We start from the raw sequence: 288,358 nt of genomic DNA, 5'->3' as shown, positions 1-288,358 counted from the left end.
GTTTGTATGCCTTACCAAAATAGCATAAATCACACATACGATGTTCTGATAATTAGTGGGTTTATTGATCCTGCTAGGACAAAGGCCACTAACACCACTGCTTCCAGGAAACTAAGGGATAGTGCAATACTCATCCGAGCAAGCTTTTCCTTAAGCCTGTCTGCTTGAGTTTACAAGACTAAATAACAGACGTGTGGGGCTGCGTGCCTCTGGCCTGGCTAGGTGCGTGGGTTCAGGCAAAGGAAGAGAACTCAGGCAGGGAGAGGGAACAGCCTTCTACCGCCCACACTGCTGGTCCTTCTCCTTTATGCCACTGCCGCTTCAGTTGCTCAGGTCGGACTGAGCCAGCAGAAGACTGACTAGCCGGTAAGGGGCACAGGGGAGCTTCTGGCGGTGATTTCAGGAAAGCAGAACTCTTCCCCAAGCTGTGGTGTTACGGGTCTTATGACAGAAACTCTCGGACAATGGAATAATTCCTGCACACCTTTAATTCTGAACACGACTCTTAAATACAGTTTTTGGGTCAGTGTCTTACAGCAGGTACTTCCTACTCGTTTGGCCTAAGAGCTTGGGAAGACATCATGTACATATTTGGAGGCGTGGTCCTGCTTCTACGGCTGATTTGTTTTGAGCCTACCTGTGGTCACCTCCTCACCTGTGGAGGAGTTTGGAGCATTGCCCCATATGACTGATCTGTCTTGAGCCTATGTAACCTGTGGTTACATCCTCACCTGTGGTGGAGGGGCATGTGTTGCCCTACGTGACTGGTCTGTCTCAAACCTCTTTACAGAGGTCTGTGGGGGGGGCTGCAGCAACGAGAGGCCCTGATCTCTTGGCAGATTGGAAATGTACCTGCCGTCTCTTAGGGATTCAACCTATCTCGACCAGGAATCAGGGTACCTTTCACAGCCCTCAGATTCAGTGTATATACATGACCAAATCTGCACGCATCTCCGTATTCCATTTTGTGGAATTCCATAGCAGTCTTTTGGCATTTAGCATCTCCCAAATCTGCATCAAATAGAGCTGCTGAAGCGATGAGTTAGGAGAGGAAGGCAGAGAAAATGCCCTTGACTGTTAATATCAAGTAAATGTCGGTAAGGGTGGACTTGGGTCTCAGCAGTAAACATCCTCTGGTTTTGCTTCTTGCCCTGTGCCTAATGGGAACTATAAATCCAATAAACAAGATGTAGGCAGACAATGTCTAACTCAGGCTAATTGAAGTGAGGTGAAAGGAGACAGCACATGGCATGGACTGGACTTTGTGAATAAAAGCCAGCCTGTAGATCAAGTTAATGTCAAGGCTAGTTAATGGCAATGTGTCTGTGGGCTATTGTGGTAAAATTCAGTCTAATTAGTAGTGCCTGCCATGAATTTAAGGCAAGAAAGACAAAATGTTCCAGAAGCGGTGAGGAGGAAAAATGATTGTAGCCTATGGTGACAATTCAATACTTATGTAGACAGGCAAGACACAATTGGCCAAATTTCTTACATCCATTTAAACAGAGGGACAAGTGACATGATTTGTAGTGGAATAAAATGACTATACTCCATTTGGTGATTAGCAAAGAAGAACCATTTCATAGTTTCTGAATGGGATACTGCCTATGAATGGCGTGTTTCTGTGGATCCATGTAAGAGCTGTTCTATGTCATGAAAGAACCACATCATGGAGCCTCCTGCAAATTAAAGACACCCTGTCTCCGATGTCCAGAGATTCTGAAAGCTTCAGGGGGATTATCCTGGGAGAAGGGTAGCAGTCCCATCAAATCACCAAATGTAGGGCAAACATCAAAGTTAGAGGGGAAAAAAATGGCGGGGTCATTCCAGCCCATCTAATGAAACTGAAGCCATGAAAATTCAACAATTCTCTACGTGAGACCATGTCATATATTTTTACATAAAAATACTATCTATTTTATGATCCTGTATTGAAAAAAAGAAAGGGGAGGAGGGGGAGGAGGAGGAGGGGGAAGAGGAGGAGGAGGAGGGGGAGGAGGAGGAAGAGGAGGAGGAGGGGAGGAGGAGGGAGGAGGAGGGATAGGAGGAGAAGGAAGAGGAGGAGGAGGAGGAGGAGGGGGAGGAGGAGGAAGAGGAGGAGAAGGAGGAGGAGGAGGAGAAGGAGAAGGAGAAGAAGAAGAAAAGAAGAAGAAGAAGAAGAGAAGAAGAAGAAGAAGAAGAAGAAGAAGAAGAAGAAGAAGAAGAAGAAGAAGACGACGACGACGACGACGACGACGACGACGACGACGACAACAACATAGATTCACATATCTTTAAAATGGAGACTATTGAGAATTCAACTGAAGCACCGACCAATGATCCACTTTAAATTTCATTCTTAAGGCCACACATCAAAAGGACAATGGTGCTGTTGATCCTTTTTGGTCTCCATGCAGAGAATAGTGCATTCCCTCTTCCCATGACCAGCTTATCTTGACACCAGTCCATAACCAGAATTGCCTGGTCGATGGGGAAGACGGATGGATGGCTGTCAGAGTCAACCCGTTCCAGCTGTGGGATTAGTTTAACTCATGACTGCAGGCAAACTGCTTCAAACGCTAATGTAAATTAGTTTTATCACAACTCAGCTCTCAGGCATATTACGGAATTAAGCCGGAGGCACCAGAGAATGTTCTCTGGTGACAGGTGTGTACTGAAGCATCCTATAACTGTTACCTGCTTAGCCACAGAAGCCGAGAAGTGGGATGAGAGGAGAAGAAGCCCTTTCTTTGAAGGGAGCTGTGTTAACCCTTGGACATCAGTGCCTTTTCTACATCTAAGTCACACTGAACGCCTCTGTTAGCTTTGCCAGGGGAAACGTGAAGCAAAAAATTTTCAGCCATTCAAGAGGCTGAAAATATGAGTGTGAATGGCTGCCCACACCAAGCACAAATGCAGGAACAACAAAGAGAATTTTAAAGATGCGATTTTATGGCCTCATGACTTAAAAGGCAGAAACTTACAGTTCAAACCCCAGCTTTACAAAACCCTAGCATCTCTCATAACCTTCAGAAACAAGGGGAATCTGAAAGCGAGTTGAATGCTTTTATCGTTTGCAACATATCATGCTACAATTCTCAAAATAAATGTGATAGTGCAGCAGTTGAAAGACGATTGGGCGATTCTCTCCCATGGGATTCACGATGCTCCTCAGTCAGTTTTGAAATCTACAGAAAAAGAAAGGTAATGGCCTGTCTTTTCTTGTTTTCCTTACAAAACAGTAAGCTTTTGGAATTTTTCTCATTAGAAATTATGGATACCCACTTGATAACTTTTAATAAGTTCAATGCAAGCACATCCATGAATGTTTGTACTTATGTGGCTGTGTTCACCGTGGTAGTCTTCAGAGTCACCACAGTACGAGAGAGATGCTGCATAGCTTTCATTAGTGATTCCAGCACCGAAGCTACATGCTAGGCAACTTCCACTCCGAGCACTAGCAAAGGTTGCTTTCGTATTGCTTACGTCAGAGATGCTGAGAATATATCTACAGGATTGTGAAGCCATGACTAATGAATATCTATAGAAGCACATAAAACTTGAATGCACATGAAATTAAGATATATATTCCCATAAACAATAAATAAATGCTACGTATGCTCAATTATAATGACACTTTAAGAAAGGCAATTCTTGGAGTTAAGAGGTGTCTAAGCCATTGAAGGCTAGAGTCACAGCCAAAACATCAAGACAAGTAATTGGAAAGAAAGGACAAAAAAACAAGAGACTAAGTTATTGTATTCTTCTGATCATGTCGTTACACTTTCCCTTGATATGCTTTGTGAAGTGTTCCATATAAAACATTTTTATATCTTAAATATTATAATGCGATATATTATGCGATATTAAAATTTTATACCCTATATATTTGGCCATGTTAATAGGTTTTGTATCTTTAGCATGTATGGTTGTCACCTGAGAGGCTCTGCTAGAGCCCTACTGATACACATGAGGATGCTTGCAGCCAGTCATTAGACTGAACACGGGGACCCCATTAGAGGAGTTAGAGAAAGGACTGAAGGAGCTAAAGGGTTTGCAACCTCATAGGAAGAACAACAATATCAACCAACCAGACCGCCCAAAGCTCCCAGAGCCTAAACCACCAACCAAAGAGTACACATGGAGGGATCCATGGCTCCAGCTGCATATGTAGCAGAGGATGGCATTGTCAGGCATCAATGGGAGGAGAGGCCCTTGGTCCTGTGAAGGCTCATTTCCCAAGTGTAGGGGACTGCCAGGGCGTTGAAGTGGAAGTAGGTGGGTGGGAGTGGGAGCATCTTCATAGGAGCAGGAGGAGGAGGGAAGGGCTATGGGAGAGGGGGAAAAGGGGATAACATTTGAAATGTAAATTCATAAAACATCCAACAAACACACACATACATAAAGTATTCTTATAAAATAAGTGAAACCAAAGTCTGTACACCAGGTCGGGGGTGGAGAGCTACTTAACAACGAGAAAGAAACAAATAGGGACTTGAATTGCTGTTTTGTATGACATGCCATAGAAGTTAACTGGCCTGGAGTTCCTTAAAAACAAAGATATGAGCTATCCTGATTCAAGTGACTGACTAAAGAAATCTGTGGGCAACTGAAGCACACAGAGAAAGCAAGAAATATAGAAACCTGTGATTTCAAGAAGAGTCTAGGATCAGTCTGGTTCCATACAGCTCCTGGGGGCACAAAGACTTTATCCCACATTGAGGTAGAGGGTTGTGCTTCCTCTCTCTGGGCTGAATAAGCGCAATAATTCCCCAGTTATTTACCAACTGACAGTTCCTTGAAATTAAAGAGACCTCTGGGGAAAGGTTTGCAGAGAAGCAAGTAGTGGTCAAATCCCACCGAGCAGGCCTGGCTCTGTACTAAGGATGGAATAAAACAGATGTCAGTGTCACCTGTGCAGAATTGGATGGCCTCGGAGCAGACACTATTTTAAATTTGATAGTCACCATTTCACAGGAAAGACAGAGGACGCAGGACCCTATGCATCTCTTTAGATAAGGTAGATGACAAAACATAATGATTACGTAAGCAAGTGAGATAGCCAGATGCTGCAAACATTCAGAAGAGCCAATGAACAGAGAGAGAGAGAGAGAGAGAGAGAGAGAGAGAGAGAGAGAGAGAGAGAGAGAGAGAGACTTAAGTGCCAGTGGGTGTTCAGGGGCGAAAATGTGTTAAACTGGGCAAACAAAATTTTAAATGATATCTGAACTAACTATTGAAAGTAACCCTAGTGCCTTTGACTAATGTAGGAAACATTAAAGAAAAGCTTCCTTTTGGAGATGAATCCATTTAATGTCTAAAGTTAAAAGACCCAGGCATGAAGAGCAGCAGCCCTTAAAACTTGGTTTGAGCAGGGGCCGGAGGGATGGTTCCATAGATAAGAGGACTGGCTGCTCTTCCACAAAACCCAGGTCTGATTCCCAGCACCCACCCTGTAGTAAACAGCCATCTGTAATTCCAGCTCTGGGATGCAGTGTCCTCCTATGCACTTTCAGGCATCAAGTATTGTGTGTGTTGCACATACATATGTTCCAGCAAAACATTCTGTATGCAAAACAAATAAATAAATAAATATCCAAAAGAAAAATATTTTTGAAAAAGTAAAATCAAATTCATCTAATTTCTCAGGAAGGAAGGACAAAATTTACTATCAGGAAGTCCCCAGAGAGGGCAGAATAGTACAGGATAGACTGCAACTATAGGTCAGGCTTCAGAAAGAAAAGTCCTGGGGACTGGGCCTTGAACTTGGGGTAACCCCTACATCTAGGAGTTGATAAGGAGGTCTGAGTGGTCTGAGTAGATGCTGCCAATCTTGAGAAAGTCAGGGGATTAAGGACCATCATTCTCAGAAGCTGATATTTATCTTTTTCAATGTGCATGTGTGTGTTGTGTATGTGTGCACATGTGTACCAGTGTGTGTACATGCGTACACTGGAGGATGGAGGTTGATATCAGGCACCAGCCTAGTCATTTTTATGGAGGCAAGGTCTCTCATCAGACCAAAGCTTGCACATAAGGCTGATCATGGTTGCCAGCTGACTCTAGAGATCCTATCTCTGCCTTCAGAGGCTATGGTTACTGACCCACCAAGCACTTACAATGCATTTGAGGATTAAAATTCCAGTCCCTGTGCTTGCAAGGTACTAACCAGGATATCAGCTCACTTGCTCATAAGCTGGAATTGAAAGAGAAATGGCTCAAAGCCACACTGGGGAGACAAGGAGGAGGTTTCCTCTTGTATTTGAATGACATTCATAAACAAAGGAAGAAACCAATGAACAGGGAGAGATTAAAGATCTAAGTCTCCTAAAACAACATTATAAATCCTGTAGGTGTCCAGAGGAAGCTGGGATGTCGTAAGCACCAGTCAGGACCTCCATTTGGAGGACGCACAGGAAAGTGTAGAACAGGGCTTCTCAACCTTCCTAAAACTGTGACCCTATAATACAGTTCCTCATGTTGTGCTGACCTCCGACCATAAGATTATTTTTGTTGCTACCTCATTACCATAAGTTTGCTACTGTTACAAATCATAATGTAAATATATGATATGCAGGTTTTCTAACCTGTGACCCCAGGGAAAGGGCTGTTTGACCCCTATAAGGGTCACAGCCAAGAGGTTGAGAACCATTGGTATTGAGGGATGTGAGCTTTAATTTTGGAAGCAAGAGGAGACCAAAGCAAATTCTGTCTTCCTGTTATGTATGTATGTTTGTCTCATATAGAAAAAGAAATCAGAGGAGATAGGACCTACGAAAGCATCTGCTATTTACGAAGCATTTTATCACGATGGTTACAATAACTACTGCCTATTTCATTCATAAAATAGCCCAAGCCAGTGAAGAATAGGCAGAGAAATATATAGATGTTGAAAAGGCCAAGATAAGAGACCAGAGGAAGGCTGATCACTGAGGGAGAAAAAGACTGTGACATCAATCCAGAGTATTGTTAGATTCTCCAAGCTTCCAGTGAAGTCCAGGCACTCCACCTTAACCCTCCCATGTATGCTTTCCTACGTAATTACCAGCGATATCTACTGTACGAATCCCTTTTATCAGCTATCTTTAAATAAAACAGTAGTTTTGTTTGACAAATCTGGTTTGCTAGGAGACAATTCCAATCTTTTAGAAATTTTTATTGGTAAAATATAAATTAGGTAAGGGTAAAACAGTCAGAATTAGATTATTCTTATATTTATTGCTTCTGGAAATTTTCACATCTTATATCCCTGAGCACATTCTTTAAACTCTCATGTCCCTGAATTCCATGAAATTTCTGAAGCATACAGATGGTCTCAACCATGTTAGGAAAACTCAGGAGACCAGTTTATAAGGCAACGAGTATTTCTGATGTGTTAGAACAATGCATTTTTGAAGTCATGGCTGCAAATTTGTGTGTGCCATGGTACTTATTTACTGTAAGCTAAAGTTCTTTTTCATGAGAGCTGATTGGATGAATATTGTGTATTTCTTTACAGTTGTTGCCATAGAACTAGTTTTTTTCAGAGTAAATTAGGGATGAAATAAAATTTCCTAATCTAATGTAAGATCTAAAAGGTGTATTGTTTGTTTTAATTCTTGTTTTGTCAAAATTGTGTGACTTGGGTGTGCCTAATTTACTTTTGTTAAACAATTTCTTGTACAATGAAAAGAGAAGCAATCTATGTCATTTGTAGAGAGGAACTTCTATTTTTAATCTTTTATTCTTAAGACGACATTCCTAATGATTCCCCCTACACCGCCACACTCTTTTATATTTTGCTCCTCAATTCCAAATATAATTTTAATGAGTTTTCTTTAAAACTATTTTTCTGCCACATCATTCCCAAAAGTTAAGTAGATTTTCTGGCATGGGCACAATTTGAAAAAAAAAAAAAGATGAATAAATGTATGAAACTTCCTCAGATCTTCTAATTTACGATTGGATTTCGAGAGTGTGGTAGACTTCCTGTAAGAACTCAAACCATGACATGAAGAAAATATATGACTTGGAGCCATTTGGTTCAGTATCTTCAGTGTGATTCTGTTAGGAGACATCCTATACCATCACCTTCTACAGATACTGAACGAGCTACATCAGCACTAAGACAAACAATGAATTAAACAGGAAAGAAATGCCCAATGGTAAAATGATGGCCATGGAGGTCGTGCCTACAAAATGGAGCCAATGGGATCATGCATCAGTCAGCTTTCTCGTTTCTGTATCAGAACACCTGACACAAACAATTTAAATGGGGTAAGGACTTATTTGACTTATGGATTCAAAGGGTTTGATTAAGAGCCTATGGCTTCTGGGTCCATGAGGAGGGACGCATGACACTATTCCTGGGGCGGCATGGTTCATGGGAAGACACTGTTCGTGAGCATGCATAAACGTGTGCTCACCCCAGGGTAGGAAAATGAGGACAGACAGAAATACAGATAACACCAATGACTTTTATCAGGGTCACAGGCAGATGGGTCAGTTGTTCTCCAACATGGATGGTTTTAATCTTGGGAAACGGCTACACGACAAGGTGCAGAATATCCTAGCAGTAGGAACATGTGCAAAGGTCACGTGTCCCATCACAGACAGAAAGAAGAGAAAAGAGGAGAGAAGTTGTACAGGTATGACCTTCATGGGTATGGACTCTGGGTCTTGTGTCCTTGAGCTTCCTAAAATAGCACCACCAGATAACAAGCAATGTATTCCTCCTTGGAGGACACTTAGATGCAACTGTGACAGACAACGTAAGAGGAAGGAGGACAAGGACAGCCCTTTGTTGTCTGCATTTCCTTAAAGTTAGCCCTACGTTTGCTTCCTTCAAAGCCTGGGTTGTTTGCCTCATCCAAAGGAACTAGGAGAATTAAGAGGAGGCTCCTGCCTTTCTCACACAACAGGGGCTGGGAAACCATCCTCCTAGAGTAAGCAAAGCTGTGGAAGTGTGGTGCTTAGGAACCCACAAGCAAGCTGTGATGCGTCCAGAAGTTGAATATGCTTGTTTGGAACCTTTAATTACAATTGACTATAGCTGTGTAGTTTCAGCCAGTGATCACTGGACTCTCTCAGTAACAACCCATCAAGGATTGAATTCATGGGGAGTTAAAGCTTGTGTTTGCTTCCTCTGCGTCATGAACAGCAGGCCCACAAACTTGCGGCTTTTATTAAAGTGAGGGATTAAGGTTGCATGCCCTGAGGAAAATGTGATCATTTGTTTTCTATAGTGTATATCTTATGTACTTTATTTACATATTTAAATTATCAGTCTACATTTCATTATATATTTTGCACTCATGTTAAAGATGGAAAGTATATTCTAATGGTAACTTGCCATAAGACAATTTTCAATAATTTCTTTACATCTCATTAGTAGAAATAAGCTAAACAAGAACCTTGCAACAAAAAGACTAGAGAAATATAGACCAAAATAGTCAAGTCCGGCTTTGCTAGGCAGTGTGATTAAACATACACCGAGTCTGTTAATTGATGGAGAAGCATTAAGTCACAGCATGCTGTCTGCAGTTGTGTACTGGGTAATGAGGCAGGAGATCCATAAAACTATTAGCGACATGTATGCATAAAGCTTAAATACAAGTGCAAAGCCAAAAAAGATTTCTGGGAAAACAAATACTGACTTTAAAAAGCCAATTAAAGCAAATGGACACTCTTTCAAATGCAAACATTAGTATTTTCTTCAGAATGTTTTCATATCGCTGCAACCACGAAAGAAACATACAGTTTGCTGGGGCCATCGTGAGCAAAGGCATCAAAGATGCTTGCTTGGAACTGTGGCGTGAACATGTAGAACTCCGTTGTTTGATGCAGACAACTAGTGAGTACCAACGTAGGAAACAAAGAAAACTCCTGAATCGTGTTCACTGCATCTTGACCACTATACAAGTAGCATCCATGTGGCACTTGAGAATGATTGCAGGGGATGTGGAGGTAAAGAGCTTTCTTGGTCAGTGCAATGTAGGCAACTATGATAGACTACACTGTCAGAAAACACATCTGAGCTTTATTCTTGCACAGGACTTTGTTCTGATGATCTAGCTATAAGGATGTGCAAACTTCTGGAGTTGTCCCCAAGTTCAGTTCCCAGCAACCATATTGGGTGGTTATGATATGTAACCATCTTTAGGTAACATGCTCCCTAGCCTATACACATACGTATGTACACACACACACACACACACACACACACAATAAAACATTTTTAAAACCTTTAAAGTTTTAAAGTTTGTTCTTACATTTTCAAAAATTAAATGCAAACATCTAGAAATACAAGCTCTCGTTTCCTATTTTACATCTTAATATCAATATTTCCATGTAAAGAAATACTGTAATGTGACTCTCGGTGGCAGAAAACCAATTATCAAATAGTGTGTTACTCATGGCTTATCAGTGAAACATTATTACTTAAAATGTGATCAATTACCTTGAATTTTACATTTCTCGCCAAGAGAAGTTTTGTATGTAATCGTTCCAGATAGTCAAACTCTTTACGTGTGGGGATAGAATTTAATGGAGTACACTATGGCAATAGGGACGAGCCCTAGAACTGGTACTAATGAAAACCTGAAGATGAATTTTGAAATGGAACATCATTTTTACAGAAGTGTAACCATTTATGAAGACGACCCTAAGCTTGTGAAAATTAGTTTGAAATTTCTTTTTCCATTCCCTCCAACCAATGCTACTCCGATCACGTACTCGTGCATACAATCACGTATTCATGATGCTAAAGAAGAGTAACAAAGCTCTTGGAAAAACAGTTCCCCCCCATTAGTTCACCTTGGTCTGGATAGAAATCACAGAGCAAACTCATTTTTTAATATGAACCATTTTGTTTACAGTTATAACAGTTTGTGTTTGCTCAGGGTGTATACATAGACACTTTATATTGGAAATAAGTGTTTCACTCATAATTTAAAATCAACTTACTGCCATCTATTCATTGCACACATTGGTTGAGCTTTATGTAGATGTTTCCATTCAAGACATTCATTCAATATATTTTCATTCAAGACATTTTTCATTCATGCTCTTTGACAATACTCCCCTTCTAATATCACCCCTTCCCCATCTCTCTATTGCTATTCCATTCATTACCCCCAGAGGCCCCTTCTTTTGTGATGTGTGTGTATGCCCATTTCCATGTGTGTAATTTTATGAATTTATATAAAATCAAACATCCTCAAATTTAAAATTATTTACCTTTCTGATTCCTTTTTATTGGATATTTTATTTATTTACATTTCAAATGTTATCCCCTTCCCCAGTTTCTCCTCCAAAAACCCCCATCCCATCCTCCCTCCCTCTGCTTCTATGGGAGCTCCACCACCCACACACCCATCTACTCCCACACTCAGGGGCCTCAGCCCTGCTCCAATTCTTCTTCCCTTCATCTCTTCATTGCCTTTGGCTTCTTGTTTCTTATTGGATATTTCATTTATCTACACTTCAAATGTTATCCCTTTTCCCAGTTTCCCCTCTGGAAAGTCCCTATCCCATCTTCCCTCCCCCTGCACCCTCACGTGTTCACCCAGTCCCTCCCTTCTCCCTGCCCTGGCATTTCCCTACCCTGAGGCATCGAGCCTTCACAGGGCCAAGAGCTTCTCCTCCCATGGATGGCCAACAATGCCATCCTCTGCTACATGTGTGGCTGGAGCCATGGGTCACTCCACAGGTACTCTTTGGTTGGTAGTTTAGTCCGTGGGAGCTCTGGGGATCTGGTCGGTTGGTGGTGTTGTTCTTACTAGGAGCATCTGCCTCTGTGTTTGTTAGGATCTGGCAAAGCCTCTCAGGAGACAGCTATATCAGGCTTCTGTCAACAAGCACTTCTTGGCATCCACAATTGCCTTTCTGATTCTTATGAGTCTGTTAATATGACAATCTCTGCTTTTGTCCATATATCTACAGATTATTTAACTTTATTCTGCTTTATAGCCACATAAAACTTTACTGTGTAGATGTACAACCTTGCCTGTATCCACTCATCTGTTTAAAGACATCTAGGATGATTCTACAATTGCTATTGTAAATAGTGCTGCAATAAACTTGGGTCAATTGTGGAGGTTATGTTCCCAGAAATGAGTCATATGATAGGTGCACTTTTTAGCTTTAGATAGGGACTTTCCAAACCGATTCCCATAGTAGCAAGACCAATGCATGTTCTTACCAGCCATGTACAGGGTTCCCTTTCTGTAGACCCAGCATTCGCTGCGATTTGTTTTCTTCATGATAACCACTCTGAATGAGAGGAGATGATATCTCAATGTAGATGTAATTTGCATTTCCTAATAGTGAAGAATGTTGATCATTTTTTTCCTGTTCCTTGCCTATGAATACATCATCTTTGACAACTGGTCATTTCATTAGCTTGTCTATTAATTGAGTTGCTTGGATGTTTTCATAATTAGTTTTCTAGTTCTTAATATGCTCTAGATATTAGTTCTCTGTCAGACATGAAGTAAACAAGGATTTCCTCCCATGCAGGGAACAGTTTTTTCATTTAATTATCTCCTCCACTGGGCAGCACTTAATTTTGTTTTGTCTTTTTTAATGCCATTCAATTCCATTTGTCAACTCTTAGTTTTATTTCCTAAGCTATCCGAGTTCATTCCAGAAAAGTCTTGATTTTGCTTACATCCTCAAGGGTTTTCCATATTTTGTCATCTAACAGTTTCAGAGTTTGTTTTCATGCAGGAAGAATTCTGAGTTTCAGACAGGTGAGAAATGGGGTCTAAGACTGATTTTTCTGCATGTGTCTGTGTTGAATTTCCAGCACCATGTGTTGAGGATTCTGTTTTTCCTCCAACATATGTCTTTCATGTCTTTACCAAAAATTAGGTGGGTACGTACATTTAGACTTTTGGTATGCACACTACAATCTATACAATTCAGTTTTATAATAAAGAATAGAAACATGTCCATGGCCAGGTCACCTCTCAGAATTAACCAGTAGAATGTGCAGTGGACTCTTAGCTGTGTCCTATGTTAATAAGATTTAGGATCCCAACAGCCATATCTTCAAAGTGAGGCCAACCTGTTTCATTATCCATTTCTGTTTATTCTGGGTGACTCAGAATAGATCCTTTAAGAGTATCTATGCAAGGCAAAGCAACCAGTGGGTCTGAGAGTGGTGTTTAAATGGAATCTCCCCGAAGATGTTTTCAGAGGAAATAACCATTAGCTTCTTCAGTCTTTAGGGCTGTTTTCCCCTGAAAGGTAGAACATGAATGATCCAGAACAGGTGAAGTGTGAATAGTCTGACGTCTTTTATAAGATATGAAGACAATGTGTTACACAAAATTTCAAGCGATGACTTACTGTATTACTTTCTAGAACTGAAACACCTTAAAGCTCAGTAGAAAGTCTGGATGTGTTAGGTGTAATGCAAACAGTCAGTAACTGACAGTCCCCAAGGCCTCCTGGGAAGGATTTGTGGGGGTAATTAACTCGAAGGCAGAGTTTAGATTTATGCTGATGGGTTATTTTTAACATAGGATGGGCATATCTGAGTTTGGAATAGGTAAATCTGACTAAATCATAAAACTGAAAATTTTCAGACCACTTGATCAATGCTGATAACACATGCAACATCAGAGCAATAAAAACATTCACGACATGAAATTCTGCATTTCCCTGTATTATCCCCCATGTGGAGTGTTATACCTTAGCCAAAACTCCTCCGTGATAAAGGTTATTATTCCAATTTTTCACACAAGAATGCTAATTATTTTATTTTATTTTTCTTGGATATTTTATGTATTTACATTTCAATTGTTATCCCCTTTCCCCCCTCTCCTATACCCCCTCCCCCATTCCCCTGTTTCTGTGAGGGTGCTCCCACTCCCACCCATCCACTCCAACCTCACGCCCTAGCATTACCCTACATTGAGGAAATGAACCTTCACAGGACCAAGGGCTTTTTCTCCTATTGATGCTGAACAATGCCATCCTCTGCTACATTTCTGACTGGAGCCATGGGTCACTCCATGTGTACTCTTTGGTTGGTGGTTTAGTCCCTGGGAGCTCTGGTGTGGTCTGGTTGGTTGACATTATTTTTCTTCCTATGTGGTTGCAAATCCTTCAGCTCCTTCAGTCTTTAACTCCTCCATTGGAGTCCTCTTGTTCAGTCCAGTGGTTAGCTGCAATCATCCTCATCTGTATCAGTAGGGCTCTGGCAGAGCCTCTCCAGAGACATCCATACCAGGCTCCTGGCAGCAGGCACTTCTTGACATCAGCAATAGTGACTGGATTTGGTAGCTGCATATGGGATGGATCCCAAGGTAGGGCAGTCTCTGGATGACTTTTTCTTCAGTCCTTGCTCCACTCTTTGTCTCTGTATTTCCTCCCGTGAGTATTGTTCTCCCTTCTAAGGAGGAATGAAGCATCCACATTTTGGTCTTCCTTCTTCTTGGGCTTCTTATAATCTGTGAATTTTTTCTTAGGTATTCCAAACTTTGGGGCTAATACCCACTTATCAGTGAGTGCATACCATGTGTAAGAATGCTAAAATTTAAAGAAGTTACAGTACTGTGTTTGGGGTCACAGAGCAAGACAGGACTCCATAAACAACTCTGTTCTCACAACTGTTGGGATGGAAATTGCAGCTCACATCTGGACAAACCACAACACGGCCTCACTTGGAGGAAGTTTATTGGGACAACGGAGATGGGGTGGGGGAGAGAGAGGAAGAGAAGAGGAAGGGGCAGGGAAGGTCTGCCTTTTATTTGAAATGTGATGTAACTGCTCCCAGGTGAAGGGTGGGAGCTGAACCAAAGGTATGCTGGGAAGGGATGACTGTTGCCATGGCAACAGACGCTCAGGTGACCAGTTGACATCACTGCTAGAGGTGAAAGCAGTTCCTGACACCAACATACCTCCCTTTTTCTTATTATAAAAAGAAGAGGGAAAAGGGCAGGGGGAAGCTGATGGTGAAAGGGAAATAGGTGCATCTTGTCTCTTAGGCTGCTTCCTGCCATCTTGGGATGTCATCAGTTTCGGAGGATAGCTGACTTTCACCATCAGGGTCCACTTGGTAAACATTCATATCAGGCTCCTCCGTGGACAGTGACTGGTAATCCTGTAACTGGAACTGATTAATAGTTAGAAGTTTTCTGTATCTGTCTTTGAAGGAATGCAGAGACAAGATTAATGAGGCAGGGAGCGAATAGTAATGCCAGTAATGCGTCATGAAAGGGAGTACCCACTTCCATATAGGGTTTTCGAAAATCCAGGATCAGAGGCCTCACGTTCTCTGCAATTCTTCATGTCTTATTATAGCTTCTGAATTTTATTTCTCACTATCCCAGATTAGTTGACGTAGAAACAGCATTCTTCTTGGAGGAACAGGCAAAGACCACCTTCTTTAGCTGTCAGGACATCCAGGCCCATAGGTTCTGAAGCACCACGGCTGCCAAAGAATTTGTTTCTGGGATTCCATGGGTCTTGTATGTAGAAAAAAGAGTGTCTTGTGTTGTTGATAGAAGACGTGATTGGTCCATGATCCTAGCATATGTATCTGACAAGACCAATATGGGCAGCCCCCATATTTGTCTGGCTATTTTTTACAATCATCTTTTGTCTGGTCAAAGAGAAAGCAAATAAAGAGATCATAGTATTTAGATGGGATAACTGATACAGGGATGACAGTGATCGGATCTGTTCCTGGCATCCGGCCATGGAGCAGCTTCTGGACCCTATTTGTAAAGACTATTTAGCAACAGAGGGGTCTGGACCTCCCAGACTCGAGATCTACCTGAGCAGATGATAAAGAAAACAACATGTTAGTGTCGGTGGGTTGACTGGTTAGAAGAAGGAGCAGAGGGGCGCTGGTGAGTTTGAGTTTAGGCAAATGGGTGGAGCAAAGGAAATAGAGGCTCCCAATCTTGCTAGAAGATCAACAACAGCTAGGTTTTCCAAGGTGTTTTAATACATGAATGAATCACAAATCAATCTGTGGTATATTAAGACACCATTAAAGATATAGAGCACAGCAGGGTATTTTAAAACTGCAACAACACAAAGAAAAGTGAATTATTAAAAAGTCCCAAGTGGTATTAGTAGACTATCCTCTACTTACTTGTCTCTGCCTAGCCCACTTTGGAGAGCGCCCTGACTCATTCTCCTTTAGAACCTCCTTCCTGTTTTCCCCTCCCCCTTCCTCCAGCCATCCACCCTCCCTTTCCTTCTTTCTTAATTTTGGTATTGTAGAACAAACATAGGGTTTCATGCATACTAAATATATGTACATTGTACCACTGACACAGGCATGTGCTCATGCACACACACACAAATCTTAGACACTCTTTCTCTTCCCTTTCCTACAACTTAGGTGCTGTACAGTGGTTGGTGGGAGAAGAAATTTTCCCTACTGTATGCAAAGTGGCTCTGTTGGAGCCCCTCCCTAGCCTCAAACCTGCCAATAGGAACCATTCACTTCATTGCTTACTGCTGTCTATGGCAATTTGGCTCCTTGAATTGTTTAATTATAAAACATTAACTTACATACAATCGCCCCAATGTCCATCCCAAAGGGCATGGATTCTCAAGGCATACATACCTGGGGTAAGTGCAACGTCCAGGCACAGGTAGCATCTCCTATCCTCCTACCCTGTCAAGGTCTCAGTCTTACAATTATTACAAAACCGAAAACATACTAATAATAAGTTATATATATATTATATATATAATATGTACAATATATGTATAAGATATCTATCTAATATACTATATAGGCTTTCATAATATATATATAGCTATCTATAATATGCATAAGCTATCTAACATATATGATATAATAAAGATATATAATATAATAGATATATAGATATGTAATATACAGATATAACATATAATATATGTTAGTTAATGTTGGTAAATGTTGGAATTTCTGCATTTTACCACTAATTAGGGCACAGTGAAATCCTGTAACATGAATTCCAGGGTAGCTTAGTGGCTCATCTGGACTCTCAGAGACATTTCTGGATCTGTTGTCTAACACACTTGCCCAGGTTATTCTATGAGGGAGTGTCACTAACCTCCAGATAGACAAGATGTTTGAATCAGCCAACAGTGGTCTTCAGGTTGGGGCTATGGCTAAAAGAAGAAGGAACTTGTCTCCCCTAAGCCCAGTAACTCTATCTCTGGTCCCTCGTGCCCCTGTCTCCTGATTCATTAAAGTCAGTTCGCACTACCCTATGAAAACTTACAGGTGCTGTTGGATGGATTTTTCCACTTATTTGAATGCTAAATAAACATTTACCGTCATCAGTTCCTCCAGAAAACTAGTTTACTTTTAGAGCTGTTACAGAATACTTTTGACTCTTCTCATTGTCGTCAGAAAGACACTTGTAAGAAGAGCAGCTTGCCAGGACTAGGCTATTTATAACACAGGATGACATGGAATTTTCAGGAATGTTTTATGGACCACAAATGCTTCATCCAGACTCTTCATTCTTCTTCCCATGCCTTGATGTTATAAAATATGTCAGGAGGAATTCTTAAGGTCACCATATCTCAAGCCTCTTAGAACTATATACTCTGTTTCAAACCTCCAAGACACAGACTTTGTGTCAGTTCATCTAGGTTTAATTTCAGTTTGCTCCATTTGTACTTAGATAGACTTTTAAAATGTTTGCCATTATTTTTGCTGTTAAGGGAGAAGTGTCACATGATACTTGGTTTTGTGTTTTAGAAAGCAGCTGGATAAATTAAAATATTGGAAATAGGGAATTCTGTTGGAACACAACATAAAATTGACATTACAGGATAAGGTTTTTCTTGCAGAGGAAAATAAATTTTTACTAAATTCTCCTATCTCTTAGCTTCTTAGTTCTCTTATTGGATAAAAGGCTTGGCCTTCTTAGTGTATCCCAACATGGATGACTTCAAAAGCTACTTTATACTTTTAGTTATAATACAAGGACATAATAACTTCTGTATTCCTTTACTTAAGGATAATTCTTTTTTGAAATTTTGCCTACTGTCAATGGAGTTGAGCATTGACAGTACTTTAAAATATTGAAACACACGGATAAATATTAAACATAGAACATACTATGAATTATTACATATGACATATTTATATAATCTAGGAGAGTACCAAGGACCAGAAGAATAACATAAAACATGTAAGACTAGTTACCCATAGGCAGAGGTTATTTAAACTCTTGGTTTGGAAAGGATTTCCAAACAGGCTTGGTGGATATATTGCAATCTCAGCTGGGACAATAAAGATCTGATATTCAGGATATCTGATACTGAGTTTGAGGTCATCACAGGCTTCAGAGTGATACTTGGTTGCAAAACAACAAACAACAACAACAACAAAAGAACTTCCCTTCAAACTGGGAGGGGGTGGTTATTTTTGAAGAGATTTAAGAAACTATTCCGAAATCATCACTGTTTATTAATTTTATGCCTGTGAAAATTTGATCATTTGTTATGTTGCTCATTTCGAATAAGCTATGTTTTTAAATTTATCTTGGCAAGGTAATTTCAAAAAAAATTTACAAAGGTTTGCATTTACTACAGCATTAAGAAAAATAGCAATGTAAACATTGCCATCTCCTAAAGACGTTTCAATATATAATTAAGCTCACAGCTTTGATGTTGACGCTTGTCTTAAGTAGAATAATGAACACAATCACAGCTTTCCTCATTAGTAGAAGCTGATCACTCAGAAGGCTATATTCACTTCTATTTTCCTTATTAGCTCAGTCCAAAAGCAAAAACAAATATTTAATGGGCACCAATTATGTTCCCAGACATTGCAGCTAGAGCAACAAACACAAGGGTCCTTAGCTCTTTGCCACTGACATTGGTAAATAAAGTTTTATTGGAACACATCAATGTCCTCTTTGTTCATGTAGCCTCTTTGGTTGCTCAACGGTAGAGATGAAGAGTTATGGGACTGTGTATGACTCTCAAAAACAGTGTTTCTCAATCATCCTAATGCTGTTGACCTTTAATATAGTTCCTCATGTTGTTGTGACCCCCCCAACCATAAAATTATTCCATTGCTACTTTATAACTGTAATTTGGCTACTGTTGTGAATGTCAATACCCGGTACTCAGGATATCTGATATGTGACCCCCAAAGGGGTTTGACTGACAGGTTGTGAACCCACTGTTCTAAAGCTAAAACCCTCATTCTCTTTCATCCACAACAAATGGTCCCAACCTCTGCCTTGGTCCTTCTTGGTATCCATTCTAACACAGATAGTCACAAAATAAGTTCTGTGTGTATAAAGATAAGAAACAAAGTGTAATAAAACAGCCAGAGAAGACAGTGAGTATTGGGAAGGAGCCATCTTTGCCCCTGCAAATATGACTGTTGGGCAAATATCTTGCAGAAGCAAGGGAAAAAACTCCAAGGAGATTCAGGAAAATCTCTTCATCCGAAGGAACAAAGGTGAGGTTTTGAGGCATGAATTCCTAGGAGCCACAGAAGGCCAGTGTAGCCAGAATTTGGGATGAGAAGAAAACAGGCATCAGAGAGTCCATGGTGCCATGATGAATTCAGCCCTGCAGGTCATTGAAGAGTCCAACTGCTGCTAACTAAAAGCCACTATGTGTCACTTAAGATATCTAGCATGTCCGTTTCATTGAAAGACTGAGGGTAAAACTATGCCTGTTAGACATTATTCACTCCTCATCTGACAGCCATCCTTCTGAGCCATACTATTACTGAGAGGAAACCAGAACCAAGTAGCCTTTGACCACAAGCCTTCTCTATTTAAAAACATTTCTGTTATTTGTCTTTCCCATAAGGTGTTCATGTCTATGTGAGTGTTAGACAGTGTATTCTACAAGTTTCAAAGGCTCCAGGGCTAATGGCTTGGCCTTGTAACATTATGCTTTAAGGGTTAGAGATATAACTCAATAGGAGAGCAGGTATTTAAAATATTTAGATGCTGATCAATCCCCAGAGCCAAAAACATACAATAATAGCAAAATGCTAAGTCACAAATGGAGGACTTAGGGTTCGTTTGTCTTAGGTGTGTTCTAGGCAAGTGCCTGACTCACCATCTCTACCAGTAAAGGTAATGGCTAACTTCTATGGTCTCAAGCAGATAAAATCCTCTGGAAATTGGTAGACATTTTTGAAGAGAGTACTGACTGACTGACACTATCCCTCTCAGAGAGAGAGAGAGAGAAGGGGAGGGAGGGATGGAGGGAGGGAGATGTTTACAGTCTAGTAACAAGGAAAAAGACTGTGGAAATATGTTCACAGAGTTATATATTTCTCTTAAAGAAAGTATCTCGAGTGTCTTCATGTATGCCAGCCCACTGTCTCTATGTGGGTATTTTAATTCCCATAGCAGACATAGTAGACTGGCAGACTATGTGGCTTGGTCCGATTTACTTAGTTAATGAGTAGGAGGGAGTGTAGTTGGCCAGAGCTCTGACTTCCCAATATGACATGGATTGTCTTCCATTAGGTTTCTGTTGAAGTGATGATACTCTTTATTAAAATATAAAATATAACCATAACCCAATAAGTACACAACATCAAAAGCATGCCAGTGTAGGGTCATTTGTGTCACTGTAAATAATGATGGACAACTGGTCATTTTTGTGGATTTCCTTAACTTAATTATACAGGGAAAAAGCATACAGCACTAAGAAAAATACACCCGAGATTATAAGTATGTCAAGGACTGGATCTATGCATAAATTTATATTTAGTCTGTAGTATAATATATTTAATCAAACTGACATATATTCTTCATTTAGCAAATGCACAAATATTGATAATTTATGCAATATTTTCTTTCTCCTTCCCCTACTGCTTTGTGTTCCTCATTACCAGACTGTCTCTCACTGAAGTGGTGAGCAAGTGTGTAATTTTGATGGTTTCTCACACTAGCTTTGACGGTTTTCATTACTAATGATCTCAAAGAATTGGATTTCTACTTCAAAAGCCAAATTTTTCTACATGAACATGAGAATATAACAACGTGATTCTGGAGACGTTCACAGACAACACACTGAATTGTCCTTTTGGTGTTTGAGACTTTGTCACCAAATAGATTTCGCTCATCTGTGGTTTGGTTGCATTTAGGTCAGATTTATTTTTTCTCAATATTAATAACCAATTGTTTTTACTTATGAATGGTAATTCATGTTCTAGATGAAACCACAATTTGTTTAACCATACACCCACTGCAGAACATCTGTGTTATTTCCAGTTTTGGGCTGCTATGCACAAATCTGCTTTGAATATTTTTTATTTTTTTTCAATGTTGAAATTATTTATCTACTAGTTGAGAAATTCATGTGTGTTGATCAAGTAGACACCACCCCCAACTTATCTACTGGCTGCCCAAACAGGAAGTACACAAGATACATCAGCCAATATTCAGCATAAATAGGGGAGGTTACACAGGGCTGCACGCTAGCTCAGAACTATTGGCCGTGGGTGGGTGGCTGCTGGAGAGGGGTAAGTCAGCTTTCTTTGGGAATGTGGCCTCTTGTAGGTTTCCCATGTTTCAGTGGATGTCCCTATACTTACGGGCAGCTCTCACTGGGCTCAGTAGATCATAAAGATTATGAAATGGGAAGATGATAAATCAGGTTCCATTAAAGTGACTCTACAGAATAGTGGTACAATATTGTGTAAGGACAAGAGAGTGGCATAGCTTTCTTTAAACCCTCTTTTTTCCATTGATTGGTTTCCCCTGACATGATCCAATATGGAGGGATATTTCTATGACTAACTTCTCAGAATCCTCATTTGCAACGTCATTGAGATCTCTAGCCAGCACAGAGCATCTATCTCCTGAACTTGCTCTTGCTTCCCTCAAGTCCCTAAATTATGGGCGAGTCATAATGCAAATGAGATGGTAAACTACGCTTTCACATTCTCTATGTCTCAGTATAAGTGTCCTTTTCCCTCCATAAGGTCTTCCAATTTAGTTAGGCCAGCCAACTGACATATTGCTCATTAATCATACATACTAACTGGAGTAGTTAACGGTTGGAAATTCAACTTCCCACTCTGTCCACAGGGACTGGATCTTGTTTTCTCAATGTGATGACACATGCTTCAGACCCTGCTAATTAGGACTTTCCCTTGGAAATTCAGCCTGACATGTTTTAAGAACATTCTTCCCCCTGGAGTTCAAGTTCATTAAATTATTAATATCCATGTATAAGTCTTGTAGGATTGCTAACCTAATAAAACTTTCAATTTTAAAAACCATAGTTCATTGGGAAGAGAGAAATTGATCTCTCTTCCTCATACATCTTCTGAGTAGCAAATAATAGAGCCCATAATTAAATTAGTAACATAGAACGCTGGATATATGGTAAAATTGTTTTTAATATAATTAAGTCCTAAGCGGCTACACAAACAAAAGGAGGTGTCATTCTAAACAATCCAATACACATAACCTAAATTAAGTTCTAGTGAACTCTTCTGTTATGCGGTGAGAGTGTAGCAGGCGTATTATGTAAGCTGTTGTCTACCTACGCAGGCGTCTGTATCACCTTCACTATGTGGCCCTTTCAAGGCAAAACTCTTTGGCTCCCAAGGACAATCAGCAAGTGCAGCTCAGATGCCTAACTAGGAGCCCTTGAGGTAATTTGCAAAGCCCAGCATAATCCGGCCACTCTGCCACTCACTCTTCACCAGCCAGCTGTTTCTCACTCACTCTTCACCAGCCAGCTGTTTCTCGCTATTCCTTGAGCAAGCCCCACTCTGCATCTCTCCCCTCCGCTGACGGCTCATCGGACCCTTAATGGCTTCTGGACCTGCTTCTTTCCAATCTCTTCTATAAGCTCTGTCCCCATCCAATATTTATATATTAACCTTTGATTATTAGATATGCAATTAAATACAGCATCGCGGCAAATATCAGTGATGGTCCAGATAGGTTGCTTGGGGTCAAGTCCTAAATCTGCTGCTCGTTGGTCAACCTTGGATACACTGCTTTGTCGAACACTCATCTCACTTATCAAATGGGATCGAGTTGAAGGGAATTATTAAATGAATACATATACATTGCTTTTAATGGCGTCTTGCACTATCTCTCACCTCCGTTGCCCACAGTGGAATATAAGTTTCATGAGAATGGAATATGTTTCATGAGAGTGGGATTTGAGGTATTTCCAAAGCGTACATGTTTCTTGGATGGGTAATAAGTGACTGGTGATAAAGGAGCTCACAGCAAGGAAAACATCTACACAATAGTGATGAGGTGGCAGGCAAGCTAAGGAGATGTTTAAGGACAGGATAGACATTCTGTGTAACTGAGAGAGCTGATTTTTGTTACATTTGATTTTAGGGTATGTATGACTACATGTAGCATTACTAGATGCTTGGAATAAGAGACTTCCCTAGAGGGGAAGAGAACACGAGTCAGCAGAGAGCACAAGAGGAACCTGGGAAGTGGTCCAGGGGATTTACAGCAGCACCTTCCTTACTAGGAAGTCTCACTTTTATTCTGCAAACTAGAACTGATAAGAGTATGGAGGAGGCAGATTGATAAGGACAGAGTCTAAATTACTTTTACTCACTCGTACTCTCAACTGACACTCTATGTTAAGTTTAAGGGAGTGAAAAATAACATTCAAATAAAAACAAGTGTACCCACCGTATCCACGCAATGGCGTGACCCAAGTGCTTGTGGTCTGAATACCATCAATACATTTTTATGATATTTAATCGACTATGCAAGAAAAAAAGGGGGTGGGACTGAGGAACGCCTACAGAACACACTTGATCCAAAGCATCATGGTAGGGGGCAGAAATGAGAACTACGGGGGGCACGCACAGCCCAGGCGTTCTGGTCAAAGCCATTCCCATGAGACATTTCCCATCCCATCTTTTCCCTAAGGGGATATAATCAGCTTGTCGCCAGGTACCCTATGCCCTGTGCCCTTTCACTGGCCCTAAAATCCCCATTCCTAAGGATGTGTTTTCTAAAGCATCTAACTCCGAAACTCTACAACTGTGTCCTCTAAGCACCCTGATGGAAATCGCAACATAAGAGTTATTAGCAGTTTCTTCGTGCTGATGCTGGCCAGTGTGTTTAGGGCTCATTCTTGTTCCTCTGACTTAGACTCTGACCTCAGGCTCTGTGAACTTGCTAAACGTCACCGGATTGTTTTAACTTTAGCAATCCTAGTAAGAAAGACACTGTCAGTTACCCGCATCATTTATCCCTCTTCCTGCAGATTTAATCTGCTCTAAACCTGAGCTCAATTGACACTTTACCCTGCTAAAGAGTGAAACATAAAATTGCACATCCCTGAGCAATTATGAAGGCGGTTGTTTGGGGTGATGAGGAAAGCTGGTCATGACATTATCACGTAGACCAAGTCAGCATGTAAAGCAGAATCTCCCTTCTCCAGTCTGGGAACATTCTAAACATGGGGGACAGGCACATTTTCACCATGTCATGAGCTGGCAGTTCCCAACCCACACCCCCATGAGGCACAAGGATGTCAACAGACATCACAGCATATGCAAGCTCCCAGTCACCCTCTACTGCTGCTCCCCTCTAGTGACAACCAGGAAGACCCAAGTGCACAACAAAGAACCAGAAAGTGGGGGTAAGAGAGGAGGAGTTGGGGAAGGTATCTAGATGCCCTGACAAAGCTAGGCAGAAGTTTGGGTGGATCTGCATAGTGGGTGGAGGGAGTGAGATAAAGGCAAAGGAGAGACAAGAAAGGACCAAGGGGAAAGCAAGCAGTAAGTCAGTGTGCCTGGAAATACCAAAAGGCTGTCTGTTCTTGCTCATTTCAGGAGCTGTGGTCACTGGAGGACTAGAAGAGACAGATGGCAGACCAGGGAGAGGGAAATGGTGTCAATCATAAAGCACTAGACCAGAGAGATTCATTCCAATGTTCTGGGGAACAGAAAGTACACATGTGCACACACACACATGCGTGCATGCTATAGTCTACAACTTATCTTCTATTTCTAAATATAAAGAGAAAAATCTGCAGGTTCCCCACACACACATAGAAGGTGCTTGAGAAAAAAATGATTATTATAGATTGTATGTGTGTGTCAAGTGATCACACTATAGCCTACCAATATATACAAGTATTATATGTCAAATAAAATGAGTAACAGTAAAAAGAACTACAGAAGCAGAATAGCTGAATTGTGAATGCTTAGAATCTCCACACTGAGGGAATATTAATTCTGTTTTTATAAAGTATTATTATTTATTCAGATCTTCATTTATTCAGGGTTGGGGAGGGGCAGTTACACAATAATGTCAGGACAGCTTGTGGTTTGCTTTGGAAAGCATCATTAGTTTCTACTGAAGCCCATTTAAAAAGAAAGGGAAGCCAACAGGTTGATTCATCAGGTAAAGGCTCTGAAGACCCAAGTTCAAAGCCTGGGACCAACTTAATGGAAGAGGAGCGCTGACTGGTCTGGACGTCATCCTCTGATTTCCATACATGTACCTTAGCATGTGTATATACACACACATGCACACGGACATATATGTGTATATACACACATATACATATACATACACACATACACACATGCACACAGACACATGCGCACATACACACTCATGCATGCATGTACACACACATACATACACACATACACACACACACATGAGGACTGGTAAAAAAGAGAGAAAGAGTGTGAGAGAAAGAAAGGAATGGTTTGAAAAATGTAAGATCCTGCTGCAGGAGGAGGCAGTGGTGCGGATTCCTCTTTCTACAGTTCTAAGCTTATTTCAGATCTCTTACTCAGACTGAATCACACCCCAAGTCCTTACAAGAGTCACTTGTCTGGTCTGAAGTAACAAGACCTCTATGACTGGTGTCGTTGCCGTCACAGATGTATTTTTAAATATCTGCTCAGATACGAAACACACTTGGGACACTACACATCCCTTCCATGAGAACTCCTTCATTTCTCATTTTTCGCATATATCGCTAATTTTGAAGCTTGGTAACTCTTTACAACACTGGTCGTAAATCTTATTTCCGTTCGCAAAGGTAGAAGAAGAAATTCAAGCATCCAGACAGACAGTAATGTTTTCCTGTGTAATGAACACCTCACTCACAGTTGCGCGTGCCAGTCAAGACCGTGTCTAATCCTCCTTAACGTTTCTCTGATACCTGCCCAGCCTGAGCCAATGCCTCAGACTGCGTGGAAAACAGTCGAGAGCACAGGGAATCATTAAAAGGAGCCACCTTTTCAGTGGGCAGTTCTACAGCAGGCACAGTTGGACAGATATTTCGGCTTGTGGGGTTGGTGTCTCTTTATCACCCTTGATTTGAATCTAATTACTGCCGTAACTCCTTCTTTGTCCTCATCACTCTTGGCAACAACCAAAACCACCTGTCACAGAGGGACCAGTAGTCCATTATTTGCGTTCTTCTCTTCACAATGCTGATGGAAGGCGAAGTGTTTATAAATCAAGTGTCTAATTTAAGACGCACGTGCACTCTTCCTGCAAGTCACCCAGGAAGGAGCTGGTTCTGTTCTGCCCTTGCAAGTTTGCAGATGCCATTCATTTAAATAGCCCCGCCTACTTGCTTGCTCACTGGCTGACAATAGTAACCCTCTGCCAGCATTTTCATTTTCTGCAAATACTGATGAACTGACAATATATCCTAAATGTTTATGGCATCATGAGAATATCTTGGTTTCATTTTTAAGGTTTATTAAAATGTATGTTAAAATATGTGTCGCTTGTGTGTGACTTTGGTACTTTTTTTTTCTCCAAATGAACACATTCATGTAAGCAGCACCCTGTTCAGGAGGTGGAACATAAGGACATTCCCTTCGTGCCTTCTTCCATAAATACCCTCATTCACACTGGGCAACTCTATAACACCTAACTGGCGCATACGAATTCTCCCTGCTTGATCTTCTGTATAAACTGACCAACGCTAAGCTTTAAAAGTTTTAGATTTGTTTTACTTTTAACTGTGGGGGCAGGCAAGGATGACCAATATGTGCACATGAGTTCAGGTGCCCATGGAGACATGTAGGGACAGCAGATTCCCTGGTGTTATAGATGTTGTGCTAACCAGTAGCCATCTTTCCAGCCCCAACATTACGCTACTAAGGAAGATATATATTGCTCTATATAGTTCAAATTCATTCACTTCTAAATGTTATATACTATGGCATAACTCATTTTAGTTAGACTCTTATGGGCATTTGACTGTTAACATTAGTTTTTTTTATTTATTTTTTATTAATTTTTATTAAGTACATTGTCAAGGGCATCAGACCCCATGACAGATGGTTGTGAGCCACCATGTGGTTACTGGGAATTGAACTCAGGACCCCTGAAAGATCAGTCAGTGCTCTTAACCACTGAGTCATCTCTCCAGTCAAACATTAGTTTTTAATCAATCTTTTGCATAGCTCAGAGTGGCTCACACATTTTTAAAATTATATTGCTTATTTTTGTTGTATGTATGTATGGTGCAACGGGGGTGGACATTGCTGGCATGTACACGCTGCAACATACGTGTGACGATCAGAGGACAATGTGTGAAGTCTGTTCTTCCCTTCCACCTCTTTGGGGATTATTATCATCAAACTCAGGTCGTCAGGCTTGTGCCTTACCACTGAGCCGTCTAGCCAGCTCTGATCGCACTTTTGTAAAGGATTTCTCTTGTATTCTTTTGAAACTTTCCTTGCGACATACAAATATTTTCATATGGCAAACTGGATATTGGGATAGAGTAGTAAAAAGGTAGAGGATGAAAGGCTCTTTTCGTTGTTGTTGTTGTTGTTACTACCGCATCCTGAAGATTATAGCTCACAGCATAAAATCTATCACCCTTCCCATTTTGAAGTATGTGATATATTTGCGTTCTTGTGGGACAGATTTTCACCTCTTCTTTTCCTCCTAAAACTGAAATTCCCCCTTTCTTCTTGCCTTCCCAGCTCTGGGGAGCAACCATGCTGCTCTCAGTCAATTTGAGTACTGCACTATCCATAGAAAAGAAGTCACAACATTTTTGCCATGATTTGACTAGTTTATTTCACCGAGTCACGTGACCAAGTCCCACCGCCCCTATGCTGTACCACCTGACAAAATGCCCTTCCTGTGAGACTGAGGACCAGCCTGCTGTATGGTCCTCACGCTCTGTTCAGCCATCTCTCCACGGAAGTACACCTACAGTGCTTCTATCTCATGGTGATTAGAACACTGTCACAATGCACTTTGTATTACCAGAGTCCTAGGATAGAGGCCTGACTGTAGAGGCCCAAGAGACTAAGGCCAGTTACCCAGTTCTAATCAAAGAAATGACTGGAAGGTAGAAACAGGGAAATCACTTTTCAGGGTATTCACATTAGGAAGATAGTAGGTCTAGTGACTTCCTCACGCCATTCATGGTACTGACAATGAAAGCAGAAATCGCTGGGGACTAGGAGGTACGCACAATTAAGCATCCTTGCACAGACTATGGGTGGACTGATTGTCATCTCAACTCCAGCTCTGCTGGGTTTCCTGGCATCAGGGAGATGATTGCCTGCCTACACAGCTCATTGTTCCTGGAACTTGAGGAGAAATGGCTAAGAAAAAATCCACGCCGGAGTAAAATCAAGTCTGCCAAGGCCATGACTACTGGGTCTTCCTTCAGGTTTCGGGCACTTCCTGTAGAGTTTTGGTGTTTCAGTGGTCTAGAGCAGGATATAGTTAAATAGCACCGTTATGCTCCCTTACCTGGGATGTTCCTCTAAGTCAAGAGAAGTCTGACTCTTATCTTAGTGTCTTTAGCCTCAGAATGGGAGAAAATTAATTAGGTTCATTTGGAAGCCTTGTATTAGGAGTTGTAGACAGACCTCCTTAAATGATTAACATGTCTGTGAAAACCATTGAACAAAAAGACAAAGACAAATTAGCAAAGGAGACAGGTCAAGTATGAGGCAAAAATCATAAGCTTTCCCCGTTAGGACTTACCTTGGGCTCAAGTGCAGGGTTGGCACTAGGAGCATGTGTTGGGGTGTATCCCCAGGAGACCACATGGCGGTTCTCCTTTAATTTATTGAAGAGCTCCATATACAATGAGGGTACTACTTGACGATCCTACAAGCAGTGTATAAAGGCTCCTTTTCCCACATTCTTGTCAACACTTGTTATTTCCTGTGGTTTGGTTTGGTTTTGTTTTTGATAAGAAGCCTTTCTACTCATTGGGCAAGGGAATTTTACAAGTGATCTCTTTTGTAATCGCCAATAAACCAGTGGTTGAATATAGACACAATTTTATAGCAACAAAACTTGGACACACAAACACACACACACACACACACACACACACACACAGAGAGACAGAGAGAGAGAGAGAGAGAGAGATTGATTTTTCTATAAGAAAAGAGAGAGCTCCCCCAGTCTACCTGCTTCTGAACTTGACTATGATCATCATCAGTTTCAAAATACCAGCGAACCAACCAAAGTACTTGGTTTGGGTTGCATTTATGAGATCCCTGGGCTCTATAGGACTTGTTAGAGATGCTGGTTCATAATTCTGAGAACCTCTGCTTTGGAAACGCTGGTGTAGGGCAGGTACCATGCATGTTAATGGATTTCTGGGTTTGAGCATACACTGGGCTTTGATCATTAGGCAGAAATCTAAATTGTAGTTCAAAATCTCTTTACTGTTGCCAAACAGAAAGCCTCTCTCAGGTTTCCAGGGAAACCGCCTGGAAACCATCTATGATTTTGTGCTTTCTACCTTGGTTTTCAGGAATGTATTAGATTAGCTTAATTATAATAAGGCGGAAATGGCAGATCTCTCTGTACTGTGAAGTTTGGGAAATGAGATTTATCAAAGCTGCTTCTGAATGACTAGCCCCCCGAGAGCAGCTGCCCTACGTGGGGCGGCCTTTCCTAGATTGGCAGTTGTCTGAGGTAACTGCAGGATATCTCTCGTGAATATCCAAGCTCCCTCTTTCTGCCTTGCTTTACAGTGGGCCTGTAACGAGTCTTGAGTGAACAGTCAGAAACAGGAGTCAGGCATGGAGACACACATGTAAGAAGCGTTCCTCCACCAACATCCCAGACTTCTCCGCAACCCTCCCACCTACAGCTCCCCTCCCCCAGACCCCGTGTCCCCAGCCGGTGCTGCAGAGCTTGGTGAACAAAAACACAACTTAAAGAGGACACTTTGTTCTAAATCTGTGGTTCTCAACCTTCCTAACCCTATGTATGCCCCTTTAATCCAATCCCTCATGTTGCAGTGACCCCCCCAACCACAAAGTTAGTTTCATTGCTACTTCCTAACTGCAATTTTGCCACTGTTATGAATCGTTATGTAAATATCTTTGTTTTCTGATGGTCACAGAAGCAGCCTCTGTGACAGAGCCATCCCACCCCCATAGGGTCATGCATGACCCACAGATTAAGAACTACTACTCTAAAGAAAAGAGAGAAATCTGATTTTCGTCTTCATACAAAGAAGAGAGGTTTGTGCCTGTTCGCTAAATTATTAGCAATAAAGTACTCCTTGTAGTGTCCCCCAGACAATACAATTTACAGTACAAATTTATTTTTTCTTAGCTCTGAGGTAGACTCTTCTTTCCTTAATGGTTTTAAATGCAAAGAGAGACCTCTGGGAATGGCAGGAATTGGTGTAGCTGGTGTGGGGGCAACCATAGCCTTACAGGAAAAAATAAGAGAGAATCCCTGGTGCCTCTGAGGAGAAGAAAGACAATGTCCGGAAATTAATGGGAACTACTCATGTCCACTGAAATTATGGCTCCAATCTCTCTCTCATACTCTAAAGCTTCCCTCGTGGTTCTGTCTGCCTTGTGCCAGAGTGCCCTCTGCAGGGCTCTGCGACCTAAAATCCCAAGGTATTTCTGTGCTGTAAGTACTACAGCTACAGAGGGGATAAAATGTGTTGCTTGGTAAAGCACATACTTAAAATTGTTCAAATGTGCTTCTGGGAGTTACCAGACACTCAGGCCTTAAGCTGAAAATATGCATTGGCTGAAGTCACCCTCACAAATATGTCCCTTCACGTTTATAACCCTCGCAAATATCTTACTTGCTTGTCCACACGCTTAGGAAGGATGTATGAGCAATTCAGCCCTCTCTGACTCTAACGGCACGCACAGCGGGGCTCTGACAAGGCTAATGCAACAGATCATGTAAATCGGAGGAGAAGCAAGGGGGTCTGGAGGCTCGCCCTCCACACAGAGCGTGGATGCTTTGTGCTCCCCGTCAGAGTTATGTTATGACATCTGACACTTGCCTTGTCTTAACATAAACTCTGTGATAAAAAGTGATCAATAGCCTCGCTTCCCTGCTTCCAGCCCAAGCAGACGCTCATTTCTCTTTTGAAGAAAGGAGAATGCAAACAAAGCTGGGGCTGTAGGCTTAACTCAGCCTAATGCATGATTACAGAAGGGATGGATCCTGGATCATCTGCTTGGGCGATGCCTTTGGCTTCGTTTCTAGGACTATTGAGATTTAGGAAACCACAGTGCTTCCATGTCTAAGAAAAATCCATAGTCCTGCTTCGTCCTCAAAGGCAACAGACTCGAATTTACTAGAAATCAAATATATTGATTTTTAGAAAATATGTACTTTAAGACTAGAAGATGTATGTATGAATAGTCTGTATTAAAGATTACATGGAGAAACCTTGTCTGGAAAAACAAACAAGCAAAAGAAGAACAAAACACAAATAATTAGGGCCACACAGAGAGGACCCAGCGGGTACCTCCAGGAAGCCCAGTGTGAAGTTGAAATGGGAGACCTGACTCTGGAAGTTATATTTTGACCCCTACTCAGGCCCCATGGCATACGTACCCCACCGTGCACACATATACAATAATAGTAAATAAAATTAAAAAATGATAGTAGCTAAACTCTTTTATGGATTATTAGGCATGTAGTTTCTTAAGCCATGTTAGCAAAAGCCTGCATTTCTGGCCCCTGCGATTGTGATCCAGGTGGTTATAAATTTGGGAGTGTGAACACTGAGCTACAATAACGATTAATATGTAAGAATTATACACTTAGTTCACTTAGCTAGACAGAGGGAAAAAGCTAGTTCATATTCTGTAGGTAGAATTTTATCAATGCAATGCTTTTCAAATTTTAGTAGTAAATATAAGAATTATTGAAAGTAATTCTGAGGTACAAAATCATGGCTCTGAGCCCCTGGGCTTCTTTTTTTTTTTTTTGGTTCTTTTTTTCGAAGCTGGGGACTGAACCCAGGGCCTTGCGCTTCCTCGGCAAGCGCTCTACCACTGAGCTAAATCCCCAACCCCCGCCCTTGGGCTTCTTAACCAGTTTCTTAACTAGTTTCTTAACTGACCAATCCAGTCCTCCAGTTCTTGGGTACCACCTATAAAATTAGAATTCAGACCTACTTCTTCCTTCCTTCCTTCCTTCCTTCCTTCCTTCCTTCCTTCCTTCCTTCCTTCCCTTTCATTATCTGTTCCTTTCTTTTTATTTATAATGTGTCTGAGTTTTGTTTGCATGGGTGTCTATGCGCCCCGTACCTGCAGTGCCCAAGGAGACCAGCAGAGGGTGACAGAACTACCAGTTTGGGTTATGGGCCTAGCCTTTAATGGCTGAGCCATCTCTACAGCCCGAGCTACCGGAGCTACCAGTTTTAAGAGGTCTTGTATGTGCTGGAAACTGGACCTGGGTTTTCTCAAAGAGCAGCCAGGGATCGTATCGACTGGCCATCTCTCCAGCCCCTGAAGAACATTTATTATTTCACCTAAATTGCTCTTTTTATTGGAGCTGAAACTGCAGAGTCACCATACAAAATGGCGGTCGTAAGTCATCTTTCACATACTGTGCTGAGATTGCTGGGGTGTCAAGATAGTTTGCACGGGTCCAAAGCAATTAGAATCTGTTCATCTCAGAGAGTGAATTTCCCACGGTGATTGTGTAAAACTGGCCTACAGCCTCAGAATTCATTGATGTCCAAGAGCCATGTGCACTTGGAGTTATTATTTCTTAACTTTTTTTTTACTGTCTTCCATATTCCTGCTAAATATTGTGTTAAAATAAAATTAAATAACAATACTTATAATCTACTTTCTTTTGCTTTCAAGGGAAGACGAGGGAAAACAGGACCCCCAGGAAATCCAGGACCTCCCGGACCGCCCGTGAGTAAATAGACCATAGTCTGTGGCAAAAATCAACCTGCTTCTGTTTCCCTTTATCCATGCAAGTGGGTTGGGCTATCAGTGGTGCATTGTTTTGATTAATATCGATTACAAAACAGCAAAACAAAAACAAACAACCCAAGAGGGCGTAAGTTGAATTGGGCAAGTATCAGCTTTGCTGGGTTGGTTTGTTTGTTTGACTGGTTGGGGTTTTTTTGTTTTGTTTTGTTTGCAAACTCTCTTTAAATTTTTCAGTAATTTTTGTGTTTTGAAGAAAAAAAGTGTGGGCACACTTACGGGCAAAGGGAATCCTTTCTGTCATTTCTAAACGTTTACATGGCTTCAAGAGCAGGGTCTCCGAGAAGGAATTTAAATGATGAAGGCATGTATGTGAAGTTGGCCAAAGGCCTGGGACAGATATGCTGGAATCAGGAGTGACTTTCCAACTACTGAGAGATATCTTTTCTGAAGACCCAGGGAGATTAAGAAATAGGTGACCACACGGCTCCATGGGTTTCAGTTCATCGCTAACGTGTTTGAGGGAGGTATGAGCATATTTTAAGCATTAGCATTAGGCTCAGCTGTGGTTCTGATTCTGATTGCTCATTAAATCTTGTATTGGGAATAAAGATGGTTTATGAACTTTTTAATATAATAAAATAGCCAATTTGTTAGTCAAAGGAAAAAAGAGAAAAGTTATGCAGACCATAAAAGGGTGTATACACAGGTCAGCCTTTGCCCAAGGAGACAAGAGTGGGAGTTTCTGCTTGGTAATTGTGATTTGTGGAAACTCTGATTCCCCTAAATGACTAAAATCTTTCCTTTCATATAAACATCACCCATCCTGAGGTACAGTCAGTTGTCAATAGTTTGAGGGTTTCCCCATCATAAGATAAATTGATGGCCTGTACCGAACTCACTCACAGTCTAGCCGAGAACAACATTGAAAACTAAGTCCAGTAATTGGTTCCCTGTGCTTTTCAGTCAACGATCACATTCTTTTTCCACAATGTAAGGTCCTCCCGAAAGAGAACCGCTATTTCCCAAAGGACTAGAAATAACGAGTTATTCACGTCAAATCTTTTCAAGGCCATCATAACTAACATTTTGAACAAATAGCTCATCAAAAAAAAAAAAAAAAGTCTAATTGGCACCCAATTCACACTGTTCAAGGGTTTCACAAAAACATCTAGTTAAGGTCCTACTAAATGCTTAACTGGAACTGGACCTGAAAAACTGAATAGGACTCTGCTCCTGCTTTTTTTAGGAGATTTGAGTCTGTGTCAGAGAAATGTGGGGTGAGGAAGAGAATTCAAAGAAGAGAACATTGTTGGATTCCTAGAGGAATTCACAGCAACGAATAAAGGTTGAAGCTTTAAAGATAGAAAAATAAACCAAACAGGGGAAGGAGCAAGCTGGGTACGGCTCCCCCAACACACATATACTTCCCCACCCCCACAGAACACACACACACACACACACACACACACACACACACACACACACACACACATACACACACACCACCCCACACACCACCATGCACACACACCACACACACACCACCATACACACACCATACCCCATCTCCACCCCACCCTACACCCCTACACACCCCCTACCCATCCCCACCCCCACCACAATTCACCACCCCCATTCCACTCATATCCCAGCCCCCACCCCCAGCCCCCTACACACACAGCACACTATCCCCCCATACGCCACCCCACCCCATGCCCCACACAAACACATCCACGAACACCACCCCTCCACACTCCATCTCCACCCTACCCTGTGTCACTCCACCCCCACCCCACTCGTCTCCCCCAGAAAAAAAAAAGACCGTGTGAACAAACACCCAGAATGTAAAACCTCTGGTGGGTAGAGGTGGGCGTCCCACCGCAGGCAGCTGACGCACAGCCAGGGGCCAACGGGGATGCGGTCAAACCTTTCCAGGGTCCTGGCAAACCCAGTAGAAAGCTATGAAAGTAAACAGAGGGCCTAAACCGGAGAGGGCCAAGGGCAGATTTCACTGATGGTCACTCTAGCAACATAGTGAAAGCAGATGCCTGAGAGCGAGCGAGACCAACTCTAGCTATTTATTGCGTCTGAAGTCCCTGCGGGGTATTTGATCGCTGCTCGGCTGTCCTACGGAGCTATTTGTGTTTGATTTCCATGTAGAGCGCAAGGTAGACAGGAGCAGTCTAGTCTATTTTAAATTCATTTTTTTCTGTCTTTTCCAGCATGAAACTGTGCTTTACACGAGCCCGACTTTATGACAGGGAATAAGGCAGCTAAGAGAAAGGGTGGTGGGCACTCAGATGCTTCTGTTTGAGATCTGAGATGGTATGTGACTCAGCCCAGTGGCCCACTAGTGCTGTCCCTAAAGCAAGCATGTGAAGGGCTTATGACAACTTCGAATACTGAAAAAAATAAAAACAAAGAACAATTAATGTTACCTCTTATGAAATAGTGGTTGAACAATATATTCCTCAAGTGAATGAATACCGAAAACATTTATAACAGTATATTTAGACTGTTATTTTAAAAATACACTAGTCAACTTGATTATCAGAGAACACCGGAATGGAAGTCTTCGGGAGGCACTAGACAAACTGACTGAACCTCCTTAGTCCATCCTTGAACTGAGGATCATTGTTCCGAGGCCAAACTTGTTGGTTTCTCACTTCCTTAAGAAATGTTTATACTGGGGTTGGGGATTTAGCTAGTGGTAGAGCGCTTGCCTAGGAAGGGCAAGGCCCTGGGTTGGGCCCCCAGCTCCGGAAAAAAAAAAAAAAAAAAAAAAGAAATGTTTATACCAAAAGACAAGTCATTTCCGAAGAATAACGTCCTACAACTTTAGACTCAGCTAGTGTGCTGCATGCTCATGTTTGTGTGTGGGTGGGTGTGCACGTTCGTATGTGCAAGAGAATGCACCTGGAAAGGACTCTATCCAAAAGTCCTAATAACTAACATTTAAGAAAATTAAATATCCTAGGGGGGGAAGAAACAAAACTCTAGTAGGAGATATTGACTATCCATATTTGCTTTTCTGTGATTGTGATAAATCACTCTGACTAAAGGCAACGTGGGGAGGAAAGGGTTTATTTGGCTTATACATCCAGGTCACAGACAAAGAAAAGTCAGGGTAGGAACTCAGGCAGAAACAATAGAGGCATGCTACTTACTGACTCAAGCACCTGCTTGCTCAGATAGCTGCCTTGTACAGCCCAGACTCACTGCCTAGGGATGGTGCCACCCACAGTGGGCTTGGACCCTCCCAATTCAATCACCAATCAGGATAATCTCTCCTAGACATGAACGTAGCCTATGGAAGTGAGGCAATTCTTCATTCCCATGTGATTCTAGGTTGTGTCTACTTGACAACAATAACTAACCGGGATGTTTACTAAATCTGTTGAAGTAATGTTACTAAGTTATGAGTCACCGTATCGTGAATGTCGTATCTGTTACTACAGATTAGTTCACCACATTTCAGTTTTATCATCAGGGAAAATTTATCTTTTCAGGGAAGACTTAATCTGCAGTTGGTCACCAGGACTAGCTATGTTCACTTATGTTGACTGTATTTCTTAAAATGATTTTGTGTGGGTTCCTGTCGAACAGCAGACCTATCATCAATACAGAAGTAAATGCTCCCAAATTTCCTAACCAACTTTTGCCAACTTGTCCTTTTAATATTTAGATTGTATCATTTTTCCCCCTTCCCTTTCCTTCCTTCAGACCCTCCTATAGGCTCCTCCCTGCTCTCTTTCAAATTCCTGGCTTTTCTTTGCTGTGGTAATTATTATTTGGGGGTTTGTTGTCTTTAAATATGTTAAGGGGTTTCTTAGTTCCCAAATAAAAGACGTAAAAACCTTTAGATTTATAATAAGCCTTAAAGCGTCAGAGCTGGGAAGATATCAACCCTCTATGCTATTTTGTCTCTTTCGCTGTGGTGAACCCTGAGGTTTCACTTGCCGTGATCTGCGTGGGTTGCTCCCACTTCCACAGGCCAGTCCTCATGGCCATGTGCTCCAATCCACCTACCCTATGGCGACTTCTTCCCTCTTCCCCTTTCCCTCATTGTGGTTCCTGCTTGAGACCCCAAGCCCAGGAACATGCACTCTGCCCCCTCTCTTCTGCCCAGCCCAGACTAGGCATATTTATTATCCAATTGGGAATAACTTGGGGGACAAAGTTTACACAACAAAAGCTGGTATATGTAAGAATCTGCTGGATCAACCGAATCTTGGGGTACAGAATTTTGCATTTGAATATAAGCAGCACCAGATCAACCTACATTTCTTTTCATTAATTATTGTTCCATACACATACATATATGTACATGTATATGATGTGTATATACACACATATACATATATATACATATATATACATATACATATACACATACAGTCCTAAGTATAACCTGCTCAGTCTGTATAATGATATTTCTATGTATATTTTCAGGGCTGATCCTTTAGTATTGGATAACCAATTGGTGTGCTCCTCACCAGAGAAGACATTTTTTTCTTTGTCAACATTCCTTCATAGCATGTTGAGGCCTGTGGTCTTTCCCTGTCCAAGATGGCATGTCTATTGTTGCTGTGTGTGTGTCCATGCTTCAGCAGTTGTGTTGTGTGGTGAGACTTCATGGGCATAGCTTCTGGTATTCTGAAACAGTCTCCCAGCAGACTCTGTGTTCCTCTGACTCGTGCAGTCTTCCTAACCCCCTCCCTCGATGATCCCTGAGACTCAGTGATGGGAGTTGGCCTGTAGAGGTGTCAGTGGGCCTGGGCTCCACACCTCTATGCTTTGATCAGTGGTTGTTTTCTGTAATGGTCTCCATCTGTTGCAAAGAAAAGTTTCCATGTTGAGGTGTTCAAGGGCTACACTTACCAGCCGAGATGGTGGAAAAGGATGTGCAGTGCCCAGCTAGGTGGACAGGATGTAGTTAAGAGTTTGACTTTTTTACCATGTCGTGGGCCTAGAGCCTGCAAAATTCAAGAGCTCAGTCCAGCCATCTGGGAAGAGTGTTCTTGAACCATAACATAATGGAGGCTTCTGGATTCCCTGCTGACTCTTAGAAAAGCCACTGATCTTATTGTGAGGACCTCACACTCACAGTCCCATCTTCTAGTAACTACATCCTCAAAGCACCACCCACCTCCAAACACTGTTAACCATGAATTTAGAGATTACGTTTCTGGAACATAAGATTTGGGGGGCTCATTAAACAATAGCAGAAGGAAAGTGAAAGCAGAAATATCTGAAATGAGTAATACCCTGAGATGCGCTAAAATTATAATCAAGAACAGTTTCTCAGAGAGACAAAGGGTAAGAACACTAAACTCCCTCGTGAAAGAAATAAGTCCAACGGAAAAAAGAAAGAGATACAGTAGAACCAGGAAGGTTTACTACAGCACCCGCTCTGTGTTAGATGACATTTCCAGTGTCTTATGGAGTCCCAGAACTCAAGTCTTGTACCCCAAGAAGCTGAAATTACCCTCCTTTTGCAACAGGATAAGTGATCCTTACAGACACCCAGCAGCTTTCCCAGAAACACAGACGTATGAGGAGGAGCCCGAATTCAGACTCGGGATTCAAGTCCCAAACTTACCTTCACTGCGCTCGAGGACTTCCGGGCTGTGATCTGATTGGCCTTACTTAAAGATCACATGCAAGCATGTTTGACTTTTCTATGGTGACCCATGACACCCACCTCATAGGAAAGTAAGGTAGCTCAGGGTGTGGGGGATGCCATCCTCCCAGGCAGCCCTTCCTGGACACAGCTCTCGCTGTAAATATGAAATCCTAGCGTTTGCCCCACCCACTTCCGGTGGTGGCCAGGAGGACCAGCTGCCATGTTCGTACAGAAACTTTCTGCTGTGTGTAAATAAATCTGTTAGTATTGCTCTGAACACCCACTTGCAATGTTGGTAGAAGAGTTTGCCCTACACTACAGCAGGATCCACGAGGTTTTTCTCTTTTCGAGTTTCCCAGTTCTGCGCAGTCAACCAAAATGTAGCATCTACTCTTGACTTGTTTAACTTGCTCTACGAGTTGACTTCTTATTCTATATACATAAATCCACTCTTGAAGAGACAGAGAAATCATTTCCAAGTCACTGCTGCAGCTGAAGTAAGGGACTCGAGGGTATTTTTCCCTCCCCCGCCAGCTTCACAGCGCCATTCGGCTGATGGAGCCGGTAGGCCTGCAACTGAGACATTGTATTTTATTCCTTGGGATCGCCTCTGAGGCTCTCCCACTGCTCCTGAGACTCCAATAAAGACATCTTTCCAAAACAGCTTTCTGGTGATCTTATCTGCGTATGCAATGGAAAATACTGACCTTCTGTTACTCTAACGAAACTTGGGAAGCCAGGACTCTTGGGGAGTCCTAGTTTGTCTGTAAGCATTTTAGTTCTTAGTTTCCTTCGAAATGATTGGAAAGCTATGGAAATAAACTGCAGTAGGAGGGAGAGCCAGAGAAGTTAATGAGCCATTAAGGGAAGCATGTAACAGCCCACCCCTGTGACGTTAGTTCTGCTTCTCATTTATCATCTCCGTAAGGAGCCTTGATTAAAAGTCCCATTAACTCTAAAATGTATTATTATTCTTTCTAGCGCAGGAATGGGTTTAAACAATCTTTATTTTCTTTTCTGGCATTGTTTTTCTGGGCTCTGTTTTATTATTGTGGTGTGAGAATTCATCAGTGAGCTCAAATATGTCACATTTGAGTGCAGAGCAATTGAAGTTGGAAAAAAAAATGTTTTTCAAAGAAATATGTAATGTGGGCCAGCAGCGCCCTCTACTGCTTCCACTGGAAAATTTCTAGGCAAAGATGCTTCTCGGTGTGCAGATACGGACGTTGTTTCTACATGTTTGGGTTTAATTACGAGTGATTACAATTTTTGAATCATATTTACATGACTCGTGACACTTTAGGCTTCTCTTTTACTTTAAATATAAAGCCCATCCTATCCATGATAGCTTTTAATGTCAGCTTGATACCTGCTTAAGTTGAAAATTCAGCCCTAGCTCTTGGTTCTCTAGAATGCCCATGTATGGTAAAATGCTGATGTTAACTATTAACTTTTTGGAACTCACTCCAAAAAAATGCCTATTTTCCAGGCCAACAGCCAGGTTTTAAATATGTAAGCCCATATTGTTTATGCTTTAATTTAACATCATTGTAAAATGATTTCTTTTACCCTCAAAGCAAGAATCATCATATGGTGATAAAGGGTGTGACCAATGTAACATCAGGTGACGAGATTACATGAGTAAATTTAGGGCGTAAATCTTAAGTCATTTTCAACAGTAGCTCCTTAGCTGTGATTTTATTCTCTGTGGTTTCAGTAACCTGTGTTCAACCATGGCCCAGAAATACTAAACAAACTCCAGAAAAAAAAGTTATTTACAAGTTTTCAGTTATGCCCCGATTTTTAGTGAAACCTCGAACTGTCTCATTCTGTCTTCCTTGCCGTTGAAAATCACCTTCTTACCGCCTGAATCCAGTTTCCACATAGCACCTACCCAGGAGCCATGGCGTTATCAGATTGGCCGCCATAGTCTCACCACAGAGTGGTATTCCAACAACACTCCTTCCACCTAACTACGGCCTCAAAATCTCAATGGTAGTGAAGCTATTGCTAAACTTCCAAAGAGAAGAAATAAAGCACTTCCTTTAAATGAGAAAGGTGAAAGTTGTCAATTTAAGGGGAGATTGTATGCTGAGATTTCTAGATTTATGGTGAGAAACAAATCTTACACTTGTGAAATCACAAAAAGAATAAATGGTACTTACTCTGCTTTGTAGTTCAAACCAACATGGGTGAGCATTTAACTTATGTAAGACATTTGATTCAAATGGGGAAAATGTTATGTTATAGTTTCCCTGACCTTAATGGTTGCTTGGTATGGGCTAAGTTTCTCAGGTTTATTCTCTGCAGGTAAAGAGAGATTACTGCTCCCAGGGACTAAACCACCAACCAATGAGTACACAAGGAGGGACTCATGGCTCCAGATGCATATGTAGCAGAGGATGGGGTTGTCCAGCATCAATAGGAGGAGAAACCCTTGGTCCTATGAAGGCTTGCTTTCCCAATGTAGGGGAATGCCATGGCGTTGAGGATAAAGCGGGTGGGTGGGTGAACATATATATATATATATATATATATATATTTCAAACATAAAGTAGCAAACTGCAGAAAGTCTCTGCTTTAATAATTATACTCTATTGTAGGGAAGGGTGGCTACAGGACACAGACAAATGACAATAACAAAGAGAAAATAAACCTAACCGTCTATTTGAGCCAATGGGATAGCAATGTCATCATCTCTTATTGAAAATATGATGACATCTGGGAATTTAAAAGCACATAGCATGGAGAGAGACAGAGACAGAGACAGAGAGAGAGAGAGAGAGAGAGAGAGAGAGAGAGAGAGAGAGAGAGAGAGCGCTGACCCATTAATTATTTTTACTGCCACTTGTGCATTGTTGGGGTCATGGTTCCAGACAAAACAGCTGTTGTCAACATTGCTAAGATTCCAGTGTCACCTTGTGGCCACAGAATAAGTAGGACGCATGTGAAGCAGCTGGGTGTCCGACTGAGATTTCAAACAGCAGCAGCACTCAGATTTGCTTTCCCACTCCCTCTCCTCTCTGTGAGCAGCAGCAGTAGCAGGACGCTATTAACACTTTTCTCACCACCAAGCCTTCTCTGGTTATAGCTAAACATTGACGAAAGAGGCAGAGTCATCTGCCACTGAATGCGTCTCCATCTTGGCTCACAGTGACTCTCTGGACTGACCTACAATCTTTCTATCAACTGTGAGGAAGCTGTTTGAAATCCCTGGTCTACAGGGATTTAATTTAAAATTCGTTGAGCCAGTGCATGAATTTATCAGGATTCCACAATGTTGGGTAAATGTTAAGGTTTAAGGAAGCAAAGTCCAATCAGATTTGTTTGAACCTCTTATGTTCAGACATGGAACTTGTTTCCAAAATAATTTTAAAGTTCGCATTTGGCTTCAAAAGGGATGCCAAACACCCATTTCACTTCAGATAGATAGATAGATAGATAGATAGATAGATAGATAGATAGATAGATAGATAGATAGACAGACAGATAGATGGACAGACAGACAGACAGCTAGAAAATACCATCTCTACTTTAGCAAGACTTTAGGAAAGACCTCAGCAAACAAGGACTCAGCTCCACCTATGTCATCCATTTTGTCTGCATCACAACTATGCTTTTGTCTAACAGAAAGACCAAGAAGCATTTTGTGAGTGGAGATAGTATTGTCTTGTGGGGTTTGAAGCTGAAAAAGATCTGTAGAAAATAAGATGTGAAGCAGTCTCTGCCATGTCTACTGATTTTGTTGACTGAGCAGAGATCTAGTAAATATGGTAGACATTTAATATTTGATTGCAATATTGGGTGGTGGCTTCCTGAAACACTTTAATATCATATTTTATTACTTCTTTGAGAACTTATGTATTTGTATCATATTCAACTCTGACTTCTGATCTAACTCCTTCCTATCCCCAATTACCCCTCAAATTAGTGTGGCCTTTTTAAAAAAAAAAAAAAACAATTGTCCAAGTACAATTTGAACTATCTGTACGCTCATGGGTGTTGAGTCATCCACTGGCATATGAACCTACAAAAGGCTACACCCCTAATTTCCTCACAACCATCAACTGTCCATTGCTATTAAGTTAGAGATGGGGGCACATCACCCCCCACCTCTAAATTCATAAGGCCTTATCATTTTATTTCTGTACTAACACTCTAAAAGTATTTCAAATTCATTTTTAAAAACAGGAAACCCACTCTACAAACTTGGTAAAGGTCACTGTCATTAAGTAGTTCATGCCTTTATTCTCAAGATCATCAGTGTTCTCTTTTCCAGAAATTCTTTGTGCACTGGCGCTAAATAAATAAGCTAACATCATCGGGTACTTCCCCCGGATCTACCCCGAGTACACTTTTATGTCACGTCGAGGTTCAGTGGAGCCACAGTTGTCATTTGCAGATTTATCATGAGCACAATATGTAAATGAGGGAAAATGGCATCATAGTTGAGTTGAAAGTAGAGACTTAATCTCCCTATATATAAAAGCTGCAATTTTCCATTGTCTACAGCAGTCCACAATGTTCCCAGCTATTCAAATCTAGCACGCGCCCTTCTCCTCTGTATTACTTGGATGGGTAAGAACCAACATCAGGCCAGTTATCTTGAGTTTCAGCCATGTGCCTTCAAATTGCATTTTCTCTGCACAGGAAGACTTGTTATTTTCCCAATGCCTTTAAAGGGAGTGAATGTTATCACTTAATTACAGTAAATGGTAGCACAGAGGGCTGATAGGTGGACGCTGCCTCTGTGGGCTTGGGGAGCCGACTTTATTCCTGCTTTGGTGGCCTATGGAGAGGTTTCAGAGGACCAGACAAGATGGAGCTACAGCTGTCCCCAAGGTGAGGCTTCTGTTGGTGACGATCTTTTGGCGACACCACTGGATACAGACAATTATTTTCACACATTTCCACGCTTACTGACTTTCGCATCCCCTGGTCTTTATCATCTTGCCCTGGATCATTGATGCTGCTTCTAGGGGTGGCAAGGACTTGACAGATTCGTGCTGCTCCTTTTATCTCAGGGAGCTGACAAATTTTTTTCCTTTTTTTTTTTTCTCCCTGGGACCTACTGCAGAGAGATAAGCATGGAACAGTTTGTGGATGGGCAAGCAGAATGGCAGTATTAGGAGAGGAATCATTCATATTTTCTAACTCCTATGCCGTAGTTATCAGTCACCAAGTACTGCTGTATGAATAGTGCCATGAGGCTCAGAGGAATCAGATTGATCTCCGGGGGAAACGTGCTCCTTCCAAAATGCTGCTTTCTTGCCTTGGGCTGTAAAGGGTTAAAAATGTTTGCAATTCATAGCATAATTTAGAAAATCTGTTTTCACGAAATGGATTAATTATACCCATTGAATGCGTTCACTGTCACAGCCCCATCCTCCCACTCCTGCTCCAAAATGACAAGTGAAACCGGGACTGGGTAATTTTGGAAAACAATCAGGTCACATACCGAGCAGTTTGCTTATTCACACAACCATGAACTGCCTATGCTTGAGTTCCCTCAATTACACAGCTCAGTATTCAGGCCAGAAGCAGACAAGCCCAGCGCAAGTGAGCACTTTCCTAGAATACACAGAGGAACGAGTTTGAAAAATGTCCAAAGTGGCAGACGAGGGGAAAAAATTCTCATTCAAGATCTAGAAGCTGCGTCTACAGCAATCCCTCACCTGTTAACCACACAGCTTTGGAATATCGGAACCAGGGGCACGGGCAATATCTCAGACCAAGACTTCCAAGAGCTATAGACCTTTAAAAATAGGGTGCGGGTACATGCCACCACGGGACCCAGTGGCTGAGACAAGAGAATATGAGGGGCCACAGTACTGACCATTGTCAGTCCCATTATGGACATCATGGGCCACAGTATTGAAGATGGTGGGTCACAGTACTGAACATCGTGGGCCACAGTATTGAAGATTGTGGGTTACCGTACTGAAGATGGTGTGTGCTTCCGAATTTGGCTTCTTCCTTCCGGTTATCCAGGCACCACTGCACGCTGGACTGGAAAGGATGGAAGACCCGAAATGGGTGGGTCAGCCGGATCTCTGTCTGGCTGCGAGTGCTGAGAAAGAAGGCCTTCTCTGAGGTTTTCAACGTTACAGATCTTTATTGGGGAAGAAAGTGTCTCCTTTAGACAATACTCAGTGAAACAGCTCTCTTAGACAATATTCCGTGAAACAGTAGCTCTCTCTTCGGGGGATAGAAGTTAACAGGGCTGTAGAAACCTTGGGCAATGTGTATGGGTTTCCAAGGAGAGTATAGTTATTGGCCGGGGCTGAGGTACTGGAAATGCTTCATCTGCATGAAAAGGAATTCCAGGAGCTTAAACTTGTAATTTGGTGAAGAGACTACATGACTTCTTCTAAGATGACAGAGGTGGGGTCATGGGGCTATGGGCCCGGGGTCATGCAGGCTGAGAATAGGGAAGGCGCGATCCCAAGATCAATTTTTTTCAGGGTTTGGATGCTTCTTGTTTTAGGCCCGTTCCCAGGTTGTACTTGCCCCTCAATGGTGGGTGGCAGAACTGAACATCATGGGTCACATGATGAACACTACTAAAGACGGTGAGTCACAGCGCTGAGCATCATAGAGAACAATACTAAAATGGTGGCTCGCAGTACCGAGCGTCATGAGTAACAGTACTGAATGGCATGTGTCCCGGTACTTCTCACAGATTCCAAAGACTCCGCTCGAATGAGCGTGTGGGTGCTGCAAACTTCGTTGACTATTGAAACCAGAGTTCTCTGATACATCTCTCGAAGCCTTCAGTTTCCCTCGTACCAATCTCTCCTCCAGGACAGACCGCAGCAGCTCTGCTGTGTCCTTATTAGAAAGATATTTCTTTTTCCCTGTGTGACAGCTTCACAACTAATCTTCTCTGTGGTTTCCTGCTCACCGGAGTTTGCGATCATCAGAATTCTCCCCAGGTGATATTGCTTGTTTGGTTACAGAGTGTCTCTTCTGCCTCCTTTGCAAACTTGTTTCTCCTCTTCCTACCATAGCTTAAGTGTTAAGAGTTTCTACCCCTCACTTGTATTATTTACCCCCACAAACCCTGTTAGCTTTTGACTGAGGTCATAGTCTTACTACGTTTTCCTTCACAGCTGCCTTTTCTTAGTCCCCGTGTCTTGTCCTTCTCTTCTAAGTCCTGGGTGATCTCTTTGCTTCTGTGTTCTTTCTTCTCTGAAGCTATTCTGGCGATTTTCCCTCAATCTCTTCTCAGTGACATCTTCGAAATGCTACAGCAGATTTTGGAGCTCCCCCTGCATGGCCCTCATTGATCCTATACCACATTGAGAGATCCTGTCATCTTTTTACAACAGAATGACCCCGCCTGGATATTTTTAACTGACTTTAAAACATGGTCGGGATTTTATTCTCCTCTCAGTTTAAGAGAAAGAGTTAAAAGATTAAAGCTATGGGCTCGGGCAGGGCCTGGATTGAAACCTAATTCTTTCCCCTAGCTACATGTGAGAAATTTATTTAATTCTACACTACAAATAAAACAAGGAGAGAACCATTCATTGGGCTATTGAAACAGTTCATGCAATAATAAATACAACTAGATTGTGGTTTTAATGTAGCTTTTTGACAGCCTACCTTTCCAGTATTGAAAGGTGGTGGCTTGGAGAGATGGTAAAACTTTGCTTTCAAATTCTTAGTTTAATCAAAATCTCTTGGCCTTTAACCTTATTAGCAGATAAAGGCAAACTTTCCCAGCATGTGGCCAGCTTACTATCTTGGCCTTCTGCCTTCTCCCAAGTGAGAACACAACAAGAAGGGTCTCATCAGACTAGAGGACCAAACCTTAGTGTTCCACTCCCCAGCCCCAAGAATTATGGGAAAACAAATCTATTGTGTATAAATTACCCTGAGTGTATTAGAATGGAATGCCTTTCATACTGGATTCTGTCATTGTTTAATTGTGTAAGTTTGGAGGGGAAAAATACAGTTGGTTTTCCCATCTGCTAAGTGGGGAATATAAAAATACCCACTTCACAGAGCTGTCAATCATGAGCTCAGATTAGATTACTGCCTTTGCAATCACACTACCTAAAAAACAGAAGGTACAGATACTTATAGAATTACCATGAATTACGAAACATGAATCTTTAGAATCACACAATCCTAGGCTAGTGAGATGGCTCAGCAGTTAAGGGTACTAGCTGTTCTTCCCTAGGTCCTGAGTTCGACTTCCAGCAACCGCATAGTAGTTCATGATCATCTATAAAGGGACTTAATGCCCTATTCAGGCAGGCTCTTCAGAGCTCTCCTACATTAACAAAAAGAAAAAGAAAAGAACCAGAGAGTAGGTAGAATGTATGAATAAAAAGGCACTACTCCCAGCACCCCTCAAATAAGGCTTAATATGAAGTAACTAGCCACATTACTAGGGTGTCACACTAGAATCTCAAACATGAACACTCAGTGAGTCTTCTGGTCCCAGAAATCCTGTCTTCATATTTGAGTTTCTAGGATTCATTTTTTGGCTTTGTTTTGTTATATATGTATGCATACACATGAGTGTGTGTGTGTGTGTGTGTGTGTGTGTGTGTGTGTGCGTACTTGCTTGTACTCACATATACACATACATGCATAAGTGTGGGAAAGCCGCTGTCAGAATCTCCTCCCTCACTATAATCTGCAGCAGATGTGGGCTCAATAAAATGGTCCATTGTAAATGTGGAACCATTTAATTTACAGAATCAGATCTCAAGCGACAGTGGAAAATTCTATTGAGAACAAGTATTAAACAAATGAAAGGATTGGTGTTTCATTTTGTATTCACTTAATGTCGTCTATTTTTGAGTGCCTTCATGTATGTCTGTGTACCATGTGCCTACTTGGTGCCTGCAGAGGTCAGAAGAGGGCACGGGATTGCCCTGGAGCGTTGTGAAAACCACCATGTGGGTACTGGGAATCAAGGCTGGGTCCTCTGGAAGGCAGCAAAGACTCTAAACCATTGAGCCATCGTCCCTTTAGCCCTGAAGGATCTGTGTTTTCTAAAAACAAAACAATGCTTTCTCAAATCATTTCTGCCTAAAGAGCCTTATTGATTTTTTTTCCCCTCAGAGTTATGGTACAATTTCATAGGTTGTAATTCTAGTCAAACTCCCACCCGTGAACTCTCTCCTACTTAACCAGGTTTCCCTATAGCCTTTCTTCCAATTGACTTTCCAAGTTCTTAGATTAATCTAAATATGTGGGACCTGTCTTTTGTAACTACAGAAGCAGCAAACTCTTTGCTCTTTCTGTGACCATGTATAAGCGAAGCCAACATGAGCAAGCCGGAGCTTGGCTTTTCCCGTAAATATTTTCTTTTAACAGCTATGATTTAATAAATTCAGACTGTATCTGGTACTGGGGGGTGAGGTCATGCATTGGGAAGCTTCTCTATGCCATAACTAGCATTACGATCTTGTAAAAATTGAAATTCTGTCCTTAAAGAGATTTCATCCTAGCCAACTCTAGATCGATACATAAGCCGCTTTATTTGATGTATAAATGTGTGGCATTAAATCCTGCAGAATGAATCCTAAACGAACACATATATGAGAGAAAAAAAATCCATTTAACATTAGCTTTTCTGATCCCTGTTGCCACTCCTATGTCTGAAGTCTAAAGCTTCCTAATGAAAAATTTTAAATATCACGGGAAAAATAATTTCTACTCTGCCTTTCTTACTAGCCATGCACACGGTGAAAATGATCAATGAAATATGAACCCAAATAACTGACCAATAAAACGCTATTTATTCTTAAAGTAAAGCTAATTTTACTATATTTCGGAGAGTATTTTTTTAGCACAAAATTCTTTACAGAAGTTTTTGATATTCCAAAGGTCAATACTGTAGATACTTGGAAATCCCCAAGGCCAAAGACAGTCATGTGTTACTCAAAAGACCTATTTGTGTGTCCTAGGGAACCTCCTTATACTACTGGGAGGTTGAGATAAGTGGCATTGAGATAGGATAAGGATGTCCATCAGCAAAGTTATGAGGCAGGAAAGGGCGTTTTTAACATAAATGAGAATGCTTCAGAAGTCAGGAGCAGTGAATGAGTAGAACTTGCCAAACCACAGAGATCTTGATTCAGTGTTTAGAATAGCCTAAATCTAAATCAAACACTAGGACACATGTAGACAAAGTTCATGACAAAAGTAGTGGGTGTAGGGTGGGACACAATAGTCCTCTGAGCTGTGCATACTAGATGAGCTGGTTGAAAAGTGAGAGTATGGCTAAAAAAAAAAAAAAAAAAAAAAGTTTAAATTTTAACAGTGGATTCACCCTACCTTTCTGACACCAAGAATGCATAAGCCAGAACCGAAATCTATCACGAGAATGGTTTTTTTGTTGTTGTTGTTGTTTTTTGTTTTTCTTTCTCATCTTTATTAACTTGGGTATTTCTTATTTACATTTCGATTGTTATTCCCTTTCCTGGTTTCCGGGCCAACATCCCCCTAACCCCTCCCCCTCCCCTTCTCTACGGGTGTCCCCCTCCCCATCCTCCCCCCATTACCGCCCTCCCCCCAACAATCACTTTCACTGGGGGTTCAGTCTTGGCAGGACCCAGGGCTTCCCCTTCCACTGGTGCTCTTACTAGGATATTCATTGCTACCTATGAGGTCAGAGTCCAGGGTCAGTCCATGTATAGTCTTTAGGTAGTGGCTTAGTCCCTGGAAGCTCTGGTTGCTTGGAATTGTTGTTCATATGGGGTCTCGAGCCCCTTCAAGCTCTTCCAGTTCTTTCTCTGATTCCTTCAACGGGGGTCCTATTCTCAGTTCAGTGGTTTGCTGCTGGCATTCGCCTCTGTATTTGCTGTATTCTGGCTGTGTCTCTCAGGAGAGATCTACATCTGGTTCCTGTCGGCCTGCACTTCTTTGCTTCATCCATCTTGTCTAATTGGATGGCTGTATATGTATGGGCCACATGTGGGGCAGGCTCTGAATGGATGTTCCTTCTGCCTCTGTTCTAAACTTTGCCTCCCTATTCCCTGCCAAGGTTATTCTTGTTCCCCTTTAAAAGAAGGAGTGAAGCATTCGCATTTTGGTCATCCTTCTTGAGTTTCATGTGTTCTGTGCATCTAGGGTAATTCAAGCATTTGGGCTAATAGCCACTTATCAATGAGTGCATACCATGTGTGTTTTTCTGTGATTGGGTTACCTCACTCAGGATGATATTTTCCAGTTTCATCCATTTGCCTATGAATTTCATAAAGTCATTGTTTTTGATAGCTGAGTAATATTCCATTGTGTAGATGTACCACATTTTCTGTATCCATTCCTCTGTTGAAGGGCACCTGAGTTCTTTCCAGCTTCTGGCTATTATAAATAAGGCTGCTATGAACATAGTATCACAAGAATGTTAATAGGCTTTCTTCTATTTAATCATTTAACTATTAACACGGTCCTTAACTTCACACTGTGCATCTGATACGACTGGTAATATGCATCGTGGTCTTTCTGCTTTCATTTCCAACAAGAATTTAGCCAAAGACTCCTTAAACTTAAAAGCTACTAAACCTGCTGCTGAGGGTCTGAACTTCCCAAATCAAAGGTGGCTCTGATTCCCTTGATCAAGCAGGTGCGGCTTTGCAACTTCAGCAGCTCTCAGTTTATAACCCGCCCAACTCCGTACACATCATTTCATCCAAACAGTGGAGTTCCACGCAGGTGCATCTCCCTGGAGTTTATTAGCCATTAAAAGCTGCCTTATAATTCTGTACTGCTCACATTAACTCTAATGTCTTGTATCTCCTGGTGCAAGCCAATCCAACAATCCAAGTAAAGAGCTCCACAAAAAAGAAAAGAAATAAGTCACTTAGAGCCATGGTTCAACTACAGTCAAGTCGTTGGTCACTGTTGTAGGCAAGATACTCTAATATTCTTCCTATTGGAGACTATATTCAGTTTACCTAGAACTCTTGCATAGATTAACCAATGGTGGCATGCCCTCTATGACTGCTCTCTCCTCTTCACTGAGGGTGGCTTACTCAAGGTCTTCTCAATCGGTTCTAAAAATGCAAGTCTTTAAGAGAAAAAAGAAAGAAAGAAACCCGACCTCTCAAGGGCCCTGGGGCTCCTGTGTTGCTGTCATATGTTTTTAACTTCTCCATTTTTAGAATTGACTGATGCTTTCTAGGACGTGGCCCTTGCTAAACTTGAAACAAACCAATCCTTGAGTCTTTTCCAGATATGTTTCAAGGCAGAAGAGAAGACAGACACGGAGCACAGACCTTGGTGACATGGCCACAGGAATGCCTTCCAATTCTATGACCTCAGGGCCTACATTGTTTTCTAATCATTCATCAGGATGCTGTTAGTACATACATACTTAGAGTTTACCCATTGTTATCATCCTCTGCTTCATTTGAAGTTGCTTCTTTTTTTTTTTTTGCATCTTTGCTATTTCTCTTTTATTAATTTTATTTTCTTGGTTATTTTATTTATTTACATTTCAAATATTAGCCCCCTTCCCAGTTAAACCCCCTATCCCATCCCCCAGCTTTCTGCTTCTATGAGGGTGCGCCCTCATCTTGCCACCCCCTCCCATCTCAGTGCCCCACCATTCCCCTACACTAGGGCATCAAGCCTTCCCGGGACCAAGGACCTCTCCTCCCATTGATGCCCAACAAAACCATCCTTTGCTACCTATGCAGCTAGAGCCATGGGTCCCTCCATGTGTACTCTCTGTGATGGTTTAGTCCCCTGTGGGGTGGGTCTGGTCGGTTGACACTGTTGTTCTTAATGTTTCAAACTAATCAGGCAAGTCATTTCTACACCAGCTGAAGTCAGTGTCCACGTGTTCTTCCTAACCTGTGCCAGCTTTGGTTTCAGACTTCCTCGGCTGTCTGAGCGAGCTTGTGTAAAGTATTGCTGTACCAGTAGTCTGCCAGCCGTAAATCTCTATCCCTCAATCCTCGAATTTATGGTGCCCAAAGTACTCCGCTGACTAAGAAGTTAGAAGGAAAATGTCACCATAAATGCCCATCACCTGATTAAATGGTAGAGCTTAACACTTCAGATCAAACCCACTTGGAACACTATTTTGTCGACTTGACATTTTACGAGAAGAATATGTGAAAATACGGGAGTCGCTTTTGTAGATGTGTTGATCTTTTGGGTATCTGAATAATTGTCCGCACTTTTCCGTTGGCGTGTGGCCCTGGACAGTGGGCGGAGTACTTGCTACTGCTTTACAAGGAACAGCCACACAGCCATCTGTCCCTTACCACTCTACTCCCAAGAGTAAGCTCAATGAGTTCAGAGATCTGGATCCAGAATGCTCTGTGCCTACGAGCTATAGCCATCTTCAGTGGGCAGAGAACCATCTACAAAGAGGCATACCCAGTTCTCTCCTGACCTTTCATGTGGGCATCCTGTAGATTTTGCTACTCGGTTGGCACCACCGTGCTTGTTCTAATGCTTGTTTTTTGCCTTGCCTTCCAGAGTTGCTTTGAGGCCCCTCCTCTCACAATGTATATAACTTGTATTGATCCACCACTTTCTCCCAGCATGCACCAGGGTGCATTTTGAATGCAATTATATTCTGAAATGTTCAGGTGTACCCTTTCATGAATGCATGAAGATAGATGTGAGATGCAAAAAACAGCTAATTCTCAAAGATATAGTAATAATAGTAATAGTAATAATAATAATAATAATCAAACAAATAGGAGCTCTCCTAAGTAAGCAATAGGGTTATATTTAAAAGCAAAGTAATATGTCCTTCTATCATGCCAGCACAGAGCTGGTTTGTGAGAAGTGCTAACTACAAGTTTTGTTTTATGTATGTATGTATGTATGTATGTATGCTATATGTATGTATGTATGTTGTATGTATGTGTGTATGTTGTATATATGTATGTTTTATGTATGTATGTAAGTTGCATGTAAACCATAGAGACTCATCACCATCTTTCGCCCTCTAGGGCAACATTTAATAAAAGGTCGATGGCAGTTAATACAAGCATGGTTTTAGGCAGAGAGCTGATCTCTGTATTTGCTAGAGATATTGGAGGTTTAGGGCAATAGGACAAGAGAAACAAAGGATATGACTAATAAAGAAAGAGGTCATAAAATCATGTTTGCACACAATGGGAGCTACAGAACAAAAGGCCCTAGAGACTTTGGAAAACTCTTGAAACTGGGTAATCACATTTCATCCAAGTAGGATATGAAGCCAACATACAAAACCAGTCACTCGTCTATTTTCCAAGAACAAGCATGTTGAGAAAGAAATCAGGAAAACAGGCTCAACCACAATAGCCTCGAGGAAACGAAAATACCCAGGAGTAAATGTAATCAAGGAGGTGAAAGACCTCCACAGCTAAGGTCTTGAAATGCTGGAGAGAGACACTGAGGAAGTCAGTGGAAGTTGCAAAGTGTTCCATTTTCCGGGCATCTCAATTCTGGCTTCTCCACTACAACATAAGTTGTGCCTTCAGCAATAGCCTCCTGGCCTCTCTCTCTGGGCACCCTGACCCTGCCAAGTGGTGCCAAGCCTCAGTTTCCCTCCATTATCCCTCTGATCTGTAGCTTTCATACTGTCAAATCCAGTACCATCCGACTCTTTCATAATGCCAAGTTAGGCTGCCCGCTAAGAAATGCAGCTTTAGCCTCCCCCAGACCAAAGCTTGCTTGCTAACCCTGAGGAAACACCTCCCAGGAGACATTGCCTTGCTGATGCTGGTCTCTTGTTCCAGACATCAGCGTCGGCTGTCCCAGTGAAGCAAAGTTTTCATTTCCACAAATCCCACCTCCAGAGGAAATAATAAAATTTCTTTATTTGCAAAATGATACTGACTCTTGGAGATCAGTGAAAATCCACTGGAGTGGGGATTCTTTTTAAACCACTGTCCCCTCTCTTCGCACAGCTGTGAGACAGAAAATCCGCAAGGTTGCGTTTGCAGGGCCGAATTCAGCTCCCAAACTCCTCCGTTTGTCTAGATTTTATTTCTTGTTGGCACTGACACTTATGCAGGCCCTGGTCGTGCCGACCTGGAGGCCCTTGTCTGTGATAGCTGAGCAGAACTGGATCTTCCAGACTGGGTCCGGGAGGGTGTATGGGTCCAGCCCTTCTGCAGTCTCAGAGGCCAGTGATGCTGTGAGCAGATCCTGCTTCTTAGCAAACACAAATACTGGTACACAACTTAGCTTTTCTCCCTCAAGTAATTCCATTAGTTCTTGACCCGTCAATCTTTTTTTCTGTCTGGACTGTCAATTGCAAATAGAAGAATATTGATATTTGCAAGATAACTCCTCCAGTATGGTCTGATTTTCCTTTCTGTCCGCCAATGTCCCAGACGTTGAGTTTAAAACCTTGTCACTGTACACTTTTGAGGCTAAAGCCGTGTGTAGGTGTGATGCGGCTGCTGTCTTCAGATGCAAGGTGCTGTAGCAGAGTAAGTGAAGCCCAGGTGAAGGAGTCTCCTGGGCTGGTTCACTTTTCAATTCCTGCAGAATAGAGAGCAAGTCTATACTCAAGGAGTCCCTCATTGGCCTCCTGCCTCCGCCTCCGCCTCCGCCCCCTGCCTCCGCCCCCGCCTCCGCCCCCCGCCTCCGCCCCGTCTCCGCCCCCGTCTCCGCCCCCGCCTCCGCCCCGGCCTCTGTCCCCGCCTCTGTCCCGGCCTCCTCCTCTGCCTACTTCTCCAGGTCTGTCACTTCCTCCTCTTCTACTTCCACCTCCTCCTTCTCTCCTCTTCTTCCTCCCCGCTCCTCCTCCTACCCACCCCCCATTTCCAGGGGTAACTTCCACAGATTCTTAATTCAAATACCACTTTTTGAGAGCCTCTTAAAGTTCCTTCTAAAAGTTACAAAGCCAGACCTCCACTTCCTTTGCTTCAGCATTGTCTTCCAAGCTCCCTGGACAACAGCTTGTTAAACTCTCCTCACTCACCGACTTTTCTAGCCCAGAGTTTCCAATGTAACCACCATCCAAAAGGCAAAAAGAAAAGAAAGAACAGAAACAAAAACAAAAACAGAAAACCATGGCTAGGTCTATCACACCAATATCTCAGGTTCCTGGTAGAAATTTTTGTTCTAGTTTGCTTTCTCTCTTTTGTTAATTAATTATTTTATTTATTTACATTTCAAAGTTATCCTCCTTCCCGGTCTCCCCTCCACAACTCCTCCATCCCTACCCCCTCCCCTTTGCCTCTAAGAGGGTGCTCCCCTACCTACCAACTCACTCCAAGCTCACCTTTCCAGAACCCTCCTTCCCAGGGGCAACAAGCGTCCACAGGACCAAGGGCCTCCCCTCCCATTGATGCCAGCAGGTTATCCTCTGCTACATATTCAGCTGGAGTCACGGAGACACCCATGTAAACACTTTGGTTGGCGGCTTAGTCCCTGAGAGCTCCGAGGGGTCCAGTTAGTTCAGACTGTGGTTTTTCCTATGGAGTTGCAAACCCCTTCAGCTCCTTCAGTCCTTCCCACAACTCTTCCCCTGGAGTCCCTGGAATCAGTCCGATGGTTGGCTGTGGGTATCTGCATCTGTATTAGTCAGGTGCTGTCAGAGCCTCTCAGAGGACAGCCATACCAGGCTCTTGTCTGCAAGCACCTCTTGGCATCAGCAATGGTGTCAGGGTTTGGTGTCTATGGATGGGATGAATCCCTAGGTGGGGCAGTCTCTGGATGGCCTTTCCTTCAGTCTTTGCTCCAGGTTTTTGTTTGTTTGTTTGGGTATTTTATTTTATTTTATTTTATTTTATTTTTGTCCCTGTGTTTCCTTTAGACAGGAATAATTCTGGGTAAAAATTCGAGATGGGTGGGTGGCCCCATCCCTCCATTGGGGGCCATGTCTATCTACTAGAGGTGGTCTCTTCAGGTTCTGTCTCCCCACTGTTGGGTATTTCAGCTAATCTCATCCTCTTTTGAGTCCCGGGAGCCTCTCACACTTTCTAGTGGTTCTCCCCATTTCCCAGCCCCCACTGCTACCTATTTTTATCCATTCTCCTGGCCCTCTGGACTTATCTCCTGTCTTCTCCCATATCTGATCCTGCTCCCCTTTTTTTTCCTCTCCCCCTCCCTTTTCCCATCCAGGTCCCTCCTCCCTCCTTCTGTCTCCCATGATTAGTTTGTTCTGCTCTTCTAAGGGGAATTGAAGCATCCATACTTTGGCCTTCCTTCTTGTTAAGGAATAACATATTCTTCATATGAACTGTGACTTGTATCTTGGGTATTCCTAGCTTTGGGGCAAATATCCACTTATCAGTGAGTATGTACCATATGTGTCTTTTGTGTCTGTGTTACCTCATTCAGGATGATATTTTCTAGTTCCATGCCTTTGCCTACAAAATTCATGAAGTTGTCATTTTTAATAGCTGACCGGTATTCCATTGTGTAAATGTACAACATTTTCTATATCCATTCTTTCCCTGAGGGACATCTGGGCTATTTCTAGCTTCTGGCTATTATAAATAAGGCTGCTGTGAACATAGTAGAGCATGTGTCCATGTTATATGTTGGGGCATCTTTTGGGTATAAGCCCAGTACTGATATAGCTGGGTATTCTGGTAGAAATATTTCCAAATTTCTGAGAAGCCACCAGATTGATTTCCAAAGCAGTTGTACCAGTCTGCAATTCCACCAACAGTGGAGTGTTCCTCTTTCTCCACATCCTTGCCAGCATCTGCTGTCGCCTGAGTTTTTGATCTCATCCATTCTAATTGGGGTGAGGTGGACTCTCAGTCATTTTGATTTGCATTTTCCTCATGACTAAGGATGTTGAACATTTCTTTAGGTGCTTCTTGGCCATTAGAGATTCCTCAGTTGAGAATTCTTTGTTTAGCCCTGTATCTGAGTTTTAATTGGGTTATTTGGTTCTCTGGAGTCTAACTCCTAGAGTTTTTTTTTTTGTATATTTTGGATATTAGCTCTGTACTAGATGTAGGGTTGGTAAAGAAGATCTTTTCCCAATCTGTTGGGTGCCATTTTGTTCTATTGACAGTGTCCTTTGCCTTACAGGAGCATTTCAGTTACATGTGGTCCCATTTGTCAATTGTTGATCATAGAATCTGAGCCATTGATATTCTGTTCAGGAAATTTTCCCCAGTGCCAATGTGTTCGAGGCTCTTTCCCATTTTCTCTTCTACTAGATTCACTGTGTCTGATTTTATGTGGAGATCTTTGATCCACTTGGACTTGAGCTATGTACAAGAAGACAAAAATGGATCAATTTGCATTCTGCCACATGCTGACTGTCAGTTAGACCCACACCATTTGTTGAAAATTATGTCTTTTTACCAGAGGATGGTTTTGACTTCTTTGTCCAAGGTCAAGTGACCATAGATGTATGGTTCATTTCTGGGTCTTCAAGTCTATTCCATTGATCTACCTGCCTGTCTCTGTGCCAATATCATGCAGCTTTTATTACTATTGCTCTGTAGTACAGCTTGAGACCAGGGATGGTGATTCTCCCCAGAAGTTCTTTTATTGTTAAGAATTGTTTTTGCCTAAGGACGATACTGCTCACAGTGGGTCGATTCTTCCTATATCAATCAACAACTAAGAAAGTGCCCTCGAAGACATGTCCACAGGTCAATCTGATCAAGTCACTTCCTCAGTGGAGGGTCCCTCTTACCAGATGCATTTTTTTTGTCTTATAATGCTTTGTTTGGGACATTTTATTTATCTTACTGGTCTTTTGCTGTGTATTATGGTTTCTGATTGAGAGTTTTTTTATGGAATTTGTGTGTGTGTGTGTGTGTGTGTGTGTGTGTGTGTGTGTGTGTTTCTTCTGCTTTGTTCTATTTTTTTTTAATTTGGTTGAATTTCTTTGTATTTTCTAAAGAGAGTAGGCATGAATATAAAGGGTCTTACCATTAACAACACACAGACACACACACACATACACACACACACACACACACACACACACACACACACTGAATACTTGACACCTAGACCCCCTAGTGCCTCAACTAACTGTTAATCCTGCCACCCACAGTGCTGAATTCCTCCTTGCTTCATATATATCTTCAGAAAGATCAGTGTGTATGGGATAACTTGCCTCCTAGGTTTTGAGAATAAGTTATTAACTTACACATATTGACTTGAAAATCTACAACCACCCTCATTTGAATGGTTGCTTCCCTCGTTGTTTCATCTAATGGACCTAGAATATTTTACTCAAGGCTGGATGTATATAATGTCATGAGAATTCGCCCCTGACATTAGCTCCTTTTTAAATTATTTATTTCAGCAAGGTAAAAGCACTGTTTGTCTTTCTGATCATGGTTGGCTCCATTACTTGCAGGTCCCATTACTTTCTCAAGAATCGTACCAACTTGCTCCAAGGCATTTATCACCCCATCCTCTAATCTTTTATGTTTCTTGGCACAGTGCTAATTCGTCATATTAAAATAATCTCCAATCACGAGCCAGGCATAGGAAATACCTGGTGTAAATGTTAACCAGCATTAAGTAGGCCCACACTCCTAATATGTTACCTACATCGGAGTGTAGCTAGAAATTGTTCCTTAAATGTTTTTCTTCACATTTCAATACTTAAATTCCCTTTTTAAAGATAATCTTTGTGCAATGGAGCTCTTTAATTGGTTAAGTCATCCGATTGTCTTCTTAAAAAAAAAATGGGAACTTTGTCTCTTTAGTATTTTCTCCCCTCCTAGACTTTGAGATCTAGATGATTTATATACAATATATCTGAGATAGATGAATCTACCTTGGCTTAAGCTCCTTCATAAAATAGTGCTAAACTTGGTGTTTATTATGGCTTTATTCCAAAATGTAACCCTTAGAGAGCTTTTATCTCCATCCTTCCTGGAAGTTCTAGAGATGGACAGCTACCTTACTTCTTGTTTACCACCCAGATCAAGCCAGACAATAAAAACAGCCAGTTTTATAGCATTTTAGAAGTGAGTTTTTTACATGTCTCTTCCTGGTCTAAAAATCCATGTGTATTCCCATTTTGAACAACATTTATTAGTGTAAAGCAATAGGAAAATTATACTTCTCCACATTTTATGTTAACAGTGTGTGAGGTAGCAAGCATTTCTACAACACATTGGTTACGTTCTGTTGTACAAAAATCACAGAAAATAAACTGAAGTTACAAAGTCTCGTGGGTGGAATGGAACCCCTTTTAATAAAGATCTTGATGAGAATTGAGCTTGCAAATGTCTCCTGTTGCCGCTCGGGTCTACACTTTGGCTTCATGTAAGACATAACCTAGAAAAACAAAAGCTTTGGGAACTCCGATTATGTGTTGATAGCCATGAAACTCCCTATTGATTAGAACGTCTAACAAAATAGACTCTGAGTGTATCATGTACAGCACGCATTGTTTTGAGAACTGTGTTTGGTTTTGCTTTCTCATTCAGGGACCTCCTGGGTTACAGGGACCACATCAGCCTTTTGCTGGATACTTCAACAAGGTATGGCTTCTTTATTCCCACGGCTTGTGTGCATAGATTTTAACGTCATTACGTTTTTAGCAAGAAAGTGTTATTAGATCCTTAAATCTCAGACCTTGGGACAGGGTCACATGTGCTCAGATCATCTTCCCATACTGAACACTGTGTTTTCAAATTCAAATTTTAAAAAAATCCTAGGCATATTGTAAAGTAAGTGTTTAGCTCCATAGTTTTTTATAAGTGGTAGCTCACAGTTTGATGATGGAGGACCAAAAGAAATAATTTGTTATCTGAAGCTCTAAGTGACTCCACAGCTGGTAGATTCCTCAAAACCAGTAGATGCTATGTCAAGGTTTCAGGCACATGTTCATACCCCACAGATGATGATGATGATGATGATGATGGTGGTGATGGTGATGGTGATGATGATGATGATGATGATGATGATGATGATGATGATGGAACTGTCTCAGTGGCAAGAGTAACTCCTAATTATTCCTAAGAATAATTCTAATCATTATAATAATTCTGGTAACTAGATGCACAGGACTCCAATATAGGGATGACCTCGTTGGTGGGTTCATTGTTCAAGAACAACATATAGGGTCTGATCACATAGGGGAAACCAGTGCCATTTTGTCCTTCATTGCCCAAAATGACAGCAGTTGGGGGCCTTTCAATACCTGCCAGCTGTCATTGATACCTTGTGCCACAGAAAAAGCTAGAGACTTGTATTTTTTTTTTCTTGAGTTCGTTTCCCATAGATTTCTGTAGCCAATATTGTATCTTTGTTCACATAGTCCAAAAGCCTGTATTCAACTAAGGTGTTCTTTTTTTTTTAATTTTAAGGACTTATTTAATTTTCCTTTATGAGTGTGTGTGTGTGTGTGTGTGTGTGTGTGTGTGTGACTTGTGTGTCTGATATTCAAAGAGGCCAAAGAAGGTGTCAGACATTTTGAAACCAGTTACAATATCCAGTGAGTGTAAGCCGCACAGTATAGGCTCTGGGAACTGAAATGGGATCCTCTACAAGCACAAGTGCTGTTAACCACTGAGCCACCTCCCACATCCCAACCCGATAGCTGGTGCTCAAAAGCACATTTTTATTATTTAATCTTAAGACAAAATAATTAATTTAAAATCTTAATTCTTTGTTCGTCCACTTAAACTTCATATAGACAGCATAAAGCCTAGAAGATCCATAATTAGTAAATTTAAAACAAAACATGTAAATATTTTATTGCTTTTGCCAAATTAAGATTATGGTCCTGTTTTGAACCTTTTTGTTTGTTTAGATTTTTTTAGGGGAATGCTGTGTTAGCATGGTTATGATATGTTTCCTGATTCTTTATTAAATAAAGAAATTGCTACTAGCTTTTAAAAAAATCTTAGAAGTTGGCAAGTTTTTAAAAGCAAGCTTGAAGTGTGTCTAAATTGAATCAATATAAGGGCATTAGTTATGACATATACTGTTATGAAATAGGACTTACAATAAAAGCTTCAAAATAATGAGAATAACTTGAATCCGATGTCACGAGTCAGCTAGAAATGTTTAAACACTATACGATATTACTCTTGACATCGGTACAAAATGTACCACGTCCGTACTCAACTACTTAAATATCTGCTAGCCCTTGCAGAACTTTTAAAGCTTGTATCTTTACAGGTCTCCCAACACTACTTCTATATATATTTTTCCTTACCAACGAGTCAGTTTTTCCTTAAATGAAAATATATGGACCCTTCGTATTTGAGAGTCTGAAGTTGGAAGGGTTGCGCTTCAGACTTTAAGGTTACACTTGCTGTAATGGGAACTGAGCTCAGGAGCCAAGTGGGGACTTCTGTGAGTTCCACGCCAGTACCTGTGACTTACCTATTGCCTCTCCTGAGAACACCCCAGTTACTGTCATCTCTAGTACAAAACAGAGCCTCATATTAGTTCGTGTGTGCCCCAAAAATGGCTTTGGAGCCAGAAGACACTAGGGTAAAGAGGGGGAGCCGCGGCTTATTTCCCCCCTCAATAATACAATAGAACCATTTGGCTCAGAAGTGTTCGCATCTACAGAGTCGATGGAAGGTAGCGGAGCCAACAGTTTATTGTTTCCTCCTGAGAGTGGACGAGCCTCCTACACCGAGGTCCCATGAGGATCTATAAGGAAGCCCACATGCAGGACCCACACTGAAAGATACTTCAGTATTGTGGCCATCTCTTCACAAAGCAACATGCCCAATGTGCCCTGATGACCGAGATGCGTTTTTCACTTGGCTTTCTCCCTGCCACCGGCATCTGGCTCAGGATAGTACGGTTGTTGCATTTTGCAGTTTGTTGCATGCCTGATGGCCCGACTGTAACAAATGAGCACAGTGGGGGAGGAGCTGAGAGTAAATAATGGGCCATGTATTGAGACATATAAAGTGACACTCCAAGGTTAAAACAATCTTCCCTTTTAAATTGGCATTGATTTATGTGATGCCTGCTCCGAGCCGTGGACCTCAGCTCATCCTCTGGCAGCAGCTCCGGCGCTGGCACAGCTCAGATTCTGCTGAGGCAGCTACCCGTGGGAGGATGAGTAGCACACTCCCTGCCCCCTCCCTGCTCCGAGCTAAGAGCCTGGATGGTTCATCCCTCATCCCAGCAGTCTGCACTTGCATTTTGGTCCCCGCACAAAATGAATCTATTCTTCCACACATCCACTGTATCACCCAGAAAGGAAACACGGGCATAAGAAAGTTCTCCCTTTACAGCAAAAATCAGAAACGGAAGATTTTTTTTTAAAAAAAACCAACAACAATAGACAAGGAAAGAGAAAAACAAGAGCCCAAGAGCAACTCGCTGGAGAGCAAAGCCAGTCCGATCACGTGTGTCCTCACGTGCTCACTTGAGGATGCAAAGCTTTAAAAGAGAAAACGTTACCTTCTCTATCACAGAAATAATCTTCGAGCAGCTGCTCTCATCCTCTTGGGTTGTTTACAGAGCAGCATCAATGCCGAGCACACTTCTCCCCTGAAGGAAATTCTGTTCCCTGCCCAGCCAAACTGTTCCTCGTTGTCTTCCGCTCTGGGAATTTCAGTAAATATTCAGTACCCTCTATCAGCTTTTAAAGTCTCGAGCTCCCTCCATGGGTGTAAAGGGTTCTCTACGGAAACTGAGTACTAGGAGGAGGCGGGCAGATAGACGGTTGACATGTTTTTGAAGACCTACATTGAAAATGCTCAGTTATTCCGTCTTGCACATCATTAGGCTCGGTCTGAGCCGATGGAGATTGATGTGATGCCTCTCAGCTACCGAATCCGGTGTTTCCCTTCTCCAGACAGCCGATCCAAAACAAAAGATAGCAAAACGATGCATTTTCCTTCCACATGTCAAAGTATAGCTTCACGCTGAACGACTGGATAGAACGAACGGTGAACTCTTGTCTGAAAACAGACATCCAAGGTCTTTTCAAATACAGAATTAAATCCAACGAGGATATATAAAGCAATGTCAACTGGAGGCAAGCCAGAGTCACCAGAGAAGAGTTGAGGAAATGCTTCCACGAGAGCCAGCTGTAAGAAATTTTTTCAATTAATGATCAATGGGTAGAGCGCTTGCCTAGCAAGCACAAGGCCCTGGGTTCGGTCCCCAGCTCCAAAAAAAAAAAAAAAAAAGGAAAGGAAAAAAAAAATGATCAATGGGGGAAGACCCTGCCTATTGTGGGCGGGGCCATCCCAGGACTGGTGGTCCTGAGTCCTATAAAAAGGCAGGCTGAGCAAGACATGGTCATATGAAGGTAGTGATAGCTTCATCATGTAACTAGTTATATTTGCCACCCTGTTGTCAAACTAAGTTAACATTCTAAAATCCTGGGAGTCATGTGACTACATACGAATAAGTGAAGCAGGTTCACAGCTGCAGTCCTCAATGAGTAGCTTCTATTTTTTCCCATGCCTAGGATATTAGAGCATATTTCTAAAGGCAGGAGCTTGAATTGGGGTGATGACTCCATATTCTAGCAGTAAGTTTATGTCCTTGGTTTCTTTCATAGATGGATGGATGGATGGAAGGATGGATGGATGGATGGATACAGAGAGAGAGGGGGAGAGAGAGAGAGAGAGAGAGAGAGAGAGAGAGAGAGAGAGAGGATAGATTTAGCTATATGTGCCTACCACAAAGTATTCTGACTGGAAATTCTCTCTTTGAAACTATGAGAGTAGCCTTGAGTTCTCCTACTGCCTGACAATGGTTCCAACATTCTTCTTGACGTTTCCCATCTGAGAAGAAAGGGATACTGCTCACACCCACAACTCCTCAGCTGGGCAGGCAAATTGGCAAGGCACACACCATGACCGTTAACACTGTCTCTCAGAAACTTTCAATAAACATAAACAAAAATTACGTGACTGTCAAGTTTTTTCAGAAGACTTCCAAGAATACCCATAATGGCGCCAAGGTCCTCCACCACCACCACCACCACCACCACCAGCACCATCCCCAATTACAACCTCACATAAAGCAGAATTGCAGGTCTAGAAGCCAGAAGACTCCTGTCTTGTTATTCCTGTAAAGCTGACTGATTGTTTTGTTGCCAATAGCTGGGTAAAGAAGAGAAGCCAACATCACATGTCAATGAGTAAATGCCACTCAAGTTCAAGTTTGAGACAGGTGCAATAAACTCAAGAATGGAGCTCTACGAACCCCCATGACCAGGGACTAACTGGATTTCCTGGCCTGATTACTGAGTTAAAAACAAACATGTCATCTTCTGATGGCTTTGTTGGTTTTCTGGACTAAAGCCATCAGAAGAATCAAGATTTTTTTTTTTGAAAGACCATTAGACTTGAAGATTCAGAGCAATTGCTGTACCCAACCTACCTCAGCTATGGCGCCCTGGAGGTGGCTGGCATACATTAGGATATACCCTTGCCAGAGACGTGGCATGGTCTTCTGCTTCGTGGTCCAAGCACATGGAGTATCAAAATCTAAAGACCGAGGATAAATACATGGCAGCTTACATAAATGCACATTCCAGCACCCACCCCTAAAACTACCCAAGCAAAAATGTAGCTGGGGGGAGGGGATGCTGATGTTTTAAGCACAGTTACAGGCGCCATGTCAAAATGACTAGTGTCATCAGGAAATCTCTGAAGTTTGTTTCTGGGTATGTGAAGATGGCTAGACTGGATGGCCAAGGGAATATTAAAAAGAAAAAAAAACTGTAAAAGCAGAAGGCTGGCATGGTGGACTATACCTGTAATCCCAACAGAAGAACTGGGAGTTTGAGGCCAGGCAGGGCTAAACAATAACTTTAAGACAACACTAAGACAGAGGAGACCCTGCCTCAAGAAGAAAAAGAAAAGGAAAAGTGACAATAAATGGGAGAATAATACTAGATAGAAAGAAAACGCTTCTCTAGGCAAGAGGGATAAGTGTAGATTTCCTATCCTAATTTTTTTTCAATTGTAAAATAAAACTATTACTCCCAAAAAACCTTTCAGAAATATGTTGTAAAGACAGCCCCTGCCTTTCTCTTCTGGGTTAACCAATGTTAAACTTCTTGTTCCTCCCCTCCCCCGCCCCCACTTCCTCTCAATTGCACGCTGTGTGTGTGTTTTCATCTCATCTTTTAATCTGTTGGCATGAACTGCTTCTAGAATTAGATACACAAGTCTAAAGCTGAGGTAGGAAGAGACCCAGCAAGCATAGAAACTCATTGTTGTTTAAACAACACCTAGACAACAGGGGTTAACAAGAAGACCTGGGAGAGAGCACTGAGGAGAGAGCCTGGACCAAATCTTAAGAAAGACCAACCTTCTCCAGTTAGATGGGGAGAGAGGAGAAGCCCAAGAGACAGAGACAGAGACAGAAGAGTGAACCTAGAGAGAGGCAAGGCCAACCCAGGTGCCATTCATAGAGCACATTAAATCCAGAGCCACAGGTATCCTTCAAAACACAAGAGCCTACGTCTGTACCATGTAACAGAAGAGTCACCAGCAGCCAACACAGTGACATGTATGCAGGGACTCCACTTTGGAGAAGTCCTGCATGTAGTTTTCCGGCGTGAGATCACTTCCACTGGGGACAGTCGGAACTGGTCAGTGTTCAGGCCTGAGCTACAAGCACATGTCATTTCCAATTCTACAATCTCCACCATGTACATGGGGGAACACCGCCTGATCAGTGCTGGTACTAGACAGAGCCTGGGGTTACCGGGCTGCAGTTCTGGGATGTCAGGTTACAGGTTCCACATGGCTTAGGGGAGTGAGGATTTTTCTGGACCAAACTTGTGGAAATTCACTGATGAGAACCTGCCCGTTCTCTTCCCTGTTTACTAATGGTCTCTCTGCACACAGAGGATCCAACAGCCAAATGGCTTCCTAGCAATTTGTATTTGCTTTTTTCTGTGTCACAACAGCCACCGTCAACTGTCCAGGGTGGGCGGAGTCAAATTAAGGCAATAAATATTTGAAAGTAGAAAGAGCAGGAGAATTCACCTGAGGGTGGCAGGTCTGCCTATGGAGAAGGAAGTCTTGGAGCTGTGCTGTTTCTCCAGGAGAGAGCACCAAAAACAAACAAACAAAAAAACCAGACGGGGTCTCCAATGTTGGAGCGATTTAACAGGGTTAAATATTAATTACATGAACAGAAATAAAATGGAAAACAGAAAAGTGTCCACCAAAGAGTCAAACGTTGTTAAAGTACTAACATTTGACTAGCAACTTTTCAAAATGGAATGTATTAAAAACAATTGAATTTTTTTTAAACCCAGGGAACTGGTGAGCATGGAGCTAGTGGCCCCAAAGGAGAAAAGGTAAAGTGCCACGTTGTTGTTGTTGTTGTTGTTGTTGTTGTTGTTGTTGTTGTTGATGTTGCTGCTACTGCTGTTGTTGTCGTCGTCGTTATTGCTGTTGTTGAAAATGATTAAGTACTTTTACCTATAGAGGCAGCAGTCATCGTGAGCAGGAGCCTTACCTGCCTGCTAACCAGCAGCTGGATGCTGCCCCTTGGGGGCGCTACTGAGCAGGGGCGAGCTACAAGGGAAGGAATGTGTCAAGAGAAACACAGTTAATAATGGTCAGAAAAGGCGAAAGACCTATGCGGTTTGAAGAAAATCCATAATACAAAGGAAGGATTGTAGGAGCCCGAAGGGTCAGGGATCCCACAAGTAAACCCACAGAATGAACTAACCTGGGCTCACAGAGGCTCACAGAGAGCCAATCAGAGAGCTCGTCTGGGCCTAACCTAGGCCCATTGCACATATGTTACAGTTGTGTAGCTTGGTTTTCTTGTGGAACTCCTAACAACGGGAGCATAGGCTGTCTCTGACTCTGATCCCTGCCTTTGGGACCCTTTCTGCGTGCTGGGTTGTCTTGTCCAATTTAATAGGAGCGGAAGTGCCTAGACTTACTGCAGTTTGATATGGCATGGTTGGTTGGTATCCACGGGAGATCACGGATATGGAGGGAGAGTGGATGGGAGTGGGGGACGAAGGACTACAGTCAGGCTGTTAAAAATTTTAATGAGAGGAGAGAGAGAGAGAGAGAGAGAGAGAGAGAGAGAGAGAGAGAGAGAGAGAGAGAGAGATCCTTGCAGATAGCCAAAACCATATCAAGGAAGATCCACACAGCAAAATGCTTGTGGATCAAGCTCACTGGTTTTTTGTTCTTAAAACAAAGGCTGTCATGGGAGTATTTCGTTTTGTTGGAGTGAGGTTTTATCATGCCCTGTAGTAGTCTAGCCAAGCAGTTATTTCAAAACCAGTTTTCAAGCTAAAATACCAACGCGATTCCATTACATTTTCCTCGTCCTCAGTTGAAAGTCCGGTTTTATTAGTTATAAAGGTGGCAGATTAACTTCTTTACGGAAAATATCACTTTATTCTAGTTCGATTGTAAAACCGTGATGACCTTGGAGTGAGGATGTGTCCCGGTCAGAGGAAAAAAATTTAAAAATAAAAAAATGCACATTAAATCTACAGGCAGAGGATATGAAGGCTTGAAAATCCTCTGGGGGCAGATGGCCTCTGAGAGCTACCTTCCCTCATTTCCCCAGTAAAAGTTCTCTTGATTGAGGGCACAATACTTTTCGACACAAGTCCAGGAAATATGACTTCTGTGCTTTATAAATCAGCACAGCCAATCTATTCAAAAGATTGTGTATCTCTCACCAGGAAAAATCGCTAAAAGATCATATCAGCAGGAACAGAGAGTTCCTTATAGACTAGCCATTCAAGAGGAAAACTCTTCGGGATGCATAAATAAAACCCCGACATTCTGAAAAATGATTTAAAAAAAAAAATGACTCTGAAGCAATCCAAGTCACTCTTGAGTCTTGGAGTTTGAACAATGCTATTTCCTGTGAGGCAACACCTTATGGAATCATATCCCAACCTCACAAATGGATTGCATTTTAAGTAATTGCTATTGGACATATGCAGGCTGGGGGCACAGGGACACTAAGCTTGTGGCACAGGACAGCTGAGTGGAGAAGTAGGGAGTGTGATACTCTTAAAGCATTTAAATGATGATTCGTTTCTTGGAACAAAACAGCTGGCTTCTATGTTGCCCTCTTCATTAGCAAACATATGTCACTTAGAAATTCTTAAGACCGTGCTGATGAGAAATTTGATTCTGTAAAACAGGTGTACCTCAAACTCCAGGGACCGTTCCTACTGCCCGGGATCTTTTTAATTGCTTCGGAATGTTAAGTGGAGTTAGAAAAAGCCGGGAGCATATCTGTTCCATCTCCCTACCCGAATAAATGATTTGTCTAGAAGGGTCTACAGGGAACTTGATGCTGTGCGTGATATCAATGCACCTATGAAAGTATTTTTTTTAAACTTACCATTAACGAAGGGACAGCCCTGCCAATAAACAGGCATCAAGTCCACGCAGAAAGCCTAAGTGTAGCAGCTGCTGGGAAAATGAAGTCAGCTCCACACATGCATATACTTCCGGTCTGTTCTGGATCAATCTCTTGGCTTTTTAGACCTGTGTCTTCCACAGTGAAGATGTAAACTCTCCTGTGGATCTCTGCTTATGCTTGTGATACGACCAGGGGTTCCAAGCCCTGCCTGCACAGAAGCACCAGGGGAGGGTAATGGAATGCCTGTCCCAGAGCCCCATGCACAGGGACTCTGAGGAGAGGGAAACCAGTAGCTCGTTCTTTAAATACATGAGGTGATTCTGACATTCAGTTGGGGCCGGGAACCACTGAGGGGGTTGAATGAGCGTTACCTTTGGGATCAAGAGTTGGCTGTGGTATAAACTGTTAAGTGTCCTTGGGGAGCCACCTCCTTACCCTAAGCACCAGGTTCCCAGTATGCAAAGCAGACATAATCATCTACAGGAAGAATTGATGGAAGGATTACAGGCTAATGAGATGAACTTTCCTGGAAGCACAATTCTCGATGCAAATTAGGCTGTCAATAAACACCCATTTTGTCTTGCTTTGTTTTGTTTTCTTGTTTGCTTTACACCTTCTGCTCAGGAGCTCTGATTTAGCTCATATCTGAATGAGCCATTTTCCATCCTCACTGCCTCGTCTCATTCTTCTTTGCATCCCTCCCCAGAATTCTGAAGGGAGGAGACTCGAGTTGGAAGGCAGAACAAAAGATTTAACTAGCAGTATTCTTTAAATCTTTTATTTTGAACAGATGTGTATTTATAAGTAATTTCTAGCCCCATTCACTTGTTTTCTATTTCTGCTAAATTAGATGAGTCTTCTTGTCAGGAGTGTTAATCCTTGGTGCCTATATAGAGGGGACAATACCACAAAGCTGTTGGATGACATGAAGGTCACTTTAGAGTTTTATAAGCCTACTATACATTGGTGCCTAACGTGGTCACTGCCTTCTCTACCTTCCTACATTATACAGAATTTACCATCTTTAGAAAACATACACACACGCACACACACACACACACACACACACACACACACACACACACACACACCCACCACCCCCGATGTAGTAAAGTACAGCTGGGGATATCCAAAGATGTATTTTGCTAGGATCAAAACATATGTCAGGGCTGTTGGAAAGAAGGCTCAGAAGTTAAACACATTTATTGCCCTTACCAAGGATTCAGGGTTAGTTTCCAGCACTCACAAAGGGCAGCTCATAACTGCCTGTAACTCCAAAAAACACCCCACCCTCTTCTGGGCTTCTGGGGTACACACACGTGTGGCACACATATAGGCAAGCAGGTATGTGTGCACATGCAACTGTACACACACAAAGTAAATAAATATTTAAAGAAATATAGCTAGCACAGTTTAAATTTCACAACTATATTCTCTCACAAAACTTACATTAATTCTTAAGCTTAAAATTCAAAGGAACCCAGAGAAAAGGCTAGGAATGTATAAGTCATTTAGGGACAATACAAAAATGATGCAGTCGGTCTACAGAGAAGCAAACTGTAGAACATACTGGTATAAAATATACAAACTCGCTGGGCTTGGTGGCGCATGCTTTTAATCCCAGTCTGGTCTACAAAGTTCCAGGACATCCAGGACCCAGAGCTATACATATATATCCGCTAGTCTGTGAATTGACTGTCTAGAATCCCACTGGGCTATCCCTTGTGCAAATTGTGTAGGTGTGAACTGGCTTTTAAAATTCATGTGGTTTTCTCACACAGGAATTCCACATGACTGCCTAAAGCTCTGAAGCTTGAAAAATTAGTACGGAGGCTTAACCTTTTTAAATCAAATGAATATTAGGACTTACAAATCAAGAAAGATAGTTAATAGGAAAACGATCATGTCTATCCATTATACAAAATGCCAAGATATGAATTTGGGTAGGGATATATAAAGATGCCAAAGACTACAGTAATTTCATGGATAGTTGTTTGAAGAGTTCCTTACAGATTCATTGTTACATTAAAAACATTCAGTGAAGCCTTGTTTGTAACAGACAAAAGCTAGAGACCACTGCAGTGCAGGTCAGCAGGGCTGAGGTAACCTTGCCTCCATAGATTAATTCTATGCTCTCTTCTATGCCTGGGCTCTCTGTCCTATCCTTTGTATTCTGAGAAGAAAGTTGAATGCAAGATAACTCCCCATAGAATCCACCCTACATCATCAAAATAATATATTATTTGTGGTTATATAGAGAGTAAAATTAGAAAACACGGACTGAAAGGTAATTACAGAACTCAAGACAGTCATTCTGTCTGGGATAAAAATACAGAGGGAAATGTGGAGAATTTCTCCCCCATGATTTTCTTAAATTTCTTCTGAGTATTTAATATTGAAAGGTTTGACATATACTATTTGGTTTTGTCTATCTTTGAAAGTTAAAAAATTTAAGAAAGATATATACCTGTAGATACAACAGTAAACATTGTTTTACAAAACTCACCTCGGGCTGGAGGGAAAAATGTTCAGAACTACCTGTGGTTTAGGGCTATGTTTAACTTAAGAATCAAGTGGTTGTTTGGGGACGCTGATAAATACTTTTTAAAAACTCCAGTTCTAAAGCTCTGATGTGTGGTCATGATGTCACTCCTGCCTACAAGGAAGCTCTCTCCAACTACATAGTCTGAAAATACTCTTTCTATGTCTGTCTTAGTCAGGGTTTCTATTCCTGCACAAACATCAAGACCAAGAAGCAAGTTGGGGAGGAAAGGGTTATTCAGCTTACACTTCCACATTGCTGTTCATCACCAAAGGAAGTCAGGATTGGATCTCAAGCAGGTCAGGAAGCAGGAGCTGATGCAGAGGTCGTGGAGGGATGTTACTTACTGGCTTGCTTCCCCTGGCTTGCTCAGCTTGCTCTCTTATAGAACCCAAGACCACCAGCCCAGGGACGGCACCACCCACAATGGGCTGGGCCCTCCTACCTTGATCACTAGTTGAGAAAATGCCTTACAGCTGGGTCTCATGAAGGCGTTTCCACAACTGAGGCTCCTTTTCTGTGATATCTCTAGCTTGTGTCAAGTTGACACAAAAAACCAGCCAGTACAATGTCAAATACAAATCCATCTTCAATGTTTTTGACCAGGACATCTTAGAGATTTCTAAGCTGCTGTCACCAAGTCAGCAAGAATGTATTCTTTGTCCACAGCCTTCAAGAGAAACGCTGAGGACAGCCGTCAGACTCCTTTTTCTTTCTATGGTCACTGACCACCCCACCCCACCCCCACCTAAAATAAGAAATAAGTCCTCAGAAGAAAACAGGAGCAGACGGTTGGGTCATTTAAATGCAAAAATAAATAAATAATGGTTTTGGCACACTGGAACAAAACTATAATTCTTTTCTCCTCTGCGTGCCCTGCCCTTGAAAAGTGATTAACATTGTTCCACATTAATTTTAAATGTCTTAATGAAATGTTATGGATTTCTGGAGGGCCTAAGGCGTGGAGGAGAGCAAAGACACCTCATTAGGAAGACAGCCTGACTAGGGTCAGATCTTCACCGAGGCCCTGAACCCAGTGGGATTCCATGGGACAAGGGGCGTTTCTCTGCACTCAAGCACTTCTGCTTTTTCTTGGCAGGGTGACACTGGGCTGCCTGGATTTCCAGGGTCCGTTGGCCCTAAAGGACACAAAGGAGAACCTGTAAGTATTTCAGATTTCAGGGCAGAGGAGGAAAGAAAAAAAAATAGATGAAAAATAAAAAAAAAAAAAAATTCCCAAACTAGCCCCCAATTTCATAGTTTTTAAAGTCTAATACTCTGAACAGCATTGTATAAGCAAGTACACACCAGGCCAGGCACCAGGCCACCTTTATATTACGTCACTTAACTCATATAAAAAGTCCCCTGTGAGGTAGCCCATTCTGTACACAGGTTAGGCTGATGCCAGATTCCGGGCTCTAAAGTAATTAAGTTGCCCGGATATGACTAAATACTACATCTAAAAATGGAAAACACAACCAATATATCAAGACTGGCACAAAATTCTCTTTAAAATTGAAAATGCTTCTCTCTCTCTCTCTCTCTCTCTCTCTCTCTCTCTCTCTCTCTCTCTCTCTCTCTCTCTCTCTCTCTGCTCAAACAATTGCTCTCAGTGCACCTCTGAAATTATTTTCCTTTCTGTTTTCTGTGAGATCAAAGTGGCTTCGCAAGCTACCTTCCAATATTGCTGTGGCTGGTTTCTTTGAAAACTTTTTCTTTGGGTGGAAAAGAAAGAAAGAAAGAAAGGAAAAGGAAGGGAAGGAAGGAAGGAAGGAAGGAAGGAAGGAAGGAAGGAAGAGAAGAGAAGAGAGAGAGAGAGAGAGAGTGTGTGAGAGAGAGAGGAGAAAGCACGTGTGGGGTGTGTGTGTGTGTGTGTGTGTATGTGTGTGTGCGTGCGTGTGTGTGTGTGTGTGTGTGTGTGTGTGTGCATGTGTGTGTGTGTGTGTGCATGTTCTTGAACCTGGAGTGCAACAATTTGTCAAGCCTAGCAAGTCAGCAACCTCTAGGAATCCTGCTGTCTCTACCTCCCCAGTCCTGGAGTGGCAAGCAAACACTGGTGTTGCACTACTTTGGTATAAGTTCTGTGAATGAAACTTATTCTCGCACGCACATGCACACACACACACACGAATCAGAATTAGCATATATCTAGTTCTTATTGTTAAATGTGGCACACCTTTCCAAACCCCTTTCACCTATGTTCCAGAATGAGTTAAGGATATGGGTTTACTGGGGATGAGGGATGGAGAGGTCAGTAAAATGCTTGTGTGACAAACAGAAGCAGCAGGGAAAGCATTCAGTGCTACCAAGCTAAGCTCCACCTCGGCCCCTGCTTCACTGAGACACCTTCAACAGCACTGTCTCTGACAGCTTTAAAGTCACTAGCACGCCTATGGACACTGGTTATTGGCCTTCTGGTCTCATCCGTGGTGTCCTGTCCAGACCTTCCTACCAGCTTTTAACAGTGTCTTCCGCTGAAGATTTTAAAGGGAAGTATTATGGGATTCTTCCCACTGATGACTTACTCCCATGAGCCACTCACACCATGTCCTAACCCTTCCTTGGGCTCTCCACTGTCTTCTTGCCCAACGATACACATCTGGATTCTAACTGAGCACACCAGGGGAAGTGTGCTCAAATAAGACAGAGCAGAAACGGACTTCCTGTCAACACCTCTGTCCTCTTGAAACAAGAGTGCAGGCCTCAAAGCCTGAGAGTTCTAACTCAAGAGTTCCCGGTGATGCCTGGAAGCCTGTCTTTCCCACATGTGACATTAGTGCTGCTCCAGCATCATTGATGTTTGAAGTAGTCCACCCTCCCTAGACCTGAGAGGCCTTTCTCTTCTTAATGGACTCCCCTCTGACTTTCGGTGTTCATGGGGAGCCTGGCTGCCCATTTGGGCCAATCTTAGCCTTGGCCTTTTTATTCAGCAGAAATAACTTTTTGGGCTGGAGAGATGGGTCAGGGGTTCAAAGCACTGGCCACTCTTTCAAAGGAGCCAAGATCAAGTCCCAGCACCCAGACAGTGGTTTACGGTCATCTATAACTCCAGTTCCAAGGGATCTGATGTCATATTATGATGTGTATGTGGGCACTACATACACATATGGTGCACAGACACACATACAGGCAAAACAATACACAAAATTTAGTAGACAAGGAGAGGGGAGCTCTGAAACTTAAAAGGGCTACCCCAGTTAGTATTCAGGGGAGATGAAACTAATAGTATCCTTAACCAGCATCCTACAACTCAATGCAGATTTTGGGCCAATCCTGGAGGAATAGACCTGCTATCCCAGCTAATCTGGGGGATCAGGCTGGAGGGTCACAAGTTCAAAATGCTTGGGATACAGAGTGAGTCCAAGTTAAAACCTGGCAACTTAATTAAATCTTATCTCAAAAGTAAAGAGCAGGGGTTGGGGATTTAGCTCAGTGGTAGAGCGCTTGCCTAGGAAGCACAAGGTCCTGGGTTCGGTCCCCAGCTCAAAAAAAAAAAATAAAAAATAAAAAATAAAGTAAAGAGCAAAATGGGAGGCCTGAGGATACAGCTCCATGTTAACATGTCAGCCTGTATTAATTCCCTTGGAAAAGGGGATTGAACATAGATTTTGAACATGCCATGATTCTCTGAAGAGTACTCTGGCATAAGAGCAAGCAGAGGTAGGAGCACCGTGTGTGCCTCAAACCTTAATAGTTAGTCACATGCATAATTTTAGAACAAAAATCTGGAAAGTAAGAATATAGACAAGACCCTGATTTAATGTATAAAACTTAGCTCATAATAAAAAATGACATCCCATTAAGTAGATAAGAGTTTGTATGGTCAAACCAAGTAACAGATATGTTGCTTAGCCCAGGAAATGTTAACCCTTGCTCACAGTATAGGGGCAGCTCAGTTCACTAGGAAGATGTGGGTGTTCGAATCCCCTACACACTCCGTCATCAAGCCGATTGGAATCCTATAGCTTTATCCTTGGGTACACACAACCTCAGACATCACCAAAGAGGAAGTGAGACTGGAGAATCATGAGGGGGCCTCTCCCTGTCTCTCACTGCTGGAGTTCCTGTCATCTCTGATTTCAGATCACTGCTAGTTAGATACTCATTCCAATAAAACTACAAAAGAGCTAGAGAATGTTGGGGAAGGTGACCCAGGATCCATCGTGCCTAGCACATAGAACATGGGCATCTCAAAGACCTGCTTTCAATAACCTTTTGTCCCTCCCCCCGCCCCAGAGTGAGGTATCCAAGAGAACAACAGTCCCATAATGATGGTCCTTACATTGCTCTCGATTTTCATGTGTGAAAGAACTCTTTAAAGTTGATAGTTCCCATCTTACTGGCCATTAACTCAATTCAAATGATAAATAAATCTGATTTTAAAAATCAAAACAGGCAGATGGAAACAAAGACTGACCTTAAAATCAGACTGCACATATATATGTATATATACACACATACACATATATTATATATTATATGTATATATACAAATTATTATATTTTTCTGTGTTTTTGTTTCCTCAACTGTACATGGCTATACTAAGAGCAATGTCCCATTGACAGCTGAGGTTAATTATAGTATGTATGTCTGTCTGTGCGTGCATGTGTGTGTGTGTGTGTGTGTCTGTCTGTGCATGTGTGTGTGTGTGTGTGTGCATGTGTGCGCATGTGAGACCTGAACATTGATAACATAGTGACACCAGTGAGAGTACAAGTTAGCAGAGGTTATCCCTCAGGTTCCGGGGAGCCTTCATCCCTAACCCAAGAGCAGCCAACATCAATTCCACCATTTGTACTGTTGTCTATCCAGTAATTAACCTCTTTGTGTCATTTTGATTGGAATACAATGCACACTTCAATGAGCATCCTTAAAATAATGTCTTTGAGTGTTTAAATGCACAGTTAACCCAGGTAGGACACTCGAGTGCATGACTGCCACTTGACGTTACCCACACCCATCTCCCTCCACTTTCAGATGAATGTATTCCTCTCCATTTCCCAGTCGGAAGCATTAGCCTTGGGCAGCGCTTCTCTTCCACTGCTGTTGGGAACCTCGGCGGAGCATTAAAATGATTAGCTTCACGCTCACATGGGACCATGAAGGAATCTGCAAATTAATTCTCAGTTGCCCCTGTCTGAGTTGATGTCTAAGTGTTTATAATTGATTCTGTTTTCTGCCCGTTTTCCTAGGGGGAGCCTTTAACAAAAGGTGAAAAGGGAGATAGAGTAAGTAGGTGTTTATCGCTCTCTTGGGTTTTCTATTTCATTGATTTTTTTTTTATCCTCTCCATTTTGTTGTCTGGCGCCTAATACATTTGATAAAGTAAGTTTCCTGAAAGCTGTACTTTCTTCTGCGTTTTTTTTTTAACTCTTGTTTTTAATCCTTGATAAGTGCTACCGTGTGACAGCATTTTAACAACTGATTTGGGTTTTGCTGGCTTTCTTTTGTATTTGAATTTGTATTTTACATTTATGGGGGGTGTGGCAGTGTGCATGCACCACATTGAGTACCTGCCTTGGTGTGTCTATGATGGTCAGAGGACAACTTGTGGGAGCCTGTTCTCTCCTTCTATCTCCTTTTATCCTGAGGAGTAAATTCAGGTCTTCAGGTTCAGCAGCAACGGCTCTTACTCTCTTGAGTCATCTGACCAGACCTATGGAGGTTTTCCTTAGCCTGTTATTCCTGAGATTGCATGGGGATGGGGTGGGGAATTCCACTATTTTGGTTCAAATTTGAAGCAAGCTTCATTAAATACTAACCAAGAGATAGACTTTGATAAAGACCACTCTATGAAATTTCCCAGCTGAGTGGCCCCAGAGTTTTCATGAACAGAACTCCTAGTCTACCATACTTTCCCATGAGGGTTGTTATTTTCCAAGAACTACAACTCCCAGCATTCCTGGTCCTTGGGCAGGTGGGGCTTACAGACTAATTTTATACCTACTGCTATCAGTGGATAGGCTTCAATGTCATTAACATCATCAAGTAAGAATATGTAAACTACAAGAGAGGCAATGCAGATTTTCAGAAAATCTGGTAAGACACAAATTTGATTTTCAAGTAAGCCATGGAAAATAAGAACTATCTCACTACTTTATATAATCTCTTTTTTGTTTGTTTTTATTAAGCACCTAGGAGTAGAATCACCTGCACACATCTTTTTTTCTTCTTTATTCTATTATATTATAATAAGCATATTATAATATACTATATAACATATACATGTTATAGAAAATATTGTATTATATGTATATTACACACATGTATATTATGTATTATATAACATATATACTACACAATGAATATATTATAGAATGTACATATACACGTACATTTTTTCTATCAGTCTATTCTACCCTGACTTATATCACTTGGTGGTAAATGAGTCATTACTGACGTGTCATGATATCACATGAAGAAATGAAATGCGGTGTTCTGTTACTTACTAGCAATAAAGATTTTGAATATTTCAGGAATAGCATTGTTTGATTGCATGACCTCCATAATGTTACCCTTTGTTATGTGTTAACTGGGTAGAGAGTCAATTAAAGTATCAAGATGGCCGATCCCATCTGGATTCAGGAATGAACCATATGGTGGTTGTTTTATTTACAGGGAGAACCAGGTCTACCAGGACCACAGGGAATAAAGGTAATCTGACATTTTTTTCTCAGTCACACTTGCAACCTTAACGAGATGGTAAAAGTAATAGTAACATTTGACTTTCCTTCCCACTCATGCATTTAGGGGGAACCTGGAGATCCCGGTCCCCCTGGTTTAATAGGAAGCCCAGGGCTAAAGGTATGTGCTTCATAAATAAACGTGTGTCAGAAGTCACTATTTGGAAATAATGTGAGATTTACAGCCGTCCTGCCTTCAGAAAGGCTTTGGTGTGCTGCTCATTTCCATCAAGATGTTCTCAGAGAGTTTATCTTGTTACCATGGTGACCTCCACCCCACTGGCTACAATTGTTGCAAATGTAGAAGCCAGGCCTTTTGGTGTACAATGGGATTTAAAATTCTTTTTCAGAGCAAATTCACACTAGCATCCATAAAAGCTTTAAGAGTAAACAATGTCAGTTAAATCTATGACCCTGTGTCACCCTCCTAACAGGAAGAGGATTTGAGATCTATTTCTTTGCTAAAATTATGCATCCTTGAGATGCTTGGATTTCCCAGGGGGAAGTCTACAGGAGTGTCTCAAGATAAAGCAGTTGGGGGAAGTGTGGGAGAGACTTGAATGGAACAATCTCAGTCAGTGCCTTGGGATGGTTACTCCATTATCCCCTGCTGATAAAACAGCCCCATTAATGAACCATCTCAGAACTGTATTACTAAGCTCTGAGCACATGTCAGTATAATACGCAGAAGGCAGGATACTAAAACTCCATCCCTTCCCAATAAAAGTCTTGTCATTTTTCACCAATATTCAGATACGATCTAGTTTTATGAAAACTTCAAGTATATACCATTCTCTGTTTCAGGGTCAGCAAGGACCTGCAGGTCCCATGGGGCCCAGAGGACCACCAGGAGATGTTGTATGTATTGTGTCATCACGATTTTGAAATAAAATTGATGTCAGTTAATGAGATGATTATACTACATTCCCCAAATGTAGCATAGCTCAACCCCCCTACCCAAATTGATCACTTCTAATGCCAAGGGCTCCTGGGGAGTCCATTGAAGTGGAACTGGATAAACCAATATTTGAAATCCAACATAACTCAATTGTCAGTAGTCAACACTATTGCAGAATGGAGGAAAATAGAAATATCCAAAGAAATAAGAGAAAACCAAAAGCAACAGCAAGTGTTTCCAAATTACATACCTAGACTTGAGTTCAAATATCCATACTGTATGATAAGTTCGCTGTAGTGCTCTCTCTCTCTCTCTCTCTCTCTCTCTCTCTCTCTCTCTCTCTCTCTCTCTGTCTGTGTGTGTGTGTGTGTGTGTGTACTTTAATGCTCTTTGAAAGCATTTTTCTTCTATTTTCCCATATTTCTACCCCTCAGATAATCTCCTAGTCTCCCCATGGGAACGGAGAGCGAACCATCAAATAGTAAATCAAAATGGAGAAAATTCCTAGCTACAACTCTCGTTGACTCTCTGCCCATGACTAGGACTCTGGGTCTTCGGACTTAAGATCTGCCCTCTTTCCACCTTCTCTGGAATGGCCCTATGACTCCCTTCCTTGCTCTCAAGCTTACTGCCTGAGCCTCCTGAAGGCTACTGGTTGACCCTCAAAGCAGGCTTGCTAATCTGAGCATCTGACCCATGGGAATTATCTTTTTATCCCTCCTTGTCTTAGTTAGGACTTTACTGCTGTGAATAGACACCATGACCAAGGCAACTCCTATATTTTGACAACACTTTATTGGGGCTGGCTTACAGGTTCAGAGGTTCAGTCCATCATCATCATGACAGGAAGCATGGCAGCATCTGGAAAGACACGGTGCTAGAGCAAAAGCTGAGAGTTCTGTATCTCGATCCAACTGCACACAGGAGAGGATTGTCTGCCTTCTAGGCAGCTAGGAAGAGGGTCTCAAAGCCCTTGCCCAAAATGACACACTTCCTCCAACAAGGCCACACCTCCAAATAGTACCACTCCTTGGGCCAAGCATATTCAAACCTCCACACTTCTACAAGCCATTATTGGACTATTTCAAAGGAATACCTGGTGGAAACCATAAAAAAGAAAAAAATGTTCATAACACAGGATGACACAGGAAGCAATTTAGTTAGACTGAACTGTCGGTACCAAGGAATAAAAAGAGAATAAAATCAAAAGGAAAAAAGCCACCATGCAAAGGCATAATAAAAATATTTTGATGTCTTCAGTTGGGCTATAGTGCGCTCAGACCCCACCATTCCACCCCCTTCTTAGTAAGTGGATGGGCAGAACATTTCAATTTCCTCTTTCTGTTTTCTGTCATAGCTGTTGACTTCACATGAGACAACACGTATCTCTGAATAACGCTTCCCCTAAGGCGAAATAAAATCAACATCGCCTTGTGTATAGATGTTAAGATTTAGTTCTCTTACAAAGGTAGAAGGCTATTGCAGTAAGGGATGTTCTAACTGCTCGTTTTCTTTCATTTTGTATTTTCTAGGGGTTGCCAGGAGAACATGGTATCCCTGGGAAACAAGGCGTTAAGGGAGAAAAGGTAGAGTGTAGATTTTATTTTTGTGTGTATTAAGTAAGTAGATAGAAACAAAACACAAAGGTCCTAATGTCGTAGAAGAAGCAAAAGATTACAAGGCTCGAGCCTCCCAGAATGTGTCAGTACAGGGGACAGACATTCAGACAAACTGTGTCATGGTGTCCCTGATGTCATGGCAGGGGTGGAGAGCAGAAACACCAGATGAGAAAATGAGCTAACCTAGTAGTGGAGCTATTGGGGCTGAGGTCAAGCTCAGAAGTCTCGTAGTCTTTTACTGCCTGTTTCTTGACATGTCATATGCATATTAATATTTATACTGCGTCACTCTCAGGAAATAATAAGGCGTCGATCATCTAAAAGAGCTTCATGAATCGGCAGGCTCTTTGCTCCTGTGTTTGCGCGTTAGTCGGTGCTCCCTAGTACTGCTAAACTGTGTGTAGCAGACCTCGCATCAGAACCTGAATGTGTCTAAGATAATAGGTAGAGCACTCAGAGTCAGCTAGGCACTTGGGAAATGCATCAGAGGGGCTGAATTTAGGACAGAATATAGGATTGGCTATGACAACATAAAGCAACGGAAACTACTGTCTTCCCAACTCCCAAAATGAACTTCAGCAGAAAATGAAAGAATCACATCTTGTTTTCCACAGGGAGATCCAGGAGGAAGGCTAGGCCCTCCTGGACTTCCAGGTCCGAAAGGTGATGCTGGGCCTCCAGGGAAAAGTCTGCCAGGGAAACCAGTAAGTTCTGCCCTTTCATTGAGTGCTTATTCGTTGCTAATTCTGAACCCCCAGTTTTAAGACACATGTGTGATTTTTTAAGGCTACCCCGCCCCCCACCAAATTGATCTTCTACCCTAGCACATAAAGATAAAACATTTTGAATGTTTTGCTGCAAGCCAAGAGGTCGCTGGGGCAGAAGATAAGCAAGCACACGTTTTACATATCGTGTGAGATGTTTCAAAGTTGTCAGGACTTCGTGTGACAGATCATCACTCATAGAAAGTGTGGGTGATCCATGCTCTGCAATGTCAGGACATTGGAAATTGTATCAACTGAAAACCTGAAAGCCAATATACTCATTCGATTTGCCCATTTTCCCAACCCTCTTTCTCCCACTATATCAGCAACTAATGGAGATGATTCTGAGGATTAGATGTTTAATTTCACAGATAAAACCTCTTATATTTTAAGCTAATTATTCAAAAATCTATAACCTTGTAAAATAGTCCCTCTATATTTACTAAGAGGTGTATTCATCAAGTAAAATGAAGGCTAATGAACAAGCCGTGGTTTTGAATTATGACTTCTAATTTTTAATTATTTAGAAAAAGAAATGTAGTCATCTTACTTTTTTTTTTCCTTTTAGGGGTTGGATGGAAATCCAGGAGCACCTGGTCCACGTGGGCCAAAGGTATATGAATTCCATAGCTAGTTTTTTAAAGGATTAATAGTTAAGAAAAACATAACGGAAAATGCATCTGTCTTGTGCTTCGAATTAATTGGAGCATTTGGTTTCACAGGGTGAAAGAGGTCTGCCAGGGATCCACGGTTCCCCCGGGGACACAGGCCCACCAGGGGTAGGAATCCCTGGTAGAACAGTGAGTAACATTCAGACATTTATTGAAGCCTATTGGTTGTATTACGTGTCCGCTCTTATTCAGTGCAGTGCTTAAAACCTTACAGAAAGCTGCTGCTGAGGAAAAGAAATAAAAAAGTTACAAGCAGGAAAGAAGGGATTCAAACATGCCTGTTTAGATACAACTCAATCCTTATGCTTAAAAGACCCTTAAAGACATTGCTAGAAAACTTTTAGAGCTGAAAAACATTTCCAGCAACAAAGCAGAATGCAAAATAAGCATTAAATGTAACGGTTCCTCTAGGTAGTATTAAGAAATGTGACAAGAAAAATCAGGGCGGGGAAATCTCACTCAATTAGCATTGGGTTGGGGACTTCCTAAAATTAAGCCTGAGGAAAGAGGTCAGACACATGTCCAATGAAAACATCAAGGTTCAGGAGACATCAAGGGCTTGGACATCTCTGATGCTCATATATTGGCAGAATTAATGCAATGAGAATATCAGTGTTCCCAAAAGCCATCCCATGGAGTCACTGTAATCTCCACCAAAATTCCAGTGATGCTCTTTACAGAGCCAGGAAAAGCAATGATAAAATGCATATAGAGACACAAAAGACCCTAAAAAGCAAAAGCAATCCTAAGCAGAAGGAGCAGTTCTAGAAATATCATTATACCCGATCTCAACTTACCCTACAGAGCACTGTCAAAGCAGGATGATTTTGGCACATGGGCAGACACGCAGACCAAGGGAATAGAAGACTGAGAAAATCATCCTGCCACAGACACCTAGTTTTTGATTTAAAAAAGTATCAAAAATATTCATTGGACTGAAAGACAGCCTCTTCTATAAATGGCGCTGGGGAAAACAGATCCCAACATCTGAAAGAAAGAAATAGGCTTCTATCACTGACCCTGAAGAAAATCATTCAGAATGATTTGATATAAAGTGAGAGACTACTACAGGAAGCATTAGAGAAACTCCTCGAGATACAGCTATAGGCAGAAACTTTCTGAAAAGAAATTCAGTAGCATAGAAGATAAAAAATTGGCGATGGGAAAATATGAAACTAAGAAAGAAACAACTAGGGGTTGGGGATTTAGCTCAGTGGTACAGCGCTTGCCTAGGAAGCGCAAAGGCCCTGGGTTCGGTCCCCAGCTCCAAAAAAGAAGAACAAAAAAAAAAAAAAAAGAAAGAAAGAAACAACTGTAGCCTAGAGAATGGCAAAGATTGCATCAGTGTTCATCTATTAAAAACCAAAACACTTCAAAAGTTGAAGGTCTAAATAAATAAGCAAATAAATAAAATTCTCTAAATTGTTCAATCAATAATGGGCTAATGAACTAAATAGTTCTTAAAAGAAGAAACACAATAACCTATAGATAAAATATATAACACCCTTGTCCATCAAGAAAATACAAATTAACGCTGCTTTCAGGAGGACTGGAGAGATGAATCCTTAGTCAAGAGCTTGTACTGTGTGAGCTTCCAGAGGAAGTGAGTTCAGTTCCCAGCACCCACATGAGGCAATTTACAGATCCTGTAACTCCAGCTCCAGGGGCATCCAACACCAAGACCCCCCATGCATGTGCACATGCATCACATGTATGTACACACAGACACACAGGTACACACATGCCCATGAATATACACACACAACTACAGATAACATAAATGGCTTTTACAAACTGCTTTCTGACTCCATTTCCCCCTTGTCAAAAAGCTATCATCATGACAAATGGCAAATATTGATAATGATATGAGGAAAAGGTAACTCTTATCTACAACTGGTGCAGATGCAAACTGCCACAATGCCTATGGAAAGCTGGAAATAGAACTACCACGTGACCCAGCGGTATTACTCTTGTGTACGTATCAAAAGGATTCTAGCTCAGCATTCCACAAAAAGACGTGTACATCCATGTTTATTGCTTCACTGTTCACAACAGCTAGGAAGTGGAACCAGCCGGGATGCTTCTCGATACATAAAGAAAATGTAGTATGTACCCACAAGGAAATTTTATTCATCCTATAAAGGAAAAGGAAATCATTACATTTGATGGAAAGCACATTCGACTAGAAATCATTCTACTAAGTGAAATAATCCAGACTCAGAAAGAAAATAGTATAGATTTTCTCTCCATGGGTGTGTGTGTGTGTGTGTGTGTGTGTGTGTGTGTATTTGTCTGTATGTGTATTTGTCTGTGTGTGTGTCTGTGTGTGCATCTGTATGTGTCTGTGTATGTGTGTCTGTGTGTGTCTCTGTGGGTGTATGTGTGTCTGTGTGTGTCTGTGTGTGTGTCTTTGTGTGTGTGTGTCTGTGTGTGTGTGTGTCTGTGTGTGTGCGTGTGTATGTGTCTGTGTATGTGTGTCTGTGTGTGTTTCTGTGGGTGTATGTGTGTCTGTGTCTGTGTGTGTGTCTTTGTGTGTGTGTCTCTGTGTGTGTGTGTATCTGTGTGTGTATGTGTGTATGTGTATCTGTGTGTGTGTCTGTGTGTGTGTGTGTGTGTGTGTGTGTGTGTCTGTGTGTGTGTGTCTGTGTGTGTGTGTGTGTGTGTGTGTCTCTGTGTGTGTGTATCTGTGTGTGTCTGTGTATGGGGGGGTGGTTATATAAGTAGATATGAAACCATGGAGGGGAAGAAAAGCTCATAAAGAAGAGGAGAGGAGAAAGTAAAAGAGAGTGTAATGAAACACCTCTCACGGGAAGCAGGAGGGGTTTCTTATGACAAGAACAGAGACTACTAGGAAGAAAACGAGTTGGAAGAGGGCAGTGGGGTAAGGAAGCCTGTAAGAGCAGCATGTCTATGAAAATGCCAGACTGGAAACCATTCCCTTAGACACTGCCTTTAAAAGATGATAAAACATTGTATCAAGAACCCATTAAAGAGGTAACAAGTCTATAGAGGGGAAAGATCAGTTGGAACACCATTGAAAGGCAACCAAAGGCATGGACAACAACAGTGCTGTGAATATTTTTAAAGAAGATAAGAAACCCAGCAAACGCTGATGCCAACTGCTTAAAAGAAAAAAAAAATTAAAAAAAAAAAAAAAAGACCCGGCTCACTATGTAGCCCTGGCTGGCCTAAAACTCACTACAAAAGAGTGAAAATACACCCATTTCCACTATTAGGAAGGAATCCCACAAAAACACCAAGCTAACAGCCACAGCATGAACAGAGGACCTGAGACAGATCCATCCGGCCCTCATCTTCCTCTAGATCCGATCTAGAACGCACAGAGAACGGCCTGCCTCTGCTCCCCAGTGCTAAACTAAAGGCGGCGCCACTGGAAGTGCCTTGGCTGGCTTGACCCTCAACCTCGGGTGCCCTTGTCCAGCCTTGCTATTGTACCTTGTTTTGTCACGGTGGGTTGTTGTCTCCTGGAGGCCTGCTGTTTTCTGAAGAGGAAGTAGAGGAGGTATGGAGGAAGGGGAAACTGTGATCAGAATGTATTGTATGAGAGAAGAGTCTATTTCCAATTAAATACACAAATAGATAAATAGACAAACAAATACGAAAACAAGTCAATGAAAAAAGGAAAGGTCGCCCAGGCCTCTGAGCCGTGGGCAGTTAGATTCCGATATGATAGGATTTGGACACATCGCCTGCACACTCCTGTGTGTGCACACTCCTGTGTGTGCAGTAGCATAGCGGAGAGAAAGAAACGCCCGTGTGTGCGCGCAAAGTCTCACACTTCTAGCCTCAGACATTCAGCAGTTTAGCCACTGCTAGGTGTCACGAGGAACTTTCTAGAAACCGTGTGCAGGGTTTTAGGAGCTTTCAAATTATTCAGGCATCAAACCTTGTTGTTCTCCTAAACAGAGGGGCGTTTGTGGATCATCCTGGTAGAATCTGGATAATTCTCTCTCGTTTTACACAGGGCTCCCAAGGGCCAGCGGGAGAGCCAGGCATTCAGGTACGTGACTACACTGAGGTTTCCAACAAAGCAAGTTTGGTTTTCTTGATGGCTGGAAGTTGCTGCAAAGATGTTCCCAAGCAATTTTTTTTTATTTTTTCCCCTAGGGTCCTCGAGGTCTGCCTGGATTGCCAGGGATGCCAGGGAATGACGTAAGGACCTTTTCCCAACCCCCATCCCACGTCTGTTGTAACTGGCTCTAACTTGCTGAGGTTTGAATGAGTTGCCTCTGTTTCTAGGGAGCTCCAGGGAAAGACGGAAAGCCAGGCCTTCCAGGCCCCCCAGGTGACCCGGTATGTAGACAGGCGTTGCCTGATTTATGTGTCTTTAATGTACCCAGAAGCCAAACAGCCTACCAAGCAAATTTTGCTGTCCAAACTAATTACAATGCTCGGTGTCTGCTGGGTGATTTTGTTTATCCCCATTATTCTGTACAAGGGGAAAAAATCCAAGCTGGGTCAGCATTATCGTGTGTCTGCGTGCGCGCTCGTGTGCGTGTGTGTGATGAATACTTATTTCCTAAGGGTATAATTCAGCCGTACGATTTTGCCCCAGGCTGAGCCTTAGTGTTTAATGTCTTTGTTCCGTGGGAAATTGAGATAAAATAGATAGCCACAATTTCTGTCCTTCCTCGTGCTGGTGAGTAAATGAATTTCATTTTCTAAATGGAAGTTTTCAGGTAAGTTACCTCCAGTGTGGTGCACCTCCGTTGATGGAGTGCCTCTGAACAGATGAGATGATTAAATTATGAAAATTGGATTGAAAAAAAATCACAGAAAACGCATTAAGATACTAACCATGTGTTACACAGTTTTATTTCGGGTTAAACCTTGCTAAGAGTGACAGTAAATCCCTTTAAACAGCCTCAGTTCCAACACTGGTATTTTTGAGAGGCACATATGGCATTATATTAAGAGTCGTGAATAATAAAATACCAGTCTGGCCTCTCGCTAGAGTCACGGATCCCCTTAGCTCCCGTACTGTTGGTGCCTCACAGCCTTCGCTAGCTGCACACCACAGCAGCACGCCACCTTCCTTTAGCTCCGTCACTGAATCCTGTGCACCTCACCACAGATCCTGTACACAGACGTCACTCGGCTTGTACAGTGCGTCTCTCTGAAAGGACATGTTAAGACCTGTAGCACAAACACAGCCCACGTTCCCCGGACGTCTGTCTTGTCCCTCTGACGTCTCTTCTGAACTTCCGTAAGAGCTAACTTTAAGACAGACTCACCCTGCCAGGGACAGACTTCTCAATAGCCTGACAATGGACTTGGTGAAGGAGTGATTTCCTTTTAACCAGCGGTTTTACTTTTATACATCGCTTGAAACCAATGGCACAGGGAAAGCACAGAGGTTACCAGGTCGGGAAGCTACAAAATACAGAGGTCAGAGCAAAGCTATGATACACGTGAGCTTGCAGGTCCTTGGTGCAGGATCAGTGACTACTCTAATAGCCGGGCTTCTTCAGTGTTGGGTGGCGCGCCATGAAGCGTACAGCTGAGCCAGTTAGTCCAACCGAAGAGCCGGCAGGGGCTGGACCTTGGACCCCCACACATTTGTAGCAGATGTGCAGCTTGGTCTTCGTGTGGGTCCCCTAACGATTGGAGCAGGGGCTGTCTCTGACTCTGTTGCCTGCCACTGGATCCCTGTCCCCTACCTGGACTGCCTGTTTGGGCCTCAGTGAGTGAAACTGTGCCTAGTCCTCCTGGGACTAGATGTCCCACAGTAGAGTGGGGTGGGGTTCTCTGAGATTAAGAGGGGGTAATGGGAGGGGGACTTGCAAGGGTGGAACTGGGAGGAGAGGAGAAAGGGAAGGCTGCAATTAGGATTTAATGTGAAAAAATAAATTACGAAACAAAAACACATCAACATCTATGTTCATACTGCACTGTGTTCATGTATATGCAAATACCCATGGGTTTGGGTTTTTCTCTCTCCTTAACTACAGATCGCGCTTCCTCTCTTGGGAGACATTGGCGCCCTGATGAAGGTATTCTTTTGCTATAAAAGAAATTGCATGCTGGTGGGCAGGAAAGGTTAAACGGGAACTTTCTACCAAAGATAGAATTAACCGCTCAGCCCCAAAAATTCAAATTCAAATGTTAGAAAACATGTAAGACAGAAATGCACACGTGTTCTACAATAGACTCTGGCATCCTCTGACTCTGAAATTCAGGGTCTCACGGTGTGGATATGGAGATGCGATGCGGGAAGGCAGTATTGAGATGAAAGGCAGGAAGGGGTGAGGTCATTGAGAGATCCCTTTAAGTAGGTCTCACCTCTGAAGCAACAGCTTTCTCTTCCTAGATGTTTATCCTCCCTGGTTCCCGACTGTGAATCTATCTGCCACCCTGTCAGCTCTGATCACTCTCGAGATGAAAGTCTGAGCATCTAGCTTACAGATTGAGTTTTTAGTGTCATGGAATTTCACAGAATGAGCTATAAAGTTCCAAAGCCAACAATCGCCCTAACAGCTGTTACCCTGTTAAACAAAACTCATCTCTACTGATTATCTATTCTATAAAGTGCCTTGGGCTAAACATGGTGACACATGCCTCTAATTTCAGCCTTTAAGAGGCTTAGGTCAGGGGCTGGAGAGATGGCTCAGTGGTTAAGGGCACTGTCTGTTCTTCCAGAGGTCCTGAGTTCAAATCCTAGCAACCACACAGTGGCTTACAGCCATCTGTAATGAGATCTGATGCCCTCTTCTGGAGTGTCTGAAGATAGTGACAGTGTACTTATTTATAATAAATAAATAAATCTTAAGCCATTTTTTTAAAAAAGGAGGCTTAAGCAGGAATACAACAACTTTTAACTTAGCTTTAACTATTCAGAAACACACACACCACACACACACACACACACACCCCCTCACTCACACACATCTATGGCTACCATCTTTTTCTTAAATATTTGACTGTATTTTATTAGTAAGAATGAGGGATCTGAGGAATCAGGCAGTGGTAAACCTATGCATGTATAAAAGAGTTGGTGAACCCAAATGAAAATGTAGTTGATTTCACTCTTACACTTCCTGTCTATAGATGAACAGAAACTATATGCACATACGCTACACACACTTACAGATATTTCACTTACACAACTTGTGTTTATCCTAATGGTTTACCTGATGACTTACATGCAAACATGAAGAAATAGTTATAGCATTGAATCCGTGACAGGGGACATATCGGCTGCGGAATTAAAGTTTTCAGAAAAGATATATAAATGGAAATATTAATATAAAAACTTTTAGAGCAGTTAGTAGGAACTCCAATAAAGCAATATATTTTTCTAAGGCAGAATATTTGTGAGGGCTTCAGAAAGCTCTCTAATATTTTGAGTTGTAATTATTCGCCAGTCAATGCATTATTACTTATTTCTTCCCATTTAGTCTTTGCTAAAATGCTATAAGCTCAGACTCAAGCACCATTATCATTCATCAAAGAAACTTGAAGTTCCAAGGAGCTAAACAATTTGCCCCGGACACATAGCTAATAGGTGTGAAGTTGACCCAGGAGTCCCTGTCCTCGGGCATTAAGTCCTAGAGTCTTTGTAACAACAATGATGTGAGAAATGACAGGATTGTAGCAATTAGACACTTGAATGCTTGAAGGAGGAGAAATGTGTATACTCAACCAGAAACTTAATGTTCCGATGGAATATGGATGCCTCACAGAACAGGCAACGTACTGAGTGGACTCTGTTAAGAGAGAACCAAGCCCCCAGGGGTCTCAGGGATCTGAGGAACAGGCGGTGGTCTCGCCAGGGCAGCCTCCTCTACACTGCATTACTCATCCCGCCCACTACTCATTCCGTCCCAGAATCATCTCAGTCAGGTCCTGGTGGGATGCAGGCAACACCCTCTCTCCCGGACTCCCTCTGACCCGGGCAGTCCGCCAAGCCTTTCCAGCATGGCACCCTGTCTTCACTCACAGCTCCATCCCATCTCACAATGGCTACTCTCGGAGTCCTGTAGCAATCTCTCTACCCATCTAGTTCCCAGGGCAGGTTCTAATGGCATCAGAGATGTATGTGTGGTGTTTTCATTTTTAAGTACAAGTTCACCAGTATCATAAACCAAGATTAATGATTAGGTTTATCAAAGTTTTTAACCTCAAAAAAGTCATCTTCCGGGTTGGGGATTTAGCTCAGTGGTAGAGTGCTTGCCTAGCAAGCTCAAGGCCCTGGGTTCGGTCCTCAGCTCCAATTCAAAAAAAAAAAAAAAAAAGTCATCTTCCAAACTGGACTCGCAGGACTCTGAAAGCAAGAATGGCCTCACAGTGGGACCCACTGGCCAGGTTCAAATAGATCAGACCTCAGTTTCCTAAACCAGTTGTATAAAACCTCTCAGTAAGTTGTCTTTATACTCGCTAGAACTTCTGTGGTAACTGTCAAGCCAATGTCCCTGGGCTGAAAAGCAATAACGGGGATGGTGGAGGAGCTGGTGAGCCTGGAAAATATGACCCTGCAGCCAGGAAGGTGAGATGTTTTGCATGTTATTACATGTTTGCGGGGGCCCTACAGTGCTCCTACCAAGTACCCCCCTCTCGGCTCTGTTACCCCTCTGTCTTCCAGGGTGATGTAGGGCCACGAGGTCCTCCAGGAGTCCCAGGCAGAGAAGGGCCAAAGGTAAGAGAGTCTTCCATGAGATTTGTCAACTCTGTGAAAAGTAGAACTTACTTTGGCATGGTGGGGCAGGCTGCCTTTGCTACTTTGTACTCTGATCCTGTCCAGATGACATACCCCAGGGGTTCTGATGGGAGGTGTCCTTTTCCCCATTGATCTGAAAGACACTGAAATAGTCCAGTATTGGCTGAAGTTACTGTCTCTTTAGGGAAGCAAAGGAGAGCGGGGCTACCCTGGACTACATGGGGAGAAAGGCGATGAGGTAAGCGATTCTGCTGTTGCTTCTCTCTATTTAATCAGACAGAGGAAAGATGTTGAGGTAATTATTATTCTGGGGGTATGGTCCAACTATTGCCTTCAAATATACCAACCAAAGCCAGAGAGATCCTTAGGTTTATAATAAAACGTAAAGCACCAGAGCTGGACAGATATCAACCCCCTATACTAGTTTGTTTGCTTCTTTGTCAAAAATCCCTAAGATACTCTTGCTATAAGTTTCATTTGAGCTGCTTCTGCCCCATCGTGCCAACCCTCAGGGCCATGTGCTCCCGACCCATGCAACCCCATGGCGACTTTCTTCCTTCTTTTCCTCTCACTCTTCCTTGTGGTCCCTGTCTGAGACTGGAAGCCTAGGAACAAGCTCCACCCACCCAACTGGGGGTGGGGTGTTTACAAAACAAAAGCTGGTGTACAAGAGGATTCATTCACTGGGGGCAACCAGATCTTGGGGGCCAGTTTTTAGCATTTGAATACACAGCAGCAGCCTCAGACCAACCCCAACAAAAAGACACTGGGTCCACCAAAATGTATGTTTAGTCCCAAGACCATTTAAAACCACAAGTAGGTAGTTGTTTTAAAATAACACATCTTAATAATTTTAGATGCTCATTTATCTATGGTGGTCCAGACGTGGAGACACAACATCAAGGCTAATAATAATTACTATGTAAATTATGGGGTTTCTGGTGTCAGGTAATTATCCTAACTCTCACAGAATAGAAAGAAGAGAGTGTAATCACACACACACAAAAAGAAACCTCAGGGTTTCTAAGCGATGGAGAGTATATGAAGAAGTGTAGGGATGAGGACAGCCTCAGAGACCAGCTAAGAGCCGGGGGACACCAATGTACAACAGCCTTGGTTTCTCTGAGTCACTGCTCAGCTTCCAAATGCTTGGGAGAAATAAGCTAAGGATCTGGGCAGACTGGTTTAGGTCATCGACTCAGCCCCAAGACCCAGCATCCAACTCAGATGTGGTTTTGAGATAATGGTGTAATTTTCTGACTGTAAGCCTCAGTGACACCCAGGATATTATTCTCGTCCCGCATAACTCACATTAACTTAGAAAAACCAATTAGAATGATGAATTGCTGTTAGTTTAAACAGTTTTGGTGCTAATAGTTCTTAATGAAAGTAAGAAAGCCATCTGGCATAGATTAACCTTGATGGTGGTATGGGAAATTATGACACCGTAAAATAGATCTATTTTCCTGGTTGGAACTGTATTTCACGTTTCAGGCTATCATCATTTATTATTGTTTTTATTGATATTCATTGTGTTCTAGAAACCTTTAAGATTGGCTCTGGATTGTTTCCCAAGTTAAGAAAAATTAAAGAAGGAGAAATACGGCATTTATTTTCGTTTATAAATAAAACATTAAAGGCATTTGTTTTGAAAACAAGTAGTTTTTGCTTCCAGGCAAGGTTTCAGTAAAGAATAAGCACAACAATGGGATTTAACGGGCAGACAGGTTTTAACTGCCTAGATTCAAGAGGCGGGCTTAAGAGGCAATCAAGAAGGTAATAAAAAAAGGGGGGGGAGTTGAGAAATAATTGGAATTGGAGCTTTTTATGAGTGGCTCTGTTAAATTCATGAGAAGTTAATTTGTATTGATTCTGTGAGGTATTTTGCCATCTTGGTGAGCTGAACACATTGTTACTATTCCTCCATATTTTAGTGTGTCTCTTCCGTAGACACACTCTGTGCACTTGTTGACATGGAACACAGGAAGTTCTGCAGAGGGCTCACTGGAGTGCCGGAGGCTCTCTACATCCCAAGCATAACGGGGATGAACCTGGCCCAACACAACTTTTGTCTCTTGCACAGATCAATAACAGCAAATGATGGCTTCATCTACTTGCACTCAATGAATACTGTAGTCACACATCTGGCTGATTTGTCTGAATGAATCAAATATTAACCAAGAATCTATACCTTTCCAACTGCCCAGCAGACTATACAGTGATAGCAGACATGCATTGCCTCTAACGTTACAAAACCAAAGGCATCGACTCTTCATTGAGTGGAGAAGGCATAGAGGGAAGGAAGGTCATACCTTTTGGAGAACTAATTTTAGAAACATCAATTTGATTCACTAAGTTAGAGGAACCACCCATTTGCCAATGTTTTGAAGAGTGGCTTACTCCAGGTTCCTCATGTTGCTGTATAGCTCAGCATCGAATTGTAAAATGCTAGCAAAGCACAGATCCCATGTTTCCTAGGCAGAGAAAAAAGTTGGCTGTATGTATTCACATGCAATTTTATGATAATGACAAACAAGGCATGAAAATGTCATTATTCATAGAGTATAGCAATGATGGCTGACTACCTATGCAATAGATTTTAATTTGTGTTTGAATTTGGCACTCTGTGCTAAACTTGGCCATCTTGCTCTTGAGTGTCAGCCTACTTTAATAGTCATCGTTGTTTCTTATAAAATCTTCATATGGCCCCTTATGCCTCCATAGCAGCTTTCACTCTTGTGACAGTATTTCAGGCAGCTGAGGGAAAGACTGCTGAGGGAGATGGTTTTTATGTATGTAGTGGGGTTTATTTTCAAGTTTAATGCGGTCATCAGAGGTTAACGACTCCCATGAGTACGAATTAGACAACCTGAAAACTCACTCAGCATCTCAAAGTTGAGACTTAAAGTAGCAAAGAGAGGAAAATATATGCATAAGTATATCTGAAACAGTTAAACGTAGAAAAAATTATAGAAATATGGATGTTTTAAGATAAAGAAATCTATCATACATTATGTGCATAAGGGTCAGTCATTAAAATGTTCCATTCCCAATGGAAAATTTTCCTTTCCACTTACAAAATTATAAATCTGTTTATAAACTTGCATAGGAGATAACAGAGAAATGAAAAGAGGTGGTCCACCATACTGAAGTGAGTCATCCACACATCCACAAGTGTACATATGTGAACAAAGCAAGCCGATGGGGTTGATAAAATCTTGAAGAAAGAATGACTACCTTCTTTAATACAAATATACACCAAGTTTTTTGCCTGATACTTATTGTATGAGGCATTCAGAACACACGAGTAGATCCTTTAAGTATTTCACGTCATACCTGTCTTAGTTACTTTTCTATTGCTACAAAGAGACACCATGACCAAAGCAACTTGTTAAAAAGAAAGAAAGAAAGAAAGGAAGGAAGGAAGGAAGGAAGGAAGGAAGGAAGGAAGGAAGAAAGAAAGAATATAATTGGGAGTAACACTTGCTTACTGTTTCAAAGGGTTAATCTATCACCATCATGGGGGAAGCAGAGCAGCAGGTCATGGCACTAGAAAAGAAGCTGAGAGCTTACATCTGATCCACAAGTATGAGACAGAGAGAGAGAAGTAGTCTGGGCCTGACACAGGCTTTTGATACCGTAAAGGCCACCCCCAGTGACATACGTCCTCCAACAAGGCCAAACCTTCTAATCCTTCCAAAACAGTTCCACTACCTACTAACTAGGGACCAAGCATTCAGATATATGAGCTGATTGAAACTACACATTCAAAATAACACAGTGTCTCATGAGTAAACCTGAAGCAACATGTGGTCTCTTTGGTATTGGATACACTGAAGTTATTCTTAAGCCTATTGGTACAAAGAACCTCTATCCGGCTCAATCCTGTTGACATCTCGTACGTACAGATGCAGTCATCTTACCACAGTCACTTTTCCTGATTATTTATAATGGGCAGAGAAATTCAACATTTAAGAACAGAAATAGGAACTTTAATATAACAATATTAGAGCAGCATAAAAGTACTTTATTCAGTTAAGAGACTGACTCTTGAAAGAATGACTCCATTCAATCCAGAACTTGGGTCTTATTTTGTTAGTGCATTTTTTTTGGCATATTTGTTTGGTTGGTATTTATACTGATAGAGACCAAAACCTGAACTTGACGACCGTTAGGCAAATGTTGTACCACTGAGCTCCAGCCCCGGCCCCGGCCCCGGCCCCAGCCCTTCCATCTAGAACTTGATGTATTTTTTATGAATCTGAAACAACCAAACGAGTGAATTTTTTTTCTCAAATTAAAATATGATCGAAGTCTCTTATAGGAAAAGTGGTAAAAACCAAAAATGTGTGTCCGTTTCCACAATACAGCAAGTAATAATGTGTGTTATGTATGGTGGATGGTCATAGTGGTATTATAGATAATCCACAATCTGAACCCCAGAAAGCCTCTGAAAGTGCTGGAAATCTCACTGGGGTTGGCAGCAAATTCACTTAACACCAAAATCTGACAATTCTGGGTTTTTTCCAGGGTCTTCAAGGAATTCCTGGCCTCTCAGGAGCTCCTGGCCCAACTGGACCCCCTGTAAGTATTCGCTAAGACGAGTTTCCTCATGGGCCATAACTGTAGGAACGACACATGGTGCATTAATATTCCTGGTGCCTCTCTGCTCTGTACCTCTGTGTAGCTCGCCCATTGCCTAGAAGAGCAGCCTCCTCTAGAACTCCAACTTTCTTTCTTTCTTTCTTTCTTTTTTTTTAAAATCTGGCCAAACACACAGGGCTAATGAAATTATGGATTTTGGAGGAAAAAACTACAACCACCACTTTACTAAATCTGTTTGATCTCCAATTACATTTAGACTATGTATTCTTTTTTTTAATTTTTTATTAGATATATTTCTTTACTTACATTTCAAATGTTATTCCCCTTCCCAGTTTCCTGTCCATAAGCCCCCATCCCATCCCCTCCCTCTCCCCCATACATATATTCCCCCCATGTATCCCCCTTACTGCCCCACCCCATATTCCCCTGCACTGGGGTTCCAAACTTGGCGGGACCGAGGGCTTCCCTGGAGAACAAGGCTATTCTCCACTACAAACATAGTTGGAACCCTGGGTCAGTCCATGTATAGTCTTTTGGTAGTGGTTTAGTCCCTGGAGGCTCTGGTTGTTGGCATTGTTGTTTTTATGGGGTTGCAAGCTCCTTCAGCTCTTTCAATCCTTCCTCTGATTCCCCCAAGGGGGTCCTGAAGAACTCCGACTTTCATCTAAGATTATTTGAGTCTGCTCAGTGGCCTGGAGGCTGCTCATCAGAACTTTGGCCGAGCCAAAGAGCTGCTTCTCACTCTGTTGGACGTGGCATACACAAGTACACTCTCTCCTTGGTTATAAAATTTGGCACTAACCATAGAAGAGATATTCGGATGCATCACAAGCTGAGAATTTTCTAAAGGAAAATAACAGGCCAAAGATCATCGGCTTTAATGTGTTGTTGTCCTAGATGTGAATTTTTAGAAATTCTGTTCCTGCTGCCCGCTTGAGCATAGCAATATGGCCTTGGGTTTATCTTGTTTTCCTGAAACAGAATCTCTTTCATTTCCAACCTGCCAAACCCAATCTCTTATTTAGAGTTTAATTCTAAGCGGTCCTAAAGTTCAATTGCCAGATAAAAGATGGGGCACACAATTACACTTGAGTTTCAGAACAACAGATAATCTTTGTATAAGTTTGTCCCAAACAATGCATTTCCCTTGCTAACCCAACTCCACTAAAGTCAATGTCTCAACTTCTCTGTGTGTTCTCTTAAAGTCCCTGTGCCAGTAAATTGTTTTTATCTCTCAAATAAGAAGTGAGCATCCATTACTATATTGAGTCACGGGTTTGCCATAATTAAAAGTTTACCATTTATGCTTGCACATAATAAAACTTAAAATTATGAAAAAGAACCATAAAAGAAACCACAAGAATTACTGCCAATTCTATTCTCAAAGAAGAATTAAGATAAACTTTTGCTTTCCTTCTTACAATGCAGATCACATAACTCAATATGCACATTTTTCATTCTGCCTCGTATCGGAGTATTTAAAATGTTGATGGCTACCAAAATTATACCTCATTTAGAAAGACGTGTTATGTAAATTGCCATTTAAACAGCAAGGCTAAATTCTTAAGTGTATCAAAAGGTTTCAATTAAGGTCATTAAATGTGGTTAGCCAAGGTGAAAAAAGAAACCCACAGATAGAAAATTTAACCTTCCAAGGGCTTATCAGGAGAATACAGGCTGCTGTATCAGCCTGAAGAAATATAAGCTTATAAAACCAATTTAAATTAGGATCAAATGACCTTCTAAATGGGTAAGTCTAAGCGACCACCTTCCACCACCTTTTGCCCATTGACCTGTTGGTTCCGTAACAAACTCAGCTTTTCATTTCTCAGGGCTTAACAGGAAGAACCGGACATCCTGGTCCCGCTGGAGCAAAAGGTGACAAGGTAAAGAGGAAAATGGGACTTGGGTTAGGGGTAAGGTGGGACCATTTACTGAGAGCTCTATGCAATCAAACGCAGCCTACCAGAGCAAACAGTGTATGTTGGGAAGTGGCTATTCATGGAGTGGACTTGCAAAGACGTTGGTCTGAAAGTGGGTCCAAACACAGGTGTTCATAGATGAGAGCACTAGGTTTGGAGATAGAAAATTCAGACTTGGTTCAAAAGCTGAGACTTCTGTCTGTGAGGAAGGGGGACTGGTGCAAACCTCCTAAAGAGATAAAGGTAAGTTGGATTGTAATGTGTCAGAGACTTTCAGCTATGGCTGAGTCTCGCTCTCTTTGGGCTTCTGTAAAAACTAAAATAAAATAGTATAGATTGACTCTAAACAGCTTCGTTCAAAATCTCAGCGGCTAGAAAATCCCCAACCAAAGCACTGGTGGTTTTGGTAGCTGGCGGGACCCATTTTCTTGTTCACAGAGGGCATGTTCTAAATGAGTCTTCATGTGGTTCAACTGTAACTAAGCTCTCTTGGGCTTCTTTATAAGGGCACCGATCTCATTCATGAAAGTTTCAACCCGTGACCTAACTGTCTCCTAAAGGGCCCATCTAATTAATTTATCATCCTCTGAGTTGGATTCACGCTGCAAGTTTAGGACAGGAAAGCCCAAACATTCTGAACAAGTTCCCTAGCTCCAGGTGATGCCTTGCTGGCTATCAGGACAATGATCAATAATCAAGGGCTTGTGATTGTGTGAGACAATCTGGTAATGCTGTCCCTAGAAGGAATTGGTGGAAATTGACAAAAACCATGTTCCCTGGAAAGAAGAATGTATTCGTTACTTTAGCTGCTCTGTCAAAACATCTGAGAAAACAGCCAAAGGTGGGAAGGGTTTATTTGGAATTGAGCGAAGTTCATCGTGGTGGGGCGGTCGGGATAGAAGAAGGATCTTGAGGTCTTGAATGCTCACTGCATCTGTAAGCAAGAAGCAGAGAGAGACAAATGTGGTGTTCTGCTCCCTTATTCAGTTGGGACTCCAGCCTGTGTGATAATGGTGTCCCCCAGCTAAACTTTTCTGGAAACGTCCCCACAGACGCATCGCCCAGAGGTGTGTTGCCACAGTGATTCTAAATTTCATCCAACCATCCCGGTTCACAGCTGGACATATGCACTGTGGTTGGGAGGGAAGACCAGTAGCACAGGAGTGTCAAGCTACTCATGGTGTCAGATCTCACTTCACATCACAGTGACCATCCAGGCATGGCCACCAAGTGCATGACACAGCTAAAGCTATTCAGATCAAGGAAGTCAGTGCAAAGAGCCACATTAGCTACTTAAGTATTTCCAGCAGGCTTGCCAGGATGCCAGCTCCCTGAGCAAAGGGGAGAATGGTGGTGCACTTAAAGGAAACAACGTGCTAGAGAGCCTCGGCACGTTTTCATCCCATTAATATCGTAAGGATCGTTCCCGGTCCCGCTGGTCCCTTTTCTCTATTTTCTATGAAAATTATTCGGCCCTTGACTGGCCTTTGAAGTTAATGGGAATTCCACCCTGAAGTGAGCTTGAGGGCACAAGTGAGAATGCTCCTTCTAATCGTACCAGGAAGCGGGGAGGAGGCGTGTTCTCAATAGGCACCTATTGCTTGTTGACTCATGAGGAGTGTGATGTAATGCTCCGAAGGCCGTCAGCAGCCGTCAGCAGAGCAGAGGAGTCTTAGGGAGACGGCGGCCATCAAAGCAGTTTAGGGAAAGATGCAACATGCTTACTCGGCGTACATGTTCTCAGGCAGTGCATTGCGTGAGGAACTTTGTTTGTACTGATAAATATATGGTTTGCGATGTTTCCCCTTCATCTGGAAGAGGACTGAGGTCCCTTGGAATTCCCGGGCATCGTCATGCTCTCCCAACGTCACTGTCCCTGATAAACGTGGCTTAGAACATTTTATGACCATACCATTCTAAAAGCAGCGCACAGTTATAGGAACAACCGTCGAAAAGCCAACGGGGCTACAACAATTGCTTGCTAGGGACTGGTCAGTATTTCGTGCTTTGTAAAAGTCACTCACCAAGTTTCAGTTCAAAAAAAAAAAAATCACAGAATTGTTATTGGTCCAGTAAGCAATTATTGGGATCCCCTTTGGTTTTTTGATTTATGTCTCCTACAAGCAGAAGTCTGTGGCTATTTAAATTGTACAGACCATTTCCCCTAAATGGTGTCACACCAAAGTCGCTTCCACTCAGTAAAACACACCTCACCTGGTTGTAGAGTTTGATATTAACCGGCAGATAATGACACAGGTTGTGATTTCATTCCTCAGTTACCTCTGCCGTAATGATCTCCCTAGTTCTCAAAAGTTGGAGGTGGTGGAGGGGAAGCCAAGAGTGAAGGCTAATCCAGAGAGCCACAGTCTCGAAGCCCACAGACTATTCAAGTTAACTCCCTATACCCCATGCTCACATAGGAGGAAACGTCCCCCACCTGTTCTCAAAGCCCAGGACAGGTCACCTACCTGGTCTATCCCCAGTGAAATTGTCATTCCCCGTAGTTCGCACAGTGAGAATTCAGATGGACTTGAAAGGACATATTCACTTTCCTGGGGTGGGGAGATGTATTTTACTGGGTCAAGGAATGAGCTAAGCAGAATAAGACCACAAGGCTGAAGGAAAATGGCAGCCATGGTGATTTTGGAAGATTGCTCTTTGAACAACCTGGTTCACAAACTTGAAGTGGAAATGGCCAAGCCATTAATTCAGGCCCTTGTCTCTCTTGCAGGGTAGTGAGGGGCCCCCTGGGAAACCTGGACCGCCTGGACCCCCTGTGAGTTGTTTAAGGTTTTAATTCTGTGTACTTAAGACTCACAAGTTGATTACGGAGATGCTTGGAAGGCTAACTCTTTTGTTGCATGTGTGCATGTGTGTGAATGCGAGCGTGTGTGCGTGCATACACGAGTGCCTGTTTGTATGTGAGTGTGTGTGCGTTCGTGCGTACATGCCTGCGTGTGAGTAAACGACATGCAGAGCAGCATTAGGTAGGCTAGCCCGTCCCTATTTCAACTGGGCTTCAATCTGCAGTGTTTATAGTTGCTTGTAGTCCATGAACTGCCTTTTCATGGAACCCGGATGCCTGAGCCTGAGACGGCCCTGACTGCCCACTTCCATCAAAGGATGGAGAAACATTTGAGTACCATAAAATTTCAGAGATATAAAAAGGCCTTCAAGACGACATCCTTTCCAACCGTGCAATTTATTTTTTCAAAGACGTTGTTTGTGTTCGCCCCATAAGTAGCGACTGAGACGAGAGGAAATTCTGCGTCCGTGGCACGCAGTGAGAAAAACGCACCAGAGCCCTGGATGTCTTCTACCCTAGTCAGCGACACAGACTTGCAGTCTTCCAGGGAGGCTGTGGAGAGCGGAGGGGCCTCTCTCTGTGGCAAGGCTGCCCTCGTGTGGCGCCATGTTCGAACAGCAGCAGAGCTGAGGTCCACCACAGGGGTCAGGAATTTAGCGGAGAAAGGGTGGATTCCCACAGTAGCTGTCTGAACACTAAGAGTATGAGTCTGTGTGTAGTTGTATGTTTTATCCACAAATTCACGGCCGTGGTCTCCTTTCTTACACATGCTCTGCATCTGATTCTTCCTTCCTTCAAGAAGCAAGACGTAAAACTCATGGAGTTCAGATTCTAAAATATGTCCTCTCCTCAGTGGGGGAAGAAAAGCAAAAAATATCACGAGACCGTTAAAGAAACCTGTGCTTTTATAGAAGGCTTAAGAAATCTTCCTCTTGTCTCTGGGTTGTGTTTCGTTTTGTTTTTAAGACTCTCTGGGAAACTTTCTCAGAAGTCTCTTACACCTATTCGAGGCTAAGGATATTAAAATATAGCCCATGTTCAGTTATTGGCAAATAAATGAAGAAACAATAAGAGAGTAAACAGAGCATCATCTTCCGTCACCACTGTTCTGAAGATGTGTGTGAACGGTGCTCTCCAGGCACGGCTACTTCTTCCGCTATCCCCCAAGCCGTAATGAAATAAAGCCTTCCTTATTTCTTGCAGCTGAGGTATTAAAAAATTAACAAAAAACTGAAAACACACTTGGATTTTTTTTCTAAGAACCTGTTATCCTTTCTAAGTATTTCCAAACTGAACGTTTCATGTGCATCTTTTTTTTTTTCCAAAATGCTAACGTGGACGGGAGTTTTCAAACTGCCCAACAAGTACAGTTTCATACTCCGTGTTACGTACCAGGGTTCTGGGTTTTGTATTGTAAATGAAGTATCCTCCAGTTCACCTTAATTTTCTGTTTGGCTTGAAGAGACTATGGGGAAACATCACTTTGTCGTTGCCAAATGTCTCCCTGTTCACATCTGCATCAGTCCTACGGCATGGCTGCCTGCAGGTCAGCAGGCTGGAAACACAATAAATTGGCTACTCAGACACTGAATTTTAATGAGCAGATAACATTTTTCACCCGAATGCATTTGTGCCTCAGCTGACAGACCAGCCCACGATTCAAACCCCAACCGGAAGTATCCAAGTGTTCCAGGCATAGCTCAGGTTGCTTTCCCTGATGATTTGAAATATTGCAACACTGTGGTATTTGATTTATGGTATTAAATTCACCTTAAATATAGAAGAGGAAAACATTAAGTTAAAGCTAATATAGGAAGAATATCATTTGGTAAAATGACTTAAGTTCTAAGTGCTAACTTTCGTGTCTTGTTTCTTTGCTAAGGGTGTCCCGCTCAACGAGGGGAATGGCATGGGCAGTTTATATAAAATCCAGGTACCTCCACGTCTAATTTCCTATAATCATTTCCCAGCCACAGGTTTCTATAAACTCTTCTCATCTGATTTATCTTCTTTTGAAGGGAGGAGTGAATGTTCCCAGTTACCCAGGACCTCCGGGCCCCCCAGTAAGTACAGATGATGTATCTTTAAGTTGCCTTAGCTGGACCTCGATAATGATTGTAGGGGAGGGCGGGAGTCTCCCTGGAGCTCTCTGAAAACTGAATGCCACACGTTTCCAATGAAACCAATTTAAATAAAAGAAACTGTGCAAAGCCTTAAATATGGACAATACTTGGCATAGCAGTGTCTCTTTTCTTACAGTTAATATAAGTTCTAAATCGATGTCCAGACATGTTCATAGAAATAGCACCGTGTGTTTCTTTAGAGTTATTTTATTTTAAGGACATAAGGTGAATGGGGCCGGGGGAGTTGTAGGCACGGGATATGCATGCAATTCCCGCATGAGCCAGAAGGGGGTGCTAGAGTTGCAGGAGGTCGTAAGACACCCATCCTGGGTGTTAGAACCTGAACTCAGGTCTTCTGGAAGAACATTATGGGCTCCTAACCACTGAAACCTCTCTCTAGACTTCAAATTGTGTTTCTAGCCTTTACGCTAAATCCAAGCTTCAGCAAAAGCGAAATATGTACCGTCCTTGTATTTGTTAATGAGCATCTGAAGAAAAGTGCCTCAGAGTCTACAATGGCGGCTTAGGTAATTAAAACTGACGTTCTACACTTTTCTTCCAGGGCCCAAAAGGTGATCCTGGCCCAGTGGTATGTATGTTCCTACTTCTGTGCAGTCTTTGTTAGCACTAGAAAGAGCGCCAGGCGAAGACAGGCTGTCATCTTAGGTGTCTATCAGTGAAGGTGTCAGAGGCAAGCAAGCAAAGGAAGAAATGTCAGCAAACGCATTCTTTATTTTCAGGATGCTTTAGTCCCCATTCTGGGCCTGCCCTTGAGGCTCTGCTCTCCCCATCAGCGGGTTTTAGAAATCGTCCTCTGAGGTAGGAAGGCACACAGAATGCCCTTGATAAATGGAGCACTGTCCTCTGACGGCCTTCTTTGGATGATTGATGTCGTTTAAAGTAGCTTGTGGAAGAGGAATACTTAAGGGAGAGAAATCCCTTGCTCTGTCTGACATCTCACCAACCAGAAAAGGGGGGAGGGCTGCTTATTTACTTTGCACATCTTGGGCAGTTATTCTGCAGGGAGTGTAGACCGTCACAGCCCCGCTTATGGAGAGGAAGACAGCAGGAGGTTGACACCCAGCAAGGAAGGAGATCATGTCCTCCAGCGGCCCAGAGGAGGATAATTGTTCTCGGCATTCTGGAGTATCCCTACAGAAGTCCTGCCAGATCCAATTAGGTCCCCTCCCACCTTCATCTCGTTTCTTTCCCTGCCATGTCCTTTCCAAGCAAACATTCCACCTTGCATTCCGTCCGTATAGCCTTTTAACCTCGGAGGGAAGAAGCGAAACTTAAGTGTACCTAATACGGAGACAAGCTTCCCAGCCACTTGCTGTGGCTATGTGAGAAAAATAACAAGTCATTTTACTGTAATAGTGGAAGTTGATAAAACCGTCCGAAAGGGGAAAAAAAATGTTAAACCGGAACAGAGACGAACCACAGAAAGTGACTTTTCAAAAGAGGGTTATCAAAGGAGTTATAGTTGTTACTGGACAACATATATTAGATGTCTATTTGATTTACCCTAAAATAGTCCTTAGTACTATATTCTGAACCCCAAATATGTTATACAGGAGTTACCATTTCTTTGTCTGCAATTTTTAAAGTACTATTATATCTGTTCATCCAGAAATATGTTGTTCATTTTTTATTTCTATTTTTTCATCATATTGATAAAAGTCCCGCCCCACCCCCAGTCTTACTTTCTTATGGACTTACAAAACAGCACCCCCTCTGAGTCACAGAGATAAATTTAGACTTCTCATTGACTTTTCTGGGACATTCTTTAAGTTCTCATGTTAATAATATTATAATAATAATAATTAGGGTAAGAAAAAAATTAAATATTATACGGAAGAGTAAATTATAATTTATTAGCACTGGAAAGAAGCTAGTCAAAATATAAAGACTGGGTAAAATTTGAAGAAATTGGGTCCCATGTTTCTTAGCTGTAAGACAACAAAGAATAAAAAACCAACAGGAGAGTAGTATATGTTTAGACTGTGAGCTTGTATGAATGAAACACAAAACAGAGACAGAAAGCCGGAGAACTAAATATTGTGTGAACATTCACACTTATCATACAAAAACATGCCCTGAAATTCTTCCCTTGGGCCCAATATGCTTGTAGACAGCCACACACCATTCTCATTGTCACCCACCATTTGCTAGGTCCCATGACACAGGAGTAAGCCAGGAGTAAGAGAACCGTACTGGCCCTAGAATGTATTTAAAAAGGGAACATGAATGAGGTAGGTAGGGGAAAGGTACCTTCTGGGTGTCCTTCAAGTTTCATGACCTGTTAAGTCAGCTTTGTGTCACTGTGACAAAACACTTGAGATAAACAACTCAGAGTGGGGGAAATCATTGTTTAGACTGACAGACAATTTCAAAGGTTTCGGTCCATTGTCCGACCTGTGGTGAGTCAGAATATGTACCAGAGAACACTTGGGGAGGGAACACTTTGATAGTCTCAAAGTGGCACAAAGCAAATGACATCTTTCCTTTATCTCCAAATCCTGTCCCTACAGTCCAGTAAGCTATACGTCTATAATGGGTTAGTTGATTAGGTCAAAGTCCTCATGGTCTGTGTGCAGTCATGTTACAGATCAGCCCTTAAACTCATGCACTTTAGGAGAGATCTTTAAGGTTCAAGATAGAACACATGATGTTTCCTTTATAGAGGAAAACATTACATTCAACTGAATCTGCTAATAATTGGACGGTTTCCTGATGCAGACCACTTTTTTCCTCTAGCCATTCAATGTCTAAGTGATTTCAGTTAAATATTTAATTACTGTGTACTCTCAAACAAATGCCGATTAATTAATTGATTGCTTCTTCTATCCCAACTGCTGAAAGTTTAAACAAAGAGACGTGATACCAGGAAATATTCCGTGCACCCATAAGTAGGGGCCTCCTTCATACCGATGCACACAGAATACAATCTGAACACCTTTTTGGTTTTTATTCTTATGATTGACAAGCTATACACTGGTGAGATTTTTTTCTAATTCTGAAACGTAAAACATACCAAGTTGTATGCCCACTTGTTGAGGAGTACGTCGTAGGGCATAAGCAATAAGCAGTGTACAGCTTTAGAAGTCTTTCTAATCAGATTTGTGCGCGGTGTGCAGAGAATAGGTCTACAGAGAGTACAATCGAGAAGCTTGCTATTCTGTGTTGTATCAATTTGCTTGCCCGTTTGTTTGTTTTGAGACAAGGTCTCACTGTGAAGCCCTGGCTAGCTGGGAACTCTCCTTATAGGTCAGGCTAGTCTGGAACTCACAATGATCTGAGATCCACCTGCCTCTGCTTCTTCTGCTTCCCAGGTGCCAGGATTAAAGGCATGCACCGGCCACACCCAACCAGTGTTGTTACGTTTAAAATATCTAGTGACCTACAAAAGTGTTTTCAGTTAGCAGCAATTAATTCGTTACAAGTCATCAGATAACTCTCCACTTCACCTATTTCTCTATTTTTCTAAAGATTTATTTATTTTTCTGTACTTTGCTTGCATATACCTGTGCACAACATGCATGCAGTACTCACAAGCAGCCAGAAGAGGGCACTGTGTCCCCTGGAACTGGAGTTAGAGGTGATGGTGAGCTCCCTTGTGGGTGCTGGGAACTGAACCAAGGTCTTCTGCAAGAGCAACCAATGCTCTTAACTGCTGGGCTAACTCTTACATCCGTCTTGATCATGATGTTTGTGTGTTCAAATAATCAGTATCTTTCGATGTAGATTTTCCAAATATCTTACTTAAAGTCCTATAGTCTGGGAGTGCAGTAGAATATTTATAACAGGATTTTATCTGTTTAATTTTGTTTATTTTTTCCAATGCTGCCTATCCCCTGTCAGTACACGTCAGCAGGAGCAATGACTTAGAATGACTGAAGCTACCCCTCCCAGGGCTGTCTTCCTTAGCGTTTACAATCACGTTAAGGATACCACACGCTCTATCTTGGGAGCTCCAGCCTCATTCGCTCATAGAGAGTTCGCTCTTATTATATCATAAGCTGGCAGCCCCAGGTGCCTCACAAATTGGCAAACTTCATTAAAAATCTGCTCTTCGATTTTAATTCTGACTAAAATTGGAGTTATTAATATACTAGAGTGGCCGTCCCAATTAGATTCTTCATCAGAATAAAAACAATTAATCAGAAAATGGACCCGTGCCTGGAGAACAGCCTTCATTCCCAAACTGTTTTCATACACCTAATTTGGAAAAAGGGGATACCATTCACTTGCCAAGTTCCGAAGCGATATTGAGGAGCATGGGACATCAAACACCCGACTTTAACCCGTTGCTTATAAACCTTCGTTCCTCTTTCTAGGGAGAGCCTGGTGAAATGGGCTTGCCAGGGCTAGAAGGATTTCCTGGTGTAAAGGTAAGTGCAGTAGCTAAACACGTATGCGCCCACATTCAGAAATGTGCATTTACCTTGTATTGTGCCAATAACTGTCTTATCACACATAAAATGAATGAACAAGGAAATGAAACAAGTAAGTCTTTTATACTTATGGGACTCACTTTCCAGGGAAGGATACAGGACTTAATTGTATACACATGGAAAAAAAAAAAAACCAAAAAAAAAAAAACAGTGATAGCAGGAAATACTGCAGAAAGAAATGAAAGTAGAATGGGTTGGGTTCAGAGAGACTGCTCAGTGCTTAAGAGCACTGACTACCCTTTCAGAGGACCCAGGTTCAATTCCCAGCACCTGCATGGCAGCTCCCAACTGTCTGTAACTCCACCATCTTCACACACACACACACACACACACACACACACACACACACACACACACACCTGATATAAGTTAAATAAATGAGTAATTCTTTTTTAAAAAAGTAGAATGGATTAAAGGGTATTCTGCACGCTTGTCGTGGGAGCACCCACAGTAATCATATATCCAAGAAAACAAGAGCCGTACCGTGGTTTAAAGGAGCTAAGTTAGCACCTCCTCATAAGGTTGAAGACAGAGTAATTCACAGAGCAGGGGCAGCAGATGTTAGGATCCTGACTTCCTCTGGGAGCAATAGGAAGGTGAGTGTGTGGATGCGGAAATCTCGGGTACGAGTTCTGAGAAGCGGGGATATCATAGAAAGGTACCCCCAGCACGTCGAGCAGTGCTGCTCAGCATGACGGCCAGAGGGTCAGCACTGGCTGTATCCAGAGCTACAAGGGACGTGAGAGATCGAGCTCCAGCATTATCGAGTCTTCTAGCTTGCTTTCTGTTGCTGTGGTGAAACTTGGGAGAACAGAAAGGTTTGTTTGACTTACCCTTCCATATCACACGCCGCCATCAAGTCCTGGCGAGGAGCTCCAGCAGGAGCCCAGAGGCAGAAACTGAAGAAGCCGTGGAAGAGTACTGCTTGCTGACTTGCTCTCCTTAACTCACTCAGCTGACGTTTTTAGACAACCCAGGACTACCTGCCCCAATCGGGGCAACCCACAGTGGGCTGGGCCCTCCCACGGCCGTCATTAACTAAGAAAATGCCCAGCAGACACACCCATTGGCCCATTCTGTTGAAAGCAACTCCCCAGCTGAGATTTCCCCTTCCCGGGTGACTTTAGTTTGTCTTAAGTTGTCATAGAAACTAGACTAGAAAGAACATCTAGTGATTTTGATGAACGTTGTCTTGCAAATGTGGGATTGGTAGATTTATCTTGGTTCGTGGTGTATTAGAAAACAAGTAAACTCACACTTCAAAGCAGGAGCTAAATAGGCACGAACAAAGAGACCCACTGGCCACTGTAAAGACTTTGACTCTGAGTAAAACCCAGAGCCATTGATAAGAGCAACAACACAGCCAACCGGTTGGAAGGAAGCAAAACCAGCTAGAAGATGGTGTTTGTCAGCTTTGTAACAGATGCCTATAAGGGGAAATGTTGTTTTAGGTCACGGCTTGGGAGCTTTCCTCCCGATTGGTCTCATTGCTTTGGGGGTCTGGTGGGGAAGTACAATATACAAGAGCATGTGGTAGCCAGAAAGCGAAGATGGAGAGACAAGAGAGGGCTGAGGTCTCAGACCACCTCTCCAATGGCTTGATGTTGTCCTATGAGAGCTCGAAGTCTAAAGATTCCGCCATCCCCCAATGGCATCACAGCTGGCAAGCAAGTCTTCAACACACGGGCTTTTGAGGAACTTGAGCACGGACCATGGCACCATCCAGGTGGAAACTGAAGTTGGTCAGCTCAGAGGAGATATGGTGGTTAGAGTAATAAATGACTAGATTATAGAGAAAGTCTGAGGAAAGAATAAACAGGATTTTCTGACTGATCGGATGAGGGTAAGGAATAGAGTTGTGAAGATTCCAAGTTTCATAACAAAGCAGCTAGCATGATGGGTAGTCAGGAACTGAAGTATGAAGAACTCACAGTCGCTATGCAGAGTCAGACGTCCTCACACTTAATTACGTTTCTGCAGCCAAATGCAGACGTGCAAGTGGAGATACAGCATAGTAGAGGAATGGGTTTAAACGATGCCATGCTTTGATAAGTGCAGATCTATGAAGAGGAGAGTCATGTTAACAACAGGGAGAGATGAACGAAAGTGATGGTGGAGTTTTAACTCGGCATAAAAGACCAGACCATGCAAGGGAGTGAAGGATAATGAAAACTTTGAACCATAAACGAATCAAGGGTCTCTGGGATGCTGGTGGCTTCAAGCTGGAGGTTTTGAGAGCGAGCTGCTGGGAGACATGTAAACAGTGGCTGTATCTCGGGTGTTAGGATGAAAATGAGGCGAGATGATTAGGGGAAAGAGATTCAGGGCAACCAGGATTCTCACAACCCTCTGAGCATTAGTGTTTACCATATGTGTAATAACTTCCACTGGATGAAAAGTTATGGTGTATTCAAGATGAAACCAATGAGAACTCCATGAGTATCTGCCTGATTGTTTTTCTTAAAATGTAGTTGGCACAGAATAATTTAGAGGTGAACTATGAAGTTGCTATAAGTTGCACAGTGTATACAGAGGTCAGATCAGGGTTGCTGTGATAGCAACACTTCCAAGATTGGTTACTTCTTTGGGACAGGAAGGTTGGAAATCCGCTCCTCTAAGTCCTGTGAAGTAAACAGCGTGTTACCACCGTTGCTACTGCGAAACACAACATGGTGGCTCACAACCGTCAGAAATGGGATCTGATGCCCTCTTGTGGTAGGCAGATGTACATGCAGATAGAGCTCTCGTACATAAAATAAATGAATAAATAAGTAAATAAATCGTTATTTAAAACTTGCCACTGCATTATCCCATGACCAGCACATGAAAAGTTGTCAGCTGTATCTAAAACGCCACACTGCCTCTTGAAAAAGCACTCATTCTGTTCCTCAGAGCAATTAAATGGATTGCCTAACGGGTCAGCAGAGGAGAGAACTACAGATCTTCAATTCTCACTCTAACCTTTGCATCCAATGGGAGGAGGTTAGGAAGGGATTTCTAGAAAACATTCCATGCGATCAATCTTTAAGGTCACAGTAATACTGCTTATTAGGGGTAGAATTTAAAATATCCACTAGCTGTCAGTGTAAGAATGTATGGTTTCCTCTTAAAATAAGTCAACGGGATATCATGAATGATGCTCTTCACTGGGGTCGCAGATCGCTTTGCTTTCTAGAGGGAGAAAATGGAACAGGTGGACCTGTGCATTCACTGCTTTCTGTTCGTGTAGCTTTCTGCACACGTTACTATCAGTAGCACTTACCATAGACAAGCACAGCTCTACCAATCCAATTTCTTTGCGTTGTATTCATGAGTATGTATTTGTATTGTTTCTACCCCTTCTTCTCTCCCTCCAACTCTGTACCGCCACCCACCCCCTCTCAAATTCACAGCATCTTCTTCACAGTTACTCACACTTATATAAGCGGCTGGAATGTGCAGACGACCTGTAGAGGCCATTTAGTTTTGCTAAACTGTGTGTGTGAGTGTGTGTGTGTCTGTGTGGTGTGTGTGTGTGTGTGTGTTGTGTGTGAGTGAGTGTGTGGTGTGTGTGTGTGTGTTGTGAGTGTGTGTGTGGTGTGTGTGCATGTGTGTGTGTGTGCATATGGTGTGATATGTGTGTATGTGTGTGTGACATGGCGTGTGTATATGAGGAGTGTGTGTGTGTGCATATGTGTATGTGTTGTGTGGTGTGTGTATGTGTGTACTGGGTGTGGTATGTGTTAGTGTGTGTGTGTGTGTTATGTGTGGTGTTTTGTGTGTGTGTATGGTATGCTGTGTGTGTGTGTGTGGTATATGTGGTGTCATGTATGTATGAGGAGTGTGTGTATATTCTGTGTGTGTGTATGCATGTGTGTGTGCATGTGTGTATGTTATGTGATATGTGTATGTGGTGTGGTATATGTTAGTGTGTGTGTTTGTGTGGAGTTTTGTGTGTGTGTGTGTGTGTGTGTGTGTGTGTGTGTGTGTGTGTTGATGAGAACTAGCTGTAACCCTTGATCTAAGGATAAGGCCTTGTGAGATTTCTTCCCTCCATATGCAACGGCATGTCAAATTACTACCTGAGCAATGATACTAAAAGTAAAGAGTCGACAGACATCATTATGAATAGCCATTTGTATCTTCATCCCAACAGGGAGATCGAGGCCCAGTGGGTCCCCCAGGAGTAGCCGGCATATCGGTGAGTTGGTTTTATCTCAGCTTCTGAAGTATGCACTTCTGTGTCCGTGCCCGGTCTGCAGCCAAGGAGGCTTGGAGTATGTACTGTGACTCTGGGGGCAGCCTCTGCCCCGAGCTTGTCCCTGTCTCCACCCTGGTGTCTCTGTTCTTTATTTCATTCTTTCTCTCCTTTTTGTCTCTTGTTTTTCCTTCCCAAGTTTTGTTGGAAATCCAGTTACCCATGGCTGTGCATTAGTGTGTGTGTGCACAGCTCTGAAAACTCACTTTTTGTATCTCCATCCATGTCATATTTCAACATTTCTCCTTCTTCCAGAGGCCAAGTTCTCATCCCGGGGCCTGCACATCAGGCTGGCGCACGCAGCTGTATCTGCCCGGGTGCTTGCCTCACCCAGGGTTATTAGCAGAGCTTTATTGCCGCTAATGTCCCCTCGTAAACCAGGCCTCTGTCCTCTCCATCATTTTTGTGGCTCTCGGGTGTCAAATGCTTTTATCTCGTCAAGGCCTTCGCAAATGAATAGGAAGTGCTCCCAGAAAGGTTGAAATCATTTCCCTGAGCCCTGGGGATAATTCTGATCTTCATTCATGATGTCCTCATTAAAATTTTGTGGTCACGGTTTATGAATAAGAGGCCCATTTATCGTCTTGCCAGGTGACCCTGCAGGGAAAGTCCAGTTATCACGTTGCAAGAAAGTCAGCAGAGACCACATGCTTGGGTAGTGAAGGCAGGAAAGGATCCCAGTCTCAGCCGCACCTCACTGCAGCTACACCACCACCCTACACTACCTGAAACCTTCTCTGGCCACCATCCCTAAAGAGGCCCACACCCCTCCCCATTATACATTGGACTAGCTCAAATGAACAATAAAATGCTACCCGTGTGTACATGTTTGTACATGTTTTATGGAGAATGATTCTTTTTTTAAATTATTATTAAATTTGTCCAGACTGAGACTAAGTATGTGTATAACTGTAAAGGCAAAAAAAAAAGAAAAAAAAGAAAAGAAAAGAAAAAGAAAATTACCTTCTCTGACAGGCATTCTTAAATTTTTATAAAATAAAGATTCTTTTTGAAAGTGGGCTTCACATCAAATCTCAGGCCCCCAACCCATCCCTCCTCACAGCATTTGGGGGCCCTCTTTCTGGAACTACATACTCAGAACGCCATTTCAACCTGTTCCTTTATACTCCCTAAGAAATTCCTCTTCCCACTGCATTCATCTACACATGACTTCAAGATACTTTCTGCTATGACCATAAATTAAATCTGTCTTCAAAGAATGATCACCAGATACCAGTAAAGTCATCAAGACGTGTATAATAGTTTCAAAAGCTAGTTTAAAGGAGCGATTCCAGAAGTTCTTTTAGAGGCCATAGGTTGGCTGAAAGATCAAGACATTACATTTGGATACCTAACATCTGACAAACGTACTTTAAAATCAGATTTCACAACTCTCAGGGGCACTTGGCAACTCCAGAATTATGAAAGGGTAAAAAGTGGACCTAGTGCATATGTGCAATTGTGTGATTTAAAATTTGTCTTTGTTTTTTTTTTTTTTAAACTAGTCCGTGGAAAACAAAACAGTTAAGAGGGCCTACAAGTAGAGATAGTGGCCATAAAACAGAGGACATGTGAAATTTTATCACAGATACATAGGGATATAGAAATATATTCCAGTTATGTCTAAAACTATCATGATAATAATTGTAGTTTAAGCAAAGATAAAACTCGGTTGGGCATGTCATGCTTATTCAATGGAGGTCCACAGGACTTAATCCTGCCCCTTTCTAGAACAGTCTGCCCAGGGCTTTCTCTAGAATGTCTTTCTTTCTCCCTTCGCTGAGGGGGTCGCCTACCAGAATTCTAAAGCAGGTTGAAAAGGGGCCTAGCCCTGTAAAGTCTTTGATATTCACCTGTATTAGACAGCATATTTCCCAGCCACAATTAGGCCCATGGAGTAGGAGGCTCTCTTCGAACAACCCTGCTAGCTCAGTCTGACACTTGGAGTTCAATTTTCCAGTCTCTGTTGGACCGCTGTGACCGTAGCCTTCTGTGACAAAATACTTGACAGAAGCCACTTAAGGCTCAAAGCCCACAGGCAACAGTCTATCAGAGCGGGGAAGACAGGACAGCTGAAGTGGGCTGGGCAGGGTGAGAAAGAGTTTACAATGTTGCTGGTTCGCCTGTTGGTAGATCAAACTTTAGAGTGCGCCTTTGGGAACCAGAAGTGGATATGACCTTCGGGGCCTACCTCTGAGAAGCCTGATTGTTTCTGCTGGCAAAACCACAGACTAAAGGTTTATAATCTCCCCAAACTCCAAACTGCCACGGGCTGAGGACCAAGTGTTCAAACACATGGGCTATAATAAACATCATGTTCCTATCTCTGCTGTACGGTCTCCTGACTTAGTTCTCTAGACAAGGCACATTGAGAGGTTTAGAAAACGAAACAAAATGAAACAAAACAATATTTTCTTCAACCTTTTACCCAAGCACAGTGTTCAAAAAAAAGAAGAAAAAAATGTGTTTTTCTTTTTTTTTCCAGATTATCTTACTACCAACATAGAAGCTTTCTTGTGAAACTCCAAACTTGATATAAATTTCTCTCACTCTGCCTTTTGTCCTAGTTCGAACTCTATTAATGTTATTTAAAAAAAAAAATTACCAAAAGCAACTTGGGAAGGGAAGAGTTTGTTTAACTTACGTGTCCTGACCACGGTCCATCCCTCAGGGAAATCAGGGCGGGAACCTGGAATAGGAACTTACGCAGACCGCAGAGACTGTGTTTTGCTCAGCCCGCTTTCTCAAACAACCCAGGACCAGCAGGTTTACCCCTACCAGTGCCCAGGGGTAGCACCACCCACAATGGGCTGGGCCCTCTCCCGTCAATCATTAATCTAGGAAATGTTCCACAAACTGGCCCACGGGCCAATCTCTCGGAGAAATTGTCTCAATCAAGGTTTTCTTTTCCTAAATGACTCTAGTTCATGTCAACGTGATAAAAACTCACCAGCACACCCTATCCCCACCCCCTAGAATAAGAAATTGCTACCAGACCCCCCCAAAAAGGGGGGGATTTCTAATAGTGAGGATACATTGTCTTCCTGTGTTCATAAGCATTCTGTCTCCCCTCTGCATTCTCTAGTGTGTATCTTACAGCCCCTGGATCCTCCTGGTCCAAATACTATATATAGCAACCCTTCAAACTCCAGGAAGTCTGTGGCATCAGTAATGTGGCTCTCAACATTTTAATTTGATTTTTTTACAGGGAAAACCTGGTGCCCCAGGCCCTCCCGGAGCTCCAGGGGAGCCGGTAAGACACCGACAGTTTAACAGCAGGTGCACTGCTGTCGTATCCAGGTGCTAAAATTTTAAAGAAATTTTTACTAATATATTTTCCCCCTTTGGTACACATTTATAGGGTGAGAGAGGACCTGTTGGAGATAGAGGGTTTCCTGGGCCAGAGGGACCTTCGGGGAAGCCAGTAAGTACTTTTTCTTACCATCTAGAAACTGTTTTCTAAGAAGTGTTCTAAGAGTTGCCTCTTCACGTTCCTCCTTAGAAGCTAAAGATTTGAGCCAGGGTCTTCAGAAGGAAATACGAACCGGTTCTAAAAATCGAATTAGCGGATACCAGCAGGGGATCCCTTCTGGAATTTTCTAGAACTTTACCTGGTGTTTTTATATCTTAAACGATGGCGAGGAGAGGTGAAATTTTCTAAGCATTCGTAAGGTAGACTTATTATTTGTTAGTTCGAATAACTTCAGTAGAGTTAAAATGAAATGCCCTATCTGATCCTAAAACATGAAAACACCAACAGCTCTCTTCTCCCGCTCCTCCTTCATGTACAATCCTTATCCTGACACTGTCATTGCTAATCACTGCATTGGGTGTGTCAGGCCCATGCCCTAAAAGAGCTTGTGGCCAAAGATAGAGTATTGACTTGACATTGTGGCAGTCATCCCCACCCCGCATTTATACATCTAGGTCCTCCAATGACCAAAGGATGTGCTGGACCAGGAGCCAGGGATTCGAAGTTCCGGGGTATTTTGTTTTGTTTTAAGGATTTCCTTTTTATCTTTTAAGACTTATTTATTTTATTTTATGTGTATGAGTAACTGCATGCGTATATATGCACCGTATGGTTGCCTGGTGCGTGTGGAGGCCAGAAGAGGGCCTCGGATGCGCTGGAACTGGAATTATAAGGGATTGTGAGCCTCCCGGCGGGTGGTAAGAACCACACTTGGTCCTCAGAGGGAGCAAAGCGTGCTCTTACCTTCTGAGCCATCTCTTCAGTCCGCCAAGCCCCTTGAATAGAATACATTGGTCACTTGCTGTGGTGTGTAAGAAAGGCAAGGTTTAAAAATAAGTGGAACGCAGGAATTTTGTTTAATAGCTCTCTGACAGCTCAGAGCAGATGCATGGTCTGGCCATCATCTCCTCAGAGAGGACAACACAAGAGACAAACGGCGTATTCTTGTTTAGAGTCAGACATTCTGGGTCTGATCCAGGACACTGTTTTATGAGTTAGTTGGGAAGCGTGAGGTATGGAAAGGCCTGCAGTGCTGGCTACAGGAAGCTAAGTGAACAACACCATATCCTTCCGTGCTTCCTGTCACCTCCTCTTAACAGACTCCTCCCCCCCTACCCTTGTGAGCCATCTTGTTAAAGGCTTGGGTTTCCAGGATATCACATGATACATAACTCTTTTTTCATAAAACAAACATTTTTGACCAACTGTTCCATGCTAGGCAGTGGTTGGTGCCAAGAGCTCTTGAAGAAGGGAGAGCCATTCACATTTGAGGGCAGGTTGCCACCCTAACCCTGTGAACATTCCCACAGTGCTACTTGGATTTAGTCAGTCATCCAAAGAAGAGACCATAGAGGCGGGAGGAGCTCGTGTTCTGGGAGAGTTGGTGGGGAAAATGGAGCATGGAAATGATCATGGTTCATTGAATATATGTACGAATTTTTTTTTAAAAGTGTACATTTGAAAGGCTCAAAGCATGAATTCCAGCTTTACGTTTGATTTATCTTGTGTTCAGCTGACACGTTGTTTCTCATTCTCTCCTTTAATCGGTTTGATCTTCATGGCTAGTGTTCTCGGGGCTAATAAATTCTTTGAACTATACACTTCAGGTAACATATTCTTAGTCACAGAACTCTCGTAATTCCCAGGGTACTTCAGAGAAGTCCCGAGCCTACGATCGGGTTACCAACAGCCACAGATGTCATTGTGATTTACAGCAGTGAAGACAGGTGGCTGTCTGCAGCTGTGTCCTTGTGGACTGTGGCTGTCTGCACAATAAAAGTCTCTCAGGCTTTCAGAGAGCATGTCCAGGCAACGCCTGCTGCTGGCTAGGAAACCTCATCCCTCACCTTGATCTCTCTCTCCAAATCACATCTCAAAGCCACATCTGCAGCTGGGCTCTGGGTCTTTGGTTTGACCTCAAGCTCTTTTCATCTGCCTGTCTCTGATGGGCAATTCTGTCAGTTTTATAAATCTCCTGCAGGGCTGACTTTATGGCCACTTCCAGAATACCTTTTAAAGGTCCCAGAATTTCCAATTTTCTAATAAAAAAGAATGCCACTGCTTAGTAGTCTTGAAAACTACAGTTACAGACTCTCAGCTTTCATTTTCTATTTTTTTTCAAAAATAATGGTTCTTCTCCAGCTGACAGTTTATTTCATAGTATGTTATGAAATCCCCCTAGAAACAACTGGCAGTGTTTATTGAGAAGGATCCCCACACTTAAAGCTTGTTAGAAGGTTGTTACATTGATACTATCCCCAGGAAGACTTGAATGAGTGTTCCCACACGGAGTTAAGCAATCAGTAATAGGGTAAAGTAAGGATGCCAACAAAAGCAAGTTGGTGAATCATCGGTGAGTTTAACTGATACTACTTATAGGAGTTTAGGTGAGGAGTTATTGGCAGGAGCTTGTATAAATGAAGCCACATCACCAAAAGCCCACTCCAGCACAGAAGATGCCCACAAATGCTGGAACCCTGAAACTCACTGTACAATTTACAGGCAGCTTAACAGGATGGAGTATCACTTCTAGAAATTCTGTTGCTTCTGGTCCTTTTCCAGGCAGCTCAGCTTGTCTGAAGATGTCTCTTACTGCCAATATAATCTTGGGGAAGGAGAAGCATAGTGAATATACTCAGTTTCAGGAACTTCCTGAAGATTTTGGGGTTTTCATCCTGAATTTAACTAGCTTCCCTACAGGATGAAGGCTTTCTCCTTCCTCTAAAAGATTCCATTTTTGTTTGTTTGGATATTTTATGAATCTACATTTCAAATGTTATCCCCTTTCCCAGTTTCCCCTCTGGAACCCCCCTCCCCCAACCTCCATTTCCCTACTTCTATGAGGGTGTTCCTCCTCCCACCCACCCACATCCCACCTCACCATCCTGGTATTCTCCTACACTGGGGAATCAAACCTTCACAGAACCAAGGGTCTCTCCTCCTATTGATGCCAGACAATGCCATCCCCTGCTACCTATGCAGCTAGAGCCATGGGTCCTTCTATGTGTACTCAATATCTCAAGTTTTAAGAAACTGCTCTCTGAGATGGAAGTCTTTATCTCAGAGAAGTTGCTGCAGAACAAAGGTATAAAAAAAATTCCTATATCTCAGCCAGCCAATGGCTTCATTTTTCCTAGGAGGTAGAGAGAGCCATCTTGGATGACTACTTGAATGGACTCTACACTTACCGTGTTGTTGGGCACTTAGTCCTGAGTTGTAAACTCACTCTTACATTCTTCCCTGTGTGCTTGAAGATGAGAATGCTACTCAGATGAAATCAATCCCCAAATCTGCTCAATGGAAACAGGAAATGGCAGAGTTTGAACTCAGGGGCACATGACTACACCAACTATGTAGTCTATTTTGCCATGCAGATTTACAACTGAGATCAGAAGAAATACATAATGTGATTTCATTTTGCCTGTTTAACTATGACTGTATTCAGAGAAGGAATAGAAATATTCTTTTTGTCATTTTAGGGCATAAATGGACAAGATGGATTGCCAGGTGCTCAGGTATGGAAAAAAAAAACATTTTAAGTAGTTTACATTTTTAAATTTTCTAATTTGTAAGTGTATCTTCAATGCTCTACCATTAAGGTGAGTCAGACTAATAATGATCTTGGCAAGCAGTGGTTTTTAGCATTGATATCTGTTTTCCAGGGCATCATGGGTAAACCAGGAGACAGAGGCCCCAAAGGAGAACGCGTATGTATACCACTACTGTGGATGCTGTTCACATCTCTCTGATACAACTGTTCAATCATTCTGCCACATACCAAAGCACGTGGACAACCTTAATTCTCCAAACACTAAGTAATTAGGGTGGACCCTCCTGAGACACATATGCCAGCTCTAGCCACTGCCAAAAATCCATTTTGCGAACTAAAGGATTTCTTACCCACAGTGCTACTGATACTTAGAGGAGGAGACGTTTTGTGATGTTTGGCTGTCTTGTACATTCAAGAGGCATTGTTGGCCTCTGTCCACTTGATAGCACCATCATCTCTCCAACTGTCACTCTGCAGAGCATCTTTAGACAGCACTAAATGCCTTCTAGAGGCAAAACTGCCCAGGCTGAGAACCACCGACCCACACTTACTCCACTGACCCGAGTGGACTCTGCACTTTCACTACAACTCTACATGATGGTGGAGCTGTCACTAAAACTTAATAGCATTTTCTGTAATGAATGTTAATTCCCCAGTAGGACTCATGTCCCTGAAGCGAGTTACTCAAGACTTGTTACTTTGCATGGGCTTATTTAGGGCCACTTTTACGTATGTGGCCATAAATGTTTGTGTATTGGTGTCTAATTCATTAGTTTTTTTATTGTTATACAAGAAATTCATGATACTGGAATGAAGTACAAAATACAAGATAACATACATTTAAGAAGAAAATGTCTTCTAGCGATTTTTACAGAGGGATAAACACGTGATACTTCGGGCATGTTTCACTCTTCCACTCTTACCTATAATCAATATCAAATATACATTATTTTGAAGTCAGATTGGCGCTGTTTTGTAAACATTTGTTCTATTGGCCATCTTCAATGACTGCATACATCTTCCCAAGTCCCCTTGTTCTAAGCAGTTACTTTCCTCTCCAGTGTTTTTTAATAATAAACACCACAAACATCCTTTTATAGGTGTGTGTGTGTGTGGTGTGTGTGTGTGTGTGTGTGTGTGTGTGTGTGTGTGTGTGTGTGAGAGAGAGAGAGAGAGAGAGAGAGAGAGAGAGAGAGAGAGCACGCTTGTGGAGGTCAGAGGACACAACCTCTGCGGGTCAGTTCTCTCCTCCATCATGTGGCCTGTGTGGATTAAATCCAGGACATCAACTATAGTGGCAGGTGCCGTGTGCAATTTCAGGCCTGAAAAAAGACAATGGGCGATGGGTACCACCAGCTCAGCCATCTCACTAGGTCCTATACACATAATTTTAAGGTTTCACCATGATCATGGAATATAGATCATAGATCCAGGGGTGCTAATATATTTTAATTGTGGGTATTTCTCCAGGCATGGGCTGTCTATATACTGATAAGACAGTAGCATTGGCATTCTGGCCATCTGTTTTCCTTCTACATGGCTTCTGTATCACCTTCTATACCTTATGGTCACATAAATACCTATGGTTGTTCACTTACTTTCATTATTTGGTAAAATCAAGACAAGTACAGGTGAGCTTTTCACCGAACGTTACAGTAAAGGGAATATTATGTAAATTCCAGACAACTTCTAGCACCAGCCCATCATGCTCAGCTGAGACCTCACTTTGCAGTCGTAAAACTGAACACTGAAAGATGCATAACTGAACCACTTGCTGTGGTGTCACGCTTCTTCCCTTGGGCACACAGAGTGTAGACACACGCCCAGAAGAAAGGCAATACTACAAACCCTGCTCTCACATTGACACACGTCTACCATCATGTTGTTAATTCTCATAAATTCTTACAGCTCACATATGCTCTGGAACAAGTCATCTCAGAGACAGCCCTCCCTCCCCCCGCCCCAGCCACTTAGAAACTATGTTCGAGCTCCCCTCTCTGGCTTTCCTGAGTGACATATGGTCCTCTTCACTGATTACTTGTGCAAACCCATGTAAAGCATGGCTATAGAAGAAACTCCAAAGGACCTTATGAATGCCCAACGGAAATGGAAAAGGAAAAACAACCATGTGATTTAGAACACTTTTGAGTTTTTCTATGTGAAAAATCTCAGTGACATACCCCTGTTGGTCATCTCCTTTTATAACGACAGAAGAGACCCAGACCTGAAATGCCAGTGGGTGCTGACTTTCAAAAGTGACATCACTCTACACTGAATAAAAGCAACTATCGTTGTCACTAGGATCTCTATGCTGAGTGATTCCAAGGGATCAGACATTATTTGAAGCATTTTACTCAGGCATATCAGCATTGTCCTAGCTAAGAGATATTATTAATATTAATATTCCCACATGCTAATGGTATAAACTGGAGTACAGAATGTAAGTATATAACCCAAGGATCCATAGTGAATGAATGCAAGTATGGACCCTGGAGTTTGGATCTTACTCACAGCTGAGGCATTACTGGAAAAGGTGACTGCTTATTTCTCTCTCCAAACAGGGTGATCAGGGAATTCCAGGAGACAGAGGCCCACAAGGTGAACGTGGAAAGCCCGGTCTTACAGGCATGAAGGGGGCTATAGGTCCTGTGGGACCGCCAGGAAGCAAGGGCTCCATAGGGTCACCTGGGCACCAAGGCCCCCCAGGCGTCCCTGGCACTCCGGTAAGTGGAGCCTCTGGCTTATACTGACCATGGATGTTTTTCATAATGAAATAAATGAATGATGATCATTTTGAAATATATAAGATAAGCTGGTCTGTGCCATTATTGAAAATTATGTGCCAGGTCCTCTGTGGACACCTCCATGACACCTTAGATCCCCACAGCCAAACTGGAAGACTACGTCCCTGTTCCTCTTGTGTTTATAAATGCAGAAGCAGAGTACCCTGATCAAGGTCAAAGAATTATTAGGAGGGACAAACCCAGATCTGGCTGACTCCAAAATCGTTATTTGGTTTGGTGTGGTGCATGGGTTTGAGTTTGTTTAGTGTGACTGGGGGAGGGGTGGTATTTGAGACAGGATCCTGTGGTAGAGCAAACCCAGGAGCCTCTGGCCTCAGCCTCCCAAGTGTTGGGATTATAGGTGTCTGCCACCGTGCATGCCCCAAACATGTTTTTACAATACTGTCTGCAGTTGCCCCTCAGACGAGCATATACATTTGTATACATTTGTTTCATACTGGGACTCTATTCAGTTGGTCACCTGAGCAAAAGTAGGAATTAGAGCAAGAGTGTGATCACAGCAACCCTTATCTTACTCATATTTCAGGGAGATCCATATGGAGCCATTCAGCTGAGGAGTATAGTTTGAGTAGTTTGAAAAGCTCTGTGACAGGAACATAGGAGGATCCTGGATCAAGTAGGAAAGTTAAAGTCAGTCTCTCTCTCTCTCTCTCTCTCTCTCTCTCTCTCTCTCTCTCTCTCAGACCAATGAAAAGCAGGGCATTCTCTCTGTCTAACCATGTGTTCATTTTTACCTCATTGCTAAACTGTACCTGCAGAAAACCTGCAAAACTTGAGTGTCTGTTTTGATTACCAGACTAGTTATTTAAGTTCATATATATATACTCCTCCAGGATCCTCCCCACCCCCATACCTAAATCATCCAATTTTATGTGCTCTCTCTTTCTCTCTCTCACACACACACAAAGTAAAATAAATACAAATAGGAACCAAAACCAAAAAGAAAACCAAGAAACAAAATTTCACAGAAACTAAAATCAAAATAGTCAAAAAACAAAAACAAAACAAAACACTGTAAGTAGAAGACAAAAAAGATGCTGAAACAAAGTAAAACAAAATAAGAAATCCACAAAAGTACTGTTGAGTTTGTTTTGTATTGGACAACTACTCCTGGACACCGGGCCTGCCCTCAAGTGTGGTTTTGCTGTGACACTCTGTCAGAGACAATCAATTCTTCCCTTTGCCAGCAGGTATCAACTGCAGATAGCCTTATAGCCTCTTGGTTAGGGGTGGGGCCTGTGTTCCCTCCCCTCTCAGTACCTTCATCCAAGTTCATTTTTCCCATGGACATCAGAAACAACGTAATAATTCTGACAAATAGAAACCAGTGCCCTATGAGCATATTGAATTGCTTTTTTCTTTTTTTCACTCTAAATGGATTGTTGTGAATGGACAAGCACACCATATCTTCATTCCCTATGCAGGCTTAACATGCGAACAAGATGAAGGAATCTGCAGCAAGGAGTGAGGGGAAACTCAGCAAGACAGGGACTTTTAAAAATTAAGGACAATTCCTTGATTTATGGGAATAACAGGGGAGCACGGCTGGAAGTCACGTTGCGTGGAGATTTCCCACAGCTCTTTCCAGTCCCTCGTTTGGCCATGTACCACTAGGCTTTGTTATGTGTTTCTCAAAGGATGTGATTGACAGTGGAGGGGGTCTCTGCATCACAACTTCTAGTGGGCTCTATGTTGTCCTCACTGCCATACATGGAGCCTCTGAAAATAAATAGGAATACAAAGAATGGTAACGAAATACTTTGAAATCCTGACCATCTTGAGACCATCAGCTCCCGTTTGAAAATACCAATTAAGCATGGTTATTATGAATGTTGGGTTTTATCACATAGTTAACTGTTCAACCGACAGTACTTATCTACTTAAGGTTACCAGGTATCCCAGGTGCTTTCTACTAAAAATGGTCATTATATTTGTGCTAATATCTAAGTTAAAGTAGCAGGAGACAGGCAAACATGAGGAAACCATTTTATAGGATAATCCCGCAGTCCACCATTCTATTTGGGGTTTTCTTCCTTTGGAGACACAGTATGTCACTTGCTATAGTCATTACCAGTATCCAGGAGTGGGGAACATGTTCAACTGTGGTTGCTTAGTAACACCATGGCATTGTTTGGGCCTTTTGACTACATGTAATAAAGTAGCAGAAACTGTTATCTCTTAGTTGTCTATAGCCACGTTTCTCCATTCTTAGGAGAAATGTTAGCATCACTGTTTATAAGCCCAGCTCCCAGCTTATAAAGCAACTATGAACTTCAGCTTATCCTAGCATTTGACCTAAAAAGGTATTTATTGCCCAAAACTAGTGCACTGCCAGAAGCATTCTGCTTGACAAACGTATACCCACAAAAGTATGCCACAGCCAGCATTTTCGTCCCTTATCTATCTGTGTGCTCTGCCCTATTTTAATTGACATTCTTTTTCCTCCTTTAGGCTGACGCGGTTTCATTTGAAGAAATAAAAAAGTACATTAATCAAGAGGTCCTAAGGATTTTTGAAGGTGAGATTTGCTTTATAATACTGCTGGATTTTTCACGAGTTCCCACTTCCCATGTCCCTGTGGGGAATCCCCAGTGACATTTTTGACCTGTGCCATTCCTGGAGTGGCAGCTCCAGTTGACAGTACTTCAAGTTAAATTTTTTCTCTAAACTGTCTTTCCTCACCACTTGTCAATAAGACAACACAGGCAAAGTACCTTCTATTTATGTAACTGCCTTTTAAGTAGTTCAACACCCATTGGACTCTACCTTAACTTCTCTATAGAGTAAGTATATCCAGCTCCCCCATCACTGCCACTAAGGGGAGGTGTTGAATTGACCAATGAGCATTTGAACTGAGGTGGGTTACAGTGTCTTCTGATCTAGACCAGGGTCAGCAACTTCTGTCTACTATAGGCAGACTTTTATGTGGCTCATGAGCTGGGAATGGTTTTTACCTATGTTAAAGGGTTTCTCACCTGAAATCCAGATCTCCAGTAACATGTTCAGGGTACAATCATGCTCACTGCTTTTCATATTTCCCCAAGGCTTCAAGGCTGGGGAGTGAGGAAGTGAATAGATGTGACAGACTTCCTGTAGCAAGCAAAGAATTCAATATTGATTACCTGACTCTTTTCAGATAGCCTGGTTCTACATGTTTAAGCACAATATAACTTTGTTTTAAAAACAACAAAACAGTGTCTTATACCCCTCACTGGCCTTGAATTCTCTATGTAGCCCAACAATGGCCTTGAACTCCTGAGGCTTCTGCATCTACCTGGCAAGTACTGAGATTGCAGGCCCGCAGTGCCTTGCGTGGGTTATTAGTGTCTTGCTGGGGCTGGAACCTAGGGTCCCTTGCATGCACTCTACCAACTGAGCCACACCCACCATTGCTTTTCCTAAGCAGTTAAGTCTTGCTGATAGTTCATTTAACAGGATTGTTCTCCCCTCTGAAGAGTTTGTAAAGATTAAGAGTTCCTCATTATCAGTTTTAAAATTTTAAACAGGTGAATTCATGTTTACTATGGTTAAAAATTCAAGTGGCGGGTTGGGGATTTAACTCAGTGGTAGAGCGCTTGCCTAGCAACCGCAAGGCCCTGGGTTCGGTCCCCAGCTCCGAAAAAAAAAAAAAAAATTCAAGTGGCGTCAGTGATAGAGCCCCAGATGTCTCTAGTCTAAGGCCCTGGGTTTGACTTCTGGCACCAAACAAGATTTTTTTAATTAAATTAAATTATTAAATTAATTAAATAAAACAAAACAAATTAAAATCTAAGGGTTTATGTTCTGACATTGGTCCAACCTGAACATATTGTTTAGAATATTTGTGGAAGGCGAGATGGCTGTTACTTGAAACTTTGTGTCAGTCGTCTCTAAATGTAGCTGTTGATGGGAATGTTGGATTTAAAAGTCAAGAGCTGGATGGCTCAGTGGGTAGGGATGCTCACTGCTGAGACTTACAACCTGAGTTCTATCTCTGGGACCCACATGGTGGAAGGAAAAGAATGACTCCTGAGAGGTGTCCCCAGATCTCTACACACACACTTTGACACACTTGCTGCATATATACCCAGACCATGATCACAATGATATACAATAGTACACACACACACACACACACAGAGTAAGAATGATAATAAATAATACAATAGTACTAGAAGTGGGTGGTAAAGTGTGACTGTTTCAATTTTTAAGTTGGATGAAGACTTAGGCCTTTCTAATGTCATCAGATTCCTTGGCACGCTAGTAGCTCATCTATGAACCCATCGCTGACTGAACTTCAAATCGGTATGTTTGCTCTAATAGCCACTCTACGTCTGTTTGCAAGGATGTCACATAGTTTTACCCAGTGACTCTGAAGTCACCACCATTCCCCCTTAGCTGTTAGAGAACAAAGTAGGAGTTACCAGCCAAGAACCCTGCACTGGGTCTCATGGCTCCCACCTCTTTTGCTGATAAGCACCACACCATCAGCCAAAAGCAGGTTGCTGAGTTTTGTAAGGAGCAAGAAACCAAAATACACTAATTCTACACTGAGTCGTTTAGCCGCCAATGGAGCCCTGGTTATATTAAGCATTAATTTCTATTAGACACTGAGGTCTCACTGCCTGCAGGCAGACTGTCGCTTGATCTATGGAGAGAGAACAGAGTCACACCAAGGTTTTTAGCTATGTCCATAACAGGAAACAATATTTTAATGAGATTATGGATTTCTGTTATTACTTTACTTTTTTCTTTATCTTTACAACCTATCTTGACCTTGCCCTAAATGATAATTTATTAAAACAATGCCTGACTCACTTTCCAGCTGCCAGTATTCTTTGTGACTTTAACATTACAGTTGAATTTGCAGATTTCCCTTTGCTTTTGGTCTTATGGCCCTCAAATCAAGCACCAGGGACAGATGCTATTTTTTTCCCAGCAAAACATTGCCTTCCCTTGAGGAGCAGTCCTCAGCATCCAGCACTTCCCGTGCTCCCAGGGGAGCACCGAATACAGACAGCTGCAAAGTTTTCAGGTCTTGGGGCAAAACAAAAACGTTAAGAACATTTTAAAATTTTAACAAAATACCAGTAAAGCTGAGCGTAAGGCCAGTCTAAGGATGGAAGTCTGTGTAACTATTTAGGTGTCAATCGCCACCAAGCCAGCACTGGACACGGGACCTCCAGGGCCTCACACAGCACTCGTGTCTTCAGTTACCTGTAACTACACAAAGAGAAGCAGCATGAGTGAGATGCATATTTTTTTCACATTGCAATCTAAAGTCTTCTTCTCACTTTTAATATCTACAGGCACCACTGTCACTGATAACCCTTTATCTCGGGAATGAGGTTCTGAATGCCGTTTCTTAAAGATTCTTGTTATCCCCGTATTTACGAGTTCAGAACTAGGAAGGCAGTGGTGGCAGGAGCCTTTGATCCCAGCACATGGGAGGCAGAGGCAGGCAGATCTCTGTGAATTTAAGGCCAGCCTGGTCTACAGAGCGGGTTCCAGGACAGAGCTACACAGAGCAACCCTGTGTCAAGAAAAAAATAATAATTTGGCAGTTAGGTCAGCATCTGGGGGTTAATTGGTAATCACAGAAACCAGGCTGGAGAGATGACCCGGTGGTTAAGAGTGTAAGTTTGATCCCCAGCCCCCACTACCAGCCACTCAATAGCATCTTTAACTCCAGAGGATCAGAATCTTTTCCTTACTCCAAGGGTACCTACCTGCTCTCACACTGGCCACCACCCACATATGCACATAACTTTAAAATGAGAATCATCTATACAAAAAAAATATGTCAGAAACTATAACTGTTTTATCAGAAAAAGGAAAAAGACATGTTGAGACACATCGGGCAATGATTTTGAAGGCGCAGTGCACACTGTAAAGGTGTGACCCATGACATCCTTTTCTGTGCACTCAGCCAGGGAGGCACCCTTGTTACTACCCCTCGAAGAAGACTCCAGACCTAGCCAGCCACTCTGTAGCTACTCCCATGAAGAGGTGTGGGTCTCCTCCGGAGAGTCAGGGAATTGGTTCTGGCAAATTCACCTAACTCGTACTTCTAAGTAGTACAACCTCTAATCCCGTGTCCTTCCCCTTTGGATTTCTGCCCAGCCACTGAGTTGCCCCAGTGAGGAAGTTGACAGCTATGGAGTCGTCCCCCATGTCTCCTCTGGCTTCACCCCATCTCTCCTGCTGCCTCTCACGTAGGGTCCTGGAGAATGGCAAGACACTCTAGAGAACTTGTCTACCTCCAAAGCCACAGATGCCATAGCCTCAAGATACCTTTCTAAAGATACCCAGTAGAAACCTTTCACTTGAAACTTCTAAACTCTGGTTCCACATATGATGTCCCGTCTCCTAATAGCTCTCCTAACACCAGCCTGGCAAATCTGTCTTCCCCCCTACATTCCTGAAACCTACAGCCCAGTTACCTAGCACTTACACTAATTCGCCCTCAAATCATTTTCTTTCAGTCCATTTGATTTTTTTTCCACTCAGAAATCACCCTTTCCGTGACTTCCGAATACCATTTTCCAAGAGTAAAAAAGCCGTGCTCCATTTTCACAAATCATACTGTTGCGAGGTCAGTACCCTTTTCCACAAAGGCTTCTCTCTAAATGGAGAGATTAATTGTCACATTTTAAAGCAGTTTCAGCAAAATAGCACAGTACAGTTAAGTGCTGGGGTTCAGTCACGCCCATCGACAGCCTGTTCCTTAGAGGTTTCCCTAGAGAAGGTATCAGTAAGCACCCCTGCTGTCTCTCTACACAGCCTCGGAGGGGTCCTTCCTCATCACCAGGAGCGCAAGCCAGTCCTCAGGAGATCCCACTGTATTCCCTAGTCTCTGTCTCAGGTGTTCAGATGGCTCCTACTGTGAAACCCTACATCAGAACCCATGTTTTAAGGTCCCCTCCAGGGATTTATCAGTCCCCTTTGAACTTCTAAGGTGACACTCTCATGCCTCTCATCTTGGGCTATACTCCAGACCACTGCCCTGTCCTTCAGAAAGCTAGATGTTCCTTGCTAAACCTAACAGGTGGAGGGAGGCAATTCTCCATGATCTCAAAGCTGGGTTCCAGTTGGATCACAGTACACAAGCACCCATTCGCTCTAAAGTTAGATCCAATTCCCACTTTGATCGGCCAATATGTCGACATTTTTGCAAGCAAGGTTTTGCAGAGACAGATGCTCACCCACAAGACTCAGCCTAACATCTTTTGTCTTTATGAGGACATAGCAGTTGACAATAATGCTATCCACATAAATCGGGGGCTTACCATATCAGAGAAGCATAGGTTTTGCTATGACCTCACCTTATAGTACTTGAGCATTTGTATCTATATGGAATAAAAATTATGAAGTAGTGTGTACAAACTATCAGACTCTTTCCATTCTCTAAACCTTCAAAGCCAGACCTGTAACTGAGGGAGAACAGGACAGTTAGGGGTTATTCCTGCTTTTGGATTTCCAGTGTTTAGGAAACCTGTGTTTTCTCCATTTTTACACATATTTCATATGCATGTGTATGAATGAATATATTATCCTGTCCTGTCTCAAGGTAACATGTCTTTCCCCTCTATAACTAAGATATTTATAAGCGTGTGTATATTTGTTCATATACATGGCACCCAGTACATACACATCCTGGGAGACACAGGAAATATTGTCCACAACATAGTCTGGTCTTTCCATTCTCTGTTTCTGTCTGTCTCAGACTCAAAACCGAATCAGTCACATGGCTTACAGGACTCCCTCTGTCTTCGGGGACCTGCAGTTGTCTGCTCTACACAAAGTTAGGTTCTGAAGCTTAACTGAATGTAGGACTTGCCAACCGTGGTTTTCCCATAGGGTAGCCAGCTGGGCATTCTAAATGAAACCCAGGGCCTCTTGAGCCAACCCCCAGCTTTCTAGTGCCCTTAAGTCTCTCTGTGGGGGCAACTATTTATTTATTTATTTATTTATTTATTTATTTATTTATTTATTTTTATAGTATGAAAGCCAGAGTTTAGCTCAAGTCTGGGGCTGTCAGTGCAGAGATAGTCTATATCCCCTTTCTTTATTCATTTTACATTTTAATTAAGATATAATTACCTTACTTTCCCCTCCCCTTTTCAGAAAGGGAACCCTTAGTCGCTGGGCTGGGGAAAAGTCAGTGCCTTGCTCTTTAGAGAGAGCTAAACACCCCTTGGCTATCTGATCCTCAACTTGCAAAATGTTATTGCTACTTTCCCCTCTTGGGGTCCCCTCATTCTTGAGTTTTATGACTACACGTGCCCGGGGGCCCGGGTTGTTTTTCAAGAATCCTCAAGAGAATTAAAGCAGATGCTTGGGTTCAACCCACTATCTTTTCCTGTACCATTTCAAAGCAACATGCTTACAAAGACTGAATAAATATAGCACTATAAACTACAAAATAAATGAGTCCATAATGTTATTAAAAATTAAAGCAAACCTGGGGAATAATTCAGATGTCACAAAAACTTGCCGTTACATTGCCCCATAGGAGAACAAACTACATATAATTTTAATCTTCACGTTGAAAAGACATGGGAAAGCTATGGATGATTTTCAGTAAAGTTTTCTTTCCCTGTAAATGAATTTTTTTAACCTTAAGGCTAAGAGAAAACAATATTACCAAGGAGTGAGTATGTTCCTTGGGAAATCCATTGTATAACTAAGGGCTCCACAATGGAAGATCAGAAGAAAACACGATGACGTTACACTAAGAAAGCAGGCACTTAAATGTGAAAGGGTGTTAGGAGAAAAGACTAATTTTTCTTTGAAAACCTAGCTTACAAATTCTATTTGTGAAACAGCAGGCAGGTGAGAGCCGGGTGACACATGAATGTCCCTTCCTTCTTCGGTTAATATTCATGTCTGCACTGTCATAAGATCGTTCTCCCAGGAACCAAGTCATCTGTCAATCTTGCCTATCAGGCTGCTGGCTCTCATGTTGCCCAGGCAGGCAGACTATGAATGGTTTATGTACACCTCTTCTAAAGTCTTTAATTTTCTGCCTCATTAGAGAGCAGAGTCAAAAAACAGTTTAAATGACTAAGGGGCTCTAAAAACAGAGGGAAGGCAATTAAGAATGCAGGCCTTCAGAATTCATTTAGATGCTCAGAAACTATTGTTTTCAATTAAAGAGCATTAGGGTAGGGTTCAGAAGAGGTAATTAGCTTATGCTAAATGACTGTTTCTTGATGTGGCTTAAAGCCAGTTCATTTACAGCTAGAAGTAGTTCTTTTAAATCATTGTGTCTTACTAAAATTATTTTTTAAAAACTCCCAAAACAAAGTACCTGTAAATTCACTTCATATGTTAAGGGGAAAACAATTAGAATGGTGAATATTTCTGTTTAGGCATTTAAGGTAGTAGGCGTGTTTCAAACCACTTATTTATTCATGTGTGTGTTCACGTGCACATCTATGTGTGTTGGCATATGTGCCATAGCATGTGTTGGGGCTGGAATAGAATCTGTAGGAGTCAGTCCTCTCTTTCTACCATGTGGATCCCAGGGATTGAACTCAAGCACTCAAGTTAGCACCAAGCACCTTAACCAGGTGAGGCACCACAGCTGCAAGTTAGTGTTACAAATTACCTTTGAAATACTAAGATAGTTTGTCTTTTGAAGAAATTGTGTGGTGGGGAGAAGCATTGACCACTTTGTTTCTTCTTGTCATGGCAAGACTCTACCTCTTCTAGCTTTCTATTTTAAAAATCAATCATCCATAGATCAGACTTTTACCATGTCGATATATCAAATCTAACCAAAGCAAGTCTAAGGGTCCAGGTGGCAGATTTTATTTATAAGTGAATGCATGATGTTGTCAAAATGGATTCCAGATTAAAATTTAAGTATTCTCTTGAGATGAAGTTTAACGGAGAAATGCTCTATGTGACATTAATAACCAACAATTCAGTAGTGACAAGAACTGTCCTGCAGCAGCTGACAGATCTCTAATCTGGCGTCTCAGATTATCCCAAAGCAGCTGTAGGTGCTCTGCAGATATGAGTTCTGATGCATGATATGCCTTCCGCAGATATGCCTTCTGATGCATGTGCCTATAAAAACATGGGGAGAGTTACTTCAATGACAAGTTTAAATGATGAAATTCTTTGATTCCAGAACCAGAGTAGTCCGTGAGAAAGTCCACAATCCCCAATCCAAGGTCCTACTACAAAGAATGTTTAGTCAGGTGTGGTGGAGTCACAACTAGAAAGCCAGGAGTTCAAGGCCAGCCTGGACTGCATGAGACCCTGAATTTAAATAAAAAAATAATTAAAAATAAAATCAAGAATGCTTTGTTAATTAATAATAACCTGGTTCAGAGGTTAATTTTAATTCATAGTTTCATACTTAGAGTCTTTGAACCTCTTTGTTTTGTGGTTCTTTTAAGTTTCATTAACACACCTACTTTCTCATTTCTTCATTTTTGTGTGGAGGGGTGTTGTATGCAGGGTAGAGATTGGCTGGGATAAGTCCTATGTGACATGCACAGAAGCTACAAAGGATGTCAAATGTCTCCCCTTTCTTATTTCCTTGTGACATGGCCTCTCACTGAACCTAGACTTTGCTTTTCCTGCTAGGCTGATGACCACTAGGAGTCTCAGTGATCTTCCTGTCTCTGACCTCCTCAGCGCTGTGGTTGCGTATGCACACAAACCCTCACAGCTTTTACATGAGTGCTAGGGATTTGAACTTGAGTCCCTACAGTTGGCAGCAATCACCCTTACCCCTTGAGTAAGCCCCAACATGCTAACTTTCAGCACTGCATGCTCCCTTTCATCTCAGTGTACCAGGACATTAATCACTGTCTGAGACTCGGTAGTTACATCCGGCTGTGCCAAGAGTACAGGTGTTTTCATGAGCTGATGATGAGCCCCTGAGAGGGTCCGTTCAGTTAATGTTCTCTGTCATCTCTGGGTACTTTCTCCGGAGTGTGTATATACAGTGTTATGTTCCAGGCAGTCTGTTAAACGCATAAATGATGATGCCGATGGTGTGCTCCCTGGGAAAGCATCTTGCGTTAGGAAGTACTTAATTCATAAAGACGTTATCACTCGATGCTTAACAAAAACTTGGCATATATTTATTTGCCTGCTCTTCCTAAAGACACGGATAATGTGTTCATTTCCTGTGATTTGTCTTCTCCGTTCCAACGTTTTTGTAGGCTCCCAGAGACAGGCAGACACGTTTTCTCGTTTTTTCACTGCTGCCACGGCTTTCAGAGGGCCACATCTCATCTGCAGCCACACTGAATCTATTTTCCTCTTATAAAATCAGTCATCCTTCATAACAACATGATTGAATAAATGACAGACCAGCTGGACACACAACCAGGAAATGCATAATAATGAGGGACTATAGAATTCCTTCTTTAAAGAGTAAAAATCATTTGTGACCTACTACAGAGCTAAAGTGGTGACATGGAGCTAACAATAGCTTTTCAGTGACTAAATGTCTCTGTGGAAAAGGCAGTGTGGTTTGCCCCCACCCCCAGGGCAGTCAGTGGAGGTTGGGGACCACCTAGGAGAGAATGGAGGGCAAGAGACTCGAAGAAGGATGCCAAGATAAGAATCTGATCAAGGCGACAAATTTTGTTTTTTCCCAAGGCTGAATTTATACCACAGAAGGGGTAACAGAGGGAGGGGAGAAGCAGGAAACACTTACACAGGCCAAGGACACTGTGCTTTTGTGGTCAGGCAATCGGCTGATGTCAACAAGATGTTGGTTTCTCAGAAAGGTCACAAGTTTGTCATATCATTAGGCAACCTGACCACCAGATTTGTATTAGCCTTCTGCAGCTGGCTGGGGACTTTCCATGTCCTGACCTCTTAATGACCCAGTCATACTTAACTCTAACTATAATATTAACATCAATAATGGAGGGTTTTAAGGGCATAGCTCCCAATAGTGGTTCATGTCATATGTTGCCATGTAAGAAAATACAATCCCTGTACACGTTAGTGATTCGGAAGGGCCAACAACTTGAAGTGTTGCTTTTTCATATTGTTCAGCCTCTAAGTCTGGGATAAGGTCACAGACAGGATCCCAGTCAGCTGCAACCAGTTTACTAACTGACTTGTGGAAAGGGTAGACACCAAGTTCCCACGCATAGCTGTACAGCACAGCATGTTGAATGCTCCCACTCCTTGCCAATGGGCTTCCTCCAGGGTTAGCAACTGAGGAGGCACTAGAGAGCTCCCTTATGACCATTGTGACACATTGTCCATTCTGTTTTTTCTTTTCATAAGAAAAGTAAATCTACTAATCACTCAAAATATAGGGATTGGGTTCTCACTGTGGAAGTAGGAGTTAAAGAATCTGTGAATATACTTAAAACTGCTACACATTCAATATATGGCCAGAAAGTACCTTGCATTTATTCTTAAAAACGATTCTTTAAAAATTGTCTCCACAAGTCATAACCAGAAGTTAATTAGACAAGTGTTCTGGCCAACCCTACAGCTGGGTTCCAGGAACACTGGTAATTCCTAGACCCTCTGATCAACCCAGCTGTTGTGCTTCTATCTTTAAACAACTGCATGCAATTTATTCTATATTTTTTCCCGAAAAACACAGCAGGCAGACCAGTTGGTATAGAATATGTGCTTCAGTTACAATTTGAATTTTTTTCAACTTCTTGTTAAAATGTTTGAAATGCTCTGGCATAAAGACACTTCCGTCACATGATGTATGTTTTTCTTTCATGAATGAAGAGAGGATGGCTGTGTTTCTGTCCCAGCTTAAGTTGCCAGCAGCAATGTTGTCTGCTCAAGCTCATGGGAGACCTGGCCCACCAGGGAAGGACGGGTTACCTGGACCCCCAGGAGATCCAGGGCCCCAAGGTAAGGCTGAAAACGTAACATGTGCTTGCCAAAATCCTCAATATTCATAATATGTTAAGTGCAATTAAGACATATATATGCAATGTGTCTAAAATGGCTTATTGTGGACTCTCTTGTTAATGTTTTATTTTCTGGTGATAAATGTTAATTATTACTACTTCCACTTTAAAGTGGATATACCTGCTACTTACCCTAAGATCGTGTTCATGATATCACCATTAACAATCATGCGGTCTGCTTCTCTATCGTTGTCATAGAAAGAAGAATTTCACAGGATCTTACAGATAGTAACTTTTAAAGTGTAAGCATAATCTTTTCATTTGTTTCTATTTCTGAGAATTTCATACATGCATACAGTGAAATAGTATCATAGGCACTCATTTCCCCATCCAAGTATTCCCATGGTCCCCCAACATGAGTCCTCCCAAATCCCTGTCTTAAAAAAACAAGTCAGTCACTGGGTGCAGTTGGTGCTACCATACGTGCACAGGTATGATGCATCCAGTGGTTGCAGTGAAACACGAAAGGCCTACTAAGTGGCCCCATCCTACATTAAGAGTGAGTCCTCCTTCCCTAGCAAGTAGCCTCTGCCAATAGTTCCCATAGAAGGGGTAGGGCCTTGGGGATCATCTACACCATTTTTGCCAGAGCTTTTGGATAGCTTGATCTTGGGTAGGCCTTGGGCAGATAACTACAATAACCTTTGAACTTTAAAGGATGCTTTGTATGGCTTCTAAAGTCTCTAAATCCAAACTTATATTGGCAGTGGTCCCACTGATGACAACTGGGGAAGACAAATGCCCTTGAGTTTTGCCTGATTCAGTTGTTCTGACACAGCTATTCTGTTGAAAAATATGGCTAGCAGTCTTGCATACTGACTAGATAGACTGGTGCTTAGAGGATTCGTGAATTCTGACAGAGGAATTCAGGGAGTTAGAATTATGAGAAGCAAGGTTAGAGAAGCCACAGCCATAGGCGCCCTTGCTATACCAAAGTTACCCCTAAGCATTCTGGAAAGTTTACCTCGCTAGGGTTGAATTAAATTTGACTCCAGAGTCCATTTTTAATCACCAACTACACATGGGACCCACTTGAGGACAGACCCCCATTCCCGAGTTCCCAATTCTTAGACATGACAGGGACAGAAAGGCAGACACTAGAAAATCCAGTCTCAAAATTAGCCACGGGGACCCATGTCATGAAGAAGATGAACCCCGACACCAGCAAGTGGGTTTCCAGATTCTGGCTGAAGTCCATAATAGTTCCCATTCAGACACATTGCTCTGCTGTCCTGTGGAGGAGACAGGAGGTCTTAGTATTTTAGGCACTTTAGCTTGGGTCCCTCAACTTACCAGAGGCAGTAGTCTCTGGGCATTTGGAGTCCCTGTGAAGATGGGGGAGCAGTAGAGGCTGCTTACAGGGCAACAGACACTGTCAGATATGGAAGGTTTTGCAAGGAAGGCTTTGATAGTTGGAGTACTTACCCCAGCATGGTTGGATCCCCAAGGTAAACGCCAGTTAATCCAAAGCAAGGCAGTAGAGAAAGACCTAATACACTGAGCTAAGTGACCAGAAGATGAGAACCATTTTGTTTCAATGGGCCGTGCTGTCAGGAGGCTATCAAGGGTGAGGGGAGGGAGGAATTGGGGGCAGGAGTGTTTACATAGACGGGTGACTAAAGACTGATGGGAACTTTTGCACAGGTGTGGATTTTTGGTCAGGGGTTGAACATCCAGTCCTAGCCACCTGAGCAAGGTGCTTCACTCTTCTGCAAAGATCATTATTGCCTCGGGTTGTTCTTGTCACTGATGGGGTTGTCCAGGTGCAGTCTCCATTCCGTAGTGGACAGACTGAAGGGAGTAGCTACCACAGAGCCCTCTTGATGACCTCCAAACGCGTGATAAAGGAAAATGCACTGCACCTGATTATTGTGAAAGACACCAGTCACACGAAGTTAAGTAGGCAATCAGCATACGACCTGGCCTCTAAGCTCAGCTTCAGTATTCAGTGAGAATTCTGGTTTCTTAAACACACACACAAACAGGCACATGCACACGCACACGTGCATGCACAGGGAGAGGGAGGGAGGGAGGGAGAGAGAGAGAGAGAGAGAGAGAGAGAGAGAGAGAGAGAGAGAGAGATCATGGAATATGTTTTGGTTTTAATTCCAGGTATGGAGATATGGGGCTGCTTCGCAGCAGGTGATTGTGGTTCATCTCATGCTCTAGCAGGAGCATGTTTTTGCCAGCTGCAGATAGTTTCTGCCAGGGTATGGTGGTCGGAACTCTGTGGACTTTTCAGAATATATATAAATGCTAGAGCCTCAACAGAGGGGACTGTTTGGGGGTTGCTTGCTGCCGGTTATGATTTGTTGCAGTTTGTTAAGTAGTCGTGCATGAAGAGGTGAGAAAAAGAAATTATATATCCTGACTGCCCCAAAATCAAACTTGCCCCCATGAACTTGATGCCTCTAATCAGCAGGAAGTAGCCTAACAATATTGTCATCCCCTTCTATTCTTTTTTCTCTCCTGACTAATGTTAGGGAGTTGATATGGTAGAAAAAGAGGGGTGGAGAAAGGGGTGGGGGGAAGTTCCCACAAAGTAAGCAAAAGCAACAGTGTTGTTTTGTCTTAGGTAAGACTTGACTCAGAGGTGAAGGAAAAGGGAGCATGTAGATTCAGAGGCAGCCTTTGTGTATATATACCTGTGCAGAAGGTGCTTATTGCCTTTTGTCACTGGGTCTCTTCTGGAGTCAGTGTGTATGAGAACTGGGAAGGCCTCCCAACAGCTACCTGATGATGTGATGCCCTAACCACAGGAAGAATAAGTCCTGTGATACTTGTAGAAAATGTTGGATGGGTCCCTCAGATCTCGGTAGTTCAAGAGAATACACAAAATGGAACGTTGCAGTGATCTAGTAAAATGGAGTTCAGACCAGAGTCGTCCTCCCCACACAAGCTCCTAGCTCCAGGCATCATCCCAAATGTTGGGAAGGTCCATCTCGAAGGTTCTCGGTCAGACACATTTCCAAGTCAGCAATAGTAGTGTGGCCTTTGAAAAACAAGGCTTATATTTGCTACTGAGGAGTCAACTAATCAAAAGATGGCCTTCCCCTTTGCAATGGATTTCTGTGGGTTTAGCCCCCTGCTATGTATATACCACAGACTACTATTTATAATGGAGAACTGAGGTGTGATTCTTGAGTTTAAAGGAATTCCCTCATTTCGTTTCCAGTTTTCTTTAAGACAGGTTCTAGTAAAGTGGACAAAATTTCTGTCTCACCAGAGTATATGACAACAATCACACTTAGAAGGGTTTGCCTCAGCTTTTGGTAGCCCTGTGGGACTTCTGACAGTGAATACATCTTGACTACAAGCTATTGATTGACACTTCAACTCTTTGTAATGTTGAAGTTTCCAGAAACAGAGCAGAAAATAAGGTTTACCAAAAAAAAAAAAATGAGATTCATTTTAAAAGAATTTTGGCTATAGTCATGCTGTACTGGTAACCCTAAAAGCCACAGAGAAATCTCATGTGAGAAGAGGAAGAAGGGGAGGACAGAGAGGAGGGAGAGGAGATAAAGGAGGGAGGAGGAAGGAGAGAGAGAGAGAAGAGCAGCAGATGAGAAGGTGGCAGCTGCTGTTGGATTTTTGCTGCTTCTCTGGGTAAGCATTAGAAATTGAAGGGTTTTCTCTGGTAATAAGTAAATATAAAAGTTCTCAGAGGATATATATATCCAATGCTCCTCTCTCTTCTATTTAAATAGAAGGAAGAAAGCATCTGTGTCAGCCTCAAATGCTGTTGGTTGGGTTAGCCCTCTTCATCGTGGCTCACAATAATTGAGTTTGACAAAGGGGTGAGGTGCAAACCACAGCACAGAAAGGGACAGGAAATGTGTCTGCAGAGCTATGTTCCAGGGTACACTGGTCACTTGGGAATTGTGTCTAGTGGGAGCTCATCTAAAAGATACGTGGGTTTTTAATAGTACTTGTCAGGAAAGAAATCCATTTTAATTTAAATTAAGTGGCAGTTTGAAATATGCACTAGGAAAGGTCTTTCTATCACCTTCATTCTCTTCCTATGTTTAAGGAAGGATATAAAAACAATCAAAGACCTTATAAAGTGTCCTGAGCTTTTTCTTCAAAGCTGGAGATTGTAGTAGAAGCAAAGAAAAAAATTGATGTGAAGCCATCAGAAATGTGCCCAAGGGAGGCCATTCTCCCACAAAGACTTGACTAATGAAAAATGGTGGATCTTCTTCCAATAAGCCTACCTTAAAGGACAGTGAGTACTCATTAGTGAGAATTTGAAGGAGGCCATTTTGTTTGCCTCCTCCTAGACTCCCAAGAGGGTGATGTCTTATGTCCTATGAAAGTCAAAAGCATTTCTGTAAAATTTGTACTTTAGCCCTGCGCTAGGCTGTGACTGTGGCCTTCCTACTGTGCAGAGAGAAAGCACCCCTCAGGGTGTTCTGTCTCTCCTGGAAGGGGTCTGCAACACAGGGTCGGATTGCCACAGCTCGAGAGCAATGGACCTGAAAATCATAACCAGCTTAGCTCTCCTGTAGATGACGATGAACTTTCCTAATGATTCGAACCCCCTTGCTCGAGGTTTTACAGAAGAACGTTTACAAAATGTAGTTGGTTTTCAAAAGAGAATTGATGGAAACCTTGAGAAACGGACGCTACACATATACATCCCGGTCATTTCAGAAAGAACCCACACGTAGACTTACTAGGAAAAAACAACGAGGAGGAGGAGACTACATACACACCATCAATTTTAACAGGATAGTACTGGGAGTCACTGTTTTATTTATTTATTTATTTATTTATTTATTTATTTATTTATTTATTTATTTTTGAGTTTTTAAAGTTTAGATATCAGTTTCTCAATCAAGGAAAACCTTTTTTTTTTTTTTTTAATCCGGTGGCCCATAGGATAGTTGATGGTTCTTAGATAGTTCTGACCTACCGACAGCAGTTGGAAGCCTTTGGAAATAGGACATGATTGTAGTCAAAATGGCTGAAGGGCTCAGCAGCCAGTTAGTGAAGCAAAACAAAAACAGGAGAAGGAATACACCCTGTGTGTGTGTGTGTGTGTGTGTGTGTGTGTGTGTGTGCACGTGTGTGTGTGTGTGTGTGTGTGTGTGCATGTGGCCTCGCATGCGATACCTACAGAAGCTAGAACTATTTTCTGAGTTCATGCTGATGCTGATACTGCTCCACTCACTGTATATTATGATCCAGTTCACATGTATCATAGATTAAATGTGAATCTAGGTTTGGCACAGAAAAACAAGAAGAGAGAACCTTACAGATAGATACACAGTGGTAAAGTCTTAACAAGCCAAGCTTCTAATAGTGACATATTGCCACTACACATAATACTTAAATAATACTCATGTCTTCTTTTATATGTTTATGATAGATGTGTGAGCTTTCTTCAACAAATTCTGACTGGGGTCTAGGTACAGGAAATGGGAAAGACATACACAGAAAGAATTTTGTTTTGTGTGAGAACAAGACACCATACGAATACAGGCTTTGGTGTAATAATTAAATGAACTAAATAGTTAATAAAGAGCTAATTAAATGAAATAAAGGAACAAGCGGCTCTTAATCTTAGTGCCAGCAGAATGCCAATTCGAGTCAAATCAGTGTAAGATAAAAACACGAAATGCTTTTCTATGACATTTAAATACTAAGGACCAGACATTTTAGCTATGCTGGGAGAAAAGAGATGGAGAAATTCTCAAAGTACTTATAAGTTATAATTTTCAAGATTGATTTTTATTATCTTAAAAAATAAATCTGACTATCAAAATCGTTTTAACTTAATAGATTAGCTGCATAATGACCAGGTTCTCCATGCTTTTTGCCTGCTTAGCCTACATTTGTGTTTAATGCATAAATATGAGACGGATACTCGTTCACGGGGAGTTTAGAAATGGCGCTAACAGCCCGGCTCAGGAAGCAGTACCTTCAAGTGCACGTCAGTACCGGACATGCCTCCTCTCACGCCTCCTATTTTATTGTCTCTCATCCAGGCTACCGAGGACAGAAGGGAGAAAGAGGTGAACCTGGAATTGGGCTGCCAGGGAGTCCGGGTCTTCCTGGATCGTCAGGTAATGGACTTATTAGTCATGCAGTCCTCTCGGGTTAGGCATTTTCTCCCCTGGGGACCTTATGTGTTCAACTGAAGGAGAGAGGGAGGTAGGCAGGATCGCCTGGGACCCAAATTCTCATGGTGTGTTTTCTTTCCCTTGTAGTGGGTTTGCCAGGCTCGCCAGGTGCCCCGGGGCCTCAAGGACCCCCAGGACCCAGTGGAAGATGCAGCCCAGAAGATTGCCTCTATCCCATGCCTCCTGCCCACCAGCAGGCAGGGGGGAAGTGAAAAAGACGGAGGAAGGCATCCATCGTGTCTGGTGAGATCTCCACGCCACTTGAGCCGTCAGCGCGGTCTTCACAACCACGTGCTCTCAAGGCTTACGAGTTTGGGACCGCTTTGTTTTATTTTTCTGATGCAGGGGCAGACATCCAAAGCAACCATCTGAGTCCTTTGCAGACAGTAATTGCAGATCAGTATTTTCAGATGTTTGCCAACTCCGTTCCGTGAGTTCTGCTTTAGTGTGGCTCCGAGTTCGACCGTTTCATAAGAAACATCCAAGCAAGCCTGTCAGGGGCTCGCCAGAAGAAATCACATGCGACGATTCGGTACTCACACGACATACACTCTGAGCTCGTCAACACGACTAGCTTTTGATTCCTGAATTTTAACTTTTCTGATTTATCTTGATCATTTTCTTCGTATTTAAATTTACTATCATTGCTTAAGATTTTCTTTCTGCTCTTCTGAGATGGAAGTAGTACATTACTGCTGTTGACTGTCTTATGACTGCTTTTTACAAGAAGTCTTATACCGTCCTACATTCATTCAATTTATGTAGAAAAAATATGCAATAAGGAATTCGCTTTTAACTTATTAACAACAACAAAAACTATGGGAGACTCTTTATCAGGGAGCCCCCAAAATCATCATAGCCAACTACTGAGATTTTTTTTGGTTTCCTAGCAATGAGCTCGATTTGAAGCGCACCTCACTGGCACCAACATACGCTACTTGAAAAAATGGAGAACCAACTTGACCCTGTGTCAGTGAGTCTCCTCTGGTGAACCTGAAGTGATTTTCTCCAAGAGGCACTTGGTGGTTTGGTACTTAGCAAGCCTTAGTAGCTGGGCAAGACCTTTGTATCTTATGAATTCTTTTTTCTGACTTTGTGATTCCCCGGACCTGCCATCAGAGAAAAGCACAGGATTTGTAATGACCAGAAAAGAGGAGTCTTCGTGTTGGAAAATGAGGGTAGAGGGTCAGCAAAGGCATGTTGAGTACGTGACGCCCTCGTGCTCTTAAGGAGATTAATGTTTTCTCAGAAACCATCCAAAGGTCCGGCTCAGCCTAGGAAAGCCAAGAGATTCCACCCGAAAGTCATTCAAAACCATATGCTCAGGGGTGAGGGATTCAGCTTCGCAGTGGACTGCTTGCCGGGCAAGCATCAAGGCCCTGGGTGCCATCCTCTGCCCTGGAGGAAAGAAAGAACCATGCTCCGAAGGGAAGCAAAATCCCAATCTTGGCTGAATTACCCCACAGTGTTTTTTTACACCTTACCTATTCATTGCTTGGAGAAACCTTGGGTCAGAAACAACTGATATCCTAGAATACTGAGCACAGGGGCATTGCCAGGATTTAGTTGGTGGGTAGCACAGAAGCTGAGCGTGCGCCACCAGAGAGAGCCCTTCAGTCACACGCCTCAAAGAGCAGCGCCTATTCCACAGGATAAGAGGATGCTTTTTGTCCGTTCATCGATAAAGGACAATGGGTTTAGAAAAGCAACGCACTGAAAGTGGGGAAAGCTGTGAACTTTTTCCCCATTGGGAAGCAAGCCTGACGTAAGGCAGAGCTTGTTTAACTGCATCCATACTTTGAACTGGTTTTCATTGTAAAAGATGAACTGCTGGCCCAGTACTGTCAACATAGCTGTGCATAAAATAGCTTTTTGGGTATTTCATATTGAGTTTTGCTGTATATTTCAATCCAAGTTTATTTATTTTCCAAGTCTATTTATTTCCGATGTTTTAGGCTTAAAATTGCTTATTCTTTTTTTTTCCTTTCATATGCAATACCTACAGCGGTGCTGTGTTTTAAACTTACCCGATGGTAGTATGCAATGTTTGCATACGTATCTTCATAGCCAACTGATAACCTGCCCCACAAAATGTACGTAAGGTGAAAGGTTGGTGCTATGTGTATATTTTGAGCCTCTAATTTGTTGAATTTTCTGAAAAAACCTACATTTTACCTGATACATGTTAATTTACTTGAATTTGCTGTATGGCAGAGACTTTTGTATGTTTTCAAAGATTATTTTTCATATTAATTGACAGGTTATTTATCTTTTTGCATTTTGGCTCATTCAAAACTATTTATTATATAATTTCAGTATTTTCATGAACATTTGGTTGATGGTAGGTGATTAGTTTATTTGGATTTTTTTTTTTGGTTGATCATTTGATACCTATACAAAGATGAAACTCATTTTCTTGTTTTGCAAATCATATTCACTTCAGTTCTGCAGAGCAGAATCCTTTCCTACAGATCGGATCGTCATTGCTCTTCCTTTTTTCTAATTTTTGGGAATGTATGGCTAACTTACTCCTGTTTCAAAGATCTGGACTTGTTCACTTGACCTGAGGACTATCAGGCTAGAATGTCACACGATACATACTGAAAAGTGGTTTGTCACCATGGTTCAAGCTCAGTTTTGAAAATTGGGCCATAAGATTGAATCCAACATAACCAGAGAGATGGGACTGGATTATACGGCACAGCCCCTCGATCTTCTGTTATTAATCTTCAGATTTGTTTTTTCCCTCCTGCCTCGGCATTGATCCTAACAACAGACTCTAAGGAACACTTGGTCCAGCTAATACAACAAAGAGATTGGCAGGTTCTCAGCCCCTTCATAAAAACAAATGGGATAATTTGGTCACCAAAGCAGGATAAGGAATATCCCTTTAAATAATCATTTGTCCCTGCTGTTGTTTTCAGCAAAGGAGAAGAATTATCAATTTTCTCTCATTCTGTACTTCAGATATGCTTTAAATACAAAATAATTACAGACCATGGTGACAATGTAAAACTATTTTTTTTCCATAAACAAGGATGCCTGAATTCAAGTCCTAAATATTATGCCAGTTCAGTTCCCAATTTTAGGTAGACTCTGCTTATGTAGGGAAGATCTGTCCTTGCTTAAGATCTGTTTTGCTTCTAGCGTCTAAAGAAAGAGAATGGCATGAGTGCATTGTTCTTTCCAAATGAAAACAGTGACCATTACTCCTAAGCACAGCGGAAGCATGGTCAGGCTTAAGTTCTTCAACCTCTTAACTTAGCCAGAGCTGTTTAATGACTCCAACCTTGTGTGCTTTTTTTAAAATCTCTCTCTCTCTTTATTTCATGATAGAGTTGGAAATTAAAATTTTGCCTACTTATAGAGATTAAGGAATAATTTTGTGATATACTGCTTACATAAATTATCATTCGATGTTCAGCATATAAAGTAATTTCTATAACTATGTCTTAGACATTAATTATGCTTTAGCTCGTCTGTTTCAGCAGCTGCTCCCACTTCTGAGAAACTTACGATATACCTCCTTTTGTCCACAAGATGGTGTTCGAGGCAATTTGTTCAGAACTGAACAGATTCACAGAAGTCTAAGACCTAGAAAAGTCTGGTGGACAACAAAGTCTGACATTGGCCTTTGCACTTTCTTGTTTTGTAAATATTCTTTGTAAATTATATCTCATTTTACTAATTAGTATTTTTCCGAATTTTCAGTGTCTTTGTAAGGCAGGCACAATAACGTTGGTCTGTTGACTGTTTCCCTTTTATTTATTGACTATGTACACACCCATACATTGTATACAAATCTGCTATAAGGTAGTCCTATGCTTCTCTTGTATTTTAGTAGCTAATGTGCACACACCGGCACCCCTGGGTGTTCATCCTCCCTTACAGATGGGACAGATACTCTTTTGACAAGTGAAAAACACAGCTTACCACAAGTATACAAGGTACATATTACACAATGTCTAAACTCTTGATTGCATGAGATAAGTTTCACAATTAAATTTGTACAATGTCTATTTTTCTAGAAACATAGCACTATTAAAAAAATAAGTAGGAACAATGATTTTTCAAAATTCCATCCTTTTCTTTCAATGCTATCCTTTTTCTCTAGTGTTGGTAACTGTATTCAAGACAGAATTGAGTCCAGTGAAGCTGAGGTCATTTGAGTGACCTTTGGAAAAGCTAAGCACTGTTGACCTTTGCCCTTGCTCCTCAGTTATTTTCCACTCTCGTCTACTGTAAAGCCTCATGGTATTTTCTATCCCAGCTTCATAGCAGGGAATACACTTTCTACCCTGGCCATTTTATTCCTCTTCTCTCAGAGTTTGACCAGACCCCTCTGAGGAGATTCTCAGCAGAGTTTAATTGTTAACCTTTTAAGTCATGTGCATCAGTGTAATGTCGGCCCCTGACCTTCATTCATCAGCCGTAGGTATGGCAGCATTTCTTGTATTCAATTTGTTCAAAGGGTGGGACTTACAGGAAACAGGATAAGAGGTTATTTCTGTTTCTACTTACTAACATGGCTGGAGCCATCATAGCAACACTGCACTGAGCAAAACCATGTGGAAAACCTCATCATTTTGGTTGAATTGACCGCAGCTCCAAGCAGACACAGAGAACACTGGTGCAGACAAGTAGACCCAGCAAGAAAATAATTATCCAGAAGACAAGGCAAAGCTAGGAACATCTATCTATATGGAAAATTTTTCAAGCTCATTTCCGGGAGTGATATGTGGTATGACTCCAGAAGTCAGCTACTTGCTTCAACCTCTTAGGCATCACTAAGGACTAACCACTTAAAATGTAGCACAAGCCTCGGTGTTGGCTTCACCACAGCAAGCTTACTAGCATAAAGATACCATTTTACAACTTGTTATTTTGCCGTGGAGGATAAATACTTCTGGTGACTTTAAATTCCGATTGTGTTATGGAATAACTATTTTTAAAATAAGATTTGGGGGGTGTATTTATATCCGTTTTGTTTGTTCGATATCTTACCTCATCCGCTCGCTACGTAAGGTTAATTTTATCACACTTACATTAAGTGGAATGCTACTCAGTTATTATAAACCCCAGTGAACGTACACTAGCAGGCGTTGGCGCCTCGAGCTTCCTCACGTGCCGTGAACACGTTGCCTCTCTCAGCAATAACGGAATCGACTCTAAATCAGGGAACCCTGAGGTGCGATTCTTAACACTGTGTCTACACGTCAGCCCTTGTCAGCAGCTGAACTTCCAGAATCGTTCTATTCTACTGAGTCTTCACCACCCTGACGAAGATTTACAATCAGCCTCATACCAAGAGCAAATCTCACGGCATCCCGGGAGCCTGAGACTGGTCTCTTCCAAGTACTCACAGTTTGAATTTATAACCTACCTCCCTGGCAGCTCATGAAAAGACCAGTGCATGGAGAATTGTAAACAGCACCAAAAGCCAGAGTCAGCCCAAAACGATGCACTCTTCTCACAGAGACTAGCATCAGTTTAGACTCTTTGCTAGGGAGAGCTCTGAGAAGGCTAAGAAGCACTGCAGGTAATTCTCCTCACACAATACCTTTGTCAGGATGTCAACAGAGTGTTTAAATACATTGTGTATTTCTAACAGAAATTAATTACGTCAAAATATGCCAGTGGCGCTGTATGTCTGTATGGACTAGCTAATGACTTAAACAGTTCCTGACTAGTCTTACCTTCATATTCCCTCACGACAAATTTAAGTAGGTGCTCTCTATAGGAATATTACTATCTCCTCTTATGCAACCGTGAACTGGGAGAACAAATAAAAACAGAATAGACTTAAATAAGAAGGCACAGATCCCCAAACGTTTCTTAGAGTCAACCCCCATCCCCATTTGTTCTCTTCCGTTATTAAGGTGGAAAGAAAGACAGTAAACAAAAGGGCGGTGAACCGAAAGTTAGTGTTAATTGCCGTTTATCAAGATTACAAACATTTACCAGACAGAATCCTTTGCCCAGTAACCAAATCTATCAAGCATGCTACAATTCTTCAGATAATATTCTAAATACAATCTGAGTGTGTATTACATGCACGGTATTGCAATCGGCCAATTTGTTTAATGTATGTCGAGCCAGCATATATTACTGTCCAGCCTCATGGGTTTATTTTTAAAAAAAAATTAACTACACACCTGGAAAGTGTTTTACTGCATAAAATGACAACCTACAAGTCTTAAGCACAAGTATTATCTTGTAGTTTTAAGATCGTTTAGGACCATTTTCATTTGTACCAAAATAAATAACTTACTAACGTTTCCTCCTTAGTACTGTCTCTGAGCGTTTTCCCAGGGTCGTCAACACATTTAAAAGCAATTCCCTTGACATTTGGAATTATTCGTGTCCTGAGTGATTTTTCATGTCCACTGGTTAATTTTAAACCTGGATTTTTTTTATACCTCAGAAACACTATGATACTTCCAAAAATAAATAATACGGAAGCAGGGACTTACAATAAGCACACTTCAGGTCAGATAAACATTGAAGGATTACAATTTTGTTTGGTTTAACCAGCATGACGTAGAAAGTGTTTCAAGTCGGTCGCCTAATGAGGTGACTATTCTTTCCTGCTCTTCTGACAGACAGAAGACAGTCACCCAGTGTCACCTGAGAATTTGTGTGCTCAGACTGCAAAATGATTTCCATGCTCCTTAACCAACCTGGTGGCTGTTTGGAGTGAGGATCAAATCCTACCGCCATGGGAGCACTGAGTAGCAATAAGTCAGAAATCATTCGCTCTTGATTAATATGCTAGTGTCTAGGCAACTTCGATTACCTACACATTCCCCTCTTGGCAAGTTCTCAGGTGCACACCATCCAACTTTCAGAACTACGCAAAAGAAGACATGGAGACCTCTGCTTGGCTAGGGGTGTACACCGGGTCTGCCTGTCCTCACGGAGAGGGTTCGCTAGGCGCTTTTGTTTGCGAGGGTTTGTTTTTCTTGTCAAGAATTGGTGCATCTGTAACCTGTTTTACTTAACTGAAATTTACCATGGGGTGTTCTTATCATTTGGAATGTGCAAGTTTTGCGTAAGCTTCTGTAAGTGGCTGTCCCCAATGCTACTTACTTTATCTGTGTTATACAGCCTAGATATGCCTCAGGTTTGTGTAACAGTTGGGTGAACTGATATTTGATTTCTTTTTATTTCTAATGAATATAGAACTGAAGAACATGTTTAATTACTGAATTTTTCTTTTTTCTGTATTGGATTATGTCACTCCAATGAAAATAAAAGCACTTTGATGAAAAGATCGTGGCTTTGCCTGTTTTAGTATGTGTCATGACTCTTTTCTAGGGAGTATATGTGATTTTTTTTATCCAATGTGCCACAGAAAGCCATGATAGATGCCTCCATTTCTAAAAGGTATCTTCCAAACAAGAAGAACATCCTTTTAATCTAGAAAAGCAGCACTAATCTGCATAGGCGAGATGGAGCTTTTTCCTTTAAGAAGCACAGAGCTACATGATAAAAGCAATGTTAAGAAATCCCATACACATTACCTATTTGATATAACCAAACGATTTCTATATGAAAAAATTCACATGAAAGTCATTTGATACAAACATACCATTAGAACTTAAACTCTTCTTTGATCTGAGTTTCACAAACTAAGTGTGTGCCTATTGGTCTCTATGTGGGACAAGCCTAGCACATTGACTATGATAGAAGTTTATTAGATCTCATTGATAGTTCACGTACATTTTGATGGCATAGCAAGCCAGTGTGTTTAGGCAAACAATGATGAGGCACTCAAGAAATACTTCATTGTTAAGAATATATATATATATTCATATATATATTATACATAGCGTTTTAGGACTAATGAGATGGCTCAGGGGTTAAGAGCACTGACTGCTCTTCCAGAGATGCTGAGTTCATTTCCAAGCAAACACATGGTGGCTCACAACCATCTATAAAGGGATCTGATGTCCTCTTCTGACATATGGATATATATGCAGCACAGCATTCATACATTAAATAAATAAATTCTATATAATATATGCATATATAACATATATAAAGGGGTTTTTAAAGAAATAAAAAAGAATATAGTCTTCTTAAAAGGAGGAGGTCAACTCTAATACACAAATATTGTAGGGGGGTGACCTCATTTTCCTCAACGGACAGATCATTCAGACAGAAAGTTTGTAAAACAAAACCATCTGAACTGAATGATGTTGGACCCAACAGATATCTACAGAACGTTCCACTCAGAGACAGAACAAAGGATCTTACTCAGTGTTTGCTTTACCTGGAGCATATTCACTGTGCTTTGTGTTTGATTTTACATCGACAATCTCTGTCAGGCCTATGATGACAGCTCTTACCATTTCTTTCCCTTTGTCCTCTTCATTCTCTACCTGCTTGCATACTGCCTCCCTCTTGCTTTCCTGTCATATGTACATACCCATATGAACATATATGAATATATACATATAAATATATATGAATTAATTTACAAACCTATAAAAAGTTCTAGGACCCACAGGAGAGAAAACATGGTGTTTATATTTCTGCATCTCATTTATGTCAGTTAATATGATTACCTCCTGTTCTATCCATCTTCCAGGAAATGACATCATTGAGTTCTTTATGGATCAATAAAACTCCATTGTATGTGTGTGTACATTATATATATTACATAATATATAATATATTATATATAATATAATATATAGTATATATTATATAATTACATGTTTTCTTTATTTCTTCACCTGTTGGTGGACACCTACTCAGATTCCATTATTTAATTATGAATGACTATGACTGTTTAACAAACAAGGATATGTAGCTATCTCTGTGGTATGTTGACATGGAATCCTTTGGGCATATACCTAGAAGTACGATGGCTTGGTCACATGGTTGTTCTATGTTTAGGTTTAGAGACACTACTATACTGAATTCCACAGAGGCCAAACTAATTTACATTCACATCAATGCTATGTAAGAGTTCACCCTTCCCTCACATCCTGGCTAGAATTTGCTTCTTGGTTGCTACTGTTGTTGTTTAATAACTGGGAGGGGATGGAATTTTCCTGTAGTTAATTTGCATTTCACCAACTACTAAAGTTGTTGAACAGTCTTCATTTTTTTTAATTCTTTGGGAATTGTGTACAATGTATTTTCAACATATTCACCTCCTGTCTCCCAAGCCCTCCCTACTCTCCCAACTTTTTGTCCACTGTTTTTTAAAACCCATCAAATCCAATCTGTGCTACCTGTATACTCCTGAGTTTGTGGCCATCCCCTGGAACATGGTCCACCTGCCAGGGACCACTCCCTCAAAAAAAACAGACTCTCCCTCTCTCATAGCTCTTCAGCTCAGGGTGGGATTTTATGCCCACATCCCTTCTCCATGCAGGTTTCTCTGGGTTGAACTTGCCCGAGGCTGTGTGTGTCAATCACAACTGCTGAGTTCATATGTGACGCTGCTGTTGTGTCGAGACAACTATTTCATTCTAGTCGCCCACTGCTTCTGGCATTTAAAATATTTCTGTCCTCTCTCCCGCAGTGGTGCCCAAGTATTTATGGTTGTCTCTTTGGTCGTCTTTTGAGATTAGATAGTTCCTGACCACTCAAGCACTTTATCACCGTTGACATAAACATGTGGTCTTCACATTCTATCAATATCTCAAAGTATCTTTTGAAAACTGCTAATTCATTTCATCAGTACGTTGATTGATTGATCGGTTGGTGAGTTGACTGATTGACTGGGGTTTGTGTCAATTATTTGAGTTCTTTATATATTCTAGGTATTAATCCTCAATCAGTTATATAGCTGGCAAAGGCTTCCCCCTAACCTGTAGGCTATCTTTTCACTGTGGTGATTATTGCCTTTGTTATTCAAAAGCGCTCTTAATTTCATGTAATCTGATTTGTCATTTCTCGAGATTATCCCTTGAGCTATAGCAGTTCCTTTCAGCAAGTCTTTCAATACTCCTATCTCTTGTAGTCTCTTCAGTATATTGTATTTGAGCAGTTTTAAATGTTCAGCTCTAAACATATTTGATGTATACTAAATTGATTTTGGCACATTTTTGGAGAAAGGAACCTCACTTTACACTCCTACGCATGACTAGACACCTTTTCCAGTACTACTCACTAAAAGGGCTAACTTTTCACCAGTGGATGGTTTGGGCATCTTTGTCAAAGAAAAAAACAACAGTTATGTGGGTTTAATTCTGTACCTTTTGCTGTATCCCATTGATGTGTGTGCCGTTCTGTGACAGTACCATGCTAACTTTGTTACTGTCATTCTCTAAGATAAGTCAAGATCAGGGACTGAGGGATCCCCAGTGTTAGCATCCTGTCTAAGCTCCACCCCACAGTTACCTGACAATAGCCAGGTATGCCTGACACTATAAAAGGGGGCTGCGTGCCCCATCCTCTCCCTTTTGCTCTCTTGCTCTCTTGTTCTCTCTTGCTCTCTTGTTCACTTACTCTCTTACCCTCTTTCCCTTTGTCCCTTCTCTCCCCATTTTCTCCCCCCTTACCTCCACGTACTCATAGCCAGCCTCTCCTCCTCCTCCTCCTCCCCCTCCTCCTCCTCCCCCTCCTCTTCCTCTTCCCCCCTCCCCTTCGGCTCCCCAGCCCCATTCTCTTCTGCTTCCCCTCCTCTTTCCTTCCCCCCCTTCCCTCCCCTCCTCTCCCTCTCCCTCTCCTCTCTCTCTGTCTTTCTTTGTCCCTACTACCCTCTTACCTCTCCTTCCCATGACCTGAATAAACTCTATTCCTGTGGCTGGTCCCTCAAGGGGAAGGGATCCCTCAGCATGGGCATGCAGAGGCACCCCCTTCCCCCATATCTCCATACAACATATCCCCCCTCTCTTTATATTTTTATAAACACATCACCCAGCATTACTCTTCTTTCCTGGGATTACTTTAAATATTTTTACTCCTTCATGGATCTATATAAATTCTAAGAATTTTTTAGTCCCAGGAAAAACATTACTGGAGTTGTTTTGTTTTTAATGGGATCACCTTGTGTCTGTGACTGACTCAGTTCTGGTAGCAAAGCTCTTCTCATTACATTGCTTTGGCCAAACCATGGAAAGTTTTCCGTTTTCTAGTGTTCTTTCAATTTTTTTTTTTGCCTTAGTGTCCTGGCATTTTTGTTGTAAATGGCTATCACACCCTTGAATAGGATTATTCCTAGATATTTAAAAAATATTTTGAAGCTCAGTGTGTTCATTATCAGTGCATTAGAAAGCTACTTTGTATCCTACTGCCTTGCTGAAGGTGTTCATTGGTTCTGGGAATTTTCTTATGGACTTTCTTGAGTGTATTATGCATAAAAATTATATCACCTGCAAATAGGGATGGATTTATTGTTTACGTTTCTATTTGTATGTGCACATTGTTTCTCTGATAAGTGAATGAGATCCAGGATGTGTAGGAAAGTCAACTGAACAACAAAAGTATCCAATTTTAAAATTGTCAAAGAATACAGATACTTCTCAAAATCTGAACAACCAACTGGGCAGAAAACAAACAAACATAAAAGCTGTATCAATAATCGCTAGGGAATGTGAAAACAATCCACAGTCCATCTCCACTTTGCTGACTATCATAAAATACAAAAATAACAAATGCTGGCAAGTATTGGAGAAAAGAAAGTCCTCTGAAGACTGGTGGTGGGATTGTAATAAAGTCATTATAAAAACATTGTGGAGGCTAAAAAAGAATTTAAAAAACTATAAGTACAAATACCATAAAATCCGTATGTCTGTGTATATATCCAAAGAAGATTACATTGTTTTTAAAGCATGGTCAGGCCTATCACAGCAGTACCCCATTCCTGGTACTATCTTCTGTCTTAGGGTTTTATTGCTGTGAATAGACACCATGACCAAGGCAACTCCTTTTTCTTTTTTTTTTTTTTTTAAGATTTATTTTATTTATATTAGTACATTGTTGCTGTCTTTGGGCACACCAGAAGAGGACATCAGATCCCATTACAGATGGTTGTGAGCCCCCATGTGGTTGCTGGGAATTGAACTCAGGACCTCTTAACTGCTGAGTCATCTCTCCAGCCCCAAACATGTACACCCGCCTAAATTGTTTTAACAACAATTACTGGTTATTAGTAATAAACACTTCATGTCTATTGCAGCACTATGAAATAGCCAAACTATGGGATCAACACACATACACTTCAGTGACTGGATCAACAAAAAAACAAGTCTTTGAATGTTCTGCCATAAAAATAATGATGTCAACTGACAAAGATACAGATGGGAACTGAAGTCATTGTGTGACATGGAAAGACAAATGTCACATGTTCTTGCTGTTCTGTGGAAACTAGAGTGGGACTGTGGTCACTAGAGAGTCAGGATGTAGGGAACAGGAAACAGTGTGTGTGTGTGTGTGTGTGTGTGTGTGTGTGTGTGTGTGTGTGTGTGTGTGTGACAGAATAGGACGTTTTAATACAGGGCACAAAGCCCAGGCTGGAGAGATTACCTTCAGCTCCTCTTTGACATAGGACAGTAGCTACTGGTTACCCTCTACACTGGAAGCCATCTATGGTGAATCTCAAACTTAAACTACACGATTCCCAATACATAGAATGATAGTTGAAGAAGTGGAAATGGGTACTATCATGATTTAATTAAGATATATTATCACATCTACTTAATTACAATAATGTAACCCTAAACTATCTAAATTTTTTAAAGGAATTGCTTTGTAAAAAGTTTTTAAGTGGTGAGAGGTAGGTTATTTTTTAAATCAGTGAGGCTCTGAGGAGGAACTAAGAACCTCTGAAATGAAAGTGTGGTTCCTAACCTAGAGACCAAGCAAGACTAGATTTACAGCACTGAGAGGACTCTCTGAAACAGAGTACAAAACACACATGCATATGCGCCTGTGTGTTCGCCTAGGAAAAATGAGGTCATAGACTTCATTAGAATTTCAAAGAAAACCATTAAGTCTCTCAGCACACACACAGACACACACACACACACACACACACACACACACACACACACACACACACACACACACACACACACACACACACACACACACACACACACACACACTGTCGAGGGTAACCCCATGGACCAGTAGGGACTCTTCAGATTTCTCAGATAGAATAAACCAGTAAAATAAATACATTTTTAAAAGTAGCAATAAGTCAAAAAATTTAATGAATCTAAACAAGTTCGATTAACATGCAACCACATTTAACATGACGACTTATCTTAGAACATACAAAAGATTATGAAATCATGTTTATTTCGTCTTTGGTACAACCAGACATGTTACCTCAAACTTTTAAAATAAATAATGTCAGCCACAAAACATATGCATGTCGGGGTATCACCTCTTTGCTTTCACGTGGATCTTACAATGTGAATGCGTTTGGGGTGCAGTATATTCACAAATTCAGAATAAAGATGAGAACCACCATCTATAGAGACCACTTCTGTGACACGGCCCTGATGAAGATTTTAAGCACCAATTTTGTTGAATGTAGTGGGTTTTGTTCCTTAGCAGTACTTGACATAACTGATTGTTCAAATCTCAGGTCAATATCTTAATTGAAATAAAATTAATGACAGCAAGTGAGGTAAACTGAACAGTTTGCTGCTGCTGCTGCTGTTGTTGGCACAGTGGCCCACAATACATCATATATGCACTCATAGCACACTAAAATTCAAAAGCCCAGGAGGAGGATTTATAAATTTGCCTAAAGAGAAATTGAATTTGACTTTTGTCTGATGACTCTCCTGAAGGAACAAGACTTAACCGAATAGCACCAGTTCTTCTAAATCCGATTGTCATGTAGCACGTGTGTAGTGATGTCTGAGGTGAAACCTTTTAGTCGTTGCCCCACTGTTGGAGATATTGTTTCTCCCACATGCTCCTCTACCAGGCACGGTGTGTGTAGGGGAGTCTAGAACACGAAGGCTTTCACTTGTCAGGCCCTTTGCTAAATGCTCTTTGACCTGCCTGAAGGGTGCAAGAGGCCGGCTCACAGAAACCAGGAGGGCCTGGAGGACCTGGGGGCCCAGGCACGCCAGGAATTCCTGCCACTCCTGGGGGGCCTTGCTCTCCATCTCGGCCATTTTTCCCATAGCTGGCAGGGCCTGGATCACCTGAAACAGACAAAAAGCCGACACATGTGAACAAAGTGTTGATTAGCAGAAGACACTAGACCCTCGCAGCCTAGCAGCCTGCAAACAAATGCCTTTGGAGGGGACCCATGATGCCGAGATGAGGAAACCCCATTAGTGGGTGTGGCTTTCATAGAAATCAAAGGCAGAAAGTCATTTTAGTGTGTCTCCCATATCTGCATCATGGCGCCGTCTAGACGTCTATGTCTACTGAATACTGAAACGTGACTGGCCCAGTTGAGGGGAATTGCAGGTATAAATAAAATGAAGCTGGAGTTTGAAGGTTTATCGAGGAAAATGTTTAAGATGTTTTATTAATGTATTTTAGGCTTATAACCTGATACAATAATATTTTGAAATAAACTGCACAGGTATCCCTCAGTTTACAGTGTGGTTAGGTTGAGAACATAGATAAGTCAAAAATGCACCCTGGTGCCAAACACCAGGACTTAGTGACCGGCTCACTGCAGAGTAATCAGGTCTTTCTACCCCGGAGCGCCCCGCCAGCTCTGTGCTTCCTGGCATCAGGGGAGAGCATCATATCACGTGTTGCTAACTCCATAAAAAGATCAAAATTCAGAATTTTTAAGTTGAGTTTCTACCAAATTTGTCTCCTTTCGTGTCATCGTAAAGTGGAAAAATCTGAGGTTAACTGTATTAAGTCAGTGACTAGCTGTATTATTAAAGTTAATTTCAGCTGACTCTGCACCTTGCCTGGTGAAGATGAAAAGTCACTGTGCTAGTTTTGTGGCTCGAATTATCTCCCTCATGAGCAGAGACGCTAACAGCCTCCCTAATTTCTAACAGTGACCCGTGTAGAGACAAAAATGATCATGGCTAAGAAGTTAAGAACACATGGGCTTTCAAGACAAATGGTTTTAAGTTCTAACTCAGCCATTTATGAACCATTAAAATCAGGGGGGGGGAGAAAAATAAAGCCTCTAACATTCATTATCAACAACGTGAAATGTTTGCGTTTGTTATCATTAAGTTCCACCATTAAACGGGGGCTGTCTCGATGATTAGATACTACTTGTCAGTGTCTTTTAAAAGATCACACCACGCTCCCTACAAAATGTCATACTCTCACCGCAGTACGAGTTTCACCACAGCGAGCTCTTTGCAGATGTGTCGTGCGTGATCCCTCAGTAGGCACACATTCTGAGACACAGCATGGCACTGAGGTGTTTCTGCTGCCTGTGTCCCTTTACCTCAACAGTTCTTCGTTCCATTACTACGGAAACAGTGCGAAAGCACTTGCATTCACTTTGACAGTCTGATTACAGGGATCCTTATTCGGTCTTAGCCAAATCTTCACATCCAATTACATACTGCTGTGGGTGGAGGGACTCCCGGCTTTTTCCCGGGGTTCTCAGTCTTTTTCCTATTTTAGTGATCTAATTACGTACATCTTATTGTAGTGACCTGGACGTATTAAGTGATATTATTAGTGTTGCAAATCTTACATATTTTGAAATGTAGGTGGGTGGCAGAACCTATTTTACAGACACCTCATTCTTCTGCGTGTCTCATATCTACACCCTCCACAAAGCAGTGTTAAAGGGCAAGCCATTAGCAAGGTTTAAGGGAGAATAACTATCTTCGAATGTATGCGTCTCGAGCAGAAATATGTTATTTCCAATAAACTTTCCAATAGACATTTACCCAACTATCAGCGGAGGGAAGTAGGTGGTTATCCATTTCCCCTAATGGAAGAAATGTTTTCCCTCATCCGTCCACAGCATCTACAGGTATGGCTGTCACAGCTGCTCCATGAGACCTCTGCATCCCCTGACACTACAGACAGTTAAAGGTTACGCCGATTTTTTTTCCTTTTTAGTTTTAAAACATAGGTCACATCTAATTATGAATAAAAATGTGGTTTTTATGCACTTTGTCAATAGGAATGTCCCACTGAGATAGGTCAAATCTGTCTTAAAATCAAACCAAGACCAGGGAGAAAATGACCCTGCTCACAAAAGAAGCCAAAGACCCACCATGGGGGCTAGGCAGGTAGCACAGACTAGGCCAACCTCAGCCCACAGGCCAATTTGTATTCATATGAAAACATAGCCCTATTTGAACACAGCCATGCTAATTTGTTTACATACTATCCATCCGTGGCTATTTCAGGAAGGCAGAAGACCAGAGTTTGAAGAGCCCTCATTATGCCTTGCCCATCCTGGGGGGTCTCTTGACTACACCAACCACCTAACAACGACACAGCTTCCTGAAGCATCGTTGACCACACTGCCAGAAACTTGAGGACTTTAAGACACCATTTAAAAGAATGGGTATGCCATTCTCTGTGTCAACACTAGAGGGCAGGCATGTTACACTGATTTAGGCAGAGCTCCCCCCCCACACCAACACTTAACAGAACAAAACAACAGTGCATACACACGCGTGAAGGAGAAAGAGGTGCAAATAATTGTCTGTGTTAAACAGGCGATCTGATGATTCGTGCGATGGCTATTTAATCTTTGGGGATGTACCCCAAAGATGCTTTTTCTATATATATACTGAGCTTACTTCTGTGGTATTTCATTTAATTTATTCCTTTCCCTAGTGAGTTTGAATGCACAGAGAAGTCAGGATTTATTATTACATATTTTTCCTTGAAATGCTGCGAGTGCTGAGTTACTGGTCACACGCGGGCAGTTCAGTGGCAGCAGGCATGCAGGGATGTCCCTTAATGAGATGACCTAGCTGAGCAGCAGCATTAGCTAGCTCTGGTAAGAAAATGAACAGAGGGGAAATTAAAGGCCTGGGGGTTGTTTATAAGATCTGCACAGCTCTGGGAGAGAGGCAGAAAAATAAGAGGCTAGAGATATGCCCGCATCACGTAACTATGGTGACAGAGACAAACTAGTCACACTGGACAGCCTGTCCTTTTGTCGATTTCATGAACCTGGTCTCAGGAAGCATAAATATTTCCCTCTACCACTTACAACCAAAGATACCTCCGTCAGGACGTGCGACCTGGGCCAAGTCTGCCTATGCTCAAATATAAAGAAAGGATTGATCACAACACAGTCAGCTGAATTCTCAGTGTAGGGCTTAGCCAGCCCCCTGCTCTATCCCTTCTCTATGGCTTTTACAGTTTCGGCGTGAGTACAGATCCTTCTAGAATCACCCATCAGGGGTGTGGTTCTGACTGCTGTTTCACAAGATAGAACTGAGAGACGTAGTCACTGGAGATGAGGAGGGGGGGGGCACACATCCTAGAAGCCTGTACTCAGGGCTACAGCCCTTACATATCTGCCCGTTCTAATTCAGTTACAATGAACCACTGGGCATATGTCGGCTTTAAAGTAGCAAGGCACTGTAGCCAAAGTGATAATCAACGTTAAAAGAATGACCTGTGGCCTATAATAAGCAATGTCACAGTAGCACCCCAGAACATGCCATCGCTAACTCTGAACAAACCGAGACAGGCTGCTGTGAAAGGAGACGGGGAGACAGAAACTACACAGAAACAAAACAGGGACCCTAAGAACTGATCGATAAGGAAGGTCCAATATCACAGACTGAAAATTCTAGGCATGTTTGCACAAACTATGACGACATGTTCTTTTTCTACTCTGTAGGATTTAAATCCAAAAACTCAAACAATAGGGACAACCATGAAGGGTTCTTTGAATGGAGACCATCACAGAAAACCACGACCACACACAACACCGAGATTAAGCTTTGATCATGGAAACCCTGGCTACAGGGGATACATCTACACCACAGCCCCCGGCTCTATGGTTCAGGGAACATGGAAGAAAGGACAAAGGAAAAAGGGCAGGAAGACTATAAGAGCCAGAACTCCTGGAAATGTGTTTTGAGACAATGTATCCTGGAAAATGGCTACCTAAACAAGACAGGAAGGATGACAATATCAATGAACATACTAAGTGGAAGGGGGGAAAGTTCTCCAGGTCCTACCCCAGGACAAAGAACTATAGGCATCTAATGATGCCTGGGAATTACACTCACCCCAGCATCAATTTCATAGCCTGTCTAATGCAGAACAGATAGACCAACAATGACTTAAATCTTAGATATACCAACAATGACTCAGCTGGTTCTATTAACCTGTGCGTATACAGACATGTTTACATGTGTGTAATAATGTTAATCAAAAGAGAGTCTATCATTAAGAGACAGGGGGCATGAGAGGGATTACATGGGAGGCAGCGTCTAGGGAGGTTGGAGGGAGGAAATTTTGTAATTCTATTTAAATTAAAAACATTGTAAAATCACATTTAAAGGTGATAAGAGGGAAGGGGGAAGCAATATAACTGCATCTTAATTAAAATGTGTCTTAATTTAAATCTTAAATTAAAAAGTAAAGCTTTAAAATGGAGCGGGTATTTCTTCCAGGCAAAATGGGTGTTTATCTAGAAGACTCCAAACAGGTTCCTGTGCAGAATTCAGTTGAGGTTTCCTCCAGGTCACGAAGCTTTATTAGCATTATTTTTATAAGTACTGCAAAACCACAGTCTATTTCTATTGGGTCATTCCTTTTTAAAAGTTCATCCTCTTGGTGGACAATTAACTGGCGAAATGACCATAGTGACCAGTTCTCTACAATAACAGCAGAGAGTCCCAGAAGAGAGTCATGAAAGACAGGGCAGTGCCTCGGGAGAAGGGCTAATTGAGAACAAGGTTGCCTGTTACTGCCGATTAAGAGCAGCAGGAGGAATGGCAGCAAGGATAACATTGTACATTACCCTTAGCTCTCCTCATCAATGTCAAAAGCAAAACCAAACTAATAGACAACCTTCCTTGGCCACTGTTATGCTCACGAACTGCCCTAAACTCTTTACGGGATTGCTTCTTTTTAATTCTCAGACTTACACCATCAGGATGATATTCCCACCATTTCGTAAAGGAGACTGAGGCTCAGAGAGAAACTAAGTAGCTCAAAGGTTAGGACGAGGCAGCGGCCTGATTTGAACCCTGAGGTTTCTGGATTGTTGAGCCTGTGCTTTAAGGTCAGCATTCTCTGTCGGGGAGCTGTCTGTTCAATTAGCCAAATACATTCACAAGGCAGAGGAAAGGATATGAACCTAGCTGAACACAACCCTGAACAGGCACCCTGGCGAGTTTCGTAAACACAGACCCTTGTAGTCCACCAAAACACAGAGAGCCATTCATCAGCAGGAGCTTAGCCTGTATTTTTGAAAAATAATCCGAAGCTCAGCGTTTGCACCAAATGATGTCATTATCCCATCAATTTAACAAAGAAAGCTGAGATGCAGATAGATCGGAGACGGTTAAGAATCAGTGTGAGAAAAGGAAGCAAAGGAGAAATGGCCGGTGTAAGGAGAGAGCAGTAGGTAAAAAGGCCTAAAGGCAGCCATGGGAAGGGCGGGGGTGGAGGGGCATCAATCAAAGGAAAGAGGGCGGGTCTTAAGAGTGAGTCCCGCCTCAAGCCCCCAATGACGCCCACTGTTAAAGGGAAGAAGGATCTTGGTGAGAACTATTCTCCTCTCTCCAAAACATCTGTCAAATGAATCCAGATTTTCATTATGTGCTAAAAATCTTCTTTTGATCATTTGAAATCCAGCTAGCTCTTCTTTTCTCCAATCACACAAAAAAATATTAAATCATAAAAATATCTCGACAGGCCCATGGATCCCACTTTAGGAATGACAGTGTTTGAGCTCTCTCCGAATGTAGTCGTCTTCCCAAATTTTAATAAGAAAACAATCCCCAAGGGCAATGAAACAGATAATTGAAAAGTAAGGATTTTGTTATTTGGAGCTATAATTATATAATTATAGCCATGATTAAATATGTAACCTCTGGCAGAATTATAAAATGGTAATTTCTTCTTCTAAATTTCCCTAGACCAAAATTTCCAAATCCATGATTGAAACAAGAAACACTCTACTTTTTTTGTCACTCTCTACTGCCTATTTGTCCTTAACTGTCCCAGTTAGAGTCAACTAGAGTCCTCAGCACCCCTCACACTCCTATAGCCATAGTTTTAGCCACAATAAGGGGGCAACTTGCACATCCCACCCACCACTGAGATACCCAGCCTTCAGCCCCATAGTGCTACTTCAGCGGTTGGAATTATAAGTCATTTCTTCAGCCAATGAGAGTACATTTCTGGCCAGACCCCAGCACCAGGGCAGCCCTTGGATAAAGAAGACACAGAATGCTCAGTGAGAGGACCCTGCTCCTTACAGAAGCCCCTCTGTCCCTTAGCCCACACAGCTGTGATCCCCGCCTGTGTGGAGCTCTATGTGGCTGTGAGACAAATTTCCTCAATGTTTGTTTTGGGCAGAGTAGATTTTGGGAGGGTCTGGGTATTTAACAGGAGAGTTTTTAAAATGAAATTTCAGCTACTCCTTGTAGCACACGAGTAACTAAAAACTTGGATTTCTTTTACAACTACCATGGCTTTTTGTAAAAATAGTCTGGTCTAGGGTTGCAATATGGTAGTATATTGCCGGCCCTAGGCTTCATCCCCAGAACCTCAAACTAATAATAATGGTTAATAATTGCAATAAAATAACAAGAAATGATTACCTGAGCTAGGCAGGGGTCTAATTTTACTCATTGAAAATTTTGTAACAAGTGGTATTTGACTGGATAGTTTCCTTAAATCGTAGCTTTAAGAGCTTAATATTTCAAGCTTTGACATCTAGCTGCTCCCCGTGAATGAAGATTTGATTTACAAAAATCATTGAACTCTTCATCAAAGCCAGCTCATAAGCCCATGAGAAGCTTAAAGGACTGAACCGTGCTTCCTTCAAAATGCTATTCAGCTTCCGCTCTACCCTCGACCCCATCTCTTCCTCCCCTCCACCATTCTACCGCACAACCCTCTTACCTGGGAGACCGATAGCTCCAGGCAAACCCTTAGGACCTCTTCCTGGAGGACCACGTTCTCCTTTTTCTCCCAAGTCACCTGCATCACAATAGAGAAAAGTTACACTTTCTAGGTATTGACAAAGTTCTGTATTTTAAACTTTAAAGAAAACACCAACTCATGAAACTGCTGGAAGCCAGACTGTAATAGATGCACAGCAAGGCCAAAATCTTCTCAACAGACCCAAGAAAAATGGAAGAAAGAGGAGGGGGAAGCTTGGGAGGAGGAGGAAGAAGAGGAGGAGGGAGGAAGGGAGGAGGAGGAAGAGGAAGAAGAAGAAAGGAGAAAGGGAGGAAAGAGGAAGAAAAGGATAAAGGAGGAGGAAGAAGAGGAGGGAAGAGGAGGAGGAAGAGGAGGAAAGAAGGAAGGGGAAGAGGAAGGAGGAAGAGGGAAGGAGAAAGAGGGAGAGGAAGAAAGGATAAAGAGGAGGAGGAAGAAGGGAAGAGGGAAGAGGAGGAGGGAGGGAGGAGAGAAGAGAAGGAGGAGGAGGGAAGAGGAGGAAGAAGGGAAGAGGAGGAAGAGGGAAGAGGAGGAGGAAGAGGAGGAGGTGAAGGAAGGGGAAGAGGAAGGAGGAGGAAGGAGGAGGAGGAGAGGGAGGAGAAGGAGGAAAAAAATCAAAACATTGATCTGTGCCCACTGAAATGACATTTCTCAAAACTGGATATGCATTTTCAGTGAAACACACAATAAGGTAAGAGTCAATGGATCCTTCCTCAACAGGATAAAATCTTTCTCAGCCCGGAAGCATAACCCTTGACAGTGGCTCTGCCCCAGGAAGAGTGAGAAGAATGCTCTCTTATCGCTACCATACATCATTTGCTTGGAGAAATTAAAACCGATTCTATCTTCAGGTAATAGAAGCACATATTTTAAAGACAAGAATCAATTTTTAAAAAGCTACTACAAACAATAAGTGAATTCACTTATCTAGCAGGATACAAAATTAATATACATAAATCAGTTGGCTCCATACACACAAGTAGCTAGCAGTTATGAGACACGGCCATAACTACTTACAGTAGCAATTAAAATGCTAAACAACTAGATGTGGTCTTAATAGAAATGAACCAGTAAAACATGAAAGAAACTGAACGTCCCTGGTGGATACCAAGACTTGAAAAACTGTTCTGCGGCAAGATGGCATTCGAATAAATAAGCTGTCATTTCTCCCTAAGCTAAATGTTGATTACAAACCCAGTTTTAAGCACACTGGAATAGTCACAAACCTCATCCAGGTAGAGTAGCATGAAGGAATTAATCCTACCAGTTACCAAACCTATCACAATGGTGTAGTACTCACCCATGAAGCAGAAAAGTCCAAATAGGGCCAAATATGCACAAGACATTGGCTTATCACCAAGGGGGCATCGTTTATTTTGATATTTATTTTACCATGTTTTATGTGTGTTTCTGTGTGTATGCATGTGCACGTGTATGCGGGCTGCCTGCAAACACCAGATGATGGTATGGAATCCCCTGGAGCTGGAGTTACAGGTGCACACAATCTTCCTGATGTGGGGGCTGGGAACTGGGCTTTGGTCCTCTGCAAGAACAGCTGACGCACTTCACCTTGGAGCCATCTATCTAGCCCCGGAGGTGGCAGTGTTGAAGTGAAAAACGTTTAGCAAGTCATTGAATGTTTAGGAGAAGTGGGGAGGCCACTAGGAAAAGAAGTTAGCACTAAACCTCTATTAGGCGATAGGCTAAGTTAAAAAATGCATCAAACATCTAGGAAGTACCGGAAATCAAGGGACCGTGGAGATGGCTCTGTGGTGAAGAGCATTTTGTGTTCTTGCAGAGGATTCAGCTTCAGGTATCAGAGCGACATCAGGTACCTCACCTGTGCCTCCATTTCCTGGAGATCCAGCACCCTACCTGGCCCCCATGGGCACCTGCACGTACATGATACACATACACATAAGCAGGTACACACACACACATACACACACACACACACAAACACATGCAGACAAAACAAAAATAAGTTTTTAAAAATATGAACAAGCTACATGATGAGATCATCGTGAAAAAGAAACAAAAATGGCCGTTACGTAGATGAGGGAGCAACGGGATTTGCTTTCACAAATAAAATTAAAAGAGAACAAAGACTCTTAGCCTATAAAATTAGCATGAGTTCCATGCTTCTATTAAACATATCAAGTCTGTAGAAAAATACAGAACTCTATACTGTGAAGGAAAGTGCACATTGGCTTCACCTCCTTGGAGGGGGTATGACAATAGCGACCAAATTACAAGCGGAAGTTCTGGGAATTCTACTTCCAGAAATTCACTCTCAAAACAATAGAACATTTTGGGCCGGAGATGGAATTAGAAGTAGAAATGAAGTCTGTGTTGATATTTTGTATCAAGACGAAATGTGTCGGCTGCTGTGCACCCTGCCTTGCTACAGCAACAAGACTCGAAACAGTTAAAAGGATCTCCAAAGAGAAACAGTGAGTTTCTACCACAGAATAGACTATTACACGGCTGGGAAAATCACTGGCAGTTCTTTGGAATGATCTCCTGGATACACTGTCCAATGAAAAACAAACCAGGTCCAAATTGCTTACTGAAGAACAATGTGGTTCAGTTCATAAGAGGTCACAGGGAGCACATGTCCCCAGATTTATATAGCATCGCATGCTGGGTCTGTAGGGAGCCAGTGGGTTTCTTTACCATAAGAAAAGAAAAGGAAGCATATAGGGAACTTTTGAGAGAAATTCTTTACTAAGTGCCTTTACTACACTTAATTTTGGGGCAAGGTAAATGTGGTATGATCAAAACTAAACTAATTTAAAAAAAATTAAAGTGCGCTATCACAAGTGTCCCTCACCTGTGGCTCAGAGGTTGCAACCAAATAAACGCTCAAAAGCAGCTTTGAGACAGTTGATTGAACTTGGGGCATAAGCGACTGCAGAACAGGGAATGTTGCAAAGCATTCACATATAAATTATATGTTATATCAATTTACTATGTATAATATAAAATGTATATATGCATATATATGCACACACACATGGAGCATTCTCACGGCTCTCTGGATATTATTTATTTCATTTTTATTTTTCACAAACTGTAACTGATCTCTGCTCCCCTAAGAGCCGATTAATATGGGGGGAAAAATTGAGTCAGTTGTAACACGTATTTTCTCACACCTTCATTTCCATCCCGTCTCACATTTGTTTGACTCACACTAAAATGTCTAAAAATGCACGGCCTTACTCAAAGGAGTTTAAAATTAATCCCAACCACAAACATTTAAAAATAAGTCTCACGGCCTGAACTGCTAATAAAACGCTAAGTCAAGTGAGCACAGAGCCACTCTGCAGTCTCCCTCGTGAGTTCTGCCCCACCACAGAGTTCATGCAACACGGATCCTGGTCTCTGCATGTGTGCAATTACACATATTATGGTGTCAGGGAGAACTATTCTTGGGGGCTAAGCCGCCACCTATGGGGACTGAGCTGCCTCTCTACATTTGTGCGCATGCGCGGGTGGGGATGGGCGGGAGATGGTTTTGGTGCCGGGTCACAGCACAACACAGCACTTATCCAAAAGTTCTACTGTTTTCCAAAGCAGTGTCAGGAGGAAAACAATGATTAAGACAGAGCCTGAACTTTGTAGTTCTTAACAAGTCTTATTTTTCTGAGACAAGGCTCACAGTAGCTATATGATAGTGAGCCTCAACTTTTTATCAAGTAATAGTAGGGGGAAAGAGGCCAGCCATACTGAACTACATCCGTTCTTTAACGACTCAAAGTTTAAATTTCTACAGGGTAGCATGTGTTCCCTTGGGGGAAATTTTGAGCTGCAAACTTCCAAATGGTGACAAACAATGTTTTCGTTAATAATTGTTGCCCTGTATGTGGTAGGATATAGCCAAGGTCAGTTACCTAGAATTGTGTGTTTCTAGATTGGTTGTAGTGTTAATTGATAAAATCTAGTTACCCTGCCTGCCTCCATCCAGGTTTCAGAAGTATGAAACTTTCATGAGACCTTATGAAAATGTTGATTTAAATGACTCGACTGAGGAAAGGGTTGTGGCCTTGGGAAGAAGGATGATGTATCTGTATAGATGATAGATTGTGCTATGGATACCGAAGAAGAACCAGGAGGAAACGCTGAGGTTAATGAATGAATCTATCTCATGCTCGAGGTCTCTTCTGGGTCCTAAATACACTTTTCTTAGATGAGGTTCTTCTGCTAGAATCCTGTTACAATCCTGGCTACATGCTAAAACCACCTAGGGGGCATTGTAAGCCCCCAAAGTCTAGACCAATTGATTCTAAAACTCTGGACGTGGGGTCATTAACTGGATTGCTCGTAAAACTCTCAGGGTGATTCCTTGTGCAGCCAAGGCTGAAAGCGGTGGCCCCATAGACTTTCAGGTCAGCAAGGCCTTCAAGCTTCCTGGAGCGGGTTTTGCTTGCTAGCACAAAGTCGAGATCTGAACCAAATACTGATTTGCCGAGGAAAACAGGGATGCGATTTCTGTGACCACATGGAGGAACCTCTTGAACCCAATCACTAAGCTCCACTTTGAGTTTCTGATTCAGTGTGTCTGGGCAGAGACCGGGAGACATTGAAGAGGCATCAGGAAACTTTCATACTGCTATTCTTGACACGCAGGGAATGCTGCATTAATGACCCTGGTAGGGGCGCAACATGTCTAACCAACTCATTAACCCACCCAAAGCAGTGCATTTTCTTAAGCATGGTTTTCAGAGTGTCAGGGCAACTCATTGGGTCATCTGGCACAGAGTTTTTAACTAGTGGCTTAAAAGAACAAAGATGAATGAGCACGTGACACTTCCTGACAACCCCCTTCCCTCTCCCGTTCGTCTCCCCAGCCTTGCAAGACTCCCAATTAGAGCCCATTTTTAACACGCAACTCTGCACATGCCAAAAAAAAAAAAAAAAAGTAATTAAGTAAATTGTTCCAACTGAGGGTGTAGTTAGCCATCCACAGGCAACTCATTTATAGATTCGAAGAGACAGCTGGCTTGACCTCTGACCATTCATACCGTAATATTTATCCCTAATTGGAACACCACAATGTTTAAAATAATGTGGAGGGGGGGTCCTTGTTTTTTTGTCACATCCTTCTAAAGGTCCCCAGAGAGCTGTCAGTAACTCATAACAACATAGAAACCCCTCACTTTCCCTAATTCTCCATAAATTATCCCGGATGCATACCATACCTCTGCTGCCACACTCACCTGGCAAATGCCCTCTGAAGGACCCGGTCAGTCCTGCAGAATGTCTTACATGCACACTCACAAACCTGTGTCTCATTTTGGTCTTGCAAACTTCCCTGCATACAGCACTTGACTTGCTTTAAATGAAAGAGGACAGACTCCCAAATGAAAGAAGAAGTTAAGTTAGATTGCCCCCTGGAGCTGAGAATAAACGCCCATCAAAATTAAAGCTATGATGCTAACCTTGAAAGAAGAGGAGGGCGGGGCTAATCCCTGACACTGGGAGCAGCCGTCCTTGATCTGCACTAGTTTCATAGACACAAACGTCTTTAACTGCAGTTTTAAAAAAAAAAAAAAAAGCCCTACAATAATTTTAGAGTCTCAGAATTTTCCGCGGTTCTGTGACCTTGGGTGCAGATCACACAACTGAAGAAAACCAGCAATGTGTGTGTCTTGTACCTGATAGCTTACCTTTGGGCCAGAGAGACGGCTACATGGTTAAAAAGAGTATACTATGTTGCGAAAGACCTGAGTTTAGTTTCTATCACTCATAAAGTTATGCACAACTCCAGCTCCAGCCGGGGGTTGATGCCCTCTGCTGGCCTCCCTGGGAACCTCATATGCATACACACATACACATAATAAAAATAAAAATAAAAATAAAAATAAAAATAAAAATAAAAATAAAAATAAAAATAAAAATAAAAAAACCTTACCTTTAGGTCCCCTTAAGCCAAGAGCACCAGGGGGACCCTTAATGCCTGGGAGGCCACGGATTCCCATCTGACCAGGGAAACCATTCTCTCCTGGAGGGCCGGGAGGCCCTGGGGGACCAGGCCTCCCAGGAAGACCAGAAGCTCCTGTGTCTGGTCTCTTGAGGCTAGCTGCCATTTCTGCAAAATGCTCTGCAAGACAATTAACAAAAGCCATAACTCACAAACACAGCAGTAGCTTGGATGAAGAAGAAAATGACATTCCCAGTGGCCTTTGTGTCAAGTCGAGTTTAGTGTTTTTCCACAGACTGCCGAACAGGAAGTTTCCTTGCAGCGTTTTTTCTGAGCTTGCCCTGGATCTATCTGGCCCTGCTGTTTTGAGGCACAGTGGGGTGAGGGTTAAACTCCAGGACTTTGAGATGAGTGGTGGTCCAGAACTTGGGAGTGTCCCCCCCCCACACCCCCATCCTATCTGGTACTGGGTGAAACCCATAGGATTCGAAGGAAATTAGTTTCTTATGATAGGTGGAAGCATTGTCTTGGACTTTTTCAAAGCCCAAAGCATCATTCGAAATTAAGATTCAGACACTCCTTGACCAAGTATCAGAACTAAAAGCCTCTTTAGTTCAAAGCAATTCCATAGCCTGAAATATCATGAGAATTCATGGCTTGTAATAAATCCTTCCCTCCAGTTTATTTTCCTGCTTGCAGCAGATAACAATCATTAAAAATGACCTTCCTTGGGAATGTTCACAGTTTGTCTTAAAAACTTAGTAACTCTGGGGTCTTCTTACCTACATTCAGAATCAGCTGCTAAAGCAAGAAAATCCATTCCATTCAGATGCTCTGAGGCGAGCACCCTAGTGCAACCTTGTTTTTAAAATTTTGGGGTATGAAAGGGAACCTGAATGGAAAACAAACTCCTATCCAACAGTTAGAGATTTATTTAAATATGACTACTCTGAATTCCTTAACTTAATAAAAAATTATAAATTTGCAGACATGTTAGCAATGCTTAGAACTCAAATAGAGAGCCAAAATAAAGTGTGGGCAGTGAAGAGATTTATACTGTCCGAATATAGAAACATTCATTTTATGCTCACCGGGTTCTAGAAAACTCTACAAGTCTACTAGACCGACAGGACTGTCTATTGGTAAATGAAAGACAAGCATTTCTTCAAAGCACGGTTGTACCCTCATCAGAGGGTTTCCTATGGAGGGTGACATGTTATATTGTCTCCTCAGTTTGGGGATAATTTGTGCACATTCGTTTTCTGTGTGGTTTTATACCTAGGCAAACTGTGAAACAAATGAGGATTTCCATAGCTGTAGATAAACTTGGGTAAAGATTAACAAATAAGGGGAAATGTCATCGGTTCTAGAAAACTACTTGTTACTTTTTCTTTCTTTCTTTTTTTATCTTTATTAACTTGAGTATTTCTTATTTACATTTTGATTGATATTCCCCTTCCCCGTTTCCGGGACAACAACCCCCTGACCCCTCCCCCTCCCCTTTAGTATAGGCTTCCCCTCCCCATCCTCCCCCCATTTCCACCCTCCCCCCAACAGTCTAGTTCACTGGGGGTTCAGTCTTGGCAGAACCAAGGGCTTCCCCTTCCACTGGTGCTCTTACTAGGCTGTTCATTGCTACCTATGAGGTTGGAGCCCAGGGTCAGTCCATGTATAGTCTTTGGGTAGTGGCTTGGTCCTGGCTCTGGTTGGTTGGCATTGTTGTTCATATGGGGTCTCGAGCCCCTTCAAGCTCTTCAGTCCTTTCTCTGATTCCTTCAAAGGGGTCCTGTTCTCAGTTCAGTGGTTTGCTGCTGGCATTCGCCTATGTATTTGCTGTATTCTGGCTGTGTCTCTCAGGAGATCTATATCTGGTTCCTGTCGGCCTGCACTTTGCTTCATCCATCTTATCTAGTTTGGTGGCTGTATATGTATGGGCCACATGTGGGGCAGGCTCTGAATGGGTGTTCCTTCTGCCTCTGTTCTAAACTTTGCCTCCCTATCCCCTGCCAAGGGTATTCTGGTTCTCCTTTTAAAGAAGGAGTGAAGCATTCGCATTTTAAACACACCTACTACACGGGTACAAATACTGTCTTCACACCACTCTCGGGTGTGTGGGAGTGTGGCTATCAACTCTTGGGTGTGTGGGAATGTGGCTGTCACTTCATTCTCTCGTGATTTGGAGGGACCGAGGACCATGCCAGATACACACTAAACGGTAACAACTTAAGGAGGCGGGGGGCACCTGAGAATTTGTGTTGCAAAGAAAAAACTATGGTGTGTGCATATGCATTTTTTTCTTCTGCAAGCTACCCTCCCTGTTGGGTAAGACATAGAGATGGAGCTTGGATGGATAGCGGTTAGAAGGCTAAGGCAGAAATGTAGTTTTTTATTGTAAGGCTGAAGGCATCAACACTTGTGCGGAACAGAACTGGTATTAACAGCACTCAACATCTCCCGCCTTTAAAGCGACTGTCACTTACCCTTGCACACCTACAGAAACAAAAGCTTAAAAGGCAAGAGCAGACCAGGGGAATGTTTAAACCCCTGTGATTTATTTACCTTGCACAACTCTCATGCAAACCTGCTTGATGTGCTGGTCCGTCGGCGCTCTGCCCTGGGATGAGACAAAGGCAGGTTATACTTGCAAGGATAAAGAGGACAGTGCTGAACTCTAAGGGCAGACGTCACAGAAAACCGGGTGGCTCGGATGATGATATGGTTTACCTCTTGCCTGAGATGGACGGAGCTACCAATAGGAAACGATAGGATGTGTTCACCCACTCACCGGAGGTCCCTGGATACCAGGCAGTCCAGTGGCACCCTGTTCTCCTTGCACACCTCGGGGTCCAGGTGGTCCTCTTGGTCCTTCCACTCCAGGAAGCCCTCTGATTCCTTCAGGTCCCCTCAGGCCGGGCTCCCCGGGGTTACCCACCTAGAACAAACAGTACGCTATTGAAACAGGACTAGACATTAGCACTGTCAATATAAATGTTTAGGTGGAATTATAGGACTCATACAATTTATGTCCCTCAGTGGTGTTTGTTCAGAAGTTACCTCGAGTGTTAACCCATATTGCCATTGAACCAGTCACCAGTCACTTAGAATTCCAATGTGAGAATTCCAATGCAGTTCATAGTTTAAAGTAATAAAGGGGATTAAAACCTAAATATTAAAGAAGTTAACCAATAAACCACTTGCTTCCTCAGCACGAAAGCATGCCCACAGGATGAACTAGATGTTTTCTTTCCCTGAAAGCAGGCCACTGAAAGCACTTTTAAAGTCATATATAATAACTGCTTTTAAAGGAGACTGCACTCCTCACAATTCACTCTTTTGTGAGACTAGAATTTGTTAGAATTTATCGCAAAGCAGCTACAATGTATTGTTGCTCAGAATAAGAATGGACAAGGACAGAAGGAAGTTGGGGGATGGTAGTCTCTCTTGAATGTAGAATGTTCATCAGGAGGCTTTTTCCTGCCTCTTCTCCTCCTGTGCATCATCTGTCTGTATAAAGCTACCTCTTTCAAATATTCAAATGTTCTCAGCCCAGTGGAAGGCGTAAAGCAACGATTCCCTCCACACGTGGCCACACAAGGCTCTGAAAGCTTTCTCAATCTTGCTTTAAGATGAAAAAAAAATGATATTCATCCAAGTCGACTTGACAAGATTGCTTCTATAGAGAAATTACAGCTTGAAAGACTTCCTGGAAAGCAGCATCAACAAGAGAGCTCAGGAAACACTCACATCGTTGGGAGATGTCAGGTTCCCACAGTGAGAAACTCTAACGACTTCTCAAACAACCCAAAGAGGCACCCAAATGAACTGAGAAATTAGCCCAAGTAGTGGCCACATTGAATTATGCCTTCTCCGTGCCAATGGCTAACACTGCCATTATATGAAAACACAGGTCCTCTTGGATGAAAAGATCAGGATGCCATAGGACCCCAGATCTCTGAGAAAGAGTTCTTCAGTGAAGGAGCTACTCCCTGGAACAAACATCGAGCTCCAGATACTTCCCACCAAGCATGTTCATCTGTGCTGACATAAGACAGATCAATGAAAGCTCCCATGTTAGTTATTACTTTCCTTGATGCTGGGAGAGTACACTTCAATTTTCTCAGCATCATTTGGGCAACATGTCACATCAGTGGGAGGTGGAAGAGAATTAATGAATTATCAGCTAACTCCTAATATATCCAAATTAGAATGTCACTACTCTACAATCAATTTTTCTTTCACAATTTGAATTCTTTCCCTTGAACATTGTCAAATTCATCCAGATAGTGACATATGATTTCCCTCACCAAACACATTAGGGCTTATTCTTCATATTTGGTGCAACTTTAAACCATTCCTTTCGAGTATTCTTTGACACAAACACTGCTTGAGACTTGATTCGTAAAGGCGGAGAAGTTAACACACTGCGACCCCATCCGGGTGCTAGTGTCACCCAGCCTACAGACAGCCTACATCTGGGCACAGAAGCCAGGTTTGAGTGTGTGCCAAAGAGAAGGTAGAGGACCAGTTACATGCATAAGTAGGAGGAAGTAATTCTCACAAGGGACAAAGAGAGCCTGTCCTAAAGAGTTAAATGACACAGTATGTAAAGTCCCCTAAATGGAAAGTTCCAGCTATCCAGGAGACAAAATGGGTGAACCAAGAACTCTTCCAGCCAAACTTGGTCTAGTCTGCTGAAAGCCTGATTTTATTCTACAGTTGTCACTTCTTTTTAAAAGTTATCCTTTAAGTATTCAAAGGGAAGGAGGAATATGGTGGGTCTTTTTATTTAGTAAGGTTATATTAGCTGCTGTGGAGATCATTTGTTGGATAAAGACAGACATTCGCAACATTCTAGGAATAGGAAGAATTGAAGAACTCACTAGAAGCCTTTGGAAGGACCATCTGAGCTTCACCTTTTCTGGCTAAATTCCGGGTTCCTAATTGTGTTGGTGTACACACATAAGCAAGACACCTCAGGTTTCCCATGGATTAGGTCTGTAATTCTGAACTCATCTACACTAAGGACATAGGTTTAGTCTCTGTGAAATAACAAAACCGAAGAAGCTCGTCCGTTTTATGGTCCTGAGGATTCTGTTATATTGTCTTCCGTGCTCTGCTTCTCTCTCTCTCTCTCTCTCTGTTCCCTCAACTAGAAAACACAGGAGATCAAGAGAGTTATTGAAATATTTTGCAGTTGCATACCTGCCACGGAAATCCACTTATTCTCCTAGCTGCAGAGCACGTGACCGCTCTTTGAGATGGTCCACTCGGGCAGGATGCAGGATGTCAGAGCATCGTTATGCAACATTCACTGAGCCATTTATAATATTGAAACAAAAACCTTTCTTTAAAGTGGTTAGTTCAAAAGCTAGACCCATTTACACAGTTGGGGATTCTCTTCCTACTAGACAAACCTACTATTTACATCTTTATTTAGACATGTATTTCCTTGAATTCCTTCAAGGGTCTAATTTTATATAATCATTCTCCTACAGTTTTATGGATGTTTTTAATTTTTTTGGTACTGTTATAGTTTATCATACTTACAGATCCCTTTGGGCCAGGTTGTCCCATATCTCCCTAAATCAGGAGAACAAAATTATATTAGTACAATATATTTACTTTACATGGTTCCCTAAAACATTTTTCCAATGGTGTTGCACTGCTAAAAAATACAGAGAACCATGGACAGATAGAGTGCAGAGCTGCGGAAACTGTGTTTGACTCAAAAATGTGGGTCCTCATTCCAGTTCAGCTCCCCAACTCTGTGTTCCTGTCTCAGTGAGCCCCCCCATTCCCGTTCTTGGTTAACTGATCCATTAATTAATAGGCTACAATCAGGGCTCTGTGGAGTTCACCCAGATCTACAGGGCACAGCACGGAGAATGAAATCCTGTACATAATAAAATAAAGACTAAAACAAAATAAAATAGCTTTTTCTTACTCAATGCAATAGACATTTAGAAATACCAATTGAAATTTCACTTTTGCATCTTTAATTTTTTTTAACTCATTCCCTAAAACCTACCAAACAAAATATGCCTGCTTTCGGGCTTTAAACAAACAAACAGGCACACCAGGAGATCTTCCCGTCATTAATTTTGGATGAGTTCAGCTCAAGTGTTAGCATTTGAGTTAGCATATCTCCACTACAAGACAGGACTGATTTAAATTTTAAAACACCCCCTTAGCTCATAAAATGAGCAGCGTCTCCAGAAACTAAAACAGCAATAACCTCAGAAATTTGGGTGGGGAGAGGGTGGGAAATCTGTAAATTTTGCCCAGTTCAGACATTTTATCTATATTTATTCTAAACCCTGCAAGTCTGAATAAATATTAGCATATTGTTTTTCTGCTCTTAAAGCATCCTAAGGTTATTTCGTAGGAAAGACCTTTCTGGCTGCAGAAGGACTCAAACATACATTTCTATGTCAGGTCTGGTCATTCCTGACAAAGTCACTGTGATGAGTGTGCAACCCAGCCAGCAAGTCCGCAGACCGACAGTAAGCTCTGGGCTTCTTTCTCCCTTTCCTGGAGACTCAGGGGCCCCCCTCCTCTGGACATGGAGGTCATTCCTTCAGACATTTTCAGGGCAAAGAGAATGCCCTCAGTCATATTTATGAACCACAGCTCCCTGACTCTAAAAAAGACTTCAATGTTGTTTCCCTGCTGGGCCGTATTCCGATTGTCCTGTTATATCAAGAGCTTAAATTTCTCAATTGAAGACCACAGGAGAATGAATCAGCTCTGAGGGAATCCTGCAGAAGTTTAAAGCTACAGAAGTTTCTCTAGGCCTTGCCTTCAGTATTGGGAATCACTAGATAAGAACAGAAGAAAGCCTCCTTAGGCTTTAAGATAAAGAAAAATGTCAGAGAGAAGAGTCACATTTTTTCAAAAATTTTAAAGTTTCATATTAGCCGATTTAAAAAAAAAATCAAACAAGTCTTACAAGGTCACCCCTTACTCCTGCTTCACCTTCTTCACCAGAGGCACCCTAAAATTTTAAGATAAAGTGACATGTGATTTCTAGTTCTCCATTCAGGGTTCAACTGTAACCAATCAGCACTGATAAGTGTCTATAAGCACCCAAATCCCCCAAGGAGCATGCAGGAGCCCTCACTTCCATGACCACAGCCTAATCCTAACCGAAAAGAGGAGACTTGAGAAGCCAGAGTAAGACCAGGCAGGTTTCAGCTAATTGAGGTTGAATCATTTAATTAGATTAACAATCCTTTCTAGCAATTTTAAAATCCAACAACCCTCGAAAGTGGCATTCTGTGGTTGGAGGAGGAATCCAGACACAGGCAGACTCCATTCATACATTTTTATTTGCTGAGGTCTTGATCAAAAGGCATCTTGATTAGATTAGCTCTTCTGCGGCTTCGAAAGTCTGTGTCATCTGAATAAAATTCAGCAAGCTAGAGAGACAGGGCTACCCTCTTCAAAGGGAGAGCACTGTATAGTCCAGGAGACAGCCGTTAGCCGCAGTGTCTAGAAACAGTCTGGCTGCACACCAAACTCCACCATGGTTGTTAGCCACCGTAAAGCACTCTGAGAACAGCTATGAGCTTTCATCACACCACACCCTCAAGCCAGCCAGCCCTGTGCTCCTCAAGTGGCGTCTTCCCAACACCTCTAACCACACGTAACGCTTACCTGTTCGCCCTTGGGACCTGGTTCACCAAATACACCCTGGAATGAATAAAATGTAACGTGTGTCAGAGTTTGGAGTTCTGTGCATCATTTCAGAGTCGCCAATGTCCTTGAACGAGCTGACCAATAACGGGATAGGCGAGAGCTCCCTAATTCTTACCACTTAATTGAGGACCAGAGGAGACCTGGTCCCGTCACAATGTCACAATTATTCCCCAAATCTCTGGTAATATGAGAACATTCTCTAGCCATATCCATATGAATGAACTGTCACTGCTAGGAATAGAAAATTAGAATTAAATAAAAGCTGTAACTGCAACTGATACTTTTTCCCCCTCCTCAGCCTTTATTGTTCTTCCTTCTGGAAAGTTAGTTTTGTTTTGTTTTGTTTTGAATTCAACTCTTAGTAATTTAGCACGTCTTTCACCATATTTCTTCATGATAATCGGTAGAGAAAGTCTTCACTGGGTAAAGCAACCTTGATTTCTCAACAAAGAAGGAGTCAGAATTCCAAATTTAAAAGGGGGGGGACCCCACAAAACCATGAAGAGCGCTGGAGATCTTACCCTGTCTCCTTTCATTCCAGGAAGTCCAGGGGGCCCAGGCAAGCCAGGAAGGCCAGGGCTGCCAAGAGGTCCCTGGAAAACAAACAGAAAATCTTCAGAGTCCCTGTGTCCTCAATGCTCAAAGCTGACAAGCCAGACGGGGCCCTGGGGTATCAACTCATGCGTAAAGTTAATGTGTGGTTGGTTTAGTGCTGCCCTACTCCTGCATCCCAGGAGAAGAGGGGCTGATGGCCTCCCACCTTCCACCCCACCTCTGAATTCCCTCAGCACAACTCAGCAACAGTGAGCTCTTTCAGCCAATGCCGGGCAGCGCGCTGGTGCTTCTCCTGCTGTGTAAACAGGAGCTGCACAAGGAGCAAAGGCCAGCATTCATGCACAGTTCCCTTCCATTCCACTAAGAGGCATATGCCAGCCACAACACTTCAATACCTCTCTGGGTTTTCAAATGCATTCTACAAGCCACGCAGATTAAAATAACTCATGGCGATGATCAGAGATACAATTTGAAATTCCGCATTTACAGTTTCACATACTCATACAACAACAGTGAAGAAAACCATATACAGTTAATTAGATGATCTTTTGCAATTTTTTCTCTCCTTTCCTGTTTAAAACACAAAACAAAACAAAACACATAACTGCTTTTCAGGAAGCAAACTGTAGAGATTGGAAACTTCACTTACCAGTTTCCCTGGTATGCCCGGAGAGCCTTCTGGTCCTACCGGGCCTCTGCTGCCCTGTAAAAACACACATGTTGTCGTCAGCTGAATGTTCAGGCCAGAGTCAACTGCTTCATGATTATATGGAAGAAAGAAACATATTCATCCAGGATTTTGTTAAAATATAGGTGTTGCCAAAATCTGCCTTCACTCCAACTGAAGGCTCAAACCATCCCGTCAAAGTCTAACCAATCGCTCTGTGCACTGTTCATGGAACAAGCTCGTGCTATTTGCTGGATGCCAGGCAGGAACACTGGAAATATTCACTGCCTGTGCACACAGTGATGCTCGTGATTTTCAGCATGGAAGTCACATCCGGTTTCACATTATGCTCATTCATATAAACGCGTTTTATGCTCCCGCTTAGACGTGTTCTTAGGGTATTCCAAACCCACTCATTGAGCATGCCGCAGTGTCTGGGTAAGCTCCCGGGTCTACAGATGCCTTCAAGAAGCAGCTGGCAAATGACTGCTTACCTCCGAAAATCATAAAAGGGAAACACAGGGCAGAGATGCTTGCCTTTAAACGTTTACCACAACTTCAAGAAGACACAGATGGTAGACATTTTTAAACTCTCTGAGATAAAACTTCTTGTTTCCCTCATTCTAGGTCTAAATATGTCTCCAAGGACTTGCAGACTTTGAAAGGTGTGACTCCCTATGAAGCTCTGGTAACAGTTATGTTTCGTGGGACCATTTCAGATTTTATTATTTGAAATCTAAGTCTTCACATTTCTATTCTACTTGAAACCCGAAACTTCTGAGAAAAGGAGCTGTGTGACTTTTACTTCTTTCCTTGAGAACTCAGCATAGTTCCACACAATCCGACTAGCGCCTGTCATGTGCCTAATGTGTTCAGCTCAGTAGAACGCAGTGGAACGCAAGGAGATAAACAATCACTTTTTCTTTGAGGTGTATCCTAAAGCAGCAAGGACTGGTTTGAGTTCATTTTCCTTTAAACTGTCCTAACAGCTCCATTTTAACAAATTCATGGTTCTAAATGCTCTGGATAAGGTTATATTATTCTGGCCTATATTTGAAGGTTGGACAAGGTGTCAAGAGCCATAAACCTTCCGGATTTTCAATTTCCCTAAAGGTTACCACATTACAACAGTCTCTGGCTGTGGGCTATAATTTCATTATAGCCGTTTCAAGTGACTTATGGGTGATTGAAACTCAACGCTCTTAAGTACTTTTCAATAATTTTTATATTAACAACCTGTCAGGTTAAGCATTGGGAGTAATACATTGGTCCTTAACCCCATGAGGGACTTGGAATCCCCGGAGGCAGTGCCCCATGTGGATGTACATCTAGACGGAAAGTGACCACTGAATAGTTCTTTTATTTCTATCTGTCAATTAAGATCGTTTTCTGCCCTCTCTCCAGATACTCACCCCAGGAGAGGCTCATGGGCCCACCCTTCCCTTGGGAACTATAAACTAAGGAAGAAATTGTAGGAAAAGGAGAGTCACTGTCTTCCGTAGCATAGGCAGTGGTTAAGTAGCCCATGCTCCAGGGGACTGCATTACACGTGTGCTTAAGCAGATGAGTCTGGTCAAACTCATCAAGTCAGTAAACAAAGACAAAACGAGAAAACCATGAAAGGGGCGGGTCTTGTACGGAGGAGAGGAGAGGAGGAGAGAGGATATATTGATTTTGGTGTTGGTCTAACAAGACTTTAATCTTAAAAACTGATAGTTACTGATGAGGGAAGAGAAATATCAGAATAAAGCTTAGGTCCTAACTCATGGGTTCACTTAGTCTCAACATTCCCCCCTAAATTAGAGAATCATGCTACTGTATCAAAATTAAGGATGATTAGTGTAGTTCTTTTCCAAAATCCAAATGGAGAAATTCAGATATCAGGGCTATGGAGCCTCTAGTCTGTGCTTGGGAAGACTAACTATCTCAAGAGTCAAAAACAAGGATTTTCTCTGCCAAAATCTTCTTTGCTCCCATCTTTCGTAGCTCCTCGGTGTTTGTTCCACAAGTCCGTCCAAATCCCTGGCAAGGCTGTGGCTGAGTGCCCATGGATGACTCAGCACCGCCATCTACGCCTGCCCTAGTGGATGGATGTAGCCAGGGGCAGTCAGTGTCTATGTAGGACCAGAAGGACCTGTGACACGTAGATGCGTGCTTGGCCGTTAGTGCACAAACAGTAGGTTCTCTGTTCTTCTGCATCCCCATGTTATAAGCTCCGGGCTATTCCGAATTTATTTACTTCTACAGAAATATCCTCACAGGGAAAGTACACCACGTTCATTTTCATGACAGTATCCAATGGAGTTACAACCGAAAAGCTAAGGACAAGTTTTTTTTCTGATAGCCATTTTTGTGGTTTCTGTACCACACACAAACACACACGCACACACACACACACATGCATGCATGCATGCATGCACGCATGCATATATTGATGTAAATTCTGGATTTTTATGTCAGAAGTAAAAGATGAGGAATCAAGATATAAATACCCACTCTAAAAACAGAGCTTAGCCACGTTCTAACGATCACTGGGCAAGCCACTGTCAATGGAGAGCGTGCTAAATAAATGATAGAGCCTTGTTCTCCAGCATCTTTCTGGTCACCACTCTCAGGTGTGGCCATTGGAGGTGGGGATAGAACTATTCCTCCCCGGGGCTGATATTTACAAACTCTGTAATGATAAGAGTTTCCATTTATAACGAGAGAATCAGTAGGAACCTCGAGGAAGATGGAGTTCTGCCAGCTAACATGTGAGCATGTACTCAAAGGTTCTCTGCTTCTCTCAGGGCCCTGTGTTTCCACATCCAACTTCAGAGCCATCAGCCAATGCGTCTCTAAGAGCCACCCAAGGCTTTGAGAAGATGCAGAGCTTCTGTCCCAGCTATGACTACAGATAACTCCTCCGAGCCCTTTTTGGTCTGTGCTGCATCGCTGTCTCTCACCACTGTGTCCACATCCCCGTATTCCCTTTCTCCTTGGCCCTCTTCACCTCCGATTCTGACTCTGTGAGTCTAGTATATAACAAAGACCCAGGAATTAGTTTATGTTTGTGTATTTGTCTTCACCAACTTTACTTAAACTCCTGAAAAAGCGTGAGGTCTCATACATCCTGTTGCAGTAAAATTACAATAGGGCTTTCTTTTATCCCATCCTACAGCCAGCACCGTAGGACCACAAGACGTCTGTGAGTTATTTTCATCTTAGTCAACAAAGCGTCTCACCCGCTAGGCTCCATCCCATATCACACTGCGGATGGCTACTCTCTGAGCCTGGCAGCAATCTCTCTACCCACCTAGTTCCCAAGGCAGGTTGCCACCATGCCAGTCATACACATCCCAATTCTGCTCCAGCCACCACAGGCTCTCTTGAACTCAATGAAATCGCCACATGAAAGAACACACAACACAATAACCTCTGATCCTATTGATAGGATATAATTGCTCACCTAGATAAGATATTGTTTGCTCATCTAGACACATAAAACCCTGTACACATCCATACCTTAAGAATATTCATAGCAACCTGTAGATGTGCAGAGAGAAATCTTAACATCCTCTGCCATGTTCTCTTGGCTCCTCCCTTCTCTCGCTCCAGTCTCCTCCTCCTCTAAAACTTTCTCCCGCCCACCCTTCCTTCTCGTCCAAGGACAGGCCTCGTTCTATCCTGTACCTGCCTTCAACCTGCATAATGACATCAGCCTACACATCCTAAATTTAAAAATGGCTAAATTCTCTCATACCAGGAGAATCTGACAAGCAAGCACCAACCTCAAGCTCACCATGGCAGTATTGGCGTGAGAGTCCAGGGAGAAACAGACACCAAATAATTCAAGCCGATGCCTCCTCCCTTATAAAGGAGCCACTAGACATTTATAAAGATCACAAAAATCATCATCAAATTCAGTTAGACTAAATGCTACCAGCATTGTGTTCCGAAAGAATTGACTCTATTCCATCTGTTTAATTTGTCGTGGCTCTCATATTTCACACGTTTCCAAAATTACCTAGCTAACCAGCTGAAGCATAAAGAAGATCTTTGGTGCATGTTAGCTGCATTTCAGAAGTGAGAAATTATACATCATTATGTTCAGCCTGTTCTGTATACTAAGTGTTTTTCTCTCTGGCAATAACAAAAGGGAAGGATGCCGGTTTAACCCAAAAGATCAATTCTGATTTATCTAGACTTTTTAAATATCAATTTATTTTCCTATTAAATTGGAAAATCACAGGAGACCTACCTCAGGGAGTAACTTTCAGTTTGTGACAAGGATTTTTTTAAAAAAGGATTCAATTTTGTGATATGAGAGAGTCGTATTATCTTGTGTGGATTTAAATATTCCTTTATATATAGGCGGGGAAAAATCTATCTGAATGCTTACCATCACCCATATCAGCTTCAAACACCATTGCCAAGGGCTGGGCAGGACGGGGAGCAGCTTAGAATATTCAACAGCACACCATATGGTCCCCATATGGAGACCTCTCTGCTTGAGGCTGTTGTGCTGGGGTGGAATGAAGGTCTCCAGGAAAAGTACAATGGGAGCATATGATGTTCAGAAAGAGGTAAATCAAACAGGGTGCTATTCCCATTCAGAAGCAAGAGAGCAGAGCAAACATAACCCCACTCATGCAAAAGCCTGGAGGGTGGTTGGCTGGGAGCCACTAAAAGAAAGTACCATAGCAGAGGCCAGCAGCCACTCAGACCAGTAATAAACAAAGCAGAGAAAGCGTGACCGGGTGGTTCCCATGAAATCACTAGAGACAAAAGAAAGAACCAATCTTTCTTACAATCAAATCAGCAAAAATTAATTGCAAAGATATGCATCTAGGAGACATTAGACATACGTTCTTTTTCTCTATCCAGTTCAATTTGAGGTAAATTTACAGGGAAAGCTGATCACGTTTGCCATCCATGGGATGGAAATGTGTGACTCTGCCTACAAAATGGAACTCAACGATGTAGGTGGAATCATAACGCACCCTCTGGGAGAGGGCTACCTTCTGGCAGACCCTAAGTAAAGAGACGGGAGAGGCACAGAGATCAATCCAGCCTCCCTCGACCTCCCTGCACAGCACAGCAGGAGACACAGGGACAAAGGGATCAAGGGTCTTGGACCTCAGAATAACTCCATGTTTACTGATGACTCAGAAGCAGAGAAGAGCTCCGGCTAAACCTGAGGGAAAACCAGTGAGCTAAGAACTGCACAGAGCAGTTGTCAACCTGAGGCACTCCTACTCCATAGAAAAGGATTTCTGTCAGCCATCTTGGCTTTCCACACATGCCACGTAGGCCTGCACACATGTGACTCCCATATACACATGCACATGTGTGAACACACACACACACACACACACACACACGGAAGGAAGAAAGGAGGAAAGGACACATGGCAGAAGTTGTCAAATAGTTTTAGATTTTAGACTTTCTTTTGTCAGTATAAATTCATAAACTATTTTTGTTTGTTTTTTTCCTGTGTGTTTTTGATGTTTAAGATAAAGCCTCACTATGTAGCCTTGGTTTTTCTGTAACCTGCTGTGTAGAGCTCACTGGACCTGAACTCACAGGGATGGCTCCTGAGAACTGGGGTTAAAAGCCAGCATGCACATCCTCAACAGATTTTAAATGGGGAAGGAAAGGTAGGATGGTGTTAAATTTCAAATCCAGGACAAAGGGATCCTCCAAGTTCTCCCAGCATTCCTCAGTTCCTGCCTGTTACAGGGTATGGCTGACATATGCCAGCCCTCACCAACCTAGGGGCTACACTACCCTTTCTCCCGGAGGTTCTTTCCTGTGTAGACATTTTGGTTAGCTGCCCTTTCTGTCCTTTGACCTCCTGGCTGCTATACTTGGGTCTTCCCTCTATCCTCTCTCTTCCCCTCCCACTTCTCTCGCAAGGCTCAGGGTCATGTCCTCTCTGGACTCTCCCAGATGTCTGCCTCTGACTGGCCTTTTCCTTTTACCTACAATAAACCTTCCTTCCCCTCCACCATACCTAGGAGCAATCACGTCCTTTCCTTTCCTTTTTATTTCTTTTTTTCTCCGATCAGATGGGAACAGTACTTTGGGGAGATGGATATTTTGGTGTTTGCAGACTGGAGGTACTAACATTTCTTGGGGACTTTGGAATTGGTTTTGGAACTACTCCCCTAGGACTCTATGGTGACCATCATGGCTATGATACACCACACAACTGACAAGAGTCGAGAAAACTGCAGATATCAAAATATCCGTGATGTCCCATGGAGATAACTTGGATGAGGCAGGAAAGATGGAGCTGGTGAAGCAAATCAGAAGATATTGCAGTCACCCAAGTGGGTGCTGAGTCAAGACGGGGGAAAGAAACAGGAAGCCGGGGAAGTCAATATAAAGGAGCAGAGAGAAGACAGAACCAGTGAGCCCTGTTAGAGACAGGAAATATGGTGGCAGAAGGGTGGTGCCTTGAGGCTCAGTAACTGAGACAAAGGGGCAAAATTAGACTCACAAGAAATGTCCAAAACCAAACTGACATTCAGGCCCACCAGTTGACTTCCTGTAATCCAACTCAGCACACCTGAGAGAATCTATTCTTCCTGCATCCTTCTGAGGGCCCATCTCGATGTATCAATTATTTGTGTCATTGTTGCTTAGCTGGTGACAGTAAGCATTCCCTGTGTGGGATGTATGTGTGTGACTGAGTGGGTGTGTATGTGAGTGTGTGTGAGTGTATATGTGTGTATGAATGTGAATGTGGATGTGGGTGGGTGTGGATGTGTGGGTGTGAGTGTGTGTATGTGTGTGTATGTGAGGATGTGGGTGTGGGTGTATGTGTATGTATGGGTGGGTGTGGGTATGTATGTGTGTGTGTCTGTGTGTGTGAGCATGTATGGGTGTGTGCATATGTGAGTGTGTGGTTGGGTAGGAGTGGGTATGTGTGTGTGAGTGTGTGTGGGTATGTGTATATGTGTGTGAGTGTATATGGTTGGTTGGCTGTGGGTATGTGTGTGTGAGTGTGGGTGGGTGGGTGTTGGTATATGTGTGTGAGTGTGGGTGGGTGGGTGGGTGTGGATATGTGTGTGTGTGTGTGTGTGTGTGTGTGTGTGTGTATGTGTGTTTTGGTGCATTTCCTGATACCCAGCATGTAGTCAGTCAATGTTCATTCAACAATACACAGCTTTCTGCTCAACCCAAAAAGTGGATTTAACAATTAGCAGTCTCAAAATACTAATTCCCCATCACTTGTACATCTCCCTGGGTCATGAAGCATTTTTCCTGCTGAAGAACTGTGATATGGCTTTAGCCTCGTTGCCTTGATGATAATCCAAGGCAAGTGTTTCGGTTAGGAATTCAGACTCCAAGCCTGAATGGACAATGAGCGAGCAGAGGGCGTGGCTACAGCAGGCGCTGGGTCCTTTGGCTGCTGAGAAAGCCTAGAGAACTGCCTGATGCCAGTCAGTTATAGATATCTGCAAGAAGCAGAAAATGTCACTCTACTGCAGGATGACGGCTGGCAACTCCGACTTTCTCAAGCATAAAACTCCCCATTCCTCACACTGTAGAAAGGCTAGACAATAGACCCCCTGGGACAGGAGTTAGTTCCAGGGAGTTATGAACGGTCGCCTGGGTGCTAGAAATCAAACCCAGGTCCCCTAGAGGAACAACCATTGTTCTTAACCTTTGAGCAATCTCTTTAGTGCCAGTGTGCATTTTTTTTAATGAGTTTCTAAAAATGTACCTTCTAGTAGGAAAATACACATTGCTTTATTGTCTGTAAAACACGTGGGCCAGTTCACTCATCCTTGTAGACAAGGTCCCATATTTACACTTAAGAAATAGGGAAGGAGCTCAGGCATGAGTACGGAATCACTCCTGAGTTCTTACTAAGTACTCAAGGGAATTAAAAAGGCATTGACAGAAAAAAAGTGTGAATACATGTGTATAGCAGCCAAGAGTGGAGACAAACCAAATGTCTAGACCCAATGGATGGGTGTAAACATTATACCAAGGCACCATGTATACTGTATACCAAGGCTGAGGCAGAATGTATAAATCCGTTCATATAAAGCTTTCAAGTCAGCAAAGCCCTAGGGACAGAAAGGGGACCCGGAATTACACAGAGGCAGAAGGTTAGGAGCTGAATGCCTGAGTGTGAGAGCAGGATTTCTTTAGTGGGTGATAAAAAAAAATCTGAAATTAATCGTGGTGATGGCCATATAATTTTGTGAATATGCTAAAAATTAATAAGTTGTGCATTTTAAGTGGTTAATTCATATGGCGTGTGAATTACGTCTTACTGAAGGTTTTTTTTAACCACACTAAAATACTTCCAGCATGAGAAGAAAGTAAAAGTCCCCTTGATGCTTCATTTAAACACATCACGTTTCCAGTTTTGGAAAAAAAGAAACACTACACACACACACACACACACACACACACACACACACACACACACACACTAGCATCCTCATCTGGGCCAGATAGACAGGCACATGCTCAAACATTAACAATCATCCATGCAGTCACAAGTAAGGGACACTCAGAGGCATCCTCAGAGGAAAGGCACGGGAGAAGAGTACTCACTGGAAGGCCCCTGGGTCCCCGAGGTCCAACCTCTCCCGGCGGTCCTTGTTGGCCCTGTGGAAAGGCAAGCAGACAGAGAAAGAATTACCCAACTATTCCTGGTAGCTATCGCTCTTAACTGACAGAAAAGCATAAACACAGTCTTACTGGTTTTCCTGAACTTCCCAACTGACCAGGCTTCCCCGGAGGACCCGTGTTACCCTAAAGACAGAAGACAACGTTTAGAGTAATCCAGACAGCAAGTATATTCATCAACCTTCCTTACCCACACCAGGCACTGCTTCTAGTTAAATAGCGCTCATCATTCATCTCCTGGCTGCACCGTGAGAGCCTGGGTGAGTACAGCACCTCTTACTTAGGCGTGTGCTTATGTGCACGTCTTCACACGTGTATGCATGTATAGGTAGCATGCAGATGTGAATGCCGCTGGGTGTGTGTGACGGCCAGAGTGTATCCTTCCATACTTGTTTTTATCGAGACAGATTGCAGCATTGGCTGGAACTTGTCAAACATCCTGTAAGCTAAGCCGGTTGCTCACCAACGTGAAAGCTAGGATAGCAGGCGCACACTACGATACCCTGGCCTTTTACAGGGGTTCTAGCGATCTGACTCGGGCAAGCATTTCCCAGACTGCACCGCGTCCCCAGACGCAGGCTCGACTTTACCACGCTCTGTCTAGTTTATTCTAAAGAAAAGTTCTGTTTCGCCACGTTCGGTTTATTTTTCTAGCTTGCGTTTTAAGAGGTTTGTTTTTTAATTCTCTGTAGAGTATAACATGACATGCATTCCATCACTTAATCCTATCTTCCTTGTTTAAACCATGGAGCTGTCTCTGTCTTACACCAGCAAAGAGTGACAATTTCAAGAAGAAAGTCTCTCAGCAGCCATTTTCCACAGCTGGGAAAGAGATTAGCACGTGGACAACTTTTAAAGGTTTTGCTTCTGATTTCTGCCTGGAGTTGAATATAGAATAAAATCCAGGCTGGGTATATTAAAATTATAACAAAAATAAACTCAGAAAGGAATAAAGCAAAATATTAGTTCGAAGTTCGATTTGATTTTTTTTGTTTTGTTTTGTTTTGTTTTACCTTTTCGCCGGCCACACCTTTTGCACCAGGAATCCCAGGTACACCCTAAAGGGATACACACAGATTCTGAGTTCAAACGCCTCATCGGAGGAGCCAACAAATGCCAAACCCACCATCTGCGCAGGGGCAGAAGGGGTCATGGCAGCCTTGAGGGCGGCCTAGACAGACACTGCTTTGTCCCCCAAAACATGGTGTGTAGCCTGAGGCTTTCCCAAGCCTCCTTGAGCTCATTAAGGCTGAGCCTCCTTAAAGAAAATCTCTAAGCTAAGGTTACTTTTTGGAGTGGCCTTCGTGTAAGGATTCAGCCCCACTCTCACATCAGCAGGCCGTCTTTAGGGCCGGATGGATGCTGTAGGAGCGTAATATTGCTTCTTGCACAGAATAATAAATCCTCACTTTGCTCATGCTGGTATTGGGAGTCCATATATCCCTGGCAGCTCGCAAAATGCCAGATGCCTTAACAGATTGGGAGCCAGGACTTGGTGCTACCAAGTATCCTGTGTTAACTAGAAGGATTCGCCTTCAAAGACTCAAACACATGAACTCAAAGACACAGACTGCATATGAATTTTTGGCCATACATTAGTAAGGAATACTGATTTCAAAGTTTCAACTATTCAACCACTCTATAGCCCAACTCTGGTAACCTTTCCCGTGCTGTCCCTGAGAATTCTTTCACTCTCCTATCTCAGCTCTGCTACAGAACTCCAAGACTGGCTAAAAGTAAGACAAGAGACAAAGCTGTGATGTGAGCCCCCATGGGCTTGCTGGGAATTGAACTCAGGGCCTCTGGAAGAACAGTGAATACATTTAAACGCTAGGTCATCTTGCAGACCCTGCTCTGGACTATTTAAGGAAGATAATAGGAAATGCAGGCCCAAACAATAAAGTTAATAGTGCATAAGCAGAATGTACTGTTCATTTTATGCTTCTTAGGTAAATGACCAGCTAGCTAATCACAAGGGGGTGGGGGATTAAAAAATAATGACCATTAAAATAAGAGAAGGAGGAGGAGGAGGAGGAGGAGGAGGAGGAGGAGGAGGAGGAGGAGGAAGAGGAGAAAGAGAAGGAGGTGGAAGAGAAGGAGGAGGAGGAAGAGGAGGAGGAGGAGGAGGAGGAAACTATCATATTTTCCTCTGAACTTTACAAATTGCACAATGTATCTATCCCTGCAAATCCATCTTTGTTTTTGTCATACACATAAAACACAAACATGTAAAAACAAAAGATTAGCACGTACCGGTAAACCCTGCAATCCCGCATCACCGGGAGGTCCAGGCTTTCCTGCTTCACCCTGAAAGCAAGTTCATAATCGCACAATTATATCTACGTGAACTGGTGTGTTCTTCTAAGAAGGAGGAGTACATGCATGTCAGGTAAACTATTTTCTCAACAGGTAACCTTTGACACAGTTTTCACTCAGTTAGGTCAGGATCGGGCGGTGGGTAGGACAAAGCACACACATTCAAACATAGAGTTTCCTTCGACCTGCTGTCATCAATGGGGCCAGTTCACTGAGTTCCCAAACCAAGCGGATACACATGCTATTTTAATGAGAATTTTGCAGTTGACACTTCAGTTTAAAATTGAAAGAGAGAGAGAAATGGCAGAGCTCTCTAAGCAAAGCTGGTAATGTCATAATGAAAATGCCAAGCCTCGTTATCCAGGGCAGAGAGATCCCCATTCATGCGAAAACTCGGCCCACACGTCTACCTTTGTTCCGGGCATTCCGGGGATTCCGTCTCGACCATCGACACCTGGCAAGCCCTGTAAGCACAGACAAAGATCACACTGTGTCTCAGAAAACGCAGTCCTCTCTGCATTGCCTCCCGAAGTTCCACCTCAAGTCGGTGATTATCCTGGGAACCAGATTTGACACCTACTGCTCGGGACATACCGTGTCTCCTTTTGGACCCGGGGATCCAGGAATTCCTCGGGAACCTTGAATGCCCTGTAGAGCAGAAGAAATAGGAGAAATAAGACATCTCCAATGATTGCAAGGCACAGGCCCACGCCAAATAGGGAAAAGCCAGTAGGTAATTCGGGACGGCAGGATACTTTGCAAGGCTGCAGACTGATTTTGTACTCACTCTGTCTCCCTTAGGACCTGTTTCTCCTGGAGGTCCTCGCTGCCCTTGATCACCCTGTATAAAGGCAGAAGTTCCAAATGTGAACAGAAGTTACTTATGTGGGACTGTTTTAAGGTTAGAAAGCATCCTTCACATTGACGATTACAGATTTTTGTGGGTGTTTTTGGTTTTTTTTGTTTTGTTTTGCTTTTTGGATTACTAACCTTTTTTTTTTTTATGTGTATGGAAGTTTGCCTGTGTATGTCTGTGCACCATTTGTGTGCCTGCTGTCTGCGGAGGCCAGAAACTTGTGTCAGATCTCCTAGAACTGGATTTAGAGATGGTTGTGAGCTGCCCTGTGGATGCTGGGAGTGAACCAATGTTCTAAACCACTGAGCCATCTCTCCAGCTGCTGTTAACTCTTGCCCTTTGTCTATGATAGCTCTGGCCTATGAAAAATGCTCACTTAAAAAAATTTCTCTGGTAAAAATCATAGTCTTGATCACTGATGTTGCCATGGGGATAGCCGAGGTTCAGTGTCTTCTGTATTTATTTTAGATACATAATGGTTCCGTGATATTTTGCTGTACATGCAAAACAGGCAGGAACATTGCCAACTCTATCTACATGTAAGCTACTCTCCTTGACTGTTATGGTAGGCTGAGGTGTGGACTGGACACATGTATTTTCTCTTTAATATTATTTCCCACTTCAGTAATACTAGTTTCTGTAGAAATTGTCTACCTCATGATACATGCTCTCTGTGTCGATAGATGAGAAGATGTCGTTCTTGAAATGTGGGGTTATTTTTTTAATTGTTTAGGCTAAGCTTAAGCTGGCTCTCTGGCTGTTTCTCAGTTCAGACTGCTCAGTGCAGTGTTAGACATCACCTACAGTGCATATGTACTCAATCCATCCAGTTTTGTCTTCTCATAACACACCTTCCATCCAGTGAGAACCCTATGATAGCATAACTAACTCTAACCAGCATTGGGGCTCCCTGCACTTTGCTTCCTTTCCCAGAAGGGCTGTACAGGGCAACCTTCCTCCTGGGGGTCACCTCTGTCACAACTGGAACACTTTGATCTCGTAGCTCATCATTGAGTTATGTCCTGTCCGCCCCATCAGACCTCGATGGTGAGAAGTTCTGCTTTGCTTGTATAATTTTTGTGGTGTGTATGAGTCGTAATAATTTTGTTTGAATCTGTGCATCTTCAGAGCAATGCGAGGCAGTCTAAGTAAGAGCACTTGCTGACAGAGTAGTCAGGCTGTGAAGCGGTGAGATCAGAAACCATCAAGGAGGAAAAGCTAGAACTGCGTAGGAACTGGAAACGTGGGTGTAGCTGTTCATCAAAGTATTCTAACAAACAAAGCAAAAGGAATACGCAACCAGCATAAACAGGTAACCCTGGGGCTCAGCCCCTGAGAAAAGTCAGAGAAACTGTCTCTGAACCGAAGAAAAAGACTATAAGTTTTAGACTGATATGAAAATTTTGCTCGTTTTCTATTAATTCATTGGCTCTAGGCATTGAGTCTAGGGCCTTTCATCTAGTAGGAAAGTGCTCTGCTGCTAAACTATGTCCCCAGCCACTCGCTCCCCTACCTTTTATAATGGTAGGGTCTCACTGACTTGGTCAGACTAGCTTTGAACTCACCCTGTAGCCCAAGCATGCCTTGAATTTGGGGATCTTTTACCTCTTGAGCAGCTATAATTACAGCCTTCAAGGTCAGACCTGGCTTCTATTTTTCCATTTTAATTACTTACATGTATAAGCTTCTTATATACTATATAGATAGCAAGTTTTTAAATCTAGGGAGAAATCTTAGGGAAAAATATATATATATATATATATATATATATATATAGAGAGAGAGAGAGAGAGAGAGAGAGAGAGACAGACAGAGACAGAGACAGAGACAGAGACAGAGAGAGACAGAGAGATTTTTCCCAATCTCAGCATTGGGAAGGCTGAGAGAGGATGGTTACTGCAAGCCTAAGGCCAGCCAGGGTTGCATAGCATGATATCAATATAAAGGAGAGGAATGCAGGGCTGGAGAGGAGAAGAGAAAGATTAGAGGAGGAGGGGCAAGTATCATTGCTTTTAAAACGTCACTGTTTTGGTTTTTGTTGTTGTTTTACTGTTTGTTTGTTTGTAAAAGAAAAATGACTTACAGCTGCACCTGGAACGCCCTGAGGCCCAGGATCTCCATCGAATCCCCGAGCACCCTGAAAACAAGACAAAGAAATAAAATTCAGCTCAGTCATGCCTGCTACAGGGCACCTTCTGCTTTCTAAAGCTTACCAGCCAGAATTAAGGGAGGCTTTATATTTTAACGCATACTGTATTTTTGAATGAACACAGAAGGGTAAGCCATTAGACACCCCACACATGAAACCACTAGTGTTAGCTCATCGTGCTAACAGCACTCAGGACAGTCCTCGATACAACTTTGAGTATTTTGAGTTAACAATGGATCTGTTCTCAACCGCTGACACGAGCTGAAAACTAGGACTTATTCAGAGGCCTTAGCAGGTCTATTGTATAAGGTTTAGTGGTCAGTCTCCAAGTCTCAGAATACCCATGGTGATTCATTAATGCTAGAGGGCTGAGAGACTCTAGTGGGAATTTAGCTTCAGTGGATTCTACAGTGTCACAGATGTAAGAAGGATTTCTACGAATCTAGAAACCACCACCCTGTCCCTGATCTAAAATAAAAGTAAGTTACGTGACTATATGATTCGCAAGAGTGAACTATTAAGACTGTGAGAGGAATGTAACATATATTCATAAAATATATTCACTTTGTATATAGTAATCAGCCTACTTTCTCCAGATAGACCCAACTTACACTGCAATAACCTAGGAACTAGTTAGACCAGCTAGTTAGTTGTTTAGCTAGGTTGTCAACCTTCCTAGTGTTGCAACCCTTTAATATACCTCCTCGTGTTGTGGTGACCCCCAGCAGTAAATTTTTCTCCTTGCTACTTCATAACTGTCATTTTGCTACTGCTATGAATCATATCTCATACGCAGAATTTATTTTCATTGTTACAAACTGACCCATAAGGGGTTATGACCCATAGGTTGAGAACCACTGTTCTAAATGATTGTTCTCAAATCTAATCATCTAGAAACGATCTCTGAGTTGACCACAGAATAGATATCATTGTATTTTCTTCATTAGAATCAGAAGATGGCTTTGTTTTAAAAACTAACAGTGATTTTTTTGTGCTCGCTACATATTGTCCTCAACAAAAAGCAAGCTCCATCTTGAAACGTTCTTCTCTATGAAGTAAATAAGAAAGCACAAGGATAACTTGAGCAGATGGATGGTCTCCTAACAATGTAGGTGAAGTAAAGAGATGATCAAACCAAGTCGAAAGCAGTGAAGAGCATCAGGTGGATATCAGTCCAGCAGAATCAAGTAGACGTTACATATAATAACAATGAAAACCTAGAAACCCTTTGATAAAAAGTTCAGACAATGGTGGACTCAAAGAAAAAAGAAAACACCATGGAAGCAGACAGACCACAGAGCCCTGAAATTCTTTGATCCCTAAAGACCAGAACAGAGCAGAGACATTCTCCATTCACCAAAAGAGAAAGGATTTCGAAGACCTGAAATAGACCTTGAATTCCTCATTCGCCCTGCATTGTGAGAGTGCACCTCAGCCTTCGCCTGATAGAAATGGCTTTGATGTACTCCCGCTCACGAGAGAGCTCTCTCTACCTTATTGCAGTCCAGCATGAACTCAGACCGGAAGTGCTGTTACTAGGTAACCACTCTACATCTGTGTCCACAAGAGGAGCTGCCTTTTTTTTTTTTAAAAAAAAAGCAATTTGACAGAAATGAAGAGAAATGAAAATTTTTGAAAAATATCAAGTAGAGAAATACTTCAAATAAAGAACACATCAAGAACAGTAATTGGGTTTCAAGGAGAGGTCATCTATTTTATGGGGTGAGTTAAATCCAGAGGAAAATGATAGCTTGGGTGTCGGCTGCACTAAAATAAAGGGACTTTATTACTTAATAACCGAGAGTAACACAGACTGTTATCTAAAGTGGTGTGACTATGAAAATATATGGGACTTCAGTGTGATGGTTTTTCTGGTGGTTGTCTGTTTGTTTGGTTGGTTGGTTTTAGAAATACCTTGGAGGAAATGGAAAAAAAAACAGGTAGGGAAAGATCTGGAAGAGATTGAGGATGAGAAAGAGAGATAGAAGAAAGTATAGTAGACAAACCAGGGCTGCAAGTAAAGGATGAGGTAAGCTCTTCTGAGAGGGGCTGACAGTTGGTCTACTGAGTATCAACAATGAAAACTTCCTGTTACTTCATTGTGCTGTGTGGAACTGATACAAAGTGTCAAAGCTAGCTCTGAAGAGAGCAAAGCCGGGGTCCAAAATGTTGATAAGCAAAAATGTTTAAACATTCTATACTCCATAAACTGGCTTTCTAAATAAACTTCTAAAAACTGAGGGCAGTTTATACCCCAATGCTAGACACAATCCCCCCACCACACACACACTCACAAAGCAGTTTTGCTGAGTACTGTGAATGGTTTCCATTGTTTTCCTTAGCATAGACACTTCCTCAAGCATCGCATGTCTTCATCCTTCACCATCAGCTACACCTCATCCTCCTAACCTTTCAAAGTCAGCTTTGTCACGGGCTCTCCCAGATGTTACAGCAAGATTAAGCCCCTGCTTTGCGTGGAGCTCCCTTGTCCTGCCTGATGGCCGCTGTGTGTCTTTCTTGATTGTGTTATAGTTGCATATTTACTAACCTACCTTCCAAGGAAGTAATACGCTTACTGTAAACCTGTTCCTGAGTTCCATCGGAAAAGCCAGGAAATCCTGACTTCTAAAAGTAGTCAAGGACAGGCTAGTGACTGTGACCACAGCTATGTGGAGGGAGGCAGGGTGACTAGCATGGTCCCAGGATCCTAGGAGATACAATGCTTCCCCTCACCTCTCTCTTCCCATCTTCTCTTGCCTTTGCCTGATTGGACCAGAAGCTCTGCCAGCTTTGTGTCAGTGTTTTGAGTACTAGCTACAAATACTGACAAAGCTAGAATATTGTAACCCCCACTGACTCTAATTTACCTAAGACAACTTCCCTCTGCCCACCGGTTCTGCACCACGAACTCCACCAAAAATACTTGGGGGTAAACGCCCCTGTGGTTAATAATTGCACACAGTTTTCTTGTCATGGTCAGTATTTAGAAAATATTCTGTATGAAGGATGACAAAAATAAATAAACATATAGGCTACAAACTAACAAGTGATGGTAACGGAGGTAAGACCACTTTTATACTATGACTTTATCATAGATATCTCACTTTTTCTCCTTTGTCTCCAACTACGCCAGTGATGCCTCTCAGACCTTGAGCTCCCTGGAAAAGTAAAAAGAGAAGGATGCTGTAAGTGGTTTCGGTGAAAGCACACATTTCTTTAAAGTCTTTCTGCACATATTAATCTGGAAGAAGCTCATCATGGTGAAATGAGGCTCCAGGAAATGTCCATACACAGGGGCAAGCATTTCTGGATTAAAAAGAGAAGTCCAAGAAATGTTGGAATGCTTAGAACCCTTTAGCAAAATTCTAAAGACATGCAGGACTCTATGCAAATTGAGTTGACACAATGTTGCATGTTAGATGGCCAAAAGGGTAGAACAGCGGAGGCCCTGTTTTTGTCACCGCCAGAACCCAAACTACCATTTCCACCCACTTTGAGGTGTGTTAGGGGTAACACTGTTGTAACCCTTAAAATAATAGCTACCTATAAATCTACAAAAAGGCCGTTCCAGCCAAACCCATAAACATTGATATGACAGAGATAGAACCTGGCTGTCCATCAACCACTTGCCACCAGATTTATTATTATGCTATTCCTATGATAAAGGGTGTTCTGGGTTCCAAGGTGACGTAGTAAGAACTCATCACACGCACGGGAGGGAATGAGCCTAAGTGTGAGAAGCCCAGTAGGTTTCAGCATCTGAAATGTTGCTAGTCCCATGGCAGAGGATCTTTGCATGAACCCCCTGGTAAAGGGTGAGCCTGGTGCATTCTGGGATACGTCCGTGAGCGGGTGCTCCATGGGCAGTTAGCTATACTAGACGTCTTTCAACTTTCGAAGTTGGCTTAACATAAAGGTGCTTTAGAGTGGTGACAATGCTCATCTTCACACTTGGAAATGACGGCACAGTTCCAGGACCAGCCTTCCTTTATCTAATTCGGTCGCAAATACTCTGTATGCCAATCAGAAATGGTCTGAAATTCCCACGTACAGTTTGAGCCAGCCTGGATTAACAATTTAGCTTTTCAAGCAAAATGTGGCCATATCGGATTAAGACCCCCTTGTTTATGCAGCTCTACTGCTGACTCTGTAGGCAATTCCTGTACACACAATAAAATAAAATAATTAAATTAAATTAAAAGCACATGTGATGCCAGAACTCCATGAATAGGCTCTTAGAATGACTACTCCTTCTACGAATATATAATAGAAACTTTATTTTTATAAATCTACATGCTGTTTTATAAGTGTGCTTTTATATTAAGTTGTAAAAACTTGTGAATTTCAGAAATATTTGGACGTATCTCCTTCCAGACACCAAGATGTCAGTAGACGCCGGCAGTAACTCTCAGTGGACCTTTGAGCTACACGACATAAATCCACAGGCTTTGAGAATAGATTTGTTTTGAAAATATATTAATCCACAACCAATCTTCATCAAATCCAACAAATTGAAAGCATATAAACTACACTACCAGGTACTATACCCCCATGAAATAAGAGTCCAGAACCTTAATGCCTCCTAGTAAAGCCTCAGGGAAGGCGAGATTCTGGAGAACATGGCTGGACTCTTCCACAAAGTCCTCTGGAAGGTTAGTTTCATACGGCCCAGAACCATTTCTAGATGCATATAACCATGACTTTTAGCCTCAAACTCTGGGTAAACACTGAATTGCAGAGCCCCACTAACTCCTCTTAAAGACTAATCATGGGGCCTGGAGCCATGGCTTAGCAGTTGAGAGCACTGGCTTCTCTCGAAGAGAGCTTGAGTCCAGTTCTCAGCACCCACACACGGCAGCTAACTATCTGTAACTCAATCTAAAGAATCTTCTAGCATCTGCAAGGCATTGTATGCACACAGTACCATACATACATACAAAACACTCATAGTCATAAAATAAATAAATAATTTTTTTATGAAAGATTAGTCCCAAGGGCAAGAGCAGTGCAGGTAAAGAGACTTTGAGTTTTGTCTTCTTCGCCTCTTTGGTGGTAGCCTTTATATAGGCTGTATTTCCGCAAGCTTTGAATGTTTAAGGAACCTTCAACAGTTATTTCTATAACTTAGACAAAATGAGTAACAACTGTGCTTTCACTCAGTGCAAAATGAACATTAATTCCAGACGAGCAAACATCTTAAATTGAAGTATGCTCACGTCCAACTGTCTTACTCAATAGCGTAGCAGTTGTGGGACTGTGGCCTGAGAGACATGGTTATGAGCTGCTAAGAACATTCTAGATAGGGATGTTGCATGGATCATAAGCCCACTGCATGTTCAATGTATACAAGATGCTTTCTTCTGTCCCACCATAGCACTACTGAAGTTGAAATGGAGTGTCTTCTTGTGCTCACCGCTTGCTTCTAGGTTATGAAGTCCTGGAGTCTACATATAATTTTACACAGAACTTTTCTGTTTAAAAAAAATGTCTTGGACCAGCGGAGGATCCCTGCCTTCAGCAGCTCTCTGCTCCCAGGCCCCCTGGAGGGGGAGTTCTTGCCGCCTGGTCGGCGGGCTCTCCTGAGGCAGCAGGCGGAGGAGACCACCAACGCTGCCCACCCCTGCCCACATCCCTGGCCCAGGAGGAAACTGTAGGCCTCTGGGTACCCGTGAGGAGGGCCCAGGAGCAGCAGGTCCACGCGTCTGAGACACCCCGCACCTGAAGGGACCGACCGGATAAACAGTTCTCTGCACCCAAATCCCGTGGGAGGAGAGCTAAACCTTCAGAGAGGCGGACACGCCTGGGAAACTAGAAGAGACTGCACGCTGCACACAGTACTGACCCCAGAGGAAAACAAAAGCTATCTGGAACCCTGGTGCGGAACCTCCCGGAAGGGGCGCAGATCTTCCTGGCTGCTGAGGCCGTGGAGAGCTCATAGGCAACACCCTGCTAGCAAACCTGATCCTGGGTACCACAGGTAATACAAACTTTTCTGCTACAAACGACTTGCCTGGTGAACTCAAGACACAGGCTCACAGGAACAGCTGAAGACCTGTAGAGAAGAAAAACTACACGCCCGAAAGCAGAACACTCTGTCCCCATAACTGGCTGAAAGAAAACAGGAAAACAGGTCTACAGCACTCCTGAAACACAGGCTTATAAGACAGTCTAGCCACTGTCAGAAATAGCAGAACAAAGTAACACTAGAGATAATCTGATGGCGAGAGGCAAGCGCAGGAACCCAAGCAACAGAAACCAAGACTACATGGCATCATCGGAGCCCAATTCTCCCACCAAAGCAAACACAGAATATCCAAACACACCAGCAAAAGCAAGATCTACTTTCAAAATCATATTTGATCATGATGCTGGAGGACTTCAAGAAAGACGTGAAGAACTTCCTTAGAGAACAAGTAGAAGCCTACAGAGAGGAATCGCAAAAATCCCTAAAAGAATCCCAGGAAAACATAAATAAACAAGTAGAAGCCCATAGAGAGGAGTCACAAAAATCCCTGAAAGAATTCCAGGAAAACACAATCAAACAGTTGAAGGAATTAAAAATGGAAATAGAAGCAATCAAGAAAGAACACATGGAAACAACCCTGGATATAGAAAACCAAAAGAAGAGACAAGGAGCTGTAGATACAAGCATCACCAACAGAATACAAGAGATGGAAGAGAGAATCTCAGGAGCAGAAGATTCCATAGAAATCATTGACTCAACTGTCCAAAGATAATGTAAAAGCGGAAAAAGCTACTGGTCCAAAACATACAGGAAATCCAGGACTCAATGAGAAGATCAAACCTAAGGATAATAGGTATAGAAGAGAGTGAAGACTCCCAGCTCAAAGGACCAGTAAATATCTTCAACAAAATCATAGAAGAAAACTTCCCTAACCTAAAAAAGAATGCCCATAGGCATACAAAAGCCTACAGAACTCAAATAGATTGGACCAGAAAAAAAACACCTCCGTCACATAATAGTCAAAACACCAAAGCGCACAAAATAAAAAAAGAATATTAAAAGCAGTAAGGGAAAAAGGTCAAGTAACATATAAAGGCAGACCTATCAGAATCACACCAGACTTTTCGCCATAAACTATGAAGGCCAGAAGATCCTGGACTGATGTCATACAGACCCTAAGAGAACACAAATGCCAGACCAGGTTACTGTATCCTGCAAAACTCTCAATCAACATAGATGGAGAAACCAAGATATTCCATGACAAAACCAAATTTACACAATATCTTTCTACAAATCCAGCACTACAAAGGATAATAAATGGTAAAGCCCAACATAAGGAGGCAAGCTATACCCTAGAAGAAACAAGAAACTAATCGTCTTGGCAACAAAACAAAGAGAAGAAAAGCACACAAACATAACCTCACATCCAAATATGAATACAACAGGAAGCAATAATCACTATTCCTTAATATCTCTCAACATCAATGGCCTCAACTCCCCAATCAAAAGACATAGATTAACAAACTGGATACATAGCGAGGACCCTGCATTCTGCTGCCTACAGGAAACACACCTCAGTGACAAAAGACAGACACTACCTCAGAGTGAAAGGCTGGGAAACAACTTTCAAGCAAATGGTCGGAAGAAGCAAGCTGGAGTAGCCATTCTAATATCAAATAAAAGTCAATTTTCAACTAAAAGTCATCAAAAAAGATAAGGAAGGACACTTCATATTCATCAAAGGAAAAAATCCACCAAGATGAACTCTCAATCCTAAATATCTATACCCCCCAAATACAAGGGCACCTACATACCTTACTAAAGCTCAAAACACACATTACACCTCACACAATAATAGTAGGAGATTTCAACACCCCACTCTCATCAATGGACAGATCATGGAAACAGAAATTAAACAGAGACGTAGACAGACTGAGAGAAGTCATGAGCCAAATGGACTTAACAGATATTTATAGAACATTCTATCCTAAAGCAAAAGGATATACCTTCTTCTCAGCTCCTCATGGTACTTTCTCCAAAATTGACCATATAATTGGTCAAAAAAATTCAACAGGTACAGAAAGATAGAAATAATCCCATGCGTGCTATCAGACCACCACGGCCTAAAACTGGTCTTCAATAACAATAAGGGAAGAATGCCCACATATACGTGGAAATTGAACAATGCTCTACTCAATGATAACCTGGTCAAGGAAGAAATAAAGAAAGAAATTAAAGACTTTTTAGAATTTAATGAAAATGAAGATACAACATACCCAAACTTATGGGACACAATGAAAGCTGTGCTAAGAGGAAAACTCATAGCGCTGAGTGCCTGCAGAAAGAAACAGGAAAGAGCATATGTCAGCAGCTTGACAGCACACCTAAAAACTCTAGAACAAAAAGAAGCAAATACACCCAGGAGGAGTAGAAGGCAGGAAATAATCAAACTCAGAGCTGAAATCAACCAAGTAGAAACAAAAAGGACCATAGAAAGAATCAACAGAACCAAAAGTTGGTTCTTTGAGAAAATCAACAAGATAGATAAACCCTTAGCCAGACTAACGAGAGGACACAGAGAGTGTGTCCAAATTAACAAAATCAGAAATGAAAAGGGAGACATAACTACAGATTCAGAGGAAATTCAAAAAATCATCAGATCTTACTATAAAAGCCTATATTCAACAAAACTTGAAAATCTGCAGGAAATGGACAATTTCCTAGACAGATACCAGGTACCGAAGTTAAATCAGGAACAGATAAACCAGTTAAACAACCCCATAACTCCTAAGGAAATAGAAGAAGTCATTAAAAGTCTCCCAACCAAAAAGAGCCCAGGTCCAGACGGGTTTAGTGCAGAATTCTATCAGACCTTCATAGAAGACCTCGTACCAATATTATCCAAACTATTCCACAAAATTGAAACAGATGGAGCACTACCGAATTCCTTCTATGAAGCCACAATTACTCTTATACCTAAACCACACAAAGACCCAACAAAGAAAGAGAACTTCAGACCAATTTCCCTTATGAATATCGATGCAAAAATACTCAATAAAATTCTGGCAAACCGAATCCAAGAGCACATCAAAACAATCATTCACCATGATCAAGTAGGCTTCATCCCAGGCATGCAGTGATGGTTTAATATACGGAAAACCATCAACGTGATCCATTATATAAACAAACTGAAAGAACAAAACCACATGATCATTTCATTAGATGCTGAGAAAGCATTTGACAAAATTCAACACCCCTTCATGATAAAAGTCCTGGAAAGAATAGAATTCAAGGCCCATACCTAAACATAGTAAAAAAGCCATATACAGCAAACCAGTTGCTAACATTAAACTAAATGGAAAACTTGAAGCAATCCCACTAAAATCAGGGACTAGACAAGGCTGCCCACTCTCTCCCTACTTATTCAATATAGTTCTTGAAGTTCTAGCCAGAGCAATCAGACAACAAAAAGGAGGTCAAGGGATACAGATCGGAAAAAGAAGAAGTCAAAATATCACTATTTGCAGATGATATGATAGTATATTTAAGTGATCCCAAAAGTTCCACCAGAGAACTACTAAAGCTGATAGACAACTTCAAACAAAGTAGCTGGGTATAAAATTAACTCAAATAAATCAGTAGCCTTCCTCTACAAAAAAGAAACAGGCGAGAAAGAAATTAGGGAAATGACACCCTTCATAATAGATCCAAATAATTTAAAGTACCTCGGTGTGACTTTAACCAAGCAAGGGAAAGATCTGTACAATAGGAACTTCAAGACTCTGAAGAAAGAAATTGAAGAAGATCTCAGAAGATGGAAAGATCTCCCATGCTCATGGATTGGCAGGATTAATATAGTAAAAATGGCCATTCTACCAAAAGCGATCTACAGATTCAATGCAATCCCCATCAAAATACCAATCCAATTCTTCAAAGAGTTAGACAGAACAATTTGCAAATTCATCTGGAATAACAAAAAACCCAGGATAGCTAAAACTATCCTCAACAATAAAAAAAAAAAAGGACTTCAGGGGAATCACTATCCCAGATCTCAAGCAGTATTACAGAGCAATAGTGATAAAAACTGCATGGTATTGGTACAGAGACAGACAGATAGACCAATGGAACCGAATTGAAGACCCAGAAATGAACCCACACACCTATGGTCACTTGATTTTTGACAAAGGAGCCAAATCCATCCAATGGAAAAAAGATAGCATTTTCAGCAAATGGTGCTGGTTCAACTGGAGGTCAACATGTAAAAGAATGCAGATCGATCCATGCTTATCACCCTGTACAAAGCTTAAGTCCAAGTGGATCAAGGACCTCCACATCAAACCAGATACACTCAAACTAATAGAAGAAAAACTAGGGAAGCATTTGGAACACATGGGCACTGGAAAAAATTTCCTGAACAAAACACCCATGGCTTATGCTCTAAGATCAAGAATCGACAAATGGGATCTCATAAAACTGCAAAGCTTCTGTAAGGCAAAGGACACTGTGGTTAGGACAAAACGGCAACCAACAGATTGGGAAAAGATCTTTACCAATCCTACAACAGATAGAGGGCTTATATCCAAAATATACAAAGAACTCAAGAAGTTAGACAGCAGGAGACAAATAACCTATTAAAAAATGGGGTTCAGAGCTAAACAGGAATTCACAGCTGAGGAATGCCCAATGGCTGAGAAACACCTAAAGAAATGTTCAACATCGTTAGTCATAAGGGAAATGCAAATCAAAACAACCCTGAGATTTCACCTCACACCAGTGAGAATGGCTAAGATCAAAAACTCAGGTGACAGCAAATGCTGGCGAGGATGTGGAGAAAGGGGAACACTCCTCCATTGTTGGTGGGGTTGCAGACTGCTACAACCATTCTGGAAATCAGTCTGGAGGTTCCTCAGAAAATTGGACATTGAACTGCCTGAGGATCCAGCTATACCTCTCTTGGGCATATACCCAAAAGATGCCCCAACATATAAAAAAGACCACGTGCTCCACTATGTTCATCGCAGCCTTATTCATAATAGCCAGAAGCTGGAAAGAACCCAGATGCCCTTCAACAGAGGAATGGATACAGAAAATGTGGTACATCTACACAATGGAATATTACTCAGCCATCAAAAACAATGACTTTGTGAAATTCGTAGGCAAATGGTTGGAACTGGAAACTATCATCCTGAGTGAGCTAACCCAATCACAGAAAGACATACATGGTATGTACTCATTGATAAGTGGCTATTAGCCCAAATGCTTGAATTACCCTAGATGCCTAGAACAAATGAAACTCAAGACGGATGATCAAAATGTGAATGCAGATCGCTCCTGAGAGACACAGCCAGAATACAGCAAATACAGAGGCGTATGCCAGCAGGAAACCACTGAACTGAGAACAGGACCCCTGTTGAAGGAATCAGAGAAAGAACTGGAAGAGCTTGAAGGAGCTCAAGACCCCATATGTACAGCAATGCCAAGCAACCAGAGCTTCCAGGGACTAAGCCACTACCCAAAGACTATACATGGACTGACCCTGGACTCTGACCTCGAAGGTTGCAATGAATATCCTAGTAAGAGCACCAGTGGAAGGGGAAGCCCTGGGTCCTGCTAAGACTGAACCCCTAGTGAACTAGACTGTTGGGAGAGGGCAGCAATGGGGGGAGGGTTGGGAGGGAACACCCATAAGGAAGGGAGGGGGGGGATGTTGCCAAAGGGAATAACACTCAGAAATGTATATAAGAAATACTCAAGTTAATAATAATAAAAAAAAAAAAAATTAAAAAAAAAAAAAAAACAAAAATAAAAATGACCAAGAATTGTTTGGGTATGTATGACTCTGAATAGACTTCAGGGAGGCTCTATCACTATTCCTTTTCTTGAATTCCTTTCTTACAAATCCAGTAGACAAGAAAGAGAAATATGTAAGGGGGAAACATGGACTTCCAACGACATGTTTTAAGAATAGTAGAGAAAAATTTTTGTTCAAGGCATTAAACTGTCTTTTGATTAGCTATGTGACCTTTATCTACAGAAAATTTCCTTGTTACTTTTAAAACACGTTCCCCCAAAACTTACGGTGACACAAGCAAGTGGAGAAGTTGTAGTGGCAAGGCAATGTACACTGTGATTGTCTTTAGACGCCACGATGTTAAAAATACATATTAACTAATGGAAATAGTACTGGGCACTAATTAAAGTATCCAAATGACTTGTCAAAAAAAAAAAAAAATGTCTTGAAGGTCCCATGGGGACTCTCTTGTTTTAAAATGTAGTGACTGCCTATGGCTGTCTGGATGGAAACAGAGAATGTTGAGCTCATATAATGTACAGCTATTAATCCAGATGCTGGAAGAGGTCAATACCTAATCATTTAAAAGATTTGCTTATCTTCAGTAAACAATAAAAAAAAATACTTTACTGGAGGTCCTTGAGCTCCAACTTCTCCCAGTTCCCCCTGGTCACCCTCTTCACCCTGAAATGGAACAGAGAGAATCACAGTGAATGCTCCCCTAGGAAAGGGATAGGGGGATGGGCGTGGTCTTGCTCCGGACACTTTAAGTGCATTTGAATCCTCGGGAGTGTGCTACTGTGTTTCGTTGAGTTATACAGACAGCCCATGTTAATTGCCTAGTACACAGGGACCAAAGATAAGGACACAAAGAGACAAGGAAAAACACACTACTTGGAAACTTTTCTTTCAAAGTTTTCTAAAGAGAGGGAAGAAGAGAAAGAAAGCCCGAGACAAGGGTGTGTACATCGAGTTGCAAGCCTGTGTGTCAGGGTGTTAAAGACACAGTGTAACTGCATTATGAAAACTTCTGAAAAATTTTATACAATTCATACTTTGACTTTCCATATCATAATTTTATACCATTTACAATTGTGATGCATTTGAATCGATTCTTTCATAGGTTATGCCCAGGATATCTCTCATAGAACAGCCATTTTCACCATTCCATAAAAATATGAATTTATGTATTCACATATATTTCCTTTGAGACCATCTGCAGTTTAATTTCATGCAGAGAGTTTATCCATCATTTTTTTAATTAACACATAGCCTTGCTGTGGTGATTGGACACTTTCAACACCATACATTGAATAACAAATCCTTCCTATGTAGGCTGGAAAATGCCTCAGCTGGACAGCTCTGGTTTTAGCCTGCTCATCCGCTGTGTGATGTCACTGTCACCAAAACTTATGTTTTTATTATTGTAAAAAAATGTATTTTATAGTACATTTTCATCACAGATAGGAAGAATTTTTCTATGTACTTTATTTATAGGTACTCTCTTTTTCATATTTGTCTAAGTGCTTACTCTTCCAGAAGAGCTTGAATCATTGGTCAGAAATGGAGAGGCGGTACAGTGCATAACTACCTACACTAGCATGAGAACCTGAATTCTACATAAAAAATCGGCTTATGCTGCACACATTCCTATAATCCTAGTACTGCGAAGCTGGAGTAGGGACAGGAGAGTCTCTGATGCTTTCTGGCTGCCAGCTCAGCTCCAGGTTCACTGAGAGACCTTGTCTCGGGGACTCAGCAGAGACTGATGAAACAACACCTAATGTGCTGGTCTGACTTTCATGAGTGTATATACATGTGTGTGTGCCTATGCACATGCATATAACACACATACGTGCACAGCACACACATACATGCATGCACAGGCACATGCACATGCACATACCTGCAAACTTAAAAAACCGAATTGTTTCTGAATAATCACAAAACATCATTGTTTTATATTGAACTACATTAGACTGCTTTATCCTAGAAGTCAGGGTCTGTCTCTATTTAGTGAAATCTTTTTCTGCTTTTCTATGAATAAAGTTTTAATATCTTCTTTATCGTAGGCTTGAATGCCACTGAAGTTTGTTCAAAGCAGTTTGCCAGTTTTGTTTTTGTTTTTTGTTTTGTTTGTCTTTGGGATCTTCTCTCATATTACCTAATGGTTGTTAAGACTTTGCTGTTTTATAAACTTTGATATGCTTTAAAATGGTAGAATGTTCTATGAAAGGAACCTGATTCTGAGGCTGTGGCTATAGCCCAGTGACAAATCACTTGTTGGACAATACCAAAGCTCTGAACGCCAGTGTCCAGCATCATGAGAGAAAGGGGGAGGGGGTCTGACTTCTGCCTCTTATAGCAAGGCAGCTATATAGATTGAAAAAGATACTAAATAGACTTTTTAACGGTTCTTTCATTGTCAGATTATTTGTGAGAAAAATTCCTCACTTATATTACATATTAAAATCAATTCTGTCATTTAATTATTGATATATAGTTTATTGGTTCATTTTCTTGCTTATAATTTTGCATTACATTTAATATATTATTCAGATAAATATAATGTACTTACGTGATATTTTCCATTGATTATACTTTATATTTATAAGTTTTTTTTCACACACGATAAAAGCAAGTAAACCCAGAAAATTTAACAGTAGTATTAATAGATAACATTTAAGCATTTGGCACAGAAAATTAGATTGTGTTTCAGTGATTTATGCTTTATCTCTTTTGCATTTATTTACTCAGAAGGGGCATGCGAATACTACGTGCATCTGTGGAAGTCAAAGAACAACTCCCAGGATTTGGTTCTCTCCTGCGAGCACCTGGATTCTGGGGATGAAACTACAGTAGGCTGACTGGCGGCCATCTTTATCCACTGAGCCAACCCGCAGGCCCTGGCACTTAAGATTTAAGTGAATTATGAAAATCTCACTGGTTTTAATAGCATAATTAAATTCAGATTCTACGAAAATTTAGGATAGACAATGAAAAGAGGCGGGCTCACGTTAATGCAATTACTAGTTTATGGAGTTCATAATCACTAGGCGGGTGCTACCAAAGATTTTTATTATTTTCTTTTATGTGTATCAACCTAGCAAAGATATGAACAGACACAGTCAACAAGTTAGCAGGCCTCCACTAGTGAGAGTGGTATGTCTGTAAGATACTATAAAATTTCCTAAGAGAAAAACTCTACTGTGCAGGAGATAAAATGATTAGGTGTTTACATGATGAAGACATGGAGCCTATAGGCTGAAAGAGGGCACTGAGTTCCCAGAAACTAGATTGAACTGTGTGAGTGCAGGGACCTGAACCAGGGTCCTCTCTGTAAGAGCCCCAACTGGGCATCCATCTTATATGCAGCTACCAAACCCAGTCACCATTGCTGATGCCAAGAAGTGCTTGCTGACAAGAGCCAGATATGGGTGTTTCCTGAGAGGCTCTGCCAGAGCCTTACCTTACTGATAAAGATGAGGATGCTTGCAGCTAACCATTGGGCTAAGCATGGGGACCTCAGTTGAGGAGTTAGAGAAAGGACTGAAGGAGCTGAAGGGGTTCACAACTCTATAGGAAGAACAACAATATCAACCAACCAGACCCCACTAGAGCTCCCAGCAACTAAAGCACCAACCAAAGAGTACACATGAGGGGACCCATGGCTCCAGCTTCATATGTAGCAGAGGGTGGCATTGTCTGGCATCAATAGGAGGAGAAGCCCTTGGTCCTGTGAAGGCTCCATACCCCCGTGTAGGGGAATGGCAGGATGGTGAGGTGGGAGTGGGTGGATGGAAGGGAAAGTATCCTCATAGAAGCAGGGAGAGGGAAAATAGGTAAGAGGGGAACTGGGAAAAGGGATAACATTTGACATGTAAATACATAGAATATCCAATAAAAAGGAAAGAAAGAGCAGCAAGTGTTCTTTACTGCTGACACATCTCTCCAGCCCCACATGCGTATAATTAAATAAATCCTGCTTGTTTGCCGGGCAGAGCTATCAAATCGCTTTGCAAATGACACTGACTAATAGTCCCCTGCAAACTTCTTCAACAGGGTATGGTGTAGTTCCCATAGATTTTTCTATAAAACTTAGAGAACTGTGTTTGAATGAAATGTTCCTCCAGCAGAGGAAGAGCACCCCACCCAATCAATAACTGCGAATTTTAAAGGATGAGTTTTGGAGAAGCCATTTGATTTTTACCAAATCTCAAATGGATACTGAGGTGTGGTGGCACAATGGTGTCAAGACCAGGGTCTTGGGGTTGGGGATTTAGCTCAGTGGTAGAGCACCTGCCTAGCAAGCACAAGGCCCTGGGTTCGGTCCTCAGCTCCGGAAAAAAAAAAAAGATCAGGGTCTTGTTAGGATTTCACTTGACATTCTTATATGCATAGAAAAGTTTTTACATCTTCATTAGTTAATGAACGGGATACATTCAAAGCCAGACTGTGATCTGAATGGACCGGGAAGCCAGGTCATTCTTCAACACTCCATCAGTCATTCAGCTCGGTCCTTTCGTAGCTCAATCGTCAATGGCCTACTGTCCTCCTGCCTCCTTACGTTAATTTTGAAAGTCACCACTTAAAGTTCAGGGAGGTACAAAACTGTCGAATGAACTAAAGGAGTGATTGGCATCAAGTGGACATTCATTTAATTACATATTAAAAAAATGCGAGTTTCCCACTTGAAGATCAAAAAACTTAATTTTAGTTCTAATATAACTAATCCCTGGGCACCAAAATAGCGTTTTCGTGGGCATAGGGAAGAAACACTCTGACAGCTCTAACTCTAAGTCCCGTGGGTTAAAGTAGAGCTAAGTCTCCAAAGGAAGTGGGTCAACAGCACACAGAGAGACGGATCAAAGCGTTGAGATGAATGGAGGTCTACTCCTTGCTTCACACGCATCTCAAAAATAGCTCTGGTCTAATTTCGTGATCTTGCTTGCCTGTTTTTGTGGTGAGGTAGTGTTCTCATATATTAGTACGTCATGTTTAATTTATTCATCCCCCTGTGACTGATCATTAATTTTGTTCACTTCACAACTGGAAATAAGCCATGGCACATAGCAGGTCCTTGACAAATATTAGTTGAATTTTCAAAATTATGGATGTAAAGGTTCAGTGGAAGCATGGGTATGCAGGGAAGCAGGGTGTTCTCCTTTTCTATTCTACTCAAGTTTGACATCAAAAACCCAGCTATTTCATTCCAGATAAATAAAATACCTTTTCTATTCACAGCCTTTGTAATAAGAGACTGAAAGTAATTGGCAAATTGTAATAGGGCACAGAAACTTGCCTATTCATCATGATTATACAAGTGAGGTTCTTCAACAGACCGATCTGGGCTGAGGAGTTCAAGGACATTAATACTCGCAGATATTTTACTCAAAAAATAAATTGCCTCTCCAACTCATTACTGCGGGGAGCAGGGGAAGGCTAATATTTTACTACAACCCAGGAAAGATATATGAACAGACATAATCCACAAGTTAGCAGGCCTGCATTAATAACAGTGGTGTGACTTTTAAATGTTATGAAAGTTACTAAGAGAGTCTACTAGGCAGAAAGTGAAATTATTATATATTTGTAATATGAAGAAATGGCAACCAAGTTGCCTTGTTTTAAGTAAGTTTTGGTCTTTTGTGGTGGGGCCGTCATCCCCAGTGATATACAGATTCCATATTCCTATCCAACATGTTATCACTAAGTTCCAGCTACTTCCAACCTAAGTTACAGTGACATGAGATAAACAGAAAGTTAGTTCACATCTTGAGAATTAGTTCACATCCAAGCCGGCTATCTACTAAACCATGTGTTTCCTACTCTCCAGACACTTGTAAAAACTGTACAATTATTATAAACCCTAGGCAGTTAAAACAACTGATGACGAAATGTTTGTCATCAGACTTGATTAAAGAAAATCTAAATGTGATATGTTTGAAACGGAAAGTATACGGGAGCATATAGAAAAAATTCTAGTATTTCCTTTGTCATTTCAATAACTCAACAGCTTAGAGTACTATACTTAGAATACACCAAGCATTTACTTGCTGAAGAATAAAATATCACCCTTTCCTGCCCCTTATAATCCCTTATAGTGAAAATAATCACTCAGCCTTAATCGCGATTGACCTCGTAAGTGCTAACTTTCCTTACCTTGTGTCCTTGTCTTCCTGGCTCGCCAATTTCTCCTTTCGCCCCTTTGTGGCCCTAACAAATATAAAAACAGATACAAATAAATGAAGCTGCTCTGGGCTTGACACCAGAAAAATGGCCAGAAGGCTCATAAAATTGTTCTGCCTCCCTGAATCTGTGTTAAAATGCTACAGAAGAGATTATGTCACAGAGCTCGACTCTCCCTTGGTGGCTCTAGAGCACCATGTACACTACGTGACTGACCTTTATGGTAAACATCAGCGTCTAGAGCTCTGCTACCCAGCTCAGCAGCACAGTGAGCTGGTACCTGCCTTCTCTCCCCAACCCTGCTTCCTCCCCAGGGTTAGCCTTAAGTCTCCCTCAGCACCAGCTTAACCCTTTCAGAGGTTGACCCAGCTATCCCTTGCTCTCTGGTGACCACTTTGAAACAACCTCCCCCGCCCCGCCCTGCCCCCCCTTCCATGGCCAGCTCCTTCCTGGTCCCCACCTGTGCCAAGGGCACCAGGGCTGGGAACAGTAGCATCGGGCAGACTGTGAGACCGTGAGTTCCCAAATCTGCTCAGCTAGAACTTTTGCCTCTCATTGGTCTTTTGTAAAAATAAGACTCTAATGCAGGCCTAAACCTCTGACAGTCTTGGAAACCCACCAAAATGCAGGAAAAGAAAACCTTTTGGAAAACCTCCTGCCTCAGGGCCTTCTAGATGATAACAGAACAGGAAGGGTCTGGAATTTGTCAGAATTGCTTTAGATTCAGAGTCTGGTAGGGAAAGCAATTTAACCCCAGGATTTGTTTTTCGGTTTTTAGTTTGGGGTTTTTTCTCCCCTGAAGAGACTATTTTTGAAGTATCATAATGGCAAAGTGGGAGAAAAACACCTTCAGAAAAATCTGCTCTATACAGTTTTCTCAAATTTTTTAACCAGAACATTGTCAAACTCACATATACAAAGTGTATATGCACAGTCTCCCTCCACATCCCTACCACTATCTTCCCCTCAGAAGGCAAACATCTGGTCCTGGACTTCAGGTTTAAGTTTCCTGGCCCAGAGCATGCTATGGGCATCTCCTTCCTGAAGTACAGACATTCTGTCACTAAGCAAATGCACCTCAGTAGGGGCCCATGGGGGGGGGAGCACTGGTTAGAACTTCCTGGGTGATTTTGTACTGCACACAGAGAAAACAAAGACAGACTCGACTAATCCATCTAAGGCCCGTGGTTAGGTGGTCCTCTCTTTCTCTGCATATAATCCTCTTGAGGATAGAATAACAAAATTATTCTTACCCTCATGCCTGGTAGGCCTGGATAGCCAGAGCGACCTGGTGGGCAGGAATTGGGGCACTGAAAGGGAGAGAATAGAAGAGAGAGAGGTAAACTAGAGCACCCATTTTGTGACAAGATGGAATCTTTTTCAAGGAGTCCAACTAAAAACACCAAAGCAATAATAATTATTAAATAATCCTGAATCGTTCTCTCCTTAGTTTTTATTTTTAAATATAGAAAAGCACAAAGCATTCAATAGATACCCTGCCACGTGCTAATCTTCTTCATGTTACATGTTAAAATGTTGTCGTATTTACCTCGGATTTAATAAAAGAAATGAAATTCTTAGCAGTGGATTATACCAGAGCTTTGTCTGCTTGCTCCCTTCTATACTGAAACAGCCCCATCCTAAGGTCACGGCCTTTCACCTTGGGAGACAAAATAACATCGGAGCACTTTACCACCAGCATTTGACTGAACATAAAGCACCTCCCCAAACTAAAGTACTCCAGTGAAAAACCACGCCATGGCATAGAGCCAAAGGCTGAAAAAGAAGCAGAGATCCTTCTCTAGTGAGAAACCGAACACCGCCTGAGACTACACAGCCATCCGTCCTCAAGCCCCGCATGGCTCTGTGGTATAGGTTAATGTGAAACGTGGAAGTCTAGTATATTCCAGTCAGATCTTTTCAAAGATCATCTGAAGACTATCTGGTCTTTAAATTTAAAACCATTGTCTTGTACACATGTATAAAACATCATGATTGAATTCATTGTTTCATATTAGTATATGCTAATAAGAAAACATTGCAAGCCATATTCTATTAATAAGAAAAACCTTACCAATGGGTCTCCATCATGAAATCCAATTGTTCCCTAAGGTAAGTAAAACAAAAAAAAAGTTAAGAATAAAGTAGATGATTGATTTTGATATGAACAATTGAAGTTTTCGATGTTTGAAAATATAAGAATACCAGTTTTATAAGTTACAAGGGAAAAACAGAAACATACCAAATATGTTAATGTTTGAAGTCTTGATTGATGGGCAATACTTTCCAAGATCCCTAAATCTTATCCCTAAATAATATAGCTGGTTATCTGATTTAAGAGGCTGAATGACTAGCAATACAAAGTAAAGACATAGAGTATCACACACTTCAACTATTTTTCTTATTTCTACTATAAAAAAACTGAGCAAGAACTAATTTGCCCAAAAATGCTTCTTCTGCATGTCAAAGTTTTGAACACATAAGAAATTGCAACTATTAAAGGGCTCCAAACAAATAAGGTATCTTCTGGGGGAACCACCTTTTAGATTACTGTGGTTCCTCTATTGATCCTAAAATGAACCAAGCTATGAATGGATTATGAGAGAGAGGAGGAAGAGAGAGAGAGAGAGAGAGAGAGAGAGAGAGAGAGAGAGAGAGAGAGAGAGGTGGGGGAGGGAGGAAGGAGGGGAGGAGGAGAGGAGAGGAGAGGAGAGGAGAGGAGAGGAGGAGAGGGAGGGGAGGGAGGGGAGGAAGGGGAGGGAAGGGAAGGGAAGGGAAGGGAAGGGAAGGGGAAGGGAAGGGAAGGAAGGGAAGGGAAGAGACCAAAAGAACAGTAACCATTTTGAAACTGGAAAGCAATGATTTAATTAATAGACACTTCCATGTTTGTTTCTGTGGTTTCTTCAGCCCCCACTCTCAGAGGCAAAAGAAAGTTAAACTGAAAATTACTTACACTAGGTCCTGGGGGTCCAGGAGGACCAGGTGGTCCTCTTTTCCCAGGGTCGCCCTAGGTCATTTCAAAATAGAGACAAAGTAGTTACACAAGGTTTAGAACACAGAAACATGAAGCCATGAGAGAATGGTATTACTCAAAAGTCTAGCAGAACTCAGGCAGTCATTGGCCTGCCACCAAACCCAAATGAAGGAATTCTGGCCTCACCAAGGTAGAAAATACACAGAGGAAAACATAAATCAACCATCCATAGGATAATAACTCTACCCTCTTGAAACACAAACCAGAAACCCCATGCGTTGTCCCAGCTGGCCTACAGATGAACCAGAGTACCCCATGTTACTAGAGCCATTCAGACAACTAAAGCGAAAGAGAACTTGCATTCAAGCCGAGAGCAGAGGGTCTATCTCTGCAAATCCGGGTCTTCCTTCCACTGTCCACCAAGCTCCTTCCACTGTCCACCCACCCTGCTTGGTCACTGTACGCTTGCAATGATCGCTAAGTTCAAATAAGCCATTCAGTGGAAGCGGGTTCTAGTTACTCTGGGTTTACTGTTGGCACGTTTCCCTTCTCAATAGTGTGCATGAAAAGTCAGGAGCATCATAGTTGCTCCAAATATGTGATTGTTTGTATCCATTCATTCGTAGCAAGGTATGCAAGTATCAGGAAACATACGTATGGAAGAAAGATAGCTGTGACCTGACCCCTTTCCTCAATGAACTTTTAGTTTCGCACCTCATCATAACACCAGTTCTTCAACATATTTAAATGTTTACAGAATATCACATGAGACACCTCTTATTGACAATTTTCTCAATTAAGTTTACTTTCTTTCTAATTATAATTCAATTCTGATTATAATTTAATGCATCTACTTTAAATATGTGTAGGATTGTCATACAGGTGAAGGCAGGTACAAGATAGAAGGAGGCCTGTCATTGGATGAGAAGGAAGGATGGGCCAGAGAAAAGTTTGAAGGAAGAGGAGGAGACAGGAACTGGAGAAAAAGAGAGAAGAAGCCGCAGAGAGAACATGGAGGATGACGTTAAGATTCCACTCTGCGTATTTACAGGTTGTTTTATAATATTCTTAAGGGATGGGTGTGTACAGGGCTTTGCATGTTTAGGTGGGTGATTGTATCTTATCAATTGGATCAGAGGTTATTGTGTTGTGTGTTCTTTCTTGTGGAGAATTACGTTTAAGAGAGGTGTGGTGGCTGGGACACTAAGCCGCCACGGAGTTGGGATGTGTGTTTCTGGTAAGATATCTACCAGACATCTTGGGGCACTGCAGTGCCAGATCTAGAGGGGGTAAAAGACAGCCTTTTAATATAATTTTGCAACAACGGATATGCGTAGTGATAACTGAGCACTATTATTTAATTTCACATAAATATTTTTAGCACGAAAGCCACTGAGTTCCAATCCTAGAAGCCAGTGTAACAGTGGATGATACCCCCTAATTTGAAATTCAATCTGGAGGTCAGAAAGCCATGCTTCACTGAAATAAAATTCATCTACACTGTTTGGAATTTCAGGAGGATGTGGACAGTGGTGGGGAATGCTCCTAGCGCTTTCTTTCAAATTTGCAAACGTCAATCAAAATGCACCAGGGTACTCACAGCAGGGCCTACGCGGCCAAGTTCTCCAGGAAGTCCTGTGGTCCCAGGAGGGCCCTGAAGCCAACAAAACAGAGGGACAAACCGATTTATGCCTACGTTTGCAGCCCACCACAAATGCTACCAAAGATGATAAGACACAGGCTTAGAATTATCTATCTTTGCTAGTGCGGGCTTGCAGTGAGACAATAATTCATTTAACGAAACTCTAATAGGAAACAGAGATTTCCTAAGTTGGTAATTTCCTATTTGGTGTTTGGTATCCCTATTTGGCAGAACAGGGGTCCTGTCCTTAGGAGCTATGTAACATGATATAGGCAGGTCTATAAGCCCCACTGGTTAGTGTAGTAGATACAGGGTCGGGTCAGACATTTAGAAATAGAACATTTTCTAGAATTTTAAAAATAAACAATGAAACAATACTTACAGGGGGTCCTGGAATGCCACGGCCCTAAAAGACCAAGTTAAGAATAGTTATGGCTTGTGCTTTAAATGTCATAGGAACATAGAGACATGGCTCAATTCACAGGAGCTGACACTCTCCCACCCTGTAAGTAGACAACTTATATAAAAAGAAAAAGAAAACTCTGGATTGGGGGAGCAATGTCACTGCCTCAGACGAAGCCAGAAGCTTGTTTCTGGCCCGCAAGCCTTCCTTTGATTCTATGCTGACCAGTACCATTTCACTAAGGCTTTTAAACAGAAATTCAAAGAATCTGTGCGTGCTCTCCCTCCCACACAGAAGGGAAGAAGCTGTTCGTGCTTAGCGGCACTCAGAGAGGTGCCTCACAACCAGGTAACTAAAAGATTTTCTTCCTCTGTATACCAAACCTACATTAAAGACAACACAGCTTTACGGGTGGTAATATGTGATATTTAGGCACAGGCAAGTCATAGGCACAGAGGGGCAAAGAGGTCATTTTTTTTTCAGAGATATTGGACTAGAGAGATAGCTCCTTGGTTGCAAGTGCTGAGCGCCCTTCGAGAGTTTACAAATTCTGTTCCCAGGGCTGACATCAAGTGGTTTACACAATCTACAATGAAAATCCCAGGGAATGCAAGACTCTGGCTTCCAAAGCACTTGAATGTACATAATACACATGAATTCATGCAGGCTCATGCACACATAAATAAAAAGTAAACTGTTACCATAAAAAATATTTCTCTTTAACAGTATGGTTATATTTCCACACACTAAGTATAGTAGATATTTAAATTAACTTGGTATCATTCCTGCAGTAAGGGATCTCTATGGAATATGCTATTTGGTTTTAAAGCTTCTCACTTTACCTCCCTCTCCCCTGTCTTTCATGTCCTGTGTTCACACCAGACTATTCACAGTTATGGGTTGAAGCCACATGTTTATCCATCCCATCTCAATTCCCAACACAGAGAGCAGTACACAACAAACTCCAACAAGCAGGGAATCAGGCATAACTAATAAAACAAACAAGTCAGTCTCAGAAAGTGTTTTAGTTAGGGTATCTATTACTGAGACAAAACACCAAAACCAAAACGTCAAGTCAGGGAGGAAAGGGTTTGTTCAGCTTACAATTCCACATTGCGATGCATCAACAAAGAAAGGAAGTCAGGACAGAAACTCAAACAAGGAAAAAGCCGTAGGTAGGAGCTGATGCCATGGAGGAGTGCTGCTTACTGGCTTGCTTCTCTTGGCTTGCTCAGCCTGACTTCTTATAGAAGCAGGACAACCAGCCCAGGGATGGCAGCATCCACCATGAGCTGGGACTCTTCCCATGGATCACTAGGTGAGAACATGCCTTACAGCTGGATCTCATGGAGGCATTTCCTCAACTGACGCTCCATCCTCTCTGATGACTCTAGCGTGTGTCACATTAACACACAAAACCAGCCAGGACAGAAAGACAAGCATCACCGTTTTTTATTTTGTTCTTGTTAGGAGTCCTAGATTTTATATAGATCCATGCAATCATGTTTGTATACATGATCTAAAAAGCAGAAGTGCAACTGTCTTGGGAGCCCATAGAAAGAGGTGAGTGGGTTGGGGCTTTAGCTCAGTGGTAGAGCACTTGCCTAGCAAGCGGAAGGTCCTGGGTTCGGTCCTCAGCTCCAAAAAAAAAAAAAAAAAAAAAAAAAAGAAGAGTCCAGGACGGGCGTTCTGGGTGTGTTAGAAAGAGGTGAGTGGGGGAGCACCCTCTTAGAGGCAAAGGGGAGGGGGCTAGGATGGGGGTTTGTGGAGGGAGACCAGGAAGGGGGACAACAATTGAGATGCAAATAAATAAAATACCCAATTAGTGAAAGAAAGGAAGAAACGAAAGAAGGAAGGAAGGAAGGAAGGAAGGAAGGAAGGAAGAGAGAGAGAGAGAGAGAGAGAGAGAGAGAGAGAGAGAGAGAGAGAGAGAAAGAGAGAAAGAAAGGGAAGAGTTGATAATAGGAAGCAAAACAAAGGAGACCAAGAGGGGAGAGGACAACAACCAAGGGAGCCAAGAGCAAGAAGGGAGAAGCGAGTCTAGAAAGCACGCGCGCGCGCACGCACACACACACACACACACACACACACACACACACACACACACACACAGAGACAGACAGACAGACAGACAGACATGCGCGCACGCGCATGCGCGCCTGCAGAGAGAACACTGCACTTCCCTGTTGAGCGACGCGGGGCCAAGGCGAGTGAAGAGCTAGCTTCTTGGTTGAGATTTTATCAGATATGCAGCTGTGAGTGGCCGGATGCACGGCTGAGACTTAAATTATTAAACCATGCCTGAATTATTGCTATTATTGCTCAAGGAATGTTTTCTGGCATTGAGACAGAACCAGCAGTTGCACCTAGGCGATGTGGCTCACATCTGTAATCCCAGCCCCCAGGAGGCTGAGGCAGAAAGATCACTGAAGCCATCCTGGACTACATGGTGAACTCCAGGTCAGCCTGGGCGAGAGGATCCGACTCTTTCTGTCTCAAAATTAAATTATGTTCAGAAATCTCACCTGATACGGACGTGTATTTTATCCCATACATTTAAGCTTTTCTACTCACAGTAGGTACATTTATATATGCCTACTATCTATACTTATATAGGATGAGTCATATGCCCTTTGCCTTGCGTGTTATGCAGAACACTGCGTTGCACTTTTCCTCACAGTGGCAGAGTTTTACCTAAAGATGCATTTTCAGTTTTGCTGCTTTACTGCTTAGAATACTTACTGGAAATCCACGAGACCCAGGCACACCAGGTTCTCCCTAAAATTAATAAATAAATAAATACATAAATAAATAAATCGCTTCACTGTAGTATTTGCCGCATATGCACTCTTCATACTACATACTCTTTGTAGCACAAATATGAATTTATGCAAATTGAACAGATACCAACATAATTAATACAGTCCACCTGACGCTCAGTGTTTTGGTTGACTTCCGAAATCGAACGCCTTTCTTCTGAGGCATTTTTGTTGGCATTTGAGGACATTGTATAAATATTTGGGATGGCTAACTTACTTTTTGTCCCCTTGGTCCAACGGAACCCGGGGACCCATCAGGTCCTGTTAATCCCTAATGAAGCAAGAAAAATAGTGTCAGTACTCTCATAAGAGCCCTAGAAAATAACACTGAGGAAAGTTTTTAACAAGTTATGTGTAGTTTGGTAGCCCATGGGTAACACGAGTATTGATGAAGTGATACTTTCCAATAGATCCCTCTTTTAAAACATTTACCATAGACTCTGCTTTTGGCTTCTGTTGAAAATTTGTCAGTTTGGTAACTGCACTGTCTCGGGTTCAACAGTTTAATGGGATTTTTAAACCTCTGCTTTGAGAAAATACAACGTAACAGTTGCAGTGTTCTTCAGTTGAGCCAGATGGACATTGACTCCACCCATTTGCCAGATTTATGTATCTACTTTACCTACAAAATAAAAATATCATGTGTCTTTCTGGATGTGGAACCACAATGCCTTGAAAGCTAATGCAACATTTTCTTAATGTGGAATAAATACACATCATTTTAAACCCTCCAGCTGTTTTCTAGCAAACCAATAACTTAGTGAAGAATATTAACGTTTAAGTTTAAAAGAGCTTGAAAGCATGCATTTTCCCTAGTAAAAACATGTAACAACGTGTACTACCCGTGCTGCGTAGCTTAAGCCTAGAGTCTTTGTCTAGCCATCATATCTCATGCTAAGATGTATTAAATGCATTTTCTATCCATTTTATCATTTCTATTAATACTTATGTCATCATCTCCTTCCATAAAAAGAAGAAATGGAACCATGATAACAAGCCAAATCTGGTTATTAACCACGGCGTGACACTTCTTTGCCTCCTCGGATTCCTTCGACGCCTGGCCATCTTCATAAACATTGACCTTTCAGAATAATGTTTTAATTAACTACTCCTGCTGTGAAATATCTCCGAGAGCTGCAGGCTTTGTCCATTCACAGAATGAAAAGCATCTCACGTCATGCCTAGATGGCATCACAAAGTTTAACCACAGCCCCTATACGTGATTGCACTTCTTCTCCCTGTCTTATTTGGGTCTCGTAAGAAGAAAACAGTTTACAGGGCTTTCTGAACATCCTCAAGCAAACAGCACTTGCAGTAATCCCTCTATCGATCATTGTCCACAATAGTAACATAGTTGGTCCTTTGGATACAAGGTTATAGGCAGACTCCGGTGTCTCTATCCTGCTTGACCACAAAAGAAAAGAAAATTCAGCTTTGATGGGTGCAGAGAGGTGGGACTGGAGATACAGTGAGCACACACGGCATGCACAATTTTCAAAATCCAATTTGCAATAAAACCCTCTAAATCTAATTTCAAAGGTATTACAGAGGAGTAATCTCTCCAATGGCAGGGGGAATTGCCTTCATATGAATGTTTATGCAGACAGACCTCCATATAGAATAATATCGGAGCTGTGCCGTGAGCCTTCGCACCGCCATTTGTCAGGGAGTACCTGTCGTCGCCACCATTTCTTATTTCCTGCCAGCATCCCAGCAGCTCAGCTGAGGGCAACAGGGCGCACCACTAGAAGCACAGCTGTAATACAAGTCTACCAAAAATCTACTGCACATGGGAAACGGGGTTGCCCTCTTGAATTCTGACAAACGACTCCTCCAACTGTCATTTTGTTAAACATCACCAAAAAGATAAGTTTCACAGTGAAATGAAGAGCAGAAGACAAAGAGATTGGAGATCAAGGTCCCTGAGTTCACTGTCCAAAAGAGCTCTTCCAGGCCTCCCTAAGTGTTTTATTCCCTGAGCTTTGGGCAGAGTGGTTGGTACGCTCTGAGGGGGTTACTTCTCACTGTTCTCAGGAACGTCCTTTCTCAGTTACAGTGAAAGGCTTTAACATCAACTCAATGAGAGGGGAATAAGAAAACTCCCCATCTGCAGCAGTCACAAGTGGCTCTGATTCAAAGGTTGAAGGAGATGATGCATTAAAGTACTTACACGCAATCATTGAATGCCAATTGTAAGTGATTTTCAACACTTTTACTGTAGTATGTGTCCTTCATCCTAGCTGGTAACATGGGGACTACAACATCCACTATCACTCTTTTTCTCTATTCTTTCCGAACCACTCATCTATTAAGAAGATGAGACCCAGCCCATTCTGATGCCAAGACCACAGACAGATTAAGAACCTCATTGGTATCTCCTGGAGGGAGACCTGAGTTGCCTAAAATGAATTCAATAAATAACAAAAGTCTCTGTGGTCTTTGCAGGTACATAACTCTGGATCTCCGAGGAAATTATTTGACCTTATAAGTTCTTCATTTTCCTTTTTATGGGAAAATAGCATTAGAATGATCTACTTTCTAGGTTAGGGTAAAGCCAAAGGGGGTAATATCTGAGACGGTGCTTGAGGGAAATACTCCAAGCATGAAAAGACCACAGCTAAGTTCTCTCAGATCTAAGGAATGCTAAAAAAAAAATGCTGGTGCATGTGTGGGGTTTCTCCCTTTTTCCCACCTCTCTTTCCCTCTGTCTTGTGCTTTCTTCTTCTGTCCTGGGTTTCTTCTTATGGACCATTTCAGGGTCAAAGGTAATGCTCTAAGAAGCCTGTATGACTTCTGATATTATAATGTCTTTTTCGCACTATGGAGCTATCAATATAGACAAAGAAGAACCGTGTATTTGTTTTCCCATTCTATTACAAATTTCAAAGCATGTTCATGTGTTTATCCAAATAAGAACATATAACATTAAGAAGGGGAGAGGATTGTTTCTGATTTGAGTTATTAAAAAAAAGAGTGATTAAGCAACTTTAAAAAGTACCATTAATTTGAGGAACTAGCTGGGCCCCATGGTGCATGCCTATAATTTTCTAACACTGGGGGTGGGATTTTGAGTCACAGGTCCAGCAAGGTTACACAGTAAGATCTTATATACATAAGCAAACAGATAGTCTGAGGGACAGTTACGTCCAGCATTCTGTCTGAAATCAACAGAAAGACGGAATTTCAGATGAATGGTTTATGTTTCAACTACATTTTAAAAAATCTAATCAGAAACTTTCTCTTCCTCCAAAACAAAAGGCTGGCTGAAGTTCGAAAGCAAAGTAGAAAGTCAGCTTATATTACATTAGGAACTGACCTAGTGGCCTACAGTTATCAGACATTTTTCCTATGAGTTGACGATTTCAAATAATTCGCTCTCTAAGGCCTCGATAGCCAGTAAATTACATAATCTTATTTGTAGTATCCAAACACCTAGATGCTTATGCGTTGCCATTTGAAACCCACAAAAGAAAAAGAAATTAAGCTAGAAGTTTTGAATTGTAAGACAAAGTCTGTCTCCTGAAACACTAAATAACACAGAAAAATATACGCCCTCACCAAGCAAATCGCAGCAGAAGAGGTGTGTCTGTTAGCAGCTAAAATGTAGCTGGTTTGTTCTCTCAGAACAATGGAGCTTTTAAAAACTTGCAAAACCTCTTGGAAATGACAGGTGCATGTTTGGGGGTGCTTTCTTTCTTTAGAAAAGCCTGGAGGGTTTGCAAAACAAGTGATAGTTGGTTGGGAAGGTGACTTTAAGGAACCCTGGGAAATAAATGCCATCTCTTTGCAAGCCAGAGATAAAATCAGGTTCTGAGGAAGAACCAAGGCAACTATGCTCAGCTGCAGAGAGGGGGTGGTGGTGCTGAGAAAGCCGAACTTACTTCACTCTGGAGAAAGAGCATTTACCATGTAGGTGAGCATCTGAATGTCTTCCCAAACTGATTTTTAACTTCCCATTTTCCAAGCTGATTTTTAATGTCTTGTTTATCTGTGCCAAGCACTTCCTTCCCCTACTGTATCCCAACACATTCGGCCACCCTGAGCAAACTTTCATTAAAAAAAAGCATTACTGGGAATTGAAATACTTTCTGTTCTTTCCTATGCCCACCCTGTTTTCTGTTGGTGTTGGGTTTTTTCCTAAATTGTAAAATTATTTTCTTATTTTGTGTGTGTTGGGTGTTTTGCCTATATGTGTACTAGTGCACCATGTTCGTTGGTTGAATTTCCCAGAGACCAGTAGAGAGCCTCAGATCTGGGATGGTTTCGAGCTGCCCTGTGGGTGCTGGGGATTGAACCCTGGTCCTCAAGAAGAGCAGCACCAGCACCGACCAGCACCCATATGCCATTACCTTCTTCCCTATGCAGGCAGTGGAGGTGACAGTTTATAGGCTGAATAGAGAGTGACTGTTAGAGACTGGAACCGCTGAGTTCAACCTTCAGAGGACATTTTGCAGGGCACCACAATGTTTCTCCCCCCCCCCGTCTCTCCTCTCCCTCCCCATTCCTCCCCCCCACCCTCCCCACACACACTAGCACTCTATACTCACATCAGCTCCTGGAGTGCCTGGCTTGCCTGGTGCTCCTGGCTTGCCCGGGTCTCCAGGAGGACCCTGAGCAGCGCAGAGAGAAAAAAATGAAGCAAAGTTGAGATTCTTCAAACACACCCACGTCTACAAAACACAACTTAAGGAAGGAAGTGTGGCACCATGATGCCAATCAACTTACCGGAGGTCCGGGGGGACCCTTTGGACCTCGGTCACCCTGCAGACACAGAGAAAGGGGTAAAAGTAATGCGTGAGTAAGAGTACCTGAGGTCCCACCAAAGAGCCTCGGGCATGCGCACCACAAAGATGTTGGCAGAAGCCAGGCTCTAAAGATAGTTGCTCTCCCAAGGGTCCACAGGCACAGAACTAGTCTCTTTTCTAACAATTCCCAAGCTACAGTATTAAATCTAGAACTTTCACTACCACCAGTATTAGTTCCATGGGAGTGACAGGGAGGGAGGGGCCACCTGGCCCTTTCTAACAAGTCATCCAAAGCTGAAGAAATAATGAAAAAGGGATGGGTTAGAGAACAAAGGACATAGAAACTTACATCAATACCATCTATGCCCGGAACTCCAGGAGGCCCGGGAGGCCCCGGAGGCCCCTGCTCACCCGGAGGACCTCTCTGCCAAAAAACAATGCAAGGGTTAATGGAGAATAACGTGCACACAGAGCAAGCACGCTGGGTCCTTATTCCCTACACACACACACACACACACACACACACACACACACAAACACACACACACACACACACACACACACACATCGGCAAGGACGCCTCTCTGGTAGATAGGTTTTTGAACCAAAACAGTGTTTCCAACATTCCACTAGGTAAACTGTCCAAGGAGAAACAGAAGTGTGGATGTCTTTAAATGGAAGGGGAGTTCACTGGGCCTCGCCTACCCAGAATACATTAAAAAGAAGAGGGATGGATATCTAATGTCCACTTACAGCCAAAGGGAGTTAAGAAATAAGTATCAGGGTCATTCGATACCTCCACTGCCGATCAGTCATTTGTCTCAAACAGAGCAGGTAAGACTGAATCAGCCCCAGGACAAACAGTTACTTTACCACCGCAAGCCTTTCTTTGTCCAGTAGACTGGGAGCGGAGTTGGGGGACGGTGAGGGGGCAGTAGGTTTGGGAGGTATGGGGCAGGAGAGCCTTGCATTCAGGAGCCTGACCTCATTTCACTTCCACCAGCAGTGACACTCCCTGACAAGAGGTCTTTGCACCTCGCTTCAAAAGCTACACAAATTTCTAACAGACCCTTAGCTTGTGAGGCCTTGTGTCGCTTGCAGGCAGCTGTTTTGACAGGTCTACAGGGAATACTGGCGCCTGAAACAGTATAAACGTGTTGCTTTAGGGAACATTTTTTTTCCTCCCCCTCTGCTTCTAGAGGGAGGAGGGGGAAAGGAAAGGGAGAGAGAGAGAAGGAAAGGCTGCTTTAATCAGGAAAGACTTTGTTTTCCTGAACTCCAAGGACCAGACAGGTTACAATGGGGTCTCTGTAAGTGAAACCTCAAACCTTCCCTGGCCTCCCTGCCAGGAGCCAGGGGAAGGGGGCGGGAGGGGGGCAGTCTAGGGAGAAGTTGCTGGAGTTCTGGTGGATACAGGGCTACCAGGCTTCAGTCCTAAATCGCTAGCAGAATCTTGAGGTTTAGTGGTTTTTCTACAGCAGCAGGAGCTAGAGAAGGCTTTTCTGAATTTTTTGAGCGTCACCCAGGGTTGAGGGAAGAGGTAAGAAACAAGAACAAACAGCAAATGTGTAAGCCCTAGTCTGGAATCATGGGTCACCCTCAGTACCGTGTCTTTAGAGTCCAAGTGGGGAAACAGCACCTTTCCCCCACATCGAAGGATCGATCATCAGAAGCTACCCATAAGCACTTGCTGGAGGTGCTTCAGGCTGCAGGGCAGCTGGCCTGGGAGCTCTGAGGGTATTCCATGGCTTCTCGCAACCAGGGCAGCTTCACCACCACCTACTTTTCCTGTCACATGCTTGTGTTTTAATTTTTTTGACCCCAGCTTACCTCATCGGTGGTCTGGCTGGTCTGCGGACAAAAAAGATGGAGAAAAGTAAGGTGCCCGGCAAAGTCGCACAACTTACTTGAGCAGCGCACAAGCGAAGCCCGGACAGCATCAGTGACAACCCAAGTGCTCTTCGTCCCCAGGCAGTCCAGGCCATCCCTGTTGCTCTCTGCCAATCCTCTGGCCTGGCTCTGCAGCCCGATACCCTCTAGACTTCTAGACCCCGCTGAATGCATAAAACGGCACTTGGACCTCCTAATCCACCCAGGGTAGTGGTTGCAAAGGTGACTGGCCAAAGGGACCTGGGTTCCTTCTCTTTATGAATGGCCCTGGAGAGGGTCCTGGGGATTGGAGGAGAGCAAACTGGCCGGGAGGAGGGATAGAATGACAACAGTCCCCGTTAACCCTTTCCTGGCAGCTGCACCAAGACCTAAATGCACAGTTCTTCCTCAACCCCACCTTCCTCAGTGTAGCTTCTGGCTGTCCCCAGAGTCTGCCAAGGGTCTGTGCCCTACAGGGGAGCAGACCCCCTCCCCAGTGCTCCTGCAGAGACACTTCCAAGGGGTGATGGTAAGCCGGTAAGCCACCAAACGGAGAACCAGACACAGGTCTGTTGGTGATGGTTCCTACAGCCAAGTTGCAAGAAGAACCTGTGTTTCTTCAATTCAAAGCTACTCAGTACAGCAAAGCACTACTCCAGGGAGAGAGACACACGTAGAGAGACTAGCAAACGTCTAGACAGTGACTTGGGGAGAAGCGGCAGTAGCAGGGGTTTTCGAGCACAAAGCAGCTATAGCAGGGGCTTCGAGCACTCACTGTGATTCTGACTGGCAGCTCATGGCACGTCTCTCTCCTGGGTCTCAGGGGGTCACAGTGAATCAGCATCCACTGGAGTTCAAACTGGTGAAAAGCAACACAGTACAGGTTACGTCCAGAGGAGTAGCGTTGTCGTTGGTTGTTGTGGCTGTTCAGTGTGGTCTGTAATCCTTACTAGAACAGAAGCCGTTTGGACTTAGCTCAGTGAAGCACGGCCCTCGCTTTTGCCTGAGCACAATTTCTAACGGAGATGGCTGGCGGCCTTCCCAAATTCCTCTGCCTTGGTGCTCCCACCAAGGATGCCTTCATTTTGATTCCTGGAATCAGACCACTGGCGCTGACTTCCGATTTCTGTCCTCACCACAACTTCCAGAAGTAGATGCTATTAAAATGAGGTACACAGAGGACAAGAAAGTGTCTAAAGCACTAGCCAGGAAGAAGCGTCAAAGAATGCCTTGGAGAAGCAGGCCTATCCAGTCCACGGGAAATACTCCTGCTAAAACTTCACCTGCGAGATCAAAGACAGATATAGCAAGAGGTCACTGCGGAGACCACAAATGGAAGAAATAAAATTTAGTCCTGGAGGAAACATCCCCATGGAGAGGTAGAGAAATCTAGAACTTGATGGCAGTGGAAGGGGGGCTCAAACTATTCAAATATTGGATACTATTGTTCAGTATTTAAAGAGAGATAAACTTCTAAAGACTTAAAATCCAGTGCAAATAATGTCTGATTCTCTCAGTAGGGTATTAAGGGAGGAAAATTAAAGCAAGAAAGAAGCAGAGGAAGCCAAGAGTTGCCAGGTCTAAATCTGAAGAAACCCTTAAACGACAAGACAAAGATAACCTTGCAAATCCCAGCAGAAGTCAAAAGCCATGCAGGGCCATCTTCTAGGGAGGCAGATTCCTTGTTCTGCGATGGAAATCAGGTCCGCATGTCTTGGTCAGTAAATTCTCCTGGCCCTAGCAGGCAGTTAGGTGACCGGGTCTCAAATCTAAACACTGCTGCTTCTTTCTTAGTGATTTCCATTCCTTCCCGCCTGCCAATTGGACCAGCTCTAGAAAGATATGGGATGCATTTCTGCCAGCTCTAGAAAGATATGAGATGCATTTCTGCCAGCTCTAGAAAGATATGGGATGCATTTTTCGCCATTGCTGCAGACACCACCACCACCACCACCCCCTATCCCCCATGCCCCCGCCCAGAGTTGGCCCTGGGTAGAAAACGGAAGCTGAGACACAGCACAGCAACGTTCTTCCTTTCCAATAAACCTGGGAGGAATCAAGCCAAAGGAGAACACCTCTCTTACAAGAGGGGAACTCATGGAGCCAAGTGAAATAAAACCCCTGAGCTGCTATCAGGACCTTCTTGAAGATGGAAGATTATCTCTAGGTTCTGCAGCACGGCACCGTGCTGACTTTGCAGTAGAACCCAGACATCCCTCAACAGATTTGCCCAGCTCCCCAGCCTCTTGAGTTAAATCACTTCAGCCAAACACTACTTTAATCAGAGTCATCTTGTTTACTGGGAAGAAAAGAACCGGTTTAGTTTTATTTCGAACGGCAGTAGGAGTTTTAAAAGGAAGACAGAAAGTGGAATAGGAATAATTTTTTACTTAATGACAGTGGAGTATGTGTCATCGAAGGCTGGTGACAGATAAAGTGAGACAAGGGAGTCGATTCATTCCAGCGGGTCCAGAGCTAGGAAGGGACAGAGGATTTCCAAGGTTTCCTAATTGATAACTTTTCTACCTCATCTCCCAACATTTCTGAATAACGCTCCACGCTAGCTCCACAGCGTGTCGTGTTTCTGACACGGGTAACCAATGCATTTGTCAACCGAGCATCTATGTGAAAGAGGGATAGAAAAGAAAAGAAAGGGAGAAATTTGTACGCTCTTTGTACGCTCATCTATCGTCTTCTAGAACCTCCAGAGCTGGACTAAGCAACTTTCATTGGGATTCAAAACTGTCCCCATCTTGTGCGCGCACTGTAGAAACACATCCAGGAACGTCCTCTAAATATCAACATCTGTGTCTATACGCCATCACAGTCTCATGTGTGTGGCAAAATAGCACATGGAAGAGAGAATTATCTTTCCTTTCCCCAATAGCCACATAAGAACTTAACCAGAATCTGAAAAGATAGATCACTAGTTCTCAATCTTCAAACTAAAAGACGACTCCACCCAATCTTGTTCACTAACTCCTGTGTGAGCTGGTCGTTCGAGCCAGGTAGTCACTATGGGTGGATGAGACTTTCATTTTGAAAAGTGATTCGCCCCGATAAGCATTAATTATATGGCCATCCAGAAAACCTAAATCCTTTGTTTAGATAGTTCATCAAAGTTACTTATTACAAACGTGAAATACTTCATTAAGCTGTCATCTCAAAAAAAAAAAAAAAAAAGAAGAAATGCTCTCTGAATAAATTGGTGTATCCGATTAAATATGCAGAAAATGCAATTGTGGCACCCAAAAAACAGGGCCGTGAAATGTATTTCATCTGTGAATACAAGCTGAGCTGTTCAAAGTGCCACCATAGATCAAGGGTTTTTGAACACATCTGCGTCTCCCCATAAACACCACCTACGCGCTAATAATCATCTATACAACAACCATTTTTTGGCATGCAATGTGAATTTCAATTTGCATGCTAATTATTTTGGAGGAAGATTGGCAGAGTGCTTTTGTAAAAGTCCCTTTCATTAAGCCGCTAAAATGCTGATTTCCACATTTCTCGTTTTCATACCTGGGCTCCTCTTCGCTCTTTGAATATTCACTGACAAAATAGACGTGACAAATATTTTAATTTGGTCCTCAGTCAACATCTCAAAAAAAAAAAAAACCCAGGATAAAGAAAGCACTGAGGAAATGGAATATGAAAGTCAGTTAGTCCCCTCTCCACAAACAGTCCCCAGTCTGTAAGGGGAGAAAAATGTGAATAGAGAAACAAAACCTTCTAAAAATCTACTAAGCTACTAAGAACACAATAGGAGATGCCATCTCTTCTACCTCCTTCTCTTAAGGTGTGTGGGAAGTTTGCATATCTGTCCAGCCTTGGCATTGTCCAAATAGTCCATCCATCTCTGCAAACCTTAATCCAAGCTCATTTCTAAAGGTAGGTTAAGACTCACAGATGATATTAGTGTTGGGGTCCAGAGTCCAACACTCTTGTCTTTATTTTGCTGGGTCGTTGAGAAAGACTAAGTCTTTGAACACATCTCCAGATCATTTAGAATGGTACAAGTTTTAATTTTTATAAACTGAATTATTTTTACAATTTGGTAGTATTAAGCACCTAGGCTAATTTTTGCTAACAAGTTTGAATCTTCATTAAGCTGTCTAGTCAGTGACTGGGAACAGAGCAGGAAGCTCTGCACTGCCTCAGAACCAAGAGAAAGTGGCCAACATGGCTTGCCACACTGAGAACATATTCATTTATTAAATTGTGTGCTTGGAGATAGACATTATGAAGGACACAAAAATATTATTTAGGACCACATATGTGCTTTAAAATGCTTTTAGCAATAAGTGTTATAGCACTCGAAATGGTAACAAGTTTTTTTTTCTTTCTGGCTTAAGCCATCATATAATAACATATAACATGTGAAAGGATCCAAACACTAATTGATATTTTTACACACAGAGATGAGAGGATAGAGATTTTTAAAGAGAAGTAATGGGACAAACACAACGGTCAGACCTATGCAGAGGAGAACCCACATTAGCTGGGGCAGAGTACACAGCAGGACTTTTCTCAGTATGAACTCAGGAATTTCAATACTTTGAGTGTGACCATCAAAGATTTTTCCTCAGTGGATAGAGATGGTAAGAAGTGGGCAGCTCATTTTCGAAGCTCATTTCATGAAGGTTCAGTTGAGCACGCCTGCCTGATACTTCAGGCCGGGAGCTATTACAGTGGGCTTCAAGAAGGACTGCATGCTGGGCTATGACCATGCATCCTAAGGTATCTGCCAAATAGAACTAAATCCCTCTCCTCCATCCAAGACCTCTCCAGCTGCTGTTCTATTTTCTACTCCTCTCTATACAAAACTCAGAACAGTGTCTGTACCCAGTCTCCAGTTTCTCTCCTCACTTTCTCTTGAATCCTTTCCAACTGAGTTTTCATTCCAGTGGGCTAGCAGCTCTTGGATTCATTCACTGGTCTCTCCAACCAACAGTCAACTGTCAGTCTCTGCCTCACGTGACCCATCCAGCCTTTGAAACAACTCTTGTTACATCCACATTAAATAAGTTTCTCCTCAACTCTTGAGGTACAACAGTCACCTGTTTCACTCATCAGGCATATACTCTTCCTTTTTTAAACAAATCTTCCTCATTGTGTCCATAATCCCTGCTCCCTCAGAAGTAAACCTTCAGTACCACACTTATGACTTGATTTCACAGCTTTTGCAATTCATAAGTGTTCGCAACTCCCAGAGTTCAGTTCCTGAATCATCCTGCCCCTTAAACTCCAGGAGCTCACACCTAACTGCCTGCCCAGCATCTTCTCTTAGATGCCTCATGATGTGGTCTCTGCAATCATTGAGGCTATCTCTTATTTCCTGTTCTAGTCATCCTGCTTTGCAAGGGAACCTTAAATATCAGGCAATACCAGCACCTGTCCCTTGTCATTCATGTTCCCTCTTCTGGGAATCTTCTTCTCTGAGATATCTACAGGTTCAATTCCTTTAGGCTATCTCAAAAGTGTTTACTTCTGAGTGAGTCCTACTTCAACTTTCCTCTTTGTTTTCCCTGGCAACATTTATGATTTCCTGGTATACTGCTAACCATTCAGCCCCTCCTGTGCCTCTCCCCAGAATGTAAGCTCTATTCAGGCATTAGCTTTTGTGTTTCTTCATTACCTAAAGATTGCCTGTAACTTAAAAATAGTTGTTGACTATTGATGGCAGGACACAAGAACTACACACTGCTGAAGTCGCTACAACCGTAATGTCTTACATTTTTCAAACAACAGAAATGCTGACCATGACATCCAAACTTATTTTCCCGGGTTATTGTGCATGATGTGTGCATTGTATTCACATTTGTAGGCTAACAAGACTCAATGCTACAGAGTAAAGAAGACGGATAGCTCTTCCATCAACAGTTCTGGCATTTTCCTCTGAATCTGACTAGAAGAAATCAGAGTAAGGCATCAGAGATACACTCCTCAAGGCATGAAATCTGTCACGTCCTACGTTGATTTATTGGGAGTACACACAGGTAAAGAGAAGAAAGATTTGAGTTATGTATGGAGAAAGCCACGCAAATTTTCATCCTCCCTCCAACAAGACCCAACTCCCAACATGCATCCCTGAAAGGGGAGAAAGGCTAACTCTGTTTTCTAATAGAGCTGTACCAAATAAGTCTCCTAGGCGATCAGGCTGACAACAAACACTAAAGAACCTGTCGTAAAATAACACGCCTCCATGGTAAGCTGCCAGGAAACCACGCTTCGCGGCGGGATAAATGGCCGTCCGAAAATACAGGCACAAGGAGAATGGGAAACTAGAAATTTATGGCTTTAAAATCGCAAGTAACAAACTTACAGACATGCATAGGGAAAAAATATATATATATATAAAATGCACCGAGCCCAGTAAATAACTATAAATGATGAGAATGTGTTTGAATGGTGGACCACATGAACACCCTCGAAAGCTTCTGGAAATTGGTTTCTTTTTCCAATTTGGAAAGAGAAGGGACACGTGATAGGATAGGTGGATAGATGGGCAAAGGCACAAAATACCACGGAGTGGGTCTCTTAGCGTCAGTGATCCATCAAATGCCTAGGTTCCATTTTTATTACGCAGTTCTTATACCTACCTCTGATGACTGACAATGCCCGCAGAAAGGACACTTGGCTTTTGACTTACTTACTAAAGAAAGGCAAGTGTTGACCCTGTAACAAATGTCCAATCAATAGAAAGTATAGAAGATTCGAATTAACCCAATCATATTCAGAAAATACTAAAAAAAAAAAAAGTATATTAACCCAATCACATTCAGAAAGTACTTTTAAAAATGTGCATGCCTTTCTGGTTTTGGACTATTTCATGTTTTTTTTTTAACTTAAAAATTCTTAGAAAGTGACACAGAGAATCTGCTGTCTCCAAACTGAGGGATAGGTTTCTTATTAGTATGGCTTTTCTGCTGCTCATGATATATGCATATCAGCAATCATTACCCTTTAAGACCTTAAGGGAGCGCCCAGAGACTAAACCACCATCCAAAGAGTTCACATGAACAGACCCATGCCTCCAGCCCCATATGTAACAGAGGGCACCAATGGGAGGAGAAGCCCTTGGTCCTGCCAAGACTGGACCTCTCCCAGTGTAGGGGGAATGTCAGGGTGGAAAGGCAGGAAGGGGGGTGGTTGGGGAGGGGGGAACACCCTCATAGAAGAAGGAGGAAGGGATGGGATATGGGGTTTATGAACAGGAAACAAGGAAAGGGAATAGCATTTGAAATGTAAATAAGCAATATCCAATTAAAAAAGGAACCTTAAGGGAAAAGTCTAGGTGGTAGTAGGCTTTAATAATTCCCAACAAATTCAGTTTTTCAGGCAAATTGATGAAAAGCCCGAAAGGACAAGCTACGAGGTACAAACAGAGGTCTAGAGGTCTAGGGCAAATCATGGGCACATGAGCTTTAAAGACTTGTGTTGACTGCTTTAGTTTTGAAGAACACGGGGTAATATGAGAAGTTTTTAAAAGTTTGGAAAGGAATGAATTGAGTAGATACTATGTATAGGTGTTTGCATATATATATATATATATATATCATTTTTTAGGGGGAAGGCACACATTTTATGGGTGTGGTGTTTCACTTGAGAGGCAGAGACAGTGAGTTCCTTGACTTTGTATTCCTAGCATATAAGCACTCAAGAGAACTGTACTAGATAAATAAACAAGCAGGATTAATGCTTAGGGACATGATTTATACTCCTCAGTCTTCCTTTATTTCTTAAAATTTAATTTATTAGTGCCAAAGAAAAATTCTGAAAAAAAAACAACATGCAAACCATAAATGCCTTCACAATTAAGAATAATAAGATGGATTACAAGGAAAGGTGTGTTCTTATACACGTACCTTCCTTTCTTCCTTCTTTCCTTCCTTCCTTCCTTCCTTCCTTTCTCCCTCCTTTCTTTTGATTTATTTTGATCTATATACCAGGCTGACCTCAAACTCACAGAGACCCACCTGCCTCTGCCTCTCAAATGAGCCACCACGCCCATAAAATGCATGCTTTGCCCCCAAAAGAAAGCTGGCTGAAAGTAAAGAAAAATGAAGTAAACTACAAATGTAATACCTAATGCTGTTTCTTACAACCCAGTAAGCCCAGTTAAGATAGTTTATTTTACTGAGTAAGTGAAAATGGGTTATCTGAACAAAATTGTTATAAAGATCAGAAAATTAGATGCAAGGGACTTTGACAACTTCAAATTGTTTTATCAAAGGCACTAAGATTATTTTATAAAGAATACATGGGCTTCTCCTTTTTAGTTTTCTTTTAGAGAAGAAGAGGAAGAGGAAGGCAAAAGGGAAGGAGAGGAGAAGCTGGAGGGGGAGACAGGGAAAGAGCATTAGCAAAAAGTTGACCTTGGCATTGTCATGCTGATGTCTTGAATGGAGGAAGGATTTTTCTGGCCTATAGCTTCTGTCCATTATCAATGCTATCAATGGTACCACATCACCCCGACTGCCATCCATTGTTGAACTGTATGGAGATTTTGGCTTAGATCTCATTTGTTTTTGGGAAGGAGTCAAGGGTCTACAATCAATTCTGGAAGGGAAAAGAATTGTCCGTGCCTATACAAGACCCTTTTAACACTAGTCACAACATCGTGACTTAGCAAAGCTCCTCACTATGTATACGACAAGCACAGTGTAAAACCAGATGGTAGATTCTCAGCTGCACGCCTACACAAGGAAATGGCACAAACTTGTCTGCACTGTGCTGTGAGATTGGACTTATCAGAACATCTACAACCAGCTACGGCATATTAGTAAAGTAATAGTGAGAATTTGTCTCTCTGGAAACAAAGCAATTTAAAGGCAACTTCGCTAGCACCCAGAAAGCAGACTTATATGATCTTGAAGAGTTTTTAAGGTCAATGAACCCCTCTTTCAAACAACTAACACTCAGCACATTTTCAAGGCGCTAAGAACTCCTCTCCCATACCCGTGTCCAGAAATGTCACGGCATTGCAGAGGCTGTATTCTCTGAAAAACCACTCCAGGGCCATGGCAAAGTTCCTGCCGCACAGAATTTGAGCATTTCACAACAGTGGCCACATCGGCTCTCTAACCCAGCCACTTGAAGTGTCATGACTCATTAGACGGAGAAATATTTTCTCGAGAGTCTACAAGCCAGAGCAGTAATATGGCAGCTGCAAATTGCTTCCTGCCTATCACAGAATATAGAGATTTCACACCAACTTTCACACTAATCATAACTCTTCCTGTAAAGACAAGTTATTTCAACAGTTCCATTACTGAGGTCCCGATAACCATTTTTTTCCCCCAAAGAAGTCCACAGAAACAATTCAAAACCACTGTATCACCTTTGCCAACCTTTCTGACCTAGGTTTTGTGACTAGAAGGTTATAGCTCCATACAGTAGGAGAGATGGGTTAGCACCAACAGCTTATTTATATTGGATGTTATCCCCTTCTGTTTCCTTAAAAGAATACTTGCCCTTTAAGGTTATGTTCTTAAATTACCATCCAAATGCTATAAAATCCTCTTAAAGAATTGCCAGAAGGTACTATCTGATACAATAATGGCATCATTATGATAATCTTTACTTTCATATCAATAGATTTCTACAGTGAGATAATGAATAGAGCTTGAGAATTCTTTACTTCAGTCAGGAGAGATGGCTCAGGGGTTAAAAGCCTGCTGAAAAATCGGTCCCCAACACCCACATCAAGTGACTCACAATCATTTGTAACTCTAGCACGAGGGAATCCAATGTCCTCTTCTGGTCTCCAAGGATACTACACTCATGTGCCCTGGCACAAATACACAACACTAAAAATAAAAATCGTTTTAAAAATTATTTTCTTCTACCCTATCTCATAAAGCCTAGTTCTAAATAAATAGATATCATACCACCTATATAATTTTTATTCTTGCTCATCAAAGACCATCTGACTTCCAGACTTTGCTTCTTACCATCTTCAGCTCTAATCCTTCACCCACAAACACACCATTTACATCCACATGTATTACTGAAATCAACTAGTCTCTAGACTGTTGAATACACCCTAATTACTCACTTAGTCATCCTTTATACTGCCGTCCCTTCTTTTGCCAATTCAAATTCTTCCCTTTCAAAATGTGTTGCTTCCAAAACCTCATGGACTCCTTGACACCTGTAATCATGATTTATCTCTAATCTTATGTTAAAGTTTGGGATTAATCGTAAATACATGATACATGCTGCACTAGTGTGGGTTTCCTTGTAAGTCGTCTCGATGACTTCTGGATGCTCCAGGTGGTGTAGAGCACCTTCTAAGTCTACTTTGACTTTAATACTCTCTGCTTAACTAAAGTTCTGTGCTCCACTCAGCACTCACAACCGACAATGAAAACTTTTTGAATGAGTGATATTATTTATTGTGATATTTAATAAACTTTACAAAGTGAGTAACTATCTATTGTATGCACTATACCCATTATATACTATATCCATTGTGTGCACTATATCCATTGCATGCACTATATCCATTGTGTACACTATATCCACTGTATACAGTATATTTATTGTATACACTATATCCACTGTATACACTATATTCATTATATAACTATATCCATTGTATGCACTATATCCATTGTATACACTCTATCCATTGTATACACTATATCCACTGTATGCACTATATCCACTGTATAACTATATCCATTGTATGCACTGTATCCATTGTATACACTATATCCACTGTATGCACTATATCCATTGTATAACTATATCCATTGTATAACTATGTCCATTGTATGCACTATATCCATTGTATAACTATATCCATTGTATGCACTATATTATTGTATACACTATATCCATTGCATGCACTATAGCTGATGGTCAAAGATGCCTTGGGTGCTGACATTTAGCCATGCAGGTTTGTTTTCCATTGCTATTGTGGTGGTAGCTTGCGATTTTTATACTTACAGGAACAGAAACCTGAGGATTGTCCGCAAGTTTTCCCAGCACAGCAAAGCCCTCAGCATCGATCTGGGCTCTCGGCTTTATAGGTAAGGAATCAATCTGGATGCAGTCAATAAAAAGAGTAGCTCTTGTTCTCTCCACGCCAATCATGAGCTTATGCCAACGGGAGTCAAACAAGGACTGCAAATTCAAGAAGGCTGCCGTTTGGAGACTCCCGTCCAGTCCCTTGTATGAAAACGCGACAGACTTTGTTTGGCCATTTATCTTCACGCCAACTTGCTCTCTCCCTGAGGAATCCTGGATCTGCCAAATGTTCCATTGCTTTTCAAGTGTGCTTCCAGTCATCCGGAAAGTAGTTAAAAAGGAATATTCTTCAGGCAGTCCACTGGGATACAAATGCCTGAGAAGAGTTTGAAAATAATAAATATAAACCTTGTTTTCTGTGCTTATACACATTCACCATTTTCCTGTGTCTGTGTTATTTTGAATCCTAGTCCTGCAGAAAGGCTACAGTGTGAAGAAAACCATGCAGTATCTGTTCTTTGATGATAACTTACATTGACTTTCCCAGTTCAATCACTCATATATATTAAAGCTCCACCTTAAAATACACATTTTAAAAACACCTCCCTTATAGCTAGTGAAGGCTACCGACAATATTGCCATTTATTCTACCCAAAGCGCCACCATTTTGCAACGCCATCTCAGGCAAAACAAAACAAAACGAAACAAAAACAACAAAAAAAAAACCCAGCAGCAACAACAACAACAAAAAGCCATACTCTTGCAATGTTCTGGGCAACAGTTTCTTCGAAAATGAAAAAAGGGTATTATTTAAAGTCTAAATTGACTCTACTAGCTTACAAAACCATTTCATTACAGTAGTTTTTAATTTTTTTACATATGTGAAAATTATTTGCTATTTTCATAATTGCAGGGCTACTCTTAAGAATTATATTCTAGACCCACAGAAACATTTTAAAAATTGGTAACCAACTACACCAAATGTATGTAAGGGCTCCTTCCCACTAAGAATGTCTGCCCCGAGGGTTTCAAAGTATGATAGTCAAGTAGCGGCTGTGTTATGTTTGTTACTGATAGGGAGCAATGCACAACCAATTCTTCCTTCTCTACTATGATTCCATCTTGCTTCGGTCTACCAAGTAAGGTTGACAGTGTTGCTACTCCTTCACTGCATTGAATGAAAGCTAAAACTAGCAAGAGTCCCTAAGACAATCCTTCTTTATCTTTCCTTATCTGTAGATCTTGTCTTGAAGCAAGTTCTTGGGGAAACTTTTGCCTGTGAGATGTGTTTGCTAAAGAAGAAACCAATTAGGCATTCAGAAAGACCCAGACCTTCCTTCAGGTCAAACTGTTGAATTTAGTTCCCTTCTCACAAATGATGAAGAAAAAGAAGATTAAGAAAGATCCCAATGGGTACTGATTTCTTATATGACATTTAGTGAATTGAAGCATTGTATACACCCACACAAATGCACACACTTTTGTAAAAGTATACAGAGAGTTTTAAAAACAAAGGGGGGGGGAAACTGCCCAAAGTCCTCCTTTTCCACAATAGAACTAACCACATCACTCCAGGTATTTGTCTTAAATATACTTTTAGTTTCTCGATTGGTTTGTAACACTTCTTTTGATTTTGTGGGTTTTTTGTAACTATATTAATTCCAAAATAATCTCTACAAAAAGAAACTAAAGTTTTCATTTATAGATGTACTCATTTGGAACACTCATAGAATATACCATTCTTAAAGGCACTGTCACACCAAGGGTACCTGTGTGTGTATCTCTCTCTCTCCACACCTATGAAGATCATATGTATATGTATACAAATATAACTATGACTAATATGTTAATCTTTTAGGGTAGGCAAGTATGTTAATAGGATAAGAAAAGAAAATGCTTCATTGTCCATATGAATAGAATATACATATTTGTGTGTACCAAAGACTGTTAAATGTCTCTGAATCCTAATCCACAGAACGGGCAGCCTACTGTATTATTAAACACCTAAGAGTCCATTCTTGAAAATATTTTATGCCTATCAATAAGCAAACCTGAGTGCATACATAATTTAAAAGGAGTTGTGTCTATAAATGATTTATTGTATTCCAATCTTCATGAAGTACCTTAAGTGGGGAACCATACAGGTTTGAATAAAAGATTCAAAAGTCTTTGCACCTTGAAGTATTTGTTTATGACCTTAATACTGAGAAAGCTAGGGTCTGTGTTGCAAAACAAAGCAAGCATAGCGTGTTTGTAGATGGTAGTTAAGAATGGGAAGCTATAATGCCTTTTAAAAAGATTAAAAGGAAGCATAATCATGTCTCTTAATTCTTCATAATTATGAAGATAAATAACTAAAATTATGGTTATCAAGCATTAATTTTTTGTAGCATATTTTTTCTCCCATGAAGATCCTATGCGTTTTTTCACTGTCTCAGGGGTCTAGATTCTCTAGGACGAAGACTCATTAAAAACAAGTGTTTCTGTTGCCTGAGAAAGAGTCCGATTGTCTTTTTTTTTTTTTTTTGTCATCTAGCTTTTGCATAAGTAGTTTAAAAGGAAAGGATCAAATTCCATAGTATATATGGACCACGTTTTCTTTACTCATTCCTTTGTCAAAGGGCATTTCCAAACAAATGATTGTTTCCCTTTCCTGGCCATTGTGAACGCCATGGCAGCGGACACTGATGGGCATGAATCTGCCCTTTGGTCATATACTGAGGAGTGGTACCACTGCATCATATGGCAGATCTAGTCTTTGTTTATGAAAGAATGAAATCTCCAGATAAATTACGAGAGTAGACAATAAAACTCAGGCTCTGTTGCTTGTGGTTCTTAGCTCTGAATCACTAGATGTGAGCATATAACCTCGAGTAACCGCAAGAACCAGAGAAGTAAGGAGGGACCATGGTGGTGGAGGCATGGTGAGAAGGGTCTCCTGAGAGAGGGTGATGACATAATACAGGTGATATGAGGGGAACGGGGCGGGGGGGACATGGAGTATATATGTGGAGAGGGATAGAAAAAATACAGTGGGGAGGAATAACACTAAAGATGTTGGAGAAAACCACAAAGAATCACATTACATTATTTTTTACTTAAAATTACATAAAATATACTTACATAAAACTGGGAATAGTTCTACCTCAAGACCCAGCTATACCATTCCTGGACATACACCCAAAAGATGCTCTACCATCCCACAAGGACACATGCTCCACTATGTTCATAGGAGCTCTGTTTGTAATAACTAGAAGCTAGAAACAACCTAAATGTCCCTCAGCTGAAGAATGGATACAGAAAATGTGGTACATCTACACAGTGGAGTGCTATTCGGCTATTAAAAACAAAGACATCATGAATTTTGCAGGTAAATGGATGGATCTTGAGGAAATCATCCTGAGTGAGAGAACCAAGTCTCAGAAGGACATGCATGATATGTACTCACTTATAGGTGGATAGTAACCATAAAATACAGGATACCCATGCTACATTCCACAGGCCCAAAGAAGCTAAGCAAGAAGGAAGGCACAGTGAGGATGCTTGAATATCAGTTTCAAGGGGGAATAAAATGGTAATAAAAGGCAGATGGAGGGAGGGAGTTAGTGTTGTTTATGAGAAACCTCCTTTGAGTCATTGAGGGGAGTCAGGAGACTTTCTAAACAATATCACTATTGCCTGTGCTCTCTGTTTCATTCAAGAATTTGAAGACAAGACTCTATGGCTGAGGACAACACACACTTTAGACACAGAACTTGGAGGAATCAAACTGGGTCTGACCTGGAAGCCTACACCCCGAGGACGAGCTCTTGTAGTATTCCAACACCTTCTGCAAGCTGCCTTGGAGAAAAGAAGTCAATAGTCCTGCATAGTTGTTATGCCTATGGACTACATCATGGACCAGCATGGCAATATATTTCAAAAGCAACTCATTGACATCTAATTGGAGTCAAGGACTGCTTACGGGCTGTGGAATGCACAAGACCAATACATCTACAAGGCAACCCTACATGTAAGGTTCAGCAGTCTTCACAGACCAGGGCCAGGATAACTGCCAAGAGATGTGCCTTGTAAATGACAAGAAAGCTGCACCCGTGACATCTCAGCAATATGGTTGCCTAAACAAGGCCAATGACAACACCAGTTGACATGCCATCACGAATAGAGGAAATCTCACAAGGTTCCATGCTAGATGAAGAGACAAAGACAATTAGTGACTCTGGAGAGAGGGAGAACCCACTTCTCCCAAGGAAGAGTTTACTAACTGGCTACCAAGTAGCAAGCCCGTGTGTGTGTGTGTGTGTGTGTGTGTGTGTGTGTGTGTGTGTGTGTGTGTGTATACATAACAAAGAATGAGAGGACATGGATTTGAGAGGGAGCAGGGAAGAAACAGGATGAGTTGGTAGAAAAAGAAAAGAAAAATGATGCAAAAATGATCTTTAAATAAGAATTTTTAAATAAATAAAAAGAAAGAATCCATTAAGAAGGTTCTCCTGCCTGCTCTGTTCTCTTCAGGTAAGGGTGAATACTTATCCAGCCCCCAGTGTTCAGGCTTCGTCTAAGCACTCTACAGTTATTAATATTTTCCCTATATAGTAACCTTATGACATAGTTCTCCCTTCTATCTCCAATTCTTAACTGATAAAACTGAGGCTTAAATAGCTTGTTCCAAGCCAGCCAGTGTTGGGGGTGAAAGGCAGAAGAAGAGGAGAAGAATGACTGAGAACAGTGTATAAAAACAAGCACAGGGTCATGTAATGGAGTGTGAGCTAGCCTAAAAACAAGTAAGATAGAAATAAATGTTCCTCGGGGAAAAGAGAAGAAGAAAAGAAGACTTCGCTATGTACTAGAAAGCCACATGACTCAGCACTCTGGCTTTACTTCCCTTTTCATTTCCTTCCTCCTGTCCCCGGCTTTCCTCCATCATTTCCTAGTAAGTTCAGTGATTGATGACATTAGTTACGACCTGTGCGTATTACTTAATTGAAGGCTCTCAGCACTTAGAGGAAAACAGCAGAAAGGATATAGAAAAGTACACCACCCCCTGTCAGTCTATCTCTGAACTAAGGTTAATGCCAGCCCAATTGTGTTTCAACTCACAGAAAAGAAGTTATTTTGAAATATATTTTACAGGCCATCTAGTATTTCCTTAAGTTAAAATACCATCTAAGCAGTAAAATAAATGAATACATAAATAGAGCCAGTTTCTGCAATCATACCTATCCTAGTTAGCATTATCTAACAACTTCATACAGCCTAGAGTCCCCTGAGGAGGGCGTCTCAACAGAGGGACTACCTAAACCCGATCAGTCTGCAGGCGATGTCTGTGGGAAATTGTCTTGACTTTGTTAACTGATCCAGAAGAGTGTGCCCACCTCGGGCAGCACCATTCCTTAGGCAGGTGGTCCTGAGCTATGTAAGAAAGCTCACCAAGCATGAGCGTGTGAGCCAGGAAGTAGCATTCCTCCACGCTGTCTGCTTGACAGTTTTGCTTGAGTTCCTGTCCTAATTTTCCTGGGTCGGTTACCCAGAAGGGTAAGGCAAATAAACTTCCTTCCCAAAGCTGCTTTTGGTTGGAACCGTTTATCACAGCAACAGAAACAAGACTTGGAGGATGATTTTAATCTTTCTGGATATGAGTGCAGGTCCAGGCTCAGTAGTCAGAGGCACAACTACTTCCAAAACCATGCTGCCTGGCTCTCAGCATGCTGCTGCCTGACTTTTTAGCATACCCAGCTAACATCAAGCCTTTAAACTTGCTTACGTGAGCAAACTAACCTATGAGGATTCTATTTCCTCCTGTGCTAAACAAGAGCGGCGATGTCCCTTCGAACAATGTTATGAGGTTGAGAGCAATGTTACTAAATACACAAGAAAACTACAATGATCCACTCTTGAACTACACATACAGCTTAAAAATGTGAATGTCTACTTTCTGTTTTAATATTTATATAAGATTCTTGAAAAAAGTTCAAGAAATACACAAATTTTGATCATATCCTTTCACTATTGCAGTTAATTGTTTTTTCCTATACAACTTAATGTCCATTAAAGGTATAAATCTTTTTATCTACCAAAGGAATGCTGGTTCTATTTTCACAATGCATTAAAGCACTTTATATGCAACATTCACAAATATACATACATGACATGAAAGCACATTTCAGGAGAAGAAATGAGATGGAATTTGAAGATGATACCAACAGAGTACATGACAGATAGGTATGAAGACCCCATGATGAATCCATTAGTTTGCACAATGAACTTAACACTAATAATAAAACCCCCAAAACATATAATAATCATATCAACCACATGGCATGTTGATGATCCAAGACCTAGATCAGCGAAGAGCTTGTCATCCCATTGACATACTTCATTCAGCTGGCATATACCACAGAACTTCAGCCATGAAGAATTTATGAATTGATTCTATGAAAGGGGAAGTAATCAAGTAAAAGAGGCATGCATGACCCTGCCAGTGTTCCTTTTGCAATCGTTTCCATTTTGTTCATTGGGTGTCATCCAGGACCTAAGATTGCATGTGTGGTTCTCTTTCAGCACCAGGACACTTGAACAGCTCCTCTGTGAGCCTTCAAAACCACACTGTCTGTGGTTTCTTGTTAAATTTATGTCTCACTTCTGCCACTGCTCACACAGAGTCCTTTCAGTCAAAACCAGACAAATTCCAGAAAAACAGAAAGCAAAATTCTAAGAACATGTCCTGAATTGATGTAGAATAGTCTCAGAGGTGTTTTTACTCTTGGAATGGAAAGGAAATTACAAACCTAACATGAAGAGAGGCATTCAGATGCTAATGATTGATAGGTGAACACATTCTTTTTGGTTTTTTAATTTTGTTTTAGCAGTTCTGGTGACTTAACCCATTGGCTAAAGCATTCGAGGTAAGTGACCTACCACTGAGCTGGACCCCAAGGCCTTTACCTTAAAATAAAATAATCCAAGAAATATCAAAGAGTAAAATATATTCCCTTAACATTGAATAGACGTAAACATTTCTGAACGCACTCAAAGAAGATAATTAGAGTCTTTCTGATAGGTTACCTTGTTGGAATCCTGAAGTCTACATTACTTCCCAGCTTGTAAGCCACTTGTAACGCTGTGGACCCCACCACCCTCTGGATAGTCCTTCGAGATGCAGCCTTCTCAATTTGGAACTGAGAAATCAGGTCAAACCCTGTAGAAAGGGAATAGAAGAGGGAAAGATTGGAGATGAAACTGGTTCTATCCCTTTCTGAAATAGACTATGTCTGGAAAGCTTGCGTCTCCAGGATGATACTGTGCTACTCACCTGGCAAGTCATCCTGGCCAATCCTGATCTTGGGACACAGTTCACTTCCACCATGAGAAATAGAATTGGCAGGAAATCCTGCAAAAGCAATACCATGTCATCCACACAGTGACACGGTGTTACACAAGCTTGCTTATAAGCCATTTGTTTGTCTTGAACTCAATGCCTGGATGATCAGAATCCATTGACCTTCAGCTTCTCCAGGAAGGAACTCAAGGTGTGGAAGTAGAGTGCTGATTTAGGATGGAGGAATGTTTCTACCTGGAGGAGTTGGGGATTTGTTCCATTTGGAACCAGAGCTGCACAGTGTCCTGGATGGCACAGGATCAGAAGCCTGTTTGGAAAACTTCTGGTGGCTTGGGCTAGAAATATTCCTTAAATACCACCAACTCTAAATTTACAATGACATTACAGTGTCAGCCTTGAGCCAGTTCCATGGGACTCCCAGACAAGTACAGTTCTTGGGAAATTGTCACCACCAGAGGTGAGTTCTTATAACTGCCAGACCCTCTTCTACCTTGATAAGACTCTTAGACTACACACACACACACACACACACACACACACACACACACACAGCTTCAGTACAAAGCTGGGTTTTGCCCTACCCATTCAAGTACATCAAATGCTTTCTTTTTATCCTCCTGATCTCAGTGTTTGGGGAAAACCCACTCATCTACCCCATTCATCCATACATCCATGTAGTCACTCAATGTTTGCCCTCACCATCTCAAAGAAGCACCATGTCCAGCGCTAGGAAAAGCATAGCTATCCTTCCTGCCTACCAGCTTACAGTTGAGACTCTCTTTCCAGGCTCAACATTGAGCATAGAACCAACCGTCCAAACATCCCCCCAAGGTAAGTCGAAGAGGGAAAGCATGAAGGACCATTGGAAGCACAGTCTTCACTCAACCACAGCCCTGCCCCATCACAGTCCTGCCTGCTTCTCCACACTCCATAAACCATGGGTCTTACTTGCACGACGCTTAGGAGTTGCAGATACCCAGGGTCCCAGAAAACTGCATGCAAAGAAGAAAAGTGGAATTTTCCTGAAGAGGAGAGAGAGAGAGAAAAAAAATGAGGCAAACAGGAATCTCTTCAGATGGAACTCCTTTCATATTTTAAACCTGCCAATTCTGGCTGATGGAGACAACCAAATCCCAAGGCATATGCACTACTGGTTTTTATTCGAATTTTGAAAGCTCACTTGGGAATTCTTCAGATAAACGCGTTCCTGACTTGGTGTCTCGCTATCTCATTTTCTACACGACCCTTGCCTCTGCTTTCTTTTCTCTTTGTACTTTTGCCTCTCTTTCCATAGCTGCCTCTTCTTTTTTCTATTTCGGATGCTTACGTACTTGCTGTACTGTCTCATCTGACTCTCTGCTGGTCCTCACTGTCTCTCACCTCCCCCCTTATGTTACCAATACCGCAAAAATCCTCGCCCATCTCCCTCCACAGGCATGAGCTTACCAGAAGTTCTTCATTTTCCCAGTGGGTTCTCTTGGGTTTATAAGAGTCACCATGGGGGGGTTGGAGGGGAGTCCCTACTCCCCAACACCCCTTCTCTATCCTTCTCTGGCTCTGAGATTTGGCCCCAAGCTTGCTCCTTCTTGCCCCTCTCAGGGCTAAAAGCAAAAAGAGTGAACTGATGGCATGTAATAACTCTTTAAGCTGAAGCAAAGGAAAGGGGTGGAGAGAAACAGCCAGTAAGCCCAGGCCCAGCCAAGGGTGTGCCTGGCTTAAAGCTAACAAGGTTACTGAAGGAGGGATTGAATGGGAAAAGTCTTGCTGGGAAGAAAAAAAAAAAACCAGGATGTGGGGAATTTCACCAGAGAAATGCAGCAAGCTACTATGGGAATACAGAGCAGGCTTTTAGAACAGCTATAGGGCACAGTAGAGGCTTTGAGAGCTGTTATAAGGCCACAGTGGAGGCTTTCAGAGGCCACAGGATCCAGCAAAGAGCTGCCTATTCTGAGGCAGAGGTGTGGGGGCTCCCACCTAGTCAACCTAGGTTTAAACCCACTTCTGCCTTAGCGGTTATATGATCTAGAGCAGCATAATTAGTCTCCCCATATTTAACTACCTTATCTATAAAACGGGACGAAAGCAGTTCCTTAACAGCAGTTCCTGGGGGGGGGGGGGACTCAAATAAGATCAGCAGAGACAAAGGATCTCCTGCCAAATTCATCCCTGGACATTCTTATCCTGATGACAAGTCATTGAGTGCTTACCCCTCTTGTCCATGCCTGCAGTTAAGTAGCGTACGAGTCTCACAACTACCCGTAAAGTTAGACTACACATCGTTCCCTGCTAGATGGGAGAACTAAAGTACAGACCCAGATGGCTCTCTGAGAGCGCCATTGCTGCTTGTCACTGCAAATCAGCTCTCACTCCCCATGGGAAATTCTAACACGATATGACCTCAAGTCTTCGACTTGTTTGCTCTCAACCTCTGAGATTAGTAGTTTGGGATTGAATAGACCACGGTGAGCGCAGCCCTTTTTTTTTTCCATAAAGATCCAGCGAGTGAATTACTCAGATGACAGACCTAAAGAGGGGGTGCACCCACACCACTGTCGCACGAGTGTACACAGACCTCCTCCTGAACCCGAGCACTCCTTGGGTGCAACAGGACCTCTGGCCTTGTCCCGCCAGCACAGGATGCTCTACTTCCGGTTCCATCTCGGAAGATACAAGCATCAGAGAGGCACACAGAGTCAGGAGGACCAATCATCTCTATAAATTGTGGTGCCTAATAGTTTTGAGGTTTGCTTCCTTGAGTTATTTTCATGTTTTTGACTCATTAAATTTTAGTTTTATTTTCTTTTTGGTGTTTGCATATGTATACATGGTTTTACATCCCCCATGCTGGGGGATAGGGTGCATATATAGGTCCCTGAAGAGGCGCGGAATTAACGTTGGGTGTCTTCTTCCATAACTCGCCACTTTATTTAAGGAGACATGGTCTCCTACTGAACCTGGAGCTCAGTGGTGATCTGCCCCCCCCCCCATGATGAGATTACAGATAACTACCAGGTCTGCCTCTCTATTACACGAATTCCAGAGTCCAAACTCTGGTCCTCAGACTTGTGAGGCTAAAGGCGTTACCCACTGAGCCGTCTCCCAATCCCTGACCTGTTTGCTGTTTCAATAAAGTCCTTCTTACTTTGGCCTCTCTCGGCTTGCTGGGGAGTCTCTGGTTGGACCCTGAGCAGGTAAATGCTACTCTCCCAGCTCTCTTTCTATGGCTTTAAAGTTCCTCTAGCCTACTCATTGCAGGGGCACAGGGCTGTCCCCTCTCCCTCCCAGAGAGGGACATTCATTTCTTCTTATTGTGCAGTGCTGTCCATAAGGCCTGCTTTCCATCAAATTTCCCAATCTCTGAGGCAGCTGACCTGGCTGAGAATGAATGGCTTAAGACCAGCGTATTTGTTTAAGCTACTTGAAGTTTATGTAAAACGAAAAACATTTCTCTGGGGAGCTTCCTAATGGCCTGCAATTATGGGAAACCAGCCTGCCTTTGATTGGCCAAGAGAAAGACATTTTCCGAAAGGAATTTCTACACAAGCTCTGTGTTTTGTGATCTGTAAGAAAGAAAAGAGGCAATTTTCCTATACACATAGGTGTTTCAGAAATCCTTCAAAGGGTTTGAGAGAACTCACCTTTATGCTTGCCCCTTCCCAAGCCACTTGGACGACTTCTCTTTTTTATTTTTTCCTTTTTTTAATGTCTTTTTCTATTATTTACATTTCACATGGTATCCCCTTTCCCGATTTCCCATCTATAAACCTCCTATCCCATACCTCCCCACTTCTTCTATGAGAATGTTCCCCTCCCCCAACATTCCCCTACACTGGGGGGGGGGGCGTCCAACCTTGGCAGGACCAAGGGCTTCTCCTCCCATCGGTGTCCAACAAGGCCATCCTCTGCTACATGTGCAGCTGGAGCCATGGGTCTGTCCATGTGTACTCTTTGGATGGTGGTTTAGTCCCTGGGAGATCTGGTTGGTTGATATTGTTATTCTTATGGGGTTGCAAACCCCTTCAGCTCTTTCAGTCCTTTCTCTAACTCCTACAATGGGGACCTCATTCTCAGTTCAATGGTTGGCTTTGAGAGTCTGCCTCTGTATTTGTCAGGCTCTGGCAGAGCCTCTCAGGAGACAGCTATATCAGGCTCCTGTCAGCATGCACATCTTGGCTTCATCAATAGTGTCTGGGTTTGGTGGCTGTATGTATATGGGCTGTATCCCCAGGTGGGGCAGGCTCTGAATGGCCTTTCCTTCAGCCCCTGCTACAAACTATGTCTCCATGTCTCCTCCTATGAATATTTTTGTTCCCCCTTCTAAGAAGGACTAGAGCATCCACACTACTTCTTGAGCCTCATGTGGTCTGTGGAATTCTTTACAACTCAAATGAGAAAGCAGATGAATGGGCTATTTAACAAAAGAATCGAGAGAAAACTAAGCTCATAAATGATAAGGTTTCTGGCCAGGCTGGCTGTTTATTTTAAATAGTGAATAACAATCTAACAGTTTTATTATGACAACAATGCAAAACCTGAGAAAACAAAGCTATGTACAACTTTTAAAGATACTTTTGTTTGCTCCACCCATCTTAGTTGTTGTTGACTAGATTTCCTAACCTGACATCAAATCCTCACAGGAAGAAGAATCAAACTCCACACTATTCTCGTTTGGATCAAGCTGTACCCTGGAGTCAAAGGGCCTTAAGCTTTTTCATCTTTTCCTTTTTTAAAAAATTATGTGTACATGTGTGGAATTTTGCACATGACTGCAGTTACCGAAGAGGCCAGAAGAGAGCTCTCCTGAGCTGGCATTTCAGGATGCTGTGATCCAACAAACACAGGTGGGGGAAACTGAGCTCAGGTCCTCTGCAAGAGTGGTAAGTGCTCCTAACCACTGAGCCATCTCGCCAGACTTAGGTTTTTGTTTTGTTTTGCTTTGCTTTGCTTTTGTTTTTGTCGCTAACACTGCCCCCCCCTTTACCTAACTATTCATCCCTGAAAAGGCCAATGGGAAAAAAATCATTCAATAGCGATCATAAATTCATTAGGAAAACATGACATTTTAAGTAATCAATTTTATATAGAGTAATTATTTTTGCACCCTCCTTAACTCCATGTACACAAAGATCCTATAGTGTATATATGCACACTACCTTTCCTTGTCTATAAATCAAAATGATTTATTCCTTATAACTAAAATTCGGAATCTCTGTCGCAGTCGTCCTTCTTGAACATCTATTTTCTTTCATTTGTTTGTTCAATCGTCCGACACACATTTGTCGAGTAACTGTGTCACCAAATACATAGTAGGAGCGGAGGAGACAAAAAGCCCAGATTACCACATGCCTGCCCTGAGGAAAATCAGTGTAGCAGGGAAAGAAAAACGACTTACATTATTAAGAATAAAAACGACTGCCAACAAGGATGGACTCAGTCCAAGGGCATGGGGAAATTTTTCATCCAGGAGATGAAATTTGAAAAGATGACTAGAAGCCTACCAAAAGACTGGGGAAGACCGGTACATCTTAGGCAGAGAGTGCAGGTCTATTATGGGAGTGAGGGGAGAGACCGCACGTGGGGAATAACCAGCTGAGCATAGGGCCAGTTTGGTAATTAGTCAGTCATGGCCCTCCTACTTCAAACCCTAAACTCAACTCTACAGTTATGGCATAGAGTGACCGGCTCTCTGCCCCTTACACCTTTCATGTAGATGGGGAGACGGACACTAAATACCTTTGTAAAACAATTTCAGTTGGAACTGTAATTAAAACTATTAGGGAAATGTTTACTAGAGAGAGGTATGGACACTGGTCAAAATGGAGGGGTGGGGACAGGGAAGGCCACTTTGAGAGGATCGATGTTGGTGAAGACTGGATGAAAATAATGAGATAAGATTGATAAAGTAGGTTGAAAGGGGAGGGGTGGAGGGGTGGAGGGGTAGAAGGGTGGAGGGGTGGGGAGGTGGAGGGGAGGAGGTGGAGGGGTGGAGGGGTGGAGGGATGGAGGAGTGGATACCACAAAGGAAATATTTTCCCGGTTTTGAGCTTATGGGAAATTTAATGAAATATCGAGTAGGAGGAACTTGGTGAGGGATCCTGAGTGATACTAAGGAGTTTAGACTTTGTTCTGGTTGTCATGGAAAGTAGCGTAAGTGTTTAGGCGTCCAGTGACACTTTCAGACATGCCTTTGGAAGGGATTCTGGCGTTGTTTGGAGGATGGGAGAGACCCATGTGAATAGTTTATACACATACGCAAAACTAAAGCAAAGGTTTCAGAAAACAACACTCATGCATGTAAATGTGCTATACTCTATTTTCCTATTAATTTCCTATTTCCGCTTTTAATAAAGATGACCAACTCAATACATCGATGTCAGAACCAGTAATGAGTTGCAAGTCATAGTTAGAAAAAAAACACTGGATTGGAACACATAGACACAATGCCTCCTAGCTCCTGACACAGGACTTGGGGTGTCACACAAAACTCACCAAACAGTGGGCAAGTTCCTTAGTTTCCAGAGGAGTGTCTGTTTTTCTTTTAAATGTGGTTTTGAATGGAGTAATGACAACCTGATGGCAATAATTGAGGGTGTGACCACCGCACTCTATCAATTTATAGTTTCAAATAAAGAGGGGAGTTTTTAACCAGCTTCGTAATGGAATCGAGTTTGAAGCTTTACTCCTCTGCCTTGGCTTTCAGTGTAAAAACATCCAGAGTGCCTGGTAGCACGTGTGACTTGTGTGAGGGTGCTGTAAATTAGCCACAGCGAGAGCCTGAAACTTATCACAGAAATCTCTGGCTGAGTCGCTGATTAACAATCAGAGAGTTGCAAAAACTAAGACTCCCACTGTCCGGCGTTGGGCTCGGTTTTACTGTAAAGAAACTCCACCACGATCAAAGCTCTATTTTAAATCCCTTTATTTTGGTTCTATGCACATAATTGTAGCCGAATCATCTAGACTCAGAGCAAGCAAACAGAGTCCCGTGCTCTAGTCGTCTCTGTGCCATCGCTCTCACTGTGAAACAGTAATGCCAAAGACATGGCAACGTTGACCTCGCCAACCCCAGAAGCTTTTCCGGGTATTGGTTTTGCTTCCTCTAAAACATGGTCATTTCCAGTTCTCCAAGGAAGAGAAAAACCAATCCCCCACCCAGCAGAGTGCACATGCTTCAGGAAGCTGTCGCTGTATTTTGCTCGCTGGGGGGGTCTTCAAGTTTACAGCAGCTGGTTTGTGTCCTAAGACTCATTTACTTTCCTCCCAATCATGCATACTGGGTCATCAGCACGGTTCTCTGTGCACTGACATGGCCTCTGTTCTAACAGTGGAGCCAAAAGCTACATTAGAATCAACCACCAGGATGCTTAAAACAGATTCCTGGACTCCAGCCCCAGAAGATTTAAGGCAGGTCCAGAAATTTGCATTCTAGCAGGCTCCAAAATGCTCCTGCTGCTGTTGCAGGCAGGGGTGGTGGTGGTGACCCACTGAAAGCTTCGTCTTATCCAGGCCATGTTTTCTTCTCCTTTAAGCCTCTCCCCTTTGCTGCCACAGGTACTGCCTTGCAGACAACAGATGTACAATATTTGCTAAATAAGATTTTTGAATAATTATCAGTTTAACCAATAAGACTTCCTGAGACCCCTAGAGAGAACAAAAAGACGAGTGCAATACATTCCTTACAGGACATCTATTTTAAAGATGCACCTGTCAGGGAGGGGACGGGACTCCAACAGAGTCAACTAACCTGACCACTTGAGGGCTCTCAGAGACTGAAACACTGAAGAGCAAGCATGGGCTGGATGTAAGCCTCCTGCACATATGTAGCAGATGTGCAGCTTGGTCTTCTCGTGGGTCTCCTAACAATTGGAGCAGCGGCTGTCTCCGATTCTATTGCTTACCTTTGGATCCTAGTTCCATAACTGGCCCACCTTGTCTGGCCTCAGTGGGAGAGGATGTGCCCAGTCCTGCAGTGACTTGATGTGCCAGGATGGGTTGGTACCCAGGGAGACTCCCCCTCTCAGAGAAGGAAAGAGGGGGAGGGAGGCTATGTGAGAGGGGCACTGGAAGGAGAGGAGGAAGCTGAGATCAGGATGTAAAGTGAATGAATGAATGAATTAATTAATTAATTAATACCTTAAGGGCATAATAAATAAACTAAAAAATTAATTAACAACAAACACACAGAGAGACAGATATATATGACAGAATAAGTAGATACCTGTCTCCTTTTTGCACTAACATCATTCATTAACTCAATGCTATTAATAATAGAATTGAGCTCCTGCACACTAAACTTCACTAACAAAACACAGAACGATCTCAAATCCTGAAATTCCTTCCTTAAACACTCCCTTATGTTGCATCCCACAGCATCATATACCCGGTTCAGTACCTTCTGCTTGGTGGGAAGATGCTCTGTCTGCACTAGGTGGCAGTGCGATCCCGGAATTTGAAACCTCAGCTAAGGAGTCAGAGAACTTGATTTCCCTTCACTTAGTAGAAAAATGATTTTATGCAAATGTCCCATTCTTTGTTATTTTCCGTGTGTAGAAAGTAAAGTGTTATAATTGATTCCGTTTTAGGGCTCCTCTCAAGATAGATGCGCAAATACAATGCACTCTGATTGTTTGCAGAAGCCTCTTAAAGAGCAACAATGTGAACAACTAAAATCAGCTCTGCCCCAGTACTTAGCCGTGTATATTCCGTTCAGTAAGCCTTCCCACTAACAAAGCCAACCCTTAGGAGTGAATTTGGAAGGCACTCACATTAGCTTTCTAAAAACTTTGTAGCCACAAGAGAAATCAACCTCTCTGACTCGGTTTACTTATTTGTAAGCTAATAATAAAATAAAACAGTATAACATAATATAATAATAAAAATAAAATAAAAACAACAAAAGCACTCTCTTCGTGGACACACTCTAACAATTAAATTATAACTTAATGCGTAGCCTGACACACAAACATTTTAGCCTGATTTATTTTGCTGTCAGAACACGTTTTCCCCTGTCTTTTATTCCTCACCTGACTCCGACTCTGCTCCAGGAAGTCGTGGTTCATTTAGATCCTAAGAAATAGCGCGTGGCTACATGCTACAGATATACTTGACCAATACACAGCTCCTCAAGAAATCTACCTAGAGCCATCAGGGTGAGCCAACCGAAAGCCTGCCTCCCTTCCATTGCAAACTATCAGCTTCTACTACGATTCTATTCTTCTTCCCGCAGAACTGCCTGACTTCATCCTTCGAGCTCAGCATTCCATCAGCACCTTCCTGGACACAATACTCTGTGATTTTTCGAGCATCTTTCTCACCATGATCTCTTTTGTGCTTTATAACAATCCAACGAAACAGACATAACCACCCGGCCTTCTTGGCAAAGGAACTACGTTGAAGACACCTGCGTGAGTTCACAGTTAGGGATGAAGAAAATACTGAGTTGTAAATAGGTACAGAAAAAAGTCATTCTGACAATCGCTACAGATCCAGCCATAGGTGCTATAAGACCCTTACAGTTGCATTCATGATGCCCAATGCCCTGACTTTGTTTTATACATACATACCTACATATATATATATATATATATACATATACACACACACATACATACATGTAACTACATATACATGTGTTGAGGTAAAAAAAAAAAAAAAAAGAGAGCAACTGGTTCCCACAGGTTCACAGGCTGTATCTCAGCATCTCAGCAGCTCCATGATGCCCCCAGGTACTCTGACACGGGCAGTCCATGACCCATTCCAGCATGGCACCTTGCCTTTGCTTTCACTCACAGTTGCCTTGTCAGGTTGCTACCACACCAGGCATACACATCCCAATTTCTGTGGTGGGCTTGGTGTGTCCCAATTAATGTCACCACATGAAAGAACACACCACACAATAACCTCTGATCCAATTGATAAGATATAATTTGCCCATCTGGACAGCGCGAAATCCTATACACACCCATCCCTTAAAAATATTCCTATCAACCTGTATCTATGCACGGAGAAGAATCTTGACATCTGCTGCCATGTTCTCCCAGCTCCTTCTCTCCTGCTTCTCACTCCCTTCTAAAACCTCTGTTCCCGCCTCCCTTCCTTCTCATCCAATGACAGGGCTCATTTCATCTTGTCTGCCTTTACCTGCATAATGACATCAACCTACAAACATGTAACTGTTTTTTGTACATATATGTGTGCATATGAATGTGTGTATCCATTCTTGTGCTTCTTTGCTTTGGAATGACTACACAAATATTTTAGAAAATATAGCAAAAGGAAATAAAACAACCACTCTTTTCCTCACCTAGGGAAGACTCACTCACTCTTACCACACTAGCATGCTTGCTTGAGTTCCTTTTCCTTACATAAGCTGGGGGCATAGTGGGCACAGCAAAACTTTACTGCTTCTTTAAATGTGCATCATGTAAAGAACTCGTGCATTTGCTTTCCCAAGATCCAAATGCGATCATACGTCTCGCTGGGGGTGTAACTCAGTCATAGAACACATACCTCACAACATAGCAAAATCCAAGAGTACAAACCTCTTACTAGAGTTGGAAGCCACAGCTTTTAATGTAGACTTCTACAACCTTGAGAGAGAAAATATCTATGCAGAAAGAGGCATTTGAGTAACAGCAGGAGACTCTTGCTGACAGCAGCCTAAGGTTTTCTTCAAAGATTTTTTTTTCTTACCCAGAGCCACATGGATTATAAGTTCATAGGCAAACAGCTAGCCAGAAAGCCTCGAAGACATGCACAGACATTCCAGCGGTTCCTAAGGGCACCCACAGGAGTCCTCCTTTCTCTTCAGATCTCTCTGAAACCATGGCTAATGCCAGGAATAGCAGCGGCAACTGGCAACTGGACAGGTGATAAAGAGTCCTCATTATTAACGACTGAGCTTAGAGCCGTTAGGAGCTGACTGGGCGCCAACATCAACACAGTGGTTCCAGGATTGGACAGCTCACAGAGTACCTGCAGGGACGTGAGAACTACAGGACTTGGGAGGAGGGATCAAACTGGTGTTTTCTCAGTCTATGCTGACTGAGGGCTTCCTGTGGAACTCCTTCTAGGATGACAGAAGGATGCACACTCCCTCGCTACCAGAAACTACCTGTTTTTTCTCAGTCTTCATCAGAATTGCTTTTAAGGACTGAGGGCTTCCATTAAATAAATTGTGGAACTCCTTAACCTCAGGATGACAGAAAAGGATGGATTCTGCACATCCCAATGGTGAAAAGGCTCTCCGCTCCATTCTGCACCCAAACTCCTCACCTGCATTGAAAACTTTTCTCTTTTACTACTATACTACTAATTCATCATAATAATAATTGCCATTTATGAGGTTTGATGGAGGTGAGTAGCAGTGCATGCAAAACCAACCAACAGGAATATATGAAGATCTACAAACCGACATATATTTGCATAATTTTAATGTAAGGCAGCCCTTTTTAAAGGGGCCTATATTGCTCTGTGGATGGTTGTTTGATTTGGTTTGTCATCAACACAAAGTTGGGTGTTGAATTTTAAAGAACCACAGGCTAAAGGTCTTGATCATCTCTGATCTCATGGTTACCTCATTCACTAGAGGCTGCAGCCAACTGTCATCATTTTCCTAAGTTACCAAAACTCCAACCAGCATCACATTCAGGGCATACCATGCCTTCTCTGTCCTCGAGGATGAATGGATATGTAAATCCCGAACCTGGGGCATATTTTGACTCACTTTAAAGGACCCCAAAGAAAGGAGCAGAGTCCCGCATTAGCAAAATAGCCTAGCTACAGAAAGGTAGATGTGGCTGATACTGTCCAGAGGGATTCAAAAGCATCTCATAGAAGTTTTGACACGTTAGCTGAGAAATGAGTCATATCCTACATGGCAAAGGGGGGCAGAGGGTTGGAATAACTGAGAAAAACTTAGAGGTATGAAAATATATGAGCAGCATTTAATTTGGGGTAAGGTGTGACTTACCTTTTGGAAACATTATTTGTGTGTCATTCTTTATATATGGATTCAGTGAGTGTTATTAGACTGTCTTTAGTAAATAAATAACAGAACTGACAACATTTATGATTTTTCTATTATTAGGCTACTGTGGTGGTTTGAATATGCTTGACCCATGGGAAGCAGCACTATTAGGAGGTGTGGCCTTGTTGGAATAGGTGTGACCTTGTTGGAGGAAGTACATCACTGTAGAGGTGAGCTTTGAAACTTCACCCAGTGTGGAAGAGTCAGTCTTCCTCTAGAGGCCTTCAGATCAGGACGTAGAAGTCTCAGCTCTTCCCGCACCATGCCTGCCTGGATGCCGTCGTGTTCCCACCTTGATAATTGTGGACTGAACCTCTGAACCTGTAAGCCAGACCCAATTAAATGTTGTCTTTTATAAGAGTTGCCTTGGTTATGGTATCTCTTTATAGCAATGGAAACCCTAACTAAGACAGATGTTGGAACCAGGGACTGTGGTATTGGTGCAATAGGTCTGATCATGCTTTTGTTGGGTAAAATGTGGATTTGGGGACTTTGGATTTGGAAAGCAGTGGAATGCTTTAAGTGGGGTTTAATGGGCTATCCTAGTAGGAATATGGACGACTTTGTTGCATAGGGTGATTTGAATTGTGAAAGCCTGGCTCTAGAGGTCTTGAAGAAGATGAATATGTTGCATGCAGATTTTTCTTATGATGTTTTGGTGAAGAATGTGGCTGCTCTTTTGCTCTTGTCTGCAGGGTCTGCCTGAGGCTAAGGGAAAGAGATTTCTATTAATTTCGTTGACAAAGAAAGTCGCAGGAAAGCCCAGCATAGACTTTGTCCTCTGGCTTTCTCTCATGAAGAGTATTTTGATCAAGCACAGCAAGTGTACAATGGAAAAATGAGAAATATATGGTTCAAGTAATAAAAGGGCACCAGAAAGTACAATGGATCTAAATCCTAAATTCGAGGAGATTAAGGAAATGGTAACCTTGGGGCAAGATCCCACTCAGCTAAGTTTTTGTTTATGCATTTACCATAGAAAAAGAGTTATATCATGTTAGGTATTAATATCTTGTTATTGACATTCAAACCATTTGCTACCATGAAAATTTTGAATAAAAAGACATTAACTACTGACATAGTTTGGGAAGGGCATCATTATTGTCTACAAAGTAGTATTAGCTTGGAAATTCTGTAAGGATAGAACATACAGAATACCAAGGGTTCTCATGTCAATGCCAAGGAGAGAGAAGAAGATGTCTTCCTGAGAATAAGATAAATGATTTTCCATTGCCTAAAATATCAGTCTTTCTCTCCCATTCATACACTTCTAACCCCTCTTAAAGTTGGGAACTAAGAGGAGTCAACAGAGCAGGAAGATTGGAAATCTTTTGTGTCCTTAAGAATAAACTCGAGGGTAAATAGAAATACAGATTACTTTAAGAAGACAAATTTTAGAGAAATTTTCTATAATTCTTTTAAGCTGTTCATTAAGAACATCAGTGAAAATGCTTTGTTATGTGTGACATTTTTGGACTTTAGGATAAATAATGTAAACCTGGCATATAAATTGGAAGTAAAAATAGAAAAATCTAAAGGGTAGTTTAGTAGCAAGTAATAAAGAACAGGAAAGAACTTTGAGTATGTATTAGGTGGTATGCTGTTTACAAAAAGTAAATACCAATGAGATTCTTCTACAGAAACTCTTTGGAGTAAAATACTCTAAAGAATTTCACATATTTCTGTATTTTATAATGCCTCCCACCACATGACCATCATGTTGACAACTCAACCAAAAACAATTGTGAATATTCAAACAAAATGGAATTTTTTTTAAAAGATTCCCAATAACCTTATATGATATTCAAGGGTTAGCATCAGAGGATTTGGTTGTAAGATATGATCAGGTTTTTATATCTCTTTATTTAGTGTGTGTGCCTGTGTGTGTGTGCCTCTGTGTGTATGTGTGTGTGTGTGTGTGTGTGTGTGTGTGTGTGTGTGTTAGCATCAGAAGAAACAAAGGATCCAAGAGAAATCTCTATACAGACTTGATAACTTCAGGTTGCAAGAATGAAAGCATGGGATGGGAGATGTGCAGGGGTGCAAGGGAACAATCTGAAATAGAAGTCACCCTGTCCGCTGAGATGAGCTCTCTTGTGGAGCTCAAAAGGGAAACAAGGAGAAACCCAGAGAGAAGACCTATGCCCTCAAAAGGAAATCAGCACACCCACTGTATACATCCCAAAACTTCTGCAGTCTAGTAGAACAATGTGTCAAAGAAGCAACTAAAGCATAAGTAACCAGAATTATTGGCCTTGCTAAGCATAACCTGCTACATAGGATTGGTTTAAAAGCAGATGGAGAAAAATCGCAGCCACACGAGGTTTTCTCACTGAAGATGTTCCCTTTCGATTTGTTATGTGACAGACGTTGTTTAACATGTGAGACAGCACTGCAAGAATTACAGAGGAAAGAGGAAATATCTGTCTCTTGGTACAGTATTAGGGAACAGCTCTTGGCTACAGATTTGCACCATAATAAAATTGTCCATAAATATGGCCAATAAGCACAGAAGATGAGAAAAATAACTTTCGTATTATATCCAGGAGTTAAATGACAGGTCCTGGGTATGTTGCTGGAAGTTGTTATAAGAGAAAAATTGGTTGGCCTTTGTTACATTGTAGATCATTGTTAAAAGGGTGTTTTCAAAGAAAACCTGTTTTAAGAGCCTCAGGAATTTACAGTGTAGCATACAGTACCCACCATATTCATTTTAATTACTCTGTGTCCAGAGTTACACTAACTGCAGAATCAACTGGAAACTGGGCAGTAGCAATTCATGATTTTGCCTTAAAATTAAGCACTTTTCTGATGAATCTAAGCACTACTAGTTTTGTCAAATGAAAAACAGTAAAATTAAACTTAATACAAGATCTCTTTACATGCTATCTTCCAAAACCTCCCCTCTTCCTGTCAGACTACAAGCCTACTCCTTCCCATTTGAAGCCCCACCTTATCTCATAAGAAGGCTTTAAATAAATTCCAAGAGAATTATGGCACATAATGGTGACCCAGCACCTCCAGTCATATGTTCTCCATTCTGTGTGCTCACAGAGATGAAATGACGCTACCTTTTCTCTCAGAGACAGGAGAGTATAAAAGAACATTCAGGAGCATCTGAACTTGTGTTGTAATGATATTTGAAAAATCTTGATGCAAACTGATAAGTGGATATTAGCCCAAACCCATAAGCTCACAAACCACATGAATCTCAAGAAGAGGGAAGACCAAAGGGTGGATGCTTCAGTCCTTCTTAGAAGGGGGAATGAAAATACTCACAGGGGAAAATATGGAGACAAAATGTGGATCAGAGACTGAAGGAAAGGCCACCCAGAGACTGCCCCACCTGGGGATCCAGCCCATATACAGAGACCAAACCCAGACACTATTGTGGATGCCAAGAAGTGCATGATGACAGGAGCCTGATATAGCTGTCTCCTGAGAGGCTCTGACAGAGGATAACAAATTCAGAGGTGGATGCTCGCAGCCAACCACTGAACTGAGAACGGGGTCCCCAATGGAGGAGTTAGAGAAAGGACTCAGGAGCTGAAGGAGTTTGCAACCCCATAAGAAGAAGAACAATATCAACCAACCAGACCTTCCAGACCTTCCAGAGCACCCAGGGACTAAACCACCACACCAAAAGTTCACAGGGATGGACCTAATGGCTCCAGCTGCATATGTAGCAGAGGATGGCCTTGTTGGGCATCAGTGGGAAGAGAGACCTTTGGTCCTGCCAAGGCTCCATGCCCTATTGTAGGGGAATGTCAGGATCAGGAGGTGGGAGGGAGTGGGTAGGTGGGTAGGGGAGCACCCTCATGTAGCGGGTTTCTAGAAGGGAAACCAGGAAAGGGAATAACATTTGAAATTTAAATAAAAAAATATCCAATAAAAGAAAAAAATGTTTAAAAAAAGAAGAATCACCCATTACTTGGGACCTTAATGTTAGGAGTTTGTGTTAGTCATTCTACCTGCATGATGGGATTAAAGTAGCATTTTATTTAAATCACAAGGAAAAACAAAGATGTTCAAAAGAACTCAGTTCTGTTATATTCTTAACAAAAAAAAAGTCTATTAAAAAAATCTTGGTGTGGGATTTTTTTTCCTGCTTTAGAATATTTTCAATCTTGGATGAAAGGCACACACAGCTTTCATATTTTAAATATAGTGTGCCTTATCTAGCACAGTATCTGGGTAGCTGTGTACCTTCCATGCTGTTAGAATCCATTTTCCTATCAATAACACCAAATTCTTACTTACTACATACTGTGTTTCATCTGGTTTCTTGGCTCCAATTGGCCACCCACGTACCAAACCCACCCCCATGGCCACTCTTCTCTCTCTCTCTCTCTACTCTCCTCTCTCCTCTGGCTCTCTCTCTCTCTCTCTCTCTCTCTCCTTCCTGCTTGTTCTTCTTCCATTTTCTCCCCTCTGACCTTCCTCTAAGCCCACCAAAACTCAACTCCACCCACCTATTTCCCAACTATTGGCTGTTGACATCTTTATTCACCAATCACAATCAACTGAGGGTAGGCTCCCTCAATGTTTTCTGTGTGGATTCATCTTTGCGGCAAACAGCCTTGGGGGGCCCCAAATTAGCATTAGAATACAAGCAGCATTAGGTCAACCCATCACAGGCTTGGAGTGAGTTCTTATTCTATCTGTGTGCTTCCCTTCGGTGATGTTATAACCTGACTACAACTTTTTTTTCCTTTGATATGGGGACTTTCCATAAAGGTTCATTATGAGGCTCAATGAATTATTCCTCATAAGTGAGCTTTCCAGGGCATAATGCGTTCTACTCTGCAAAGATAAATATTGCCTCAGCGGTGTTTAGTAAAGAGCTATTACTTTTCTATGCAGAACACAGATTTGAACACTCCATAGCAACCAAATCTGACAAAAGCAGTTCTTCAAATGTCAAGACCCTTACAATATTAGACGAGCACCTAATGTGTTGATCTATGCACTGATAGTTGAAATTCAAGACAGCAAATAGTAACCAACTCTAAAATATCCCCAGGGCTCGGAGTCAGTTTGAGAAATCTCCGTGAAATTGGCTCCTGGAGGATACTGTTCAGGGCAGACAGACACACAGCAGTGACAGCATGTACAGATAAATATAACCTCTGAGAGAAAGCGCAAACTGGGAATTAGCCAAATTGACAGAAATGTACACAGGAAGACTTGGGTTAGATCAGTGGTTCTCAACCTGTGGGTCGCGAGTCTACGGGGGCTTAAATAGTCCTTTCATAGGGGTTGCCTAAGACCATCCATCATAAACACAGATGTTTACATTGTGATTCATAACAGAAACAAAATACGGTTATGAAGTAGCCATAAAAAATAATTTTATGGTTGGGGGTCCATCACAACATAATGAATTAGTTGTATTAAGGGGCTGCGACATTGGTAAGGTCTAAAACGATCAAGAAAGGTTTGATAGGAAGAGTTAGAGTTTGGAATTTGTTTCCAACGACTGAATTTTTACTTGATAAATAATTTATGCCAAGGAGGAGCAAATAGACACCACCAGACATTTTGCGAGTGGTCACCCTATGCTTCTGATTCGTCATGACCAATGATGTGAAGTAACTGCTCTTGATCCAGTATTCTAGTGGGGAGCTCCGGTCTCCGACAGACCGACTTCCTTACGACCAACCGCACTGGTGGTAGGGACTCAAGCTGAGGTTCAGCTTCAGTTCTACCGGACATCAAAGCGGGTGCTCAGTCTGCTTCATGGTCTCCATTCCAAAGTCCATTAACCACAACCAACTTGAAGACAACCTACATGCTGGAAATTATACAAGCTAATAAGACAGACAGAGAGAGAGAGAGAGAGAGAGAGAGAGAGAGAGAGAGAGAGAGAGAGATTTTCAAATAAAACATCTCAATAATTTAATTAAATATAGAGCATAAATAAGATACATAGAAACAACTTGATGGATCAGAAACTGCTGAATGTCAAATTCTTTATGATAACTTTTAAGTATTCGAGTAAAATTTCACTTTAAATTTAAAAATCGGTCTTCTATTTATACGCATATTTCTAGTCGGAGTGAGTTATAGTGCCTAATGTAAATATTTGGGGTTTTATTTGTCTTATATGCATTAACAAAAAAAAATCGGATCATACAGTTACCATGCAAGAACACTGGGAAGTGTGATTAAGCCCCAGCTACCGCTGATTTGCTCCTGCATACATTTAAATCAGCATGTATTTCTGGAGTCACGTAATTTCAAAGAGATTCCTAAATGCTACCAATGTCTTGCTACACACCAGGCCTGTTAAGAACGACGTTTTATGACTCCAAAGCGCATTGCCCTCGAGTACACTATGAAGGGGAACCAACTCTGCGAGCATGAATGGGAAGTGAAACGTGACAACACACGGCAGCTAAGGACAGGCTCTCCCGGCACATCTCAGATACACAGCAGAGTAGCAGATGCTGTGGGCAGACCTTAGATTACACTTTTCTTTAACACATAGTTGTCACTCCATCTTGAGATTGTCCAATCAACAGGTTTTTGTAAATGTTAAGCATTCTCAGAAGTGGTTATCTATCAGACTCACCCACCAGTTCTAACATGGCTACATCTTAATTATACCCAAAACCTAATATTGGCTTTACCATTAAACTCTGGAAATTTTCTGCAAAAAAAAAAAAAAGTCCTTAAGAAATAATTTTTAGCAGAGTGGTAGTGGTGCACGTTCCTAGCTCCCTGGAGGCAGAGGCAGGTAGATCTCTGTGAGTTCAAGGCCAGTCTGGTCCAGGATTGCTAAGCCTACACAAAGAACCCCTGTGTTTTTATCTGTAAAATATTGCTCTTGGATAGAACCCACAGCACATTTTAGAAATTTGTGTTTCTCTAAGGAAACTATAGACACATTGTATCTTAGTCTAAAGATAAGGGACTATTGAAATAGTAAACCAAGAACGGACCAGGTGTGGTTTCCTTAGCTGATTTCACCCAGCCATGATGTATATGATGAATAGAATTTCACCCAGCCATGATATATATGATGAATAGAATTTGACCACCTTGGATGAAAGAGTCTCAAAACTGTGTGGTCTGTCCTAGTGGCAAAGATGAGTCCCATGAACTTTGTAAATTAAATGAACTCTCATAGCGCATTTGTGGCCAAGAACAGTTGAAGCTGGGAGCATTGACTCAGTCGGCTGATGTCAAACATGAAACAATCAAAGATAAAGAGAAAATATTTAGTTTCTATTATTTTAAATCGGGTGCTTTTTGAATTAACACAATCTTAGAGTCTCGTGATACTCATATAACTGCTTCATCTGTACTTTCAGAGGGAAAAAAAACTGAAAGAAAATTCATCTCAAAAAAAAAGCAAACCAATTTTTGTAATTGCAATACCTGTAAACTCCTGAAAATTGTTAGTGATTGTGTTGTTTTTATTTGACTCATAAATATGCAGCTGTGTTCCGCCTTTAACTGTCCTCTGCTTCATCTTCTATGGAAAAAAAAAAGAATCATGTACAATCTGAACTTTATTTCCAGAACTCATAAAGAACAGATGGGCATTCCGATTATTATATAAATTAAGCTGCATAAAACCTCCAAAATGAAATCGCAAAATAAATGACAGCTTTTACCCAAAAAAACCTAGTTCAAAGGGTTAAAAGCTAGAGAAGATTCCAAACTATAATTTCAATGCAAGCCAATGCACATGTATAATTATAAATTATAGGTCACATTTCCGATTTACCTAGGCTCTTTTCTTTTTCACACCAATCATTGCACATTAACAAGACAAGATTGGGCACAAATTGACAAGTTAATTGCCCATGCATTAGAACTCCCGTATTTCTGGAGTGTGAATAAAATTGCAAATTAAAACCCTAGTGAGTGTGTGTGTGTGTGTGTGTGTGTGTGTGTGTGTGTGTGTGTGTGTGCCACATTGTTCCACAGGAACTTACAAGAAAAGAGAGTGGAAGTAACTACAACGGTTTAATGGGGAGGTTGCTCTCTACAGTTTGCACTTTGCTGAAAATTTTATGAGTATTTAGGTTTTTGTTGTTGCTATTGGTAGTAGCAGTGATGGTGGACATGCTGCTGCCACTGATGGTGATGATGATGATGATGATGATGATGATGATGATGATGATGATGATGATGATGATGATGATGACAGCGATGATGGAGTCTTCCTCCTCCTCCCTCCTCCTCCTCCTCCTCCTCCTCCTCCTCCTCTTCCTCCTCCTCTTCCTCCTCCTCCTCCTCTTCCTCCTCCTTCTCTTCTTCTTCTTCTTCTTCTTCTTCTTCTTCTTCTTCTTCTTCTTCTTCTTCTTCTTTTTCTCCTCCTCCTCTTCCTCCTCCTCCTCTTCCTCCTCTTCCCTCCTCTTCTTCTTCCTCTTCCTCCTCTTCCTCTTCCTCTTCCTCCTCCTCTTCCTCCTCCTCTTCCTCCTCTTCTTCCTCTTCCTCTTCTTCCTCTTCTTCCTCTTCTTCCTCTTCTTCTTCTTCTTCTTCTTCTTCTTCTTCTTCCTCTTCTTCTTCTTCTTCTTCTTCTTCTTCTTCTTCTTCTTCTTCTTCTTCTTCTTCTTCTTCTTCTTCTTCTTCCTCCAATTTGTCATGGACTGGAATTGGGGAAGAGGGGAAGAGGCTGGAGGAACCTTAGATCAAATGCTATAAAGCTTTTACCAATGGAAAACAAGTTGCAATTGTATCTGCTAGTCCAAATCAGATGTATTTTGTTTCTCTGCAAGAGGACGAAACAGGAATAATATTAGAATAAGGTTTCTTTTCTCTTGTATTCTTAGACAGTTTTGACCTTATAATTAAAGTTTGGTTTCTTCTTAATTGATTCATAGTATCTTCTTTATATCCAGAAGATTAGCAGATCATCAGAAAATGGTTTCCAAGGCATTTGTAACTGCTGAGAACTGTAAAGGAGCCAGTTTCATGCAAGGATGCCGCATACCCACAGATGCTGGCAAACGACACAAGGTCCGTGGGTCAGACATAAAGGGCAGTTTATAATTCATAGCGTTAACTACAGCCCGAGTACAAGCACCAATACTCTGGGCCTCCATCACCACAGTGGGATGTGTAGAGAGTCAATGGACGGCTGCACAGGTGCCGGGGCTTGCCGAGGGACAGCTTCAGAAGCCCAAATGTTTATCAGCAGGCCGAAAACCCGTCAGAACGTCCTCTGGATGTGGTTCTGTCTATCATGCTGTAGAGTCATCGGATTTTAATGTACTCTATTTAAAGATCTAGCTGTACTTCCAAGGCTGTTTGCCACAGAGACAGCTTTGAAAAGATAACCTGTAACGAAGACCGTTTGTACCTATGCTCATAAGACAAGCGAGAGCTTAAAATACCCACAGGGGATTAGCTTCCGGTACTGGCCGTGCAGCGAACCTCCATTCTCAGACGTAATCTATAGCTCACGACCGTTCCTTTAAAATATTTCCAGGTTGCCTAAGGCATCACAGCTCTCTCTGAATCTCTATATTCTCCATTCGTCATCTCAAACTTCCTGTTTTCTCCTCTTGCTCTACTCCGGTTTTTCCATCGTCTGTTTCATCCTTCCCTTCACCCTTACTTTTGCTTCAACTTCAGAAGTGCTCACTCCCAAGCCCCAAGTTCGCCACCCGCAACCCCCGTGTCACATGTCTTCCACCTTCTAGTGAGATACTCTCACAGACAACCTGTCACTTAGAGCCTCCTTAACCTGCTGACCTGGTCGGTTTTAAGTCAACTTGACACCAGCTAGAGTCATTGGAGGAGAGGGAACCTCAACTAAGACAATGTCCCACCTGATTGGCCAGCGGGCAAGCTTATAGGGATTGCTTTGTTTTGCTTTGTTTTGTTTTTTGATTAATTGATTATGGATGTGGGAAGGCACACTTCACTGTTCGAGGTGCTACCCCTGGGCAGCTGACCCATACAGACAAGAGCGTGTTGTCCTCTGAGAGGCTCCACCCAACAGCTGACGCAAACAAATACAGACACCCACAGCCAAACAGTGGATGGAGCTTGGGGACTCTTGTGGAAGAGTGAGGAAGGATGATGGACCACGAAGGGGACAGGCACTCCACAGGAAGACGAACAGTGTTCACTAACTTGGACCCTTGGGGCTCTCAGAGACTGAACCACCAACCAAAGACCACATACGTGGGCTGGGCTTAGGCCCCTCTGCACATACATAGCATATGCCTTGTCTGGCCTCGGTGGGAGAGAAAGCATCTAGCCTTGCAGAGACTTGACCAGGGGGCGAGGGTTGTTACCCAAGGGGGCCCCACCCACTCAGAGGAGAAAGGGAAAGGGGAGGGAGGAAGGATTGTAGGTTATGGGGATAGGGGCAGTGAGCAGCATGTCAAGTAAACAAGTTTAAAAAGAACCGTGAGCATCAAGCCACTAAGTAGCATTCGCCCATGCCCTCTGCTTCAGTTCCTGCCTCCAGGTTCCTACCGAGAGTTCCTGCCCCAGCTTCACCTCAGTAATGGAGGCTATAAGCTATACGCCGAAATAAATCCTTTTCTCTCCAAGTTGCTTGTGGTCATGGTGTTTAGCTTCTCTGACATTGACCTAATAAGGAGACCCTGAGAGGGCACATGTTGGTTACAAAACTGGTTGTTTCTAAGGATATTTAACGCAACGCTCATAGATAATTGTTTACAAAGAACTGGAATTGAGTTTGGCCCCTTTATACTTTTTTTTTTTAATGTGAGTTTTCCAGAGAAGGGAAATCATCTTGTTCCTATGCAATTTTAGTTAATGCTGTACCTACTGTTACCATAGAAACAGGTTTCCATCTGGAATACATCCCATCAGCTCTGAAATTATCATTCCACACACACCTTTACAAATTAGAATAAATCCAGTGGCTACCCAGAATGTCAGCACCCAGACGATAAGCTGCATTTTCTCCTTTCATTCAACAATTTTAAAGTCAAAAAGTGAGACATGATTATCCCTACTGATAAACATGGGAGAGTAAAACGACATTCAAGGGAAGCCCACTGCTTCTTCTTCATTTTATTCATGAAACAGCACTAAAATAGAGTGGTGTGCATTATCTCCAAAAGACAAGGGCATTTCTCAAATGACTGGACACAAATGGAAATTCAACAGGAAGGAAAACAGATCATTTAAACAGCATTACATCTCCTTAGCAGAGAAACCGGAAATCTATTTACTAGAAGAATTCTAAAGTTTGGAAAGCATTTAAATATTCTCACACCTCTTGTCTCTGAAAGTATTTTAAGCGCCTAATATTCCTAAGTGTGGAGATATTAACAGTTACAGAATACATATAGAGTGACTCACATGTCCCAAGTAAGGAGGACCCCCCCGACAATTTGAGGACACTATTGGGATCCTCTTCTTCTCAGAATTTATAACAAAAAATTTTTGAAAAACAATGAAGTGAGTTATCAGGAAAATAGGTCCATCTCAAATGACGCTTTGTTAAAGGTGTAATAGGTGTCTCTCAAGTCCCTCCCGGGAGTCCATATATTTCACTGAAATTCTGTCAGAAACAAGGTAAAAATTAAATGGAGAGAAGCCTTGCTCAATATAGTGTTCTGTGGTGAAGGAAATGCCCTGTAATCTGTGCTGTCCAATACGGTACTGGCCAGCCACAAATGATCATTGAGCCCTTGAATGGAGCTAGTGAACAGAGGCTGTACTTTTTTAAAAAGTATTAATTAGCACACTAGGTGTGGCTAGTAGTTTCCATATTCGACAGCAAATTTAAGTCCTAGCTAACTGCACTATTTATTCTCTGATTCTCACCTTTACTGTTGTGGAGTTTGATGGGGAGACTCAACGTGTTATGTTATTTGCCATATAAATCCTAGAGCATTGATAGCATACCCCAGCTCCATAGATTGACAGCTATTCGGTCAAGTCACCTAACCTCAAGGCCAAATTACATCTCTCAGTGACAACACTCTCTCTGATGGTGGTGTCAAATGATGTAGACAATGTGTTTATTGCTTAGCTTGTGCCTGCATAGGGAGGTATTCAATGCACGTTAGATGTCATCCTTAACTGTCATCGTGGAAATAGTTCCATAAAAAAATTGTTGCTTGTAGAAACTATTGCCGATTTGTAGCAATTTATACTGAGTGAGCCAACAGTATCAAGTCAAATCCAGATTGTCCACCAGCATAATTTAAGAGTTTAGGAACGAAGGATTAAACACATTGGGTACTCTATTTCAAACATAAAACTGACTTTAAATCTCTAACACCCATGTAAAGATGCACCCATGGCCGTGCATGCCTATAACTCTCCCCTTACTCCAGGGCAAAGACAGGGGGGTCCCAGAGCTCACTGACCAGGCTAACCACAATGGTGAACATCCTTCCAGTTCGGTGGCAGATCCTGTCTGTGGTAATAAGGCAGAAAGCAACAGATATCCTCATCCGGCTTCTACACGCATCACAATGTATACATACACAAATAGACATACACACACACACACACACACATACACACATACACACACACATACACACTCACACACGCACACATACAGGAACACACATACAGGAACAGATACATACACAAACAACCATCACAACGCACACATATACACAAACACACACTCTCACACACAGACACACAAACACATACACACATATGTACAAATAGACACACACATAGACATACACACACACACACTCACACACGCACACACACAGAGACACACGTACAGGAACAGATACATACACAAACAACCATCACAACACACACATACAGACAAACACACACTCACACACAGACACATAAACACACACATACATACAAATACACACACACATAGACATACACACAGACACACACTCACACAGACTACCATCACCACGCACACATACACACATAAACAAGTTTAAGACTTTAAACTCAGTGATCTCACCAATACTTTTAAGATGCATGGTATTTGCTGTAACACAATCTGTCAACTTTTTTTTCTCAATAGCAACCTTATGAGCAAAAGGCATTCTTTATGAAGATGCATTGACTTTGTCTTGGGTACCCAGTAGTGCAGACCACTCAAGTAAAACAAAATGTTCTCCGCAGGAAATCCTACTTCCAATTAACACAAGGTGTACAGAGTGCGTCAGAGGCATACCTCGCTCTAGAAGCAAGGCGTGTATAGCCACAATTTTATACATCTCAAAAGATTCGTGCAATATTCAAATACACTAGTACCCCCTGTATACTTCTAAATTCTTAAATTCAATATCAAACCATGGAACTTTAGACTGTGAGAGTCAGGAGAAAGTATTTTAACAGGGTGAAAAAACGTTTCTGTAAGTTTACAGAAATTCATAAAACCCAACCACGCCTGAGGTAAAATGCTTAAAATATTTTTATTTTATAAATGGACCCGGTGTGCTCGCACTACCGTTTCTCTGGCATCTTAACAGCAGACAAGGACAGCCCTTATTTGCCCCGCGGTGTCTGCTTGGTGAAGTCTAAATGGGTCAGATCAAGAAGCTCTTCTTTGAACGAACCTTTTAAAAGTCAGAACCTCTTTTATATTTGAAAGAAGTTCCACAGCACAGTCGCCTAAAAGCAAGCTAGCAAGCGCCCTGCTGTGGGCTGGATGCTTACAGATCCCAAGAAACAACAAACCTCCAGTGTGTGTAATGTACTTTAAATATATTCACAACCCCACCTCCTCCCAGGACCTCCCTCTGCACCCTCAACCCTCACAATCTCTTCCCATCCAACTCTGAGATTTCTTCTTTCTTTTTCTTTTCTTTCCCCATCAAATCCCATGCAAATTCCTTGAAATATCATGCATTAAATTCCCAGTGTGTTCCAAAAGCCTCCTTTCATGCCCAGCTAGTCGTACTTGATAACCCAGTGCCGGCAGCGAACGTGTTTTGGCTTTGCGTGGTTTTCAAGTACACACTGGTAAGAGTTGAGCATTTGGAAAGGAAGGAAGGCAAGAAATGGTCTAGGGTTAGGATTTGGTTTAATGACAACAGGAAGAGGACCTGAAGGAGGATTTTCCTGAACCGTCACAGACAGGTTGTGTGGAGAGCTGTCTGTCAAATGTGTCAAACAAAGAACGAGTACGAACTGCCAGAGAAGACGCCACTGCTGACCTTTAGACTAAGGCCAGTGTCTGACAGTGAGTGTTCTCAGCACCTTTACCGTACTTTATTATGCATAACCCAGAGGGTAACAGGGAGGACCCCACTCTTTGAGTGCCAGATAAAATCGTCCAGATCGGCCAAAATCCAAAACCTCTCCCAGGGCTTTGCTGATCAACGGTTCATCATGGCAACATCCCTGCTGCTTTGGGTCCTGCATCTCTGAAAGGATCTTTTCTCCACTGTGTTATCACAAAGCTTCCCTACAGGGAATAAGCAAAACCAACAAGTTTCGTTGGTAGAGATAACTAGACGAAGAGCCACCACTCGAGTCACTGCACAACTTCAAAAACCCATGATGGACTCAATAAAAATCTCTGGCTCCTGCTGCAAGGCGGGGTGGTCCTATGGGACTGGGGGAACTAGAAGACACCAGCAGAGCAGACCCCTGCCACAGGCAAAGAGGCAGATGGCAAGGGTACCCGGGTGAGGCTATTTGACATTCACTGAGTTCTGAACAGCAGTCATGAGCCTTAAAGCTTCAGAGTTCTGCCTTAAACCCTCCACCTAGGAATAGAGGGTCAGATTTTTGTGGCATAAAACAGGACTGTTACAAGTAAAATAAAATAAAATAATGATAAGTGATTCGGATGGGGGCCTGGGAAGATGATCTGGAAGTTAAGAGCACTTGCAGTTCTTGCAAGGACCCAAGCTTGGTTTCTAGTACCCACGTCAGGCATCACAACCACCTGTAAGTCCAGCTCCAGAGAATGCACTCTCTGGGATTTCCTGAGCACTACATACATGTGGTGTGCATACAGACAAGCAGGCACACACGCACGCGCACGCGCACACACACACAGACACATACACACACGTGCCTGTGCATGTATATAAATTAAAATTTTTAATATAAAAATTAAAGATATCACCATGAGAACACCACCCATTAGGAATGATAACAAATGAAATCAAATGGCCATGAGCTTAGGTAAGACTAATCTACTCCTGCATCGTTCCCCGATGCCGCAGCATGAAGAGGTCAGTTCCATGTAAGACAGAACGATGTTCTAGAGGTCAAATGCAATGTTCCAAGAAGTAGCAACACATACAATTAAGTATTATGAAGGTAGAGAAGATGTAGTAAGATGATGGCTAACACAGATACAGAAGAAGAAGCATGTGAAGAAATTAATAAGAAAAACACATTAATACAATCTACATTTCACCTCCAAAAAAAATAGGATGGGGAAAGGAAGAGGGAAGCAAGATGGAAGGGGAGAGATGAGGAGGGGAGGGGAGGTAAGAGGTGAGGAGGAGTGGAGAGGGGAAGAGGGGAGGGAGGGGGAGGGAAGGAGAGGGGAGGAGGGAAAAGGAGAGGGGAGGAGGGAAGGAAGGGGGAGAAGGAGGGAGGAGGAGGGGAGGGGAGGAGAAGTAAGGGGGGAGGGAGAGGTGAGGAGGAGAAGGGAGAGGTGAGAAGACAAGGGAAGAGCAGAGGAGGGGAGGAGAAAAGGGAGGGAGGGAGGGGAGGAGGAAGGTAAGAGAAGAGAACCTTACTGGGGCCTAAAACCAGTTTCTTGATAACTGGAATATCATTTTTAAATGTAAGATGTACCTTCCTCATTAAATTCTAAACACTCGTTTGTTTTGAATTCTCAAAATACTTCCAGTTTCCCTCATAGAGGAGAGTTAGCAACGATCCCATTTAGAAGCAAGCCACAAGGGCGAAGGAGAAAAGCATTGACACGGGGAGGTAGCATATCTCCTTAAAAGAGCCTTGGAACCGTGAATTAAGAGCAAAGCTGAATGAGCTGGCCCAGCCCATTTCTCTTCCTGTGAGCCCACACCACCGAAAAGCAAGCTGGAATGGAGGAGACTCTTTGATTAATTTTCCAGGACAGGCAGTTTAAACATCCGCTGGCAGTTTGATTAAAATTACACAGATGGAAATGATAGTATCTTCGTATAGATTCCAGCATACTCTTCCGGGATCCAGAACGTTCTTATTTAAATACTGATTTTAATATGATTTACATATCTACATCTGCTACTGCAATCAAGTTGCCTAGTTAGTGCCTGTGACTCATGCAATCCAGACCTGAGGTTCAACTGTGAGGAAACTTCTAGTCAGTTACTACATATTACTATGACAAGTGACGGTAGCTTATTTTTTTTTCTGTTTTTTTGCTTAGTTTTGTTTTGTTTTGTTTTAATGGAAGAAAGAGTTTATTTGGGCTTACAGTTCCAAAAGGATGAATCCATTACTATTACGGTGGGTAGGCATGGTGACAAGAGGCAGGTGTGGTGACAGGACCAGGAAGCTGAGAGCTTACATCTTCACTTGCAAACACAAAGCAAAGAGAATGAACTGGAAACTGGGGTGAGGTCATAAACTCTCAGTGCCTGCCCTCAGTAATATATCCTTCCAAGGCTTCCTTCACACACACACACACACACACACACACACACACACACACACACACACACACAGCCAAATAGTGCTACCAACTAGAGGCTGGATGTTCAATTATCTGAGCATTCGGAGGACATTTCTAATTTAAACTACCACACAAAGAAGGAGATACCCGTATCAGTCATTCAGAACAGCTGAATCAACCCTAACGATCAATGGGGTGGCCGGTGACACATCTGGCAAGGTATGTGACGTCATTCAAAAGTCTTTATTGCTCAGAGATGGTAACCACAATCGGAGCCTTTACCATGCACGCTCTGCTGATGGACTCAACGTTTGCTTATGACAGAGTTCTCTGCAGCATGAGATGAAGAGAGAAAAAGAAATTCTTGAAATAAACAGAGTCACAGGATTTGATATTGAGTCGAGGTAGGTAGTGCAGGCCGGAAGTCCTGGCTACTTGGGAGACTAAGGCTCCAGGAGTGTCACAACTTCATGGAACTGCCTGGACTAATAACAGAGTTTGGGGGCAGCCTGAGCAACATAGTGAGATGCAGCCCCAAATAAAAAGCTAAAGGAGGACTGGTTCTTTGCTATCCCAGCAAAGCTCGGTAGCAGGGTGCTTGGGCAGCATATACAAGGCCTAGATTCCAGTACAGGAAAAAAAAGAGCTGAAAATGTTGTATAAATAAATACAATACAGTAAAAAATAAATGAATAAATATAATAAATAAATACAATATAAATAAATACAGTAAAGTATTGTATTGGCATTTACTTAATATCTCTGATCAAGTATGGTAACTCAGAAATACAGTATGCTAGCATGGAAGTTGCTTAGTCTCTACCAGCATGGGGGGATGGCTGAGAGCTGCAGCTCAATGTCCCCAACACAGCATTCTCATTGCAAAAGTGAGGGGTTGGAGGACAGCAAGGGAAGACTGGACCGAAAACAGAACAAAAGCCAGCCGGCAGGACAAACACCAGTCCTCGCCGCTCCATGTCTAGCATCTGGGACTCATGACGGCATTATCTGGATTCCAGCGAGCTTGGGTAGCCCTTCCTCTCCACCTCTGCTCGATAAAACACATGTAGTTTCCATGCTAGGATAGCTCCACGTATTCCTGACACTTTTCTGTGGGCTTTCATTTTCAAACCCTACTTTTAATAATGGTTCCTCAATGCCTCTAGCTCACCACCCAGCAGAGATAGTGGAAAAGAAAGGTTGTTAGGGTACAAGGAGGAAGGGGACCTGTTTAGAAATTGTTCTTTGGAGATAATCCAATCTACAAAGTCCAGAAATGAGCAGTTCAGTGCACAGGAGTCAGCAGCAGCAGCTTGATCCACTCGGAAACACTTCACACATACACCAGCAGTCCAGTTCAGTAGTGCCAGGACAGCAAACACAGATCAGCAGCAGTGGCACGGCCTAGCAGAGACATCCAGGACTCTCCACTGAATTGGCACAAGTCAGCAGGAGTGACCAGGACCAATCAGGATTCCAGGAGAAGCTCTCTGCCGTCCCTCTGTCAACAAAGCGAAAATCAGTTAAGACGAAGATGCAAGACCAGAAAGCATTGCAGAGCTCGCTATGCCAACCCCCATGGCTGCCCACAGAGTCCTATTCCTACTTCCTGCACAACAGGCTCTCCCCGTCCCCGTCATTTTCAGAATCCTGCTATCACCTTTGCAACCTAGATTTCCTCTTCACAGCTTCACACATCAGATGCTCGCAGCCTCTCAGTAGGATTTTGCCAGCTACACACTTACTGGACACACTTACTTGGTGCAAGCCACTGTGCCCCCCTGTAATGGTTGCACATATTTACATATTCAGATCCCTAACCAAAGCGACAGTGATCAATTTTGCTGTCAGCTCAAGATGTTGCCTGCCTCAGTGGATAATGGTGCCATCAGCTTCTAAGGGCCTACATGGCTGACCCACAGAAAACCCTTCTTTGGGCAGCCTTCGGGGGCAGGGTATCCTACAGGGCCACACTTTAGTTGGACACTCCCGTCTCAAGCACTCTCCTTTTCGATGAAAAAAATTATTCAAATAGATCTGCATTTTCACACACCACGCACTTCAGAAGACTAGAATATGGTCCATGCCTTCCTTATTATCCAGCACAAAGCCCCCAGTTTGTCTGTGATGGCGCTAATCTGTTTAGGAGGTTCAGCAACTTTGTCTACACTTACCTTGTCTGAAACATTAAACTCATCCATATTCTTTTCTACATTTTTGTGCTCAACCTTTTATCCAGAATTCTCACACTAAGCGTTGTTGCGGTCGATGAACAATAACCATGCCACAGTCTAAATGCTGACATATTATTGTCTTGAAATTTCTTACACCAAATAAAGTAGTCCATTATTTTAACATGCAGCGTTAGACATAGGAAGGACTTCTTTCCAAGAACAGGAAAAGCAACATGAAAGGCCCCTCTCTAAAGCCCTGTAGCCCTCTTTCCCTATGAAGCCTGGTGAGGCTGCCTTAATTGATCACATTTCCCTAGGACTTCTGAATGCCTTCATTCCCATCAAAGTGGCTTGTGATAGCATTCAGCATTGCAGCCCAAGCCCTCTCACCTTCCTTCCACAATCCAGTTGCTACAAATCACAAGGTCAGATTTTTCACAACAATGACCCAATTTTGTGGCACCAATTTTCTATATCAAGTACCTGACAGCAAACGATTAGAGTTGATTTTGGTTCATGATTCTAAGAGCTGCCTGGTAAGCTTAACAACAATGTGTGTCTTGTACACAGTAATGACCAGAAAACAAAGAGTGAGGCCAGAGACAAGTCAGCCTGACGCTCTCAAGCTGCACACCCATAACTCTGTGCTCACCAGGTAGATCCCATTCTAAAAGGTTCCACAACCTCCCAAAACCACGTCACCAGCTGGGAACAAGACATTCAAGCACATGAAGCCATGGGGAACCTTTTTTATCCAAGCCATAACAGGCAATAATAGGTATAGCATGGTATTATCATTAAAAAACACAGCAGAAAGAGTTTTGAATGTTTGTATCACCAAGAAATTATGAGCAATAAAAACATTTAACCTAGTTTAAACCCAATGCTGTATCTACATGCATTAAAGCATTACACCAGGACCAAATCAATGTTTATGAAACATTGATGCTTTTTATATATAAGGAGAGAGAGCTAGAAAATAGGGTAATAATAAAATGAAGAGTGTTTAATGTGATTAACACAGCCCAGGTCTAATTGTGGTCAGGAGGATGGTTAAAAGTGTGAAATGTTGAAATGGTTTTCTCCAGAGATTCTATTAAAACAAAGTAGCTTCCCAAGGGCAGGAGATGACTCAAGGAAGATGAGCCTTGAGGTAAAAATCTCAGACCCATTTAAGATTGCTACATTGTATCTAAGACACATTCCAGATTGCTACATTGTATCCGAGACATTTTGTTCATGTCTAACGCATTTCTTCCGTAAGGAAGAGCTCTTTTTAATTATCCATGGGCATATATTATTCAGCAAACTCTATCTTTGAACCATAATTCATGTTCAAGTCCCTAGAAGTTGAAAATATATAGGAGAACTCATAAGAATTTGAAATTTTCGCTTGGGAGGTCATTGAGGACACATTAAAGGCTGCTTTCTTTAGATGTGATACACTTTATTATGAGGGCTGATTCATGCTCACTGCAACTCCAAAAGGAATCAACATATTAATCTAATTACGATGTTCACACAACTCCTAGCAGACATTTACCAAGCCTCAACTATTTTCTGAAGTTATGCCTTCAAGTTGAATTTAATATATAGTAAAATTCCTTTTCCCATTTTAAATTTGTATTTGAATTTTTGCATACAGTGTATTTTGATCTTATTATCTCCCAAAGGTCTCTCAATTTGTTTTCTTTTGGAATTTTTTTCTCTTGTTGATTTTTTTCTTTTGTCCTTTTTTCTTTCTTTTTTCTTTTTCTTATTTTGTCTCTCCCATTGATAAACAATTAAAGACATTTTAAGTTTATTCAAAAATGACTTTCTTTATTCTTGTCTCTCTGAGTAGCTTAAATTTCAAAAAACTACCAAATGTTACATACTTTTATTTATATCCAATGATGCAAAAAAATGAGGCTTTCTTGGATACTTTTGAACACAATAGAAGAGAAAGGAGAAATGACTTTACTTTTTCCCCCAATATATTTTGAATGCTCTGTTAAATTTCCCTTTCTAACCGTCCCAGGCACTTCTCATAGCTCTCTGTGTTCCTTTGAATATTTTAAAATTTCGGGCCAGCCTAGGCCATTATGTTACCTCAGATTCTGAATTCAACTCAAAGCTCAAATCCTCATCTTGCAAAGCACTAGCCACACACAGGCTGCAGGGCATGGATGTGCCCATGACAGACTGGCTGCATTTTCACTCCTTTAAAGCAATGAAAAATGAATAGATTCTACTGAAGATATAAAGTACATGCATTTTCAAGACCTCCAGGAGCCTTGGAGGAGAGAGACAAACTAGTCCTCAGCAAATGACTTCGAGCAGAATCCAAGTGTCTAGTCTGGGCTGGGCAGATGAAGTCAAGTGTAGCTTCTATCTTATACACTCACCATGACTATCGGGCTGGAAACAGAATGCTCACCTCTGCACTGGAGTACTGAGCATGCGGTCCTGGAGTCCAGCTCCCAAGAACAGTGCAAGAAATCCACCAGGTCACCTAATACAGCAATGACAGGAATGCATAGCAGCCTCTGCTGAGCAGCATTCATTTACTATTGAAGTTTAATCTACTCCATCATGGTTTGTGCAATAGCCTAGGAGATGAGGCAGAGAAGACAAAACTCAGTCTACACTGGAAACCTCTGCTCAGAGAACCGGAGGAGGATGGACTGATGCTTGAATATATAATGCCTTCATATAGACTTTCATGTAACTGGGTGGGAAGGAACCAGGAAAGACACTCGGCTTTGGAAAGAATGGGAGAAAATGGATCTGTTTCCATGTAGAGATGAAAGGTTAAGATTAATTGTGGGAATGGGGGAGAAAACATGGTTTTGAAGGAACCCTTGCACAGACACAAGAGCATATGACAAAACCTGAGAGGATAATTAGAGAAATTATGAAAAGATGCGGGAAACCTATTAAATTAAGAAATACGGACCATTTTTTTTTTGCCTACTTCCTAACAGAGGTGTAATCAAAGGAATTTCCAAGTGACTGAGTTTCTATTAGTCTTCTCTCACGCGCTTAAATTTATTCAGCTTTCTCCCCCCACAGAGCACACATAATACCTATTCTTAATTTCTGGTGAGCCTGAGATACTCTAAATCTTACATGCTTTCAATGCAAGTTCTTCATGCACATGCACACTAGCAATATTGCAAACTCAAACTAGACACTGTGCAAGTTTGGGAGAGCTCCCCAGCCTGAACCGAACGGAAATCCAACAGCATTATTCACGGGTTTTCCAGAAAGGTGACTTGTTTGAGCCGAGCATCAAATGGAAGGGGAAAAAACATAAAGAATTTGAAAACATAGTTGGAAAGATAGAGTTGACAGAAGAGCATGCTCCCTGCTTTGCATTAAGGAGATGGAGTGAACGAATGAAAATGCAAAAATGCACCAGTTCCAGTATTTTGGTACGTTGTAAGATCTTTCCCTCTCACCAAGTTTTTAGACTGTAATTACTAAATTAGAAGATATGTACACATACACGTTCAATGTACAGACTTGTAAATATCAATTTACTATATATCAATATATCAATATATACATACACATATATATCAATAAATACATATATGTGTGTGTCATTAAAAAGAGGAGGCTCTCTGGCATCAGTTTGATCCATCAACTGGCTAGACTTTAGCATCTTCAAGTGTTGCTTTAAAAACACTGAATATCAGAGGAGAAGGAGAGGGGCATAGGAGGAGGAGCCATGTGTCGGGCTTTGTATGTTTAGGTGGGCAATTATATCTTATCAATTGGATCAAAGGTTATTGTGTTGTGTGGCTTTTCATGTGGAGAATTGAATTTGGGAGAGTGTGTGGGACACCGCGGAGTTGGGATGTGTTTTTCTGGCATGGAAACCTGCCTTGGGAACTAGAGAGGTAGAGAGATTGCTGACGACTCAGAGAGAGGCCTTCAGCAGTGTGATATGAGATGGAGTAAAGTGGGTGAGACGCTTTGCTGACTGAGATTAAGATACCTAGCAGATATCTTAGGGCACTGTGGTGCCGGATCTAGTGGGGGATAAAAGCCAGCATTTTATTTTTTATATTTTTACAACATCAGTAGGAGGACCTGGGTTTGGATACCCAGAAGCTAAGCAGATGTGGAGACATACCCATCCTGGGGGCTCACTGACTGGCCAGCCTGTTGGATTAGTGAGCCCAGGTTCAGTAAGAAACCCTGTCTCAGTCAATCAAGTGGAAAGCAATAGTGGAAGACACCTGGTGTTGACCTCTAGTTTCCACACACTTGGACACACATGTAGGTACATACATACATGCATGCATGCATACATACATATATACATACATACATACACACACACACACACACACACACACACACACACACACACACACACATTAGGTGAAACCAAGGGTGACATTTCATTCATGACTTCTAAGCCAGATCTTCAAGTAGATGAGCTCCTCCAGTCCTACTCCTTTCTTCCTTCTTTCCTTCCCTTCCCTTCCCTTTCTTCATTCCTTCTCCCTCCCCTCTTTTCCTCCCTTCCTTCCTCCCTCCCTTTCTTCCTTTTTTCCTTCCTTCCTTCCTTCCTCCTTTCCTTTTTTCCACAAACACTTGCTGGGCACCTTCTGTGTTCCACACATCACTATATGCATAAACAGAGGAACAATGCCCTCACTAAGGCATTTCTAACCAGTGGTTCTCAACCTTCCTAATGCTGGGACCCTTTAACCCAGTCCTCCATGTGGTGGTGACCCCCCCAACCATAAAATTATTTTGTTTTGTGCTTCATAACTGTAATTTTGCTATGTTATAAATCATTAGGTAAATGTCTGATATGGAGAATATCTAATGTGTGGCCAACCCCTTATGGAGTCGCAACTCCCACACTGAGAACTGTGGCTGCAAGTGCTCATCAGAACAGATAACATCCTTCTGGCCGGTAGGAAGGTTGGGTCTGTGACCAGGTTTGATCCTAATTAGGGAACTGAAGAAAAGTGACAACCCCCAAAGAGGGCTTCTGATTCATCAGCTCCAAAGGCAGGTGGTAGGTGCAACGTGAAAAGCAAGCAGCCTTAGACTCCAAAGTTCAACCCAGATAGATGGGCCAAGTAAACTTAAGAAAATGGACAAGAGATGGAGCCTAGACAGTCTGTGGGGTGGTTAGAGGCAGGACAAGAGTCTTCTCTGTGTAGCCTCCAGCTACTCCAGTGGAAAACAGGTGCCAGGACCTCATAATAACGGTACCTGGGACACTGCCCTTGTTAGGTACCTGTTGCTGTGATAAGCACCATAACCAAGCGGGACTTAAAGAGAAAAGGATCTACATCTTACAACTCCAGGGCACAACCAGTCCCTGAAAGACATCGGGGCATGAACGTGGAGGCAAGAGTGGAAGGAGAGACCATGGAGAATGCTGCTTAGTGGGTTGCTCCTCCTGGCTTGCTCACTTTGCTTAGTTACAGCCAGCCCTGCCCCAAGACCTCTACAGAACACAGGCAGCTCGAACTGAGATATCTGACTGACAGTATTTGGCTTCTTTGGGAACTCCACTCATAGGGGAAGAAACACCCAGAAAGTCAAAAAGCAGATAAGAAATTAGTTTTCACTTTTAATAATTTCTAATATTTAACGGCCTTGGAGACTCTATTAAGAACTACCATGACGGGGTTGGGGATTTAGCTCAGTGGTAGAGCGCTTGCCTAGCATGCGCAAGGCCCTGGGTTCGGTTCCCAGCTCCAAAAAAAAAAAAAAAAAGAACTACCATGACAGAAGACATGGAAATGGTTGAAGGAGAGTTATTATTACCTAACATCTGCATTAGCATAGGAGTCAAACTATAGAGCTGTATTTAGGTGTGTGTGTGTGTGTGTGTGTGTGTGTGTGTTTAGTTGCGTATGTATATGTGTGTGTGCATGTGTGTTTGTGTGTGCGTTTACTTGTGTGTGTATATGTGTGTGTGTTTACTTGTGTGTGTATATGTATATGTGTGTGTGTTTAGTTGTGTATGTGTATGTGTGTGTGCATGTGTGTTTGTGTGTGTATGTGTGTGGGCATGTGTATTTGTGTGTGCGTATGTGTATGTGTGCATGTGTGTTTGTGTGTGTGTGTGGTTTTTTTTGTTCTTTTTTTTTTTTCGGAGCTGGGGACCCGAACCCAGGGCCTTATGCTTCCTAGGCAAGCGCTCTACCGCTGAGCTAAATCCCCCAACCCCGTGTGTGTATGTTTACTTGTGTGTGTGTGTGTGTGTGTGTGCATGTGTGTGTGTGTGTGTGTGCATGTGTGTTTGTGTGTGTTTAGTTGTGTGTGTTTGTGTTTTGTGTGTGTGTTTACTTGTGTGTATGTGTGTACGTATGTGTATGTGTGTATATGTGTTTTTGTGTGTGTTTTCAGTTGTATGTGTGTGTATGTGTGTGCTTGTGTGTTTGTGTATGTTTGTGTGTTTTTTGTGTGTTTCTGTATGTGTCTGTGTGTGCATGTGTGTTTGTGTGTGTTTGTTGTGTGTGTGTATGTGTGTGTGCGTGTGTGTTTATGTGTATGTTTAGTTGTGTGTGTATGTGTATGTATGCATGTGTGTTTGTGTGTGCATGTGTGTTTGTGTGTGTGCATGTGTGTTTGTGTGTGTATGTGCATGTATGCATGTGTGTTTGTGTGTGTGCATGTGTATTTGTGTGTGTGCATGTGTGTTTGTGTGTGTTTAGTTGTGTGTATGTGTGTGCATGTGTGTTTGTGTGTATGTGTATATGTGCATGTGTGTTTGTGTGTGTATGTTTAGTTGTGTGTGTGTGTGTGTGTGTGTGTGTGTGTGTTGTCAGTGATGTATTGGCAAATGTTTAGCAGCCATCACTCAAGGATAGAGAAAATATATTTTTAGGACCAGTTTCTGTGGTATATTTCCTTCACGTCCTATTTGAGGCTACCCACATAAACTAATAAAGACATTTACAATCAACTATGGAGTCAGTAGAAACTGGTCCAAGGGCATCACTGTTAATAGACTCGTATCAAGCATGCAGCAACCAACCAGCTACCGCCTGCATGGATTTGACTCTCCTTTGATTTCAAGCATACTTCTGGCAGACAAAGTGAAGCCATGAATCTACCTACCTAATAAGTACTAAAGTCGACAAAGCTAAGTCCTTTCTTCCTAGCACTACAGCAACATATACTTCTTAGCTAGCCCTGCCTTGGCCCCACTAGCTTGGACCTTTTCTTGGTCTGTGACGTTCTTGCCCATTACACATCCAGGAACAAGGGTGACAAAAGCGTTGGCCAGAAGCAATGGGAAAGTTTCATTCACAGTACTCAAATTGCCCAGTGTTTTCCTGGAGCTGGGCCTATAGCAAATGGAAATCCACAAGCAGACGCAGGGGAATCAATGCCAGACATGACGCCTACAGATTGACAGTGTTGAAAGACTAGTGCACGTGCAACCGGAGGAAAGGCAAAGGCTTGCTCATCGCCACGGGCATAACTGAGAAAAGTGCAGCCTTCGTGTCTTTGAATAGGTATAAAAATCTAGTGGGGAAAAATGGAAATCCTGGTGTGTCTCTTAGGACCGTTAGAGCCGTTCACTGCCCAACCATACTAATACTGCTTTGGATGATCTTCTAGGATAAGAACTCTAGTCATGCCTTCTGACTAAGATCAAAGTCACTTACTTAGCTTCTCTGCACCTTCGTTACCCTCACTGAGAGGCTTTTTGATTCTCCCATCAGCCTCTACTCCGCGGGTTTTTAATCTTCTAACTTGACCTTGCTCAACTATGGACACCAGCAGCTCTCTGCTGCCCCATTCTGTTACCAGCCTGTAACTACCATAGCAGCTCTGTCTTCTGGGCAGGGAATCCTGGCTTAATGTGAAAGTCTTGCTCAAAAACCCATGAGTTGGTTCTCTCTCTTCCAACCTGAGAGTTCCTTTGGAATGTGGACACCTCTTCCCGCTGAGTGCTTTGGTTTTGCTCCAGAAATAACGTGCTCTCCTGAATTTCCTCATAACTCCTTAGTCAGCACTTGGGAATTGTTCTAAATCTCTTTTTTTCATCCTATGAATAACGAACATACTCAAAGACAACTTTAGAAATCTGCTTCCTTTCTGTTTAGACTAATTCTTAGCAGAAAACCATGCACATAATATTTTTTCAAGTCTTCAAGGAGGCTGTAGATTCACAGTACAGGGTGTAGCATTTCACTTTTTTTGTAGTTTTAGTGTGTTCTGCTTTACTTTCCAAGATCCGTGTGTGTGTGTGTGTGTGTGTGTGTGTGTGTGTATTATAGATATAGATATAGATTAGAGTTTAAGGCAAACTATTATTTCTCATATAGATATCCGGAAATGTTTTGTTGAAAATTCATCACGACTGGAAAAATTCTGTTTAATGACATCTGAAGATGTGCAAATATGCACACAGACTGAGGTGATAGTGAAGGAAAATATCATGTCTGCATCTGGATGTTGGCAAGGGCTTTTTGATAGTAGCCTTCACCCTAAATCGTATGGCCACTCGTAGAAATGTGCTAAGAAAAACAAAGGGGGACTCTTTTCCTTCAGAATACCCAGGAATAAACTGTCCCAGAAATAAAGGGGACAAACTTGTTCACTTTCTTTGGGAAATATGGTAGAATTTGGCCCTGTTTCGTCCTCCATCAACATGGAGCCCTACTAAGAATGCACACCCTAACAGCTTATGAGCACACATAAGGCCACCAGTCTGTTTTCTACCATGAAGAAGAACTTCGTGGCTGGCCACCACCCTTTCCCACCCAGATCACTTACTCAGGATTCATTTTAATCATTTTAAGCTTATCCTGTCTAAATTCACCTGTAATAATAACATTTTTGGTTCGTTTGAATACAAACCCAGCAACTGAGTATCCAGAAGTTGGTTTGTTAAAATCCTCACCTGAGCTATTAGTGAAGAGGCTGTCTGTCGCCAGCGCTAATTTTTTTTCTAAATGTAAATTAACTTCTACTGAGAAGTGAGATAAAATGAATCCACCAGAGAAAGCCAAAACCCTTTCATTTCTCTCTTTTAAACACTTGTATCTGATTTTACCCTTTAAGTTGATCATTTTCCACCCTTTTATGGAAATGATATTTCACTGTTATTTTAGAGTTCGTTCCTCAATATTACATGATGTCCATCATTTTTTCATATGTCTGCTAGCCTTTAGTTTGATTTTAATGTTAGAATAAGAACAGACGTTTATAACTTTGCTTAATATCCTTTTTATCTATTAATAGATGAACAGGAAGTACATGGGAGGGGGTGAAGGAAGGTCTGAAGCCATGGTCCAAATGACCAGGCAGTTTCCCATCATGGCTGCCATGCAGAACGTAGAGGACACCCTAAAATCGAGAAGTTAGATGCCTGAGAGCTGGGGAGTCTGAGGAACACCAACTCTGTCACGGTGATTTGCTCCTCCCATAGGCATTTACATCAGTGCCACTGGAAGGAGGAAACAGGAGAAATGTAAATTACATTGATTTTCCACTCTACATAAAGCAGATTTCTTTCTGTCACTGAATTAAGCTAGCTGATTGCAACAAATTTTATGTTGTCAATCTTATCAAAGTAGATTGTTCTGAAGTAAGTGTAGCTTATTGCGAAATATAACATTCCTACTTTAACAGAATTTTAAAAATAGCACCATTAGAATGTTGCCAGTAAAGACATTAATAACATATCCTAAGGAAGGAGACAGGCTCTTCTCGACTTCGAATGTGACAGACAGGATTTCTTCCATCATGTAAACAAAAACAGAGACGACGCAGCACCACTCAAAGGTGTCTTCAATTCGTTAAAGCTTAATTTAAAATAGTGACGTAACCATCATTTTATATGTACGTGCAGCAACTTAAAATTGAGTATTGGTGATATTACTGAAAAAAAGCAGATTCTTGAGTTGTCTTCCATCTACAGTAGAAACATGAATTTTTTTTAGAAATCTGTCTCAGTTATAAGCAGTCTCAAACTAGTAATAAATCAATGTGTCTTGCATTCCCCCATTTTGTATTTCAGGCAGCCAACATTTTAAAAAATGGCTGAGAAATTCATAAAAGTTCTATTTAAGCACGTAGTTCAGAAAGTTTAATCATTAATTCATTGATGGTTCTTAACATTTCTTTTTTTTTTTTACTTTTTTTTATTGGATATTTTTGTATTTACATTTCAAATGTTATTCCCTTTCCTGGTTTCCCAGACATAAGCTCCCTATCCCATCCTCCTCCCCTTCTTTTATAAGGGTGTTCCCCTCCCCATCCATCGCCCCTTCCCCCCAACCCCAACATTCCCCTACACTGGGTGCCCACCCTTGGCAGGACCAAGGGCTTCTCCTCCCATTGGTACCCAACAAGGCCATCCTCTGCTGCATATGCAGCTGGAGCCATGGGTCACTCCATGTGTACTCTTTGGATGGTGGTTTAGTCCCTGGGAGATCTGGTTGGTTGGCATTGTTGTTCTTATGGGGTTGCAAGGCCCTTCAGCTCTTTCAATCCTTTCCCTAATTCCTCCAATGGGGATTAGTCATCTACCAGTGTCTGTGTGTCAACTCTTCTTAAGGAACCAAGATGTCAGGGCATTGAGGTTGGAGGGGGTGGGTGAGTGGGATCCTCACAGAGACAGGGAGAGGGAGTATGGGAGAGGGGGGAAGGGAATAACATTTGAAATGTAAATGCATAAAATATCCAAGAAAAATAAAATTAAAAAAAAAAAAGGAACCAGGAATTCTCCAGTGTTACCACTAGATGGCATAGGCTTGGAGACTTACCAACCTGTATTAGTGTTAAATGTTGCAGCTTAGAAGGCCTCAATCCAGCACAAAGACCTACAGGCAACTTAGGGACACTGAGAGGAGAAATGGAAGAACGCAGCTGACTGGTTATCCAATACCAAGTAGCCCTGAAAAACATATGTACACGTATATGTACATTATATAGAATGAGTAAGTGGTGTTTGTTCATGTAGGAATGCATACACACACACACACACACACACACACACACACACACACACACCTGTGCACATAACAAGTAATGAACAAAGAGACCATGAATTTGAAAGAGCGAGGAGAGGTAGATGGGAAGGTTTGAAAGGTGGGAAGGGAAGGGGAAATGATTTAATTTTATTATGGTTAAAACATAAAGTTTTTAAAAAGTAATGTTAAACAAGCACAAAATCCTGTGGGCATGGTAGACATCAGAAAATGTACCTTGAGTCAAAGAAAATGAGAATTAATAAGAAATTTTTCTTAGCCCAGATTTAGCTTTCCCACAAGAAAATTGAGGATAGTAGAATTTTATAATTTAGCATATATGGGAATAAGGAAGGAGATTCATGATAAAAATAAAATGTTTTCTCTTAAATTTATCTATTTTTACTGTCATGTATAGTGTATAGTATATAGTATATAATAAGTTTTACAACAGAATAGTAAGAGGAAGAAACATAAATACTAAAACCCATGGTACCCCTTCAGAATTATATATGTATTCATAAATTTCAAATGCATGCAACTTTGGAGAATGTACCTACAGGTTAGTTAGTTATAAATTGGAAACTTGTAAACAAGGTGCTTGGGGAGCGCTCTGTCTGGCCAATGGTGAGGAGAAGGATCCGACCACCGGTGAGATCGAAGACATTTTCAGACAGTTTCTAAAGCAGAGTGACTGCGGCATCATTCTCATCAACCAGCACACCACAGAGGGGGTTCAGCATGGCCTGGATGTGCAGCCCACTCCATCCATCCCAGCTGTCCATCAGATCTGTCCAATGAGCACCCCTAGGACTCAGCAGACGACTCCCTCCTGCGCAGAACCAAGGGCATCTTCAGTGCTGAAGAACTACGCTAATGGCCTCTCAACCCTCGACGCCCCTCTCACTGCCTGGCCTCTCATAATCTGCCGTCCTCATCTTTCAAGCCTTGGTATCCCTCCCCTTCTCTTTGCTGAGAGACTCCCGTGCTCCCAGAGTTCCGTTGTTCCGGTCCAGATTGGTTAAGGAAAGAAAACTCAGCCATCTTCCCTCTGCACTCATTAGCTATTCCCTCGGTTCGTAAGCAATGTCATTGTTGGTATTAAAGGAGTATTCTAGGGGAATAAAATCTGAAGTGTAAAAAAAAAAGAATAAATAATAAAAAGTTACTAAAAAAAAGGAATATTCTTCTCTCCATTAAAAAGCTGAAAAAGAAAGATTAAACAATTAAAACACCTTTAAATTTAGTAAGTTAAGTATAAATCACCACGCTAATTTTCACTGCAAACATAGAAACAGCTTTATTGAGGGGGGAAAAAAAGCCTTAGGTATTATTCCACCACTCAAACTGCCCAAGGCAAAGTTTTCTGTCATAGAGTCTGTTGGAAGCCTGTGACCACATTTTAATTTTAGAGTATCTCTAATCCCCTTAGAAGTCTGTATCCTTTCACCTTCAATACCTACCTACCTACACACACACACACACACACACACACACACACACACACACACACACACTTGAAACAGCCATTCGCTTACTTTGTAAATCAATGTTCTTTTTTTCTATTTTGGAGATCGCACATAAGTAAAGTCATACGAAGCCTGGTGTTTTGTGACTGACTTCCCTTCACCTAGCATGCTGTCAAGGTTGCCCCACGTTGTATCACGTGACATTCCAGTATACCTTATTGGTGCATTCAACAGTTTATGGACACTTGGGCTGCTTCTACCTTTTTGGTACTGGGAATAATGCTGGCGTGAACGTTGGCATTCAGTTACCTGTTAACCAAGGACCAGTCTTGGTTTGGAGAGGGTTCCGGGGAGAAGGGGTGTTTGGGAACAGCTAAAAGGAAAACTCGAAGTCAAACCGTGGGTCCAAGCCGGCGGCCCTGGTTCTGGTGAGATGGCTTTTCAGATTGCGCGCTCTCTGTGTGTTCTGCTATGCTCGAGACAGCTTTTTCTTGCTATTCTAAAAGCTGTCTGGTTGACACAGCTCTCTCTGCTAGTAAAAAATTCTAAAAGCTATCTGGATAGCTCATGGAATTTCTGACCAAAGTCAGAAAAGCTGCTATAAAAAAATTCTTGGATCTTCCAACGAAGTAAGAAATCCTGTTAAGAAAAACATCCTCGAAGATCTGTTTTTGCTCTCTAGAGATTTCTAGATGGCTCAGATCTCGACAGAGTCGTGTCCTGCCAGCTCATCTCATGCAAACCGTCATGTCAATCCAGTCATTTACTTCAGGCTTCCTCTTGATGATCCTAAGAATCAACATCCAATGACCTCAGTCCCTTAATTCTTAGGAGACAGCAAGCACACATTTTCTTTCAACATTGTCAAAGAATTCAGAGATCTGCTTGCCTGTGTTAAGCGCAGAGGATAAACTAGCTGTGTGGGACTCCATCCTGAAATCACCACTTTTACTTCTGGGCCTGGACTAGCTGTGTCTCAGGCTGACCTTGAACTCGGGAGTCCGCCTGCCTTTGTATCTTTCTGAGGAGCTGCCTCATTAAAACAGCTGCTTTTGTTCCTTTAGAACCATGAAGCCCCTTATAATCCATATTTTATCCTTATATTCTGCATAGTTAAGAAATTATTTATTTTCTAACTTATGTTTTTAGAGTTCTTTTCCACAGCCTTTAAGGGCCATCCTGAAGGTCCCAGTGTTGACCATTTTGCTCAGACATTAGGTGCACTTCCTGGATTCGTGCTGTATGATTTTCACAGAATCAATAAAGTTGACAGGGAAGACAGTCCTAAAGGAATGCATTATGTATTTACATTATTATACAAACAAGCCTTATGTGCATGGTGGCCGTTAACACTCCTGGAGGCCCATATCTGCAGGCCTTGTCCCAGGCAAAGGTCATTGTATGTAGTTTCACAGACTAGCAGCCCAGTAGGTTCTTTCGCATAATACTGGAAGCATTGTGTAATGCATTGCCCGGAGCTACTAAAATGGCTAAGGCATGACTAGATGATAGTTCTTAGCCTTGTCATAATTTTACAGGGCCACCAATGCATGTGGTGTTTATTGTTAGCCTAAATGCTATTATTTAGCTTGGTGGGAGCACGTCATTCTGTCCCCACCAAGGCCATTTTGGAATATATGGCTTCCAAGCAGAATCCATGGATTCTTGGGAAGTCTGTGTTTAAGCTGTAAGGAACTTTGTAGGTCTTCATAGGCACTCCCTAATGGCATGTTCTCACCAGTGGTACCAAACCTACTTTCTGCTTGCCAACAGTTTTCTGGGGCAAGGTGTGATTTGTTTGTTTGTTTCTGCAGTTTGGGGAGGGGTATTTATTTGTTTGTTTTGAGAAAGGATCTGTAGTGTTAGTTGGTCTGGAACTCACTATGGAGGCCAAGATGGCCTCGAACTCACAGGTCAACCTGCAGCTACCTCCTGAGTAGGAGGATTAAAATTGTGTTCCACCACACTCAATGTGTGTTTGTTTCTTCATAACCAGCACAAATGATGTGAAATGTAGTAGTAGCATTTAGGCTAAGGATAGACACCACACGCATTCGTCCCAGGAAAACTAGAACAAAGCTAAAAACAATCATTTAGTTGTGCCTTAGTGATTTTTAACGGCTCCAGGCACGTGAATGAACCTGTTGTGAGGCCTGTCCATGACACTGGGTACAATCACACACAGTCTATCTGATAAGAGTGACGAACAATTATGTTGCTGGTGCATGTGTTTGGTACACTCTACTTTCCATGTTAGTGAGGAGTGCATTCCTTCTCTCTCGGTTATTGGAAAATAAGCAACATGCTGTATAATGTAAAAATATTTAATCTCAATCTGGGGTTTCCACCCTGCCCTTGACCATTTAGTTCCCAGATAAAGCATACACACACACACACACACACCACACACACACACACACACACTCACACACACCACACACACACACACACACACACACACACACCACACACACACCACACACACCACACACACACCACACACACACCACACACACACACACCTACACACCACACACACCTACCACACACAACACCCACACACCACACACACCCACTCACACCACCCATACCACACACACTACACACCACACACACACCTCACACCTCACACACACCCACACACACACACACACACTCACACACACCACACACACACACACTCACACACATACACCATACACACACACCACACACACACACACACTCACACACACACACTCACATACACACACACACACACACACACAACCTTTATGTTTACAATAAGCCTTAATCAGCACAAGACCTGGGCCATTATTTATCCTCTATGCTATTGTGTCTATTTCAAGTCAGTAATCAGTCCCACTATATAGTTTGCCATGTTCCATCTAGGCTGCTCTTTTCTTGTCTCTTTTATTGGATATTTTCTCTATTTACATTTCAAATGTTATCCCCTTTCCCGGTTTCCCCTCTGGCAACCTCCTATCCCATTCCTCCTCCCCCTGCTTCTGCCCACTTCTGCCTCCCTGGCCTGGCATTCCCCTACACCGGGGCACCAAGCTTTCACAGGACCAAGGGCCTCTCCTCCCACTGATACAGACAAGGCCATCCTCGGTTACATATGCTGCTGGAGTCGTCTGTCCCTCCATGTGTACTCTTTTGCTGGTGTTTTAGTCCCTGGGAGCTCTGGAGGGGGTCTGGTTGGTTGATGTTGTTCTTCCTATAGGGTTGCAAACCCCTTCAGCTCCTTCAATCCTTTCTGTAACTCCATTGGGGACCCTCCATTGGGGACCCCATTCTCAGTCCAATGGTTGGGTGCGAGCATCCACCTCTGTATTTATCAGGCTCTGGCACAGCCTCTCAGGTGACAGCTATATCCGCCTCCTGTCAGCATGCACCTCTTGGCTTCCACAATAGTGTCTGGCTGCTTATGACACCAATTAGCCAGCTCATGTGATCATTATGTTTTAAGATTCTTACCCCATGGTGGCTTCTCCTCTCTCCACCTTCCTTTTTCTTCCCCCTCATGGTTTTTCTCCATTTCCAGGGAACCCTAAACATCACCAATATCTCTCCTGCCCAGCTATTAGCTGTCAGCATCTTTATTCCCCAATCAGGGATAACCTGGGGGCCAAGGTTATAGCATACATATGCATAGCATCGCCTGGGTCTGCAGTATGGTTACTGGGAGCAACCAGTCTTTAGCATAGCAAGGACCAAACCTCAACAGTATAATGATAACAGCGACCTCATACCAGTCTGGTCTAAAGAGTCTCTCCACCGCATCAAGAAGCCATAATGGCTGGCTGGCCCTTACTATCTGTGTTTATAGAAACACACTGTGATGTTTGTGCAACAAAAATTAGCTCAGTAACAAGTGCCTCTTAACACGTAAACACCTCAAGAGCACCGGTGTGTGACTGTACGATGCTAAGCCTTTAATCTGCGTGTCCTTAGTGGCAGACTATGCCGATCCTTTTTATGTGCACTGTTTGTCTATTTTCTGTGCATAAATACCTATGCTCCTTTACTATTGCACTGTCTTATTATTATGTAGCCCTCTACATGTGCTCAAATGTGTCTGACCAGTACGTGTCTTCCAAATAGCTTTCCTATCCCATGGCATATCTTTTTGTTTCTCTCTGCGTGCGTGGATGTTGTTATTGTAGTTGTTCGTTTGTTTTTCAAGATCAGATCTCAGCATCCGCTTAACAAGCCGAGGGTCCTGCAAATGCTTGTGACTCCAGCCCTGAGAGACCTGACACCCTTTTCTGGCCTCCACAAGGATACAGATGCATGTACCTGAGCATACGTGTACACTACATTAATGCAAGTATACATACACACAAAAAAACCATGCAGAGATAGTAAGTAGCCTGTTGTGCTGGTACATTCCCTCAATCTCAGGGTTCAGGGGGCAGAAGCAAGTAGATCTCTTTGAGATCTAGGCTAGCCAGGTCTACATAGCAAGTTCCATACCAGCTAAGACTATATAGTAAGACCCTGTCTCAAAATGTGTGTGTGTGTGTGTCTGCAGATATATGCACATGAATGTGTATGTGCATATATTAGCTAATTAAAATAAACCTTTTAAAATATAGTTTTACTTTCCATTCTTCATTTGTCACTTTTACTTTTATAAGAAAATAGCACTTAACCCAGAGTCTTCTGGGGTTTTTTTCTCTGTTTTCCTGTCAGCCCTCTGTAACTTTAAGAAAGGGAAAGGGCCTTGACAGGTGGCTTAGTGGTTGAGAGGGCTTACTGTTTTTTGCAGAAGGCCAAGAATACACATAAACAAAAATAATAAATCTCTTTAAAATAAAAGGAAAGAAAGTTAAAATATCACAGCTTATGTTCTTAAAACAGCAACAACAAAACTCTAGATGGGGTCCTTTGACACTCAAAACTCGAATGATGTCCACCAAACTGAGAATGAAAATCAAGAGAAAATACAATTTCCCTGGCCAATTTTATCTGACTCATCACTAATTTCCTAGCTGAGACTACAGTATGCTCTTCAACAAGAAGTGAGTTAGGGTTCTGTGTGTTAACACATCGTGCCATACTGTGGGTCCAAAATAAAAAGGAGATAGAAAGGACCATCACCAGAAATGCATCAGAACCTGCTAAACGAAAGGGAAACTGGAGCAAAACCAAATCCACAGGGAAATTTAACGGAATGAGGCAGAGTTCAACTAATAGATATTCTGAGTGGGAAAATATCTACAGTATAAATAAGGGTGCCACAGTGCATGCTAACCTGCATATTCGCACATTCTGCAGCAACCTGTGCAGGCCACATCCTCACAGCCATGAATGCACAGAAAGGGTTGTTAAAAGCCACATTACTAAAAGCTGCTTGCTTCTAGAGAAGCCACTAGAGGATGTAATTGGTCAGAGAAAACTCAGGCTTTATTTTAAATGGCTGATTTTTTTTTCTTTAACAGTAGGAATATATTCATGAATAAGTTACACAGTTGCTACGCGTTGAAAGTATTCCCCAGTTCATACGTCAGAAAGTTCATTATTGAAGTCAGTGGTATTTGAGAGCTCAGACCTTTGGGAAGTGATTACATCATTACATACAAAGCCATTCGTGGATTAATGAGTTCTCCTGGGAGTGGCTTTGTTATAGAACACAGTTTCTTTTGGCTTCTTTGCTCTGTGTCATCAGACAATACCCTCTTCCATGTTCTGGTACAAGAAAAAGGCCCTTGGCCAATGCCATATTCTTGGACTTCCCAGCCCCTAGAACCACAGCTTTGTAGACTTAATTTTTTTTAAATTATACAGTCTGTTATACTCAATTATAGAAACCAAAGTAGACTAAGACGTACCTAAATATACTTCTTAATTATGTAGAAAATATCTTAATAATAAACTTGA

The 288,358-nt window shown here is 42.1% G+C and overlaps 2 protein-coding genes and 1 long non-coding RNA gene across 3 annotated transcripts in view; 2 read left to right on the top strand and 1 right to left on the bottom strand.

The window, feature by feature from the left end:
- The window catches only part of LOC116899259, a 107,055-nt gene extending 73,984 nt beyond the window's left edge, over positions 1-33,071 (top strand). The window contains exon 5 of the long non-coding RNA XR_004387701.1: positions 33,017-33,071. This is a non-coding gene — a long non-coding RNA (uncharacterized LOC116899259). The remainder of the gene's footprint in view (positions 1-33,016) is intronic.
- Positions 33,072-59,079: 26,008 nt separating this feature from the next.
- Positions 59,080-140,381, top strand: LOC116899258 (collagen alpha-1(XIX) chain). Its single transcript, XM_032900875.1, has 35 exons — positions 59,080-59,119; positions 65,845-65,886; positions 71,582-71,644; positions 75,676-75,711; positions 77,102-77,137; positions 77,234-77,287; positions 77,971-78,024; positions 79,597-79,650; positions 80,298-80,387; positions 81,016-81,060; positions 81,170-81,247; positions 85,104-85,139; positions 85,247-85,291; positions 85,379-85,432; positions 87,091-87,132; positions 89,520-89,624; positions 89,721-89,774; positions 89,980-90,033; positions 94,326-94,379; positions 96,233-96,286; positions 99,054-99,098; positions 101,011-101,061; positions 101,147-101,191; positions 101,814-101,840; positions 105,589-105,642; positions 109,841-109,885; positions 113,151-113,195; positions 113,304-113,366; positions 116,894-116,929; positions 117,077-117,121; positions 119,526-119,687; positions 122,220-122,286; positions 132,483-132,611; positions 138,661-138,738; positions 138,883-140,381. Exons 7-35 carry the CDS (start codon positions 77,995-77,997, stop codon positions 139,005-139,007), a joined length of 1,812 nt encoding a protein of 603 aa, XP_032756766.1. The 5' UTR covers positions 59,080-59,119; positions 65,845-65,886; positions 71,582-71,644; positions 75,676-75,711; positions 77,102-77,137; positions 77,234-77,287; positions 77,971-77,994; the 3' UTR covers positions 139,008-140,381.
- An 11,556-nt stretch (positions 140,382-151,937) lies between these two features.
- Positions 151,938-240,826, bottom strand: Col9a1 (collagen type IX alpha 1 chain). Its single transcript, XM_032899717.1, has 38 exons — positions 240,774-240,826; positions 240,276-240,349; positions 239,301-239,378; positions 239,054-239,186; positions 231,968-232,364; positions 221,784-221,867; positions 220,970-220,990; positions 219,489-219,563; positions 219,120-219,155; positions 218,942-219,004; positions 214,612-214,665; positions 214,318-214,353; positions 211,555-211,578; positions 211,131-211,184; positions 209,510-209,563; positions 208,631-208,663; positions 207,810-207,866; positions 206,530-206,583; positions 200,998-201,051; positions 191,716-191,769; positions 188,546-188,599; positions 186,394-186,447; positions 186,201-186,254; positions 186,017-186,070; positions 185,544-185,597; positions 184,304-184,348; positions 183,363-183,416; positions 183,216-183,269; positions 174,639-174,692; positions 173,956-174,027; positions 173,393-173,428; positions 172,686-172,730; positions 171,284-171,316; positions 168,522-168,668; positions 168,296-168,350; positions 165,728-165,916; positions 159,775-159,852; positions 151,938-152,921 (listed from the first exon to the last, which is right to left on the bottom strand). Exons 1-38 carry the CDS (start codon positions 240,824-240,826, stop codon positions 152,737-152,739), a joined length of 2,805 nt encoding a protein of 934 aa, XP_032755608.1. The 3' UTR covers positions 151,938-152,736.
- Positions 240,827-288,358: the final 47,532 nt, after the last annotated feature.

The sequence above is a fragment of the Rattus rattus genome, chromosome 4 (genome assembly GCF_011064425.1).
Source record: "Rattus rattus isolate New Zealand chromosome 4, Rrattus_CSIRO_v1, whole genome shotgun sequence".
Lineage (NCBI taxonomy): Eukaryota > Metazoa > Chordata > Mammalia > Rodentia > Muridae > Rattus > Rattus rattus.
The sequence above is the reverse complement of the archived record's forward strand: the minus strand, read 5'-3'. Positions and strand labels throughout refer to the sequence as shown.

Bases quoted from the DNA above. Each gene is read 5' to 3' on its own strand.
- LOC116899258 (XM_032900875.1), top strand. From the start codon at position 77,995: ATGGGGCCCAGAGGACCACCAGGAGATGTT. The intron at 85,140-85,246 runs GTACGTGACTAC...TTTTTCCCCTAG, and splicing joins CGGGAGAGCCAGGCATTCAG to GGTCCTCGAGGTCTGCCTGG. The intron at 101,062-101,146 runs GTACCTCCACGT...CTTCTTTTGAAG, and splicing joins GCAGTTTATATAAAATCCAG to GGAGGAGTGAATGTTCCCAG.
- Col9a1 (XM_032899717.1), bottom strand. From the start codon at position 240,826: ATGGTGACTCTTATAAACCCAAGAGAACCCACTGGGAAAATGAAGAAC. The intron at 211,185-211,554 runs GTAAGTATTGTT...TGTTGGCTTCAG, and splicing joins GTGGCATTCCAGGACCCCCT to GGCCCTCCTGGGACCACAGG. The intron at 183,270-183,362 runs GTAAGACTGTGT...GCCTTTCCACAG, and splicing joins TGGGAAGTTCAGGAAAACCA to GGCCAACAAGGACCGCCGGG.